This window comes from Schistocerca cancellata, chromosome 4 (genome assembly GCF_023864275.1).
Source record: "Schistocerca cancellata isolate TAMUIC-IGC-003103 chromosome 4, iqSchCanc2.1, whole genome shotgun sequence".
In the NCBI taxonomy this organism is placed as follows: Eukaryota; Metazoa; Arthropoda; class Insecta; order Orthoptera; family Acrididae; genus Schistocerca; species Schistocerca cancellata.
In genome coordinates this window covers 63,994,738-64,283,095 of record NC_064629.1, presented here as the reverse complement: position 1 = coordinate 64,283,095, position 288,358 = coordinate 63,994,738, and the positions used below count along the sequence as shown (strand labels likewise).

At 41.9% G+C, this 288,358-nt stretch overlaps 1 protein-coding gene and 1 non-coding gene across 3 annotated transcripts; both read left to right on the top strand.

Annotated features, from left to right (window-relative positions):
• Positions 1-73,468: 73,468 nt before the first annotated feature.
• Positions 73,469-264,343, top strand: LOC126183359 (rab-like protein 6). 2 transcript variants are annotated; one of them, XM_049925276.1, is made up of 11 exons: positions 73,469-73,672; positions 108,093-108,239; positions 124,516-124,622; positions 138,237-138,457; positions 138,578-138,718; positions 171,229-171,438; positions 173,603-173,859; positions 184,737-184,926; positions 217,807-218,191; positions 255,967-256,190; positions 262,405-264,343. In XM_049925276.1, exons 2-10 carry the CDS (start codon positions 108,116-108,118, stop codon positions 256,153-256,155), a joined length of 1,824 nt encoding a protein of 607 aa, XP_049781233.1. In that variant the 5' UTR covers positions 73,469-73,672; positions 108,093-108,115; the 3' UTR covers positions 256,156-256,190; positions 262,405-264,343. The 2 variants fall into 2 exon arrangements, with proteins under 2 accessions (XP_049781233.1, XP_049781234.1); XM_049925277.1 differs by lacking the exons at positions 255,967-256,190; positions 262,405-264,343 and adding an exon at positions 232,104-232,351.
• Positions 210,032-210,106, top strand: Trnas-cga (transfer RNA serine (anticodon CGA)). The gene has a single exon. It is a non-coding gene; the product is annotated as a tRNA-Ser (tRNA).
• Positions 264,344-288,358: the final 24,015 nt, after the last annotated feature.

Here is a 288,358-nt window from a genome sequence, read left to right as displayed (position 1 = left end):
TTGCTGTCAGGATACAGTTCTTCAAACAGTTCTGCTTCCCGCCCTTGTCTTTCTTGTTCTTGTTTAGTGCACAACAAGCAGCATTCATAACTCGCTTGAAATTCATCACTCCTAAACCCAACTTAATTTTTCCTCACATGGTTTTATCAATTGCAAATGCCACGATGCGTTGACCTATATCACTATCCTTTCTTCTCTGTATCGCCTTAGCCTTCCTTATCAGCTAAAATCCTATCTGCAATGTGACAACTTGATAGATCTTTATTTGCAGTGTATGCAATGTCGTGTTCCATACACTCTTCATCAAGCAGATTAACCCCCTCATCACCTCATGCCAAGCGTTTCTGAAGTTTTGTCCCAGGTCCACAGTAGTTATACCCAGGGATGTGTAGTTCCACTGGCAGTTTGTCTACAGTACCACCACCTCCTCTAATGTGTTTCCTAGCATGAAAGTTATCTCTTTGCTCCACAGTGGTATTCTTACAATACCACCATTTTATAAGATTCTGTGCCTTTTCAAAATAGTGTTATTGCCTGGCTACCACGTTCAGTAGCTGCCAGCAGGTGCCATCTAGTGGTCTTTCTTGGAACTACATCGTAAATTTCATGGCTGCTGTTCTCTTAGCAGTTGTTCTGAAGTGTGCGTTACTAGTGAGTGCCTGTGCCTGCAGCTGTTGATGTCACGTGGAATAAATATCTATATATCTGTTGTTAATAATGCTAAATGCAAGTGGTTTGCATTATTTATTGTTAATATACACAAGAATAATATCCAACACTGATATTTAGAATTTATAAACGCATTTTGTTTTCTGTTATGAATCATGGGTGCTATTGCTACAATACCAGTATCGGTATAACCTGTTACAACTATCAACAGTATTTTCCGAAAATAAGATTTACGATGTATCATGCTTTTGATCATTTACAAAGTATCATACAAACAATATGTATAACTTAGTTAATATATGTATGTGTGTATTACATAACTGTAATTATTTTGTAGATCATTGTTAGATATGACGAAGCTAAATAGAACGTCTTGGAAATGTTGTGAAATTGATGAAGCCTTTGTGGAGGAACTCTTCGCAAATATACCCAGGGAGGAATCAGATGATGATCTGTTATCTGGTGATGAAGAAACTGCTAAAACGAATGAAGCAGTTTCATCGCCTTTCATTTTTGATGAGAACCCTGAAGCAATAATTGGTGATACATCCATCTCTGTTGGTGATTTAGGCCTAGGTGATCCAGTTCCATCCATTCCAGTTATTGTAAATCACAATAACTTAGTGGGTAACACCACTGTTCAAGTGCCTCTAGACATGACAGATGATTCAGAGTCTGACTTAGATGATTCGCCACTAATATACAGGATAGATAGTGATAAAATATGGGCACAAGTAAACAATACAAAACAGGAATTCTTTTTCACAGAACCGACTGGGCCATCAGTCTCTGATGACATAGAATATTCTTACTTTTGAATGCATTACGGGAACAGCAGTGATCAATGTCTTGTAAATAATTACTATTAAAAACAGTCTTGATCACGATTTATTTAACAAGGTGACCAGTTTCGACCACTACTGTGGTCATCTTCAGACCTACAAGATGTATACAAAGCACTAATTAAGGGCTACATGCATTAATGAAAATACATAAAGTTATAAGGCTATAAAGCTATAAAACGTTGAATTACCATCGAGTAGGAACCTCTTTCTGTTGGAGAATCACTATATATAATGGAGGCTCCACCCACTTCTGACTGCATGATGTCATTATTAACCAATGAATTATAAGTCGAATTACAATTTAAAATTTCTTAGTTAAAAGAACATTGTCAAGAATTAGAAATAAATACACACTAAACTTAGCTTATTAAACAGCTATTGTCAATTAAGAAGCGTTAAAAATATTTAAATGTGTAGGAAAATGAACTTCGGTTTGGCAGTACATGGGTTGCCAAGGTCCTGATGTTCAGGAAGCCAGGGAAAGACCACTCCCTCCCACAAAATTACCGACCCATCAGTCTGCTGTGCTCGCTCAGCAAGATTGTTGAGAAGGTAATACTAAAACGTATCACTAGGCATTGCATCGCCAACGACACCCTAAGACCGGAGCAATTCGGCTTTAGGAATCACCACTCGACAACACAACAACTCCTCCGCGTAGTTGAACATATAACACACGGCTACAACATGAACAAAGCCACAGGGGCCGTTTTCCTAGACATCGAAAAGGCTTTCGATCGTCTCTGGCACAACGGACTCATACGCAAACTAAGCGAAGCTGGTTTCCCGGACGCACTCGTACGTCTCATACACTCATATCTCACGAACAGATGTTTCAACACTAACGTGCAGGATAAACAATCAACACAACACAGTATCCAAGCTGGAGTACCCCAAGGAAGCATCATAGGGCCCATCTTGTTTAACTTGTACATTAATGACTTCCCAGCGACACGAAACACGACATTAGCCGTCTACGCGGATGCCACAGCCATCCTCGCGCAAGACTGGAAACCGTCGAACATCAACTCACGAATACAGACAGCACTCAGAACAGCTGAGCCTTGGCTGGAGCGATGGCGTATTAAAGTAAACGTCGACAAGTGCGAAGCAGTTCTGTTCACACGCAGACCGAAACTACTGCGCAAACACCAACACTGTAAACCGATAACACTACATACACGCCCAATACGTTTCCGAGAGAAAGTCAGATACCTTGGTGTCTGGCTGGACCGGAAACTTACATGGGGGGACCACATCGAATACGTTGCCAACCGAGCGCACGCGAGGCTCAAACAGCTCTACCCAATGCTCAACAGGGAAAGCACACTGAATAGGAGGGTGTCGAGGTCCTTATACATGACACTGATTAGACCTCTGATGACGTACGCAGCTCCCGTCTGGGGATATGCAGCTCCCACACGACTGTGCCGCCTGCAGATCATACAGAACAAAGTGCTACGAATCATTAGCAATGCTCCACGCTACACACGCACCGTGGATCTTCACCATGAATACCGCCTTGACACCCTCAAGGAAGTATTCAAGAAACACGCCACACGACTATACAGGAACTCGAGACACTCGAACAATCCTTTCATCCTCACTCTGGGAAACTACGATCACAACCACAGGTTGAAACACAAGCGACCAAAGACACTGCTAGCTAGGGCATAACCACCTATGGTAAACTAACATACGCAAACAGCGACAAACGTCGGTAAGCCCCTGCATATCAGCAACACTGACTGGCAACTACCAGCTGCTATTAGAGCCGACCAACAGGCCACAGCAGGGACACCGACGAGCTCGCCCACAGACGCACGAACAATCTGCCAACACTCCCTCACACTGTGCCTCCGGTATATGACCTATCGGACGCAAGACCGATAACAAACCTAACTGTTGCAGGACGCTGAACGAGGACTCTGTACCAGCACCCAGCGCCAGCCGCCGAGCAGCACAAACGCACAACGTCAAGGTATCGACATGCATGATACCCACTACTAACAAAGGCTATCCTTGCACAACCTATCGCAGGCAGCAAGACAACCGCTACTGCTCTTGCCACCCGACCTAACTTTCGCAGAGGTTTTTTTCCCTTGGCTCTTGCTTTGGCACTTTTTTTCCTCTGCCCTTCAAACCGCTACCCTTCGTCAGATTTCGACGAATCTATCTCCAGATGAGCGCGTATTAATGGTTAATCCTAACCAGACGTACGCAAACATCGCAGTACTCACATCCTGCGACACCCCACTTTAGTGAATACTAACCCTTATGCAGAGATGGCAGTAGACCTTTTGTGTTGGCCATCACGCCGGTGTGGGCGTGGAGGGGCTCCACCTCTATTTATTTATTTTGGTTTCTTCAGTTGTGATTCTCCAACAGAAAGAGGTTCCTACTCAATGGTAATTCAACGTTTTATAGCTTTATAGCCTTATAACTTTATGTATTTTCATTAATGCATGTAGCCCTCTAATTAGTGCTTTGTATACATCTTGTAGGTCTGAAGATGACCACAGTAGTGGTCGAAACCGGTCACCTTGTTAAATAAATCGTGATCAAGACTGTTTTTAATAGTAATTATAGAATATTCTGCTGAAATTTTTTGTTTGCACTTTCCTGACATCCTAGAAGAAAGAATTGTGTACGAAACCAATCTGTATGCAATGCAGAAGAGTGGTGGCATAAATCGAGTTCCCACAAACTGTACTGAAATGACATCATTTTTGACAGTTAATATTCTTATGGAAATGTAAAGGTTACCTAGTTTCAGAGATTACTGGTCGACTAACATGAAACTCCGAGACTCGTAAATAAGCAGTTACATGTCTGTCAACAGATTTTCATGGCTCCTATCCCACATTCATTTTAATGATTTAAATACACAACCTCAGAAAGGCTTGCATGACTATGACAAACTGTATAAAGTGAGACCTGTTCTTGATGTCTTGTCAAAAACATTCAGGGATTACTACAAGCCCACCTAACAACAGTCCATTGACGGAGGATTGATTAAATTCAAGGGCACATCGTCCTTGAAGCAATACATGCCAGCTAAGCCTATCAAGAGAGCTTATAAAGTCTGGTTGCGTGCAGACCAAAGAGAGTATGTGTGTCAGTTCGAAATTTAACCTGGTAAATTAGGAGAGGCCACTGAGAAAGACATAGGAGGACAGGTTGTAAAAACACTCTGCAAAGACTTATAAATGATAGGTTATGAGGTGTACTTCGACAATTACTTCACCTCAGTTCCATTGATGGAATATTTAAAACAAAAACTGTTGGAAAGAAAAGGAAACACATGCCAAAGGATCTAAAAGGTGACAAGGAACTACAAAGAGGAGACTCAGATTGCCTGAGTAACCCAAGAGGAATTCTCTGTCTTAAGTGGAAGGATAGGAAAGGGATACATTTCTTGAGCAATTTTCATGCACCGGATGAAAAGTGTACTACAACCAGACGACAGAAGGATGGAACAGAGCTGTCAGTGAACTGCCCATTGCTTGTCAAAGACCATATGGAGTATGTAGACAAAATTGATATGCTGAAATCTTGCTATGGGATTAACAGGAAGAGTAAGCGATCGTATTTACGTATATTCTGGCACTTTGTGGATGTAGCAGTTCTCAACTCATATATAATATTTTCTGAAAGAAGTGACGGAAACTTGATGAGCCTGAAAGACTATAGATCAGATGTGGTCTATGGACTTCTGCCACCGAACACACCAAAACAGAGGCAAAAGTTGAAAGCAACAATCAACAAATTTAAGCCCACGATTCCGCAGGAAGTGCGATTTACAGAGAATAAGCACCTACCAGTCAGAGAAACCTGGAAAAGATGTGCCAACTGCAGTTCATCATCAAATCAGCAGCATTCTGGTGGTCTTGTGAAACACGTGGTGTTGCATTGTGTCTCCGAGACAAGAAAAACTGTTTTTTAGATTATCACAGGCAATAAACTATTTTTACATTTGTTCAGAAGCAGTGACATTGCACTTCATATTATAATGTGGTATGGCATATGTTTGTGTGTAAGTGTAGGATTTTAGGGCATTTATGCCATAGTGGTATTGTGAGGATACCACCTACACGTTTGTAATTATGTGAAATTAATATCTGAAAATGAACTTTCATATAAACATTTGTGGTCTTTTTTTATTACTTTGTGCTGAACAGTGGCTGATTTTGAGGAAAGTTTAATCTTATGTGCATCAAAGGGGTATGCTACTGCGGTGGTTGTGAACTATGTACCCCCTTTATATAGCAAATCGTCGGCAGCAATCCAGCTGTTTTGTGTAGCAGGAAAACCGAGCCATTTGACTAGTGCTTCATTTTCCCCGACGTCTTGTGATTCTCTCCACGAGAAAAACATCCGGTTCTGAGCTTTTCTGCAACTCCTCGGTGTAGAAGCAGCCTGCAATTTCTTCACCTTTACAATCCTTCAATAGGCCTATATAAGTTCTAGGATTCGTTCTTTGCACCTTTGAAACTGTAAATATCTCTGTTGACCAGTTCGGTAGGTGTGATTTCTCAAATGCCACCTTGTGTTTTGAGATATGCACCAAATCACCTACATGAAGTTTCTGTCTGCGTGGATCCAGCATTTTAATGCGATAGTACACCGTATCCATGAGTCCATTATCATTAACATCGATTGGTCTCATTTTTATTGTGGTATGTTTGTTTCGATAATACTGAGCAATTATTTCTGGGAGGATATCTGTCCGTTTGTATGAGCCGCGAAGGTTAAAACGCGTCCACATTCGACCTTTTATTGTTCTGTTCAGATGCTCCACGATACTTGCCTTCAGGTGAGTGAATGTTGAGTAGTGATGCATTCCATACCGCTGTATTCCATATTTATTGTAGAACTCTCTGCCGTGATCGGTTTGGAGGTTGTCTGAGCATCGATTCGTCCCTGTCTGTAGCAAATATTTAAAAACATCTGCGACATTTCTACCCGTTTTCGTTTTAACAGACAATGCCCAAGCAAATTTGGAGTATGTATCAATAACCATTAAAATATATTTGAATCCATTATTCTCATGTGAATATTCCCTCATATTTACAAGATCGGCTTGCCATAAGTCGTCCGAACCTTTAATTATAACATGCCTACGAGGGTGTGTTTTGCGTACTGCTTTGTGCAGTTCTCGAACTACTGTCTCCGTACTCATTCGATGATACCTCTCTCTCTAAGCTCAGAGATTACTGAAACAACCTCATTCGAATGAGCTGTATTACCTGCAGCAGCTGATGCCATGAGAAGCTGTAGTCGATCTATTAGCTCGTTGGGGTCGTCATAATATATATACTGCAGAATTCGATTGTTCACTGCTTTATATTCAATGTCAATAGCACCACCGCTGCTGCTGCTGCTGTTGTTGTTGTTACCGTTTTCGCCTTCAAGTATTGGTTTTATAATGGTTTTATATTTCTTGTTGCTCAGGCTTTTCGCGATCTTATGTACATCAATCATGTGCAGTATTTCACAATACGTTTCCCTATCATTAACTGAATAATTTATACGGTTTTTGGCAGGTCTTAGGAAAATAAGATTCATTAAGCCAGGTGTTCTCTCAAACCGCCTATCACCAATCTGTATTGTGTCATGAGTTACAGTTATAGGATGCATACCCAACATGTATAGTCTTCCCCTGCTAATGCCGAATGTTCTATCTATCTGACTAGGAGCGCGGTGGATAATGAATTCTTCAATGGCGACACCATCGTTATCGTGTGTTTTTGTTTTTGCTGAGAGCTGTCGGAGAGATTCAATAACCGACTTAAAGGTCTGTCTCAGGGTTTTCTGTCGATCCATATACCCTAACCTCAGCAACCGTAATTTCTCACGAACTGCTTTCCGCACTTAAATCACTTTCTGCTTTGTAGACATCTCGGTGTATACTAATCAGACATCTCTGCAGCGTTAGGCTTTATATATCCCCACATTTTCTTCTTCCTCTTACTATTTATCTGTTCCCCCTTCTCAACAACAAGGAACTCTACATCTATTTTCCCTTCAATAGCCTCGACTTCTTCAGGTAAGTCGGCTACTTTGTTACTGACATCATTAACTAACAAATTCAATGCATTCACCATTCTCAGAAGAGTCTGGTAATACGTCTATAGTTCCCTGTGCATACCTCTAACTTAATGCACAATAGCCTGAATTTTCGCATACGGTGTGCAGGCGAATGTTCTGTCTGTGTACACCTATTCTCTCAGGTTGAGAGCTAGACATATGCGCGAATTTGTCCATGGTGCAGCGTATACTGATGTAATAACCTCTCTTACTGTGCTATACAGGGTGTTACAAAGAGTTACGGCCAAACTTTCAGGAAACATTCCTCACACACAAAGAAAGAATATATGTTATGTGGAGATGTGTCCGGAAACACACATTAATCATGGAATGGAAACAAACAGCAACAGAACGTACCAGCGTGACTTCAAACACTTTGTTACAGGAAATGTTCAAAATGTCCTCCGTTAGCGAGGATACATGCATCCACCCTCCGTTGCATGGAATCCTTGATGCGCTGATGCAGCCCTGAAGAATGGCGTATTGTATCACAGCCGTCCACAATACGAGCACGAAGAGTCTCTACATTTGTTACCGGGGTTGCGTAGACAAGAGCTTTCAAATGCCCCCATAAATGAAAGTCAAGAGGGTTGAGGTCAGGAGAGCGTGGAGGCCATGGAATTGGTCCGCCTCTACCAATCCATCGGTCACCGAATCTGTTGTTGAGAAGCGTACGAACACTTTGACTGAAATGTGCAGGAGCTCCATCGTGCATGAACCACATGTTGTGTCGTACTTGTAAAGGCACACGTTCTAGCAGCACAGGTAGAGTGTCCCGTATGAAATCATGATAACGTGCTCCATTGAGCGTAGGTGGAAGAACATGGGGCTCAATCAAGACATCACCAACAATGCCTGCCCAAACGTTCACAGAAAATCTGTGTTGATGACGTGATTGCACAATTGTGTGCGGATTCTCGTCAGCCCACACATGTTGATTGTGAAAATTTACAATTTGATCACGTTGGAATGAAGCCTCATCCGTAAAGAGAACATTTGCACTGAAATGAGGATTGACACATTGTTGGATGACCCATACGCAGAAGTGTACCCGTGGAGGCCAATCAGCTGGTGATAGTGCCTGCACATGCTGTAAATGGTTCTCCCGTAGCACTCTGCATACAGTGACGTGGTCAAAGTTACCTTGTACAGCAGCAACTTCTCTGACGCTGACATTAGGGTTATCGTCAACTGCACGAAGAATTGCCTCGTCCACTGCAGGTGTCCTCGTCGTTCTAGGTCTTCCCCAGTCGCGAGTCATAGGCTGGAATTTTCCGTGCTCCCTAAGACGCCGATCAATTGCTTCGAACGTCTTCCTGTCGGGACACCTTCGTTCTGGAAATCTGTCTCGATACAAACGTACCGCGCCACGGCTATTGCCCTGTGCTAATCCATACATCAAATGGGCATCTGCCAACTCCGCATTTGTAAACATTGCATGGACTGCAAAACCACGTTCGTGATGAACACTAACCTGTTGATGCTACGTACTGATGTGCTTGATGCTAGTAATGTAGAGCAATGAGTCGCATGTCAACACAAGCACCGAAGTCAACATTACCTTCCTTCAATTGGGCCAACTGGCGGTGAATCGAGGAAGTACAGTACATACTGACGAAACTAAAATGAGCTCTAACATAGAAATTAAGCGTTTCCGGACACATGTCCACATAACATCTTTTCTTTATTTGTGTGTGAGGGATGTTTCCTGAAAGTTTGGCCGTACCTTTTTGTAACACCCTGTATAATGACGTAATGTCGGCATACGATTCAGGGTATTTTTCATATTCTGAATTTAAATATTAGATACGATATTGCAGTATCTGTGTTATTCCGAATTATGATGCAATGTACCTTTGGAAATGCATGTTCGTAGGAATAGGTAGTGCGGCGACTACAGCCGTTATGAAATACATTCGCAGTTGCGAATATGGACGACCATCAGCTATACAAGCAACGGTCGCCTTACCCTTTTTCTTTATTTTTTGTTTTCTTTTTTCTTTTACATTTTAGTTTTTTTCCATTTTTTGTTGGGTACCTAACTAAAAGAAATAAAACAAAATCATATCCATCCCTACGGGGCACCACCACTTGCGTCCCTGCCAAACAAAAATGAACTCTTAGCTCTTCAGGTGTTGCCTTTCTAACTATACGTAACCACCACCCTCCCCCCATCTAAAATGTGAGGAAACTATACTATACGGGACTAACGTGTGTGCGCCAACCCACAAAAACACAATGAAAGGAAGGAGGGAAGGGTATTTCTAGTAGGGTGCGGAAGGCTTTCTTCTTTTTTTTTTTCGTTATATAGATATCAATGTGCGAACAGTCATAGGCAGTCAAGCCTGGAAAACTAAAACAGAATGAAGACACCATCGAAGATAGTAAACATAAATAACATGAAAATAAAGCTACCACTTCTTAGTCAGGCTCACGAGCGACTGTGCCCACTGATAAAGATAGTTGAATGTATTATCGTTTGCACTTCGTTCTGACTTCATCTACCACCGCCTGGAACATTCCAACTACACGGCGGGCTGTGAAAGGCACTCCATAGGTAGTTTGTGAGGCATCGTCGATATCTGGTGTGCCCGGCAATAACATGATGTCTTTCTTGCAAATAGAGTCAGAAGTCAAGTAAATTCTTGTGTCCGTCACGATAGAGGTAATGGACCGCATGTCCACGAATCCAGGTGATGGAGTTGGTCCGAGTCTTGGGGTAAAATGTTTTATCCGGAAACAATAATGTGCGTGCAGATATATGCTCCGGGGTAACGCGCAAGAGATAAGCCAGCATCTTCCGCACTAGGTGCCAAACCGGCTCCACCTCTCAACAGCTGAGGCGGTGCTCGTCAGAATCTACTGTATTACAACCCACACAATAGGGAGATTCTGCCATGTGGATATTGTAGAGACGTTCTTGCGTCGCCAGCTTTCCATTAACGACTACGTACCATTGGGAAACAACATCGGAATCAAGCTTGACATCGTGTACAGTCTTCCACACCACGCGCCACCGTACATCAGGATACTTTAGTTCGACCACATTTAGGGGACGGCGTTGCAGCATGTCGTGATATAGGCGTCGAGTTGTGGCCATTCGTGGTGTCGTGAGCGCTACTCTGGAATAACTTTGTTCTAAATAGAAACGTCCTATATAGAAGAGGGTCGCTGGGATGTCCTGTAGTGGCACCGGCGCTCTTAGTGAAGCAGGTCGTAGCGCCGTCAGAAGCAAACTCGTGAGCCTTGTAGGACAACGGCGCAGTAGACATAAATGTGAGCTAACATAGAGGGCAAGGGCCCTATCATGGAGTTAACTAGGCTGAGACCACCTTTTTACTTGGGGAGGATAAGAGATACATATCTGATATTCAGTAACATACCAGTGCTGACGAAGTATCCCAGCGCTGCCATAATGCTACGCTACAAGGGGTTCGGAATGGGTAGCTTTTGGGCGACATACAGTATGCGGGACGCAAGGTATACATTGGCATAATGCGCCCGCTGAACGATGTTGAGGGATCGCAAGCGCTGATTTGCAATTCCGGCCCGAATTTGGTTAAGAAGGCGTCGGTAACTGAGCATCGTCGCGCGTCGCATGTTGTTAATGAAATCTAAGCCCAAGCAGCGGACAGTATCACTGAAGCATAAGGGGTCAATGTGTTCCTGCAGTAGCTCAATCCCGATGCTCAAGGCGACGGACTAGTCAACGTTGATTTGGCTACTGTAGGTTACAATCCAGTCCAAAGCCGCCGCCATATCGGCAGCTCCACGTATGACGATCATCAAATCATCCGCATATGCAGTGCAGCTATAGATGGAGCCGCCAAACTGTATCGCAGTGAGCCTGTCTCGGAGACCACACAACAAAGGTTCTAAGGCCAATGCAAATAACAATGTAGATAATAGACATCCCTGTCGTACTGATTGGCGGATCAGCATGGGTGCCGTCATTCTTCCATTAACCAGAACTCGAGAAGAAGCACCATGCAGAAGGCGTGTCAACACTGTGATAAAGGGGTTGCGGTATTCCATGCGCCCTAGAATGGCTGTGAGGAAAGTGTGGCCTACACGGTCAAAAGCCTGGCTAGTGTCGATAGACGCCAGGGCTGCCGGCAAACGTCTCATCCGTGCAAGGGAGATGAGATCTCTGTAACGACATAACGCAGTTCTGATGTTGTTGTGTCATCCCAAGGACGTCTGATCGCTGTACAGGACGTGCAATAGTGTGCCGCGAATACGTTCTGATAGTAGCCTCGAAAAGATCTTGAAGCCGCTGTTCAATAACGTTAAGGGGCGATAATCGCGGAAATAATTCGGTCCCATCGGCTTATGGATGGGTACAATCAGTCCATCCAAGAACAGTGCAGGCAACGGTGTTTAAAGGCTCGATGGAACTCTAATGGTAGTCCGTCGATTCCTGGTGATTTATGGGGAGCACCTTTACCAATGGTGTCGAGCACTTCCTCTTCTGTCACTTCTCCCAGTAAAGTCGGTACCTTGTCTGGTGGAACTGGAACGTGCACATGTGCAGAAACGGTGTCTACCATCGCCATATTAGGGAGCAGTGCTGAATAAAGGTGAGCGTAATGCCCAATAGAAGACTTCTGCTATGTCTGCTTGTTCTACCACGTGTCGACCGTCGTCCGTTATCATGTCGGTTACCTGCGCCCTACGGCGCCTCCTTCGCTCTAAGAGCACGTGGTGCATAGATGGCCTTTCTGATTGTAGCCTGTCTGGAGCACGCGACCGTATAACAGCGCCCTATAAATGATGGCGTGCTAAGGAGACGAGCTGCGCTTTCGCGCGATTGACTATGATCTGCCTGTCAGGTGAGGGCTGCACATATTCCCGTAGGACGGTGTAATAAAAGTTTTCCGTGCTCCTCCTCCATGCCGCCGCTTCCCAGCCATAAGCCATGAAGGTGGGCCTAAGAACGGGCTACGCACATTCAATCCACCAACTGAGGGTTGATCGGTAACGACCACGATGCTGTAAGGACGCGTTCCACGACTCTTCGATAGCACCTTCACATGCCGGCTCGTCCAGATGGGCGACGTTCAGTTTCCACGTGGGGGGGGGGGGGGGGGGGGGCTACTGCGTCACACACGTGCAGGTTGGAGGGCAATGGTGCAAATATAGGCTGTGTGGTCGGTGAATGCAGTGGGCCAGAGCTCTGCTCCTCTTGTCGCCGTCGAAAGGGTGCTTGTGACGTAAATCCTATCTAACCGACTTGACGAATGACTTGTATAGTGGGTGTAACCAGGATCAGGGCCATGTATGTGGCAGGTGGAGGTCACGCACTAGCATTTCCAATTCCGCACACGGGACGTGATGTAGCTGCTGATCAGACGAAGATAAATTACAGTTAAAATCTCCTCCGATCGCCATATCGTCTATGCGACCCATAGAGAGACGCTTAATATCTTCCGAAAAAAAGCAGACCCTATCTCTCCGTCTCCCTGATCCTGAAGGGGCATATACATTGATGAGTTGTACAACGTTGACAGTTACGGCCATGGCTCTTGCACTCGGTAGTTACAGTACGTCCGTAGCTGCCAAGCCTTCCCGTAGCAGGATAGCCACACCACAATCGGTAGAAGAGGCGTGGGAGATGTGGGCGGTATATCCGTAGAAGTCAGGGAAACTAGCGACACATACTTCCTGTAAGAGGGCCACGTCGATGTCCGCCGCATCGAGCATACATTGTAGCATTGTCAGTTTGTGTGGTGCCATTATCGCATTGATATTGACTGTGGCAAGGCGAAAGGAGTGCTGCCTAGCCTCTTCACCTAGGGTAGACGCCATGGCAATCGAGGATAACTGCAAGAGATGCCGGACACACCGAACCCGTTACAGATTATGAGTCTTTCACGCTAGGAGTGGCATCCCCAATGCCACCCCCTTCCCTGTCACCCGTGCCCTCTCCAGGAAGTTCCTCCACATCGTCCAACCACTGTGGGTGGCAACACGATGCTGTGTAGCTCATCGGCACCTAAATCTTTTTCACCCACTGTGTCTTTGGAAGAGGTGGACGGAGTGCCATCCATCGGCGCTACCTGCTGCATCTGTGGTGCAAGAAGTAACTGGGCACTCGGGGAATGGGCAAGAGCACCGTCTACACCACTTAGATCCTCAGCAGGCGCAGCATCCATGCCGTCCGACGAGGTGTCACCTTCTTGACCGGCCGTGTAAAGGGGACAATCGTCAGATGGAGTCCGCCGACGTCACTTGCGTCGTCGATGCGAACGTTGCTTTCCAACGTGGACATCCGTATCCGAATGTGGGGGGCAATCCAGTGTCGTATCACCTTCCACTAGGAAAGCCGCGGTTGGAACAATCTTCGCGTCCACGTTCATAGCGTCCTGAATGTTATGTTGCGTCTGGATTCCGTGGGACTGTTCAAAAATGGTTCAAATGGCTCTGAGCACTATGGGACGCAACTGCTGAGGTCATTAGTCCCCTAGAACTTAGAACTAGTTAAACCTAACTAACCGAAGGACAGCACAAATATCCATGCCCGAGGCAGGATTCGAACCTGCGACCGTAGCGGTCTTGCGGTTCCAGACTGCAGCGCCTTTAACCGCACGGCCACTTCGGCCGGCGTGGGACTGTTGCTGCTGTTGTTGCTGTGGAGGGGGTGACATTTGGGTTGGCATCGGGGGTCGTTCGTCTTCCCCCCTTGGTCCTCCTAACGTCGATGGATGTGCCCGACCGCCCGTTTCTTCCTCATCTATGGTGCGCATCGTCGACTGAGCGTTCGTGAGGGGCAGGATTGTCGTCCCCGTCGGCAAAACGGAGTCTCCTACTGGTGTCTGCGTAATTCTACGTTGTAAGCAGCCCGATTGAACATGGCCTTCCTGCCCACACCCGGAAAAAGTACGCGGTTGACCGCCGTACATTATGCTTGTACGACAGCCACCGATGTTCAAATAGGATGGGACATGTTTCTTGAGCTCAAGTTTAATTTGGCGCACACCATTGTAGAACTTATACGTCAAAGAAGTTTGCCACTTTTCTGCATCGTGGCTGATGACATTGCCATATGGTCGGAAGGCGTCCTTGACAACTTCCTCTGGGACCTCGAAGGGGAGTTCAAAAACTCTTACAGTCCTCAGGCCCATGCCTGCATGATCCACCGTCACTGCCCCGATATGCCTGTCAGAATGTTTAAATCTGAGTGAGTTCGGGTATTTAGACACCACTGTCGCGCAGACCTCTGCACTGATCATTTTAACATAAACCACGCTCTCCGTTATAGAAAAACGTAATCCGACGACAGTCGCCGGATCTAAACGTAGATCGTCGCGTATGAACTGTTCAATTTCATAGACTCGAGGACGGGCGTGATCTCGTTGGAAGGTAATTCTGATCGTATGGTGGCGCCATGTGTGTGCCATAGTCGCACTGAACTTGGAACAAATCTTCGACCATTGATACTAGAAGACTGGCCTTGCTGTGCAGAAGCTATAGGCCTGGTGTGGCTCCAACATAAACCACGTGACTGTTGGCAAAACGTGGCGGGATTTCAAATCAGCGGTCTGCCATCCTATGTTTGTATCGTATTTTACCTACAGTTTTCAATTGACTGCGAAACGCTTCCAACAAAAATTACTTTTTTATTTGCGAAAAAGTATGTCAGAACTACATTTGACCTGGAGTTGTTCACAGTACCATTTATAAAATCTAACAAATACATCGAACACCTATCTGGTGGACAGCGGGACGAAATTACTATAAACTATCAATTAAAGTAAAATGTCGTTAAAATTCTTTTAAACAGTAAGAGTGGCCTCGTGTCAAAACTTTAAACATTGGATTCGCCGCGTTTTGAGCTCTAGTCACTTATAAAAGAAAATGGGATATGGGAATTATGTCAACTATAGGTGCCAAAATTGTCGACTTTAGGAGCAGGTCCATTTTAGAGTATCAATTTTTGGTGCACTTCAAAGGTTCAGTTCCTACTATTTTTACAAAAGTTTAAACTATCAGTTTAAAAAAAATGACATTTTAGATGAAAGGTGAGACTTTGAAGTTTCAGAAAATAATTTTGGAGCCTACATTTATTGAATAGTATTAGAAGGTAGAAAAATATTCTCTTCATGTGTCGACAATAGGTGCTCTTACCTTATTATCTCACTTGTATATACAAAAAGGGGCGTATGTGCAGATGGCTTAAAGTTTTTCCGTTTCAGAGCCTGTATCCAAACCTGCCTTCGATTTTCATCCTTAGGGAACCTATGAGTAGGAACGAGAAACAGTTATACTTACTTCTGTAACCGAATTATCACAGATACTTTCCAAAATGTAATACGAGTCTGACTTTATAGGCATTACTTTCAACACTTTAATTTACGTGATACTCTATTTCAAGTGCAAAAAACATATAAAAGTCACTTCAGCAGATTTCAATAAACGCATCTGCACTATCTTATAAACACTTACACGTGAAATGTAATGCCATTTCCCCCGACAAAACGCTGAGTAAAGCCATAAGCGCAACACGGAACAACCATGTTTTGCCAACATTCACGTGACTTTAGCCCAGAGATGTCGGAGCCACGAAAATGACGTCAGGGCCACTCTATTTATTTATGGTCGAAGGAACAAATACAACCCGCGCCGCGAGAAGGTAAACACAAGCAAGCGCTCACGGTCGTGCACGGCGGGACGCAGCGGACATCCTCGCCCAGACCCAAGCTTCCATACGTCGTCAACCATTTGTCTACGACCTGTACTCGTACATCCGTTATGCACATTCCTCTACATGAGAGACGTTTTACTTGAAAGTCGCTTGCCTGGTGTCGGTGAATAAATACGCTATTGCACTGCCTGTGTTATTCCGAATTACGATGCATTGTACCTTCAGAAATGCATGTATGAAATCAAAGCCCTGCGAAAACTTTCTGTGATCATAATCGTGGAGATGGGACTTCCGTTTGATGACAGGGTATGTTTTTCAAGGGGTTATATGGAAGACGCATATGTAAAAGTTTCAGGGTCGTAGTTACATCTCAAAAAAGGACGTCGCTAAAGTATCGTTATCCATGATTTGATATGTTTTGCGCCAAGTAGGCCTACAATGACATCAGATGTTACGACTGGACTTCCAAGTTGGACGTTGAAATACCGCGAGCAAAGCGGTATCGTTTCTACAGAAGTTAGGAAACATATAAGATCTATTGTGAGTTCTTGAGAAGTGGGAATGGCTGTTGAATATCATATTGGTATACGTTACAGCGTCAATTCTGTGTTACACAAGAAGAGGTAGCCCCTTTTCGGGTGTAGTCTTGTGCTATTATACTGACATCGCAGAATTTCACACTGAAATGGTGAATACAGCCCCAACAACTAGGAAACTGACAGTTCCACACACATTTCTGACGAATACTGATGCTAGTACACACAACGGCTTGTTAATGTTTCCAAGAAATGTTAGTCATCTCCCACTTCTCTCGTACTTTACGACGACACACAACGACTCAAGTCTTTCGCGCAATTTCACGTGTTTAGCGTTAGTACATCTCTCGAGTAAATGTTTACGTATTTTAGCTATTGTTACACCTTTCAGTTCTTTGAAATCTCAAGTGAGCACGCTGCACCAACGTTGTGAACAGGACACTAGATCACCAGAGTTTCTCTCTCTCTCTCTCTCACACACACACACATACATTAACTGTTAAGCAAATAGCTAGAAAAACGTATCCATAGAGCTGACAAAGCCTCACCATAACTGTGCTACAGTAAAATCAATAGCGCAGTACTGCACTGGTACATCTACCACCATCATGGTCTCGTGGATGAGCAGAGTCAGCTGGGTTCCACACAATCATTGTTTATGGAATACATGTTGATATTCTCGCCACAGAATGGCATAAGACGTTTTCCAAAACTGAGCAGCCAGCTAGCGATATAGGCCTTTGGTTGTGTGCACCAGCTCAATGATACTTCGAATAACACATTTTACATTTATATGATAACTTTGAGCTCGCAAGACAGGTGCAGTTCTGTCTGGAACAGGACATGGAATTGTTTCCAGTCTTCGACTATCCACTATCTCCAACGTCTGCGCCACTCATGAAGTCTCAGGTAAGTCGCTATAGAGTGCTGTTCTTTAAAACTGCTTATCAACTGACCACAATAGGTCGAAGTGTGTTCATTTTTGCGTAGCGCCTGACATAGATTTCAAGGATATAGCAGAAATAGAGAGTGTCCAACGGGGTACACAGGTTCAATTCTATGATATGGAATGGGATTAACTGCGCAGAAAGCTGGAATTCATTGACGATTCCATGACAACCAAGCCATTCCCTAAGACATCAGCATCTTTCACAGCAACAGTGTATCCATCGTTGACAGGTTTGGGGGTTGTACATTGCACTTAACATCTCAAGACCCAACGTCATCTGTATGTCTGAAGCATCCAAGTATAACAAAGCTGTGTGGTCTGTACTATGTAATACAGATCACCACAGAGAGACACAGTCTACGGTGAAGGTTTGTTAACCCACTCTTCGGAGATATTGTCAAGTATCTATTGGAACTGGAAGTTCACAAAGTGGATGGAGAGATAAATGTGTGTATATGTGTGTTGATGTGTGCTCTACCTTAGTTTACTTGTGATACTCCTTCAAAAGGAAATTCCATACAAATGGAATTTCCTTCAAAAGCAAATTCCATCCAAATGGAATTTACAGAAGACATTCCTAAGTCTATTAGTGCTCCATCTGGACTGCATGAAATACATGCTGAATTTAAAGCGTATAAAAAAGCAGATATTTGGAAAGTATTGCAGGGTAATAAATGGGGTTGATTTGAAAAAAGAGAATGAATTTTTTTAAACAATGGTGATTTATTTCACACAGTTCACAATGTACCAAATTTATATTAACAATGTATAGAAGTTGTGTCAAAAATATATAGCAGTATATATACAAATAAACAATTTTTTTCTTTTACAAGCTGTAATACGCTTTAGTCTATCACATCTATATACCATGAGACTTAACAGTTCAGATGTCGGAGAGAGAGCTTTAGTAATTCACACATTTGCAATGTCAGGTTGCAGTATCAGAGAAACTTAGCACAGTTGTAGCATTCACTGTCATATATTGTTCAGATGACAATACACTAGATGCTTTAGAAATAGCAACCATTACAAATTCCTAAAGTTTAATATTGTCTACATCCCTTACTGTAATTAATATATCTTTCATAATGACAAAAGCTGAAGAAATGATTTAAAATTTGTGTGATGGCCAGGACTTCGATCGAAGTTTCCCTGTTTACTAGCAGGTATACTAGCCACTACACCACCACGCTAGTATAGCTAACATAGCTGCTGCACATACTATCCCAGTCCAATGCCCTCCCAAACACAAACTTCGCATCTTCAGCTTAGTTTTCCCTTCTCATATTGTAACTATTGCCGAGGCTCTCCGGTATTGGACTAAGATAGTCCACGCAGCTATGCTAGCTATAGTGCTGTGATAGTGTAAGGGCAATCATACCTGCCTACTAAGCAAGAAGACCTGGGTCAAAGTCCCTGCCATGGCACGAATTTTAAATTACTTCTTCAGCTTCCAACATTATCGTAGATAAACATGAGACTCAAATGACTCAAGGAAATTTAATTACATCATACAAAGGATGTGAATGAATCGAGCATTATGATTGGCTCTTATCGAATTTACCCACCAAATAACTGAGGCCGTTGTTATCGAAGCACCATCCACCTCTTCTTTCTGAGACTTTCCACGGAATTTTATTATTTTGCACAGATCGCTAAATTGCATTGACAGTTAAACCCGCAGAGTTGTTTACAGATGATCAGATACAGATGAGACTTACAAGAATATTGGAAGCCACAAGCATATTTACCAGTGTAACTACAATTAAATGTTACAATTGCTGTTATAGTCTGGCACAGATCGATGTACAGGTAATGTCTCCTCTTGATGGCTGTGATTCTGGAACGAATCTCAATATCTATAGTGCACATATTTTTCCATGTAAAAAATCTCTCGCAGTTATCGATGTGCTGAATCTATACGACCCTCACGATAGGACACACAGTCATCTTCTCTAGTCATGCCACAACATAAACCATAGTAACTTTACAATGCAATATATACATATTCTACACAAAATAAGCCACAGTAACTTTACAATGCAATATATACACATTTTACACAAACAGTGCAGTGATCTTTTATAACTCTACAGCACCAGAAAAAATTATCGTATGCCTACACTCACACCGACTTTATGTCATGATGCTCCTCAGCCCTAGGGAAGCACCGTCCACCTTTTCTTTCTTTCTACAGACGTGACATTCATCGCCTATAAACTATTTTACACTGATCACCATATTGCACCAACAACTAAACCTTGCAAAGTGGCATACATATCGTCAAATACGGAAAGACACCTACTCAATTATATTGGGGCCAGGAGCTTGAATATTAGTGAGTGAAACCGATCTCCAACTCAATAATATATCAATGCATACTGTGTCGATATAGTAAACATACAATTCGTGTCCTACACCATACAAAATCACCCCTTTTACATCAGAAAGGCCTCAGTGGATCGAAGTCACTCTCAAAACTGATGTGCAAAGACAGGCACCATTCCCCCGTAGTTCAAACATGCTACTGTTTCTGAGACAGACCACCCTGCTGCTTGCGTTTCTACACCGATCTCCAGACTCCGGGATTACATGAACACAAGTATTTCCACATCGTTTGTCATAATGTTATATCATTTTCGCGGTACTTCTCGATATCAAGCACACAGCAGTAGCCTCCCAATTGCTCACGCAACATAATTCCGAACATATAGACTGGAAATTATTTCTCTACAAACCTGAAACTTTAGCTAGTTGGAGCATACTTTAGACCACTGAGTAACTACAAACAAACACATGAAAAATGATATTTCCACCCGCGAATACCGATCTCGCTGATGTAACAGATTCCAAATCATCCCTATAATTTACAAGCCAACTAAGGTCTTTCCCATGTCTAGAGAACAGGCAATCGTATCTTCCACATCCCAGTTGCACACACCACAATCGATCTTCTCTCAACTAAATAAAGGCGCGAAATGGGCTGAAGCAGTCAACTGAACAATTTACATGGGAGGGAGTAACAGTCCAGCGCAAACGCACCTCCATACACAATCTTCTCAAATTTGCTCTTGACCACGAAATCCGCCCATCTTACGATCGCGGTCTCAACTGAACATCATTCGACAATGAGCAAAGTATCGGAAATACACCGTGCTGTCGACAGTGGCTCTGGAAATATAAATGCCACTACCTTTCTTATGGCTGGATATACTCTTCCCTTTGCTATCACAGTACTTCAAGTCAAATCTATACCCTCCTTACGACTGCACATAGTCATTTCCTTTACACAAACAAATACTTTATAAACGTTATGCTCAAACGCAAACCTATCACACATCCCCTGCTACTAATTATAATACTTCATCAATAGCTGATTGCCTACGATACGAAATAATACTGAGACAAAATTAGCCATGGTTGGACATATCTGATAAATTTTTTCTTGGGAGTCCTACCACTGTGTCCTCGAAAGAGAGACGTAATCGGCCAGATGTTCAGAGAAAAAATCGCTTCTCAGATCTCTAGTGTTACGCTATCCGCTAGAATTGATGTCTGGTATTTGGAAACAACTCTTTCCATTCTAGCACATACCTGCATTTCAACCTATTGACAATTTCTTTAATGATTACACCCACTAGCCAATCATATTTCTGGCATCTCATATGTCTCAATCAGTCACCTTCCTCGAACCTGTCTGCTACAGTAAAATTACAACCTGGTTTTAGCCAGTCGCTACACATCCTGCAGCTGCGCCCATTTCTACGGCTTCGCGCATGTGATCATTCCATTTTAAGTCGGACTGAGCAGAAGTAAGAGAAAACCATATCCAACACCTTCCGCAACCCGTGTAGAAACAGAGCGACTTGAGTCAGTGCGACAGGAGAATGTTTTTAGACCATTCAATGGAAATGCGCGCTTTATGGTGTACTCCCAAACTAAAAGCAGGTACTACAGATCAACGTCCATTCAAATCTATCAACATGCTATCATCGTTGTTCTCTACCACAAAACACAGAAAAATTAAGAACTGTAGAAGTTCCACTAACTTCATCAGATATAGAAGTCACCTAGGCCCCATTGCTCGCGAAATGACGCATAGCTGCGGTGCGGTCCAGTACGGAAAAAGAGATTTCGCAATGCTTCCCAAGAATAGCGAAGAGTGCAGCCCTCCAAGCATTCCTAACGACATACCCAGTCCCTCACCGAATTCACACCTCAAACAGCTGGTCGCAAGAGACGCCCACTGTGACCCTGTGCCGTTGTTTGAAACATTGTTTTTTTCTGCTGTAACACACTTTGTACACCGCCATACATTTTCTTTTTCCGTGACGATTCCGAGGTCTGTGTCATGTTCTATACTGCTAATAACAAGTTCTGATCCATTTCCTCTCGCAGAAAACTAGACGCCACATGGTGTAAATCATCTTGTTACTCAAGCTACCATAACACGCCACACACACATACACACACACACTGGATGATTTTAAATAAAAGACAGTTATGACATAAGAAAACTGGAAGAGATTGGCGGCGTTGTGGAGAGTTCCCAAACTGCTGTCCGAAAGTGATTGAAAAGCTCTACATTTAAAGTCCTCTGTCACAGTGACGAAATAGCTGATGTCTCTGTGTTCCGCTTCGACTGACTCCTCATACTGCAATCATGTACGCGATCGCTGTTTTGGTGATATCCATCCTCAGAAGTATTGTCCCTCCACCAAAACTCTTTCTCCAACTCAAACAAGCGATGTCAGTCACTCATTATGTGGTAACCAACAGCATACCAGTGGACGGATGGGGTGGAATAGACACCTATCAATGTACACTAATAATAAGCATCACAGTTGATAGTGCCCCCCATGAACCATGGACCTTGCCGCTGGTGGGGAGGCTTGCGTGCCTCAGCGATGCAGATGGCCGTACCGTAGGTGCAACCACAACGGAGGGGTATCTGTTGAGAGGCCAGACAAACATGTGGTTCCTGAAGAGGGGCAGCAGCCTTTTCAGTAGTTGCAGGGGCAACAGTCTGGATGATTGACTGATCTGGCCTTGTAACATTAACCAAAACGGCCTTGCTGTGCTGGTACTGCGAACGGCTGAAAGCAAGGGGAAACTACAGCCGTAATTTTTCCCGAGGACATGCAGCTCTACTGTATGATTAAATGATGATGGCGTCCTCTTGGGTAAAATATTCCGGAGGTAAAATAGTCCCCCATTCGGATCTCCGGGCGGGGACTACTCAGGAGGACGTCGTTATCAGGAGAAAGAAAACTGGCGTTCTACGGATCGGAGCGTGGAATGTCAGATCCCTTAATCGGGCAGGTAGGTTAGAAAATTTAAAAAGGGAAATGGATAGGTTAAAGTTAGATATAGTGGGAATTAGTGAAGTTCGGTGGCAGGAGGAACAAGACTTTTGGTCAGGTGATTACAGGGTTATAAATACAAAATCAAATAGGGGTAATGCAGGAGTAGCTTTAATAATGAATAAAAAAATAGGAGTGCGGGTTAGCTACTACAAACAGCATAGTGAACGCATTATTGTCGCCAAGATAGACACAAAGCCCATGCCTACTACAGTAGTACAAGTTTATATGCCAACTACCTCTGCAGATGATGAAGAAATAGATGAAATGTATGACGAGATAAAAGAAATTATTCAGGTAGTGAAAGGAGACGAAAATTTAATAGTCATGGGTGACTGGAATTCGTCAGTAGGAAAAGGGAGAGAAGGAAACATAGTAGGTGAATATGGATTGGGGGGAAGGAATGCAAGAGGAAGCCGTCTTGTAGAATTTTGCACAGAGCATAACTTAATCATAGCCAACACTTGGTTCAAGAATCATAAAAGAAGGTTGTATACCTGGAAGAATCCTGGAGATACTAGTAGGTATCAGATAGATTATATAATGGTAAGACAGAGATTTAGGAACCAGGTTTTAAATTGTAAGACATTTCCTGGGGCAGATGTGGATTCTGACCACAATCTATTGGTTATGAACTGCAGATTGAAACTGAAGAAACTGCAAAAAGGTGGGAATTTAAGGAGATGGGACCTGGATAAACTGAAAGAACCAGAGGTTGTACAGAGTTTCAGGGAGAGCATAAGGGAACAATTGACAGGAATGGGGGAAAGAAATACAGTAGAAGAAGAATGGGTAGCTCTGAGGGATGAAGTAGTGAAGGCAGCAGAGGATCAAGTAGGTAAAAAGACGAGGGCTAATAGAAATCCTTGGGTAACAGAAGAAATATTGAATTTAATTGATGAAAGGAGAAAATATAAAAATGCAGTAAATGAAGCAGGCAAAAAGGAATACAAACGTCTCAAAAATGATATCGACAGGAAGTGCAAAATGGCTAAGCAGGGATGGCTAGAAGACAAATGTAAGGATGTAGAGACTTGTCTCACTAGGGGTAAGATAGATACTGCCTACAGGAAAATTAAAGAGACCTTTGGAGAGAAGAGAACCACTTGTATGAATATCAAGAGCTCAGATGGCAACCCAGTTCTAAGCAAAGAAGGGAAGGCAGAAAGGTGGAAGGAGTATATAGAGGGCTTATACAAGGGCGATGTACTTGAGGACAATATTATGGAAATGGAAGAGGATGTAGATGAAGACGAAATGGGAGATAAGATACTGCGTGAAGAGTTTGACAGAGCACTGAAAGACCTGAGTCGAAACAAGGCCCCGGGAGTAGACAACATTCCATTTGAACTACTGATGGCCTCGGGAGAGCCAGTCATGACAAAACTCTACCATCTGGTGAGCACCATGTATGAGACAGGCGAAATACCCTCAGACTTCAAGAAGAATATAATAATTCCAATCCCAAAGAAAGCAGGTGTTGACAAATGTGAAAATTACCGAACTATCAGTTTAATAAGTCACAGCTGCAAAATACTAACGCGAATTCTTTACAGACGAATGGAAAAACTGGTAGAAGCCGACCTCGGGGAAGATCAGTTTGGATTCCGTAGAAATGTTGGAACACGTGAGGCAATACTGACCTTACGACTTATCTTGGAAGAAAGATTAAGAAAAGGCAAACCTACGTTTCTAGCATTTGTAGACTTAGAGAAAGCTTTTGACAACGTTGACTGGAATACTCTCTTTCAAATTCTGAAGGTGGCAGGGGTAAAATACAGGGAGCGAAAGGCTATTTACAGTTTGTACAGAAACCAGATGGCAGTTATAAGAGTCGAGGGGCATGAAAGGGAAGCAGTGGTTGGGAAAGGAGTAAGACAGGGTTGTAGCCTCTCCCCAATGTTATTCAATCTGTATATTGAGCAAGCAGTAAAGGAAACAAAAGAAAAATTCGGAGTAGGTATTAAAATTCATGGAGAAGAAGTAAAAACTTTGAGGTTCGCCGATGACATTGTAATTCTGTCAGAGACAGCAAAGGACTTGGAAGAGCAGTTGAACGGAATGGACAGTGTCTTGAAAGGAGGATATAAGATGAACATCAACAAAAGCAAAACGAGGATAATGGAATGTAGTCAAATTAAGTCGGGTGATGCTGAGGGAATTAGATTAGGAAATGAGACACTTAAAGTAGTAAAGGAGTTTTGCTATTTAGGGAGTAAAATAACCGATGATGGTCGAAGTAGAGAGGATATAAAATGTAGACTGGCAATGGCAAGGAAAGCGTTTCTCAAGAAGAGAAATTTGTTAACATCGAATATAGACTTAGGTGTCAGGAAGTCGTTTCTGAAAGTATTTGTATGGAGTGTAGCCATGTATGGAAGTGAAACATGGACGATAACTAGTTTGGACAAGAAGAGAATAGAAGCTTTCGAAATGTGGTGCTACAGAAGAATGCTGAAGATAAGGTGGGTAGATCACGTAACTAATGAGGAGGTATTGAATAGGATTGGGGAGAAGAGAAGTTTGTGGCACAACTTGACTAGAAGAAGGGATCGGTTGGTAGGACATGTTTTGAGGCATCAAGGGATCACAAATTTAGCATTGGAGGGCAGTGTGGAGGGTAAAAATCGTAGAGGGAGACCAAGAGATGAATACACTAAGCAGATTCAGAAGGATGTAGGTTGCAGTAGATACTGGGAGATGAAGAAGCTTGCACAGGATAGAGTAGCATGGAGAGCTGCATCAAACCAGTCTCAGGACTGAAGACCACAACAACAACAACAGTTGATAGTGCTAGCAATTTTAGCAATTTTACAGTAATTTCAACACCGAGTACTGCTGCAACAGCATGTTTCCCAATTTCAGTATCATAGCTAAACCGCCCCCATCTCTGCTTTGCGAGTATCATTGCGAATGTAGATAGATGACTGTGCAGTATGCCCATTCACTGTTAATTGTCAAACACATACATCATCGAAGTATACCAGTCAGCGCTCTGTATATTTCTAACACCTCGAGCATAGTGCTTAATTTACGATCTATCTATAAGCTGTTGGAGGTCACAGAGCATTCTCACAGTCTTAGGGTAAAATTAGAGACTGAAAGACCGCTCATACAATCACTGACCATCCCGTCCTGCAGCACTGTTACCTATTTAATCTGCAACTGACCAGAAGTAGACTGCTACATTCCACGTCTCGAGAATCAATGGAGCTAACCAAGTCCTCGCCCATCCAAGTACACCAGATTTCTCCAGATGCACCCATGTCAAGGAGGTTAGCACCTCTTATCGGTGTATAGGAACAGATCTGAAACCGAGCGGGGTGGCGCAGTGGTTAGACACTGGACTCGCATTCGGGAGGACGACGGTTCAATCCCGCGTCCGGCCATCCTGATTTAGGTTTTCCGTGATTTCCCTAAATCACTCCAGGCAAATGCCGGGATGGTTCCTCTGAAAGGGCACGGCCGACTTCCTTCCCAATCCTTCCCTAATCCGATGAGACCGATGACCACGCTGTCTGGTCTCCTTCCTCAAACCAACCAACCAACAGATCTGAAAATGTTGTGATGTTTTAGCAGACGGTTAAGGAGAACAAGAAACAGGTGATTTTTATGCATGATGGAGATCCAGACGGATGGAGTTCGAAGCATATCACGTAAATCAACTACGCTATCAACTCTTAAGTATTGTTTTAGAGTCTATGATCAGTAACTGGAAGGCACTGGTAAGAGAGAACATAAACACACGCTCCCCTAAGGCTACAACATTCCGCACGTAATACAAGTTGTAATTTTGGATCGCTTGTGTTTCCGACCTATCAGTCGTGTGGAATGTAGCGCTGTTAATATCCCAGTCTAAGAAATATATTTCCAGCGCATGACCACGACTTCCTAAATAGGTACATCATTCTTGCAGGTTTCTCTACGATAAACTATGGTATCGAACCGTGAAAGGAGAAAACTACTTCCTTAAAACAGTGGCTCTGTGTGATACATACACAATATAGCTTTCCAGAGATGTATAGCGTGCACTGTCCACATCCGATCACGGTTCAGAAGTTATACTATGCCCATGTCAGTCCTGTATAAAATGATTGTTAGTAACGGAGAATACCTCTTACAAGGAAACAGATAAACGCATAGTAGCGGTGTCCGACATGTGGAATTCCAAGTCATGTCCCCACTAGCTTTGTAAGCAGCACATCTGTCAAGCAAATCAATACACAGGGGTTGCAGTGTCTCACAAACTACTATCACTAACTTAGTTATGAAAATGAAGTATTGATTTTACACTTAAGATGCGATAGGGAATGGAGTACATCCCATAAATCTTCGTTCGTTTACAGGAATGTGTGACGCTTCATCACACGTGAGATGGAAGTCCTCTGATAACCGAGAGGTTTACTGTTAACGATCGCAAGTACACACTGCTCTAAGACCCACACAGAACAAGCGGTTGCATATGAGTCGAACGCTGGCTATGTCACACATATGATGCATGCTGACGGAACATCATGAAAAATGGTCGAATGACTTGTAGCAGCTTCCTCCCCCCCCCCCCACCCCACCCCTCTCTCTCTCTAGATTGCATCATCAGTCAACCATAAATCGAACCTTCTTACTACTTCATCTCAACCGACCAATTCATCCACTCTATGTCTTCCTTTAATGCAGATGGAAGCGAGTTTAGAGGCAGATGGTTCTCTGTCTTCCTGAAAATCGTCAAATACAGTAGTCATTCGCGTGTATCACTGTTACCTCAATAGACAGGCAGTAGAATGGTGCCTCGACGGAAAAAAGTGACTGTTTCCCTAGTTCCCTGGTTCCTTGGTTCCCTTAGTTTCATTGTCAATGTGTTCTCGGATACCTCTTGCTGTCGCATGCTTCTTCCAATCACATTTGGGATAGGGCTCGCAGATGGACCAATCACGCGTTACGTCCGAACACTAGCTCTATGTTCGACGTTTTTGTCCACCAGCGGGAGGACATGGTGGTGGGTGCCGCCCACGAGACATGCACGTACACAGATATACAGAATACAGAGCATACACTCTCCAAATGTGGAGGTGACTGGATACAATGAAGTATAGTGCTATACTATGCCTCCCAATCAGTGCACTTGTTCTAGGTGTTAGCAGATGTACTACATTTACAAGCAGTTTTAGAACACAGAACGAGAGGTTATGTCATGATCTCTTTCAAGGAACTGACTTAAAATCTACTGAATTGCGAAAAATGACGGGGGATAGGTTTAAATTGATCGAATATACACCGAAATGCGGGGAAATTGGGGAAGTACTTGCAGGTCTTCTGTTTCTCGCAGAACAATTTGTACATGGGAACAAGCATGCGACAGCATGAGGTATCCGAGAAAACATTGACGTGGAAGCGAAGGGAACCAGGGAACTAGGGAAACAGTCACTTTTTTCCGTCGAGGCACCATTCTACTGCCTGTCTATTGAGGTAACAGTGATACACGCGAATGACTACTGTATTTGACGATTTTCAGGAAGACAGAGAACCATCTGCCTCTAAACTCGCTTCCATCTGCATTAAAGGAAGACATAGAGTGGATGAATTGGTCGGTTGAGATGAAGTAGTAAGAAGGTTCGATTTATGGTTGACTGATGATGCAATCTAGAGAGAGAGAGGGGTGGGGTGGGGGGGGGGGAGGAAGCTGCTACAAGTCATTCGACCATTTTTCATGATGTTCCGTCAGCATGCATCAGATGTGTGACATAGCCAGCGTTCGACTCATATGCCACCGCTTGTTCTGTGTGGGTCTTAGAGCAGTGTGTACTTGCGATCGTTAACAGTAAACCTCTCGGTTATCAGAGGACTTCCATCTCACGTGTGATGAAGCGTCACACATTCCTGTAAACGAACGAAGATTTATGCGATGTACTGCATTCCCTATCGCATCGTAAGTGTAAAATCAATACTTCATTTTCATAACTAAGGTAGTGATAGGAGTTTGCGAGACACAGCAATCCCCTGTGTATTGATCTGCTTGACAGATGTGCTGTTTACAAAGTTAGTGGGGACATGACTTGGAATTCCACCTGTCGGACGTCGCTACTATGCGTTTATCTGTTCCCTTGTAAGAGGTATTCTCCGTTACTAACAATCATTTTATATAGGACTGACATGGGCATAGTATAACTTCTGAAACGTGATCGTTTGTGGAAAGCTATATTGTGTATGTATCACATAGAGCCACTGTTTTAAGGAAGTAGTTTTCTCCTTTCACGGTTCGATACCATAGTTAATCGTAGAGAAACCTGCAAGAATGATGTACCTATTTAGGAAGTCATGGTCATGCGCTGGAAATATATTTCTTACACTGGGATGTTAACAGCCCTACATTCCACACGACAGATAGTTGCCGGCCAGTGTGGCCGGGCGGTTCTAGGCGCTTCAGTCTGGAACCGCGCGTCCGCTATGACCGCAGGTCCGAATCCTGCCTCGGGCATGGATGTGTGTGATGTCCTTAGGTTAGTTAGGTTTAAGTAGTTCTAAGTTCTGGGGGACTGATGACTTCAGATGTTAAGTCCCATAGTGCACAGAACCATTTGAACTGATAGAGCGAAAACACAAGAGATCTAACATTACAACCTGTCTTAAGTGCTGAACGCTGTAGCCTTAGGAGTGCATGTGTTTATGTTCTCTCTTACCAGTGCCTTCCAGTTACTGATCATAGACCCTAAAACAATACTTAAGAGTTGATAGCGTAGTTGATTTACGTGATATGCTTCGAACTCCATCCGTCTGGATCTCCATCATGCATAAAAATCACCTGTTTCTTGTTATCCTTAACCGTCTGCTAATACATCACAACATTTTCAGATCTGTTCCTATACACCGATAAGAGGTGCTAACCTCCTTGACATGGGTGCATCTGGAGAAATCTGGTGTACTTGGATGGGCGAGGACTCGGTTAGCTCCATTGATTCTCGAGACGTGGAATGTAGCAGTCTACTTCTGGTCAGTTGCAGATTAAATAGGTAACAGTGCTGCAGGACGGGATGGTCAGTGATTGTATGAGCGGTCTTTCAGTCTCTAATTTTACCCTAAGACTGTGAGAATGCTCTGTGACCTCCAACAGCATAGAGATAGATCGTAAATTAAGCACTATGCTCGAGGTGTTAGAAATATATAGAGCGCTGACTGGTATACTTCGATGATGTATGTGTTTGACAATTAACAGTGAATGGGCATACTGCACAGTCATCTGTCTACATTCGCAATGATACTCGCAAAGCAGAGATGGGGGCGGTTTAGCTATGATACTGAAATTGGGAAACATGCTGTTGCAGCAGTACTCGGTGTTGAAATTACTGTAAAATTGCTAAAATTGCTAGCACTATCAACTGTGATGCTTATTATTAGTGTACATTGATAGGTGTCTATTCCACCCCATCCGTCCACTGGTATGCTGTTGGTTACCACATAATGAGTGACTGACATCACTTGTTTGAGTTGGAGAAAGAGTTTTGGTGGAGGGACAATACTTCTGAGGATGGATATCACCAAAACAGCGATCGCGTACATGATTGCAGTATGAGGAGTCAGTCGAAGCGGAACGCAGAGACGTCAGCTATTTCGTCACTGTGACAGAGGACTTTAAATGTAGAGCTTTTCAATCACTTTCGGACAGCAGTTTGGGAACTCTCCACAACGCCGCCAATCTCTTCCAGTTTTCTTATGTTATAACTGTCTTTTATTTAAAACCATCCAGTGTGTGTGTGTGTATGTGTGTGTGGCGTGTTATGGTAGCTTGAGTAACAAGATGATTTACACCATGTGGCGTCTAGTTTTCTGCGAGAGGAAATGGATCAGAACTTGTTATTGGCAGTTTAGAACATGACACAGACCTCGGAATCGTCACGGAAAAAGAAAATGTATGGCGGTGTACAAAGTGTGTTACAGCAGAAAAAAAAACAATGTTTCAAACAATGACACAGGGTCACAGGGAGCGTCTCTAGCGACTTACAGTATGGTCTGTGGATTACGGTCATTCTCCTACAATAAGTGATGAAACTTATTCTGGTCTGTGCAGTGGATCAACACCTGTATATTTAAGAGGATCGTCACATGTCCTTGATGCCAGCTCACATGCGGTATTCGTTTTCGATATATGGGAGGAAAGAGAGGCGGTAAAAATCTTATTGACTTCTCTATTTGATGAAGTTATTGTAGCTTTTATAGTTCGTAATTTTTCTCTGATTGATGGAATAGAATAATGATGATAGAATGTTGGGTTGATAGACTTGAATGGGCCCTGAGGGATGTGGATCTATAGCACCTGCTTGTAGTTTGGAGAAGCACCACAATGCAGTAGCAAAATTCACGTCCTTCCCCCCATTTCCCGTACTGTCTTTTATGCTACCTTGTGTTGCAGAAGCAGGAATCGTTTCTGTCAAATGGTCAGAATACAGTTCAGTCGCAGTAACGCACCTTCATCTGTTTCTACATGGGCTGCAGGATGTGGTAGATATACTTTCCTCTGACCCCTAGTCAGTTCCGACTTACATTGGAACGATCACGTGCACAAAGCTGCAGGGATGGTAGCGCAGAATCTGAGGGGGCAGTTACAGGATGCATAGGGGCTACCTAAAACGAGGCGGGAATTTTAGTGTAGCAGATAGGTTCGAGAAAGTTGACTTGTTTCGAGATATGAGAATACCAGAAATATAATTCAGTAGTAGCTGTAATCATTAAAAGACTTCTCCATATGGTCCAACGTGGGTATGTGCTTTAATGAGGGGGGGGGGGGGGGGACTTGATTCCAAATCCGAGACGGCATTTCTAGCTGATAGCATAGCACTAGAGATCTGAGAAGCTAGTGTATATTTCTTACGACCTCAATCATCATACCATCTACTGTTTGTGATCCTTTTCAATCAAAAATTGCCATAGCCCAGTGGATATATCATGATCCACTGCTATTCCATCGAGACAGAATGCGTTACAAATACTGGAGAAATACCTAGCGACGGTGGTGTGAAGGGGTTGCAAATATCGGTTTCATACCACGCTCCTTATCCGTATCACTTTCAAAATTCAGTAATTTTATTACGAGGGTGCACCATCAAGAGACGTCTAACCGCACTGCCAGTGTGATAATATACAGTCTGGCGGTCACCGTCTACATGCAGTGTCACGCTATTTGTCTGGAAAAACCACGTCATTCGTAGATAATACCATACTTGTGTGCTCTGTAGGACCAAGACCGCTTGTGATGGTAATATGGTTCTGTTTTTCTGACGGTTTGTAAGACGATTACGCCTCGCTTTCTAAGACACACTGGTACCACTCGCAAGTAAAACTTTTGAGATATGCACACCAATGGTTGGTTTTCGGTCAGTATTATTTCGTATCGCTGGCAATCAGTTATTGACGAGGTATTATACTTAGTAGCAGGGAAAATATGATAGGTTTCCCTTGGACATCAGGCTTATAAAGTATGTGTTTGTGTTCAGACATGTGCAAAGGAAGGCATGGATTTGACATGAAATTCTGTGACAGCAAAGGGAAGACTATGTCAGGTCATAAGAATGGTACAGATATTTCTATTTCCAGAGCCACAGCCGTCAGCAGGGTGTATTTCTGATACTTCACTCACTGTCGAATGTCGTTGAATTGAGACCACGATCGTAACATTTAATTGTAAGTACAGTGATAAAACATATATGCCACCAGTTTTCTAGGATGATTCTCCCTTTGCGTGCTTGGCATGCAGCACTGGTCATGGGAATGATTCACGTTTTCCATTAACGGTAGGAGCTGTCCGAATGGAAAGACCTGTTGGAGTGTAGGAATGTAGCTGACTTAACTGTGTAGTCCTCTAGATGGCTGAATAGCGAACTAATACTTAGTATGTGTTGGACAGCTTTTGTGATCGCATGAAAATTTGAGAAGATTCAACATGGACTTGTGTTTGCGATGGACAATTATTCCCGCCCATGTAAATTGTTCGGTTGACTGCTTTTTCACATTTCGCGTCTTTATTTAGTTAAGAGAACATCGATTGTGATGTATGCATCTAGCAGGTGGAAGGCACATTTGCTGGTTCTCTAGACATGAGACGACGTCGATATTAGCGAGTGGAAATATCAGTTTACTCTATTTTTCTTTTGTCGAGTTTTTCACAAAAAAGTCTTCGCAGATCAGTTTCCAGTTACTCTATGGTTTACAGCATGTTCCACCTAGCTAAAGTTTCCGGTTTCTAGAGAAATAATTTCCAGTCTGTATCTTCGGAATTATATTGCGTGAGCGATACCGCTATGCAAGCAATATTGATATATGTTTGATATCGAGAAGGACCGCGAAAATGGTATGATATTCTAACAAAGCACGCGAAATTAGATATGTTCTTGTAATCACAGAGTCTGGAGATGTGTGTAGAAAAGCGAGCAAGCAAGCAGGTCTGGACCAGAGACAGTAACATGTTTGTGTCGAGGGGGAAACGAGTCAGTCTTTGCACAACAGTTCTGAGAGTGACATCGATCCACCAAGGGCGGCTAGCCATTGTGGCCGAGTGGTTCTAGGCGCTACAGTCTGGAACCGCATAACCGCTACGGTCGCAGGTTCGAATCCTGCCTCAGGCATGGATGTGTGTGATGTCCTTAGGTTAGTTATGTGTAAGTAGTTCTAAGTTCTAGGGGACTGATGACCTCAGAAGTTAAGTTCCATAGTGCTCAGAGCCATTTGAACCATTTTTGAACCACTGAGGGCGCTCTGGTCACGCGTTGGGATTGGATGACCACCTGACCTCGAGGAAAATGTCTAGTGCCGCGAGTATATCTACGGTACATGTGCTTATACTAAATGTTTTTGCAGTTTATGTACGGATGATGTAAAAGGGGTGATTTTGTATGGCTCAGAATACGAATTGAATGTTTACTACATCAACATGGTACGTGGTCACATATTGCGGGGTTAAAGATCGGTTTCACGGTCTAATATTCAAGCTCCTGTTCTCAGTCAGATAGCAGTGTAATTGGGTAAGCGTCTTTCCATATTTGACGATATGCAGCACACTTTGCAAGGTTTAATTGTGGGTTCATTATGGCTGTCTGTATAAAATAGTTTTTTGCAACTGAAAGTCTCATCTGCAGAAAGAAAAAAGAAAGTTGGATGGTGCTTCCACACTGGCGGCATCAGTGATTCAGCGAGTAAATTCGATAAGAGCCAATCATAATGTCCCATTCATTCCCAAGACATCCTTTGTGCTGGGATATAGGAGTCTCTACATAGCGGTGAGAACATTTGTGTATGTTGAAAGCAGGAATGGTAAGACGTGATGGATGCAGTGCCACATTAGAACCATCAGGAGGAATTCATTCGGTGTTACTCTGCGCTATTTTCGTAAACAGGTTCTGTTAGGACAAGAATTTCCATGAGGACAAGCTGAGACATCATAAAAGCTCCTACAAAAGCGACCGTTAACTATTTCTGGGACACTATACAATTTCTGAGAGGTGAACTTGGCTATTATTTTACATAGCTATGTGATGTTAGTATAACACTGAGAACCTTTTCGATGGGGAGTCACCATGCGGATGTTTCGCGGTGAGGCGTCAGTCACGCTGGGGCAGGTAAGCATGGCTGGCCGCAGCTCGAATGTCCCCTTAGGATCGCTAGGGAGGAAGTAGCCTGTGCTACTCTGGAAGAGATTTGTATAGTGCGATCTGTGACGTCATTATCCACAGGTCTAGCATCAGCAATGGTAAACACACGTGCCACCCAGAGGCGTTTCGCATATGAGAGCTGACTGAGCATGCCTTGGAGTTCTGTGGCGAGGTGTACAGGGGTGTGTGCTGTACCTCATGAGATCGGCGAGGACGTGACAGCGAGGGAGTAGATGCTGCGGAATACGGACCACTGCGAGCAGCCTGGTTGCTGCAGCCCTAACCTGCTAGCTTGACAGAGGGTGGCCCATGGACGCCAGAACAATGCTGTGGTGGCCGTTGCCATTGTTGGATCAGGGCCAAGGGCAGCGTCGGCGGCAGTGGAGGGGCCGGAGGTGGTGGCGGCGGTGGCATCGGGTGTCCAGTGGCAGGATATGTTTTTCATTAGTGATCTGTTGTTTAAACTGCATTCCATCGATGTCACTGGGCAATAGGATGCTGCGAATTAAGAAAAGCTACCCCATATATGTGAAAAATATCGATTTAAATAGTTTGAATAAATTTTTTATATCAACATGGTGTTAGCAGTACAATAGTTAAGGGTGGGTGTGCGTGAGTGGGTGACATGGAGCAGAACAGCAGGTTAAGTGCAGAACACTAGGTTAATTTGCATAATTCTTATGTAAAATGCAGTAAAATAGTTTAAGAGTGGTGGATGACAAAGAAGAATGCGCCAGAAATGGCATTCAAAAGCGTGTGAAATTCGAAAAGTGTACCAGAAAATGGTGGAAGGACATAACTAATTACTTAATTTGGTATCTAAGGCGGTACAACAGTTTAAGGAAATGGGGATGACATGGAAAATCACTTAACAGAACAATTGGTTAAGTGCTGACAAAGGCCCAAACATTAGGTTAAGACACACAGAGTACAGTGCCGAACATTAGGTTATGCAACATGCTTGCCCCATGTAATTACTTCTTACAAGACCTACATCTTTCCAAACAGCAGAGAATGTTGAGAAAGAGAAATCCTACCCCACAAACTGAATTTTTTATAAATAAACAATATACCCTTGAATTTCCTGTTATGAGCTCCTTCCTCTCCACCAGTTTCTGTATATTCCATACACTGCCTTGAATTCCCTAAATTGTTTAAATAAACAATATTACACAAATGTGTAAATTGTTTAAACAATATTCCATACACTACAAACGAATTCCCTCCAAATGATCGATCAACTGAGTCTTTTTTCCACAAATTTCCATGAGGGAGCGTGGGAGGGTTTGTTTACCAGAGGGGGAGAGGTTAATTAATTGATCAACTTAATATAGTAGTCAATCAAATTGATAAGAGTGAGAGGGGCTGTTCCAATAACTCAGACCTGAAAGTGTAGCTGTAGCAGAGAGAGGCGAGGGAGGCGGGGCAGGGGAGGGATGGGGAAGGGGAACAATAGGTTAAGGACTTGTCAATCAAAAGGAAGGATCCTTTTATCAGAACAATAGGTAAAGGACCCGTCAATCAAAAGGAAGGATCCTTTTTCCAGAACAATAGGTTAAGTACTTGTCAATCAAAAGGAAGGATCCTTTTAGCAAGTGGCTAGTGGCTCTGAGCACTATGGGACTCAACATCTTAGGTCATAAGTCCCCTAGAACTTAGAACTATTAAACCTAACTAACCTAAGGACATCACACACACCCATGCCCGAGGCAGGATTCGAACCTGCGACCGTAGCAGTCCAGCGGTTCCGGACTGCAGCGCCAGAACCGCTAGACCACCGCGGCCGGCGATCCTTTTAGCAGACCAATAGGTTAAGAACCTGTCAATCAAAGGAGAGCAATAGGTTAAGTACCTGTCAATCAAAAGTGAACAATACGTTAACTACCTGTCAATCAAAGGAGAACAATAGGTTTGCCCCTGAGTGCATTTCTGCCCCTGATGTAGGCTACCAGCACTAACAAAACGGACTCATACGAAGTTAGTCCCACTACTACCAACGATGACGTAAGAGAATCGTTCAGCATGACAGAAGTCCTATCCTTAAGCATATTGATGGAGATTTCAATTCTGGCCATGAGCAAGTGTCAGCATGCGAACCATTCAACGAAATATCTTCGATATTGGCTTTTGGATCCTAAGGCCCACTCACGTACCCTTGATGACTGCACGAAACAAAGCTTTACATCTCGCCTGGGCCCGTCACTACCAACCTTGGACTATTGAAATGATTGGAAACATGTTGACTGGTCAGATGAGTCTCATTTCAAATTGTATTGAGCTGATGGACGTATACATGTATGGAGACAACCTCATGTATCCGTGGACACTGCATGTCAGTAGGGGACTGTTCAAGCTAGTGGAGGGTCTTTAATGGTGTAAGGCACGTGTAGTTGGAGTGATATGGAACCCCTGATTCATCTAGATATGACTCTGACAGGTGCCAAGTAAGTAAGCATCCTGCCTGATACCTGCAACCATTCATGTCCATTGTACATTTGGACGGACTTGAGCAATTCCAGCATGTCCAGAATTGCTACAGGAACACTCTTCTAAATTTAAACACTTCCTCTGGCCACCAGACTCCCCAAACTTGTTTGTTGAGCATATTTGGGATGCCTTGCAACGTGCTGTTCAGAAGAGATCTCCACCCCCTTTTACTCTTACAGATTCATGGACAGCCCTGCAGTATTCGTGGTGTCAATTCCCTCCAGCACTACTTCAGACATTAGTCAACTCCATTCCGCACTGTGTTGCCTGCAGGCACCCTACACTATATTAGGCAGGTGTACCAGTTCCTTTGGCTATTCAGTGTACATGGCTGAGAACTGCGGGCGGCCTGAGTAATTCATTCTGGCCGCAGTTTGGCGACCACTAGTCTAGCATGGTTATTTCATTGTTGTCGAGTTAGTGCTGCTACATTGTTGTTCAGGCGCCTGGGACGAACTCTGCTCTATTCAGGTTACGGAACGAGTTTTCTAAAGAATTCCAACGTAGAAAGTTACTATCAGCTGTGTGGATAGTTTTTATTATGTATGTTTTCATTACGAAATAACGCTGTGTAATTTTACGTAATGATATATTACGAAAGTCCATCTGTTCATATAAATGTGTATTTAAACCAGAAAAACACATCTCAGTCACAATTTCTTACTACATTATCTACATGTACATCTATACTCTGCAAACCACTTTGAAGTGCGTGGTAGAAGCTACATCCAAATGCACCAGTTATTAGGGCTTTTTCTTATTTCATTCACATATGGAGCACAGGAAGAATTATTGTTTATAACGTATCCTCATCCTGAGGAGTAAATGAAGATACTTTTAAAAGAATAACTTTATTAACAAAACGAAAGTAATAGAGCTACAAGAATGTGGCCCCACTCTCCATTGTTCCCAAATGTGTCCAAGATGGCGGTGATGATGTCATCCAAGATGGTGGCGTGTAGACTTGACAACACCATATGACGTCATCCAAGATGGCGGCCATGACATCATTCAAGATGGCGGATTTTGGCGGCAAGTTTGGATTTTGGCAGGAAGAAACTCAATTGGGCTACATCCACTGACCTAACCCCTCCCATCCCCTGCCCCAGAAAATGGAAGGAAGTTAAAATTCCAATACGACAATGAAATATACTTCTACTAACCTAACAAAATGGCGGGAAAAAAGGTCACCATTGTTGACGCAAGAGGGCGGGGGCGCAGACGCTCCAGTGGCACGTGAGCCGTCGCAGTTGAAGTTGTTTCTGTTTTACAGTATACAGTCAGTGTTATACTGACATCACAGAACTCCAAGGCATGCTCACGCCAATCTCATATGCAAGACGCCTCTGGGCAGCATGTGTCTGTACCGTTGATGACAGAGTAGCACAGAGTGCATTGTTCCTAGCATGACATGAGAGATGCGTGTAACCCTTCTTAACTGAACAGTGTGACTGACGCAACACCGCGAAGTGCGCGCACGAGGCTACAAATCTTACAAACGCATCTAACGAGGTTCTCAATCTTATACTGATGTTACATGACTATGTAAAAAATAAGAACTGAGTCGACCTCGCGGAAATTGGGTAATGTCCTGGAAATAGTTAATGCTTGCTTTCTTGATGTCTCAGCTTGTATGCATTAAAATTGTTGCCCTAACAGAACCTGTTTATGAAAATAACGCAGAATAACATCAAATGCAGTCTTTCTTGCGGAACCTAATGTGCTACACAGTGCGTCATGTGATACCCTTCCTGCTTTCAACACACACAAACGTTCCCTCCGCTATGTAGAGGCTCTTATATCCCAGCACAAAGGATGTGAATGAATCGAGCATTATGATTGGCTCTTATCGAATTTTCCACACGAATTACTTTTGCTGCCGGTATCGAAGCACCGTCTGCCTTTTTCCCTTCTGTAGACGAGACATTCAGCGGTTATTTTATACAGATCACCATATTGCACTGGCAGTTAAATCTTACAAACTACCATACATATCGTCAAATACAGAAAGACTCTTACTCATTTACACTGCTCTCCCACAGATGACAGGAGCTTGAATATTAGTCTGCGAAACTGATCTCCAACCCAGCAATATATCACCACGTACCACGTCGATGTAGTAAACATACAATTCGTATCCTGCACCTAACAAAATCATCCCTTTTACATCATTCATACATATACCGCGAAGACAGACAGTACTGTATGTACTCCTCACAGCACTAGATATTTCCTGCAGCCGACGATCAGAAGTCATCCACAACCAACTCACGACCAGAGCACCCTCAGCGGACTGAAGTCGCTCTCAGAACTGTTCTACAAATTCGGACTCGTTTCTCATAGGCATAAATACGTTACAGCTTCTGCTCTGAACCTGCTTCCTTGCTTGCTCGCTTATCTACACATATCTCCAGACTTGGGGATTACAAGAACACATTTATTTTCGCATGGTTCGCCATAATATTATATGATTTTCGCGGTACTTCTCGATATCAAGCACTAGGCAGCATCCTACCGATCGCTAGCACAACATAATTCCCAAGATATAGACTGGAAGTTTCTTCTCTACAAACTCTAAACTTTAGCTAGGTGGGGCATGCTGTAAACCACTGACTGACTAGAAACTTGTCACATCTATGAACATATTTACTCAGCAACTCGAAACAAATAGAGGAAACTGATATTTCCACTCTTGAATACCGATGTCAGTGATGTAGTAGGTTCCAAATCATCCCTGTAATTTACAAGGTCAACTAAAGTGTTTCCCATGTCTAGAGAACTGCCAAATGTGTCTTCCACACGCTAGATGCACATACCACAATCGATCTTGCCTCAACTAAATAAAGGCTCGAAATGTGCAGACAACCGAACAATTTACATGGGAGGGAATAACGATGTACCTCAATATTCAATATTATCAACTTTCCACTTAATCACGAAAGCTATCCAACACACAGTAAGTATTAGTTCGCTATTTGGTCGTCTAGAAGACAACACGATTAATTCGTATACATTCCTACACTCCAATCGGCATCTGCAGTCTGACAGCTCCTACCGTTAACAGGAAATGTGAATCACCCCCACAAAGGTCACCAGCGCTGCAGGCCGAGCACGTACAGGTAGAATGTTTATCCTAAGAAATCGGTCACATATATATTTCATCCCTGTACTTACAACTAAAAGTTACGATCGCAGTCTCAGTTGGACGACATTCAACAATGACCAAAGTATCGGAGAATCATTCTTATGACTTGATATACTCTTCCCATGCTATCACAGTACTCCATGTCGAATCCATACATTCCTTACAACTGGACATAGTCATTTCCTTTGCACATGTCAGAACACAAACACATACTTTATAAACCTGATGCTCAACGCAAACATATCACACAGCCTCTACTACTAAGGATAATACTTCGTCAATAACTGATCGCTTGCGATACAAAATAATACTGAGAGAAAATCAACCATGGGTGGACATGTCTCATAAGTTTTTCTTGCGTGTCCTAGAAAGAGAGACGTAATCGGCCAGATGTTAAAAAAACTCGTTCCCAACAACTACTGTGTGTTACTGTCCAAGGAGTCGTGGTTCTATAGGTGCATACAAGTATCCATGTTGAAAGCTATACTGGCCTTATACAGTACTGGTCATTAAAATTGCTGCACCACGAAGATGACTTGCTACAGACGCGAAATTTAACCGACAGGAAGAAGATGCTGTGATACGCTACAACGTGCTGCCATGAGGAAAGTTTCCAACCGATTTCTCATACACAAACAGCAGTTGACCGGCGTTGCCTAGTGAAACGTTGTTGTGGTGCCTCGTGTAAGGAGGAGAAATGCGTACCATCACGTTTCCGACTTTGATAAAGGTCGGATTGTAGCCTATCGCGATTGCGGTTTATTGTATTGTGACCATGCTGCGCGCGTTGGTCGAGATCCAATGACTGTTAGCAGAATATGGAATCGGTGGGTTCAGTAGTGTAATACGGAACGCCGTGCTGGATCCCAACGGCCCTGTATCACTAGCAGACGAGATGACAGGCATCTTATCCGCATGGCTGTAATGGATCATGCAGCCACGTCTCGAACCCTGAGTTAGCAGCTGGGGACGTTTGCAAGACAACAACCATCAGCACGAACAGTTCGATGACGTTTGCAGCAGCATGGACCATCAGCTCGGAGACCATGGCTGCAGTTACCCTTGACGCTGCATCACAGACAGGAGCGCCTGCGATGGTGTACTCAACGACAAACCTGGGTGCACGAATGGCAAAACGTCATTTTTTCGGATGAATCCAGGTTCTGTTTACAGCATCAAGATGGTCGCATCCATTTTTGGCGACATCGCGGTGAACGCACATTGGAAGCATGTATTCGTCATCGCCATAGTGGCGTATCACCCTGCGTGATGGTATGGGGTGCCACTGCTTACAGGTTCGCATTGACGGCACTTTGAACAGTGGACATTACATTTCAGATGTGTTACGACCTGTGACTCTACCTTTCATTCGATCCCTGTGAAACCCTACATTTCCGCAGGATAATGCACGACCGCATGTTGCAGGTCCTGTACGGGCCCTTCTGGATACAGAAAATGTTCGACTCCTATCCTGGCCAGTACATTCTCCACATCTCTCACCAACTGGAAACGTCTGGTCAATGGTGGCCGAGCACCTGGCTCGTCACAATACGCCATTCACTACTCTTGATGAACTGTGGTATCGTGTTGAAGCTGCATGGGCAGCTATACCTGTACGCGCCATCCAGGCTCTGTTTGACTCAATGCCCAGGCGTATCAAGGCCGTTATTACGGCCAGAGGTGGTTGTTCTGGGTACTGATTTCTCAGGATCTATGCACCCAAATTGCATGAAAACGTAATCACATGTCAGTTCTAGTATAATATATTTGTCCAATGAATACCCGTTTATCATCGGAATTTCTTCTTGGTGTAGCAATTTTAATGGCCAGTAGTGTAAATCGAGGTAAGAAATTACCTCTGAATGACATGGTTTTTCTATCCACACAAATACCAAGACGGAGATCGCTGGAGTGTATATTATCAGACCAGCACTACGTTTACACGTAGCCCACTAGTGATAAAATCGCTGAATTTTGAAAGTTATTAGGCTAAGGAATGTGGTATGAAATAGGTATTAGCGCCGCCCTGAAGCCGCTAGATATTTATCCAGTATGTGTAACGTATTCCGTCTCGAGACTGTGTCAAAGGTTATGCTATATATCCAGTGAGTTATAGGCGATGACTCATTCAAAAGGATCACAAACAGTAGTAAATCGTATGCCTATTGAGGTCGTAAGAAATGTACACTAGCTTCTCAGATCTCTAGTGTTATGCTGTCCGCTAGAAATGACCTCTGAGTTGGAATCAGGTCTTTCTATTCAAGCACATACCTGAGTTGGATCCTATTGACAATTTCTTTAATGATTACAACCACTACTCAATCATATTTCTGGCACTCCCACATCTCGAAACGAGTCAGGTTTCAAATGGCTCAAATGGCTCTGAGCACTATGGGATTTAACTTCTAAGGTCATCAGTCCCCTAGAACTTAGAACTACTTACACATAACTAACCTAAGGACATCACACACATCCATGCCCGAGGCAGGATTCGAACCTGCGACCGTAGCGGTCTCGCGGTTCCAGACTGAAGCGCCTAGAACCGCACGGCCACCCTGGTCGGCGCCGAGTCACCTTTCCCGAACCTAGCTGCTGCAGTAAAATTCCAACGTGATTTTAGCCACCCCCTATGCATCTTGCAACTGCTCCCATTTCTACAGCTTTCCACATGTGATCGTCCCATTTTGAACAGGAACTGAGCAGAAGTCGGAGAAACACATAATTATCCACCACCTTCTGCAACCAGTGTAGGAACAGAACGACCTGAGTTAGTGCAAAAGGACCATGTTTTGACCATTCGGTGGAAATGCTCACAATGTGGTACATCTCCAAACAAGACACAGTTAGTACAGTCCGAAGCAGATCCGCGTCCATTCAAACCAATCAGCCCAACATGCTATTTTCTACCCCTCAACAGAGAAAAATTGCAAACTACAAAAGCTCCACTAACTTCAATCGATACCGACGTCACCTAGGCACTGATGCTTGCACAATGACGTATAGCTGCGGTGCGGACCATCATGGAAATGACATTTCGCAGTGCTTCCCGGAATGCCAAAAGCGTGCAGCCCTCCAAAAAATGGTTCAAATGGCTCTGAGCACTATGGGACTTAACAGCTATGGTCATCAGTCCCCTAGAACTTAGAACTACTTAAACCTAACTAACCTAAGGACAGCACACAACACCCAGTCATCACGAGGCAGAGAAAATCCCTGACCCCCTGACCCCGCCGGGAATCGAACCCGGGAACCCGGGCGTGGGAAGCGAGAACGCTACCGCACGACCACGAGATGCTGACTGCAGCCCTCCAAGCATTCCTAACAGTATACCCCATCCCTCACCGAATTTACACCTCAAACTGCTGCTGCTACTGCTGCCTGTTTGGAATGATCCTATTAAATATACAGGCACTGCAGAGGTCACTTTCATTGCCTATACTCTAGGCGAATGATCGTATCCCAGAGACTGTACTAAGTCGAAAAGACGCTCCCTCTGGTCCTGTTTAGTTGTTTGAAACACTGTTTTCTAACATGCTTTTATGCAATGCCAAACATTTTCTTTTTCTGCCACGACTTCAAGACCTGTGTTGGGCTCTAAACTGACATTAAGGAGTTCTGATCCATGGCCTCTCGCAGAAAACTAGACATCACATGGTGTAAATCATGTTGTTACGATGGCAGCCATAGCACACTACACACTGGACGATTTTAAATAAAAGACAGTTACAACATAAGGAAACTAGAAGAGTTTGGCTGTGTTGTGGAGAGTTTAGAAACTGATGTCCGAACGTGATTGACGACCTCTACATTTAAACTCTTCTGTCACAGTGACGGTATAGATGATGGCTCTGTGTTCGCTTTAGACTGATTCCTCATATTGCACTCATGTACGCGATTACTGTTTCGGTGCTAGCAACCCCTAGAAGGTGTCACCCATCCACAAAACTCATTCCCCAACTCAAACAAGCGCTGTCAGTCAATCATTATGTGATGAATAACAGCGCGCCAATGTACTGATGGGATGGAAAGGACACCGCTGGTGTACTGTGATAATAAGCATCACAGTTGATAGCAGGAACGCTTTTAGGAATTTTACAGTAATTTCAACACCAGCCAATGATATGACAACATGTTTCACCAATTTCATTATTATAGCTAAACCACGCCTTCTATACTTTTCGAACATCATTGTGAACGCAGATAGATGATTGCACAGTACGTCCATTCCGTGTTAATTCCCTAACACATAAATCATCAAAGTATATCAGACAGTGCTCTACATATTTCTAACACCTCGAGCACAGTGCTTAATTTACGATCTATCTCTTTGGGTGTGAGAATCACAGAGCATTCTCCCTGTCTTAGGGTAAAATTAGAGAGTGGAAGACCCATCTCACATTGTCATTGACCAACCCGCCCTGCAGCACCGTTAGCGAATTAAACTGCAACCGATCAGAAGTATACCGCTACACTCCACGTGTCGTGAATGAATAGAGCTTTCCGAGTCCTCACCCATTCAAGTGCATGAGATTTCTCGAGATGCGTCCATGTCGAGGAGCTTAGCGCTCCTTATCGATGTATAGTAACAGATTTCAAAGTGTCATGATGTAATAGCAGACAGTTAAGAAGAACAAGAAACGAATGATTTTTATACGCGATGGATCTCCAGACGGATGGTATTCGGCGCATTTTTACGTAAATCAACCAAGCTACGAACTCTAAAGTATTGTTGTCGAGTCTAGGATCGGTACCTAAATGGTATTGGTAAGAGAGGACATAAACACACGCACTCCTAAGGCTACAATGCTCTGCACTTATAACGGGCTGTAATGTTAGATCACTTGCGTTTCCAACCTATCGGTCGTATGCAATGTAGCGCTGTTAATATTCCAATGTAAGAAATATATTTCAAGCGCAGGGCATACAACCTTCTTCTCGGTTTCTCCTATGTTATCGGACCGTAAAACGGAAAAAAAAACTACTTCCTTAAAACATTGGCTCTGTGTGATACGAGTACAATACAGCTTTCGGGAGATGTATAGTGCCCACTGTTCACATCCGATCACGGCTATAAAATAGTGCTATACCTGCATCAGCCCTATATGAAATGATTGTTAGTAACGGCGAATACCTTTTACAAGGAAACAGATAAACACATAACAGCAGCGTCCGACATGTGAAAATTACAAGTCATTATATCACTAACTCTGTAAACAGCTTACCTGACAGGCAAATGTGTACACGTGGATTGCACTGCCTCACAAACACCTACCACTAACTTAGTTATGAAGCTGAAGTCTCGAATTTACACCCAAGATGTGGCAGGGGGGATGGAGTACATTATATAAATCAAAGTTCGTTTAGAGGAATGTGCTCTGCTTCATCACAGATGAGATGTAAGTCCTCTGATGACTGAAAGGTTTACTTTTAACGGTCGCAAGTATACAGTGCCTTAAACCACATACAGAACACGTTGCTGTATACGAGTAGAACACAGACTAAGTCACGCGACTGATGCATCCTGACAAAAAGTGGAAAAATTGATCTCCAGCAACTTCACCTTCTCTAGAATGCATCATCAGCTAACCATTAAATCGTACCTCGATACAGCTACATCTAATCGATCACCCCCTTCACTCTCTGGTATCTTTTAACGCAGATGCAAGTAAGTTTAGAGGCGGATGGTTCTCTGTCTTCCTGAAAAGCATCAAATACAGTACTCAACTCACGTGGTACCTCAATGGACATACAGTATAATGCTGCCTCGATGGAGAAAAATTGACTGCCTCCCTGATTCCCTTCGTTTCGAGGTCGACATTTTCTCGGATTCCTCTTGATGCTCCATACTTGTTCCCATGTACAAATTGTTCAGAGCGAACCAGAAGATACGCAAGTTCTTCCTCAATTTCCCCGCATTTCGATGTATATTTAGTCAATTTATACCTATTCCCTCATCATTCTTCGCAGTTCAACAGACGCTCTCCAAATGTAGAGGTGACTGGATACAATCGGGTACTGTGCTATACTGCGCCTGCCGATTAGTGCATTTGGGCTAGTTGTTGGCAGCTGTGCTACATTTACAAGGAATTTTATAACGCAGAACGAGAGGTTATGTCATGATCGCATTGATAGATATGACATAAAATCGATAGAACTGCGAAAAATGACGAGGGAATAGGTATAAATTGACTGAATATACATCGAAATGCGGGGAAATTGAGGAAGTACTTGCGTATCTTCTGGTTCGCGCCGAACAATTTGTATATGGGAACAAGTACGCAGCAGCAAGAGGACTCCGAGAAAACGTCGACATCGAAATGAAGGGACTCAGAGAGGCATTCAATACTTCTCTTTCGAGGCAGCATTATCCTGTATGTCTATTGAGGTACCAGTGACACACACGAATTGACTACTGTATTTAATGCTTTTCAGGAAGACAGAGAACCATTCGCCACTAAACTTACTTGCATCTGCGTTAAAGGATAACAGAGAGTGGAGGGGGTGATCGATAAGATGGAGCTGTATCGAGGTACAATTTCATGGTTAGCTGATGATGCATGCTAGAGAGAGTGAGGGGAGGAAGTTGCTGCAGGTCTTTTGACCATTTTTTTGCTGGACGTCAATTTTTCCACTTTTCTGTCAGGATGCACCAGTCGAGTGACATAGTCTGTGTTCTACTCGTATACAGCCACATGTTCTGTATGTGGTTTAAAGCACTGTCTATTTGCGATCGTTAACGGTATAGCTGTCGGTCATCAGAGGACTTCCATCTCATTTGTGATGAAATGGGGCACATTAATCTAAATGAACTTTGATTTATGTAATGTTCTCCATCCACTCTGTCGCATCTTGGGTGTAAAATCGAGACTTCAGCGTCACAACAATTTTAGCGGTAGGTTCTTGTGAGGCAGTGCAATCCCCGTGTACACATTTGCCCGTCAGGTGTGTTGTTTACAGAGTTAGTGATGGAATGACTTGTAATTTTCACATGTCGGACGCTGCTGTTATGCGTTTATCTGTTTCCTTGTAAGAGGTATTCGACGTTGCTAACGATCATTTTATATAGGGCTGGTGCAGGTATAGTATAAATTCCGAACTATGATCGGATGTGAAGAGTGGGCACTATACATCTCCCGAAAGCTGTATTGTACTCGTATCACACAGAGCCAATGTTTTAAGGAAGTAGTTTTTTTTTTTTTTTTGTTTTACGGTCTGATAACATAGGAGAAACCGAGGAGAAGGTTGTATGTCCTGCGCTTGAAATATATTTCTTACATTGGAATATTAACAGCGCTACATTGCATACGACTGATAGGTTGGAAACGCAAGTGATCTAACATTACAGCCCGTTATAAGTGCAGAGCATTGTAGCCTTAGGAGTGCGTGTGTTTATGTTCTCTCTACCAATAACTTTTAGGTACCGATCCTAGACTCGAGAACAATACTTTAGAGTTCATAGCTTGGTTGATTTACGTAAAAATGCGTCGAACTCCATCCGTCTGGAGATCCATCGCATATAAAAATCATTCTTTTCTTGTTCTTATTAACCGTCTGCTATTACATCACGACACTTTGAAATCTGTTACTATACATCGATAAGGAGCGCTAAGCTCCTCGGCATGGGTGCATCTCGAAAAATCTCATGCACTTGGATGGGTGAGGACTCGGAAAGCTCTATTCATTCACGAGACGTGGATTGTAATGGTATACTTCTGATCGATGGTCGAAGTAGAGAGGATATATAATGTAGACTGGCAATGGCAAGGAAAGCGTTTCTGAAGAAAAATTTGTTAACATCGAGTATAGATTTAAGTGTCAGGAAGTCATTTCTGAAAGTATTTGTGTGGAGTGTAGCCATGTATGGAAGTGAAACATGGACGATAAATAGTTTGGACAAGAAGAGAATAGAAGCTTTCGAAATGTGGTGCTACAGAAGAATGCTGAAGATTAGATGGGTAGATCACATAACTAATGAGGAAGTATTGAATAGGATTGGGAAGAAGAGATGTTTGTGGCACAACTTGACCAGAAGAAGGGATCGGTTGGTAGGACATGTTCTGAGGCATCAAGGGATCACCAATTTAGTATTGGAGGGCAGTGTGGATGGTAAAAATCGTAGAGGGAGACCAAGAGATGAATACACTAAGCAGATTCAGAAGGATGTAGGTGCAGTAGGTACTGGGAGATGAAGAAGCTTGCACAGGATAGAGTAGCATGAAGAGCTGCATCAAACCAGTTTCAGGACTGAAGACCACAACAACAACAACAACTTCTGATCGCTTGCAGATTAATTCATTAACAGTGCTGCAGGGTGGGTTTGTCAATGACAGTGTGAGGAAGGTCTTCCACTCTCTAATTTTAACCTAAGAGAGCGAGAATGCTCTGTGACTCCCATACACAGAGAGATAGATCGTAAATTAAGCACTGTGCTCGAGGTGTTAGAAATATGTAGAGCGCTGTCTGGTATACTTTGATGATTTATGTGTTCGGGAATTAACACGGAATGGACATACTGCACAGTCATCTATCTGCATTCACAATGATGCTCGCGAAGTATAGAAAGGGTGGCTTAGCTATGATACTGAAATTGGTGAAACATGCTCTCATATCATTGGCCAATGTTGAAATTGCTGTAAAATTGCTAAAATTGTTCGCTCTATCAACTGTGATGCTTATTATTACAGTACATCAGCGGTGTCTTCTTTTCCACCCATCAGTGCACTCGTGCGCTGTTGGTTATCACATAATGATTGACTGACAGCGATTGTTTGAGTTGGGGAATGAGTTTTGTGGATGGGTGACACGTTCTGGGGGTTGCTAGCACCGAAACAGTGATCTCGTACATGAGTGCAATATGAGGAATCAGTCTAAAGGGAACACAGAGCCATCATATATATACCGTCACTGTGACAGATGAGTTTAAATTTAGAGGTCGTCAATCACTTTCGGACATCAGTTTGGAAACTCTCCACAACACAGCCAAACTCTTCTAGTTTCCTTATGTTGTAAGTGTCTTTTATAAAAAATCGTCCAGTGTGTAGTGTGCTATGGCTGCCATCGTAACAACATTTTTTACACCATGTGATGTCTAGCTTTCTGCGAGAGACCATGGATCAGAACGTCTTAACGTCGGCTTTGAACCTAACACAGGTCTTGAAGTCGTGGCAGAAAAAGAAAATGTTTGGCATTGCATAAAAGCGTGATAGAAAACAGTGCTTCAGACAACTAAACAGGATCAGAGGGAGCGTCTTTTGCGACTTAGTATAGTCTGTTTGATATGATCATTCGCATAGAGTATAGGCGATGAAACTTTAAAGTGGCCTCTGAAGTGCCTGTAAATTTAATAGGATCATGCCACACAGGCAGCTGTAGCAGCAGCAGTTTGAGGTATAAATTCAGTGAGGGATGGGGTATGAAATGTCGTGTGACGAGGGCCTCCCGTCGGGTAGACCGCTCGTCTGGTTCAAGGCTTTCGATTTGACGTCACTTGCGCGTCGATGAGGATGAAATGATGATGAGTAGGACAACACAACACCCAGTCCCTGAGCGGAGAAAATCTCCGACCCAGCCGGGAATCGAACCCGGGCCCTTAGGATTGACAAACTGTCGCGCTGACCACTCAGCTACCGGGGACGGACGAGGGATGGGGTATACCGTTAGGAATGCTTGGAGGGCTGCATGCTGCGCTATTCTGGGAAGCATTGCGATATCTCTTTCTCCATGCTGGTCCGCAACGCAGCTATGCGTCATTGTGCCAGCATCGGTGCCTAGGTGACTTCTATATCGGATGAAGTTAGTAGAGCTTTTATAGTTCGTAATTTTTCTCTGTTGGGTGGGTAAAGAATAACGATGATAGCATGTTGGGCTGATTGATTTGAATATACGTGGATCTGCTTCGGACTGTAGTATCTGTATCTAGTTTGGAGACTTACCACATTGCATGCATTTCCACCCAATGGTCAAAACATGGTCCTTTTGCACTAACTCTGGTCGTTTTGCTTCTACACGGGTTGCAGAAGATGGTGCAAATGTCTTGCTGCGACTTCTGCTCAGTTCCTGTCCAAAATGGAACGATCACATGCGGAAAGCTGTAGAAATGGAAGCAGTTGCAAGATGCATAGGGGTGACTAAAACCATATTGGAATTTTACTGTAGCAGCTAGGTTCGGGAAAGGTGAATCGTTTCGATATATGGGAGTGCCAGAAATGTGATTGAGTAGTGGTTGTAATCATTAAAGGAATTTTCAGTTTGATACAATGCAGGTATGTGCTTGAATGGAAAGACCTGATTCCAAATCATGGACGTCATTTCTAGCAGATAGCGAAACACTAGAGATCTTAGAGCTAGTGTACATTTCTTACGACTTCAATAAGCATACAATTTAATACTGCTTGTGTTCCTTCCTAATCAGTCATCGCCTATAACTCAATGGATATATAGCAGAACCTCTCACATGGTATCGAGACAGAATACGTTACACATACTGGTTAAATATCTATTGGCATGAAGGCGTCGCAAATACCTATTTCATACCGCGTTCCTTAGCCGAATAACTTCCAAAATTCAGCGATTTTTGTTGTGGACTGGCAAGACAGCCAACCCACTATGACAGGAAGCCGAAAGGCACGCGTTTAAGCTCACGCAGGCTGGCGTGAGGTCTGGAACAGGACACGGAATGAGACTAGTAAAAAACGTACGTAGCTTCTGGAATACTTAACTAAAATCCATAATTGGTGAACATCGCTCTTGATGGTACATGTTTTACAGCATCAATAGTAACGTAATGGCGCCTTGCTAGGTCGTAGCAAATGACGTAGCTGAAGGCTATGCTAACTATCGTCTCGGCAAATGAGAGCGTAATTTGTCAGTGAACCATCGCTAGCAAAGTCGGCTGTGCAACTTGGGCGAGTGCTAGGAAGTCTCTCTAGACCTGCCGTGTGGCGGCGCTCGGTCTGCAATCACTGATAGTGGCGACACGCGGGTCCGACGTATACTAACGGACCGCGGCCGATTTAAAGGCTACCACCTAGCAAGTGTGGTGTCTGGCGGTGACACCACAATTTTATTACGAGGTTGTGTCGTGGGATACGTGTAAGCGCGCTGCTGGTCTGATAATATACACTCCATCGATCTCAGTCTCAGTATTTGTCTGGATAGGAAAACCATGTCATTCAGACGTAATTTCGTACCTTGATTTATAAGGCCAGTATAGCTTTTAACATGGATACTTGTATGCACCTGTAGGACCATGACTGCTTTGACAGTAACATGCAGTAGTTGTTTGGATCTAGTTTTTTTAACATCTCGCCGATTACGTCTTTCTTTCTAGGACACAAGAGAAACTTACGAGACATGTCCACCCTTGGTTGATTTTCTCTCAGTATTATGTCGTATCGCTAGCGATCAGTAATTGAGGTTGTATATACTTAGTAGTAGGGGCTGTGTGATATGTTGACATTGAGCATCAGGCTTATGAAGTATTTGTTCGTGTCCCGACATGTGCGAAGGAAATGACTGTGTCCAGTTGTAAGGAATGTATGGATTTGACATGGAGTACTGTGACAGCATGGGAAGAGTATGGTACTGATATTTCTGTTTCCAGAGCCACAGCCATCAACAGAGTGTATTTCCGATCCTTCGCCCATTGTCGAATGTCGTTCACCTGAGACCGTGATGGTAACATTTAGTTGTTAGTACAGGGATGAAATATATATGTGACCAGTTTCTACCTGTGCGTGCTTGGCCTGCAGCGCCGGTGACCTTTGTGGGGGTGATTCACGTTTCCCGTTAACGGTAGGAGCTGTCAGACTGGAGATGCCTGTTGGAGTGTAGGAATGTAGATGAATTAACCATGTTGTCCTCTATGTGTTGGATAGCTTTCATGATTAAGTGGAAAGTTGATAAGATTGAATATGGAGGTGCATCGTTATTCCCTCCCATGTAAATTGTTCGGTTGTCTGCTTCTGCACATTTCGCGCCTTTATTTAGTTGAGGCAAGATCGATTGTGGTGTGTGCATCTAGCATGTGGAAGACATGTTTGCCGGTTCTCTAGACATGGGAAACACTTTAGTTGACCATGTAAATTATAGGGATGATTTGGAATCTACTACATCACCGACATCGGTATTAGAGAGTGGAAATATCAGTTTCCTCTATTTGTTTCGAGTTGCCAAGTAAATGTGTTCGCAGATGTGACAAGTTTCTAGTCAGTCAGTGGTTTACAGTACGCCGCATCTAGCTAAAGTTTTGGGTTTGTAGAGATATATTTCCAGTCTATATCTTGGGTATTATATTGCGTTAGCGATCGGTAGGATGCTGACTAGTGCATGATATCGAGAAGTACCGCGAAAATGGTAAAACATTATGGCGAACCATGCGAAAATACATGTGTTCTTGTAATCCCCGAGTCTGGAGATATATGTAGAAAAGCGAGCAAGCAAGGAAGCAGGTTCGGAGCAGAAACAGTAACGTGTTTGTGCCGAGGGGAAACGAGCCCGAATTTGTAGAACAGTTCTGAGAGCGACTTCGGTACGTTGAGGGTGCTCTGGATGGCTTGTGATCGTCGGATGCTGGTAAATATCTAGTGCTGTGAGGAGTATATATGGTACTGTCCGTCTTCACAGTGTATGTACGAATGATGTAAAAGGGATGATTTTGTTAGGTGCGGGATACGAATTGTATGTTTACTTCATCGACACTGTACGTGGTGATATATTGCTGAGTTAGAGATTGGTTTCCCACACTAATATTCAAGCTCCTGTCCTCTGTGGGAGAGCAGTGTAAATGAGTAAGAGTCTTTCTGTATTTGACGATATGTATGGTAGTTTGTAAGATTTAACTGCCAGTGCAATATGGCGATCTGTGTAAAATAACCGCTGAAAGTCTCGTCTGCAGAAGAACAAAAGGCAGATGGTGCTACGATACCAGCTGCAACAGCAATTCGACAGGTAAATTCGATAAGAGTCAATCATAATGCTCGATTCGTTCGCATCCTTTGTGCTGGGATATAGGAGCCTCTACATAGCGGAGGGAACGTTTGTGTGTGTTGAAAGCATGAAGGGTAACACATGATGGACTGTGTATCACGTTAGGTCTGCGAAGAAGTTTGCATTCTGCGTTATTTTTGTAAACAGGTTCTGTTATTGCAAGAATTTTCATGCATACAAGCTGAGACATCAAGAAAGCGATCGTTAACTATTTCCACAACACTATACAATTTCCCCGTGGTCTACTCATTTCTTATTTTTTACATAGTCATGTGACATCAATATAAGATTGAGAACCTTGTTAGATGCGCTTGCCAAAGTTTGTAGCTATGCGTGCGCACTTTGTAGTGTTGCGTCAGTAATGCTGGGCAGTTAAGCTAGGTTAGGTGTCTCTCATGTTGCGCTAGGAACACTGTGCCCTGTGCTACTCTGTCATCAGCGGTACAGACACATGCTGCCCAGAGGCGTCTCGCATATGAGACTGGCGTGAGTGTGCCTTGGAGTTCTGTGATGTCAGTATAACACTGGCTGTATACTCGAAACTGGAAACAACTTTCACCTGTGTTCGTCGACGGCTCGCGGCTGTGACGGCTCGAACGGCGCTGGAGCGTCTGTGGCCCTGCCCGTTCGCGTCAGCAACGGCGCCTAGGTGAACATGTGTTTCGAGAGGAGTTTCTTAGGTGTGAAGTACGAAAGGGATGCCGCCGCCTCATGCATGCGGGACCCTAACGGGCTTCTGTGTGTAGTTTGACAGCTGAGGGCCACTCCACTTCACGGAGTCTGCCGCTAACCTCCTGTGTGGTCCAGTGGACAGGGTGTGGGGGGCGGTGATTGCGCATGTCGATTGCATGCCAATTGCATTATCTTGCAAGAAGGTCTGTTGGCTGTGCTATGCGTTATTTGGACAGTTTATGATTTCCTGCCTGCACATCAGTGTACTGCATTATTTAGCAGCAGTTTGCAGGTCTATACTGAAATTATTTCGGAAAATTAGAAGTTGTCTGTGTGCCTAGAGAGCGTTATTTAGAAGTACTTTGCAGGTCTGCAAACTGTGTGTTGTGACTCCGAGCACATCAGGGCGAATGTTTTTGCGTCAGTGTGACAAATATACTCCATCCCTAAACAAAATATTCCAAAATAAATAGACTACACTCCTTCCTTACTCTCCCCAGCAGCCCAGCGCAGGCTGCGTCATTTTCGCGCCATTTTGCCCCTCCAGACCACCATCTCGGATTACATCACAGGAGGGATGAGAGCACCCCCTGGTGGCATTACTGCGTACTAGGTCAGTTGGACTCAAGATCTCGTGGTGGAAAGACTGCCTGCACAATAAAGACTCATTCCCAGAACAGGCAGAGTCCATTTCCCGCCATTTTCCGGCACCCCAGACCACCATCTCGGATTACATCGGCAGTGCGGTTCTAGGCACTACAGTCCGGAACTGAGCGACTGCTACAGTCGCAGGTTCGAATCCTACCTCGGGCACGGATGTGTGTGATGTCATTAGGTTAGTTAGGTTTAATTAGTTCTGAGTTCTAGGTGACTGATGACCTCAGAAGTTAAGTCGCGTAGTGCTCAGAGCCATTTTTTTTTTGGATTACATCACAGAAGGGATGACAGCACCCTCTGGTGACAGTATTGTGTACTAGGTCAGTTAGACCCTAGATCTCGTGGTGGAGACACTGCTTGTAAAATAAAAACTCACGTCCAGCATAGGCAGAATCATTTTCCCGCCATTTCCCCCCACTATCTTGGATTACGTCACGTAACAGACAACGGCGCCCTCTGATGGTGATATTGTGTACTAGGTCAGTTGGGCTCTGGACCTCATGGCGAACACACACACTGGATGGCGGCAGTGGCTCAAATTGTTTAAACAAAGACTGTTGCATAATTTTGACAGTTTACGATTAGCAAGCACGTTTGCAGAGTCCTTTAGTGGTTTGCATGTCTGTAGGCTGTGTGGCATGTCAGAATGTGTCTTCTGTATCACTGTGATAAATACACCCCATCCCTAAATAAATTGCTCCTAAATAAATAAAGTACACCCTTTCCTCTATCCACCAGCCCTGTGCAGGCTGACTCATTTTCCAACCAATCCCTAGGAAGAGTCGGCAGTCGGGTGACTTAGGCTAGTGGAGGTGAGCTTTGTTTCTTGCAATTTTCTTAGGTTGGTAGAGATAACTGTGGTGTAATGCATTATCCTGTTGGAATTTGAACTAGGTGCCATTTCCTAGGAAGAGGTGGCAGTCAGGTGTCTTAGGTTAGTGGCGGTAGCCCAAGTGACCTTTTTCCTGCCATTTTGTTAGCTTAGTAGATGTGCATTGCATTGTCCTGTTGGAATTTGAACTTCCTGCTATTTTCTGGAGGAGTGGAGGGGAGGAATTAGGTTAGTGGATGTTGCCCAACTGACCTTCTGGCTAGCAAAAACCGCCATCTTGAATGACATTGTGGCCGCTATCTTGGATGACGTCATGTGCTGTTGCCAGGTCTCCATACTGTCAGCTCGGATGACGCCGTCGCCGCCATCTGGAATACATCTGGCAACAATGGAAAGTGGGGCCACGTCCTCTTAGTTCTACTACTAATGAAACTCAAATAAATATTCTTGGATGAATATCCACACAACTAGATACAACATAAATTCTTTCCTGTGATGTTGTCTTTGATGTTTGTACATTAGGAACCCCAGAGTCGTGATAGGCGGTGGTGTGGAGACCTGGGATGTCATTGGGCCGGTGCTGCCCAAGTGTGATGGCTGACTGCTGGTCGTGAAGATCACTACGAACTGGACCACGTCTGCTGGCATGGAGCATTGAGACGAAACTGCTGGTAATGCCACTTGCAGCGTCAGAACTGAACTGCAGATGTGGCCAGACAGAACTGCTGGGGCACTAGGCTTGGCGCAACAAAATGGTGGCCTGCCGACAGCGCTCTCTGCTGCGACAGGCAGGCTGCCTGTTAGCGAGGTCAGAGGCCCCACGCGCTGTGGAGGTGATGTGTAACTCCATGGTAAACCTCCCAGGATATACAAGGATAATATCTCTGTTTTGATGAGAGATGCTTAACCATGTCCTCCCGGTCGGGCGGCTGCCCGCATTGCCTGCCTGGTGTCCGGAGGAATCGACTACCACTTAGATAAATCATCTCGAAGACACACGGCACACATGTAGTGAGGCAGCCCACCGCCAGTGATGACTGTCCATAGAACTGTGTAATGCAGAGACTTTTTGAGGTCATAAAATGCATGTGGTGTAGCCGCAATGGCTGTACCAGCCAGTCCACATCACAAAGAAAGATAGCAGAATAAAATTAATTTGATAATTTCAACCACAAATTCGAGCTGCCTACAAATTTTCGAATTCACTGGAAATTATCTGGGACCAGTCCGATTATTAATAATTTACTGCAGATGCACGCTGCAATTACAAACAGAACTGCCAGCCACGCCCCGGGTTCTTTCGGACACTGTTCTCAGACCCTTCACGTTGCAGACAGTAGTATTGTGAAGTTACAACCATTTTGTGATGCAAGTGATGTCTCTTATTACCTTGTGAGCAGCCTTGTGTTAGGGTCGTCCATGAGGGTTAACATGGTTCACATTCAGAAACTAGCAGCAGTAACATTGGTTGCTCAGGCGCAATTACACCGCTTGTACCGCGAGCACTCTGCATCGCGACCTTACAAAGGAAATGAGGAAAGTTATTTCGTTCGTCTCCTGCACGTGTTTTCGTAACTCAGATCTCATGGCTAGAGTCTTATCAGTCTCCCGTTCAACTATTCCTCGCTCTCTCTAGGGACTGGAGGTTTACCATTAGGTGTTTATCTTATGTGATTTCACGTATTATTCGTTGTCCTACAGCAAAGTGGCTTCGTGCCAAATCTCTCAGCTTAGAGCGTACATGTTAGAAACCGTGTAACTGGGCTATCTTCTATTCGTATGTATTACTGCAAAATAAATGCCTAATTTGTCTCATTACAGCCTATCATGTTCTGTAACTTTAACCTCACCCCACAGTTATTAAATGAACTTTTCAATTAGGTTACGAAACACCTGCCAAGTGAAGAAGTCTAGAGCCTTTACGGTCCAGAGACAGCAGATCAGCAGATGAGCATAGCTTCCTGTCTGACAGGGAAAGGTGATAGGCAACAGAACATCATACCTCCACAGCCACACTGGTCTACCTACAGACCAGACAAGCTACAACAGGAATGAGCGACAATACAGTCAGCAAAAAGAAACCATGTGCCCAGGAACTGACCAGATAAATACAATAAAATAATCTTGCATTCTGTGCTTATTGAACTGAAGAAAAAACACTATGCAGATAACATTGAAGAATAATGCAAGAGACAACTAACAAGATTGCTAAGCATGGTGTGTAGGATCTGTGACTTTCGATATACAATAACAGTATAGAAACTTTGGAAAAGCTGAGCGCCAGGGACATGAAAATACAGAAGTGAAACACTAGCTAACACAAGAAAACGATCCCAACAAAACATTTATGCAGTGTCTGTGGAGCGTTACGACGACTGGCCTCCACCGGAGGTAGTGACGGGTTAGGGCCGGGCGTCGGCACGACTTGGAGCGAAACTTCCGAGAAGGCGCAATCCAGAGCCCGGTATCAGCGGCGCCAGCGTCGACAGTGAAACTCGTGGCTGGACCGGCCCCAAGAGGAACAGCGGCAGCATGAGGACCAGCCGCGGTAGGGCCGCTGACGTCGGCGACGCCAGGAACTGGGTCATCGGAGAAAAGACTGACAGGTGGATGGACGACGTAGTCCTGGCGAAGACTTCAGGGCCGGCCGGAACACGGCTGACGGCGGACGATCGAACTATGGGACCGACGTAGTCGTAAGCTAAATTGTCGACGGCGACAGGATCGGCGAAGTCCGGACTGACAACATGGCTGACATCGGTGAAGACAGGCTTGGCGACGACGACAATTCAGTTCAATTTATTGCTACGCATTTTAGACCTGTTCTCTGGAAACTCTAAACAGGTCGTACCTATTCGTTAACCATGGCGACATACAATGATTTATATTATGTATGTGGTAGCAAGTCATGTTAATAGCAACAATTGTCAATATTAATGTGGAAATAAAACAGAACATTTGAAAAATAAGTATCAATTAAAAAAATAAAGAGAATTAACTCAAGCTCCAAGAGAATAATTTCCATCTTACATGACTAGATACGTTACTGGCAGCGTCGGAAGAACTCGAGGTCTGCCGACTAACTACAACTACACCTATTTCTAAACCAATAGTTGCTACACTATTGTAGATCACCCAAGATTGGTATGTGCGTGCCTTGGCAATCCTCGTGTCTAAGCACACTGGTGTGGGTGGCCGTACTATTTTTTCTTCTCTTTTTATTTTTATTTTTTCTTATTTGTATATACAACGAAAGGCCAAAGAAACTGGTACACCTGCCTAGTATCATATAGGGCCCCCGAGAGCATGCAGAGGTGCCGTAACACGACGTGGCGTGGACTCGACTAATGTCTGAAGTAGTGCTGGAAGGAATTGACTCCACGAATCCTGCAGGGTAGTCCATTAATCCGTAAGAGTACGAGGGGATGGAGATCTGTTCTGAACAGCACGTTGCTAAGCACCCCAGATATACTCAATAATGTTCATGTCTGGGGAGTCCGGTAGCCAGTGGAAGTGCTTAAACTCAGAAGAGTGTTCCTGGAGGCACTCTGCAGCGATTCTGGGCGTGTGCGGTGTCGCATTGTCTTGTTGGAATTGCCCAAGTCCGTCGGAATGCACAATGGACTTGAATGGATGCAGCTGATCAAAAAGGGAGCTTAAGTACGTGTCACCTGTCAGAGTCGTATCTAGACGTATCAGGGGTCCCAGACCCCTGCTGACAAGCATTGTCCATGGATTCATGAGGTTGTCTCCAGACCTAAACACATATATCCGCTGGATATAATTTGAAACGATACTCGTCCGACCAGGCAACATGTTTCCAGTCATCAACAGCCCAATGTCGGTATTGATGGGTCCAGGCGAGGCGTTAAGCTTTGTGTCGTGCAGTGATCAAGGGTATACGGGTGGGCCTTTGGCTCCAAAAGCCCATATCGATGATGTTTCTTTGAGTGGTTTGCATGCTGACACCTGTTGGTGGCCCAGAATTGAAATCTGCAACAGTTTGAGGGAGGGTTGCATTTCCGTCACGTTGAACGATTCCCTTCAGTCGTCGTTGGTCCCGCTCTTGCAGGATCTATTTCCGGCCGCAGAGATGTCGGAAATTTGATGTTTTACCGGATTCCTGATGTTCACGATACACTCGCCAAATAGTCGTACGGGAAAATCTCCACTTCATTGATACCTCGGAGATGCTGTGTCCCATCGCTCGTGCGCCGACTATAACACCACGTTCAAACTCACTTAAATCCTGATAAGCTGCCGTTGTAGCAGCAGTAACCGATCTAACAACCATGCCAGACACTTATTGTCTTATATAGGCGTTGTCGACCGCAGCACTGTATTCCGCCCGTTTAAATATGTCTGTATTTTAATACGAATGGCTATACCAGTTTCTTTGGCGCATCAATGCATGTGTATCTGAAATTTCTCTTAATTAAATTTATACGTGCCTATCACTTCTATAACTGAGGAAGCGATCTTGTGACCTATTGACACTATTTTGTTATTCAGAGCGGCCACTTCATCTTATAGACTGAGAGTTAAGCAGCTGCATTTTAGATATCCGATGTGCTCTCATATTGAGTTTTGTCCACAAGTTTTGCTCACTTGCCGTTCTTTGCAGATCGCAGTCTAATTGCCTGCGGTCTCTCTCTACCTATCTTAGATCGACAAGATCAGTGGAACCTTCCTCTCCCCATTCACAGATTGGTGTGTTACTACATCCCACTCCATGTAGGTGTTTGGATTATGGAACGTGACCTGTTAATAGGCGCACCATACCTCGAGTTGGGGCAATGTAGCGCAGTTTGAGCCTGACAGGAGTGACGCCGAAAGGTGGGCCGGCCGTAACGTTCACAGAGGCAGCGGCAACGGTCGTCCGTTACCAGAGGACGCCCGATGACATCGCCCGACAGCGTGCTCATAGTGCGTGCGAGCTCCTTCGCCAATTTTTGGCAGGGTCGAGGTTAGGTTAGGTTACGTTAGAATTTGTTCTATGCGTGAAGTAAGCTAGATTTTAACCTCTTAGGATGGCATGGATACCACGACGCCTCTGTGCTTGGATACGAATGCTGTACAGCGGCTTCTGCTATTAAAGAGACGCCGAAAGCAAGTGAATGAGCTTTCCTGTCTCGTAAAGAACGTGGCGACTACTATACACTGTGTCCTCAGTTATAGGAGTAACCAGACAAGTTTTACGAATATATGAGGAGACGGGAGAAACGTTCTGTTACATGCTCGAGATAATTCGTGGTAACCTTGAAAAGCAAGCTATAAACACTGTATTTCGCTGTATTTATTTAAGGTTGTGCAAACGTATGTCAATTAACCTTCAATGACTGTCATTTAGCACACGAGTAAAAGACAGGCGTAAAATGTAGCGTAAGAAACTCTGAAAACCTAAAGCACTTAAAAGTGGAAATACGTACCATACACGACATTTGTAAACCCCTTCGTATAAACAGAATCACTATCCTACTGGCATAAAACGCCACTAAACAGTAATAATAATTTTTAGACAACTAATGACAACCTGTCACAAAAAATATCCAGTACAATAGCTGTAAGCATTTAAGATTCGCGACCCTTTTCACTTTAACAAATTATTTTTTGAGGTTATAATCTATGCCCAAAATTTCCAGTAAAGATTTAGTTTATTTAAGGTTTCGAACAAACATGCGATTTCATTTCATAGATTCCGAACTATAACCCGATTATGATATTGTCATCCTCATGATGCCACAAACTCACTCTTTCTTGGATTAAACGTACGAGAACGTCGGTCGATTTGACTGAAAAAAAAACTGATTTGAATTTCACCGATACGGTCGACAGATAACATCGGCTGTAGTGGCATACTGATTTGAAAACATCGGCCGTCGCCGACTGATGTCGGCTGTCGGCGGAATCCACAGATATCGGAGCCACTGTGACCGCAGCCTTAGGCTATATTCACTCCTGGAAATGGAAAAAAGAACACATTGACACCGGTGTGTCAGACCCACCATACTTGCTCCGGACACTGCGAGAGGGCTGTACAAGCAATGATCACACGCACGGCACAGCGGACACACCAGGAACCGCGGTGTTGGCCGTCGAATGGCGCTAGCTGCGCAGCATTTGTGCACCGCCGCCGTCAGTGTCAGCCAGTTTGCCGTGGCATACGGAGCTCCATCGCAGTCTTTAACACTGGTAGCATGCCGCGACAGCGTGGACGTGAACCGTATGTGCAGTTGACGGACTTTGAGCGAGGGCGTATAGTGGGCATGCGGGAGGCCGGGTGGACGTACCGCCGAATTGCTCAACACGTGGGGCGTGAGGTCTCCACAGTACATCGATGTTGTCGCCAGTGGTCGGCGGAAGATGCACGTGCCCGTCGACCTGGGACCGGACCGCAGCGACGCACGGATGCACGCCAAGACCGTAGGATCCTACGCAGTGCCGTAGGGGACCGCACCGCCACTTCCCAGCAAATTAGGGACACTGTTGCTCCTGGGGTATCGGCGAGGACCATTCGAAACCGTCTCCATGAAGCTGGGCTACGGTCCCGCACACCGTTAGGCCGTCTTCCGCTCACGCCCCAACATCGTGCAGCCCGCCTCCAGTGGTGTCGCGACAGGCGTGAATGGAGGGACGAATGGAGACGTGTCGTCTTCAGCGATGAGAGTCGCTTCTGCCTTGGTGCCAATGGTGGTCGTATGCGTGTTTGGCGCCGTGCAGGTGAGCGCCACAATCAGGACTGCATACGACCGAGGCACACAGGGCCAACACCCGGCATCATGGTGTGGGGAGCGATCTCCTACACTGGCCGTACACCACTGGTGATCGTCGAGGGGACACTGAATAGTGCACGGGACATCCAAACCGTCATCGAACCCATCGTTCTACCATTCCTAGACCGGCAAGGGAACTTGCTGTTCCAACAGGACAATGCACGTCCGCATGTATCCCGTGCCACCCAACGTGCTCTAGAAGGTGTAAGTCAACTACCCTGACCAGCAAGATCTCCGGAACTGTCCCCCATTGAGCATGTTTGGGACTGGATGAAGTGTCGTCTCACGCGGTCTGCACGTCCAGCACGAACGCTGGTCCAACTGAGGCGCCAGGTGGAAATGGCATGGCAAGCCGTTCCACAGGACTACATCCAGCATCTCTACGATCGTCTCCATGGGAGAATAGCAGCCTGCATTGCTGCGAAAGGTGGATATACACTGTACTAGTGCCGACATTGTGCATGCTCTGTTGCCTGTGTCTATGTGCCTGTGGTTCTGTCAGTGTGATCATGTGATGTATCTGACCCCAGGAATGTGTCAATAAAGTTTCCCCTTCCTGGGACAATGAATTCACGGTGTTCTTATTTCAATTTCCAGGAGTGTACATATGGCGATAGTATCGCGCGCACAAGGTGTAAAAGAGCAGTGCATTGGCAGAGCTATCAATTTTACTCAGGTGATTCACGTGAAAAGTATTCCGACGTGATTATGGCCGCACGACGGGAATTAAGAGATGTTGAACGCGGAATGGTAGTTGGAGCTAGGTGCAAGGAACATTGCTTTTCGGAAATCGTTAGGGAATTTAGTATGCCGCGATCCACAATGTAAAGACTGTGCTGAGAATATCAAATTTCACACATCACCTCTCACCACGAACAACGCAGTGGCCGACGGCCTTCACTTGACTGACAGAAACGGCGTTTACGTAGAGTTGGCAGTGCTAATAAACAGGCAGCACTGCTTGAAATAACCGTGGAAACCAACATGGAACGTACGACGAACCTATCCGTTAACACAGTGCCGTGGAATTTGGCGTTAATGGACTATGGCGGCAGATGAATTACGCGAGTGCCTTTGCTAACAGCACGACATCGCCTGCAACGCCTCTCCTGGGCGAGTGAAAATGTCTGCTGGACCCTAGACGACTGGAAAACCGTGGTCCGGTTAGAGGAGGCCCGATTTCAGTTAGTAAGAATTGATAGTAGGGTTCGAGTGTGGCCCAAACACCACGAAACCAGAGACCCAAGTTGTCAACAAGTGGCTGTGCAAGCTGCTGATGGCTCCATGATGGTGCAGGCTATGTTTACATGTAATGGACTAGTTCCTCTGGTCCAACCGAACCGATCATCGGCTGGAAATGGTTATGTTCGGCAACTCGTAAACCATTTGCAGACATTAATAGACGGAACTTTTATGGATGACAATACGCCATGTCACCGGGCCACAATTGTCCGTGACTGGTTTGGAGAGCATTCAGGATAGTTCGTTCGAATAACTGGGCAACCAATAACGCCCAACATGAATCCCATCTAATTTTTATGAGAGATAATCACGTAATCGAGAGGTCTGTTTGTGCATGAATCCTGCACTGGCAACACTTTCGCAGTTAGGGACCGCTATAGAGCAGCATGGCTCAGTATTTCTGCAGGGGACTTCCAACGCCTGTTGAGTCCATGCCACGTCGAGCTCCTGCACTATACCAAGCAAAACGAGTTTTTTTTCTTTATTGTTATTTCATCTCCTTCGTCCCATATGGGCGGGGGGCAGGCTGCCAGTGGTACAAAACCAGCTCTTCAGCCGAGCGAATTAAAAAAAAATTATAGTGAGAATTAGAAAGAAAATTTAGGGCTATTTTTCTATTTTAAATTAAAAATCAAAGACAGTTAAAAAACGAAAACACACTTACGGAAAAAATCGTAACATCAAAACATATTTAATGTAGAGTAATGAAATTTGGGGAACAAAATCATCTAGGTAACATACACTCCTGGAAATGGAAAAAAGAACACATTGACACCGGTGTGTCAGACCCACCATACTTGCTCCGGACACTGCGAGAGGGCTGTACAAGCAATGATCACACGCACGGCACAGCGGACACACCAAGAACCGCGGTGTTGGCCGTCGAATGGCGCTAGCTGCGCAGCATTTGTGCACCGCCGCCGTCAGTGTCAGCCAGTTTGCCGTGGCATACGGAGCTCCATCGCAGTCTTTAACACTGGTAGCATGCCGCGACAGCGTGGACGTGAACCGTATGTGCAGGTGACGGACTTTGAGAGAGGGCGTATAGTGGGCATGCGGGAGGCCGGGTGGACGTACCGCCGAATTGCTCAACACGTGGGGCGTGAGGTCTCCACAGTACATCGATGTTGTCGCCAGTGGTCGGCGGAAGGTGCACGTGCCCGTCGACCTGGGACCGGACCGCAGCGACGCACGGATGCACGCCAAGACCGTAGGATCCTACGCAGTGCCGTAGGGGACCGCACCGCCACTTCCCAGCAAATTAGGGACACTGTTGCTCCTGGGGTATCGGCGAGGACCATTCGCAACCGTCTCCATGAAGCTGGGCTACGGTGCCGCACACCGTTAGGCCGTCTTCCGCTCACGCCCCAACATCGTGCAGCCCGCCTCCAGTGGTGTCGCGACAGGCGTGAATGGAGGGACGAATGGAGACGTGTCGTCTTCAGCGATGAGAGTCGCTTCTGCCTTGGTGCCAATGATGGTCGTATGCGTGTTTGGCGCCGTGCAGGTGAGCGCCACAATCAGGACTGCATACGACCGAGGCACACAGGGCCAACACCCGGCATCATGGTGTGGGGAGCGATCTCCTACACTGGCCGTACACCACTGGTGATCGTCGAGGGGACACTGAATAGTGCACGGTACATCCAAACCGTCATCGAACCCATCGTTCTACCATTCCTAGACCGGCAAGGGAACTTGCTGTTCCAACAGGACAATGCACGTCCACATGTATCCCGTGCCACCCAACGTGCTCTAGAAGGTGTAAATCAACTACCCTGGCCAGCAAGATCTCCGGATCTGTCCCCCATTGAGCATGTTTGGGACTGGATGAAGCGTCGTCTCACGCGGTCTGCACGTCCAGCACGAACGCTGGTCCAACTGAGGCGCCAGGTGGAAATGGCATGGCAAGCCGTTCCACAGGACTACATCCAGCATCTCTACGATCGTCTCCATGGGAGAATAGCAGCCTGCATTGCTGCGAAAGGTGGATATACACTGTACTAGTGCCGACATTGTGCATGCTCTGTTGCCTGTGTCTATGTGCCTGTGGTTCTGTCAGTGTGATCATGTGATGTATCTGACCCCAGGAATGTGTCAATAAAGTTTCCCCTTCCTGGGACAATGAATTCACGGTGTTCTTATTTCAATTTCCAGGAGTGTATTTAAGTGATTAACATTGCAAGATCACAAGTTAATGAACACACGAGATAAGCAATTCCAAACGTGAAATGCTGGTACATTGATAACTGGTGTGACTGCCAGAATGTTGAATGCAAGGATTCAAACGTGTATGCATTGTGTTGTACAGGTGCCAGATGTCAGTTTGTGTGATGGATTTCCATGCCTATTGCTCTTGGTCGGTTAATACAGGAATGGTTGATGCTGTTTGAGGATGACGCTGGAGTTGTCGTCCGATGATGTCCTAAATGTGCTTGATCGGAGATGGATATGGTGATCGAGGGGCCAATGAACGGTAGCACAACAGATCAAATCACAAGATTTATGTACAAATTTGCACTCAGGGTGTATAGGATAACTATGACAGTGCCCCTGCTGCCATACGAAATCGCACCCTGACTGTGACTCCAGGTGTAGGTCCAGTGTTTCTAGCACGCAGACAGGTTGGTTGCAGACGCTAATTTGGACTGCTTCTAACCGACACACAGCCATCACTGGCACCGAGGCAGAACCAACTTTCATCAGAAAACACAATAGACCTCCACCCTGCCCTCCACTGTGATCTCACTTGACACCAATGAGGTCGCAAATGGTGGTGGTTCTGGGTCAGTGGAATGCACACTACAGGGCGACTGGCTCGGATTTGTCCTTGAAGTACGATTTGTAAGACTTCTTTGTGTCTTTGTGATCCAACTGCTGCTCTTATTGTAGCTGCAGATGCAATACAATGCGCCATAGCCATCTGCCGAACACAGTGATCTCTCTCAACATGCAGCTTCTCATATCCCTATTACACGACCTTGTTCAAACTCAGTGTGGAGTTGATAACTGCGTCCTTGTCGATTTAAAGGCATTCTTGGCTAACATCAACTCACCACTTCCAATCTTAAAGGTAAATAACGCTCGCGACTGTTACAGCATGTATTTAAAGCAAACCTGATTTGCATCTTCATAGTGGCGCTACTTGCGCCACTTTTATGCGACTGGCACGAAATCTGAACAGACATCATCTTTCAGATTTAGAAACACACCTGTCAACTATCGTTTATGTCGTGCAGCTCTTTCATGATGTTCCGATTTTTTTCGTCAGTGTATATGTATGTTAAAAACACATAGCCAGAAGTTGAAAGTCTTCTGGTAAAAAAAAAAAGAAAGAAAGAAAAGAAAAACATGGAAGCGCTGCACTTTCACTTAAAAACTGAAGGACCTTCACTGGGTGACAAGTATTGTCAGAGGAGAGAATATGTCCCATACTGTTGAGGAGTGTCGGTAAAAAACAGGGATTTGACAGGTAGGAAAACTAGAGAGATGATAGGTATGAGTTGAGGTGGATAGTGGGAAATACATTCGATGGGAAAGACAGAGGATGAGGAGTAGTGTGTTGTGTGGGTAGGTTAGTGGTTAAGAAAGGAAAGTGATGAGAATGGATGAAGAGGGAAAAGGGAAGAGGTGCCCTGATATTGAGTGGGATAGGTGGAGAAGAGTTAAAGTTGGTAGGAGGAATAAATATTGGGGTGGATCTCGGATATCATTGTATCGGAGAAGCAGTTGGTTGAAGTTGCGTTGGGATAGGATGTGGAGTGTGTGTAGGTGTAGGGATGGAGGGATGTGTTCGTGAAGGCAGGCAGCATACTAGGGTTTGTGAGCAGAGGATAGAAAATGAGGTTATGTGAATCTAGTCTGCAGACAGTGCAGGAGATATGGAGGTATTCGATGTGGGTGAGGAGGAATGGGTATTTGATGAGATGGTAGAGACGACATGTAGGGGAAAGTAAATGGATATGGAAAGCGAGATGGAGTACATGGCGTTCGAGGACTTGGAGGGACCTATAGAACTTTGGTGGAGCGGAGATCCACGCAACATTTGCATAGCAAAGGATGGATCAGATCGTAGTTTTGTAGGTGTGGATAATAGTGGAGGGGTGTAATCCCCAAGGTCGGCCTGTTTGACAAAAGGAGGTGTTGTTTTTATTTATTGTTATTTTATCCCCCCCCCACCCCACCCCATATGGGCAGGGGTTGGGCCGTCAGTGGATGCAATTTGCTGCTTTTCAGCCACATGAGAGAAAATTTTAAAAAACGTAATATAAAAACTGAACATGGCGTTTGACAAAAATAAACATTCTGTACAATAAATCAAATGGTTCAAATGGCTCTGAGCACTATGGGACTTAACTTCTGAGGTCATCAGTCCCCTAGAACTTAGAACTACTTAAACCTAACTAACCTAAGGACATCACACACATCCATGTTTGAGGCAAGATTCAAACCTGCGACCTCAGCAGCAGAGCGGTTCCGGACTGAAGGGCCTAGAACCGCTCGGCCACAGCGGCCGGCTATTCTGTACAATAAAAAGACTGATCTTCAGTTTCATAAGTTAAAATATAAAAGGTTGATTTAGTGATTAATTAAAATATATACACAGATGAATAGAAGATGAGTGTTTCACATGAAAATATAAAAACAGATAGACAGTTGCACAAAGTAAAACATAAAACAGAGAGGTCGATGTGTGACTTATTAAAAGAGATACGTGGATGAGGGAAGAGATGAATGGAAATAGACTGCCAGCGAGCAGAGTCTCAAGGGAATGTAGCATTTAAAGGTAGATCATAGGAGTGGGTTTGTAGGTGAATGTTTGGACGGGGGAAGAGTGGAGAGGGATGTGGTTCCGAATCAAGACTTAGGAAGTGAGTGAAGAGCACTAGAGGGGAAGGGATCGCTGGCAAAGGGTGGGTGGTAGGGATCCCCTAGATCTGGTTGGATGGGTATACATCAAGGCAGATTTCATGGCTGGGTAATGGAAGGTGATTAAAGTTTCATTGGGAGAGGATGTGGAGGTTATTGCGGTGTAGTGTTGGGGCAGTGTGGTGGTAGAGGTGCGGCAGGGTACCAGTATCAGTGACCAATGGGTAAACGACACGGTGGTTAGTGTCAAGTTTACAGGTAACATAGGATATCTGGGTGTGTTCAAGATGAAAGAGTAGGCTGGAGAATTTGATAAGTTGTTAGAGGATTTGGGTGGGGGAGGGAAAGCAGATTCGAGAAGTTGGGTGGAGTGTATGGTGTTCAAGGATCTGTAGGGCGTGATACAAGGAGGGAGGAGCGGAAGTCCATGCCACACTGATGTAGCAGAGGATGGGTCAGATTAGGGCATTATAGGAGCGGCAGATTGTGGAAGGGTACAATCCCCATATTCAGTCGGTTAGGACTTTTAGTAATTTTAGTCTATTGTGGGTTTTTTATTGAATGGTTAGTAGATGAAGCTTCCATGTTAATCACCAATCAAGTGTTAGTCCGAGTTATGTTAGCATGTTAATTAACTGGATAGGATGGTTGTAAATGGTAAGGTAAAAATCGTGGGGATGGAAGCTGTGGGTGGTTCAGCCTATAAGTATTGCCTGCATTTTGGTAGGGTTGATTTTGAGGAGCCATTGGCTGCACCAGGGGGTGAACTCATTGAGACGGTTTGTTGGGATTTCTGTAGGGTAGGGGCGAGGAAGACAGTGTCATTGGTGTACTTGGGGAAATGAACAAAAGGAAGGGTCTTGGGGAATGACAGCAGCATAGAGGAAATACAGGAGAGGTGATAGGGGCACACGTGCTGTGGGATGGAAGATACAGGTGTTACCTTGTTGTTGGTGACATAAGACAAGTAGTTAGAGGGAGAGGAGGCGATGAGGTGCATATAATTTATGGGAAGTGCACAGGTCTGGAGCCTAAAGAGGAGCCTGGAATGCCATACACAGTCATAAGGTTTCTCAAGATCTAGGGAGACAAAAATGCAGGATTTGTGGTTGTTGATTTGGTGGGACAGGAGATGAGTAAGGTGCAGGAGTTGGTCATCAGAGGAAAAGGTGGAATGGAAGCCACATTGATGGACAGGAATAGGTATGTACTGTTATAGGTGTTTATGGATACATCAGGATGGAATGGATTGAAGGACCTTGCTAAACATCAGGGTCAGACTGATGGGACAGTAGGAGGAGGTGTCACTAGCAGGTTTATTACGTCTGAGGAAGACAAGGATTTGAGAGGTTTTCCATTGCTCAGGATAGAAACCTGTGGGAGCTGTGTTTGTGATAGAGTTTCTGTTGAATGTCTTGTGTTGTTATTAGAGTATTGAGTTCTGTCTGTGGGATGTTGTCGAGGTACTGGAAGCTAGGAGCGTGGCATGGGAGGGAGGTATTGGTACACTCATGGGCCTTCAGAAATAAGGAGTTATCAAAATGGGGATAATCTGGGATAGTGAAGGTGTCAGAGAAGTAGGACACAAAGTGATTGGCTTTGCTTAGATTGTCAGGGAGAGGGTGATTATCGTGCAGGAGGGGGTAGTATGTAGTATGGAGCAGGGTTGTTGGCAGTAGGGTGGTGAAATACCTTCCATTACCTGGAAGAGTTTATGGGCTTGTGGTGCTGAGGCGTAGTGGCATTTCTTTGCATTAAGCAGATTTCGGATTTGTAGTTGTTGAAGGTGTGTAAATGTATCGCAGTCATGGGTCTGTAGGAAGGATTGGTAAAGGCGACAGGATTCACAGAAGAGTAGGAGAGCATGTGGAGGGAGTGAGGGATGGTGTGGATAGAGGGGTTTAGTCAGAATGTGGCGAGTTATGGCGTTTGACAAGGTATGCTGTAGGAAGGTGGCAGCATGGTGGATGTCATGGGGGTCTTGGAAGCATAATGGGTGGCTTCCAAGTTTGGTAGCAATGAATACCCTGTAGGCATCTCAGTTTGTATGGGAGTAGTCCTGGATTGTTGGGGAGAGGCAGGGGGAGTGGGAGCATGGGTAAGGTGTGTAATGTAGGGGATGGTGAGTAGGACAGGAAGATAGTCGCTTCTAGTGGGTTCAAGGACTGCTGCAGTAAAGTGCCTAAGGAAGTTAGGAGAGGTGAGGATAAGATCAGGAGTGAAATAACTTTCAGGGCAGGTATGTAGTGAGAGAGGGACTATATCACCATGGAGAGAGTCATTAAACCGATGCCACTGCTGGAGCTTAGCATGGGACCAGCTATGGCTGTTTAGGTCAGTGGTAAGAATGTAGGTTGAAAAGGTATTGTCTATGTGGGGAAGGAAGTTGTATGATATGTGATGGTGTATTCAGATATAGATACTGACACAAGTAACTGTTATGGTTTTGAGGAAGAGAGTGAGAATAAGGTGGTCAAAAGGGAAGGTTCTTGTGGTGGCCAATAGAAACTCTGTCCTGGGCCATGGGGAGCAGGATGGATGGCTCGTATGGGTTAAACTAAGGTGTCGAGACAGGTGAAAAGAAAGTAGACCTGGTTGTGGGAATAGTGGCTTGTGTGTGGAGGTGGAAGATGGAGTGGGCATCAATGGTAATTTGGTGTAGTGTGTGTGGCCTGTGGAAAGGGTAAATGGTTTGAAGAACTATGGTTCTAAAGTGGATGATGTCTTCAGCTGTGATAGGTGGGTGGAGGGAAGTGTTGGGGTGGAGGGGGTTGTCAATAGGTTTGATGGGAACTGTCAGCTCAGGTTTGGAAGGTGGAGGTTGAGCCTTGCACTTGGAAGCATAGGTCACGTGGGGCAGGTTACAGGTATTACATGAGGGAGGGAAGTGAGGTTAGAGCATTGCTTGAGGAAATGGTGGGATTTACAATGGGGGCAGGTGGGAGGGTTTTTTGCAGTCAGTGGTTAAGTGGTCATTATACACTAGGTATCTTTGGCAGTGGTAGGATTGAGGGCAGGATTTGGATTGCTCAATGGTGTGTCATTGTTTGTAGTTCAGGGCCCCAGGTGGAGAACATAGTGGATTGTGGATGGGGATTCGGTGACCATGAGGACTTTGAAAGTTGGGCCAGAATTGTCAAAGACTTCTGAACTTCAAGGTCTGGATGGGAGTTGAGCTTGGACTCCGCCTCCTCCATTGTCGCCACAGGGTCGATCCCTTTGATCGCGATGATGAGGGTGGGGGGATGGTGAGGCGGTTGTGGTTGCTTGGTCTGGGTGGTTACAGGACAAGGTGAGAGGTTTGCATAGGGACTGAAAGTGATACAGGGGATCTACTGGAGGAGTTTGTTGTGAAATTCTGGATCAGGGTATTTGATGAGGATGGAGTCTCTTCTAGGGATGATCTGAGTGATGGGTAAGGACAGACATATTTTCTGATTTCGTGAAGGAGGGTTTTGTATTTGAGGAAGTTGGAGTCAGGATGAGAGAGGGGAAAGGTATGCAGTTCTGTGGATATAGTGGCAGATGGGATGGCCAGGCAGTCCATGAAGTCTGTGCTTTCCATTTGTTTAGGTGTTTTTTTTGGGATCAGGAGTCGGGACAGCATCAGTGCTGAGATGTTTAGTGGTCTTCCTGATGGGTATGAGTAAGGAGGGTTTGGTGGGCACAGCAGGGGGTAACAGGCGACGGAATTGTTTGGAAGGGGGTTTGGATGAAGAGGTTACCACAGTCCAGGGACCTATTGTGAAAACAATAGGTTGAATCGATGGTGATGGCGAAGGTGGATCGACGTATGGTGGTGGCAGTTCTGCTGTTGTTGTACTGGATGATGCTGGTCCTTGTGCTGGATCAGAAGAGGGCGCTGCTGGGGCGTGTCTGCAGAAGAGACGACTGGGAGAGGCGGTAGGCTTGACGGAAAGTGGAAGTGCTCCAAGTGATGATAGTAGGGGACTGGGAGAGACAGGTGTAAACAATGGTAGTGGTTCGAGAAAGCATGGTGGCGTTACTAGTTGATGGATGGGTGACGAAGTCGGCGTCGGTGGCAACGGCAGCAACGAAGGCGGTGGCGGCAGCGTCAGCGGCAGCGACAGTGGAACAGCGACGAGAAAGCGGCGAGATGGAGACGGCGACACTGACGATGAAAGGCACAAACACAGAAGAAGTCTCGAAGGCGGAATAAACTGACTATGAACATGCACACACACGGAACAAGAGTCGAAGGCACAATAAACTACACAGACAAACAGACGCAAAGCATAGGAGAGTTGTCTGTAACAGCCTGTGGCTTAAGAAGCCTAGCAGCAAGCGAACTAGTTGTAGTAGTCGATTGATACTATTCAAAGGATGCAAAAGGAAGTCTGACGCTATATTAGGAGGTATCCTACGACTTTCGTCACCCCAGTGTATGCGAAAACTGTCTTCGCTTAACCAACCACTGTCTAGTCCGTTTCGATCGGTCTTTTTGTTTTTTGCATCTGAACTTGTGTCGAGTGGACACACAATTTGCTGTGATTTACTGCATGCGCAAATATCTGCGCATACGGATAGTTGGCTGTAGATGAGCCTTTTTAAAATCCCACGAACGGAACGGAAAAGATCTCGATGTCTACTATAATATTAAGTACCCTTTGCCATGCATCATACCGTTATACGTGGTGTACAAATTTCGTAAGTAACAGTTTAGTTAGTTGTCCTTCCGCCCCCCGGCCCCCCTCCATCCTTCCTCTTTATAAGAGGGGTTTGGTCCGTTTGATGCTAGAAAGTATAAATGTATTTATCTAACTTACATAGGGGGATAACGGATGCCCTACAGGAAAAGAGAACAGTTTACATTAAAATTTGAATCGCCCTTCTGCGCCCACTAAGCTTAAAAGACACGTATTGGTGAAGAAGAAACTTTAAATTCCAGCAGAAACATCTTTGCACACAAACCAGCAGTAAAAATTTCACCTTTTAGATGTGCATACATTAAGCTTGTAACTGGAGATAAGTACGAGCACGGCCCCCAATAGAGGCGGCCGTGGTGTGAGATCCGCACAGTTTCAACCTCTGAGCTTTGTTGCCATCGGCGTATCATTGTTAATCTTTGGCACAGATGTTCGTTTGTTTGGCGTGTGTTTATAGTATTTTTGACATATGGCACAAGAAAAGGAGTTTGTTTGGTGATGAACCCGTAGATGGGTAACAAAGTTTATATCGTGGCAAATTTATATCCAGAGACAAAAACCATGATTTTAATCCGTCACTGCTGAAGGAAACGCATATATTTCAACCACAAGGTTAGTGTGCTAAATAATGTGATCTTGAACAGATAGCATGTGTTTATTAAAACGCGTAGGTTTAGCGAAAGGCGATAATTAGTGAGTTGTAAGGTATCAGAATGACCAACAACACGTGTGTAAGCAAATTAAGTAGAAAGAGACACTAAGAGGGAAAAACCCAAATTACATCGTAAAACAACGAAATTCGTACGTGCTCCAGTATCAAACGTTTGTTGTCAGTATTTTGTCAGATGGGCAATGTAGAGTAAAATGTGACATAAGTTGCGCCAGGTTATTACCTTCACTTTTGATAAACACCCTTGAGATTGAGTATTGGCGAAAAGCCTGGACTATTAATGACTGAAGTGGCGTAATTTAAATATATATGACCTTTCTCTCATTCTCAGATCTACATAAGGATGTAAGTGAAGAGCGATAACTGCCCTAGACCAACACTTAGAGGTAGTTTGATCATTGACAGTGCTGCAGAATACAATGAAAAAAATCATGTTTTGTTAACTCATTGTAAATGATAGGACCTGAGGCTTATAAATGACACAATAAACATATTAGGCCTAGTTTCTGTGTAAATGGGTGGCCAGAAATACCTAACTTTTTGTAGTCAGTGTAAGAAAATCTTCATGTGTTTCTCATTACAGTGATAGTATACTTTGTCCTGTCTGTTAAGGAACCTATGTAGGCCCTAATTCATCGGTAGTGACACTGTGTAGCACCACACATGATGTTTCGTTGTTGATCCTGTCCAAAAGGGTATTGCATGCATCTGGCAGGCAATTCGTATTTGTATGTCACTTGTTCAAGTGCCTTTATCAAATATCATAGGTAGTTTTTGTGTGTACTTTTCAATCCATTGTCATAAGTAAACAACAGTGAGCTTGGTAGAGAGGTGGTAAGCACACAAATCACCATTCGGCTACCTAGTCTTGTCTTAGTTTTTCTTTGGTTTCCTCAAATCAGTTCAAATGCATGCCAATATCCTTTGCCTTCCTTATCTTACCAAGCATGTAGATGCACAACATTTTTAATGATCTCATTAGCAACAGTTTATTAAACTGTAATTTCCCTTCCCTTCTTTAATAAACATAAATGTTAATGTTAAATTTTTCTACAAGAAGTGAAGCACGTACATTATCAAAGTTCTACTTTCAGTTCATATTCAAGTGAACATTAGTGCATTCAAATGGATAAACTGCATATAATGTGCTAGATTAGTGGGCAGTAGTGTACATATTTCTGTCACCATGTGGAAGATCGAGGAACAGCTGTTAGATGTGCCATACAAAACCAAATAGTGTGCTTTCATTGTAAGGATTTTAGTATTTATCATTTCTGTGTGGAGGAATTTGTAAGTGTATATGCAAAAACTAACACAGCACTTTCTTTGTAAGAATATTAGTATTTACCTTTTATTGGTGATGTAATTTCTCTGTCTCCCACATTTCATTGTTTTTGTTTGAGCTATGGTTTTCCATTATTGTATTTATCAACTTCTGCAATTACTAAATAGCATTTAATTTATGTTTTTGTAACTTGTGAATCTTATAGTCTAAAATATGTGAGTACAGTTGTAAGTTATATGTTGAACCTAAAAATTTTTGGTCTGTGAAACAGTGTGAGCCATCACCATGCTTTCTTGAGTGTCATGTCATATTTTATGTAGGTGGCATGTGGTATGTAGACATTGGTTGTATATATTTTAGATAGTGTGTTGCTTATTTTTTGTCGATTGTATACGAGACCTACATAGGTCTATTTAAGGTGGTGAACAAGTGTGGGGAACAGTGTTTTGAGTTGCATTGCATTTTATTTTATTAATTTATGTGTCCTTTGGTCTTTCAGCACAACAGTATAGGACGTGTCAGATATATTACAGAAATAATATATGGCCAACATATATAAACATATAGAAAGTACGATTGGTCTAGATGACACTAGGGCAGGTAGTTGGCCATGGCATTATCAAAGGAATCATCTCAACATCCACCTTAGCAACTTTGCAAAACCCAAATCAGTATGACTGGACAGAGTATGAACTACTCAAATGCGAGTCCAGTGCATTAACACTGCCTTAGCTACCTCACTTAGTATGTAATTTGGAATTTACAATCATATGCACCAACTGTATAAAGAACTTCACATCGTGCACGAGTAGTAAAATCGATTATACAACTAGTAAATGAAAATTTGAGCTTAAGAGTAATATTTGACAGAACACGTCAGGTTCGACCAGTGACGTAATTTTGATGGCTACTGTGACATTGCCTTTTGGTGCAAATATTCACAGTTTTGTTGATGGATGGCAAATCTAACAAATGTGAAAGCCAGAAATCTAGTTGTTTTGTGACAGACTGATCTGTAGCTTAGTCCAAGGTCTAGGTTTGGTTGGAAAGTGACAGTTTGGTTGTGAGTTGACAAAGCCTGTGAATGTGAAATTAATAAAACCCACTGTGGTGACAGACTAATCTGTAGCTTAGATTGTTTCAAAAGATCACCACGATATCACATTATAGTCATCAAGTTGTTTATGGCATTTGTCACATGTTTTCTATGTCATTCATCAAAGCCAATCACTCTTATAGAATATTCGTCTTTATCCAAACTTTGTTATACACTTCTGAGATGTGGATACCCATGCACACATTAAGTTGCATTTTTACAAAATATGAATGCACAAGCATTTGCCAACTTTATGTCCATCACAATTTTACTTGCAACTGATTCCCTTCTCTGAGTAGATGTATTGCACTGCATCTGAAACAGAGGAAACAGGAAACATTTAGATACACATTATAGGTGACACATCTGATAACAAACTAAAAAGTACTCAAAACAGTAAACAAGGGCCTAGTGTTTCTGCAAGTTAACATATTCACTTGCAATATAGAAACGATTATCAACAAAGAAAGTTCTTAATTCTGCTGTAAAAGCTACTTGCTTCTCCAACCTCTTTATATATATTGGCAGTGCATTATACAGATTGACAATGAAGTGATTCACATGTCTTGGAGTATGAGTTTTTGTTTCTTGGTCTACACGGAGGTGTACCCATGGTTGTGAGTGTTACAGCTATGGCAATCATTATTGGTGTGCAGGTCTCCTAGTTTAGCTGTTGTAATCAACACACATTATGTATGGGGAAGAGTACAGGAAGCTCTTCCAACTTTTTAGATAGGAGATTGCTGTGAGTCCTTGTAGAACTATATGACAAAACTTGGATTGCCTGTTCCTGTAATTTAAAAGTTTTGTTTAACTGACTGTTAGTTTAGCCCAAAACTGTCCAGTGAGCTACAATGGACAGAAAGTAACCAAAATAAGCCATTCCAGCTTCTTATGAGGAGCATACTTTTGAAATGTTTCTCAGAACGAGGCACGCCGATCTGGGTCTTTAGGAGAGTATTTTTACATTGTATTTCTAGTTTAAGTGTTGATCAATTTACATTCCTAGAAGTTTTGTGCACTGAACTCTTTCTGGTTCATTTGCACCCAGTACCAGCTGGAGATCTTAGTTTTGATTATTTTCCCGAGTTAACTGTAATTTGTTTTCTTCACATTAAAGGTCTGCCTTTTGGCATTGAACCATGAATGTATGGACTTGAGGACTTGATCAGTTGTTGCAGACAGAGATTCAATAATACTGCTCACTATTACACTAGTGCTATCTCCAGACAATGTGATCTTAGCTCCAATTTCTGAGGACTGTATGTCATCTATAGAAATGAGGAACAGAAGCAGGTCTAACATGCTATCCTGTGGTAAACATGTTCTTTGTACCAGATACTAATTTGATTAGAATGAGTTGTGGGTTCCACAACATGTGATCTATTTAGTAAATAGATTGAAACCAATTGTTTTCTATCCCCTTTGTCCCCATTGCTATAAACTTATCAGAAAGCTTATCAAAAGCTTTAGAAAGGTCAAAATAAACTTGTACAGCATTGTTGTTTTGTAGGTCCCTAGTTATTTCATCTGTGTAATTGATTATTGCTGTTACTATACCTCTACCTGCTCAAAAGCCATGCTGATTATGATGCAATAGCTTGTGATTGTTAGGTACTTGGTGATTTGTTGTTTCATTAATTTCTCAAGTACTGTAGAGAATGCAGAGTAGTGATGTGGGTCAATTATGTTGAACTTTGTCTATTACCACTCTTGAATAAACATATAGCTTTGGAAATTTTTAATCTGTATGTGAGCACTCCCACAGTGAATGATAAATTATCAATGTGAGCCAAGGACTTTGCAATCTTTTAAGCATGAAGTGGGGTTGGTACTTCATCTACACCTACTGACATTTTGCATTTGATCCCATTTACTACTTCATACTGTATGCCGGTGTACTGTACTTAAGTTCATCCTGATAGTGAAATTCAAGCTTAGTGTTTGGGAAGCCTTTATGAAATAATGATTCATGTAATTTGACAGGTCTTTGTTGCTAATGTTAATGTTATCAGCATTTGTAAGTGTGATTTTTTTTGTTCCTTATGTCATTTCCCTGTTTTGCTTTTTACAGTTTTTCATATAGATTTGGTTTTATTGGCTGACAACCATATTACGGTGTTATTTCTAAGCAGTTTCACTTTAGCAATTGCCTGTCAGTATATTTTCTCTTACGTCTTTACATATTCGTTAAACTGAATGTCTGTGGAGCTTTTCATTTGAGAACTGAACCTTTTTAGTCACACAGGAAATTGCAATGCCTGACATTATTGAAATACTGGATTTAGTGATCCCATATAACATATTTTGGTCAGTTTCTTTGGGAAGTGCATTTCAAAATTAGTCCTGAATACTGAAGAGAAAGCATTGTAAGTGTTGCTAGTTCCAGAGTGTGAAAGCTCTCAGGGGTTCCTTTGAAAGGGCACGGCTGAGTTCCTTCCCTAATCCGATGAGACCGACGACCTTGCAGTTTGGTCTCTTCCCACAAATCAACCCACACTTTCCCCCAAATCAACCAACCAACCACCCAACACACACACACACACACACACACACACACACACACACACACACACACAAACAAAAACAACAACAACAACATATTTATGCTCCTACATGGTGCCAGCTGGACGCACAATGCAAATGTTGCATTTTGGGAAGTGGACTAGGTTGAGGTGGGGGTTACATTGGGTGGGGTGTTAGAGGCAGAGAGATGTGGGAGTCAGGGAGAGGGGTTGGCATGGTGGCGTCTTGGGGAGAGGGAGAAGGCAGGTGATTTTCTGGCTATGAATGTGGAGGGGAGGGGTGGTAGGTGCATTGGCTAGGCATGTGATGCATGGTTGTCAGAGCCAGTGGGAGCAGGTGACATGAATTGAGAGGGGATGATGGGACAGAGGAAAGTAGTGTGTAGGGTATAGGGACAGTGGGTGACTGGAGATTGAGACCAGGACACCCAACATACACATCATCCTAGTCCATCCCCTATGGAAGACCACGGTCTAAAACCTGCCCAATCCACGTATCCAGCACTTCCTACTCCGTTTGTGTTGCATGCTTGCCCTACCCTATCAGAGGCTGGGCTAACTGTGAAAGCAGCCATGTAATTTCCCAACCCTGCTGCAAACATTGCACAGTGTTTTATGCTAGTATGACTACCAACTGTGTGTCCACCAGGATGAATGGCTACCACCAAACTGTTGCCAAGAACAGAATTAATGACCTGGTGGCACAACATGCAGCTGAGCATAGCGCACTCATTGTCAATGGCTGCTTCATAGCCCAGGCCACTTGGGTGCTTCTCTCCATCAGCAGCTTCGCTGAACTACGCGGATGGTAGTTACCCTTCCCACACAGTCTTTGCTCCAGAACTCATCCTGGCCTCAGTCTCTGGTATACCACCATCCCCACACCCTGCACCCAGCAGTTTCCCCTTTCTCTCTGATGTCAGCTCCTCTCTATTCATGTCCCCACATCACCCTCAGTGTGTGCCGCTCCCCACCATCTCTCTAACAACCCTGCATCACATACCTAGCCTGTGCACTTGCCACCTCTCCCTCTGCATTCCTAGCTGGCAAACTGGTTGCTTCCCACTGGGCTGCCAGTCTCACGCCCATGCATGTGCACGTGTGCCCCCCCCCCCCCCCACACACACACAGCTCTCTCTCTCTCTCTCTCTCTCTCTCTCTACCTCTCTACTCTCCCTGCCTAACACAACCCTGTCCCAAACTCTTCCACCTGCTGAAATGCAGCATTGGCATTGTGTGTCCATCCAGCACCCTGCAGGTGCGTGACTCACTGATTCTGTTTTTCAATGAGTGGTCTCCTTTACTTCCAAATTGTTTGTAGTCTACCAGAAGTTTTTCCTACAAAATTAAATCAGTATTAGTAATTTATATTCCTGTGGTGTCCATAATTGAAAATATATTATCAATAAGACTTAATGGATTCCACAGCTTCAACATGTTTCCTCTTATAAACAGGTCCACAAGACTAACACATAGGACAGAAAGTCCTCCATTGATGCACATTCATTCATGAAGTTTATACTGAAGTCCCCACAGACAGTTATAGTGCCTTTTTTGTCAAACCTCGTGTCTGTCAGAGACTAATTTATTCATTAATATGTCTATATCCACAATAGGTGATGTGTATACTGGTAATAATTATTACTTTACCCAGCTCCCCATGCAATTGAACAGCAGTGGCTTCAAAATGTTTGACTTTGTTGTTTTTCTCAGGAATTGTTTTCAGCTTAGATAATTCAGTTGTGCAAGGCCTACCCAGAAAACTGGGTGAACTATATAGCTTGCTAGTTATCTGTGGGAATTAAATGTATCTCAGTCTCCCCACTGAAAACATTTCCTGAAAAAAAAATTACTGTACTGTCATGGAGTACAGACACACAAAGAATTGATAGGCTGATTATGTAGGCCTCTTGATGAAGTTTCTGTAGTGCTGTGTAGTGTAATGTAGTGTACCCTTTCGAAGGAACCATCCCAGTGTTTGCAAGTCCAGTGTGCTAACTGCTGCACCACCACCTCACTTGGTACAGGCGTGTTAGAGATAACTGTCACATTTTTATATAAATTTTCAGTATGCTTGCGTTACCTAAGCATTTTAATATAGGTTTCATTTGACTGAATGTAAGGTCTTTTATCCCAAATCCTCTTGGGTGCTTTAAATGCAAAAAGTTTCATCATACCATCTTGAGATGTAAAGGCGATGCAACATCTGGAAGGTGATCTCAAGTTTTATCGGGTTTGATTCCATAGGGAAACAGTTGTGTACAGGGACTGTATTCATTTCAAGTGTAAAGGGTAAAGTGGTCAGTCACAAATGATGTATATTGCATACCTAGATTTCAGTCACTTTGTGTCCAACTTCAATGCAGTAAGTTTAAGTTAAAACATTAAAACCACTTTTATATGCATGTAGTCTCAACTGCACTAATCACATCAAAAGCTGAGGCAAGAATATTCCAGAAAGTCTCTTCAGGTTTGCTGCTAGTGATTCAATATTTTGACGATCCAACTGTTAGCCATCTTTAGGAGAACACTGCTTCTACTACTGAGTCCCACTGTGAACTGATGCAGCAGAAGTAGCATCCTTTTTGAAGATAGCGAAGAGCTGGATCGCTGAAATATTGAATCGAGTTGGTTTTAGGATCTGGCAGCAAACTCGAAGAGACTCTCAAGACTTATCATGCCGGGAAAGCCCACGAAGTCACATGAATATTTCAGTTGGGACAGAGTGCCGATACAAGCGGTTTTAATGTTTTAACTTATTTTTACTGTACTGAGGAAGGCCACACCGTTACCGAAATCTAGATATGCCATAAACGTCATTTGCAACTGATTGCTGTAACATTTGCTACTTGTGATGTAAAGTTGTCCATGAACCAGAGATGTCATTCTCATCTCCGCCATGATGCATTAACAACTTTGGTAAATCTCCAGAATGGAGCTGAGAATGTCCTAAATTCACTAAAGAGTAGACAATGCAAGAAATTAAAGTAACAAAATGTGTTCCGTATGTGGAAGGGGGGGAAAATCTTTAAGGCAATACAACCACTTATATTTAGTAAACCATTTGATTTGCGTGTGCAGTCATTAAACCAGCTATAAGGACTAGTGTGTTGACACAAACAAAGACATCTAATTCTGGCACCCTCACCTGTATATGCTGGTGCACATGTAAAGCTGCATCTGGCAGTTTTTTTTTTTGTGTGTGTGTGTGGGGGGGGGGGGGGGCAGAGTAGGGAGGGGAGAATATGATCAGTTCTAAATTGAGACATTAACTGAAGAGGTACAGTGTTGAGCACACTGACTTTGCTTTTGGGAGGACCCTCGTGAAGTCCCCATGTGACCATCCAGGTTTAAGTTTTCCATAGTTTCCGTATAGTACTTAAAAATGTGTGTGCTCTTCTCATGCAGTGAGTTACCTGGAGGGTACAACATTTCTGAAGCCTGAGTCACAAATCTAGGAAGCTGCAGCCAAGCTTGTCTCACAATCTTTAAAGTCTCTACTTCAAGTCTTTCACTTGACTTGGAACCATAGGATCATTATCAGTTCCTGGCAAAATGCTGCAGATTTTGAGCTTTTCTGAAATTCCGTGAGTAAGATTGGTCTTCTCAAACTTCTTTTTCAGTCACTGGAACATACCAAGAAGAGCCTCAGAATGGCTGCATCCCACAGTGGCTGCAGGAACAGCCTCTCCAGCATGTTGCATGAGGTGTACACACACACACACACACACACACACACACACACACACACAGAGAGAGAGAGAGAGAGAGAGAGAGAGAGAGAGAGAGAGAGAATGAGGCAGTCCTTCCCACCCCTTGCTACTATTTCCCTAAAGGAGTACCATTCTATGCCGTACATTTAAACTACCAATGATTAACAGACTCTTGCCCTTCTTCCTGCTTGCATAGCCCCTGACATGAGGACACAGCAGATTTTCCAACAGGTGAAGTGTGTCTCAGTAACTATTTCAGTTTCAATGGAAGATAGTACCTCAAACTTGTTGGTTAAGAGGATGTGTATAATACCCTAAGTTCTGCCTTGTCCCTGCCTCCCCTGTATGGAGCCCTTAGACATGCTGTTAACATACCACTTCCTGTCAGGCAGATGAGTAGTGATATATTCTGTACTTCCTGTAGAGGAGGCAGGATGTGCTGGAGAGGATAGTGCTTGAGGTACCTTTGGTATGTCTGATACAAGTATCTCGGTAGACCTCCCAGTGCATCTATTCATAACAGATTCCAATTGCATGACAGCAGATCTGACAAGTGGCAAAGGATATGACACAGCCCAAAGTAGCACTTTAGTAGCTTTTCTGATAGTCCCACTTTCTGCACAGGCATGAAAATCCATACCATGTTTCCCAGGCTGTATCTCGCTGTTTGTTATTATAGGGCTCTTGATCCTTCTCCTGGGTGCCCAGGGTCCATAAGCAAGTCAACTGTGTTGCTTCTTCAGTCCTAGTGATGAGATATTTCATGTAGGCATCCTGAATGTCATCTGGTTGTAAGGGGAACGGTGTATCCATTGTCATTTTGACCTCACGACTGTGGAACAGAAAGAACAGTATGAAGCATGTAGTGTCTGGCTTAACTGTGTTATATGTGAATCTCACAACAGGCAGTATTGTATCTCAATCGCACTGTTTGACATCAGTATAAATGGAAAGCAAGTCTACCATCCTGTTCCTGAGAGCAGTATTCACAGGAGACCTGTATTGTGACTGAAGGTTTTTTTTTTCCTTTTAATATCTCAGCCTGTTATGCTACAGAGAATATAAATTCCCTTTCAGAACTGAAGTAACACTGAGAAAAGTGATATCTGCTGTAACAAGAGAAAAATCTGGGATAAAATGAACCAAGTCCCTGAATTACTTCAAACTTTGAGTCTCAATCTTTTGCTATGTCACTATTATGTTCGCTAACAAACTCTGAAACAGTGCTAATGTGGCACAAAAGCAGAAAGGGTACACTGCTGTTGAAAGAGGAAATTAAATGAAACACAGTATGACAGTTATAATATGTGGAGCACTCACTGTTATGCTGCAGAAGTCAACTTTGTAAGAACTATATTTACATTACAATCACACTTGCAAACACTTCCTTTGAAGAAACTTGTCAACAGGTGGAAGGAAGGTGGGAATTTTGCATTAATTACAAAAATACCTGCAATTTGATAGAGGGAGAAATAACTTTTTGATCCAGACATTGTTGCTAAAATTCGTAGATTGCTCAACTGTAGCTTTTAAACATGGATTTACTATAAAGTAAGTTATGCATGACACATTTAAACTTCCAAAATCTTATAAAAATATGTCTTTATTCAGGTAGATGTAAACTGGTATTAGGGGGAATGATTGGATGACGGTACTGCCACCACAATTGTATAAAGCACAAATGTAGAATACAGCTGGCAATTTAAAATGGAATTAATTTTTTGTGGTACTTATCATTCAGAAATATGCGATGTGTCATGGCATACATTCAAGTTTTGATGCAATCAACATGAAGAGCTCATTTAAACTTTATGTAAAATGTTAGGATTTAGAGTTTTGAAGTGAAGTGAATTTATGTAATACATGTGTCCTCACTAGTAAACGTATGAAATACCATTAATCAGCTTATGTGTGTAAATAAACGTGCAAAATATATGGAATTTTTACTTAGAGGGTTTTCTGGCACCTCCTACACTAGAGTGCCAAAGATGAATGCTGTAGTGTCAGTATATTTCACTAAAACAGCAAGAATTGTGACACAGTACAAAGCACATCTTCCACTTGAAGTGACTAATGCAGCTGACCTATACTATAATGGAGTTTCACATTATTCTGCCATGAGTTCTAATAGTCGGATGATCCAGCTGGGTTGATATCCATGAGACAGTAATCACAGAAAGCAGTTAGAAGTTTATTTAGTATGTTTTCAGTGGCTGGACTGAAATCAGTATTGTCTCATTGTAACCACAATCAATTCCAAATTCAAAAACTGGGCCATCCATGAAGTGCAGCTCTTAACATTGGAAATACATTTATTACGAACACCAATATACAGTCAGAACAGAACTCAACTGGATAGAGAGTCCTGCAATTTATACAAACATTGAAAATTCCAGATTGTACAAACAAGAAGTTCCGAAAACCTTCCATTCATGGTAAATACTAAATAACAACTGGTGAGCCACAAAATGCCACCAGTAATGCTAACCATGCACCGTATTGCATACAGCATTGCTTGTGGCATTGCTGCCTCTGCTGGAGAAACAATGACCTGCTGTTTCAGAAGTTCTCACTGGAGCCGACTAAAGCACCCTGCATCTAGAGTTTGTCAACTGCCGTCTGTATTTTATCGCTGGAGGAGTCTGATGTTACAGTTGTGTTGTTGCATCTTCTTCACTGTTATGAGCATCAAAGGTAGCCCCTCATGTCAAAGCTTCATGATTGGTGAACAGGTCTTCAGTTTCTGTGAATGAGAAGCTTCATCATTAATCTTTGTATGTGGAATGTTGTAGGGCTTCCTATTGAGGCCATGGATGACATCTCTGTGCTTGTGTCCAATCCGTGACTTTGTGAGATCTGACAAGTGGCAAAGGATATGAGACAGCACTTTAGTAGCTTTTCTGATAGTCCCACTTTCTGCACAGGCATGAAAATCCGTACCATGTTTCCCAGGCTGTATCTCACTGTTCGGTATTATAGGGCTCTTGATCCTTCTCCTGGGTGTCCAGGGTCCATAAGCAAGTCAACTGCGTTGCTTCTTCAGTCCTAGTGATGAGATGTTTCATGTAAGCATCCTGAATGTCATCTGGTTGTAAGGGGAACGGTGTATCCATTGTCATTTTGACCTCACGACTGTGGAACAGAAAGAGCAGTATGAAGCATGTAGTGTCTGGCTTAACTGTGTTATATGTGAATCTCACATTGTATCTCAATCGCTCTATTTGACATCAGTGTAAATAGAAAGCAAGTCTACCATCATTTTGTTGAAGCATCCTCTGAGGCCATTTGTCTGTGTGTGGTGGGCATTTGTAGTATTGTGGGTGATATTGCAACATGAAATTACCTCTGATACTAGTCTCAACTGGAGAACTTTTCCGCAATTGGAGATAATCTCTCAGGGTGCTCTCTCCTTTTAAAAGAGGTCTTCTACAAGGAATCACACAATTTCTAGAACTTTTTCAATTGGCACAGCTTTGGTGACAGTGTGCGAATGAGGTAATTAGTTCAGATTATTTCCCATTTGGCAACATTAGGAACCTTCCCAAAAGTGGAATTGATTGGAATTGAGCTGCTGCAGGTGGATTTGGTACTAGAGGCCCCAGAGGTAACTGCAGTACACGCTTCTGTAATGGGCATTCCTTACAGTGGCTCACAGAGTGTCGAACAGTTCGATAGAGACCTGGCTGCTGATATCTGCATCTGATTATAACTACAGTATTTACAAATCCCAAATGAACAGATGTTTGAATGTCAGAGAGAAACTTCAGGGTAGCTGGCCTTAGATGCACTGGGATGATGAGCAACCGTTTCTGCCCCAACGGCTCATTATTCCTCTTATACAGTCTTCCATTTATTAATGGGAGTCCTCCATTGGTTGGTTTCTCCTCCTTCAAGACTTCTATGATTTTCAACAATACTGAATCTTCTCTCAATCATCAGCAATATTATTAAATGCAACAATAATGGAGATTTCATCCACACTGCTGTGTTCTGCCAAAGGATCCCTTGAAAGTCAGTTGGTATCCTATCTCCTAACTGTTACCATCAGTGTGAAGTTCTGGCTTGGCATTCCCATCATAGAATGATAGAACTGGAAATGATGTTAGTGGATCCTAACAACAAGGACAGATTGGGATGAGCCTTGGTACAAAAGTCCTGTACGAATCATTAATAGTGTGAGCACCTTCCGAGAAAAGTTCTCACATCTCAAATGTGCCGAGAAGCTGGAAAATCTGTGACCACTCTTATTTTCTATGGATCATGTTGCACTCCATTCCCATTAACTAGGTGCCCCGAGATATTTATTTGTAGGGCAACGAAAAGGCACTTTTTTGGATTCGGGCTGAAGCCTGCAGTTGGAAAACACTTCAACACGGCTGTCAGGTGGCTTGGATGTTTTTCAGATGTCTTTAGAAAACAACAGTGTCATCCAGGTAGCAAAATTACATCATCCATTTAAGGTATTGAAGCAGGTTGTCCATCATAAGTGTGAAGGTGGCTGGTGCATTGCACAATCCAAATGGCATAACTCTGAACTCAAAGAGGCCATCAAGAGTTATGCAGACAATTTTTTCTTGATCATCCTCAATTTACCAGTAGCATGTCTGAATGTTCATAGTTGAGAGAAAACTTAAAGCAGTCGTGGGTGTCATCGATGTGAGGCTATGGGTAGATATCATAGAGAGAGATTTTGGTCAGGTATCAATAACTGACACAGAAATGCTGTGTACTGTCCTCCTTAGTCACGAGGATCACAGGAGAGGATTGAGGACACTCTGTAGGCTAAGTGATGTCATCCTGCAGTGTCTTCTCCACTTCTCCTAAATTATGTGTTTTTCAGCTAATGACATCTTATATGAGCATTGGCTAATTGGTGGATGGTCCCAGTGTTGATACAGTGTATTACCGTGGGCCACTTGGTCTATAGTGGTTACAGAGCATGACAATTGACAAAAGCTTTACTATTATTACAAAAGCTTTGCAGTTTAACTGATCATCTAGTTCGATGACTGGAACTAGTCTTGTTGACGTTGGCGAGATAACCGCATCCCTAGCACAATACTACATCTACATCTACATCTACATTTATACTCTGCAAGCCACCCGACGGTGTGTGGCAGAGGGCACTTTACGTGCCACTGTCATTACCTCCCTTTCCTGTTCCAGTCGCGTATGGTTCGCGGGAAGAACGACTGTCTGAAAGCCTCCGTGCGCGCTCTAATCTCTCTCATTTTACATTCGTGATCTCCTCGGGAGGTATAAGTAGGTGGAAGCAATATATTCGATACCTCATCCAGAAACGCACCCTCTCGAAACCTGGCGAGCAAGCTACACCGCGATGCAGAGCGCCTCTCTTGCAGAGTCTGCCACTTGAGTTTGTTAAACATCTCCGTAACGCTATCACAGTTACCAAATAACTCTGTGACGAAATGCGCCGCTCTTCTTTGGATCTTCTCTATCTCCTCCGTCAACCCGATCTGGTGCGGATCCCACACTGATGAGCAATACTCAAGTATAGGTCGAACGAGTGTTTTGTAAGCCACCTCCTTTGTTGATGGACTACATTTTCTAAGGACTCTCCCAATGAATCTCAACCTGGTACCCGCCTTACTAACAATTAATTTTATATGATCATTCCACTTCAAATCGTTCCGCACGCATACTCCCAGATATTTTACAGAAGTAACTGCTACCAGTGTTTGTTCCGCTATCATATAATCATACAATAAAGGATCCTTCTTTCTATGTATTCTCAATACATTACATTTGTCTATGTTAAGGGTCAGTTGCCACTCCCTGCACCAAGTGCCTATCCGCTGCAGATCTTCCTGCATTTCGCTACAATTTTCTAATGCTGCAACTTCTCTGTATACTACAGCATCATCCGCGAAAAGCCGCATGGAACTTCCGACACTATCTACTAGGTCATTTATAAATATTGTGAAAAGCAATGGTCCCATAACACTCCCCTGTGGCACGCCAGAGGTTACTTTAACGTCTGTAGACGTCTCTCCGTTGATAACAACATGCTGTGTTCTGTTTGCTAAAAACTCTTCAATCCAGCCACACAGCTGGTCTGATATTCCGTAGGCTCTTACTTTGTTTATCAGGCGACAGTGCGGAACTGTATCGAACGCCTTCCGGAAGTCAAGAAAAATAGCATCTACCTGGGAGCCTGTATCTAATATTTTCTGGGTCTCATGAACAAATAGAGCGAGTTGGGTCCCACACGATCGCTGTTTCCGGAATCCATGTTGATTCCTACATAGTAGATTCTGAGTTTCCAAAAACGACATGATACTCGAGCAAAAAACATGTTCTAAAATTCTACAACAGATCGACGTCAGAGATATAGGTCTATAGTTTTGCGCATCTGCTCGACGACCCTTCTTGAAGACTGGGACTACCTGTGCTCTTTTCCAATCATTTGGAACCTTCCGTTCCTCTAGAGACTTGCGGTACACGGCTGTTAGAAGATCGGCAAGTTCTTCCGCGTACTCTGTGTAGAATCGAATTGGTATCCCGTCAGGTCCAGTGGACTTTCCTCTCCGTCCTCTACCGTCCAGAGCAATCTTTATTATATGTACATGTTGGGATAGCTTTGTAAATCTGCAGCTCTGATCTTCCATAGTCTGTGACTGTTTGTAATGCCTGTAAGAAGTGCCATCTGAGAATAACATTATGACTGCATTCTGCTAAAGCAACAAATTCAGAGGGCTGTGTTCAGTCATTGATAGTTATTCTTGCAATACATGTTCCTGTCGGCTGGACAGATCTCCAGTTTGCAACCTTCAGCACAATCGCTTTCATTTCATGGAATATGGTCTTGTTATGGAGTGACCTCATCCAGGTTACAGTGAGGGGCTTCATACCACATGTCAGCTATCATTGTCTACACTTGACTGACATGAATGGGACTGTTGTGATGGTTGATGTCTTGTCACTCATCTTCTCTCTCTACATTAGTGTACAGGTCCAGAGCATCCACAGTTTAAGCACTATGTTGTCCTCTGTCTTCCAAATGTCCATTCTTTTGCAGGGTGCTATACTTGATGGAGGAGATGGTTGTATCTGCATTGACTGGATGCTGGTTTGTCATTTTGCAGCTGTAACATAAGTCGCAGCTGGCCAGGTACAGTCTTCCTGGCTAGTGGTGGCGATTGGTGTCAAAAGATCAATAAACATCATATTCAAAAATTTCTATTCCCTCAATACATACAGTCTCTTAGTTAGTCTGACAATTCGAGCTGCTATAAACTGTTGTATTTCTTCTCACACTAGCTGGCACATGAGACGACAAAACTGGAGTCCAACTAACAGTTGACTACACAGAAAGTTTCAGTACTTTCTATGGAATTACACTGGTCAACAGTGGATTTTTTGCAGAAACCAAAGCAGATGGTCTTTATAGATCCCAATGCGCTGGGCATGAATATCATGATTAAAATTGTCTCTTACACTATGTGATCAAAAGTTCCGGACACCCCCAGAAACATATGTTTTTCATATTAGATGCATTGTGCTGCCACCTATTGCCAGGTACTCCATATCAGCAACCTCAGTAGTCATTAGACATTGTGAGAGAGCATAATGGACCGCTCCGCGGAGCTCACGGACTTCAAACGTGGTCAGGTGATTGGATGTCACTTCTGTCGTATGTCTGTACGTGAGATTTCCACACTCCTAAACATCCCTAGGTCCACTGTTTCCAATGTGATAGTGAAGTGGAAATGTGAAGGGACACGTACAGCACAGGCCAACCTTGTCTGTTGATTGTCAGAGACTGCCGACAGTTGAAGAGGGTCGTAATGTGTAATAGGCAGAAATCTATTCAGACCATCTCACAGGAATTCCAAACTGCATCAGGATTCACTGCAAGTACTATGACAGTTAGGCGGGATATGATAAAACTTGGATTTCATGGTCAAGCGGCTGCTCATAAGCCACACATCACGCTGGTAAATGCCAAATGACACCTTGCTTGGTGTAAGGAGCATAAACAGTGGACGATTGAACTGTGGAAAAATGTTGTGTGGAGTGACGTATCATGGTACACAATGTGGCGATCTGATGGCAGAGGGTGGGTATTGCGAATGCCCTGTGAACATCATCTGCCAGCATTTTTAGTGCCAACAGTAAAATTTGGAGGCAGTGGTGTTATGGTGTGGTTGTGTTTGTCATGGAGGTGGCTTGCACCCCTTTTTGTTTTGCATGGTACTATCACAGCACAGGCCTACATTGATGTTTAAAGCACCTTCTTGCTTCCCACTGTTGAAGATGGTGATTGCATCTTTCAATATGATTGAGCACCTGTTCATAATGCATGGCCTGTGGCAGAGTGGTTACATGACAATAACAACTGTGTTATGGACTGGCCTGCACACAGTCCTGATCTGAATCTTATAGGACACCTTTGGGATGTTTTGGAATGCCGACTTCATGCCAGGCCTTACTGACCAACATCAATACCTCTCCTCAGTGCAGCACTCCATGAAGAATGGGCTGCCATCCCCCAAGAAACCTTGCAGCACCTGATTGGACATATGCCTGCAAGAGTGGAAGTTGTCATCAAGGCTAAAGGTGGGGCAACACCGTATTGAATTCCGACATTACCAATGGAGGGCACCACAAACTTGTAAGTCATTTTCAGCCATGTGTTCGGATATTTTTGATCATATAGTGTAGCTTAGGATTACAAGGAAGTTGGGACTTTCCATTTCACATACATTACTGCCATAATCAATAGCATATACACATTAATTGAACTTGCCTATTATATCTGCACTGTTTCCTTAACTTCCTCTTGTGGGTGGTGTCTGGAGCCTCTCTCTGTAGCATCAGCCAACATAGCAGAAGTCCGCTGCCCTATGTACTGCTGTTCAGTGAGAAAAATCTCCTGGTGGAGCTGCTCGCTGTGCTCATCAATGAATGTACTGCAGTTTTCTGGAAACACTTCAAGGTGCAAGGAAAGAAAATGCATCTTCAGCGCCATGTTGCAGCCAATGACTGTATGAGCATGAATGAGTTCATTACAAGGCCCCTGTGATTTTCGGCTCTCCTATTTCCCAAGAACAATGTTGTCGTGTTACAAAAACAATGCCATGCATGCAGATGATAGGGGTTAGAGTGGACTCAAAGTGTCCCCCCCCCCCCCCCCCCCCAACAGTTGGTGTATCTGTGGACCAATGAATATCCCTTCTATGATCTTCTCTGTGCTGAGTCATGGAAACTTCTTGCACAAATATTAAAATGTTGCTTCATTCCTGTGCATAGCCGTAACAAGTATTGTCATGAGTCCGAACTTAATGTGTAATGGTGGGAGAACAATTGTTTTCAGAATCACTAGAGGTTCGTTAGCAATATTTTTTGCCGTGAACATCAGAGCTGTTCGTGGAGACCATTCCCTCTGTGTGTAGTGCTTTTCTCTTGTGTGACTGTCTCACACACACACACACACACACACACACACACACACACCTACACACACACACAATAGCAGTTATACTTGGTGTAACCCCCTTGCAAACCCAAAAGCATTGCAATGACTTTGAAATCTTTTCATAACAGCCATTCCTGCTTGTTGTAATTAACAACAGATTTCAGCATGGTATAACTTTCTTTAGCTATGCCGTGCATGCGATAGGGGTGGATGACTTTTCATTACTATTGTGTAACAGTACTGCCGCTAGGCTTGTTTTTGTTCCATCTACCTGTGTGGATTTTATGTGATGTTCAGGTCTTCCAGCAAACCATTAATGTCGTTGCAGAATGTAATGCCACTTAAGTTTTTTCTGATGCCCCTAAAACACAAACACGCATACTGTGTCAGTGAGGAGATTCCACTGCTGCAGGCATTCCCACAGAGGTCTCACTACTCTTTGGTGGGTGCGTGCTTGGCTACCACGGGCCCCAGCCTTTGCAGCATCTTTTCCCTTCCTCCTTTCCCTATCCTCTTGCTATTCTTTTTCCCATCCCTTGGGGAACATGTCTGGGGTGTTACTGGGAATGTTCCGCATTGTCTGTGGCTGACATAAGAACAGTCCACCACTGCTTTTCGTTTCCATTTCCTTTCTTTGTTTCCCTTCTCCTCTCATTCCTCCGCTTTGGCATTTGAGGTTCCTCTTTTTCTTCTTCCTCCCTGTGTGCTCCTGATGGCTGGCCCATGTGTCTGACGCATAACAGGTGACTGGGTAACGCGTAATTCCCAGCCTCGGATCGACAGGTAGGGTTTGCACCGACCCCCTGCTACAGGCCAGGCCCAGGGAGAGGTGATTTCCTGAGCTGCTATCTTCCGAAATTGCTGATTAATCCCTCTGTCAGGTGTTTGGGAGGTGTGACCTGAGGTGATGAACAACAACATTAGGTGGGTGTCCCCCTTGTAAAAGGGCCTCCAGTTGGAAGGAGTGTGCCATCGGAGATGCTGGCAATCGTCAGGGAATTTCTTGCAGTGAGCCAATCATCTTCACAATCAATGTCTACAAAACATAAACGGAATGTGGCTAATGATTCAAAGGCCCTTCCAGCAGTACCACGGTTCCTCGTGGTTTCACGTGCTGAAGGCGGTCACTCCTTCGCAATTGTAAATGCGTTTATTATTGAGAAAGGTATTGACGCCATTGCCGGCCCTGTGAAATCGTGCTCTCGTTTACGGAATGGCACTTTGCTTTTGGAGACTACTTCTGATTCTCAAGCACAACTGCTTGCCGTCTCGGGTCATTTCATTGAAACTCGTCAGAGTTGAGCCAAAGTGGGTTGCGTCATGGTTATAGAGTTCAATGAAATTTGGTACAGTTAATACCTGCAATAAATTAAGTTGATATCTCAGGTATTGAAATGTGAAACCCCAGAGGGCTGAGCTCGGCCCTCCCAAAGCTACAATTACGGTAATTTTTTTCAAAAAACATGCTACCATGTGTGACATCCTAGCTCCTGTACTAAATCAAATACAGCCAAAAGGTTGGTCTCATTTGGAAGGAAACACCTTTCCCTTGTAGAAGAGATCGATAATATATTGCAGTGGTCCACGGTTCTGAAGTAGTACGTAGACGAATAGCTACACAAGTTATCACATTTTTGCAAGTTTCCAATATTTTTTATCTCATGTGTGAGTGATAGTACTAAACAAGGTGCTAAGGCTGAATTCATTAAACAAATTTGGTTGCGTTACTTGCGTGCACACAATGGCTTTTTGGATTTTGAAAATTCTTACTTTGCCAAAAATCACTATTTGGAACCTCCCCAAATGCAGTGTGTGCAAGGTCACTGTGTGCTGCAAATTGCTTCATTATGTAGCTTGTATCGAAGTCTAATTACCCCCAAAATATCTTTGTCTTACTCCAATGCATAACTTTTTTATTGTACTCTTTACCAGTGTGTATGTGTCATGAAGGAAAATATTACAGAATTTGACACGAGAGACCCATTATTCTGTAACATATTCAACCTGAATTAGAAGAAATAATATGTTTCACACTCTGAATGCATCAATCATTATCTAAATGAAAAGTTACATAGGAAGCACATGCATTGAAGATCGGTGCCTTTCCTCACTTGGACTGCTGAAAGTCGTTAAACGACTGGATTATTTCAATTTCAGTTGCCCTGTCCAGTGCATAGTGTCTGCCTGTTATGGTGTTTGACACAATATTTGGTTTTAGAATGTCCCCGAGTTTCACCCAGCTGACTTTATTGGTTAAGAAGTAAGCTTTAGCTGTTCCAGGTGGATGCAGATACTTCACCGAAACGTCTCGGTTCTCTTCAGTACAGTCCGTAACAAAGGCAAGGTACCACTTAGAATTGCAGACACAAATTATGTCAGAAGACAGCCTGATATTCTGCAATGATACTGCTCGGTATTGTACTGGAGACTGTTGTGACCCTCCCTTGTGTGTGAGATAACCCATATCGTATCTCACGGAGCATGAAGTTCGATGCATCTTAACAACATCCTTTCCGGCAGCTATAAAGTGGTGGTACTGTCTTGTGTTTGGAGTTGTCCTGCACTGATCAAATCTTTAATTCACTAGCATTGCACTGTTATTTTCAATGTTTTCTGAGGACACATAGAAGAACTGAATAAACTTTATCTCTTGTAATGCAAATTCGAAAAGTACTTGTGCAGTGAGGATTGGGTGATGAAGTTCTTGAAGACTCCTCCTCGCAGCCAGTCTTTTGACTGTCCCCCCAACTCCATCACAGGCAGTCTTCCCACGGTTAGTGGCAAAGAAACGGCACTCGGCATCAATTCCGAAGTCCTCAGAATGCAGTGTCAGATTTTTTAAAATTTTTCCAGTTTTTATATTGAGATGATGCTTAATCTTAAAAGTAGTGAATTTTTCCTAAGTGTGGCAGTGCATCTTTTATATGGGGAATAATGGTTTCCTGATAATAATGTACTGTAGCTGTTGAGTGAATGAGATAGTCACTTATTATGCACATTGTGTTTACAGTTGATGATGCTGACCCTGAATTCGGTAGATAAACTACAAAAGGATGCACTGTGGCGTGGGATTGTTGCCAGTGAAATTCTTGTGCAGCATCTTGTACAATAAACGAGTAATTCTCAGAAAAATTTGCATTCACGATACACACTGTTGGGCCGAGTGTTTGTTTCAAGTGAAGATAGATAATGTGATTGCTGTTTTGTTATAAAATGATGACTTTTCAGCGATTCCAGTTTGTTGCAAAAATTGTGTATGAAATTATCGACTGTTTTCACCACTGATATCAATGTACACCAATCTGTTGTGATCCACTGCATATACTGGACATCTTCAACCAAACAAGTGCTTCTGATTCTGCAAGAAGAGCTGAAATACATTTCACTCCAGGGTATCTATCACACAAATATAACATACAGTCCTCGCATTCTGTAGAGCAGACAGTCTTCTCAAGTAAGTTTATAGTTGTCTAACTAAGCTTGGTGATGTCTAACATAAGTTTCATGTTCTGGTGATGAATAGAAACACACACAGCATGGGTTCCATGAGCACCCATGAGTACACGCCATTTGGGATGCAACTGGGCAAATTTCAAGAAACCAATTTTGTAAGTGGGAAACTTCTCTTTGAAGGCCGCATACAGCTCCTTCAAATTCAGTAAAACAAGGCATTTCTGCTTGTGTTCTTTAACATCCCATTCCGATCGTACAGATACAAAGTCTTTCATCCCTGGACACCAACAAGTGTACTCATCATCTTTAGAAAATGTTCAGACAGCATGTGACTTACATCCTCAATGCGTCATGTCAGGCAAGATTCCTTGTTTTTCCTTCAGTACCCTGGCCTTCCGAAACACATATTCTGACACCCCAAATTCCCTAGCACAATACGCAATTGCCCAGTTCGAAGCAAGGAGACTGATAATCTTGATTTTTATTTCATACGTAGCCTTGCTACATATTTCTTTTAGCTGTTCAATAAGATCAGTGAAGTCTGTCTGAGTGGAAGTTGAAGGGATGTGATCCTCATCATTAGGTATTGTAACTTCGAGACACTTTTCCAAGTGCTTATGAACAGCAGAGTAGATTTTCTTGTGCTTTGTTTTGCAGTGTGAGACTTTTTCACTACTACTACTACTACTACTACTACTACTACTCAGATGTCGTTTCTTAAGTGGTGACACACTGAGAGCAGTGCAGGCCTTATTCACTGCAACTACAAATTCTTCAGCAGGCCGAAAACTGTCACTTGTATCTATTGAACATTCATACTGCACAATGACAGCACAGCTGTGATTGGATGGTGGTGGTGGACCAATTAGGATTCCTGGGCTGGCAGAACTGTATTACAGGTGGTGTGTTAGGTTGCTGTCTGTACATAAAAACAATAAATTGTTACATGTATCAGGCTTTTCACAAATGATTGATGGGACATTTGGAGTTAGGGAAATCAAAATAAAATGTTTAATTTAAATCCTTGATTTCTTTAGCTGGAATTCAAACAAATATTATTTGATAGCCAAGATTAATGGGGAATTTCAGTAATTCGCCATTATTTTTGTCTGCAGTTTTGACTAATAGTTCTGGGTTAAACTATTTAAAAAAAGAGTGAAAAATTAAAAATGTAATGTTAAATTTAACGTAATGCACTTTGGGTACTTCAGAAAACATCCCTGAAAGGTAGCAGTGCCATGGTTTGATGCTTTGGGGGATAGGTTTTAACTTAATTATCCCCTATAAATTGCCCATCCATCACAAGTAGTATGTACCATTCACCACAGTGTTTATCCATCACAGTATTTGTGACAGATGGGAGAGCTTTCATTGTAAAAAAGAAATTAATGCAAAGAATTTGGCAATGCCTACTAGTTTCCAGCTTTTCTAGTTATGCTACTGAAGACAAACTTAATAATGAACTGTTTGTCAATAATGATGGGCGATCATTGGAACAATGAACTGTTTGTTAATAATGGTGTGAAATCATTGCCAGCTTGACAACCTACTGTTTACCACTACCACCCACAAGTGTAACTTCTCTAAGATGATGATGATAAACGAAAGGGAAAAGTTGCATAATGTTTCTATTCTCTACATGGAATTTCAGTGCCTTAGCATTTCATTGAAACTATTCACAGTCGTGGCTTCCACATTTTTAACTTTGACTCATAGGCTCTTTCATTCATGGAATCCCTGGTATAATATGTGGGGTATTAGCACATTGTTAAATGACTTACAATAAATGGGAGTAACACAAAGATATTTTGGGGGTAGTTAGACTTAGATATAAGCCACATAATGAAGCAATTTGCAGCACGCTGTGACCTTGCACACATTGCATGTGGGGAGGTCCCAAATAGTGATTTTCGACAATTTCGGAATTTTCAAAATCCAAAAAGTCATTGTGTGCATGCAAGTAATGCAACCAAATTTGTTTAATGAATTCAGTCTTATCACCAAACATTGTTTAGTACTATCACTCACACATGAGATAAAAAATATTGGAAACTTGCAAAAATGTGATAACTTGTGTAGCTGTTTGTCTACGTATTACTTCGGAACCATGAACCATTGCAACACATTATTGCTTTCTCTTACAAGGGAGAGGTGTTACCTTTCAAGTGAGACAATCTTTTGACTGTATCTGATTTAGTACAGGAGCTAGGACATCACACATAGTAGCATGTTTCTTTGAAAAAAGAAAAAAAAGACTAAAACTGTTGCTTTGTGAAGGCCTAGCTCAGCCCCCTGGGGGTTTCACATTTCAATACCTGAGTCAACTTAATTTAGTGCAGGTATTAACTGTACCAAATTTCATTAAAATCTGTAACGATGGTGCAACCCCCATCTGATGTTTTCCAATGGAATGACCCCCTCGCTTCTTCACGGCTATCCTGTTCGTGTCGAGATCCGTAGGACTCTGAATTCTTCCCATGGTGTTATTTACACTAAGCTGCTTGACGGTCTGACGGAACCCGAAATGCAATCTTACATCTCTGATCAGGGTGTCATTGCCGTCCATCGGGTGATGAAATAGGTAGATTCCTCCTGGGTGCCCACCCGCACTCTTTTTCTCACCTTTGACAGGCTGGTGCTACCGTTCAAGATCGAAGCAGGCTATGAAGTTATCACAGTTCGGCCATACATTTCGAACCTGATGCACTGCTACCAGTGTCATTGTTTCAACCACACTAGAATGGCGTGTCGATACTCGGCCAAATGTGTAACCTGTGGTAGGGATGCACATGAGGGTGATTGTCCACCTCCTTCTCACCACTGTGTCAACTGCAATGGCCTCCTCTCGGGATTGTCCCACGTATCTTGATGAGAGGGCTGTCCAGGAGATCTGAGTAAAGGAAAAAGTGCCTCACCCAGTCATTCGCAAGTTATTGGGTAATCGCAAACCCTGCATTCTCCCATCTGGCACTTATAGTTCATGTTATCTCTCACCCCATGAAGGACATGGCCACGCAGACATGCAACCTCAGATTTGGCTCTGAGGTTGTGAAATCAACCAGTGTCGAGGTAGCATTGCCATACCCCCATTCAGCTGTACAACAAGCCATCAAACTCTCGCCTTGAGGAGCAAAGCCACCGGCTACATGACTGGTAGGCCAGAAAGGATAGAAGGGGTACTCCCATGAAGACTTTCTAGTCCCTCCAGCCTAACAATACCTGAGTCATCCTGTACTAAACAGAAAGGCTGAAAGATGTCCAAGAAAGGCAAATGGTCTTCTCCTCCTCTGACTCGAAGATCCTCTTGGACGGTGTTGCCACATTGTACCTTAGCCCGACCAACCCGAGTGTTGCCAGTACACACCACCAACTGTTATTCTGCGTTGATCTCCACAGATTGACAGCACAAGCAAGCCAATGCTTCTAATGACCTCACGGACCAGGATCCTCCTGCTTCTGTGCCCTGTAGCAGCGAGTCGTCACAGGCTGCCACTCGGCAGCTGCCGAGGTGACACCCCCTTCATTTTTTCCTCATTGTGACTCTCCTCCAATGGAAAGTTTGTCGCCTTCTGTCCCACAAAGAGGATATATGGCTGCTCTTAGCATGGCAGCGTCCCCTTATACTTTGCATTCAGGAAACGAAATTGCACCCTTACAACCACTTTGAGCTTCCACATTTCTTCCTGGTTCATTTTGACCTTCTCCCTGAGGTCAGCATTCCATCTGTGGGGTCATTGTGTTGCTCATATGGGATGGCATTCGTAGTCAACGTATCTTCCTGACTACCCATCTTCAAGCTGTTGCAGTTCGCCTTTTCCTTCCTCATGTGATTTCTTCCCTCTGTATCATTTATGTCCCTCCGTCATTCAGTGTCACTAGGGCAGAATTCCTTCAGCTTATTGGGCAGCTACCTCCCCAATTTCTGCTACTCGGTGACTTTAATGCACATCATCCTCTTTGGGGTTCTCCCAGAACCTATCAGAGAGGTGCCCTCTTGGCTGATCTTCTTAATCAACTCGGCCTCTTCTGCCTTAACACTGGAGCACCCACATTCGCTTTTGACTTCTCACACACCCATTCTCATTTGGACCTATCCTTCTGTACTGCCCTGCTTGCCCATTGTCTTGAGAGGTCTGTTCTTTCTGACACCTACTCGAGCAATCATTTCCCATGTGCTATCCATTTGCTAACTCCTACCCCAACTGTGTGCACACCCATGTGGTAGCTTACTAAGGATGTTAGGTGGCTTTACTCCACCCTGGCGACCTTCAAAGAACAAGATTTCCCCAGTTGTGATGACCAGGAGGAATATCTCACAAACGTTATCCTTACTGCTGCAGAACGTTCCATTCCTCGCACTTCCTCTTTACGACACCGTGCCCCAGTGTCTTGGTGGACTGAGGCATTCCAAGACGTAATTTGCATGCAGAGACATGCCCTCCGCGTTTTTGACTGTCATCCTACTAACTGGCTAACTGTATTCATTATAAACAGATGTATGCAAAGAGTCATCACATTCTTCGGGATAGCAAAAAAGCTAGCTGGCTTTCATTCACTAATTCTTTTAACAGTTCCACTCCTTCCTCCATCGTGTGGGCCAACCTCCGATGGCTCTCTGGGACCAAGATCCATTCACCTATTTCCAGCCTGACAGTAGCAGGTGATGTTATCGTGGACCCTATTTGCTATCTCCAACACCTTGGGCCGCCATTTTATGGAAATTTCAAGCTTTTCCCACTGTCACACTGCCTTCCTCCATCAGAAACAAGAAGAGGCGGCTCAGGTAATACCTTTCTCTTCTCAGAATCATGGGTGCTACAATGCTGTCTTTACTGTGAGGGAGCTAGGTCATGCTCTCAGTTCATCTCGATACTCCGCTTTAGGGCCAGACACTGTTCATATTCAGATGTTGCAGCACCTGTCTCTTGCGGGCAAGCACTTCCTACTTAATACCTATAACTGCACCTAGGTAGAGGACACATTTCCCAGACATTGGCGTGAAGCCACCATCGTACCCATACCTAAGCCTGGTAAGGACAAACACCTTCCTTCTAGCTACCATCCTACCTCTCTCACCAGCTGTGTTCGCAAAGTGATGGAATGTGTGATTCATGCCCTGCTGGTACGGTGGCTCAAGCCTCGCCATTTACTAACTGTACATTGTGGATTTCGAGCGCTGTTCAGCAGCTGACCATCTCGTCACTTTGTCCACCCATTTCATGAACGGTTTTCTGTGGAAATCCCAGACTGTGGCCACGTTTTTTTTTTTTTTATTTTGAGAAAGCCTATGACACCTGCTGGATGACTGGTATCCTCCATACTCTCTACACATGTGCCTTATGTGGCCACCTGCCCCGTGTCCTTGAGGAATTTTTAACAGACCGAGTTTTCAAGGTATGTGTGGGTTCTGCCTTGCCGGACACATTTATCCAGGAAAATGGTGTGCCTAAGGGTTCCTTCCAGAGCGTTGTCCTCTGTTCTATCGCCATTAACCCTATAATTGCCTGTCTTCTGCCAGGCATCTCCAGCTCCGTTTTTGTTGATGATTTTACCATCTATTACAGTTCTCCATGGACCTGTCTCATTGAGCGCCATCTTCTGCGATGTCTCAATCGTCTTTACTCATGGAGTATCGACAATAGCTTTCATTTTTCCACTAACAAAACTGTTTGTATGAATTTCTGGTGCCACAATTGGTTTCTCCCACCATCTTCACATCTTGGACCTATTGCTCTTCCATTGGTTGAAACTTTGAAATTTCTGGGGCTCATGCTCGATAGGAAACTCTCTTGATACTCCCATGTTTCTTACCTGGCAAACCACTGTACACAGTCCCTCAATGTCCTGTGTGTCCTGAGTGGTACTTCCTGGGGTACAAATCGAACCACCCTCCTCTGTTTGTACTGGTCCCTTGTCTGTTCAAAACTAGACTATGGGTGCTCTGTTTATGCATGTGCATGTCCGTCCCTCTTATGCTGTCTCAATACTATCCACCATCACGACCTCTGTTTGGCCATGGTGCCTTTTACACTAGCCCATTTGAGAGTCTGCATGCTGAAGCTGCTGAAATACCATTGTCCTACCGCCGTGACTTTCTCCTCAGCAGGTATGTATGCCGTTCGTCTGCCATGCGTCGCCACCCATCCTATGCCTCCTTCTTTGGTGATTCCTTTGATTGCCAGTGTGGGGCGTGTCCCTCTTCTCTGTTACCTTCTGGAGTCTGCTTTCGGCTCTTGCTCCGGGGGCTTAACTTCACACTACCTGCAACTTTCCTGATGAGTGTGAACCCTTCACAACCTTGGCTTCATAAAGTGACCTGTGTTAACTTTAGCCCTCATTCGCTTCCTAAGGACACTACTCCAGCCTCGCTGTGTCACCTTCAGTTTCACAACCTTCACATGGAACTTGGCGATTGTACCTTTGTGTGCACTGATGGCTCCCAGACTGACCGTGGTGTCACGTGTGCCTTCGTCATTGGTGCCCACGTCCTTCAGTATCGGCTTCCTACACATTGCTCCGTATTTACAGCTTCATCCTGTATCAGACCATGGAGTACATTCGGTGACACGGACTTTTCAATTGTGTCCCCTGCTCAGACTCTGTCAGCGCCCTTCAAAGTCTATGTGTGCTGTACACTGCCCATCCCTTAGTGCAACAGGTCCAGGAGAACTGTCACTTGCTCTTTCTTGGTGGAGCCACTATGATGTTTATGTGGGTTCCTGGGGTCATGTCGTTCTGCCAGGAAACGAGGCTGCTGTCGCTAATTCCAAGGCTGCAATCCTCGTATCTCAGCTCACTAGTTCCTATATTCCCTCCAGTGATCTCTGTGTTGCCATCTGTCAGGAGGTGGTGTCCCTTTGACATCGCCATTGGTCCTCTCTCCATGGGAATAAGCTCTGGATCATTAAGCCTCTCCCAGCAGCTTGGACGTCCTCCTCTCGGCACTCCTGCCAGCAGGTCATTTTAACTAAGTTGTGCATTGGGCACTGCCTTTTTAGCCATCGTCATTTGATAAGTGGTGCTCCCCCACCACTTTGTACACGCTGCGCCCAAATTTTAACTGTCTGCCACTTCCTGATGGAATGCCCATTTCTTAACTGTTTACGTTCCCACTTGGGTTTGCCATCTGAGTTATCGGCCTTTTTAGCAAATGTCGCATGGGCTATTGACAAACAAACAAACAAAGAAACTGCTGCAGGCATGAGGCCAAGAGTTCAGCTTTATGCTTTGGAAGATCTGAATCCTAGACAGATCAAGAGTTCAGCTTTATGCTTTGGAAGATCTGAATCCTAGACAGATCACTGAGTTCACATAGTGTTGTTTTGTGTGGTTCTCCAGATGGTGATATTGGTGTAAATGTAAGGTCATTGTCACTGGGAGATGATTGCACTTTTCCAGCTGTATGTGTTGGTTCAGCGTCATCGCTATCACTGCTTCATGGTGGTACATGTGAGGGTACAGGAAATGATATTCCTTTGCCATGAGCTACAGGGCAAATGACAGAAGGGGTGTCAAAGTATTGAATATTCCTTTTCCTCTTTGTACTGACTCTTTTCCTCAGAGGAGATACCATACAAAAATAACAACTCAAACACGATTTGTGGGTTCACTCCAATAGCGGACACACCAAACTTCAAGGAGACATTTCAGTGCTTTAGTTAATGGTCACCTTCTTGAACCACAAATAAAATCTGCACACATGTAACAAAACTTATCAGGTTTGTTACTGCAAGTGCACAGAATGTAGTGCTTATAACACCCCATAAGTGTGATTGTGAAACATAAACACCTTATTTAATTATATCCCTGAACCAGAAGAAAATTTTAACTTTGATATTTGTGTTTAGTGTAACTTAATCTATAATGTGTGTCTACTTTCATTTCTGTAAAAAATAAAAAGTGAAAATTTGTGGACCAGTCTTACAGAGGCTAACACCAAATATTTTCATATTCAGTTAATATGGATTGAATTATTCAATAATGTTTGCATATTCTGTTTGCAGGAAAATTTTCTGTCTCATTTATATAAAACTGGAGTTCTGACAGGGCCACTCTTGCATAACATTTGAAGTAATATTACACCTTCAGGGTGTTCCCAACAGAGACAAAAAATTAAATTGCACTTTATTTGTGTTGTTACTGTACAGGACATTTACTATGGTAGTGATTTTGTTGATCAGTTTTTATGCTATTACATGTGTATTCTTCAGCACTATTATAGTGTCACACCAATTAGTTGAATTGGGAAATGGATGGGTAGCTGTTGCTTCGTCTAAAATTTAAAATCCAAATAACTCTTATCTACTTTCATAGTAGATCCATGAGACATCTTTCTACTACTGATAGCCCCATACCTGCTGGAAGCACACACAGAATAGTTTTCTTTGTATGCAGAAGTAATACTGTAGACATCTTCAACTGTGAGATGATTATGACACTACTAGTAGCCATATCATCTGGAAGCACCTGCATAAACGGGGATTTTATGACCATTGTCCCACCTTCATATGGGCCTTTCTTTTCACCAAATGTTTTTGTTAGTGTGTACAAATAGGCAAAACATTACTTTCATCAAAAGTTTTTGTTAGGTTATACAAATAGGCAAAACATTACAATGAAAGTCTGCAACCTACTGTGAGTAACACCATTACGGAATTAAAAAAAAAAAATGCTTCCCAAAATTCATAGCCCTAACGATCCCATTATAGCCAATTATTTTGCTCCTATGGAAAGAATCTTAGCCCATGTTGACCAACACCTCCAATCTATTTCCCTCATCCTATGAAAGACACAAACTACTTCCTTCAGTGTCTCTCATCTGTCGCCATCCTCACTCATCACTGTTGATGTCTGCTACCTATACACCAACATCCACCAAGCCCATTGCCTTGCTGTTGTTGAACAGTGCCTCTCCTAACATCCCACTGACTTTACACCACTCCATTAATTATACACTTGAAAAACTGCATTATGAAAAGCGTAGTTGCTGCTCACCATAGAGTGGAGATGCTGAGTCACAGGCAGGCACAATGAAAAAACTGTCAGAAAATGAGCTTTTGACCAACAAGGCCTTCATTGGAGATAGAAAACACACACACACACACACACACACACAAATGCAACTCTCACACACATGGCCGCAGTCTCTGGCTGCTGAGGCCACTTGTCGATGGACAATATTTGTTTTTGTATTTCAGAGTCAGCATTGTTCTTAAAGTTTACTTCTGATCCAAGGTAAGTGAAACTGCACACAACATCAAACCTATTGAACCAGTTTCTATTAACAGACACTCATTAGAATATTTTTTTTTTTTTTCGTTACAGGCATATACTTAGTTTTCCCTTCATTCACCTGTTGCAACTATCCTTTTCATAATATTGTTACATTCAATCCTGGATTTTCCATTGCTGAAAAACTACATTCTTACACACAGCTTCTTCTTCTGTGAAACAATCAAACCCTTGACACAGCCTAGGTCATCTCCTTGGCAACCTCCAATGCAAGAGCCATCCATAGGAAAATTTCTAGCCATCCAAAATCTCAAACCCCTGGTCTGGTTCACATTCATTGATGATATCTTCATGATCTGGACCTGGGTTAGAGACACACTCCCTGCATTCCTCTATAGTCTCAACATCTCTACCATCTGTTTTACCTGATTCTCCTCACCCCAGCATGTCATTTCCCTGGACATTGACTTCCACCTCTCTGATATCTCCATATACATGTCAGTCCTTTTCAAGCCCACTGGCCATCAACAGCACCTACATTTTGATAGCTGCCATCCCTTACACACAAAAATGTCTATTCTATACAGTGTAACCTCCCATGGACTGTGCATATGCAATGACAAGCAATCTATTGCCCTGAATTCTGATGCACTTTGGTGGATGCTTCACAATCCCTGCCATTTTGATCTGTCCAGTCCACCTGGTTTCATCATATTGAATATCTCTGTAATCATTCTGTCATTAACTCTCAGTACATGTCTTTAGTGTCCATGTTTCTGCACTGTAGGTTAGCACCCGTCTTACTAAAATGATTTAAGTTTTTATGAACAGCAACTAAGATTTTAGATATTTTCTGAGGTGGTGTTAGTACTTGTTGGTGGACAATATTTGTTTTTGGATTTCTGAGCTGGTGTTAGCACTTGTTGGTGGACAATATTTGTGTTTGGATTTCAGAGTCGGCATTGTTCTTACAGTTTACTTCTGATCCACGGTAAGTGAAACTGTGCACAACATCAAACTTATTGAACTTGTTTTTTTGAACTTATGTTCATTAGGATAATTTTTCTTAGTTACAGGCACATACTTAGTTTTCCCTTCATTCATCTGTAGGCCCATCTTTCTGGCAGCTCTTTCAAGACTTGTGGAGGCTACTTTCATTGCTACTGGTGTTCTTGCAATTATATCAATACCATCTGCATACTAGCACCTGAAATGATTTGTGCAAGTTAGCCCCCCTTGTATTGATGCCCACATTTCATATAACCATTTCTAAGGTTATATAAACAGAATTGTGCTGCCATACTCCGTTTTTTGTGGTCGCAGCATTTTATATCATATTCTGTGTCTTAATTTGATTCTGGTTGTTTCATATAGAAGCTCTCATTAAGATATTAAATTTATTATTAAGAATCCTTAACTCTTCCATCATTATATACAGTTCCCTTCTGTCAGTACTGTTAAAGGGTAATCTACAATCTCCTCTTGGACACTAACATGACTCATCATAAAAAGCATCCTTCTCTTCATCACTCTTCTCTTCAGTTAGAACATAAAATAAATGTTGAGTGGCACCACAGCCTGGTATAAGTCTTTCAGTTGGATGCCACTTCAGTGACTTGCTTGTCCTAGAAACCAACAGCACTCAGTGGTCCCCATATGGTCACCGATATAAGTACTAGCCAGACCCAATGTTGCAACATGAGAACATATGAGACTATAGTTGAAGAATTTTTCTCTGATTCTGAGTCTGCACGAGCTGTGAGATTTCCTCTGGAGGTCCATAATAATATCTCTTTTCTCTTATGTACAATAAAACTGGTACCAAATGCGTGAACTCCATTTTTTTCTCTTTTTTGGGCAGCCATTAAATATCATGTGATTCTTCTTCTCTATCACTCCTTCACCTAACCATCTCTCCTGTTGAATAGCTGTAATATCTAGTCTGTACTCATACCCTGATCAAGTAATTTCCTTTAGAGCTCCAGCTTCATAGAGAGTTAGAACATTCAGTGATCCCAATCTCAGTTCCTTCAGGTGTGGGCTAGTTCAAAGTAAATAGGCCAGATTTCATAAAATTTGATTTTTACAGATTAGGTTGTCAGCCCAGCATCATCCCCCAGTGGTCCTGTAGCGCTGATATTCAGGGTTGACTTCCTCAGCTGGTGGATCCCCATTTTAAAGCATTAGGAACTTGGGTTTTCTCCCTTGGATGACTGAGACATATATGTAAAGTTTACTGTTGCCCCCCTCAGCTGGTGGATCTCCATTTTAAAGCATTAGGAACTTGGGTTTTCTCCCTTGGATGACTGAGACATATATGTAAAGTTTACTGTTGCCCAGGGGCTGTGGCAAGTGACTCTCCTAAGAGTCATCAGGTGCATTTTCTCTGATGTTTCAGCAGATATTTGCAAGTTTGTTTTTGCAGTGTGTAGCTGGAGTCAACCCCGACAAAAACTTCTTGTGATGCCCAGTATCAAGAGAAAGCATTTGTTTATTTCCCATTCCAAACAAAATTATTTTTAAAGCACAATTGTATGTATCCAATTGGTAGAGCAATTTCAAATTAGCCTAATGCAATATGTGTTTTATCAATATGTATTAACAGAGACAGTAGAAGACGAAGAATAACTGGTACTCCAGCAACAATAGTAGAATGTTGTTGTATGGTGTTAGCAGACAGCATGGGCCAGTGCAGTTCTGTCACTCCCAGAGTACTGATTATTCTTCTTGTTTTACCGTCTCTGTTAATATGGATGGATAAAATGAATATCGCACTACACTAATTTGGGACCACTCTGTTGAATGGGCTTATAAAATTGCACTTTAAAAATAATTTTGTTTGTAATGGGAAACAAATTAATGCTTCCTGTTGACACTAGGTATCATGGGGAAAGACATGATGATTAGTATTTGTTTTGGATGATGGCAGCTACACATTGCAAAAATGAAATTGCAAATATCTGCTGAAACTCCAGAGAAAATGGGCATGACGACAACTTGTGGGGGAGGGTGGTTGCAAAAATAGGAACATCAAAAGGCACAGTTTTTTTTTATTTTGTTTTTCTTCATTGTGTCGTAAGTAGTCTTTAGTAGTCTTGTTTGTCATTGACATCATCAGCAACAGCATCATCATAGCAAAAGTACTGTTTCTTTAATAATGAATAGCAACTATTTGATGAGTACAGTAATGATTATTCCCACTCCAGATTATGACAGAATTATGTTTTTCACTTTAACCAACTTCCCTAGGTCATTGATGAAACATTGTAAATTATTAAACGAGAAAACAAACACTGGAAACTCCAGGTAGGAATATGTAAGTGTGTTTTAATTGAACCTGTTCGCAACTTGACACATCTTTACAATAAACAAGAAAACACATTTTTTTTTATTTGACATGACCTGGATTGTGTACAAAAATTTTTAGAACATAAGCAATACGTGAGCAATAATTATTTCTTACATGCAGTCATAGTATTTACTAATCATGGACATTTGAAAACTACCACCCACAGTTAAACTGATGTAGTTGATTCATTTCAAGCAAATTATTAATTGTTAACAATATGTGAAGATATGTTATACTGTTGTTCACTCTCTCTTTCTTCCTTTTTTAACAGTCGGTGCTGGAAGAATTACCACAATGCTCTCAGTTTTTAAGAGATTGGCTGGTAAGTCGGAGAATGGGCCACCAAATTGCCGACCCGGACACCAAGCTATGTCACATAGCTTACAAAGGAAGTTTGCTAAAGGCGTGCAGTATAATAGTAAGAACTGACTTTTTTCTTTGTTGTTTAAATATACAGAATATTTCCTCATCAGCCATGTAATTTATTTATATCCATTTTAAAAAAGCATGGAAATACAATCTGGATATAAGATCAGAAGCTGTAAGCTACTAACTGTGTAAAAGTATGTAATACTTATCTTTTTACCAGTTGCAAAAACTGAACTGGCTAAATCAGAATGAGAAGCCATATAGAGTAGTAAGACAACTGATATTACGATTTTGTCAACACATTTGTGAGTTTAGCCTCGTCCTCACTACAGATGGGTCTCTCTCATCCTGGGGTCCGAGTTACCTGCACATTCTATTTACTCTTACCTAACATAACCCCTTTCCTCCTCCATGAAGGAACTATTAAAGCACTTGTATAAGGATTCAGGGACATAATGGCTCAGTGCAAATAAACATAAAGATCCCTAGTGTTATAGGGCAATGTGTGGTCTGCAACTGAATATTACGTCTCTACAAATTTCTTTATTTGATGTGCTATTTGGATCACATTATCACTTCAGATCCTGTAGAAGAGGTACACAGTGACAGGGCAGCAATTTCCTTTTTCTTTTTATTTTTGTTATGGGGAGAGGGGAGGGGGGGAGAAGGCGTACAAATCCCTGTCCAGCCATTCAGACATAGGTTGTCCACAGTTTTCCTAGATCACTTGTAGCATGTGCCAGGACTGTTCATTTGAGTGGGTCGTAACCAGAGTGTACCCTTGTCCTTCCTCACTTCAAGCTGGTACTTTGTATGTAATGGCCTTCTTGCCTATGGGACTTTAAATCTTAATCTTCCTTCCTTCCATTACTAGAAATGTTGAAAGTGGTTTACTGTGAAATCTGTGTTACACTTACCAAAGTACCAATACTTAGGTCTGTCATCTCCAAGAAATAACAAACAACACTTGTTAGTTATTTGGGAGGACAAAGAACATAAGATTTTTCAGTTGACAGTGGCAGTACTAATGTAACACACTGTTCGTATGTATCACATCATTAAAAATCTTATACTGCAAACAACAAAAAATATTTTCATGTACTATCCCCTATGTACCAGCTGATAAATTATCTGTGAAGCATTCTCATTTAATATATGGAGAAATTCAGATACCAAATCTACAGTGTTGTTGCCTTTGTACACTTTCACTTTGTTCATCGCCTGAGTGAACTTCAGATTCAAGTTTTGAATATTATGGTCCAGTATGAGATGATTCCCCATGAATATGACCCCAATTTTTAAGTTCTTGGAACTGTTTGGGGAGAAGTTAAATTACTGTTTAATTGCTTTCTTTTGGAATCATCTCCTTCAGCGAATATCCTATTTGCTGGAAAATATTATAAACAAGCTTATGGAAGCTGTGATGCAAGGGTGTTTTCAAAAAGAAATGAGCCAGAAGTTTTAAAATGAAAACCACTGAAAGTGTTTGCATTGCCAGTGCCTAAAGGAGGAGGTCCGCACAACAGCATTGAGGCTGCAAATTCTAGAGGGGCATGGGTGGACACCATGTGAAGACAGAGTGAGCATGTGCATGCATCAACTGTCCACTGCACTCAGTAGTACTGAAAACAGAAAAATGGAGACATCAAAAGAAGAGCAAAGGGATGTTGTGCATTTCCTTACAGTGGGAGCACAGGGAATGGAAATTCATTAATGAATGGCACAAGTGTATTGAGAGCACTGCATGTTCGTTGCAGTTCTGTTGATTAATCCGATGCCTGGGGCAACAGCTGTCACTGTAAGCAGCTGGCCTTCAATAATAAGGGCATCCACCTGCTGGACAATGGTATCAGTAATGTGGGGTGGCATTCCACATCACTTGTCATCAGCTGATGACATCTGTCCTTCCTGGAATCTCTGATGCCACGTCTTGACTGTTGCGGTGGCCATACGCTTGTGCCATTCTTCAATGAATTTCCGTTTCCCTCACACCTTCCTCTGTAAAGAAATGTACTACCTCCATTTGCTCTTCTTTTGAAGCACCCATTTCTCTTTTTTCAGCACGACTCATTGCAGTGCACAGTTGATGCGTGCATGTGCTCACTGTGTCATCCCGTGGGAGTGTGCCCATGTCCTTCTAGCAATGAGTTTAGGGCTTCAGCGCTCTTACATGAAACACGCCTTCTTCTGTAGACAGTGGCATTCTGAGTTTGTTGGTGGTTTTCAATTTACAGCCTCCGGCTCTTTTTGAATGCATCATATAGATAGCTCCATCTCACAAGCTGGTGTGAAACTGTTAATGACAGAATACCTTCAGGTGCACCTGCATGTATGTGTGCATGCACATAATACTTTTTAAGACAACTGCTCATTCTGACACAGGTTTAAGTAATTTTATAGTAATTTTATTCCTCTGTTGTTCACTTTTACAGCCATGGTATTACAATGTAAGAACAAAAAATATAATTAATATGTTCAGGCATTTACATACTAACAAGATTAGTGTGCCAAGTGTGGGGAGGGTAGTTGCCTGTGTCTTGTAGAAGGACTCGTCCCAGAATTTGTCTGAAGTAATTTATGGAAATCATTAAAAACTTAAATCATTTTGGCTGGATGGGAATTAGAGCTCCATCCTCCCAAACAAAAGGCTAGTCTGTTAAAAGCAGTGCAATCTCATTTGTTTTATCCCTGGTGTACAGTAGTGTTTTGTTTATACGTTCTGGCAAATAAGTTATTTTATGATATAAAAAACTAGATCTACACTGTTCATTACTTTCTCAACACTAATCACTGCTCACACTGTATACACACTATCAGCTGATGTTTTACCCATTTTAAGTACTCTTGTTTCAACACAATTTGAGATGTGTGTTAAAGGTCTTTAAGTCATGTGGCAAAACAATCCTGTCATCATCATTGATGTAAAGGTATTATAATACAATAATGTCCTTTGAAAATGTTACTGTGAATAAGAGGCAGACACACTTGTGTTGCAGCCATAAAGAATATAATCGCCAACAATATTATGAATGGGATGACAGTGTGTCATCTTTATAGTGAGTAGCAATCTATCCTTTTCATAGTATTGCTGATATTCCAACCTAGGCTTTCCATTGTTTGAATATAATCATCAAGACTTTTTGGAACTCCTGACCTCTGTTCATCCCAATATAAAATTTTGCATGGTGTTTAAAAATGTGAGTAGCTACCTTTTCTCACTGTGATTATCAAAAGATGTGTGTGGGTGTAGCACCCAGTGACATTTTCATTGATGCCAAGAACCTACAGTGTCTCACAAAGAAATTCCATGCTAAACACTGTGACCCATAGGGCTGACATACTGGTAACACTAGCTGACAAGGAGAACCTGATAATAGAATAAATGCGTATACACTGAAGAGCCAAAGAAACTGGTACACCTGCCTAGTATCATGTAGGGCCCCAGCAAACACACAGAAGTGTCGCAACATGATGTGGCATGGACTCTACTAATGCCTGAAGTAGTGCTGGAGAGAACTGACACTACAAATCCTGCAGGGCTCTCCATAAATCCGTAAGAGTATGAGGGGGTGGAGATCTCTTCTGAATGCTGAATAATGTTCATGCCTGGGGAGTTTGGTGGCCAGAGGAAGTGTTTAAGCTCAGAAGAGTGGTCCTGTAGCCACTCTGTAGCAATTCTGGATGTGTGGGGTGTTGCATTGTCATGTTGGAATTGTCAGAATGTACAATGGACATGAATGGAAGCAGGTGATCAGACAGGATGCTTACATATGTGTCACCTATCAGAGTTGTACCTAGGTATCAGGGGTTGCATATTCCTCCAACTGCACATGCCCCACAGCATTACAGAGCCACCACTAGCTTGAACAATCCCCTGCTCACATGCAGGGTCCATGGATTCATAAGGTTGTCTCCATACCTGTGCACATCCATCCTCTCGATACAATTTGAAACAAGACTTGTCTGACCAGGCAACATGTTTACAGTCATCAACAGTCCAATGTCAGTGTTGATGGGCACAGGTGAGGCATAAAGCTTTGTGTCATGCAGTCATCAAGGGTACGCGAGTGGGCCTTCTGCTCCAAAAGACCATATCAATGATGTTTTGTTGAATGGTTCACACGCTGACACTTGTTGATGGTCAACCATTGAAATCTGCAGCAATTTTTGGAAGGGTTGCACTTCTGTCATGTTGAATGATTATCTTCAGTTGTCATTGGTCCTGTTCTTGCAGGATCTTTTTCTGACCACAGCGATGTCGGAGATTTGATGTTTTACTGGATTCCTGATATTCATGGTGCACTCATTAAATGGTCATAAGGGAAAATTCCCACTTCTTCGCTACCTTGGAGATGCTGTGTCTTGGAGATGCTGTGTCTCCTAGCTTGTGCGCCAACTCACTTAAATCTTGATAACCTGCCATTGTAGCAGGAGTAAATGATCTATCAACTGCGCCAGACACTAGGGGTGTTACATAGGTGTATTTGAATACACATGCCTATACCAGTTTATTTGGCACTTCAGTGTATAAGTGTTGTAGAAGATTTTATTGACAGTGAATTACAAATTGTGATAGAGCAGCACAATAAGATAATAGAAAAGTTCAAGAAGGAGCAACATTTACCACAGGAGAATAATACCACATCGTGTGTCTAATTTTTTTATAAAATGGTAAATCTCACTGACGTAGTTTTTGAACCACATGAAATCAATAGTCTCAGCAAAGGTCTGAACTTTAATGTTAAGTATAGACCACATGACAAATTGATTAAGTGTTTAGTTGCTCATACAAAAATAGCTGTAAATCAGTTAGTAGGTTCAGCAACATACAAAAACTCAATGACAAATAAAGTAGTACAGGTTTTTGATAAATATTTGTGCAACAGTAGAAGAGGGGAGGAACAAGTGAATAATAGAGATGTAGTACAAATACATGCCATTAAAAATATATATCCTAAAAAATACTTCTGGTCTCCCAGAGTCAGATAAGGAATTACAGATACTTAATGACACACACCTTTTTTCATTAGATGTCACTAACTTATACACCAACGTCCTAATCAATGATACCATTGAACTGATCAGAAAAAATTGAATTGCAATAGAAGTCTACATATTCCAGTAATTGTGGAGGTAATAGATGGGTTAAAACTTGTGTTGCCACACAATTACTTTACTTTAATGATGGTTTCTATAAACAACCTCCAGAGTTAACAATGGGATGTTATTTAGCTGAAGTGTTAGCCAATATCTTCATCAATCACATTGAAAATAAGATCCTAAACAATGAATAAGATGTCACAGACAGGATTATTATCTATAAAGGATATGTAGATGACACCATCATACTAGCCAATGGTAATGATGTAGAAGTCAGTGAAATTACAATGTGTTTAATAATGTCCATCCAAATTTAAAATTCGCTACAGAAAGAGAAAAAGATAATAAAATTAACTTCCTGGATCTACAGATATCAAAAGCAGATAACAAACTAGCCTTTAAGATATACGGAAGCATATTACCACAGATATTACTAATCATGAAACATCCTGCCATGCCATGAGATATAAGCATACGTACTTCCGTAGCATGATTGACAGGTTGCTAAGAACCCCCATGTCTGCTGTAAACGTTAACAATGAAATAAATACACTGAAATTGGTAGCTGCAAGTAATGGATACCAAGAACTACTAGTTGACAATATCTTACAGAAAAAGGAAAAAGCTAAAAGACATAGAGAAAATCAGAATATTACCCTAACTGAAGACGAAAGTATTTAAAAAAACCAGGTACATAAGTTTTCCGTATGTAGGTAGTATCTCAGACAAAATAAACAGTGTATTTTGCAGAAGGAATGTGATGTTGGCTTTCCAAACTTATAACATCATTTCAGCAATACTGCAAAAGAACTTAGGTGCAAAAAGTCAGTATATGACAGACCAGGTGTCTACAAAATTAACTGTCAACAATGCGAAAAGTCTTACTTAGACCGAACTGGGAGGAAACTAAAGACAAGGTTTCCTGAACACACACAACAGTCTAACACTTTGGCTCTAGGCTTCCATCTTAAGCTTGTAACCACATAATAGGTACCATTGATGAGAATATGAAAATACTACATCAGGCAAAAAATGGAGTTAAGTATGAACCTTCTGAAGGAAATTGAAATCTTTTGTAACTCTAAGAAACGTCCAAATGATGTTCTAAATGAACAAAAATATTTGGAAAATAAGGCTTTCTTAGAGAATTTTTTTTGGTGTCTTTCACTTACCTGATTCTAATCCAGAACTTGTCTGTTTGAATTCTACCACTACTCGTCCCTCTCACCCCCACCCCCCCCCCACCCCCCCCAATCCCCTTAGGCTTGTCTTCATTATAAACCTTATAGCTTAGTTTTATAATATGAAAATATTGCCTGATGGACATGTAACCCATTTTATGTAGCATTTTAATGTCAACATGTGATGCTAATGAAATTTTTTCTAATACCTCCTCTGCTGTTTCTTCATTACACAACTGCAGTACAGCTAGATTGTATTATGGTTTCTCATACATGTAACTTCTCTCCTGTTGTTTTACATTGAGTATGTTAAACACTCATTAATTCTATGTTTAACTTTTATTGTATTTGACAAGAACTTCTGGTCAATAAGTTGCCTTTGCCTGAAGTATGTTCTTACTCCCAGTGCTGTTATGTATGTAACCATCATTTATTTATTTATTTACACGTCAAGTTTCGTAGGACCAAATTGAGGAGCAAATCTCCAAGGTCATGGAACGTATCAGTACATGAAATTACAATATAAAAGTAATAATTGATAAAAATTAAATGTTTATGAACCTGAAAAAAGTCAAGCCATAGGTTTAGTAAACGCAGTCAACAATACAACAAGAATCAGCTTAATTTTTCAAGGAACTCCTCAACAGAATAGGAGGAGGAAACTCTTCAGTTTCGATTTGAAAGCATGTGGATTACTGCTAAGATTTTTGAATTCTTGTGGTAGCTTGTTGAAAATTGATGCAGCAGTATACTGCACACCTTTCTGCACAAGAGTTAAGAAAGTCTGATCCAAATGGAGGTTTGATTTGTGCCGAGTATTAGATGAGTGAAAGCTGCTTATTCTTGCGAATAAGCTAGTAGTGTTAACAAGAAATGATAGTAAGTGGTGTTTTTTTTAGAGGCCAATGTCAAAATACCAGACTCGTTGTGAACAGAGGTCGACAGGAGGTTCCTGAACTTACACCACTTATTGCCCGAGCCGCCCGTTTCTGAGCCAAAAATATCCTTTTAGAATGGGAAGAGTTACCCCAAAATATAACACCATATGACATAAGCAAATGAAAATAACAAAGTAGACCAATTTTTGTGTTGAACGATCACTTGCTTCAGATACCGCTCGAATAGTAAAAATGGCGGCATTAAGTCTTTGAACAAGATCCTGAATGTGGGCTTTACCCGACAGTTTACTATCTATCTGAACACCTAGAAATGCAGACTGTTCAGTTTCACTACTCATATGCCCATTCTGTGAAATTAAAACATTAGGCTTTGTTGAATTGTGTGTTAGAAACTGTAAAAACTGAGTCTTACTGTGATTTAACATTAGTTTATTTTCTACAAGCCATGAACTTATGTCATGAACTGCACTGTTTGAAACTGAGCCAATGTTGCACACAACATCCTTTACTACCAAGCTAGTGTCATCAGCAAACAGAAATATTTTAGAGTTACCCATAATACTAGAGGCCATATCATTTATATAAATAAGGAACAGGAGTGGCCCCAATACTGATACCTGGTGCACCCCCCCCCCCCCCCCCCCCCAATTTGACCATACCCCACTCAGACCCCACATCACAGCCAGTCTCAACACTGTGAATAATGACCTTTTGCTGTCTGTCTTTGCTACAGTAAGAGGTGAACCAATTGTGAGCTACTCCCCGTATTCCATATTCCATATATATTGTGTATTGATATATTAGATAATTCGCCTGTAGCCTGATGTCTACGTTCCATTTAATTTTTTCAAGTCTTTACATACGCAAGTATGTGGAATTGTGTTTTATCCATCTCATGACGTACATTTGTAATCGGTCATCACTATCACTATTATATAACGTGTGTTGTCAATATTCCCTAAAGCCAAATTTGGGCACATGGTTTGTTATGTTGTGGCTATGTATGCCCCTCCTCTTCTGTATGATACTACCATTACTGACATACTAGGCTCCTAATTAAGCACTGTATTGAAACAGGCTGAGTGACATTTCAACCCATCTCTAAACACTAATGTAGCTTGTTTCAATTTTACAGGAACGATTTCCAATATGTTTATGATATAACTCATGTTTTTTTATGTACATTTCATTAAGTGTATGCAGTGAATATGATACTTTGTAACATTAGGGTTCTTAGTGTTTTCTACCTTCTATTGTAACATCGATGTTTGTAGATAGTAACTTCGTTTTCTGTCTACATACGAAACTGTACCAAAGATGTTCACTGAAGAGAGTCCCGTCCTCTATATTAACAACTTACTTGTCATCGAGATATTTTTACAGCATACAACAAAAATACTTTTTAAAGATCTTTGACCAACTCCTCAATATTTTGTACAATGTAATACTTATAGTACTGGTCTTCTCTTTAGTTCTGCTCTGTGTTCCCTTAGTATTAGTATGTCTGCTTCTAAAACTCTCGTGTTGTATATTGATGTTCATGACATGCTCTACAAATTATTTAAGTAAGGACAATGTAATGTGGTGACTTAAACCGTTTTAACCCTGTAAATATTCATGTATATTTTGCACTTCTTTCAAAGAGAACTGTTTCCATTTCCTGTATACCACATATAATTATTTGTATCTTTGGACAGTATCTGTGAAGATGGTCCATGACTAAAACCGATTGATATTTGGGTTTAAAATTAAAAAAGCTGATGCTCAGACATGCAATTTATACACACTAGAAATAGATTTTGCTAAAGCAGAACTAACAGCATTTTGGTGAAAGATTGCTGATGAGTGTCCATTGTTATCAGAAAAATGCATTAAGAATACTGATTACATCCATTACAATTTTGTAGATGTGAAAGTGGATTTGCAACTGTGGTAACACTGAAAACAAAAGCAAAGAATCAGTTGAACTATAAACACAATTTATGATGCAAATTACCTTTGAGTTAACCATATGTAAAATGATTGTTATAAATTAGCAGTACTAACTGTCTCATTGATTTTCATTCTTTTTTTCTTTAACAAAACACCTACAGAAACATGACAGATTTATTTGTTGGACTGTTAGGGAAATATTATGTATTTTCCTGTAATTTTAAAAATAGGAGTTTTCATTTTCTTTTGTCAACTGTAATGTTTAGTTTGACATTCATATTAAGACCATTGGCTCATGCATGATGTGGTGTTTCCTACGTTCTGTGTGTGTAAACTCTGTTACATTGTGGTAATTCTTGACATTCATTTCTCAGATACGTGTAAAACTTTGTGTAATTTTGCACAGGAGATGACACAGTAAATAACTAATATTCTAGCCGAATCAGTGTTTGAGAGTCAGTGCCATGATTAAATCACTGATATGTGATAAATATAGTCACTTCTAGCTATTGATCAGATTCCTTTTTTAAGTTTCAGTATCGTTCGAAACAATGCTGGCCACAGATATTACAAGACCGCAAGAATCAACAATTTAATGAGACAAGTGAACTGTGTCTTCACTATGCAGTGTAAATGTGCTAGTTAATATTATTGGAAACTTTCATTTAATAATGTTGCTGCCTATAACTGTCCACGTAACTGTTTCATATTAATTATTTCTTCTTTTCAACTAAATCACTTCCATTAAGACTTGAAAAATTAATTATCTGTCCATTTATTTTCACAGGTTGCCACAGGTCATAGCTTTGTCAAATAAAATCCTACATTTTCTTCTTTTTAAATATATTTTCATAGATCAGAACTTTTCCAGTACAATAACAGAGTGACCCACAAGCACACAATGAACAAGAACAGGGAGAGAGAGAAACAAAGGGTTACATCACTATTTATAAGAAAAGGAAAGCAAAAAAGTCACTTCTTTAGCTTCCATAGCCTCTAGGTCTTTGAAATTAAATTGTTCCAATAATAATAATATATATTAAATATTTGTTAAAATATATGAACTAATTATTTTTATTGTTAACACTTTGCCGTCCGGCGACACCACAGTGGTGTTGTGTGCATAGTATCGCTCAGTGGCCAGCGACACTACAGTGGTGTCGTGAACATAGTATTGCACTGTGGCCGGCGACAGCACTTTAGTATCTTTTTCATTGTGTTGGTGTTTTGTTCATGTAACAATAAGTTACACATGTCAATAAGTTTTTAGGTTTTGTAAGTACTTGTGCTCTTTCATCATTGCAGACAAAAGAGATGATACAATTATTTAAGATGAATGCGTGAACGTCTTGTCTTATGTTCTGGATGACTTGGTTGATTGGGAAGAAGACATTGGATATCAAAATAATGAAAGTGAAGCAGAATCGTCAGAAGATAGTGAAATATGTGCAAGAAGAATTCGGCGAATGCTATGGTTTCCAACTGATTCAAATGAATCAGACGAAGAAGACAGACAATAATTTACTGAGGACCAATAATAAATTTGGAGGATCTCCGAGTCCACACATATTTCCCAAAGTTACACAGAGCCTTGTGGATATTGTAGAATTATATATTGGGTTTGATCTGTTTGAATATATTAGCAATGAAACCAACAAGTCAGAAACCAAAAACCAACAGTCAAAATTGCAATAGAAGGAAACTGAATTAAAAAAATGCCAAATTTGTCAACGTTATGGGACCTGAATTTAGAAAATGGTTTGGGCTTGCTATCCTTATGGGAACTGTAAAAAAAAGCAAGGCTCGATGATTATTGGTCAACAAATCCGTTGATAGACACACCAATATTTCGCAAAACGATGTCCCGCAACCGATTCAGACAAATATGATCAATTTTACATTTTTCAGACAACAACAATAAACCGGATAATGCCGACCGGCTTTTGAAAGTGCAATGCGTAATGGATTATTTGTACGGGATACATTTCCTCATTCAAGATATATTCCGGCCCTTGACAACCTTTAGCAAAAACAGTGATGGAACTATTAAGACCTTCTTATAGAAAGTGGCATCACCTCTACATGGATAATTATTATAACAGTGTAGGAATTGCAGAGAAGTTACTTGAAAAGAAAATTCGAGTTTGTGGAACGATACAACAAAATAGAGGATTTCTGGAAAAATTAAAGCGTACAAAAGTCAATGTGTTTGAAGCTTTTCATCAATGTAAAGGTGACAAGCAGCTGGCGACAAACCAAGTAATCCGAATTAGCGCTGCCGGCGCCAAGCGAATAAATTTGTATGAGATGTGTGGACAGCAAAGTGTTAAAATGTTATGACTTTGGACCGTGTAAGAGTAGTTACAAAGATCTGAATTTAACATCCCATTGACTTTGACGCATATGTCAGTCATTCGTGGTAATGTTCTCAGAAAGGTTGGGAACCATTGTGCTACATCATTGGAGGTGGGGTGCGTGATAATGAGGTATGAGAGGAAGCTGGGTGACGAACATCCTCAACTGAAGTCCAACTTCCAGCACATGATTTTTTATGGTACTAGTAACACTTGGGATGTGATCTTGTCCTTGTCCAAATATATGTTACGATTGCTGTAAAATGAGCAGTGGCTGATTATTTGGTGTAGTAGTCTGGGTATGGATCTGTACGATACTGCTGTCTGAAACCAGGATGATATGTCTGCACGGTTTTCTTGGACCATGGTCCCAACATTCATACATCGCTAACACTTCCTGTCCAGTGTGCTGGGCAATTCTTTTGGAGGATCAATCGGCTGTATAGACCCCAAATAGGAACGTGGTGAAACTCAGTTAGTTGCGCAAATAGCGTTTGGTGACACTACTCTACCATGTTCGTAATGTTTATTATACCCGTACAGACCAAGTTCAGCAATAAAAACACAAATGTTGTGGGTTCAGGTTTTTCATGCTCGGTACTTGCTTCCTGTTCTTTCCACACAGTACTTTGATTCATTACCTGTACATCTACATCTACATGATTACTCTGCAAGTCACTCTTAAGTACTTTTCTGGCAGTATGTTCATAGGACCACTTACAGACTCTTTCTTAACTGTTCCATTCTTGAATAGCATGTAGGAAGAATGAACATGTAAATCTTTCCATGCAAGCTCTGATTTCTCTTATTGTATCATGATAGTCATTTCTCCCTATGTAGGTGGGAGTCAACAAAATATTTTCACTTTTGGAGAAGAAAACTGGAGATTGAAATTTTATGAAAAGATCTCACCACAGTGAAAAATGCTTTAATATTGCCACCCACGACTTGCTTACTATATCTGCCTGTTATTGCTCCGTACAAATATGGTATTTCAACATCATGTTTTAATATTTTCATGAGAGATTTTTGTATTAATCACCACCACCACCACCAAGACTGTTATCAGCTTGAATAGTAGTGATAAAATGGGATTCAGATATTTCTGATGAGTTTCATTTATGCCCATGCTTCTTCACTCTTTCTATGATGATTTACAGTTTCAGTGTACATCAGGTTTGATGCTTTAGTGAACGATATGAAGTAACAAAAGATTATTCATCTTTAAGAAACCCCTTTGTGAATGAAAGTGATACAGCTCATAAAAAAGGGTTTTTGACATGTGGCTTATGACATATTTGAATAATTTAAGTATGTGCTTCTATAATGTCCAAGAGTGACTGTTGATTAATAACAGCTTTTCAGTGTTTAACCAACATGAGTTGTGAATAAAAACTTCGTATTTAATCAGCACAGCTGCCTTTATTCATAGGTGATAGAAACTGGTTGCCATAGACAATAATCATCTTCATTGTATAGGTAAAGGTTAAAGTCATCATGTTTCCTCGACATTTTTATGTAAACATAAATAAGTTATTGAGAAACCACTGTGAAAGAAAGATAAAAATATAGTTTTTTCATAGATGTTCCTTGTAAATTATATTTATCTTGATTAATTTGCTGCTGGGATAACAAAGTTTTTGTTTGTATGCTGCAAACAAATTAAGCAGAATTTGTAATCTGTTAAGTTCAAGCATTTCTATGTTGTGCAGTGGTATAATTAGACAGAGTTTTGGTACAATTACATACAATAAACTGTGGATAAAGTAATGAAATCTGTGAAAGTAAGTTAGGCCTGTTCAGAAAGTAAGTGTACTAGATTTTTACATTTCTCTAGGAAAGGTGTAGTAGAAAAAAATTGTAGTATATTGTTGATACACTTGTTGACTATTTTTCCACATAATTGCCATCCTGTGCAGTGCATGTGGTGAGCCATTGCAAAGCTTCTTTATACCCTCCCTGAAGAACTCTCCCGCTGTCTTCTTCCTCCATTTCAGAACCTCTTTGAGGACTTACTTGTCACTTGAAAATTTAATTCCATTCATGCGTGCCTTTAGAGAGGTGAAAAGATGGTGATCTAAAGGTGCCAAGTCAGTAGAATACTGGGGATGGTTCAAAATATCCCAACCATGTGAGTCCAAGAGTGCCTTGGTGGCTAAGGTTGTGTGAGGACAGGCATTGTTGTGCAACAAGCACACTTCTTTTATCAGCATTCTCCTCCTTTTGTGTACTCCTTTTGAGTTTTTGTTAGGGTCTCACAATATAGTTGTGCATTGATGATCTTGCCCTGAGTCACAAATTTGACCAAAATGATGTCTTTTTGGTCCCAAAACACTGAGGCCATGACTTTTTTGCCCATAATTGTGGTTTTGAATTTTTTAACATATGGGGAATTTGTGCGACACCACTGTTACGGCTGTCTTTTTCTCTCAGGCATGTAATGAGCCACCCACATTACATCCCCAGTCACAATAGAGCTCAGGAAATCCTCACCTTCTATTTCCAGTCACTCAAGAAACTTGCTGGCACTATTATGACACGATTTTTCTTGTGCTGCTCTGTCAGCTGTTTTGGGACCCATCTTGCACACGGTTTCTGGTATTCCAGTATTTTTGTTGAGTGTCTCATATAAGAGAGTTACAGTGAGTTGTGGAAACATCACAGAAATTTCTTCCAAAGTAAACTGGCGGTCTTCCGAAAAGTTACCTCAATTTTTTCCACCAACTCATCAGTCAGAGTGGAAGGTCTTCCACTCCTCTGTCCTCCATGAACTTGGCTTGCACTTCGCAGTATTTCTTACCAATGTCTTTCACACAAGTGGTCACTACAATGTGAGTTTATGTACTACTGTTTGTGTCCTTGCAATGCTCGCTCCAGTCCCCCCTCCCCCTCCACCACTAAGTGTTGTGAGCCCTCAGAAAAACGTAAAACCACAGCCTGTTACAGTCACAGTACACTTACTTTCTCAACATGCCTCGCACCTTGAGTCTGCAAGACTTTGGTATAAGGGGCGGTCAAAAAGTTTTTATAGGAGGGCATTGTTGCAGTGTATTTGCAACACAGTGTAACTCCTATGTACCGACATGTAGGGAAGGGATTAGTGTGGCACTCGTGTCTTTCCAACATGGTCCATACAGGACCAACATGCTGTTGTTATTTTCTTGGATACCAAAGGACAAATGCTCATAGATGTCCATCAGAGAATAAACCGTATGTAGTGGGCAGCATGTCTGTTGAAAACCAGCATTGTGGAATGGTGTGCCAAGTTCCATACTGGTTGCAATTCGACACAAGACGATCTGGAAGGCCAGCCTCATCCATTACAGACTTGAGCATCTGCCCTAAAGTCCTGATCTCTCCCCATGTGATTAATACACCTTCTGTCCTTTAAAAAAGGCCTTGAAGGGTCAATGATTCCTGTCGGAATGGGGATGTGCAGCAGGCAGTTACAGACTTCCTCACTCAGCAAGACATGGTGTTTTACCAAACAAGTATCTTCAATCTGGTATGTAAATGGGATGATTGCCTCAGTGCTCATGGCAGTTTTGCCATATTGGCTGACAGATTCTGGACTGTATGGCCTTCGAACTGAAACTTTTTCATTGCCCCCTTATAGGTTGCATTCACTAATACTTGTTATCTGAAAACCCTCATTGTGCTTATAGTTTTTCTACTTAATTAATGCAAATCAAGTAACACTGTCCTGCATATATTGAAGGTCTCAGCTAACTCAGCTACTGCAAGACAGAGTTTCCAATGAGGCCTTTAAACTGCTGCCTTTACTTGGTCGGATAGAGAGCTAGCTCAAACTCTGTGGATTGTTGAAGTCTTTAACTCCACATCCTGTGGCATAGTTAGTAGGCTGTGTTTCTTGAAGTTGTTGTGTCATTATTCACTCAGTGATTATGCTTTCACTGTCTCATACTACTTCTGCTTGGTCACCTCCTTTTTTAATTTTTTAAAATTCACCAATATGTCAAATATGGGGTGGTTATAATTAAAGTGCAGCTACTCATGGAGATCCTTTGTGGGCTATAATTATGGTATGGCATTGAAACTTAGTAGATACGCTAATGCATTAATGCAGCACTGATATACACTGGGGGAAAAAAAAACACTGGAAGAAAAAATTATTTCCAGTTTTGGCCATCAGGTGCAAATCTAGTGCTGTATACTGTTTGTTTGATGGTATGATGTCCACATTGTCATTTGACAAGCCATAACATGAGCGAACAGTATGGCTGTCGAGAAGAGAGTCCTTGCGCTTTTAGTTCAACATTGTGTTCAACATTGCACCTTTCTCACTTTTTTGACATTTTCTGCCTATGTCCCATTCCTAATCTATAACATATGAAAACATTTCTGTACGTCGTTTTTGCATTCACAGTGCTAGATTTGCACCTGGTGACGAAAATTGGAACTGATTTTTCCCAGCTAAATGTGATTAGCTGCTCTTTTGTTGTAATCACCCAGTATGAATGTGGCTTAAGAGGGTGTTCTCACTTGGAAAACAAATTACAGAGATAGCATTATGGATGGCTTGTCATTATGCCAAATTTGGTACAGGGTCTGTTGTGTTGTTGATATGGTTAAAATATATTAACTTTTTTTGTTAGTGAATGTGAAAGAACTGTGAGGTGTCTTCCCCTGGATGGGCACCACAACCTCAAAAAATTTAAAGAACATCATTTCTGCCAGGCTGTTCACCTAAATGAATACTTCATTAAGCACAAAAACTAATAGGCAGGTGAAAATGTCACTCTGCATTGGGAGGTATTTTATGCTAAATGAGGAACTAACACTTTCAGCAGTTTAATTCATGCCGTATATTTCATGTCACTTTCTTGCTAATGTTGCAGTGAAAATCATAATCAAGGGTGACAGAAATGTTGGCAAAACGTGCCTTTTCAAACGACTTCAAGGCCTTAAATTTGTAGAGGAATATATCCCTACAGAAGAAATTCAGGTAAGGTTGCTTTTAATATGTTCATCTATCTGTTAATGCTGGTGTCGGAAAGTAATGACAACTATTTAGCATCTGTTATTTCATGACGAGCTGTATGCTGAATCTTGAAAGTATCTGAGAAATATGAATAATGCTGGTCCTTCTGTTTCTCGTGGCAAATTTCATGATAAAATAATGCATGGGTGTACAGCTGGTTGTTGATGTTCAAAAGGAAGAATACTTCAGTGCCTGATCTTATCACCTTCATCAGGTGTTGATAGGTTTACCATCTCAAAGCTCAGGGGGCACTTATATCCTCACCCCACCTGTCCTCCCTGGTAATATCTCAGCAGTCCACGCTCAAAGTTATGGCAGCATGTTGACTGCCATAGCACTCAGAGCTCTGTCTGTGGTTTACTCCCTGCAGCATGTGTTGGTTTAGTGGCAACAACATTTAAATTAATCCCAAGAGTCAGTCTTGTATTCTTGTTCAAAGTCTTATTCTTTAACTTAATTAAAATAAATACGAAGTCCAACAGTTTGCTGATCTTGTAGCAAGCATCATGGTTGATTATTTGGTTCCTGGTTCGTATCTCGATAAACTGATTGATGACGCAGTCAGAGAAATGTGATGTTGGAGCCAGGAGTCTGGTGTATTTATACTCCATGTCACATCTATCTAATAGACAGTTGTCTGTGACTGCTGACTTGTTGGGGTGCATTAAACGAATACATCATTGAAGTACTGTACTTGGCACTGTTCTTTGACAGTGTGTATTGTTTGTCTGATGTACAATTTGCCACAATAGCAGATAATTTGATACACCCTGGCCTGGGAAGTGGAAGACTGTCTTTGATATTCCCCAGTAATGCATGTGTCTTAGTAGATGAAATCCATTGTTATTGTGGTGTTTCCAAAGGAATTGTCCTATTTTTCCTGGTGGAGCCCTAGTTTATGGCACATACAGATATAAAACATCATATTAAGACTCTGTTGAACCCTTTATTAAGGTCCAAGCATTACTGGGTTGTCAAGGATGATCTTACACTTTGCAAGGACTGGGAGTATCAAATTCCCTGCTAATGTGGCAAATCATACATCCAACACATACTACACAACGACGAAGACTGCTGCTGAGAACGTCACTTGCAAACTCATTTAATGCAGCCCAAGTCAATAGTTGCGCAATATTGCTTGTCAGAAATACATGGCATGAAGTTCAGTTGCATCATCAAGCTATATATTGAAATATGACCCAGGAAGCAATTAATCAACTGTGGTGCTGGCTATAACCTTAGTAAAGCTTTGGATTTCATACTTGGTTTAATTTGTAAAAAGAACAAGCCTTGTAGCAAACTTAGGGAACCACCTCCTGGGATTGATGGAGCATTGCATCATCAAGCTATATATTGAAATATGACCCAGGAAGCAATTAATCAACTGTGGTGCTGGCTATAACCTTAGTAAAGCTTTGGATTTCATACTTGGTTTAATTTGTAAAAAGAACAAGCCTTGTAGCAAACCTAGGGAACCACCTCCTGGGATTGATGGAGCAGAGGTCAGCATGCTGGAGCATTTATGAGAGGAGACCAGGGATGGGACATCAGGCAGAAGGTGTGGGGTACGAGTTTAAAGGCATCTCCAGAGCTTTTGATGGACAGTTTATCAGGATACTGAATAATGGTAACAGGATTGATCACTGAAATAATGTGTACTGGCAGTACACCCCTGAATTATTTTATCGTAAATAATGTTGTTTCGTGTACCCACACATATGAGATCTGTATGTTTGAGTGTGGCACTAATGAACTGACATTACTCAACAAATCTACATGTAAGAACATTGACTATAGCATGTGGAAGTGTGCCAGAAAATGTATAATGTTTAATTCTTTTTAAACAGCTCAATAATAAAAAGAAAGGGATAGACAGTTTAATAATTCTACAATGGAAGCTCCAGGTTGGAATATCAACAATATTAGGAAAAGGATAGACTGCTACTCACCATAAATATTGACACATAGTCACAGACACACACAATGAAAAGACTGTTACACATTTGGCTTTTGGCCAAAGCTTTCTTCAGATAGAAAAATATACACACATTCACACAAGCAGCACACCTCAAGCACACATGATTGCTATCGCCAGCAGCTCAGACCAGAATGCTACTGTAATGGAGAAAAAAAGCAGCAGTCTGTTGTGGGGCAGGGAATGGGGAGGGATAGCAGAAGAGCACAGCCTGACAGAGTGTGGAGGGGCTAGATGGAGGCATGACAAGACTGCCTGGTGCAGCATCGGAAGGCTGTGGGGCAGGAAGATGGAAGGAAAGGGGGGGGGGGGACAGAGGAACAGTGAGAGGGAAAGACAAGTGGATGCATTTGCAGAGGGTGGCACACAATGAGGCAAGGGGTTGGGTTTGGGAGTGGCATAGGAATGAACTAGGATGTTGTGGTAGTTGGGTGGGTGATGGAACATCACTTTAGAATGGGTAGGAAGTATCTTGGGTAGGCTGTCCCTCATTTCAGGGTATTATGATAGGTAACCAAAGCCCTCATGAGGGATGTGGTTCAGCTGTTCCAGCTGAAGGAGGTATTAGGTGATGAAAGGGGGCAACCTGTTGTAGACAGTTCATGGGAGTGGTGGGTGGATTGGGGGTGAGTGAGGAAATGGCACAGGAGATCTGTTTCCGGGTGTCTACGGCCCGGGACAACCGGGAAATCCGGGAAAAACCCGGGAATTTTTTCATCCGGGAGAAAACTGGGAAAAACCCGGGAATTTTTCGGAATTCCGGAAATTTTTCATTGTTTTAGCTTTCAGTTAAATTTTTGTGATTTTGACTGCAGAATTGATTCTCTAGCAAAGAATGTTATTGTATCCTGCTACTGGAGAATGATACTGCAGCAAGAAAATATAAAGGAGAGGGGAAAAAAATAAAACTTTAGTGGCAAAGGAAATGTGCAATTTACAACAACAAAACACCGTGCACACACAAGCGTCTGCAAATAGCAAAAATATGTCAAAGGCCGTAGGGCGCAGACTGTAATTCTTCGTAACAATAAACTGCTTACTATGAGCATGACATCACAACTGTTCACATTAGTTTCGTTTGACCAATTGCCAGCGGTCTGTTGCGCATGCGCATTTGACTCGCGTATAAGCAGTACCTTCTCCCGCTTTCCGCTACTTGAAGTTTGGCTGTTAGCTGTATCGATAGTTGCAGCAAGCAGCCAGATGCAAACGAGAAAAAATTTTCTCCCGCACCCTAGCTGCCAGATTCACTCTTGCACAGAGTTGTAGTGGGGAGGGGGTTAACCTCCACGTGACCCGTGTTTACGTTAAGTGATTTCGCTGCTTCTCTTCGTGTACAGCTCCCACATCAAATGAAAACAAAACGGATATCAGGTGAATTAAAATACATTCACATAATTACGGAGGGCAAAAATATTAATTTCAGTTTTCTGATTTTATTTTATTTCCAAGTTTGTAGCAGTCAAACATTAATCGCCTTGCAGAACAGTGAAGTTAATTTTGCAAGTTTGCTAAAGAAATTTGGCTTTATTAATCTTTCCGCTGAGGCAGTCATTTTATTTGAAACGAAGTGTTTCATTCTACAGTATTGCCTAGTTCCAACTGTTCGCTGAATTTCAAGTGCACGTTATCATCTTCTGCCATACATGGCATTATGCCATAATAAAGAACCAAAAATGAGATCGTAGAGTACTGGTACTCTAAGAAAATTTACATCCCAAAAACCACACTGAAAAGCTTAATATCAGATGGGACCTACTTCATTGTGAATCTGGAAAAAGCCAATTTGCACTCAAGCCAAATTATGCATTTTAGTATAGTTTACGAAATTCCGATGCTCTTTGGAGTACCCTCTGATGACCTGTTTCTTTTATGCTGTAATGTAAGCTCTGTTAGTACTTTATACACACGAACATGCGGGCTTCCTACACCAATACAGTTGCACACGCACAATAATGCCTGTTTTTGGTTCAAATGGCTCTGAGCACTATGGGACTCAACATCTTAGGTCATAAGTCCCCTAGAACTTAAACCTAACTAACCTAAGGACATCACATACACCCATGCCCAAGGCAGGATTCGAACCTGCGACCGTAGCAGTCCCGCGGTTCCGGACTGCAGCGCCAGAACCGCTAGACCACTGCGGCCGGCGCAATGCCTGTTTTTCTGGTGCTCTCTGGCAACTGGTAAATCGAACCTATTTCTAACGGTCTCTAGATAGTATTGCGAACGGTGGTTAGAAAAACGTTACTTTCAAAGTAAATTTCTGAATTATGTTACGTGTGAGAAAGTGGGATGGATATCTAAATTACAGAGCGTTCGTAACTGAACAGTTTGAGGACCAGCCACTTACAAGAATTTCGAGCCGAGACATTTATGTCAGAATTTTAAATTGACTGGCACATTTGTGTGATGTATCTCAAAATGTAACACACGCTCGTGGCTTGAGATATGACTCGCTTACTAAAGGACATCGCAATCTCGGTTTCAACGCTCCGGAAACTAACGCGTTGTGTTTGGTGCAATTCGAATTTATACTTTCGTAATACGAAAATATGCAGCGTATATGTTGCTGCAAATCAAAGGTCTTTCCAAAACTTCTCTGCCCCGCCTTTTCTTTTTTTTTCCGGGAAGTTCTGCGCGATTATATAAAACGTTAACCATTTAAAGGATTGATAAGTTTTACAGTTCTGAGGGAAAATCTACGGAAAACCTACTGTCACTTAGCACAGAAAAAGTGTATTTTCGCCCGGGAAAAAGCATATTTTTTAAACGGAATATCCGGGAGAAATCCGGGAATAATCCGGGAATTTTTTTTCCTTGTCCCCGTATACACCCTGTGTTTGCAGACTACTTCTGGGGGATAGTGTCCTGTGAAAGCCTTGGTGAGACCTTTAGCATATTGGGCAAAGGAGTCACTACAGGTATAATGTCCCCAGGTAGCCAAGCTGTATGGAAGGAATTTTTTTGGTGTGGAAGGGATGGCAACTGTCAAGATGCAGGTATTGCTACATATCATCAGTAAACCTGAACCAGACCAGGGGTTTGACATTGTTGGAGGCTAGAAAGGTTTCCTCTACATGACCCATAAACAGGTTGGCATAGGGGGGTGCCATGCAGGTGCCAATGGCTGTGCCAAGGGTTTATTTGTTTACCTCCCCTTCAAAAGAGATGTAGCTGTGTATTAAGATACAGTTACTAGGGTGTATGAGAAATGAGATAGTGGGTTTGGCATCTGAAGTATGTTGGGAAAGGTAGTGTTCAGCCGGCAAGGCCATTGACATGAGTTATGTTGGTGTACAGGGAAGTGGCATCAACACTGAAGAGTAGGGCTGCAGGAGGTTAAGTGGTGGGGATGGTGGAGAGTTAGTGAAGAAAGTGGTTGGTATCTTTGATGTGGGAGGCCAGATTCCAGGCAGTTGGTTGGAGGTGTTGGTCAAGGAGGGCCGAAAGTATTTCATTGAAGGCACAATAACCAGCTACAATGGGGTGTTGAGGATTGTTGGGTTTGTAGGAACACGTAGAAGGTGAGTGTGTGGGGTGCCACAGGAGTGACAAGGGAAATGGATTGAAGGGAGAGGTTCTGGGAAGAGCCTAAGGATTTAAGCAGGTATTGGATGTGATGGGATGGCAGGGCATGGGATGGGATGGGATGGCATGGGATGGGATGACTGTGGAAGAGTTTATAGGTGTCAGATCAGGTAATTGGCAGAGGCCTTCTTCGAGGTAGTCACTGCAATTCGTAATGACAGGGGTGGAATCTTTGTTTGCAGCTTGGATGATTACGCCCGGATTTGTTTTGGGGTTGTTTACAGATGTCTTTTCTTCTGTTGGGAAATGATAGTGAGCCCAAGTTAGAGGCAAGGTATTCTTGAATTCTTTGATGGTGATCAGGGGTGAGTGGATGGTTAGTGGGGTGGGGGTTGGGGGATGGGGAGGATCAAGGTTAGATGGTGGTATGAACTGGGAGAGGTAGTGTTCAGTATTGGGATTAGGTTGTCTTCAGTTGGAGGGATGGATGGCAAAGAAGTGTTCCCATTGCAGATATTGGCTGGTGCAGCATCTCATGCCCCAAATTCTCACTGATAATTATAGTTATTCCTATTGATGATATTTCCTCCCTCATCCTCATGTATTTTTGCAGTTTATTTTCGACACTTACATGTGCCACACAAACTTGTCAACCTCGATGTAACCAGCCCCCTTCCCCCTCTCTTCTCTCAACCCTACATGCGCATACTCCCATACATCATTCCACTCCTTTTCTTCCATATTTTTGTACATTTCTTACATATTTGTGTTTATTTTTACATAGCTACACATATTTTTTTAATATTTTTTGTATATTTGTTCATGTTTTTATGTATTTGTGCATATTTGTTTGTGTTTTTATGTATTTGTGCATATTTTTACATATTTGTGCATGTTTTTATGTGCCTATACATATTTTTACTCTTGTCCAGCTCCCCTCACAACCACCTAATGCTTTCATTTGCCCATTTACATATCATTACTATTTCCCCAATGCCATCCTTGCCACAGTGGCCCTTGCTCCAGCTTTCTACACCAGTTCAGAAAATATCCCTTTCCCTGGCTAAATTTCAGTCCCACACCCAGTTCCTTAAATGCTGCCTAAGTCACCCCAGTGACCTAACTATAAAAATTCATTTCTCTGGATTCTACCCCTCCTTTCACAATGACCTTCACATTTTCAGATTCTGCCAGTCTGTGGCCCTCACAAACCTCGTATTGCAAAAAAATACATCTCCACGGCACTGACATCCCAGAACCACCTCTGCTCCCTCCACAAGATACAGCTACTGTGAAATCCCTGCTATGTACATCACATCTCTGAAACCAAATCCATTCCTCTCCAGCACCTGGATGAGCATTCCAGACTCCATCTCCATAAGTTATCCAGCCTACTGACATCCTACTGCCACCTTGGGGTGCCAGTATCCAACCCCTGTCTTACCCACAGTCTTCCTCCTTGTGAACCTCTCATTGCACCAAGACCCTGCCTAGCCAGCCTTTTCAACTTACAACATCCCCCAAAACTCACTACCAACACTTCCTGTAAAACCAGAGCAGAAACATTTCCGGAACACTGTTGTCAACTTTTCCACCAAAATCCTTAGTCTCACAGAAGTTTTAGTCCTGTCCAAAGGCCTCACCTTCAGCCTTACACCCAGATTTAACCATGTTTGACTTGTAAGAAACATACTCTCCTCCTCCTGATCCCAGCAATGGAAACACTTTTTTGCTGCCAATCCCTCAAACCAAAGCCATCCAAATACCAACATAAAACTCATCTTCTCCCAGTTCATACCACCATCCAACCAAGATACTCTCTCCCTCACACCCAAAAGCCCTCTGGTCACCTTCCAGGAATACCTTACTTCCAACTTGGCTTCACCATCCTTACGCAAGTCCCTTAAGAAGAACACCAAACTTTCAGCGGAAGAATGGACAAACATACACAACCTCAAAACAAATCCTGACCTAATCACCCTACCTGCAGACAAAGGTTCCACTGCTGTCCTTCCGAATTGCAGTGACTACCTGGCGGAAGGACTCTGCCATTTATCTGACACCTCCATCTATAAACTGTGCAGGAGTGATCCCATCCCCGAAGTCCAGCATAACATACAGTCCGTGCTTAAAGCCTCAGGTCATTCCCAGAACCTCTCCCCTCAACCCATTTCCATCCTCACCCCTATAATGCCTCACACACATGCCTTCTACGTGCTCCTCAAAATCCACAAACCTGACAATTCTGGACGCACCATTGTACCTGGTTATTGTGCCATCACTGAAAGAATTTTGGCCATCATTGACCAACACCTTCAACCAATTGCCTGGAATCTACCCTCTCACATCAAAGATACCAACCTTCACCAACTCCCCACCATCCCCACCCCTTTACCTCATGTGTCCCTACTTGTTATTGTTTACATCAGTTCCCTACACACCAACATCCCTCATGCCGATGATCTTGTCACTACTGAACGCTATCTTTCCCAATGTCCTTCACACTCCAATCCACTATCTCATTGCTCATACACCTTACTGACTTGATCCTAACCCACAACTACTTCTCCTTTGAATGGAAAGCATACAAACAAATCCATGGCACAGCCATGGGTGTTCGCATGGCACACTCCTATGCCAACCTGTTTATGGGCCATGTAGGGGAAATCTTCCTAGCCTTCAACAATGCCAAACCCCTGATCTGATTCAGGTTTATTGATGATATCTTCATGATCTGGGCTCCTGGTCAAGACACCCTAGGCTCATTCCTTCACAACTTCAACACCTTCTATCCCATCCACTTCACCTGGTCCTCCTCAACCTCAATTTTCCTACTCCCTGATAGCTCCATCCACATCTCTGTCCATATTAAAACCACCAACAGTACCTTCACTTTGACAGCTGCCATCCCATCCACACCAAAAGATTCCTCCCATACAGCCTGGCCACCTGGGAACATAATATCTGCAGTGATAAGAACTCCCTTGCCCAATACGCTGAAGGTCTCATCAAGGCCCTCACAGGCACTATCCCCAGACATAGTCTGCAAACAGATCTCCTGTGCCATTCCTCCTTACACCCAAATCCTTTCACCACCCCTAAGAACCAGCCACAAATGAGTGTCCCATTTGTCACCTAGTACCACCCCAGACTGGAACAACTGAACCACATCCTTTGCTAGGGCTTTAATTATGTCAGCATGAAATTATGGACCATCTTACCCAAGATACTTCATATCCCTCCTAAAGTGGTGTTCCATTGCTCACCCAACCTCCACAACATCCTAGTCCATCCCTATGCCACTCCCAACCCCAACCCCTTGCCACAAGGATTGTATCCCTGTGGAAGACCCAGTTGCAAGACCTTCCCAGTCCACCCACCTAGCACTTCTTATTCCAGTCTTGTCACAGGCTTATCCTACTCCATCAGAGGCCAGGCCACCAGTGAAAGCAGCCATGTTGTCATATACCAGCTCTGCTGCACTCATTGCACAGCTTTTTGTATTGGTATGACTGACAACAAGCTGTCCACCAGGAGGAATGGCCATCCCATACTGTGGACCAGAGCATGGTTCACCTCCCTTCACCAGAGCCTCCAAATACCGCACCTGGCAGTCTTGTCATGCCTCCATCTTGTCCCTTGATGATGCCCTGCCAGACAGCGCTCTTCTCCCCCTCACCACCCCATTCCAGATTGCAGCTTTCATTCAACTTTACAGCAGCACTCTGGTCCAACCTGCCGGAGATAGTGGTCATGTGTGCTTGAGCTGTGCTTGCTTGTGTGAATGTTTTCCTGTCTGCAGAAAGCTTTGACCAAAAGCCAACTGTGTAACAGTGTTTTCAATGTGTGTTTCTGCAACTCAACATGTCACATTTATGGTGAATAGCAATATATCCTTTTTCTGATCTTGTTAATTTAATAATTCTGAAATTTGAATAAGAGACTTGTAAGAAAGAAGTAATGAAAAGGCTAGTCTATACCACATTTAGTGTTCTTGCTTTATAATGCTCAGTTATTAAATAACTAACTTTGTCAGTTATATATTTAAAGAAGTAGAGCTTCATGACTTGTGGAAATTTCATTTTCATGGTATGATGTATGAGCATTATGGACGCAGACAGAAACTTGTGTAGTATGTCCTACTGGCAGATATACAGTACGTGAGAATTCACACTTAAAAATCTGACAAGATATCTTCACAGAAATATCTAAGAATTTCTGTTCCACCCTCTATGTGTACCCCATTGAGAACACAGAAATCAAATTTGATAGATTTAGGGGCAGCAGCCTTTTCAGTAGTTGAAAGGGCAACAGTCTGGTTGATTGACTGATCTGGCCTTGTAACAATAACCAAAACGGCCTTGCTGTGCTGGTACTGCGAACGGCTGAAAGCAAGGGGAAACTACGGCCGTAATTTTTCCCGAGGGCATGCAGCTTTACTGTATGATTAAATGATGATGGCGTCCTCTTGGGTAAAATATTCCGGAGGTAAAATAGTCCCCCATTCGGATCTCCGGGCGGGGACTACTCAAGAGGACGTCGTTATCAGGAGAAAGAAAACTGGCATTCTACGGATCGGAGCGTGGAATGTCAGATCCCTTAATCGGGCAGGTAGGTTAGAAAATTTAAAAAGGGACATGGATAGGTTAAAGTTAGATATAGTGGGAATTAGTGAAGTTCGGTGGCAGGAGGAACAAGACTTCTGGTCAGGTGACTACAGGGTTATAAACACAAAGTCAAATAGGGGTAATGCAGGAGTAGGTTTAATAATGAATAGGAAAATAGGAATGCGGGTAAGCTACTACAAACAGCATAGTGAACGCATTATTGTGGCCAAGATAGGTACGAAGCCCACACCTACTACAGTAGTACAAGTTTATATGCCAACTAGCTCTGCATATGACGAAGAAATTGAAGAAATGTATGATGAAATAAAAGAAATTATTCAGGTAGTGAAGGGAGACGAAAATTTAATAGTCATGGGTGACTGGAATTCGAGTGTAGGAAAAGGGAGAGAAGGAAACATAGTAGGTGAATATGGATTGGGGCTAAGAAATGAAAGAGGAAGCCGCCTGGTAGAATTTTGCACAGAGCACAACTTAATCATAGCTAACACTTGGTTTAAGAATCATGATAGAAGGTTGTATACATGGAAGAACCCTGGAGATACTAAAAGGTATCAGATACATTATATAATGGTAAGACAGAGATTTAGGAACCAGGTTCTAAATTGTAAGACATTTCCAGGGGCAGTTGTGGACTCTGACCACAATCTATTGGTTATGACCTGTAGATTAAAACTGAAGAAACTGCAAAAAGGTGGGAATTTAAGGAGATGGGACCTGGATAAACTGAAAGAACCAGAGGTTGTACAGAGTTTCAGGGAGAGCATAAGGGAACAATTGACAGGAATGGGGGAAAGAAATACAGTAGAAGAAGAATGGGTAGCTTTGAGGGATGAAGTAGTGAAGGCAGCAGAGGACCAAGTAGGTAAAAAGACGAGGGCTGGTAGAAATTCTTGGGTAACAGAAGAAATATTGAATTTAATTGATGAAAGGAGAAAATATAAAAATGCAGTAAATGAAGCAGGCAAAAAGGAATACAAACGTCTCAAAAATGAGATCGACAGGAAGTGCAAAATGGCTAAGCAGGGATGGCTAGAGGACAAATGTAAGGATGTAGAGGCTAGGGGGGAAGGTAGATACTGCCTACAGGAAAATTAAAGAGACTTTTGGAGATAAGAGAACCACTTGTATGAACATCAAGAGCTCAGATGGAAACCCAGTTCTAAGCAAAGAAGGGAAAGCAGAAAGGTGGAAGGAGTATATAGAGGGTCTATACAAGGGCGATGTACTTGAGGACAATATTATGGAAATGGAAGAGGATGTAGATGAAGATGAAATGGGAGATACGATACTGCGTGAAGAGTTTGACAGAGCACTGAAAGACCTAAGTCGAAACAAGGCCCCCGGAGTAGACTACATTCCATTGGAACTACTGACGGCCTTGGGAGAGCCAGTCCTGACAAAACTCTACCATCTGGTGAGCAAGATGTATGAAACAGGCGAAATACCCTCAGACTTCAAGAAGAATATAATAATTCCAATCCCAAAGAAAGCAGGTGTTGACAGATGTGAAAATTACCGAACAATCAGTTTAATAAGCCACAGTTGCAAAATACTAACACGAATTCTTTACAGACGAATGGAAAAACTAGTAGAAGTCGATCTTGGGGAAGATCAGTTTGGATTCCGTAGAAATACTGGAACACGTGAGGCAATACTGACCTTACGACTTATCTTAGAAGAAAGATTAAGGAAAGACAAACCTACGTTTCTAGCATTTGTAGACTTACAGAAAGCTTTTGACAATGTTGACTGGAATACTCTCTTTCAAATTCTAAAGGTGGCAGGGGTAAAATACAGGGAGCGAAAGGCTATTTACAATTTGTACAGAAACCAGATGGCAGTTATAAGAGTCGAGGGACATGAAAGGGAAGCAGTGGTTGGGAAGGGAGTAAGACAGGGTTGTAGCCTCTCCCTGATGTTATTCAATCTGTATATTGAGCAAGCAGTAAAGGAAACAAAAGAAAATTTCGGAGTAGGTATTAAAATCCATGGAGAAGAAATAAAAACTTTGAGGTTCGCCGATGACATTGTAATTCTGTCAGAGACAGCAAAGGTCTTGGAAGAACAGTTGAATGGAATGGACAGTGTCTTGAAAGGAGGATATAAGATGAACATCAACAAAAGCAAAACAAGGATAATGGAATGTAGTCGAATTAAGTCGGGTGATGCTGAGGGAATTAGATTAGGAAATGAGACACTTAAAGTAGTAAAGGAGTTTTGCTATTTGGGGAGCAAAATAACTGATGATGGTCGAAGTAGAGAGGATATAAAATGTAGACTGGCAATGGCAAGGAAAGCGTTTCTGAAGAAGAGAAATTTGTTAACATCGAGTATAGATTTAAGTGTCAGGAAGTCATTTCTGAAAGTATTTGTATGGAGTGTAGCCATGTATGGAAGTGAAACATGGACGGTAAATAGTTTGGACGAGAAGAGAATAGAAGCTTTCGAAATGTGGTGCTACAGAAGAATGCTGAAGATTAGATGGGTAGATCACATAACTAATGAGGAAGTATTGAATAGGATTGGGGAGAAGAGAAGTTTGTGGCACAACTTGACCAGAAGAAGGGATCGGTTGGTAGGACATGTTCTGAGGCATCAAGGGATCACCAATTTAGTATTGGAGGGCAGAGTGGAGGGTAAAAATCGTAGGGGGAGACCAAGAGATGAATACACTAAGCAGATTCAGAAGGATGTAGGTTGCAGTAGGTACTGGGAGATGAAGAAGCTTGCACAGGATAGAGTAGCATGGAGAGCTGCATCAAACCAGTCTCAGGACTGAAGACCACAACAACAACAACAGATTTAGGTGTGTACAGAAACAATTTTGTCAGTCATTTTTTTCATACGGCATCTACAACTGCAGTGAGAAATGGGAAAGTAATACTGTTGTGAATACAGGTGCAGATGCTGATGTTATTTGTGCTGTAGTGGAAATGCCTCTCAGAGGGTTGTCTTTCTTGAAGACATGTTAACTTGGAGATAGGACAAAAGATCTAGTATCCACAAACAGTGATCCGGTAAAGTGAAGGAAATGTCTGAGTCTTTCAATTATGGCATTCAAGTGCTTGGTTTGTGTCTCATATTATACAATTGCAGAAAGTGTAAATTTCATGCTACACTCATTAACTACTGTGTGACAGTATGTTCAGAATATATTGCCCAAGACAGCTGTCCTGTAGTCAGTTCTGTTGAGTTGCATGAATTATTTCTGCTGTATACAAGAATATTAACAAATACTGATGCTAACACTGGAAAACATTTTAAGAAATAAATTGTGTAGTTTGATTTCAAATATGTTTCTGTTATGAATTATAGCATAAGTTTGCAGCTGAATTCTTTTTAAATAATGTTGCATTTTCACGTGAATTATTTAGTTTGCTTCATATACTAATGAACATAAATATTTTAAAACAATTTATACTGGGTACTTTTATTTTTATTAAGGTTGCTTGCATTCAGTGGAGTTACAAAGCAACAGATGATGTTGTGAAAGTAGAAGTTTGGGATGTTGTAGACAAAGGGAAAAAGAAAACTAGATTTGATGGTTTGAAATTGGATAATGCTCAGTTAGAGGTTCCAGAAGAGCCTGCATTAGATGCAGAGTTTCTTGATGTTTACAAAGGAACTAATGGAGTGATCATGTTGATGGATATAACAAAAAGTTGGTGAGTGAGGTATTGTACATATATGGAGAGTCTTGATATTGTTCTTTCTCAAAACTTATAAGTATTGTACCAAAACTTACTGTTAGAATGACTAAATAAATCACTCTCTGTTCACTGTAGGACTTTTGATTATGTTCAGAGGGAGCTGCCTAAAGTACCAAACCATATTCCTGTTCTGGTTTTAGCCAACCATTGCGATATGGCTCATCATCGCACAGTCACACCAGATCATATAGCATACTATATTGAAGAATTTAAAAGGTGAGCCATCCGTGTAATTGTGAAATTCTTGCAACTTGGATACTGCTTGAATAATTTCCATATTTCATGATTTCTGCAACCTATTTGTGTAGAGTTAAGGGGAGTTAGAACGGAATTTTTTTTTCTCATTTTCGGATTTTTATCTCATTATAAAATTTGTAATTTTCCAAATAAAATGATGTACATATATCACTTATAAACTCACATGGGAAGTTTTTTATTTTATTTTTTAAATATAATCTACACTGGTTGAAAATGTTCGAATTTTTATGTGGTTTACTTCAAAATCTAATAAAATCTGTAATTTTTTATTTATAAGGCTGTGAATTGCTGTGTTATAAAGGTTAAATTACATGTCGATAGCACTGTCAAAAACAGTACGGTATTGCTCCATAGTATAAACATGCATCGTATGTCGAAGTGCTAACATTTTTCTAAGGAAAAGTGATGAACAGATTGGTAAATCTCTCAAAAAGTATGACACCGAAACAAAGTGTTTTTAAGAAACGTGGGTTTCTCGGTAATAGGTTTTCGAATAAAGGGAAACATTGTGTTCAATGTGTGGCATGTGAAGTTACAGACAATGATTTGAACAGGGAGATAAAAACAACAGAAGTCCTAGCCCACTGTTGCCCACACTGAAACAGGATTTATTGAGTGGTTTCACTCCCTGTGACACTAGTAAAGCCAGCCAGTACCCTTAAAGAGCAATAGGAAGCCTTTTAGTAGTTGTTTATTAGCCACAATTTCTTCAGGACTTGATAACCTGATAACTCTTCACACTGGAAGATTAGGTATGGTGCAGTTTTATCACCTTCACCACATAGCCTACACCTAAGGGCTTCTGTCTCTACACCCATCATTTGTAGATGTTTCTTAAAGTTCCCATGGCCCGTTGTTAGTCCTACCACGAGTTTACTCTAGCTTGCCGTGTTTTGGGTCGTAGTCCAATATTCTACGTGCTGCCTTTTGATCTAGTTTTGATTTAAGCATCACTTTAGTGAGAGACGATGGTTACGACAGGTTCCGGTCCAGTAAATGGAGTCATCATACTTCTCCTGGCCAGCCTATCGTCTGGTTTCTTACCACTGATTACTGAGTTTCCAGGAACCCACAGAAGGGCTTTGTGACATTCTGCAAAGACCTTTGATCTCATTGCAGGGCCTGACACAGATTGCAGAGCTGCTTGGCTGTTTGAATAAATGTAGTTGCTACAATCTGTGTAGCACCTATGCAAATTCTCTTCCACGCACACCCTGATAGTGGATGTTTCTGCCTGGAGTACCGTGGCCAGCTTTTGTAGGGAGATTGCATTCTTTGGCATAGACTGTACACTGGATTCCCTTTCCCCAGTTCCTTTGTCTGTTTTTGACCCATTAGTAAAACAAACTGTCTCTCCTGCATGGTGTCGTGGTTCATTTTTCTAGTGCTCTGTACTTTCAGTTGTTTCACTGAAAGGTTTTCTGAAACAGCTGGAAGCTATTTTATAGTCATCTGGCATTTCCTCAACAATTCCTATATTTACCATGTTCCCTATATTGGTTAGGATTCCAGAAATCATTTGGTAATGAATTATTTCCAGGTTTTAGACTGGAACCAACTGCTGCTGCCTCCATTTTAACTGCAGTTGTAATGGGGGCATGTCCAGCATCTTCTCCACTCCAGTAGTAGGTGTGCTGCTAATTCTGTGTTATGGTTAAGCCAGTGTCTGCACCTTGCCAAGCTCCTTAGTAGCCATCTTCTGTTCTAATTTGTCTCACCGTACTATAGCCCATAAATTATCATAGGTCTTATTACACTGGTGTATATCCAGTACATACTCTTGGTGTTTACACCCCAGTTTTTTCACAGATCTTCTAGTGCTCATAAGAGTATGTTTCGTCTTGGAACACATATTCCTTATGTGAGGGTCCGTGATAGTTTCACTCCCAGCTTTACCCCTAGATACTTCACTACCTTCTCTACTGGTAGAGTTATGTCGAAGAACTTGAATTTCCAGTAAATGTCCTGGATATGCTTCCTTATGAACGGTGCTACAAAAGTTTTCTTGGGACAGATGCTTAGATCCTGTTTCCTGCACCGGTTTGGCACACTGTTCAAAGTGAATTGTGTGCCTTTCTGTAACTCTAAGCATGTGTTCAAAGATCTTAATTCTAAAAGTCCTTTTGATGTCCAGGACAATGCAGAGAGCAATTTCCTGAAAGTGTAGTGCTTTTTCCACCTTCCCAGCAAGTTGGTGATATGCTGTTTTACATGATTTACCCGGCTGATATTCACAATGGTTTACATTCATTACCTAAAATGCATATTAACCAGTTATTCTAATGCCTTTAAGAGAAAGGAGGACAGACTGATCAGTTTCATATCCTTAGCCATGGTGAGATCAGTTCTTCTTGACTTCAGAATGAAAACAACCTTCACCATCTACCAAGCATTAAGAATGACAGTTTTAAACATGGCTGTTTCTCAGGAACCATATATTAGTTTCAATATAGGCCTCATACTGCCAAGTGGTTGCAAATAACTTTGTGATACCACTAAGGATGTCCTCATCAGAATGACTCCTGCTGCTTGGCAGACTCTAAACAATCTATTTAGGAATCTAATTATTCCCTCTCCTGCTTCTGGCAGTAGAGCCAGAAAGATCCCAGCAGGGCCTGGTGTCTTGGATGATTGAAATGTTCTCACCACCCTCTGAATATTTTTTTTGTTTTGTTTTTAAATCAATGTATGCTGTGGCAGATCCCCAGACCTCCCTTCGGCTCCCTGTAAACCAGTACCTTCCCAGGACTGAATCTTGGTTTGTGTTATGTTCCTGAGTGCATTGAGAAAAGTGGGTGTTGATAACATCCAGTATCTCGTGTGTTGTCCTTGTATACTCACCATCCTCCTCCTTTAGAGTCTTATCTTGGATTAGTTGGTATTTTAGTGACAATTTTATGAAGTGTTGCATAGTTGTATCTTCCATCTATCACAGAGTACCTTCCAGGATGATAGGTTCATTCCCTTAATCATAAGGTTGTATTTGTTAAGGATCTCCCGATTTTTTGGTCATTGTCCTTTCCTTTTTTCAGCATTAAACTGTCTTTTTAACTGCTTCCTTTACATTTTCAGGTTATTGTTCCACCAATGTGCATTTCTGTTCGTGCACTTGTTGGTGATAAGACAGTTTTCTAAGCTCAAGTTCATAATGACATATGTCACTGTCTGCCATTTCCTCAAGATCTAGTAGATTCCTTATTAAAGTTCTGACTTCAGGTAGGTGTGAGTTTAAGTCTCTCCTATACAAGTCCAACTCTGTTTTCCCAGTATTCCTATAGGCCATGGTCTGTTTAGCATCCATGCCAACCTCAGCTTTATGTACTTGTGGTCAGATAAGTTTGGCTCCAACGCCACATTCTGTTGTTTGACCTAACTACCCATTAAGATGGATCCAAAAGTTATGTCAATTACTTCTTCCATTTTGATGTTCCTGAAGGTATGTTCTCTGCCCTTATTTAGGATCTCCATGTTACTCTTGAGTAAATATTTGAGAAGGTACTCACCCCTGCTGTTGGTGTAGCTGCTTCGCCGCACCAGGTTGTTGGCATTGGCATGACAACCAATACACAGTTGTTAATTCAGCTGTGAACAGTTGTCTATCAGTCTCCTCACTTCCTGGGAAGGATAAGCAGTACCCTCTTAAGGGCAGTAAGCTGACACCAGTGCAATTTTCCCCACGCTGCCTTCCTTTTGCTGCTTCATCTTGATGGTCAGTAAGTACACAGAACAAAATTCCATCGTTGTAATGACTGTAATTCCATTCTTGACATCAGGGAATGTTCTGTAGTTCCTTAGATTTCGAGCATAAATCAATTCCTTTATAAAAATTGAGTCAGGTCAGGTCCATATCCACCTCCTCTCCTCTCAGAAGACAACTCAGGTGGCAGTTGCCCCTTACTGTGTTACAGGTTTATCTACAACACTTACAGCTGTCTTCTTGCCGCCATAGCCACTTCCAATGTCCTCGATTATCCTGTGAGGACCCTAACAAAAGTTTCGGGTTTTGTTCTTGCATTGCCCTCAGGGATTCTTCACCAACTTCCACCACAAGGATTAGACCATCCAATACAACCTTATGGTTGATTACCCTCCAGTTCTTTGTCAAGACCAAATGTTTCTGTGCCCATAGTTTCTCCAGAAGATTCTTTGGACGAGTGTCCTTAGGAAGTTTTGGTACCCCAATCATGTCTCTATGGACTTGAAGAACTCAACCACTGTCTGGACCAGCAGCTTCACCTCCTTCTCTCGAGATATTTTCAGCACCAATTCTGTAAGCCAATCCACTGTTCTCATCCTCCCGCAGACAAAGATTACAGCACCTTTCTTCAGATAGGCCCTCCTGAACTTGGAGACTGTACCTGTATCGTCATCGTCCCTCTCATGTGTTTTCAAAGAGAACCATCCGAATTGGCAACTCCTGGTGTGAGGTGATGTAGGGCAAAAATATTCTGTCAAACAGAACAGCTCCTGAAACAATGTAAGCAAAATAGGAGTTAGAATGGCAAATTGAAAGTTTTAGCAAGGTGTTTATTAGGTGAAATGCACCATCAATATGATTGATCTAGAGTTGTTACATTTGTTCATCAGTTGTCTTTTAAGCAGTCTTTTTTTCTGTAATGACGGGTTACACAGCACAGCGCTTGGCTAGTCTCAGAATGCTTCAGCGGAAGACAATCTCTAGAGAATTGCTTTGATTTGAAAGTATTAAATATGATATGCTTTTACAGAGACTAAGAAGAAATTTTGTCAGGTTTTTCGCTTCTGTGCAATCCAAACAAGTGTTGATATCCGTTAGAAATATTTGTTTGAAAATTACAGTATTACCAATATGCTAAAAGACAAAAATTGTAGTTTAGTTTTAATTTTTAGCAGGTTCTATGAATCATATTTGTTAAAACTCGCTACAGTGTGGAATGTGTCTGTAGGTTTAAAAATAATAATAATAAAAAAAAACATCTTATCTTTGCAGATATAATTACATTCTGGTTATTTACGTAAATGGACTTTTTAAAATCCCAATCTACAGCAAAGTTTGATAAATGTAATCCATCCACATACATACTTTCTACTCAGAAATTTGTCTGTGTGGGCAGAAGGCTTTGTCAGGCAGAAATGGATTCAATTTGTTTGTTTTTTAAATAGTATTCACGTCTGTGTCCTGTTCATGCAACCATTTGCTGCTCTCTCTGATTTCTCTTATTTTATTATGATGATCATTTCTCCCTGATTAGGTTGGTGACAATAAAATATTTGCTCATTAAAAGTTGGTGATTGAAATTTCATGAAAGGATCTCGCCACAAAGCAAATCACCATTGTTTTAATGATTGCTACCCCAACTTGCTTATCATATCTGTAACACTTTCTCCCCTATTTCACAATAATACAAAATGAGCTGCTGTTCTGTGGACTTTTTTGATGTCCTCCATCAATTCTATCTGATAAGGTACCCATACCACACAGCAATACTCTAGCATAAAGAGCTAAAGAGGATAAAGAGCTAATTGTGTTTCACAAGAATGATATTTTCTGAATCCATGCAGACTGTGTCAACAAACAAGCATAGTGTAGGCTGTCTCTTTAACAGATCTGTTGCATCTTTTAAGTGTCCTGTCAATAAAACACTATCTTTGGTTTGTCTTCCCCGCAACATTATCTACATGATCATTCCAGTTTAAGTTGTTTGTAATTGTAATTCGTAGGTATTTAGTTGAACTGACAGCCTTTAAATTTGTATGATTCATTGTGTAACTGAAATTTAACAGCTTTATTTTCATACTCAGGTGGATGACCTCACACTTTTCCTTATTCAGAGACAATTGCCACTTTTCACACCATACAGATATCATGTCTAAATCATTTGACAATTCTTTTTGATTTCTGGTGAGTTTACTGCTGGTGATTTACATAGATTAGGAGCAGCATAGGGCCCACAACACTTCCTTGGAAAACACCAAATATCACTTCTGTTTTACTTGATGATTACTGTGTACTATGACCTTTCTGATAGGAACTCTTGAATCAGGTTGCACAACTGAAGTGATACTCCGTAGGCACGCAATTTGATTAGAAGTCTGTTGTGAGGAACAGTGTCAAAATCTTTCTGGAAATGTAAAAATGTGGACTCAATTTGAGATCCCCTGTTGATAGCACTTATCACGTCGAGAGGATAAAGAGCTAATTGTGTTTCAAAAGAATTATATTTTCTGAATCCATGCAGACTGTGTGTCAATAGATACCTTATAGGTAATTTATAATACTTAAACACAGTATATGTTCCAAAATCTTACCACAAATTGGTGTCAGTGATATAGGTCTGTGATTCAGCAGATTACCCCTACTTCCTTTCTTGAGTAATTGTGTGATCTGTGCAACTTTCCAGTCATTTGGTATGGATCTTTCAATGAATGAGCAGTTATATATGGTTGCTGAGTATGGGGCTATTGTATTGACATACCCTGAAAGGAACGTTATTGGTATGTTATACGGACCACAAGACTTGCTTTTATTAAGTGATTTAAGCTGCTTTGCTACACTGAGGATATCTACTTCTAAGTTACTCATGTTGGCAATTGTTCTTGATTGGAACTCTGGGATGTTTACTTCATTTCGTTGGTGAAGGAATTTCAGTAAACAGTATTTCATCTCTCTACTTCAGTGATGCTGTCATTGGCAATATTACCATTAGTATGCACAGTGAAGGTATTCATTGTGTGTTGCTGGTAGTGTACTTTACATACGAGCAGAATTGCTGTTGATTTTGTGTCATATTTCAAGAGGAGTTTCATTGTGGAAGCTGTGAGAAAGTGAACAAAAGTTATAGTTGTGTGGTGAAAAACGGAACATACGTAAATTATAACAGTGAAATAGTGAAGCTAAATGAACGTGTATCAAGCCTGCAATTAATTGTAGATGTACTAAGGCGGGACATTGCGCATTTAGAAAATGAAAATGCCGAACTGAAAAAGGCGCGTAACATCCCGATCGCCAAAGCAAGTAAAACACGGAACTGGGAGCACAGGACTAGCATGATCACGGAAGAAAGAAGCGAAAAGGTGATAAATACAACGAATGGAACGAACCGCGGCAATAAAAGCAGTTTCAGTGTCCTACCTACAATAAACGAGTGCTCTGAAGTGGATATAGGCCTAAAGGCAGAAACAACAAGGCAACATATGTTTACTAGGCCAAAAAGGGTAGGTCGTGTGAAACCCAGTGACTGTAGAATTACTGTGGTAACAAAAAACCGTTTTCATGCACTAGATTCAGATATAAATGTGGAATCCACGGAAAACTGTGACGACAACAACACCCCAAATCTATATAGTGACAAGCACATGAGCAGAAACTTCCGCAATAAACGTGAAGACAAACTCAAAGTGAAAATATTCTCTGATAGCCATGGACGTGAGATCGCAAAAATACTACGTTACAGTCATTGTATACAAGCAACTAGTATTGTCAAACCAGGTGCACCCATCCAAGAACTCGTTAGAAACATAGAAACTGAAAATGCTCGTCATATTGTCGTCATAGCTGGAGCCAATAATGTATATAAAAACGACCTCCACAGTGCAACACGAAACCTTAAGGCAATACTAAATTCAACAAGAGAGAAATCAGTTTTTGTAGTCGGAATTCCACATAGGCATGACCTTTCGGAATGGTCATGTGTGAACGTGGAAATCATAAAAGCAAACAGGCAATACTCAAAGATTTGCAGGGCCTACCAAAACGCATATTTTATAAGTATGGACTCCTTGCAAAGAGACTGTTACACGAAACATGGCATGCACCTTAATAACAGAGGCAAGAAGATTCTGTGCCAAAACATCAGCATGATACTGAAAGCATCTGACAACCAAGAAGTAATTGCTGCTCTTCCAGTTCCTTGCTTGACGCAAGCAGAGCCTGAAGAAATGCTTACTTCTATTGCAGCAGTAGAAGTAGAGGTGGAAGCAGCAGTTGTACCTACACACATAAGAAATGCTGCAGCAGCAGTACCTACCACACTTCATCTACAGGATTCAACAGCAGCAGAAGATGAAGCAACATCCAAATCTCCACTGTCATCAGTTGCCACAACAATGCCTACAGCAGCAGCAGCAGTACCTACCACACTTCACCAGCAAGATTCAACAGCAGCAGAAGAAGAAGCAACCACCAGTAGGCATACAACAGTAGATGTGCTACCACTCCAAGTGAACAATTTTTTAGTAAAAGGCAACAAGAGGCAGAAATCCAAAAGATAAGCCCTGAAAAACGTTTGAAAACCAATCACCATAGTGTTCAGTGTGTAAGCAATAAGAGCATGGATCTTAAAATATGTTACCTTAATGTTCAAGGACTGAAAGATAAAGAACTTATCATAAATGAGTTTGGTCTTGATAACCAGTTTGATATTTTTTGTCTGAGTGAACACTGGGCTAATGAGAATGAACTTGCAGTTGCCAAATTTGACAATTTTAGTATAGTAAATAGCTACTGTAGGAAAGAGCACATTAGAGGTGGTGTGGCAATTTATTCCAACCAGTCACTCAATTGTACAATAACCAAACTAGACCTAAATTCCTTGTGTGATGAACAGCACTTTGAAGTTACGGGTATAATCATTAATAGTCATAAGCTAATAGTAGTATCCATGTACAGATCACCAAAGGGAAGCATTAACATATTTTTAGAAAAAATGGACATGCTATTGAGTGAATTAAGTAATATTAAATGGCTACATTATGATATTGCAATAGGAGGTGATTTGAATGCTGATTTTGATGTTACTAAATGTAAGGGTAGTGTTGCAGATCTGGAAAACTTACTAAGACAATACAATTTATATCATGTTAATAACAGGCCCACAAGAAACAAAGCATGTTTAGATAACATCTTTGTAAACTTCAAGACCACTGAAAACGCATGCGAAGTTGTAGTGTTCCCATTCTCTGACCATGACTCCGTATCTCTAAATTATGCAAGTAAAATTCCCCTAAATAGGAGCAATGCAAACAGACCTGTCCCAACAGTTGTGATTACCAGACCCATAACTGAGGATAAAATTAACACATTTTGTAATTCCCTTGCTGACAGAGACTGGTTTGGCCATTGTAGTGTCGATGGACATTACACATCAAGTAATGACCTGCCAGCCAAAATAATATTTGATAGATTTTTTAATGCATTTGTGACCCTATTTAACCATAGTATTCCCATAAAGAAAATCAAAATAATGGACAGCAGCCACAAATCCAGATCTCAAAACAGACAAAATATATGGTACAATAAACAGCTGACAGATCTAAAGAAACAAGTTTTGTTACTGTACAACATATACAATAGTATGAAGTCTGACTGTGCCAAATCAGCCTATGTGGAATGCAGGAATGAATACAAAAAAGCCATCCTGCAAGCCAAAAAAACCTACAATGCCAACCGCATACATAATTCCACCAATAAATGCAAAACCGCTTGGAAAGTAATTAACAGTGCTGCCAGAGATACTAAAAAAGACAAAATTAATATCCCACCACAAACACTCAATGAGTTTTTTATTAATTCAGTGAAAGAAATAGGAGACGCAATTATCAAACCAGACATTAGTCCATCAGAGTTACTCTCCCAAAATTGGGGTAGACAGTCACTAAATACAAGCATGGTAACCTTCTCCGAAGTATCGCCTAGATATGTGCAAGGGATCATAAAACAACTGAAATCATCTGATAGCTTAGATATATATGGCATATCATGCAACCTGCTAAAAAAAGTGTGAGACCGCATTCTCTACCCCTTAACCCATTGCATAAACAAGTGCTTACTTGAGGGATATTTTCCTGATGAGTTAAAACTGTCTAGGATCATCCCAGTATACAAAAAGGGAGATAAAGACTCTCCATCTAGCTACAGGCCTATTTCAATAGTACCCGCGTTCTCCAAGGTAATAGAATGCATCATGTACCAACAATTATCATCTCACTTTGAGAACCTAGGAATAATTAATGCTACACAATACGGGTTTAGGAAGAATCTGTCGACCATTGATGCAATCAACACGGTAGTCAGTTACATCCTCAAAGTTTTTGAGAACAAAGGCTTTGCTCAGGTCTCATTCTGTGACCTAAGCAAGGCTTTCGACTGTGTTGAGCACATGCCACTACTAGAGAAACTAGAATTCTACGGCATCAAAGAAAACAGTCTCAGACTATTAAAAGCTTATCTCAACAACCGTAAACAGGTAGTTTGTGTTGGTAAGGAAATGTCAAACATAGAAAATGTTAAAGTAGGTGTGCCTCAGGGATCTGTACTGGGGCCCTTCCTGTTTCTGATAATGATCAATGACCTCCCTTCGTTTATTAGATCCACCACTGTATTGTATGCAGATGATACGACTTTTCTCCATAGCAGTAACAATCTTAATGATCTTAAAACCTGTGCTGAAAATACACTCACTCATGCAGCATATTGGTTCAGAGCAAATGGTTTCCTGCTAAATGAAAATAAAACTCAGCAGATAATCTTCACTCTAAGAGAAAAGCCAGTATCTGATGACCCTAGTTCTGTTAAATTCCTGGGAGTTTATTTAGACGAAAAGTTATCCTGGGGCCAACATGTAAACTATATTAGTAGTAAACTATCCATAGTAATTTATTTATTAAGACAACTCAGAAATTGTGTACCTGAAACATACATCAGATCATCGTATTTTGCATTTTTCCAGAGTATAATATCCTATGGCATTATCTTGTGGGGTAACTGTAGTCATATACATGACATCCTATTATTGCAGAAGAAAGCCATTAGGATAATTACAAATTCCTCACATAAGGCTCACTGCAAACCCTTATTTACTAAACAAAAAATTATGACTGTAATAAACCTCTATATATACAATGTCTTAATCTTTACGAAGAAGAACCTACAAGATGTGAAACGTAGAGAAAAGGTACATTGTTACAACACAAGAAGCATCAAACACATATACACGCCTTACCACAGACTATCAAAATCAATAAATAGCTATGAAGTCACAGGACACAAGCTATTTAATAAGCTGCCACATGCCATACAGGATCTTCCTGAACATACATTCAAAGAAAGACTGCATGAATGGTTTATTGCCCACCCGTTCTATGATATCAATGAATTCTTCAACTGTAAAATGCAGTAATCCAACAGATGACCCACTGTACATTTATTGTAATATAAGCTAAAATATTTCAGTAGTCAATACCTTATCACACTGTATTATAAATTGTAACTTCATTTGACGTTGTCAATTGCTGTAATGGCCTAAAGACAATAAAATCTTTATTATTATTATTATTATTATTATTATTATTAAAAGCTTCTTGCATTGAAGTCTGCAATGCATTGAAGTTTCAAGCCTCAGTCATATTGAGATTTTGTGTTTTTTTAAATTTGGCATACATTTTTCTTTCCTTCTGCTACATCGTTCTGACCTGTTTTGTGTACCATGGGGGATAATTACCACCTTTTATAAATTTATTTGGCATAAATCACTCAATTGTCTCAGATACTAATTCTTTGAGTGTAACCCATATTTTGTCTACAATTAAATAGTTAGTTGGGAAAGAATGTAGTGGACCGATCAGGGGACACAAGGAACATGCTGGATGTATCCAGCATCCCCAGCCCACTGTCCAGACATCCACAGCTATCCCCACTGGCAGCAGCGTCAGTATGTGTGACCGAAGGCGGCACCACCTAGAGCCGTGAGTGAAGGGTCAGCAACTCGGTGCACATCTTTATATGAGGATTCCTTTTGTCGTATTCCCACCACATTTAACTGTAGATGCGTTAAGTTTTATTGCACACTAGGGCAACCTCTGACATTTATATCGTTGTGTGATTTGAAGAGTTGTTGGACTCTAACCCAGGTGTGTCCAGTTGATGGGATGTATTTATGTAATTCATCTTTTTGTAAATTTTTAGACTGTAGAACCAATGGTTGTTTCATATTTTAACTATGTTAAATAATTGGTACAAGAGGTAGTCATAAAGTTTTAATTATCACATTAAAAATAGTTACGTAATTAATTTGTTGTATGTTTACAGATATTGTCTGCAGTCCTGGTGCACATTTAAATTCCATGCCACACTACTGTAGCACAGTAGAGGTCTGCAAATAGGACATTTTGTTTGCTAATAATCATTCGAGCCCACTACACTCGAGCATGATGTGCTCGAGTACAATTGCTGGAAGCAGGCTGGCTGTGGTCAAATGAGGTGCCGTGGGTGAGGATAGAGGCCACCCAGTCTGTTCCACTTGCCGTTGCAACCATTTTAGTGGCAGCTCCGTGTGTCTGCAGAGTGGTATTGCTACTGACATACTCCCATCAGCCAATTTAGTTATGCTGTAGATGTATATTCCTGGGTGACAGTGTCTAATTGCAACATCATAGTTATCCATAAGAGAAAGTAAGTTGTTTTATTCAATAACAAAAATTTGGAAACACTGTGAAGTTTCACAGAACAACTTTGTAACGATAGTTGGCCTTGTAATGAAAAATCATATTGCCTCTCTGCGGAACCATTGGCATGATTTTATTGTGCTGCCTAACGACATACTGTAAGATTCAAAACACGCTTTTTCACGTACTCTCCATTTCTTGCTTCAAGCATGTCTGTATCGAATACATGTCACCAGTTTTCTTCATGAAACAGACTGTATCTGTGGCAGCATAAGTAATGGAATAAACCAATGCAACCTCATTTATCAAATAATCATCGTCAAACATGTGTTTCAGGACTGGGTTCAAAAACACTTCAAATGCATGCATAATGCTGAAAGGATTGCAATGCTTTGCATACATTAGCACCTTGCTGAGTGGCAATGAAATCTTATTAAAATGCTGGTAATTTACTCGAATCAATCTGACTAATGTTTCCTCATTCTAATTCTTGTCTCCAATACTATATTTTGTAGTGCCTAATCTTGACAAAAAGTGCACAGTAATAGACACAGTAATAGATGGGTAACACATTTTCCAATGTTTATCGCTCCATAAATTCCCTGTACATCCACATGCTTTCACACCTATGACCTGGATAATGCTGGGTGTCATACTCCCCCATATTTCAACAGCTTGTCCTTGATGTTTCGTGCCACTGTCATAGGATGTTGGAGATGTCTGTGTGTCCCAATTCTGAACTGATGTTTACAAACTCCTGACATTAAGCACAAAATCCTACACCTAATATTAATGTAAATGGCTGAAGATCTGTGGCACAAGTTTCCATGCACCTTTTTAATTGCCATAACTGTCACTGAAACTGGTAATGCTTCAGAACTTACACTCTGTCATGTTCTGCAGATGTGTGCCTTCAGATGTGTGGTGGCATATCTGTAGAGACAGGAGAGCAAAGCATTTGCAACAATACATGTAACTGACATCTTTATCAGCCACTAATGAAAATCTCTTCCGAACATTTTGACAACTACCACCTTTCACGCTCAGGATATATTCTTTTGAATCAAGTTTTACTTTTGCACTGTCCTTCATCTCATATTCATGCATCTCAATCCTACAATGGATGTTCAGGTAACTATAGTAGAGGGCCTGGCAATTTGAGCACAAAATGCTCAAACGAACATCGAGAAAGTTGAATGGAGTTACTCCCAATGGCAAAATAGGCTGTATTGACATCTGCCAGGCTTATGCGGAACTACATGCACTTAGAAATTCGAGTGAAAATAAACTTCAGATGGACATTTCTATAGCACACTGCTAGAGGAGTGAAAACACAATGCTGCAGCCCATTGATGAAGTGGAGTATTGTGTGGTAATTCATTTTGAAGGAGAACAGCGCTGCAAAAATCCAGCTAAAGAAGTCATCTGGATTCATCTGAGACAGATGCAACATTTCCACTGTTCTGGAAACAAATTACCACACAATGCTCCGCTTTATCAGTAAGTAATGTCATTTTGTTTTGGATCCTTCAGTGGCACGCTACCGTACTGCAGTACTGTGTGACAAAAATTTTTATGTGTACCAGGAATGTGATATGTACCTTTAAACAAACAAACATTCAGTTATATAACTTTATTTTTTTGAAGTGATAATTAAAACCTTATGACAACATACTGTATGTATTCCAGGCAAACATTTGAAACTGACTTTACAGGCAAAACTGTGCAATAATGGAAACAATATAAAGCAATGTTTTAAAACTTCCTATGCTAACCGATGCGGTCCACTGGCTATTAAAACTGCAACAAACATCAAACTGGCATGAAGTACACTACATGCTTGGATATACAAATGACTAACATTTCAGTGAAACTGGAAAAGTAGGTAGAGTAATGCCATTTATACTCTGTGTATAAGGGAAAATTACACAGTGGGTTTTGTTTGTTAGTTTCATGTTCCGTGAATCATTTTGCATGACTCATTTTACATTCACATCGCAAATTAATTTCTAAATATGGCTACATGCTGTACAATTACAGGTGTCTTTTTAAATAGACAGATGTTACTTAGTAATGCCTGCTAACCACGTTTTAAACATTACAATAAAAGAACTTCTTCTGTGGAATAGAAGGAGCTGTCAAGGAGAAACTTTTTTAGTTTGTTTTCAAATTTTGGTTTGCTGTGTGTCAGACATTTTATATCACTTGGTAAGTGATAACAAATTTTTGTTGCGGCATTGTGAACCCCTTTTTGTGCTACAGAAACTTTAATGTGGAGTAATGAGTGTCATTTTACCTTCTGGTGTTGTAATTATATACACCATTGCTCCTTTTGAACTGTAGTGGGTTATTTACAGTAAACTCCATGAGGAAATAAAGTACTGTGAAGCAGTAGTCAGAATGCCGAACTTCTTAAACAGATGTCTACAAGATGATCATGGAGGAGCACTGAATATTATTCTCATAGCATGTTTTTGAGCAACAAATACTTTCTTTCTTAAAGAGGATTTACCCCACAACACTATTCCATATGACATTACTGACTAAAAATATGCAAAATATGTCAACTTACTGATTAGTCTCTCCCTATGATTTTCAAGTGATTCTAAGTGAAAATGTCGCAAAACTAAGTTGTTTTAGGAGTTGCAAAATTTGCTTTTTCCAGTTTAAAATCTCATCAATATGGGTGCCTAAGAATGTTGAAGTTTCCACCCTATTTATTATTTCCTCACCATGTGTTACACTTACTTATCTTTGGCATAGTACCCCTGTATGTGCAGAATTGAATGTGTTGTATCTTTTGAAAATTGCAGGATCGATCATTCACAGAAAACAAGTCTACCATACTTCTAAGAACATTGTTATCCATTTCTTGTGTTTCCGTTTGTATGATACATCACCTTCTCAAAAATTCTAGAAAATGATGTCAGAAGTGAAGCAGCTCGGTAGTTATTGACAGGTCCCATCACCTTACTTAACACACTATGTACAGAATTATGAAGAAATAAAGACAAAAAGTTAAATTCTATATTGGTGTCATTTAAGGGTCAAAATAAACATATACTGTTAAAAATCCATTAAGTCATGTTTATATAATATATTTTGTAATGATACATATTTGTTACACTAGGCATTTAAGGATACAGATAAATTAAATTTTATCTTGTGAATAATAATGTTTATACTTTTTTGATGTATGAAAATATTTAAGAATTTGAAACTTCTCTTCCTCATAGTTTTTATTCTTTATGAAGATCCAGAAGACAGTTCCATTTCTTCTCGATGCACAAATTAATGTTACACATCTGGCAGATAACTGATGGACGTCCTTTGCAATTTGTCAATCTGCCTCTCTTCATAGACACAGCTGGCCAATGTCCCAACTTTGTCCTGACAAATAACTGTTAGAACTTCAAGTTTAACACATATATTTAGGAACAACACAACAACACATATAAGTCACAGAGTAAGTTGACATGTGTACACGTTAGCGTTCAAATAAGCACTGAGTCCCAGTCTAGCTGTCGCTGCTCGGCTGGCCGCTTAGGTGGCGCAGCTGCTGCATGGCTGGCAGACAGCGCTGCACATAGAGGACGTGCGTAATTGCGCGGCAGCACTTTGAATGATCGGCGAGTCACAACACTTTTCCCCCCTTTGAAATTGTTGCACTGGTCTTGATGGAGGTGTCCTGGAGATGGCTAACGTCCATAGGCGTTGTTTGACTCGCCGTAAAGTCTTGAGGAGGAGGCTTCCCGTACGGACGGAAGTGTCCCTGATGATAACGGGTCGAGATAACAGGAGACGTAGGGGTCGAATCTGCTGGGGCCCCATGCACCAATCTGCCTGTTGCGTCTAGTCCAGTTGATATGACAGGAGACATGGGCGATGTGTCGGCGTCCGTTGGAGGAGGAGGCGAGTAGATGTACTCTGACAGAGGATGGTCCTCTGGTTCCTGCATGGGCACGTCTCCTGGTGGCGTCCGTTCTGGTGCTGGCATCGCAATGACGGTGAGAGGGTTGTGTTGTGAGTATTGAGAGATGCCAAGATCCCGAGCATCAGGTAGAGCCAAAGGTGGTGTGGCGGCATTCGGAACAGGCGTTGCTGGCACCCGAGGCCGAAGCTGGTCCGAATGACGCACTGCAACACCCGTGTCCGTCTGGATTTCATACAGGCATCTGTCACGGTGTCTTAAGATGCGGCCTGGGCTCCATTTTGTCCGCCTGCCATATCCCCGTACTCAGACGAGGTCGTCGGCGGTGAACCGGCCAAGTGAAGGCACCCGCGGCCGTGAGGTGGGAGGCCGCAGAAGATGAAGTAGCATGCGGGGCTGTCGACCATGTTAAGTGCTCAGCCGGGCTGTGATCACCCATGGGGGTGAAACGGTAAGACGCCAGGAACTGGAGAAGCGCATCATCAGCAGCAGAAGAAGTCAGAAGTTTCCGCATCTGAGCCTTAAACGTGCGGACCAGTCGTTCAGCCTCACCGTTGGATTGTGGATGGAACGGCGGGGCCGTGACGTGCATAACACCGTGATGAGCACAAAAATCCGCAAAGTCGGAAGAGGCAAATTGCGGACCATTATCAGTAACAAGAGTAGAGGGGAGGCCTTCCAAAGAAAAAATGCGGGCGAGAGCACTGGTGGTAGGTGACATGCAATGGACAATGAAAGGAAAGTTAGAGTAGGCGTCAGTTACGAGGAGCCAATAAGTACCTAAAAAGGGTCCCGCAAAGTCAGCATGAATGCGCTCCCAGGGCTTCTCAGGCGAAGGCCACGGTGACAAAGATGACTTCGGGGCAGCGGCCTGTGACGCACAAGGGCCGCAGGCAGCGACCATGTGTGCTATTTCAGAGTCGATGCCAGGCCAGTACACATGACGGCGCGCCAGAGATTTTGTGCGAGACACACCCTAGTGTCCCTGGTGAAGGAGGCGCAAGACCGAAGCACGCAAAGACGCAGGTACCACAACACGCGGCGAAGCATTGTCAGTGGAGAGGAGGATAACACCATCCCTAGCCGTGAGGCGGTAGCGCAAAGTGTAGTAGTTCCGCAACAGATCAGAAGTCTTAGTGGATGGGCGATCTGGCCAACCCTTCTGAATACAGCGTAAAACCCGGGAGAGGGTAGGGTCAGAACCCGTAGCAGCCGCCAGCCTGTCCCCAGTGATGGGGAACCCGTCCACAACCCGCTGCTCGGCAACATCCAGGTGGAAACACAAAAGTTCGTCCCCATCGAATGCCTGATCAGGACCCATGGGAAGGCGAGACAGAGCATCAGCATTTGCATGTTGAGCCGTTGGCCGGAAATGAATCTCATAATTGAAACGGGACAAGTAAAGAGCCCAACGCTGGAGGTGGTGTGCAGCCTTGTCGGGAAGTGACGTTGATGGATGAAACAAGGAAGCAAGTGGTTTGTGATCCGTAACAAGATGAAATTTTGAGCCATAGAGAAAAACATCAAACTTATGAAGAGCATAAATGATGGCCAAAGCTTCTTTCTCAATTTGAGAATACTTTTGTTTGGGCATCCGTGAGCGTTTTGGAGGCATAAGCAATGGGTTGTTCCGAACCGTAAGAAAAACGGTGCGCAAGGACTGCCCCAACCCCGTATTGAGAGGCGTCTGTGCAAGAACAAGATGTTGGCCAGGTCGATAAGTAGCCAGGCACGGGGCCTGTTTCAGCATAGTCTTTAATTTCTGGAAAGCCGCGTCACATGACGCGGACCAGTGAAAAGGCACGTTTTTATGCAACAGGCGATGCAACGGCTGAGCCACCGAAGCCGCAGACGGTAAAAACTTGTGATAGTATGCTATTTTCCCCAAGAAGGCCTGCAGTTCCTTAACAGATGTAGGGCGAGGAAGGGCATCGATCACAGCGACAGTTTGTTGAAGCGGACGAATACCCTCCCAAGAGAGTTGAAACCCCAAGTACGTGATAGAGGCCTGAAAAAATTGTGATTTCTGAAGATTACACTTAAGACCGGCAGTCTGTAAGACATGAAAAAGTGTGCGGAGATTTTGAAGATGTTCTTCAGTGGTGGAGCCAGTGACAACAATGTCATCCATGTAATTGATACACCCAGGGACAGGGAGCAATAATTGTTCCAAGAATCGCTGAAAGAGAGCAGGGGCACTAGCAACCCCGAATGGCAAGCGTTGGTATTCATAGAGGCCGAAAGGTGTGTTAAGGACCAGAAACTGTCGGGAAGCAGCGTCGAGAGGAAGTTGTTGATAAGCTTATGACAGGTCAAGTTTTGGAAAAATACTGGCCTCCAGCAAGTTTAGTGAACAGTTCTTCAGGTTGAGACATAGGGTAAGTGTCAATAAGGCATTGAGCATTTACAGTGGCTTTGAAATCGCCACAGAGACGAATATCACCATTTGGCTTAGCAACGACAACGACAGGAGAGGACCACTCACTGGAAGTGACAGGAAGCAAGACCCCTGATGCAGTGAGACGATCCAACTCCTGTTTTACCCGATCACGAAGGGCCACAGGAATGGGCCGAGCCCGAAAAAACTTAGGCAGAGCAGTGGGTTTGAGTGTGATATGAGCTTCAAAGTCGTTTGCACGGCCTAACCCAGGAGAAAAAAGGGACGAAAATGTCGTCGGCAAGGAATCCAGTTGAGCATAAGGAATAGCGTCAGAGACAATATTGACAGAGTCATCTATGGAGAACCCAAAAACGCGAAAGGCATCGAAACCAAAAAGATTTTCTGCGTTGCTCTGGTCGACCACAAATATGGGAACAGTGCGAACGACGGATTTGTAAGATACCTCAGCATTAAACTGTCCCAAGAGAGAGATCTTCTGTTTATTGTACGTCCGTAATTGCCGAGTGACAGGGGACAGGAGTGGAGGACCCAGCTGAAGATACGTCTGAGAATTAATTATAGTGGCAGCAGGACCGGTATCCACTTGCATGCGAACATCTCGACCAAGGATTTGGACAGTGAGGAGTAACTTACCTGAAAGGGAAGAATTGCAATTGACAGACAACACAGAATCAGAATCAGCGTCATGTTAATGAACATCATGTATGCGGTCGGATTTACAAACGGAAGACACATGACCTTTCTTTTTGCAATTGTGACACACAGCCCAAAGTTGGGGACACTCCTCACGTGAATGTTTCGTAAAACACTGCGGACATGAAGGAAGTTGCCGGGGATTTTGCTGCAGTTTCTTAGTGGGTTGTTTACGGCTAGGCCAAGGCTGCGCGTGGGAGCGCACTGCGGCCACGTCGGCCGGCGGGGACGCGCAGCACACGTCGTCAACAGCGCACAGAGGTTGTATTTCCCCGACATCACCCCACGCTTCTATTTGCGCCCCAGCGGCACAAGAAATTTCAAAATTCTGCGCAATGGAGAGAACTTCATCTAGAGTCGGATTCGCCAACTGAAGGGCACGTTGCCGAACTTCTTTGTCGGGCGCCGACCGGATAATAGCATCTCGTACAATGGAATCGGCATAGGATTCTTTGTGAACATCAGTAACAAATTGACACTTTTGACTGAGGCCGTGAAGTTCGGCCGCCCAAGCGCGATAGGATTGATTTTGTTGTTTTTGACAACGATAAAAGGCAACACGAGAGGCTACCACATGCGTTTGCTTTTGAAAATAGACAGACAGAAGTGAGCACATTTCAGCAAAGGACAAAGACGCAGGATCCTTCAAAGGACCCAATTGCGACAACAACCGATACATTTGAGATGAAATCCAGGAAAGGAACAGAGACTTACATGGTTGTTCGTTCGTGACATGAAATGCCAAGAAGTGCTGTCGAAGACGTTTTTCATAATCAGACCAGTCTTCCGCCGTCTCGTCGTAAGGAGGAAAAGGAGGTATAGCCAACGACGAGAAACGCCCCGCATTTGACGCCACGACGAAATCACGAATCGCTGCTGTTAGAAGGGTTTGTTGTTCAAGGAGATTTTGCAAGAGTTGCTCGACAGTAGCTACGGAACCCTGTGAGTCAACGATGAAAAGGAAAAATCCCATCCTCGTCGCCAATTGTTAGAACTTCAAGTTTAACACATATATTTAGGAACAACACAACAACACATATAAGTCACAGAGTAAGTTGACATGTGTACACATAGTGTTCGAATAAGCGTCCCAGTCTAGCGGCCGCTGCTCGGCTGGCCGCTTAGGTGGCACAGCTGCTGCATGGCTGGCAGACAGCGTCGCACGTAGAGGACATGCGTAATTGCACGGCAGCACTTTGAATGATCGGCGAGTCACAACAATAACCTTTTGGGGAGTTGGCATTGATGCATGCCCTGTTTTCTACTTCTTTGCTTATTCAGTATCTACACTTGAAGGAGGTTTTTATTTTATTTTTATTTACACATCAAGTTCCATAGGACCAATTTGAGGAGCAAATCCCCAAAGTCATGGAATGTGTCAGTACATGAAATTAAAACATAAAAGTAATAACAGATAAAAGTAAATTTTTGTGAACCTGAAAAATGTCAATCCATAAGTTTAAGTAAACACAATCAACAATACAACAGGAATCAGCTTAATTTTTCAACAAACTCCTTAACGGAATAGAAGGAGTGACCCATGAGGAAACTCTTCAGTTTCAATTTGAAAGCGGTGGGATTACTGCTAAGGTTTTTGAATTCGAGTGGTAGCTTATTGAAAATGGATGCAGCAATATACTGCACACCTTTCTGCACAAGAGTTTAGGAAGTCTGATCCAAATGCAGTTTTGATTTATGCCGCGTATTAACCAAGTGAAAGCTGCTTATCCTTGGGAATAAGCGAATATTGTTAACAAGAAATGACACTAAGGAATACATATATTGAGAGGCCAATGTCAAAATACCTAGACTCGTGAACAGGGGTCAACAAGAGGTTCGTGAACTTACAGCACTTATTGCCTGAACTGCCCGTTTCTGAGCCAAAAATATCCTTTTAGTATGGGAAGAATTATCACAAAATATAACAACATATGACGTAAGCAAATGGAAATAAGCAAAGTATACTAATTTTCATATCGAACAATCACTCCCTTCAGATACTGTTCAAATAGTAAAAATGGCAGTATTACGTCTTTGAACAAGATCCTGAATGCGGGCTTTCCACGACAGCTTACTATCTATCTGAACACCTAGAAATTTGAACTGTCCAGTTTCACTAATCATATGCCCATTCTGTGAAATCAGAATGCCAGGTTTTGTTGAATACTGTGTTAAAAATTGTAAAAACTTAGTCTTACTGTGATTTAGCATTAGTTTATTTTCTACAAGTCATGAACTTAGGTCATGTACTGCACTATTTGAAAACGAGCCAATGTTGCACACAACATCCTTTACTACCAAGCTAGTGTCATGAGCAAACAGAAATATTTTAGAGTTACACGTAATACTAGAGGGCATATCATTTATATAAATAAGGAACAGGAGTGGCCCCATCACTGATCCCTGGGGCATCCCCCATTTGACCATACCCCACTCAGACCCCACATCACAGCCAGTCTCAACACTGTGAATAATGACATTTTGCTGTCTGTTGCTAAAGTAAGAGGTGAACCAGTTGTGAGCTACTCCCTGTATTCCGTAATGGTCCAACTTCTGGAGCAATATTTTGTGATCAGCACAATCAAACGCCTTAGTTAAATCAAAAAATATGCCTAGCATTCGAAACCTGTTGTTTAACCCATCCAGTACCTCACAGAGAGAAGAGAATATAGCATTTTCGGTTGTTAAATGACTTCCAAAGCTGAACTGTACATTTGATAGCAAATCATGTGATATAAAATGATCAATTATCCTTACATACATAGCCTTTTTAATAACTTTAGCAAATACTAATGGCATAGAAATAGGTCAAAATTGTCTACATTACCCCTTTCTGTAAAGCAGCTGTACTACTGAGTACTTCAGTCATTCGGGAAACTGACCATTCCTAAATGAAAAATTACAAACATGGCTAAATACACAGCTGACATGTGCAGCACAGTACTTTATTATTCTGCTAGCAACCCATCATATCCATGAGAGTCATTAGTCTTCAGTGATTTAATTATTGACTCAATCTCCCCCTTGTCTGTATCACAGAGAAATATTTCAGACTTCAATCTAAGAAAGGCATTTGCCAAGAAAGTTATATAATTTCCTGTAGAAACTAAATTTTTATTTAATTCACTAACAATGCTCAGAAAATTATTGTTAAATACTGTACATACATCTGATTTATCAGTAACAGAAATATTTTTACTGCAAACTGAATTTATATTGTCGACCGTGTGCTGCTGATCAGATACTTCCTTCACAACTGATCATATAGTTTTAATTTTATCCTGTGAATTAGCTTTTCTATTTGCATACCACATACTCATTGCCTTCCTAATAACATTTTTAAGCACCTAACAATACTGTTTGTAATGAGCTACTGCAGCTTGGTTGTGGCTATTTCTAACATTTGGATATAATTCGTACTTTGTTTTACATGATATCCTCATCCCACTAGTCAGCCACCCAGGCTGCCTATTACTGCTAGTACCCTGTTTAGGATATCATAATGGAAAGCAACTCTCAAAGAGCATGAAAAATGTGTTAAGGAAAGCATCATATTTATCATCTTTGTTATCGGCACTATAAACATCCTGCCACTCTTGTTCCTTGACAAGGTTTAAAAAACTCTCTATTGCTGTTGGATTAACTTTCCTACATAGTTTGTAATTATATATGGCATTTGTGTGAGTACAACAGCCCTTTAGTGATAAAATTTGTGCATCATGGTCTGAAAGGCCATTCACCCTTTCACTAACAGAATGCCCATATAGTAATGAAGAATGAATAAAAATATTGTCTATGGCTGTGCTACTGTTCCCCTGCACCCTAGTTGGAGAAAACACAATCTGCATCAGATCATATGAATTTAGGAGATCTACCAACATCCTTTTTCTTGCACCATCATATACAACATTTATATTCAGGTCACCACATATAACTAATTTCTGGTACTTCCTACAAAGTGAATCAAGAACCCTCTCTAGCTTGAGCATAAATGCTCTGAAGTCAGAGTTAGGGGACCTATAAACAACCACAACTAGAAGTATAGTTTCACTAGATTCAACGGCCCGTGCACAACATTCTAATATCTGTTCAGTGCAGTGCCGGGATATGTCTATGGACTCAAATAGACTACTGTTTTTAGGTACATAGCCACTCCTCCACCCTGCTAGGAACTCCTTGAAAAACAGCCAGCTAATCTGTATCCTGGTAAAGGAAGCCTCTAAATTGTCAAATTATTTAAGTGGTGCTCCAATACCAATAATATAAGAGTCAACATCTATAAGCAGTTCACTAACTTTATCTCTAATACTTCATATATTTTGATGAAACATGCTAATTCCTTCTCTATTTGGAAACATGACATCCTCTGAAGGTGAGCCCTTAGTCAGAGGGACTTCCTTTAAGCAGTTATACCTATCATTTGACTTCATTCTAAAAAAAAGGTGCAACTCTAACACCAACTACTATAGGAATTTTTCCGTGAGTGATCCCACCACCACCCACTACACTGTCACCTATAAGCTTTGCCAGCTGCCCCTTCCCATACCTATTGAGGTGCAGGCCATGCCTAGTGAAACCCGATCTATTGATAGACCCAACTAGCGCCACTGAAATGTGACCATGTCCTCTGCCATCAGCACCCTCTCCAACCCTATGTTAACACACTTAACAGCAGCATTAAGATGAGGCCAATCATGACACTGAAACAGTTGCACGAAATGCACATTAGTGCCACCAGTTTGAGTAGCCATCTTTACCAGGTCACCACCTACTTCATATTCCCTGTCCCTCTCAAGACTGTTCCCTGCTCCACCCACTATCATTACCTGATCCTCCTTTGTAAAATTCCTACATAACTCCCCTACGTTGTCAGTCACCTGAGCCAACCCTGCACTAGGCTTCACAATGCTGGTGACCTGGTACTCACTCCCCAACACTTCCTGCAACTCCCCTCTTTCTCCAACTTACATCCTTGTTCATTTTGCACAGGGCATCAGCTACTTCAGATATACCTCAAAATTACTTCTATCAAGTAACATTTATTTAAAGTTGATAACTTATATGTTGACGAAATAAATCTCGGGTGAACAGCCTGGTTGTCCTTCAGCCTTCTTGGTAGTGTCAAGGACAACCTTGGTCTATGTAAATCGGGTTTATCAGATACCTTGCCAATGCGGTAGTGTATACATAGAGCAGACTATTCATACCATTGAGGACCAATGCCAAGAACATCAACGGCACACTAGACTGCAACAGCCCAGTAAGTCGGCAATTGCTGAGCATTGCCTGTCAGAATTCCACAGCGTGGATTATGACCAAACCAAAGTCCTGACACAGACTTCCAAATACTGGGACTGTGTCATCAAAGAAGCCATAGAGATCAGAGTAAGGGAGCCACAACTAAATCGTGACAGTGGTTACATCCTTAGCAAGGCGTGGGAACCCGCAATCACCCAGATTAAGAAGAAAAAGGATATTTTCCAGATTGTACCGACTTCGGGGGAGGAGGGAAGAACAACGAGAGCGGTGCCGGCAGACCCTCCTGAACGAGAAGACCAAGGGTGCAGCGCCCAGACGGCGGGAGAACGGATGCTGTACCTGGACTGCAACCGGGGCACGGATCGCACCGACTCATAGGAAGCACCTGAGGGAGGAGCAGGAGTGGGATTGTCCTATATATACATGGTGCTAGCCCACTGTCGGTCAGTACATCAGCACACTTGATGATCGCAACATGGTCGATTGCCGAAATATTGTGTCCTATGCACACTCATACCAGGCTGTTCACCCAAGATTTATTTTGTCATAAAATACGCCTGGAGAAATTGAAGAATCACAACTGATATGGTCTTCAAGATCAGTAATAATAAATAGCAACAACTGAAATACACACATCCATGCTACGCAGAACTCCCAAGATGCAGTCGTTCAAGTAATTGAAGAAATTCTGATGGTGAATCATAAAATCCCATACTTATAGGCTGAAGCGTTATGAATCTGCTAGCGACTGCGAGAAGATACTTCTCACTATGCAGATACAGCAACGTACTGTAAGCATTACAGATTTGTCAAACTAATCCATAGAGGGTTAAAGAGGGGTTTAACAGTGACAATATTTCAGTCTCTCTGGAAAAATGCCTTAATGCATTACACATTTCAGATAAGAATGGCCTTATTATATGAGAACAAATCTTTGGTATCCTATTGGACACACCATCAAAACCAGATGAGCTTTTATTTGTGAGAGAATCTATAATTTTCTTAATTTCAGAAGCAGAAGTTGGTGATATATTCATATGATTGAATTTTATGACAGTTAGTTTTTCAACATACTGCTGTGATCTTTCTATTGAACTGTTTCTCCCTATACTGTCTACCATATTTAAGTAATGATTGGTCGTGTTATCCTGTTCTGTGGCTGGTTGTCCTGTCTTGTTTCACTACATTCCATATAGCCTTAAATCTTTGGATTTACTGATTTATGACATTGTGTGCATGTTCCTTGGTTTTTTAACAACATTTCTCAGTAATTTTGAGTAGTTTTTGTAGTCTGCATCTACTGCAGGATCTCTACTTGTTCTTGCTAACAGATAGATTTCCCTTTTCCTTTCACAGGACACTTTAATACCTCTAGTGACCCATGTTTTTTTACATGGCTGGTTAATGTGCTTTCTGATTAGTGTATGCAGAAAGCTGTTTTCAAGTAATGATATGAATGTATCATGGAATAGGTTAACTTTTATGTTAGCATTTTCTTCATTATAAATTTCATCCCAGGTCATCTATTGTAAACTATTCTTAAGAATATTTGTCCTGGAGTCATTAATTATTCTAACTGATTTCCACTGAGGGGTATCCATACTGTAAGGCACTATGTTATTTATCCTAACTGTGCGTCATGATCAGAGATAGCATTTGTTACTGGGTAAATAGTTATTTTCTTGCTTTGAGGTTCTCCAAAGAAAACATTATCAATTAGGGTCCTACAGTTAATTACTGAGATCAAATTTTAGGATCCAGATAAGATTTCCAGATAATTTTTCCTATCAGAATCATTTAGAAATCTACATTGAAGTCAACGCAGGCAATTAACTGCTTGCTTCTGTGTGACAGATAGCACAATTAGGAATCCAGATTCCTCATAAACAGTTCAAAATTTCCCAGTGGGGAAATCACATTTGAATATAGGTTGTTTGTGACAAGACTGGGTTGTGCCTTGTGTGAGAAGGAGAAACATCTACCAGTGTGTGTCTAAATTTGACAGCAGCAGGATCATGGATTATCGAGACTGTGGTTTATTATTCTGTGATACTGCTGCTTGCAGCTCTAAGGATCCCATAACTGTCATGCAGATATGGAAACGATGGGTTCGAGAGGGGCCATATCCGACACCATTCAGAATCTCAACAGCCCATACCATTAGTGCCAGAGAGGACAGTCATTGAACATTCAGCCATGCAGTATCGTACAGCCATGTCACATATATATATGGCCTCGTTTGCAGCAGGAAAAGTACCCATATGGACCATGTGACTATGTCTGGAGCACCACAGACTGTCAGCAGGGCGACTATTGTGACTACTCTCAGTGTGGCATCAGAGAGAGGCATGCTGACAGTGATGAGTCCAATGAGAAGACTTGACACAGGACTGTGTTACATCATCTTTTCAGATGAGTTACACATGTGCAGGAGGCTCCAAGGAGAACAAACTTTGTTAGACTGCATTGATCATCATCATCATCATCATCATCATACGGTCATAGCAGTTAGTTTTGTGAACGTAGCCAATAATTTGGACAGCAGCCTTACATTTCAAACATGTTTGGGCTTGTGCCTGTGATCACTTTTCAAGGTTTGCATGATGTTATCTACCAACAAGATAACACAAGACCACATTTTGCCCATATTCTCCAGATCTTTCACCCATTGAAAACATCTGGTTGTGAGTTGCTGAGCGATGCGCTCACCAACACTTGCCAGTCACTACAGTTCATGAACTGTGGTATGGAGTTGACACAGCATGCAATTAAATGCACACATCTGTCATTCAAGCTCAGTTTGAATTGATGCCCTGCCATGTTAGAGCCATTATTGCTTCCAGAGATGACACTCTGTGTACTGAATTTTGCACCCTGTAATACCCTAAAATCACCTGCAAATTTAATTATGTGTTCTTCCTACTACACTACCATCTGTGAAAATTGCAACACCAAGAAGACACATGATTACAGTGAAATTTAAATTAGTGACATAACAATACACAAACATTTAGAATTAGGGGGCTGTACATGCGCTTTGAATGATAGAATTCAGTATGGCGTAAAAACTGCCGTGTGCTGCAATCAGAACCTCTGGATGCTGTGCCAAGGAGTCAAAAAGAATCTGGATATACTGCTGGAGAAAACACTGGCACATGGTTCGTAGGTGTGTCCATAAAGCATCAACAGTGGTCACAGGAGCAAAAGAATGAACAGGTTGCTGAACGACCATAACCCAGACAAGTTTGATGGATGGCTTGTTGGGCTAATGTGCAGTCCTGGGAAGCAGTTGTACATGTCATTCTTCGAAGTACACTTGCATGTCATATGTGTCTTCTTTTAAGGAAACTAGCACATTCCTCACCACATCCGGCCGTGCTTTGTCCCGTTGAAGTATTGTGTGCAGAGCTGTCTGCAGGAGGGACAATGCCTCAGGCTCTGAAACTTCCCTGATGTAGTGGTTGCTGTTCAGGTTACCCTCAATACATAGGAGGCAAGATTGCATGTTATAGCTAATGGTGCCCCAGAATTGTCAAACTTGGCATTTTCTGACTCTGCTGCTCAACAATGCAGTCTGCCCAGGTGCATCCACCGTGGTAGCATGTAACACTTACATAACCATCACAGCAGGACAAGCTGATGTGGGACTCTTCCAAAAGCACTACTTTCTGTCTTTCAGCATTCCAGTGAGGGCATTTGTGTGCACATTGCAGTTTGAGACAATGGTAGTTTCTTGTCAGTTGAAGCTAGCACAATGGTTTGCAATCACCAGTCCAGCCCTCAGCAGATGGTATAGAACTGTCAACACAGACGTGTCCACACCTGTTACAGTACGTCAACACCCAGCCAACACTATTGACGAAGCTGTTCTGTCAGTTAAGGCCATGGGGTCAAGGTGGCAGTCATCCCTGACCGTGGTCACATTCTGTGTATGACTCTCTTCTATTCACTAGATCCACACACACATCACTGTTGTAACAGTGCATCCTGCATGTGCCATGATGTCCCTTAATTGCTCAAGGCAAATGCAGGGATGGTTCCTTTGAAAGGGCACGGCCGACTTCCTTCCCAGACCTTCTCTAATCCGATAAGACCAATGACCTTGCTGTCTAGTCTCCTCCCCCAAAAAGCAACATCATATATGCATGTATAAGCTACATTATTGAATGTGGCAGAGGATACATTGTGCACCAATACCACATTCTATAAACACGTATTGTGTACTAGATGACAGCATGAAAATTAAGGTATGAAGTTGGGCATATCTAAGAGACTGACAGTGTTAAATTCCTAGGATTACAACCAGAAAATTAATTCAGTTTGGAGGAGCATACCACAGAACTGCTGTAATGCCTAAACAAATCCTTATTTTCAATGAAAAAGTTATCAGACATAGGTGACATAAAAATAAAAGAATCTGATATACTTTGATTACTTTCTTTCTGTAATGTCGTATAGTGTCATATTTTTGAGTGACTTCAAATCAAATACAAGTTTTCAGAATTCAAAAGTGTGTAATATGCATTATTTGTTGTACAAATTCACAAGCATGCAGTAAAAGCCTGTTCAAGGAACTTAGTACACTAACTGCTGCTCCTCAATGTATTTATTCCATAATGAAATATGTTGTAAACAATAATCCACCTTTCCAACAAACAGGAACAATTATAGGAACAAAATTAATACTAGGATCAAGAACAACCTGCATAAAGATATAAAGGCACTTACTTTAGTCAAAAAAGGGGTTCGCTATTCAGGAACACGTATTTTTAAAACTTGCCAGGAACCATAAAAAGTTTAGTTACAAATAAAGTTCAGTTTAAGAGTAGCCTGAAAAAACTTACATCAGCCTACTCCTCCTACTCCACTGACAAATTTCTAAACAGAACTGGTTGATGTAGTGTATGTGTGTATGGTTATCATTATTATTATTATTATTATTCCTGTATTTTATGAATATCATATAATGTAAAAATATGACATTGTCTACATTCATGGAGGATCTCCTTAGTATGGATCCACAAAAAGAAGGGACTGATGACCATAGCTGTTAAGTCCCATAGTGCTCAGAGCCAGCCACAAAAAGAAGAGTTCATGTAATTTGATGTTAATTGAAGGCGTCTCAGAACTCAAGAAACATGTACTTGCCAGACCCACTGTCTGAGTTTCACAGTGATCTTGGATTCAATAGGAATGGGATTCTAATTCATAGGTCATGTGAAGTGAATGTCAAGATAGTTCCTTTGAAAAGGCCAGTCATTATCCAATCTGAGCTTGTGCACTATCTGTGATGATTAACAAAGTATTGTATTGTGTGTTGACCTCCTTTCAGTTTCTATTCCAAATGCTTAACAAAACTGCCTGATACTCAGAATGTATAATAAAGCTGATGACCAAATATTGAGAGGGATATTTTAGTATGTCACATATAGTTTTGAGAAAAATCCATTAGACAGCCACAGATATCAAATATACTGTTGCAGTGTTCATTTTTGAAATTATTTCCTTTTTTTTATGTACTAGCAGTATAAATGAAATTTTATGTTCATTTGTGATATTTAAGTGATTTTCAAGGGGTATCAAAAATTTTGAAGACTAGCTGTGTAACATGCCAACAGATGACAGTACAAACCTGCACACACCGGCACAGGGAACACCGACCTTCACAAGTAAGTGCGCTGAGAGACAGAATCCTGTTTACTTTGGAAGCTGTGAAGCTGGGGCTACTGTGGCCACATTTGTTACCATATCTGCAATATAGGCATGACCAGCAAGATAGAACAGTGAGCAAACTTGAAATTCTGTGTGAATCTGGGGAAATCCGCCATGCAGATGGTTGACATGATTCGTCAAGTGTGCAATGATGCTACAGTGAGCCATGCAAGATGTTTTGAGGGGCATTTGCGCTTCAGGAGTGGAACAACATCAGTGGAAGAAATCAGGCTGACCTTCTATGAGCAAAACACCCGAAAATGTCGAAACTGTTCAGCAACTTGTGATTTCGGAGAACAATCCACAACATTGCTGACAATTTTGGTCTGTCATATGGAAAAGTGCAAGTTATCATGTGTGATTTTAACATGTGGCCTGTTGCTGCTGATTTTGCCCCAGGCTGCTGATCCAGGAGCAGAAAAACACCATTTTGAAATCTGCCAAAAGTTCTGCCAATGTGCCCTGGATGATCTGTCCTTCATGTCGAGGGTCATTATGAGTGACAGAGTGTAGGTGTATGGGTATGACACTGAGACAAAGCAACAGGCTTCACAGTGGCAGAGCTAATTATCTCAAGACCAAAAAAGACAAGGCATGTCTGCAGTGTGACCAAGTGCATGCTCATTCTCTTTTTCACCATCTGCAGCATTGTGCATCTTGAATTTGTCCCAAGAGGTTGTACCATCATCAGTGATTCCCAGTGCCTCGTTTTAAGATGCCCGAAGGAGGACACTTGGCACATGGCAAACTGGCTGCACCACAGTGACAGTGCACCCTGTCACCATGTTCTCCTAACATGTGAGCTTCTCACCAGAAACATGGTTATCGCACATACACACCCACCCTACTCGCCAGATTTGGCTCCTGTGAACTTCACCATCTCAGGCTCAAAGCTGTTTTGCCACCATTGTGGAGATCCGGCATGAATTGCAGAAGGTACTTGACACATATCAAAATGAACACTTCCAGGACTCGTTTCAGCAGTGACAGTAACACTGGGAGTGCTATAATGCTGAATAAGGTGACTGTTTTGTAGGTGATTCTATGTAAATGTAGATATGTAAATAAAGTACTTTCTTGCAAATAGAGCTAGTCTTAAAACTTTCTGATAGCCCCTAACTATAACCACATTGTTGGGCATCTGAGTAACATAAAATCCCTCAGTATTTATCTTTTCTTTCAGTTGTGTAAGTTGCCTTCAGTGTGGCTTGGTGAGAACCTGTCAGACAACAATTCCTAGGTTCAAGGTTCTTAGCATTTTATGTCTCACATTGTTTATTTCACTACTTACAATGTTTGACTGTGTAAAAAATGGCAGCCAACGTTGTGGTTGAGAGACCATGTTAAACTGCAGGCACCCCAGCAACTGGACAGGTTAAGTCATTTCATATGGCAGAGAAAAGCAATGGCATATTGTCTTCTGTAGGACTATAGCTACTACAGCGCTATCATGTTTAAACTAGCCTTTGGGGACAGATTTAACTTTATTTTGTTTAATGTCTTCAAAATATTCAGTTCAGCGTGCTAATTTGTTCAGTAATTTGCTAATTGATTTTTGGAATTTACATTTCTTTTTTACTCCCCACCCCCTCCTCCCCCTCTTTTTTACTTTTTCTCCATTTTTTATGGCCTTCAAACAGTGAAATTATTAGCCATCTGCACAAAGTAATACACAGATGTGTGTGAATGAAATATAGTTTGTGTACTGTCTAGTATTGAAGTTAGAGAGATTCTTGGTTTTCTAATTCATTGGGTTTTGGTTGGGTTAGCAAACTTACTGCTAATTATCAGGGGTTTGGATACTATTCTTTTCTTCTTCATTCCTGTAATAAAGTTAGCTAAATGGCGCTGAAGCTTTCCATGGTGGTTTTTAATGTCACGGTAATGTTTTTAAAATGAGATGTAATGTAAACTGGACTAAGATTCATGTAGGACATGTGGACAATATACAATGCTTCTGTTTTCGTTGAGGTGCTTAGCCAAGTGACAGTGACACTCAAAATCCTGCACAAATGTTATTTCATTAATGTTTTCTTCAATTTAATTTTTCAGGCCTGCTGGTTCAGCTCAAATACGGTATGCGGAGTCCTCTATGAGAAATGGATTTGGTCTCAAACTACTACATAAGTTCCTAAATCTACCCTTTCTCCAGTTACAACATGAAACATTACTGGCCCAGCTTGCCACAAATGAAGAAGAAACAAAACTAACCAGTCAGGAATTAGATTTATTTCTTGAAAGTGATGAAGCAGACTACAACAAGCAAGTATTTTGGTTTGCATTAGTTAAAGTGCATAGTAATGATAGTTACAATTGGAGGACTGAATAGCCTGTAAGATGATGATTTCTCCGCAATAGTTTTCAGTATTGGTGAAAACTCAGAACAACAACTCATTTACTGTAGATCCAGAACACATTGTGTTCATAGCTCATCATCACTATCATCGTAGGTAATGCTAGTATAAAGTTGATGAGATGTCAGTATGCTTTAAAGTGTTTACATATGTTATGTTTATGATATGCCAGTAAATAGAGACATGTACTTGATATTTTAATAAGTAGGAAGATTACTTCATTCATTGTTTTCATAAGAAGTCCTGTTATATATGTAAATGAAATAATCAGTTTGAAAATTGTGACTAACCTGAATTAGCAGGTGATAGGTGTAAAGGTATCAAATATGAATCTCACTGTATTCGTGTCATCTCTGTATACTATTTTTGAAAAGATGTTTTCTTCTGTTACTTTCCTTATTTGGTTTACCTATTCTTTTATTAATATTTCAGCACCATTCTTGTCGTTTCTTAATGAATACTACCGTATTTACTCGAATCTAAGCCGCACTCGAATCTAAGCCGCACCTGAAATTTGAGACTAGAAATTCAGGGGGAGAGAAAAGTTTTAGGCTGCATCTCCAAATCAAAACAAAGTTGGTCCATTGTAATATGAGACACAATTTAGGTCGAATGAATGACAATATAGCAACAGTAGTTTGGTTCGAGTCGTAAGCTTAGCAGTTAAGCTTTACCAGGTAGCCATTGCTATGCGTCAGGCACTCCGTCCGTATTTATACGGGTACCCTTCCTTTTTCACGTGCTTCGTCTGGTTTGAATTGATTGCTTATTTTTCTTTGATCTGATAAGCGCAGTTCTTTTTGTTATAGGTGTTTACGCCACTCTAAGCTGAAAATGCCTTACTGTACTGTGTCATGCATTGTTTGTCGCATTCTGATAGTACGTGTTTACGGCCTGTCGCCGCTCGCGGCATGGCTTGCTTTGGGCGCGCACCGCCGCTTACAATTAAAAAAAAAAGAAGAAGAAGAAGAAGAAGAAGAAGAAGAAGAGAAGAATCTTCTCATTAGCGAAACAATGGCAAGAGACTGATATTTGTTGTTACTTACACTGCAGCTTTCTTTGATAATGATCAACAAGAAGCAAATAATAGACTGCGTATTATACAAGATGTTCTGAACGAGAGTTTAGCGAAAATTTTTTCTCCCTTTGAAAATCTTTGCAGGTGCCTCTTTAGTACATTACATTCTGCACAGAAATTAGAGTCATCTTAGATTTAAAAATCTAGTCAATTGCCGTGCTTCATTTCTGACTGTATCACTATTAGGCATAAGAATAATACCAATATAAACATGTCATGATATGTATATTCTTCCGTGTTTGCTGTTGTCTCACTCTAGTTTCGTAGTTTGAGGCAGACAGGATTTAAATGAGATAGCAGCAAACACGAAACAATACATGGCAAAATGTTTATGTTCGTATTATTCTTATGGTGAAGAGAATACTGCATGTGATTCACAATTCATAAAAGATCCTGTTAGCAACCATCTCTTCTCACAGATAGGAAAAAATTCAGAATGTAGAGTTGGCCATATTGACAAACATCCCAAATAGTCTTGCCAGTCGGATTTTCGTAGTACATTGAAATGCTGCTACATTCGAAGATGAACAATACGGAATTTGCATTTACTTCGTTGGATAATGTATGAAAATGCAGTGGTCGAAACTCGGGGCGGAGAAAGAAGCTCGTCTTTTACCTTTTTTTTAATTTATTTACTGACGCAGAGGTTTTGGTGCCAGTATTTATCTTTGTGCCTACAAAGCACGCCTGTGTAGTGCTACATATATTCAACAGCAGAAGTTAGTTGTGACGGCACCCACCAATATTTTTCACAACTTCCGCTTGCTTTGCACTCGATTCTAAGCCGCAGGGGGTTTTTTGGATCACAAGAACCGGAAAAAAAGTGCGGCTTAGATTCGAGTAAATATGGTATTTAACAGTATCAGATGGATATTGTTGTTTATTTGTTAGTCAATTAATACATTTGTTCCCTTTTATATCTGACCACATGTTAAATGTATTTGTACACATTCCTGTTCTGTAACTATGTTAATCATATTTATCTTATGTTTAGGTTTTTAGATAACCTTGTAAACAAGAGACGACAAGTAGCAGATTCTGCATCATCTGTTCCCACTCCTCAGACAACTCAACAGGTATCACAACAGCCAACAGCCTCTACTGCTGATACTCCATCTGTGAAACGCAGTAATTCTGTTCCTGTTGCTGTTCCTGTTCCTGTTGGAGGTGGCATTCCTATACCAGATCAAACAGCTGGCTATGTTTATAAAATGTTTGGGAAACCTAAAGAAACAACTGAAGAATCTACTGGTAATTGGTTTCTGAAAGTAATTAATAAGTTCGATATAACTTTTATCGGAGTTGCAAAAAGCTTTCCAATCTGTAAGTGCAATTTTCTGTTGCTACCATGTTCCTTTCTAGCTTCCAGATGGCATGCTTGCATTGCAGTGCATTATGTTTTGAAAATTGGAACACTCATTTAATTAAAGAAGTCACATCAATGAACACAGAGATTAGGAATAATAGAGGGATGCAGAAATTAAATTTTCTGTCTATGCACATATAATGCAATGGATTGAAACTTGGGATGAAGATAATGCGCAAAATTTGGGAAAGACTAAAAACAGTATTATAGTGTCCAGGATCAGACAAAGCAAGGAAATGATTTGAGAACCAGTGGAGACTGACTGACTGTCCAGGAGTGTCGACAGCAAGCTGCCAAAGAGTAACAGGTGGACAGCACAAGAAAAAGAAAGACAGTGGAGATGGAATGACAGAGTAACAACTCCAGTGAGAAAACTGAGATCGAAAACTAAGATGTAGCAAGTTCAGAACCAAGACAGCAATCTGTAGGGAGAGCAACATTATAGCACAGAGAAGACATAAGTAGCTGCTGCGTTGCGCTGCGCTGCCAGCTTTAAAAGGAAGCTGTGGGCACCATTAGGCCAGCACAGTGGATGTGCCTAGGCAGTGACACTCCTGGCGGTGGCAGCTGTGTGCATATTACCAGACCAGTTCTTAATTTAGGCTCTCTTTAGCTCAAAAAGGGGTGCACAGTGCTGCAACAAAAATTTTTGGTCACTTACCCAGTGATATAAAAGTCTGACAGGCAGCAAAGTAAAATTTGAAAACAAACTGAGAAACTTTCTCCTTAACTTTCTCTGTTCTGTAGCAGAATTTCTATTACTGTAATGTGTAAAATGTGGTGGATAGGAGTTACTAACTGACATCTGTATATCTTTTTTATTTTTATTTTTTTTATTTTTTGAAGAAAGAAAAATAAGAGACATGAAGAAATATTCAGAATGTAACCATATGTACAAATAAATTTGCTATATGAATGTAAAATGACTCATTCCACATCACTATGATCTATCATTCAAAATGATCCGTGGAATATGTAACTATAATCTGATCCACGAACGATGGTGGTTCATGCATGTCGAGGCACGGATGGGGATGGCACTGTTGACGATTCCAAGAGAAAGTTGTGGTAAGCGCATGCACGTGCTTTCTGCTTGGAGGATGCGGGTATCCTGCAAATTACGTCTCTTGTTTGATTATGAAGAATTCATCACTAACCACCACTATCGACGATAACAACTCACAACAAATAAAATAGAAATTCACTAAACAACTCTCTGTGATCACATTTAATGCTTGCATTAGCTATGTCATTCAGAGCAGAGCGCTCAGAACAATACCAATGACACAAGTGCGCGTAATAATCCTAAACTCAACCACCATAATTTGTGACTCCAACTATTCCGTGGTTTTGTCGTACAAAACTTTACACTTTTACTGTACAACTTTACACTCAACTGCATCTTAGCACTGCACACAAGTGACTCTCTGTGCTACCCTCAAGTGGTGCGTATAAAGGTCACATGAAAATGTACCAAAGGAAAAGATTTAGTGCTTCCCTGGCTTACTTGTGTTACTATTACAAGTTTGATTTTAAAGCAAAATAAAGTGCTCAAGAGGGGAACAGTCATTTACAGCTGAAATTAAATGAGCATATATCCATTCGATATTACATTACAATAAATAAGCTGCTGCTTTACAAAATGTATACAAAGCATTCATTTGACTGAGTTCACAGATAGCACAGTAATGTTACACTAGTTCTTAACAGGTTATTATTGATCGTAACAATCAAATTTTATAAAAGCAGTTATGTAAAAAAGACTGTGTTGTTACTTTTCAGACTGATTTGATAAATTCATTTAATTTCATTTTAAACATTTATTATTTTAACAACTTTTAGAAGAAAAACCACACACACACACACACACACACACACACACACACACACACACACACACACACACACACATATTCACACAACGAAGCACATCTCACACACACAACCACCATCTTCAGCAGCTCAAACCGGTGAAACAGCCTATCATGTTACCTCCACAGTCTCTTCAGTCTGCAAATTCCATTGTCAGTGTGCATGTGGACCCATTGGTGGAGATCTTGATGACCCTCTACCATCTGCCCAGTTAGACGTGGCATCACCCACTCATTTTCAGCCACATGCGTGCCACTCCAACTAAATACTGGTATGGTGCTCGCAAGACAAACTATAGTGTACGGCATGAAACCATTTTTATTGTTTACTGATCCTGTGATTTTGCTTGATGTTACCTGCAATATCTAATTTGATTTTCTACTAATAACATGAATTCAGTCTATCACTTGTGTCAGCAATAAGTTGGTTAGCAGCCCACTGCTCTGAACAATGACTACAAACGTAGGTTATTATTACTGAATTGGGTATTAACTTTCTCTTTAGACTAATCAATGTTTTAGTATAGTGTAGTAAACAGCAATATTTAAATTCAGCAAAAGAAAATATTTATTGATTGCAGTTTACAGATGTCCCCAAATCTAACTTAGGTAACTTTCTGAAAAATAATTGAGTGTGTGATGTCCCACATATTATGGAAGATATTTGTGTAGCGGAGATTTCCATATTGACTTTCTTATGCATTCTACAGGGGGAAAAAAGTAAAACAACTTGATGTCTGTTCATTGTGTAGGCTGAATGTAAAATGAATCACCAATGGGGTATCAGGTCATGGGTTGTGCTGTTAGCAGACAAACAATGTTAAGAGTATGCAGATATGCAAAATATGTATACTGCAAAATAATTTACAGCATTATAGACTTCAGGGAAAGTCATAATGTTCCATTACTGTTATTTGTGTGTTAGAAGCTCAAAATTGCTTTACGATGTCATATAAGAAACAAATATCCTAGATATTAATAATGTAGCATAACTTGGGTTTTTCCTCAAGTTCGCATACTTTTTTTTTGTGGTATATGTTTTCTGGCAGCACAATTATAACTGTTTCAGATTCAGGTAAAAAACTGAATAAGAAAGCAAATAATATATTGGACGAAATTGATTGATTTTCAGATCAAAGCGAATGGTCTGATTGTCAGGTGAAGTATCACAACACGTTTAGTTCTTCATACAGAGTTAAGTGATAAATTTCATATTTTCCAGGTGGAATGCTTTCATCCTGGCAAGCTCTAAATGCGAACATTTTTGGTTAGGCTTTACCATTACCATTTCTGTTACTGATATCAAATGAAAGTACTAGTTACTCTTATGAGTCACTATTTATTTATTTCCACAATGGATGTTGGGAGATTTATGTGGATTAATATGGCACGTATGTGTTGTTACAACTTTAGAGTAACCTGTGGCACTGTCTCGTAGATAAAAAATTGAAATAGTGTTTTATTTGTTCTCTACTAAACAGTGCCACAGGTTACTCTAAAATCATAACACGATACATACATGCCATATTAATGTACATAAATCTATCTGATCAAGATGGTCTAAACCTCAAAAACACATTGTGGAAATAAATAAATGATGACTGGTGACAGTAACTTTTTATATATGTTTGATGTTGTCGCAAACTCTTGGGGAAATCTGAATTGTTACATTATTTTGATACATAAGGTATACCAAGAGCACTTGTAAATCTTTACTGATAGATCTGCGCTCTCGTCATTGAGTCTTGTAACACGTTAACAGAAGTTCATGACCTTTGCAAACTTCCAAGTCACATAGTGATGTTGCGTTGTTTTACAATGAAAGATAGCATGGAGCATGAGCATGTTAAACAGACAAAAAATACCACAAATATAAAACATACATCATCTTGTGCTCATGTCCTAATGCACTAGGAACAAACTATCTCTGTTAATGTGTTAAAAGATTGAATGATGACAACACAGACCTGTCAAACACAGTAATCAATAAAAAGATTTACAAGCAATCTTGATTTATCTGATATTTCAAAACAATTTAGTAAATTTGCTGTTTAATTTTATGGTAAACTCTTTCTCTAACTGCCAGGAAAATGTAAGGTCCATTACAGTTTACGAAAATTAATATAATTTAGGATTCAGGATGGTTACCTGGTCCACACATGCTGATGTAAGTGTTTGTTGATTTCCTGCAGTAAAAATCATTTTAAGTAAATGTTAAAAAGCTTCCTAAAAACCAAACTACCTGGAATAATCATTAAAAGTGTTGGACTCTCATTTAGGAGGAGCAGAGTTCAGTCCTCATAGATCCATTCAAATTTACTTTTTCCATGTTAGTTGAGTAACAGAAAAAGAACACGACCAATCTCCTTCACCCCTCAGTCTTATGTGTCTGGCTACAATGACCTCATCTGTAACAGGCAATTAAACAGTAAGCTTATTTTTATTCCTTTTTGCTTCATAAAATAGGTTACCATCATAATCAATTTTATATCTTAGATCCAAGTAAAAAAGCAAACTGAATATGCTATTATGGGCAGCAGGTGTTCTCTTCAATAAGTCTGTTGATATTAAATGTGTTTACTTCTGTGGCAGGCATTATTGAACTCTTAGGCCTAGTTTCACATACTGTCATTCAAAGCACGATTATTTATGAAAGTTGCACATAGTTAAAATTCACAACAGTAATGTGGACTGGATTCTGCTATTATGCGTTTTTGGTGGAAGTATGTCAGTGAGTGCCAATCCAGTTACTATCAGACTTTTAGAGTGACCCTCGTTTGTGTGAAGAGTTAAATGCTGTTGAGAATACTCCCATCAATGCTCATGAAAGGACAATATGATTTAAGACTTATCAGTTGGAGAATAAAAATCTATATTTCCAGATGTCTTCAAACAGACAAGTTGTGTATCAACACTGAATTTCCATCTGGTTTTCAAAATTTAAATAGTGAAGGAAACTGAAAACCACATGTTATATTTAATGTAAATGTAGTGGAGTAACTGTTCATCCATGTTTATTCTAGATTACTTAAATTTTTTATTTGATGACAATAGTTCAGCAACCACCTAAGAAAGATACTGATGACATTTAGAAAGGCATATTTTTAATCTCATTTAACTTTTTTAGAGTATAAATATTTTTACTCACACAAGGGCTGTTGAAATTTTATTTTTTTGTATATATATATTTTTTACATTGGGGGCCACATGCTCTCTACGTTTATAAGTATACATCGTGTGCATGCCTGATTTTTTTCATGGCTGCAGAAGAAAAGGCTGGCTAGCCATTGACAAGTGAACATGTGTAAGTGATAGTCATGGGATTTTGTGTAGTGGGAAAAAGATAGGAAAAGTGGAACAATGGTATTGCATCAAATTTTGTTTTAAGCTTGGCAATTCTCAAGTTGAAACAATCTGCAAGATTCAACAAATGTTTGGGTGCAATGCAATGGGAATCTCACAGCTAAAGGAGTGGTATAACTGCTTCAAACATGGCCACCTGCAAATGAGATAGTTATTGATCATACAAGGACCTGGTTGATGCAGGCTACGCGGAATGAGATCAGATAACTTGCAGATGAGTTTAAAATAAGTATTAGATCTGAGGTTAAAATAAGTATTGGATTTGTTCATTCCATTTTAGCAGAACATTTGGACCTCAGGAGGATCTTGGCAAAATTTGTACCAAAGTTGCTAACAACTGAGCAGAAGCAACTTCATTTGCAGATCACGGTAGACATGCTGGGTACTGTGAACAGTAATCCCAACTTTCTTAACACAGTGATCACTTGTGATGAGTCCTGGGTTAATGGGTATGACCCAGGGACAAAGTTCCATTCATTACAATGGAATCATCCCCAAGACCCAATACAGCGGACCGGTCTGCAGTAATGTGAAAGTTATTCCAACTGTCTTTTTTGACTCCAGTGGTGTGGTCCATCATGATTATGCCCCAGAAGGTACTAATGTTAATAAGGAGTACTACAAAGAGGTTCTACATCACATTCATGAAGCAGTGAGCCACAAAATGGCCAGACTTGGGGGCAGTGGGCAGTCAGCACCTTCACCACAATAATGCATTCACTCATTGTTCTCCATTAATTCAGTTTTTTGGCCAGACAAAACATGGCTGTGGTTTGTCAGCCTCCCTATTCCCCATAACCCAGCACTGAGTGACTTGTGACTTTTCCCTAAACTGAAAAAGACAGTGAAAGAAACCAGGTTTCAGAACAGGGACAATATGCAGAATTTGACTGAGCAGCTGCACAACATACCAAAATAGGCTTTCCAGTGATGCTTCCCGTAGTGGCAGCAGTGTTGGGAGAGGTGTGTAGAAACTGAAAGGGATCACTTTGAAGATGAATGGTGTCAAACAATTGTATCTGAATAAAGATTGATTTTATAAATAAAAGTCGGATACTTTTTGAACACCCCGCATATATCAGGAAAATTAATAGAAGCATTATCAAGTAGTGACAAGATCTTGTGAGAAGACAAACCATATTTTTATTTAACGCTAGTGTGGTGTACTGCCCATGAAGTCAGACAAGTGGAAAATATGGCATCCCTAGAACAGATGGGAGGAGTCATTTGACCCATAATGAAATTTGCCTTAATATAAGGTTAAAGTAAGACCATTATATTTCCATTCATTTCTATATAATGTACACATTTCAATCACAGCCTTAACTCAAATTTCTAACACCTTTATAGTGCAGTTTTTGATGCAAAACATTTCATTTCTACCAAAAAATATTTCTAAAGTTCATATTTTTTCCATTTATTTCACTTGTTTGTTTTTAAATGTTGGAATCATAATTTGAGCAGATTATTGGTATTTTTCACTCCCTTTTTCCTCAGAATGTTTTTTTGTGTTTCTCACAGGTGTCTTTGGTCTTGGTTCCATTCCACATTCCAACTTGCTTTTTTGATTTGTCCTTTGATTTGTCCAATACTACAGCTGCTTCTTCATTCAATTGGCTTTCTTTTTCCTGTTCCATTCTTTTTTGTTTTCCTTTTCAGTTTATTTTTGATTATTTTGTTGTAGATGATCCATGAATTTATTGCTTGCATATATGATATTGTAGGATGCATGCATCAGCCATCTCCTTCAAGCATCTTAGTTGAATACTTATGAATTATTCGATCAGTGACTACCACTTCATGGTGTTGTAGAAGGTAGCAGTTTCTGTCTTCTTCTTTCTTTCTTCACTCAGTGCTACTTTAGGATGTAGTGTGCTGAGAATAGTGACATAAAAACTTTGAGGTTCGCCGATGACATTGTAATTCTGTCAGACACAGCAAAGGACTTGGAAGAGCAGTTGAACAGAATGGACAGTGTCTTGAAAGGAGAATATAAGATGAATATCAACAAAAGCAGAACGAGGGTAATGGAATGTAGTCGAATTAAGTCAGGTAATGCTGAGGGAATTAGATTAGGAAATGAGACACTTAAAGTAGTAAAGGAGTTTTTCTCTTTGGGGAGCAAAATAACTGATGATGGTCGAAGTAGAGAGAATATAAAATGTAGACTGGCAATGGCAAGGAAAGCTGTTGTGACTCGCCGATCATTCAAAGCGCCGCCGTGCAATTACGCGCATCCTCTACGTGCGGCGCTGTCTGCCAGCCATGCAGCAGCGGCCGCTAGACTGGGACTCAGTGCTCATTCGAATGCTAACGTGTACACATGTCTTGCTTGTCAACTTACTCTGTGACGTATATGTGTTGTGTCATTCTGAAATATATGTATTAAACTTGACGTTATAACAAAAGCGTTTCTGAAGAAGAGAAATTTGCTAACATCGAGTATAGATTTAAGTGTCAGGAAGTCATTTATGAAAGTATTTGTATGGAATGTAGCCATGTATGGAAGTGAAACATGGACGATAAATAGTTTGGAAAAGAAGAGAATAGAAGCTTTCAAAATGTGGTGCTACAGAAGAATGCTGAAGATTGGATGGGTAGATCACATAACTAATGAGAAGGTACTGAATAGAATTGGGGAGAAGAGGAGTTTGTGGTACAACTTGACAAGAAAAAGGGATTGGTTGGTAAGACATGTTCTGAGGCATCAAGGGATCACCAATTTAGTATTGGAGGGTAGTGTGGAGGGTAAAAATCATAGAGGGAGACCAAGAAATGAATACACTAAGCAGATTCAGAAGGCTGTAGGTTGCAGTAGGTACTGGGAGATGAAAAAGCTTGCACAGGATACAGTAGCATGGAGATCTGCATCAAACCAGTCTCAGGACTGAAGACCACAACAACAACAAAATAACATTCTTCTCCCCTTGGTACACTGTCAGGGTGCACTTTGGCTTATCAGTCTTTTTCAAAATAAAGGTGGAATGTAACTCTGACTGGTTCATTTGGTTGGGGATTTTGTCATGAATCTTGTTCAGTGTTCCCACTAATAATATTTTCTCCTCTTGGTGTTTCATGGCAAGCTGAACAGATGTGAAGAAGCTGTCTGTAATCATGTTACTTCGTGGTTTAGACCGAGCGAGGTGGCGCAGTGGTTAGCACACTGAACTCGCATTCAGGGGGACGACGGTTCAATCCCGCGTCCGGCTATCCTGATTTAGGTTTTCCGTGATTTCCCTAAATCGCTCCAGGCAAATGCCAGGATGGTTCCTTCGAAAGGGCATGGCCGACTTCCTTCCCCATCCTTCCTTAATCCAATGAGACCGATGACCTTGCTGTTTGGTCTCTGCCCTCACACAATCCAATCTTGGTTTAGAAATGGCTCCATGAAATTACGAACGACATAGTCTTCAAGTGGCTGGTTGTGTGGTCAGCCTTACTCCTTACTAAGGAATGGGAAGGCATTGCAAATATACTGGGATGTCACATCTGCAGCTATCCAAAACATGCATCCTTATTTATCAAGTTTGTTTGACATAAACTGGGTATATGTTCATCTTAGTTTACTTGGAAGTAACTGGTTATCAGTTGTAATATTTTCACGAGGGTGATAACAGTGGATGCAGTTTTGCATGAACTTGCTCCATATTTCAGAATTAAGAATTAACTTGTCAGCAGGGATGTATTAAGCTCAGATGACTTCTCATTGTAGTGGAGGAATGAGATATGTTTGCAGAATTTGTATCATTTCATTTTATCCCTGGTACAAGTAGGCCCCAACAGAGTGACCTCTTGTATCGATGCCCACATTTCCTATAATGTTTTCCAGTGTGTGTGTGTGTGTGTGTGTGTGTGTGTGTGTGTTCACAGCACTTGATAGCATATTCTGTATATTAAGTTTTTCCAAGGCTATATTAAACAGGAAACAGGATAATGTATCTTCTGCCTTACTCCATGTTTTGTGTGTGTGTGTGTGTGTGTGTGTGTGTGTGTGTGTGTGTGTGTACTAAGTTGACTATGAATGTTTTCCTTAATAGCTTTCACTATGGCAATCAATTTCTTAGGAATCACTAACTCCTCCATTGCTATATACAGCTCTCTTCTGTCAGTACTTTCGTAGGTGTATCAGTCCCAAATTCTGTACATTTTTCTAATATTTTCTGTATTGTGAAGATATGGTCAACAGTAGATCTTCCTTGATGAAATCCACATTGATAATCATTGTAGACTGTCCTGTACAATTCAGTTCTGGTGCTGGCATATGCAGATGATATTAAAATAATTCCAAGAATATAAAGAGCAGTGAAAGAAGCCTTTAAAAGTCTTGAAAGAGGTGCTGGAAAGATGTGAATCTACAGATAAATGAAGAGGAAAGTAAGTACATGCCCATAACTGTGGAAGATTATCCAAATGAGCACCCATTCATAGAAATTGGTTCATATAGGATTGATGTCACATGTAATTTCACTTACTTTGGATCCAAAATGAACTGTAAAAATAATGTCAGCTCTGAAGTAATACACAAGTAGCAATATTGAGAGATAATAAACCGTAGCCTTGATAGGCCACAATCATGCCAGTGTCAAATTCTGACATGTGCTGGTAAAAATGTCTTCTTACATGATTCTGTGTAACACATTCATCTCCAAACACGTAAGATTGAATTGCAGTTTTTGAATGAGAAACCCTTTGCATAATAGTTCCATACAAACAGAATGTAGATGGTGTTACTACTCTACCTACTTCGTGTGGTTGTGTTTAAATGATAATCCATCACCTATCCAAACATGATATACTCCATGCCAGTTTGACGTTTGTTGTATGCCATCTTCATAATGTTGCAATGTTAATGGCCAGCAGTGTACTGATATACCAATATCAATACATCTCCAAACCTGAAGAAGTCCAAAATATTAAGGAACAATGAACAACATGATATAGATTCCATTAGTTTATTTAAATTACTCTAACCCTGTAATGAGCTTTTGATGAAATAGTAAAACTCCTAGATGAACAAGTTATTTGTCAGTGTCCAAAGAAGTGCGTCAGTTTGCATTCTGAGAATACTCATTGTCATTTTTAACTCAACCCCTCCTCCTTTGCGTCTTCCCTCCATCTAATCTCTCTCTCTCTCTCTCTCTCTCTCTCTCTCTCTCTCTCTCAGCCAAAGATATGAGAATTGATTCAAATCTCTTTATTTGACATCACTCAACAAGTTACAAAACATTTACCATTGAGGCATGATAGAGTAAGCTATCATTCATTGTAAACCTTAATTTATAGAGTGAAAGTTCATTTGAATTTTGGTAAAAGATATTCTGCTTATTGGGATAGGTGGGAATGTGCACTATGTACCACGAGTGTAGTTAGCAATCTGATTAGTTTCTGCCAAGAGACACATGTCCCTGTCACTGTACAATCTAAAATGTTGTACCCACTATTTTTTTCTTTGTTACTATTGTTATTTTTTAAAAGGCTGAATTAAGTAGCAACTTAATTTGTAATTTGTATACGTGTGTTTGTTAAAGGTGTGGAGAACATCCAGCAACCTAGTTCAGAAGAAAAGATTGAAACTCCCTCCAAAAATCCTAGCACACCAGAAGTGATAACAAGTGTTGATGAGTTTGTGCCTGATGGAGGACAGATAGACAATTCATTTCTTGAAGACAGTCCTGTCACATGTGCATCTCCTGTACACAAGGAGGAAGATACAGACAGGTAAATGTAGGAAAATAAGATGTTATTTATATATTTATTGATCCTAACTTATTTTTATGCTTTTTCCACTTATTTCTTATACAGTTAGTAGCATTGATTCATTGACAGTTGTCAAAAGACTTTAATATGAATCACATTATAAGTTTAAAAAGTTTGTAGTATTAAATCAAGAAAAGAGTTACCAGTCTTATGGAATCTGTTCCTAACCTCCTACAAATCAAACAACTTGTAACTCTATGCAATTAGCCCAGACAAAGAAATTAATAAACTAGACTGAACTGAATGAAGATATGAATTTAAACAATCCCATGATTTCCCCATAAGCTCTCCAACTAAATGCTGGAATTCTTTTCAAAACAAACTTTTGAGCTATTACTTCTGCTGTAAACAAGGCCTAGTGGTCATTGTCAGCTTTGTTTCACTTTATTCATTTTTTTCCACCTTTTGTAACATTGTGTTATCATTTGCATAAGGATGCTTTTATGATACGTAGTACACTCTCACCATTTTTATTTCTGTGCTGCTCTTTCAGAACTTAGGTGTGTTGTCGATTACTCCTAAGTGGTCAACAAAGCGAAAAGTTTGTGATGGCAGCAAAGACTATTTTGTTTACAACAAAAATACACTTTATTTTTCATTGTAGCCCGATTTTATGTCAACACAGTTTGTTCAACATTTTTGGGTGAGTAGATTTTATCCATGGAATATGGTTCAGGAAAATCTGCAAGATACACATCTATGGCTGCCATAACCTACCGATTGGTCTCAAAATGTTTTCCAGTCACAACTTCCTTTATGTGTGAGAATAGGTGGAAGTTAGTGGATGTCAGACCTAGTGAAGAAGATAGATGTTCAGCTATTTGTGCATCAGGTTCCACATTTTCCATATTGCTAAACACCCTTGTAGACGAGCCATTATCTGGACAAAATATGATTTTTTTTAAATGTTCAATCCAGGCTTTTCTGGTGTATTTTTTCATCCAATTGGTCCCAAAAACTTGCTTAGTATCCACAATAATTGTTAATGTTGTATTCTTTGCAAGATAATCAATAAGAATAATCCGTTTTGCATCCCCGAAAAGTTAGGCTTGCATTGCTTTCTTTCAATGAAATATCTTGTTAATGACTGCTCATCTACAGGGTGATTATAATTATATAATCAAAGTTAAACTTTCAAAACGCTGTAGAAATAACACCACTGGTCAGAATAACGTCAAATTGCAACAGAATATTATCGGAGCAGGGGAAAACATATGGTCGAAGAAAAAAAAGTATGAAAATTGATCAATAGATGGCACTGTATGTGTCAGAATACGTAAATGAAAACACCTGTCATGTGCACAACCCACTGAAGTTGGTATAAACACGCCGGGTACAAGGCTTTTCCTCCTTTCGCGTCTGTGGCATTCACCATGACTGTCTTGATGCAGGATCGTGCTCTCCTTGTAAAGTTGTATTACAGGAATGATGACTGTGCACGTGTCGCTCTGCAGAAGTTCTGGACATTGAAGGCTTAGAAAAAAGGCGTTGGTCCAATGACTGCTGTGGGTCTGGAGAAAATGATTCGGAAATTCGATAAGACAGGTTCTTTTGGTGTGCAACCTAGTAGAGGGAGGAAACAAATTGATTCGACGGCAGCGGAAGCAGTGGCCACAGCAATGCAGGAGGAGACGAGTGGTGCTGTGCAAACGCGTAGTGCACGTGGAATTGCTCGAACATTGGACATACCCGTGAGCTATCCATTCAAAATTACCCATGTGCATGAATTGCTTCCTGGTGACCAGCCAGCAAGAGAGGCCTTTGCCTTAGAATTTCTTGCTCGCATGGAAGTGGACACTGATTGGCCGTGGAAGATTTTGTGCACAGGCGAAACCTGCTTCCATCTGACAGGGTATTTCAATACACAGAATTGTCGAATATGGGCAATGGAAAATCCACATGCAAATCAACCAATACCACTTCATCCTGAAAAGGTCACTGTGTCGTGCGGGTTTATGGCATCATTTATCATAGGGCCATATTTTTTCAGAGAGACAGCTGCTTCTGATCCTGTTAACTGTACCATCACCGATAAGTGCTATGAGTGTCTTTTGCACAACCATGTTATTCCAGCCCTCCAACAGTGTAGATGTGTGGATGAGATCATTTTTATGCAAGATAGCGCACTTTCACATATTGCTTATCCAGATAAGCAGTTGCTGAAGCGCCATTTCAGAAATGCTAGAATTATCCGATGCCATTTTGCTACAGCCTGGCCATCCCGATCACCTGATCTTAATCCGTGTGACTTCTGTCTGTGGTGCTGTCTGAAAGATGTTATGTTCAGCGTTCCAATTGCAAACTTAGCTGCATTGAAGGCACACATTGCGCAACAAATTCTGGAGGGCACCCCGGAAATACTTCGATCAGTTGTGGAACATACTGTTTCTTGATTTCAACTTGTTTGCAGAAAACAGTGGACAGCATATTGAACATGTTTTGCGCCAGTCACATGGAAATTAATAATCCGATTTGATTTTGATTGATGCTTTTTATGTGTTTTTTGGCCTCAGAACAATTAAAAACCAATGTGATTGATGCTTTTATGTGGTTATTGACCTTAGAACAATTAGAAACCGATGCGAGTGATGCTTTTTATGTGAGTTTTGGCCTTTGGACAAATAAGAAGTGATTTTTCCCATGCAATGTGATATGACCTTGCCGTGGTGGATGGGCTTACGTAACTAACAGTATCACACCTGTACACCCATGCACACTGAGTAGTACGGTTTGCTTAACGTCAAATGTACACCTTAGGCATTGTTATATGATTCATTTGTCATTTTAGTCAACCGCTTTTAAATTATGATGTTTACAGTGCCATCTATTGCTACATTTTGTAACTATTTATTTTTCTTCTGCCGTACGTTTTCCTCCTCCTCCAATAATGTTCCATTGCAGTTTGACATCGTTCTGACCAGTGATGTTATTTCTACACTGGTTTGAAAGTTTATCTTTGAGTACAATCACCCTGTATATCTCATCATTTTTGTTCCTGGTAGATTTGTTTACACAACACCCCTATTTTATTTATTAATTGGTTGACTGTATGATAAAGATTATATTTGATTGTGGAGTCCTCTGTAGGTAACTTATTAGTTAGAAAAACAAATTTTTGGTAGTAATTAGTTATTTTTTGTTATGAAAAGAGAAAAGTGGTATACAGGGTAGGACAGAAAGGGGAAATGGGTAAGACTTGTAACATAATGGCCAGCATTTATCATATTGCCCCAAAAATATGCTACCCTTTTTATCTAAATTTCGTCCTTGTAAAGTTAGGATGTGGCTTATATCAGGTACCTTGTCTTTTTGCATACCCTTGCTGTGCAAAAATTATGCTCATTTGCAGCAATACAACTAGTGCCTGTAACTGAAACTGGTGGCAGTGCATTATATTACACAACAATACAAACTTTTACCAGTATTTTATTGGCATTCACATTGTGTAGGTCTACCAATATTGTTCTTTAGCTTATAATTCCATTTCAGTTGGATACTGGTAGGAAAGCCTGATTTATGCCAATATGAACAACCATTTAGAGTGAAAATTGTCGTCAAGCTAAGGAATTCAATGCAGTTAAGTGAAAGTTTCAACTTATAGTTCTGCATTATGCCAAAACCACAACCAACAGAGGGGCTGGAAGAAAGTGTGGACTGATTGAATCTAAGTCTTTGTTTGTCCATCTTTTCAGAGATGGTTGCAGGACTCGTTTGTTCAGTACAGAATATCAAATCAGACACATTTCAGCCATCTAATTTCCAAACTGTTATTTTATTGGGCTACCAGTTTCTGTGATATGTTATGCCATCTTCAGACCCCCTGACTGACATGCAGGAAGATTCCAACCCTGGTTCTGGTCAAAATAGCAACCAGCATTCAAAGACTGGTATCTGTAGATTTCTGCTTGATAGAGTGATCAGTTCAAAAAGTCAACAGGTGATGTTTGAAGTGATCACTGTATCAAGCAGAAATCTGCAGATACCAGCCTTTGAATGCTGGCCCCTATTTTGACTGGAACTGAGTTAGAATCTTCTTTCATGTCAGTCAGGGGGCCTGAGGATGGCATAATATATTGCCAAAACTGGTAGCCCAGTAAAATAACAGTTTGGAAATTAGATGGCTGAATGGCATTTGATTTGACATTCAAGATGCTGGGTTGCTTCAGTAGAAAAATGGAAGATGGCTGTTACAACAAGAAAATCGTCACTTGAAGCTGAGGTTCTTTCCTATATGCAAGATAAGAGGAAAAATAGGATGCCTATCTCATGAGAAATAATCCAACTGAAGGTCTTGGAAATCGCAAGAGTCTTAAACATGCCACGAGGAGACTTCAGTGGGAATGTTGATTTGATTTGATTTACGCAGGGAGACAAAACCAACAGTGGTCTTAGCCCAATGTTGTCCACACTGCAACTAAACTGAGTTTATTGTGGGATTTGCTCCCTGTGATTCAAGTGAAACCAAGTGGTACCCTTAAGAAGTAGTAGGAGACTCTTTACTAGTAACTTATTAGTCACATTTTCTTCAGGCTCTACTGACCTGAATATTCTGTGTAATTTGCCTTCCAGAGCTTTGCACTGGAATGTTATATGTGGTGCAGTGTCATCCTCCTCATCTCACAGTCTGCAGTTAGAGGTTTCTTCTTCTGTACCCATCATATGTAGGCCTTTCTTAAAGTCTCCATGGCCAGTCATGAGTCCTACCGTGAGCTTAATCTATTTCTTGTTCAAGTTCAGTATTACAGAACTTTTCTTAAAACATGATTTCAGTATCACCAGCTTGCGCTCTGCTTTTGTTTTTGGACTGTAGCCCAATATTCTACATCCTGCCTCTTGATTCAGGCCACATAGTTTTGATTTTACCATCCCATTAGTGGTGGTTAGGATGGGTTCTGGTCCAATAAATGGAGTCATCATGCTTGTCCTTGCCAGTGTATCAGCTTGTTCATTGCTACTAACTCCTGAGTGACCAGGGACCACAGCAGGCATACTCCAGCCCCAGTGCCTTCATCTGTTTTTGACTTGTCAGTAAAACAGACCATGTCTCCTGAACAATGTAGTAACTCGTTCTACCACTGCTCCCTTCTTTCAGTTGTTACATTGAAAGGTTTATTAAAGCAGCTAGAGTTACTTTATGGTCAGCTACCATTTCCTCAATCTTTCCTATATTTACCACACTCACTATATCGGTCTAGAATTGTGGATATCCTACAGGAATCCAGTTGTTTCCAGCTTTTAACATGTATGCCCTGCTGCTGCCTCCATTGTAACCCAAAGGTGTTATGGACGCATGTACAGCATGGTCTCCATCCCAGCAGTTCCGCCTGTTATGGCTAAACAGGCCAGTCTCTGCATGTTGCCAAGCTCCTTAGCAGTCACCTTTTCTGCTTTATTCTACCATACTGTAGCCCCATAAATTTTTCTATCTGGTTTGATGCGGCCCGCCATGAATTCCTCATCTGTACCAACCTTTTCATCTCATAGTAAGACTTTCAAGCTATGTCCTCAGTTATTTGCTGGATGTATTCCAATCTCTGTCTTCCTCTACAGATTTTACCCTCTACAGCTCCCTCTACTACCATGGAAGTCATGCCTTGATGGCTTAACAGATGTCCTATCATCCTGTCCCTTCTCCTTGTCAGTGTTTTCCACATATTCCATTCCTCTCCAATTCTGCATAGAACCTCCACATTCCTTACCTTATCAGTCCACCTAATTTTTAGTTCATCTGTAGCACCACATCTCAAATGCTTTGATTCTCTAGAGCTCCAGTTATCCCACAATCCATGTTTCACTACCATACAATGCTGCTCCAAATATAAATTCTTAGAAATTTTTCCTCAAATTAAGCTCTATATTTGATACTAGTTGACTTCTCTAGGCAATGAATGTCCTTTTTGCCAGTGCTTGTCTGCTTTTGATGTCCTCCTTGCACCGTCCATCAGTGGTTATTTTGCTGCCTAGGTAGCAGAATTCCTTAAGTTCATCTACCTAGTGACCATTAATCCTGATGTCAAGTTTATTGCTTTTCTCATTTCTGCTAGTAGAGTGCCCCACAAACCAAACATCATCATCTCATTTCTGCTACTTCTCATTACTTTCATCTTTTTTAAATTTACTCTAAATCCATATTCTGTATTCATTAGATGGTTCATTCCATTTAGCAGATCATGTAATTCTTTTTCACCTTCACTCAGGATAAAAATGTCATCAGCGAATCATATCATTGATATCCTTTCACCTTGAACTTTAATTACACTGTTGAACATTTCTTTTATTTCCATCATTGCTTCTTCAATGTACAGATTGAACAGTAGGGACGAAAGATTACATTAATGTCTTATACTCTTTTTAATCCGAGCTCTTAGTTCTTGGTTGTCCACTATTATTATTCCCTCTTGGCTCTTGTACATATTGTATATTACCTGTCTCTCCCTGTAGCTTACCCCTATTTTTCTCAGGATTTTGAACATCTTGCATCATTTTACATTGTCCAATGCTTTTTCCAGGTTGACAAATCCTATGAATATACCTTGATTTTTCTTTTGTCTTGCTTCCATTATCAACCGCAACATCAGAATTGCCTCTCTAGTGCCTTTACTTATCCTAAAGCCAAACTGATCGTCATCTAACCCATCCTCAATTTTCTTTTCCATTTTTGTATATATTATTCTTGTAAGTAACTTTCATGCATGAGCTGTTAAGCTGATTGTGTACAGTGTTGTATATCCAGCACATATTTCTGGGATATAGACTCATTTTTTATCACAGGTCCTTCTAGTGCTAACATGAGTACTTTTTTTGCCGTGCAACATATATACTTTATGCAAGGGGTCCATGACAATTTCACATCCAGGGTTATCCCTAGATACTTCACTATCCCTTCTACTGGTAGAATTTTTTCAAGGCACTTGGGGTTCAAGTAGGTGTGCTGGATTTCCTTTCTCATAAATGGTACTACAACAGTTTTCTTGAGACTAATCCCTAGATCCTGTGTTCTGCACCAGTGTTACACAATGTCTAGTGCACATTGTGCCATTGTTTTAAGAGCACCAGCAAATTTGACAAGTATTACTATGACTGAATCATCTGCATAAGTAGCCTCTGGTATTTAACTCTTCAGTGTGTCCATTCACCATTTGGTTCCACAGTAGTGAGAACAATACCCCTCCTTGTGGACACTGCCCAGTAGTGTTGATTGCCATTTTCTCATTCATCATGGTGGCTTCTATCTTTCTTCTGCTTAGGATGGTCTGAATCCACCTGCATGTCGTGGTCTCGGTGCCATGCTCGTCTGCAGCTCTAAACATGGATTTGAATATTATATTGTCAAAAGCCCCCTCGATGTCCAGCATAGAAATATTTCCTGAAAGTGTAGAGCTTTTTCCACCTTCCAATCAATTTGGGCAAAGTTTCACATGATTGTTTCATGTGTTGATTTACATGTAGAGGAACCTCACTTAATCTCTTCTCCCTTATGTGCACAATAACTGGTTTTTCTAGTGTCTTTAGAGGAAACTGGACAGTATGGCATCAGGGGATGTGCAGACAAATGGATTCATTGTTCCTAAGCAATCATATACAGAAAGTTAACATGAAGTACACTAATAAACAACTCAGTTCAATAACCAAAATCCTATCTACTGGGTAAACTGTTAAACAAGATGTACCACAGGGCTCAGTATTTGGGACCTCTACTATTCATCCTGTATATTAATGATTTTAGCCTGAATGGAGATGCACACAGAACCATAGTATTTGCTGGTGACACAACTGTACTCCTTAAAAGAGAGAACACACAGGCTGTCCAGAAGGCTGTGGACTTTGCTACTGAGCAACTGGGCAACTGGAATACAATCAACAGATTAACCATCAACCGTAAAAAGAACAGTTTCCATGAGCTTTCACACCCCACAAAATGCAAATCCCTCTCAACCACTTGTAATGTCAAATAACCAACCAATAAATCCAAATGCTGTGTTCAAATTCCTGGATCTGTGGTCTGTGGGTAAAAGATAACCTGAAATTGAATAAACATACTGAAAAGGTAACTGCCAGAATAAGTACTGGCTGCTATGCCGTGAGTATGCTGAAATCATGTGCTAGCCAGAAAACAGTAACTAGTGCACACTATGCATATGTACGGGCCTGCCTAAAATATGGTGCGCTATTCTGGGGAATTTTTCAACTGCCCTGAGCATTTTCAAAATCCAGAAGAGAGCCACATGGACGTCCAACTATTCAGCAAGCTTCACACATGTACTAAGTCTGTTGGAGACAACATACAATTTAGTAAAGCCATGAAGTTCTGTCTGCTGTGTCACTGTTTTTACCCTGTAAAAGAATACCTAGAAAAGTTATTTTGCTGTTTATTTTTAAGTGCAGAACATGAACAACTCAGTGAAGCTATTTTAGTCAAGTTGTTGCAGTGTGTTATAATACCATAGTCTCCCCATAATATGGGTTAAAAATGTTAAATTTTATCCAATATCTGTAACTCACTGTGTATTATCAGAACACATGGATTTAAATGAATAAAGGAGGACAGGCTGATGGGTTTTATATCCTTGGCCTTGGTGAGATGAATTTCCCTGGCTTCGGAATGAAAACATCCCTCATTGTTCTCCAAGAATTAGGAATGATTGTTGCTACTATGCTGACCCGACTCTAAACAGTCTACATAGGAATCTAATTACATGCTCTCCTGTTTGTTATAGTAGAACTGGAAAGATACCATCAGGGCTTGATGAGTGCTTGAAACATTCACACCGCCCACTGGATTTCATAAAATCAACTCATTCTCTGGTAGAATCCTAGTTTTCCCTTTGATTACATGTAAACCACTGTCCTTCAGGGATTGACTCCTGGCCTGTGTTACCTGCCAGAGTGCACTGCGGGAAGTGAGTCTCAAAGAGCACATCCAGCATGTCACTCGCTGTCCTTGTATACTTACCATCCTCCTTCCTTAAAATACCTTCTGGATTAGTTGGTATTCTAGTGAGGGTTTTATGAAGTCTAGAACAAGTAGCTGTACCTTCCAATTCCTCACAAAATACCTTCCAGGTAGATAAGCTTTGCTGGTTTAATCATAAGGTTGTATTTGACAAGGGCCTCCTGATATTTTGCCTGTTGTCCTTTCTTCTGTGCAAGGTTGAACAGTCTTTCTATCTGTTTCCTTTTCACTTCCAGATTGTTGTTCCACCAAGGTATGTTCCTGTTTGTGCACTTCTTGGTGATTGGGCAGTTCTCTAAATATGAAGCTGTGACGGCAGATGTTACTGCCTCTGCTATTCCCTCAAAATCTAATGGGTTCCTCATCAAAGTTTTGACTTGAGATATGCATGAGTTTAGATCTTTCCTATATGAGTCCCAATCTGTTTTCCTAGGATTCCTATAGGCCAGGGTCTGTTTAACACCCATTTCAACCTCAAACTTAATATACATGTGTAACAACGAAGATAATCAGTTTTTGACACTGTAATTCAATGGATAAAAAATCTACTACCAACCAGGCAGCAGGAGAACACATGTTTAAAAAAAGGTTTTGCATATGCAAGCTTTTGGAGCCAGTCGCTCCTTCTGTCAGAAGGGTTGAAGGAGAAAGAAGAGGGATGTAGGAAAAGGACTTGAGATGTTTAGAAAAAAGGGGTAGAGTTCGGGAAAGTCATCCAGAACCCTGGTTCAGGAGACACTTACTGGATGGGATGAGAAGGAAAGAGTCTTTCCTGCCTTAGTTTCCTGCCTTAGCTTTTTCTGGATCCATTTATGCTGAGAAGTGGGAGTATTAGACTCCTCTCTTGTTCTCTGTCTTAGAGGTGGAAGGAATCTGATTACCCCTTTCACTCTGGGACTGTCTTTTTTAGGAGGTCTTAGGTTCAAGACCTTTTAGTTCCCTCCATTTTTGTTTAGGAAGCCTTTCTTTACATTCCTTTTGTTTCTTTTCTTTGAGAAGTTTCCTCCTCTATAGTCTCAAACAAGGATTTAATCTTGACCTGATCCAACATCACAGTAACAGTTTCCACTTCTTGGACTAGTTTGATCACCCAATTCAATTGCAGAAACAATTTCCATCAGTTCCAGCCCTGATGCTTGGGTGTTTGCAGTCTCTTTAGGTCCTTTAGTTTTTGTTTTCTTTTCAGTGTTCTCCATTTTGATCCAACGAGTATTGGGGATCTGTTTGGTCAACATCATGGTACCCCACATGGTGCAAGGCTAATTACTCAGCATGTGTCACGTCACACCTTGGATGGGATCTGGGGAAGTGGGGAAAGACTGTGGGAGTGGATATGGTGAGATGGGCATTGTAAGACGCTTTGTCTGGGTCATCCATTGAGGCCTGTGTGGTGTAGAAGACACTGCCAGCAGCTGTGCTATCGCTGGCATAGACCTCAGCTTCTTGCTAACTCACGAGCATCTCCATCCATACAGACAGTGCTTTTACAACGTGCCATTTCCTGGAGAGTGTGGAAGTATTGGTTGGTGTCGTTGGTTTATGTGGAGAAATGCCTTGATCTCTTATGAAGTACTACAGTAGCACAAAGAAGCCAGCAGATTTTGAGCAGGAAACAGTTTGACTCCCAGCAGTACATTATCCAGTTGCAAAAGAGTCACTCGTGCCCTTTTCATCAGCTGACAAAACACTAGTAATTTTCAACATGCCAAGGAACATGACAGTAGGCATTTGGAATTGCAGACCTGGAGCACTGCATGCTAAGAGAGACATGGTAGTTTTGGATACTCTTAAGGGACATGTAACTGCTGAAGTAAAAGATTAACTTTTTGCACAAAAGACAGACCTTGTTGTAATACCCGGAGGAATGACTTCACAACTACAGGTGCTATACGGGACCATAAACAAGCTGTTCAAGAATATTTCTGAAAAATTTATTCAGATTGGCTCCTGGGAGAAGGCCATGCGCTTGCACCATCCTGTAAGATGAAGAAGCCATTGTGACACCCTTCTGTGTGAGTGGATTCGTGATTCATGGCTCTCCATAGCATCAGAGACCACCGTCAAGGGGGTTTAAGAAATGATGCATATTGAATGCACTGGACTGCAGCAAGGATGACATACTTTGGGAGGAGAATGCAGAAGGTGATGAGAGTGAGACTCAGAATCATGAACTCAATACCAGTATTGATAGTGATGAGTGTGAATAAGACAAAATATGGTACCATTAAGTGCCACTGTGTCGTATTGAACAAGTAAATTTCTGGTAATTTTTCTCTTCTCAGTCAACGTGCAGCTTATTTTTGTGCAAAATATTTATTTTTATTTCTTCTTCAAAATTTAAATGTGCAGCTTATATGCAGTGTCAGATTATTATAGGGCTAATATTCCAAAGGGCAGTGAGAAGACTTTCCCAATAGAGAAACAGGCCTTTGGCATATACACACATCAAAAAAAAGTTTTGCATCACACCTATTCCCGGAACTCCTGAAGATAGATGTTGACTGTGGGTATTGTATCACAGACACAGTCCCTTTGACTGTTCAGAAATGTCACTAAAACCTCCCAAAGATGTAAACAACCATGCATGAGCAGCGCCTATTAGATGGAGGGGGTCAGACAGCTGATCAGTTCCAGTCATTCCACCAGGAAGGAAGTACATGGCTCATGTTGTCTGTAGTTCAACCATGCCTAGACGGTCAGTACCGCAGTTCGTTTGTGTCTGCATTGGTACATTATGCCAGGAAGGCCTCTCAACAAGGGAAGTGTCCAGGCATCTTGAAGTGAACCGAAGCGATGTTGTTCGGACATGGGGGAGATACAGAGAGTCAGCAACTGTTGATGACATGCCTCGCTCAGGCTGCCCAAGGGCTACTGCTGCAGTGGATGACCGCTACCTACGGATTATGGCTTGGAGGAACCGTGACAGCAATGCCACCATGTTGAATAATGCTTTTCATGCAGCCTCACAACATCATGTTATGACACAAACTGTGCTCAATAGGCTGCATGATGTGCAACTTCACTCCTTACTTCCATGGCGAGGTCCATCTTTGCAACCACGACACCATGCAGTGCAGTACATATGGGCCCAACAACATGCCGAATGGACCACTCAGGATTGGCATCGCATTCTCTTCACCAATGAGTGTCACATATGCCTTCAGCCAGACAATCATCGGAGATATGTTTGGAGGCAACCCGGTCAGGCTGAACACCTTAGACGCACTGTCCAGTGAGTGCAGCAAGGTGGAGGTTCCCTGCTGTTTTCGGATAGCATTATGTGGGACCGACGTACACCGCTGGTGGTCATGGAAGGTGCCGTAATGGCTGTATGGTACATGAATGCCATCCTCTGACCGATAGTGCAACCATATCGGCAGCATATTGGCGAGGCATTCATCTTCATGGATGACAATTCCCACCCCCAATGTGCACATCTTGTGAGTGACTTCCTTCAAGGTAATGACATCGCTCGATTAGAGTGGCCAGCATGTTCTCCAGACATGAACCCTATCGAACAAGCATGGGATAGATTGAAAAGGACTGATTATGGACGACGTGACCCACCAACCACTCTGAGGGCTCTACGCTAAATCGCCGTTGAGGAGTGGGACAATCTGGACCAACAGTGCCTTGATGGACTTGATAGTATGCCACGACGAATGCATGCATCAATGCAAGAGGATGTGCTACTAGGTATTAGAGGTACCGGTGTGTACAGCAATCTAGACCACCACCTCTGAAGGTCTTGCTGTGAAGGTCTTGCTGTATGGTGGTATGACATGCAATGTGTGGTTTTCATGAGCAATAAAAAGGGCAGAAATGATGTTTATGTTGATCTTTATTCCAGTTTTCTGTACAGGTTCCGGAACTCTCGGAACCGAGGTGATGCAAAACTTTTTTTGGTGTGTGTATTCTACTGGTTCGAGATTTATTTCCTGATTACATTTTTTTATCTCATTGTCTCCTGTCACTCTTGTGAAAGTTGAATACTGTTTAATTGTATTCCTCACTATACTTACCATCAGTGTTTAAATTAACCAGCTCGTAAACTTCATTGTCCAAACCAGTGGATGAAATAGTAATATGTTCATGAAAAATCCTGTTTAGAAGGTAAATAAGCATTGAATACCCAGCAAAAGGGGAGGAGGGGGAGAGAGAGAGAGAGAGAGAGAGAGAGAGTACAATGTGATGCTGCCAATTTGCTCCCGTCAGTTTGCACAGTCTGACAGCTGACTGCATGCCTTCATTCTCAGTGTTCCACAATGAACTGAATTTTTAGATATACACACACACACACACACACACACACACACACACACACAATATTGTCAGTAATCACCATATTGATGCCTTTGTCTTTATATACTGTCAGTGTTTCATCTTTTGAACAATAATGATCCATTTTGTTAGTCAAATGAATTTTTCCATTACTTACATTATTCATCCACAGTGACTGAATATACTCAAAGCATTTTCAAATTGGAAAAATGTGTCACATTACTAATATCAAAAACAGATTGTTTGATTTTGTTTTATTGTGTGACATGCTTACAGTATTTACTTTGTTAAAACTTTTGTTCTTGCATTCTGTATTTACATAGGATTTAATGTGTTGCATGAACATAACTGCATTATTATAGGTCCACAGATGGGTCTTTGGCTATTAATAAGTGTATGCAAGAAAAATTAATAATTTATAATACCTGGGTAGTTCACAGTAAGAAATCCATGCTGACATTTGTTCAATGCAGATTACTTGCATTACATTATTAGTGACTGGTATTTATGACTTTGTTTAGAAGACAATGTGCCATTGTTGAGGTGTGTGTTTTATTTGTTGTGCCATGTTTCAAGTGTACTGGGGTCAAGTAACTGAAGTAGTGCCCAAAAAGAAAGAATTGAACCAGGCAGCCCCAAACAACTGCAGATGGGGTCTCCTGGCCAATAATGTCATACAATCATTTCATTTCTCTCTCATAGAGAAGTGTACTATTATTGAGTATTTGTCCAATTTTAAAGCAATTGAATTTCAGCTAATAATGGATTCGAGTGAACTGTAGTTTCAGTATGGTACATGTTCACAAAAACTACACTAAAGCTGCCACTGTTCTGCAGCATTGTTGATTTTGAAGGTTAGCTACAAAGTTAAGTGCTGCAAGAACTGTAAATTGTAGCAATCAATAATAGATGCAAATTAGAGCTGCACCTGTTGAGAAACATTATTCTGTGTTTTCATGGTTCACAGCTGATTCATGCGGGCATACAACTCTAATTTTAAGTTAACGGTGATTCATAAAGCAGAGATCGCGAACCGATGTGCGGCAGAAAGGAACTTTAGTGTCACAGAAGAAAATGTTTGTAGGTGGCATCACATGAAGAATAAATTAAAGATTGCTAGTTCTGTGTGCCAAATTTTCAGGTGACCGAATCAGGGAAGGTTTTATCTGTTGGCGCAGCAGACTGTTCAATGTATGCAAGAAAAATTCAATGAAGACTTACCGACTGCCAGAGAAATTAGCCAAATGAAGGTACTGGAGATAAAGAGGAATTTTCCAACTGTATGTCTCGCAGCAAGTGAGGACGATGAAGGGGCTGAGGCTTACATTACAACAAAGAACAATGCTAGCTCAGCTACTGCCTGTGGCATTTGATGAAAAGCTACTTGCACATCATCATCATCTAATCAATCTAAGGAAACAGTATGTCCATTTGCTAGACCATATGGGCAATGCCAATCAGGTACCTTTTTACTTTGATGTGTCAAATATTACAGTCAGCATGAAAGGCAATAAAAGAATTCCTATAAAAAGTTCTAGCAGTGAAAAGGCAAGGCTAATAGTAATGCGGGATGCATTATCAGATGGAAGCAAGCTCCCCCATGCTGATTTTTCATAGAAAAATGATACCAAGATAAAAATTGCCTGCAGAACTTATCTTTAAATGCCAAGAAAAGATATGGATGACAAATAACCTGATGCTAGATTGGTTGAAGGTTGTTTGCAACAGAATAGCAGGCTCTTTGTTTAAGAGAAGGAAAATGTTACTCTGGGATTCTTTTAGGGTACACGTCACCCAGGAAGTTAAGGAGCTGATAGCAAAGAACAACTCAGACCTTGTAATAATTACTGGCAGCTTGACCACACAACTTCAGGTAATGGATGTTGTTGTGAATAGAACTTTCAAGGCTCATTTGTGACAGTTTTACAAACAGTGGCCTTTTCAAGGAGACCATACTTTCACTTCAGGAGAAAAGTTTAAAAAGCTCTCAAAATCCATGCTGGGCCAGTGGCTCATTACTACTTGGGGTAGAATGTCAGGTGAATCAGTTATGAAAGTATTAAAGTGCTGCATATCCAGTGCTGTGGCTAGCTCAAAGATGACACACTATTGGAGGAGTGTCAGGAAGGTAGAAATGCCAGTAGGCCTACAAATGAACATGTTGATACCAGTGGTGATGATTATGATTATGATTAAAATAGTGATAACACAGGTGACTGGCTTAGAGAGTAATGAAAAAAAGGAATTGAAGAATAAATTAATGTAAACTCTTTCTTTTTATTTTTTATTTCTCCAATTATTATCAAAATGTGGAGAATCAATAAATGCATAAGTTCAGAATGAGATTTTCACTCTGCAGCGGAGTGTGCGCTGATATGAAACTTCCTGGCAGATTAAAACTGTGTGCCCGACCGAGACTCGAACTCGGGACCTTTGCCTTTCGCGGGCAAGTGCTCTACCAACTGAGCTACCGAAGCACGACTCACGCCCGGTACTCACAGCTTTACTTCTGCCAGTACCTCGTCTCCTACCTTCCAAACTTTACAGAAGCTCTCCTGCAAACCTTGCAGAACTAGCACTCCTGAAAGAAAGGATATTGCGGAGACATGGCTTAGCCACAGCCTGGGGGATGTTTCCAGAATGAGATTTTCACTCTGCAGCGGAGTGTGCGCTGATATGAAACTTCCTGGCAGATTAAAACTGTGTGCCCGACCGAGACTCGAACTCGGGACCTTTGCCTTTCGCGGGCAAGTGCTCTACCAACTGAGCTACCGAAGCACGACTCACGCCCGGTACTCACAGCTTTACTTCTGCCAGTACCTCGTCTCCTACCTTCCAAACTTTACAGAAGCTCTCCTGCAAACCTTGCAGAACTAGCACTCCTGAAAGAAAGGATATTGCGGAGACATGGCTTAGCCACAGCCTGGGGGATGTTTCCAGAATGAGATTTTCACTCTGCAGCGGAGTGTGTGCTGATATGAAACTTCCTGGCAGATTAAAACTGTGTGCCCGACCGAGACTCGAACTCGGGACCTTTGCCTTTCGCGGGCAAGTGCTCTACCAACTGAGCTACCGAAGCACGACTCACGCCCGGTACTCACAGCTTTACTTCTGCCAGTACCTCGTCTCCTACCTTCCAAACTTTACAGAAGCTCTCCTGCAAACCTTGCAGAACTAGCACTCCTGAAAGAAAGGATATTGCAGAGACATGGCTTAGCCACAGCTTGGGGGATGTTTCCAGAATGAGATTTTCACTCTGCAGCGGAGTGTGCGCTGATATGAAACTTCCTGGCAGATTAAAACTGTGTGCCCGACCGAGACTCGAACTCGGGACCTTTGCCTTTCGCGTGCAAGTGCTCTACCAACTGAGCTACCGAAGCACGACTCACGCCCGGTACTCACAGCTTTACTTCTGCCAGTACCTCGTCTCCTACCTTCCAAACTTTACAGAAGCTCTCCTGCAAACCTTGCAGAACTAGCACTCCTGAAAGAAAGGATATTGCGGAGACATGGCTTAGCCACAGCCTGGGGGATGTTTCCAGAATGAGATTTTCACTCTGCAGCGGAGTGTGCGCTGATATGAAACTTCCTGGCAGATTAAAACTGTGTGCCCGACCGAGACTCGAACTCGGGACCTTTGCCTTTCGCGGGCAAGTGCTCTACCAACTGAGCTACCGAAGCACGACTCACGCCCGGTACTCACAGCTTTACTTCTGCCAGTACCTCGTCTCCTACCTTCCAAACTTTACAGAAGCTCTCCTGCAAACCTTGCAGAACTAGCACTCCTGAAAGAAAGGATATTGCGGAGACATGGCTTAGCCACAGCCTGGGGGATGTTTCCAGAATGAGATTTTCACTCTGCAGCGGAGTGTGCGCTGATATGAAACTTCCTGGCAGATTAAAACTGTGTGCCCGACCGAGACTCGAACTCAGGACCTTTGCCTTTCGCGGGCAAGTGCTCTACCAACTGAGCTACCGAAGCACGACTCACGCCCGGTACTCACAGCTTTACTTCTGCCAGTACCTCATCTCCTACCTTCCAAACTTTACAGAAGCTCTCCTGCAAACCTTGCAGAACTAGCACTCCTGAAAGAAAGGATATTGCGGAGACATGGCTTAGCCACAGCCTGGGGGATGTTTCCAGAATGAGATTTTCACTCTGCAGCGGAGTGTGCGCTGATATGAAACTTCCTGGCAGATTAAAACTGTGTGCCCGACCGAGACTCGAACTCGGGACCTTTGCCTTTCGCGGGCAAGTGCTCTACCAACTGAGCTACCGAAGCACGACTCACGCCCGGTACTCACAGCTTTACTTCTGCCAGTACCTCGTCTCCTACCTTCCAAACTTTACAGAAGCTCTCCTGCAAACCTTGCAGAACTAGCACTCCTGAAAGAAAGGATATTGCGGAGACATGGCTTAGCCACAGCCTGGGGGATGTTTCCAGAATGAGATTTTCACTCTGCAGCGGAGTGTGCACTGATATGAAACTTCCTGGCAGATTAAAACTGTGTGCTCGACCGAGACTCGAACTCGGGACCTTTGCCTTTCGCGGGCAAGTGCTCTACCAACTGAGCTACCGAAGCACGACTCACGCCCGGTACTCACAGCTTTACTTCTGCCAGTACCTCGTCTCCTACCTTCCAAACTTTACAGAAGCTCTCCTGCAAACCTTGCAGAACTAGCACTCCTGAAAGAAAGGATATTGCGGAGACATGGCTTAGCCACAGCCTGGGGGATGTTTCCAGAATGAGATTTTCACTCTGCAGCGGAGTGTGCGCTGATATGAAATTTCTTGGCAGATTTAAACTGTGTGCCCGACCGAGACTCGAACTCGGGACCTTTGCCTTTCGCGGGCAAGTGCTCTACCAACTGAGCTACCGAAGCACGACTCACGCCCGATACTCACAGCTTTACTTCTGCCAGTACCTCGTCTCCTACTTTCCAAACTTTACAGAAGCTCTCCTGCAAACCTTGCAGAACTAGCACTCCTGAAAGAAAGGATATTGCGGAGACATGGCTTAGCCACAGCCTGGGGGATGTTTCCAGAATGAGATTTTCACTCTGCAGCGGAGTGTGCGCTGATATGAAACTTCCTGGCAGATTAAAACTGTGTGCCCGACCGAGACTCGAACTCGGGACCTTTGCCTTTCGCGGGCAAGTGCTCTACCAACTGAGCTACCGAAGCACGACTCACGCCCGGTACTCACAGCTTTACTTCTGCCAGTACCTAGTCTCTTACCTTCCAAACTTTACAGAAGCTCTCCTGCAAACCTTGCAGAACTAGCACTCCTGAAAGAAAGGATATTGCGGAGACATGGCTTAGCCACAGCCTGGGGGATGTTTCCAGAATGAGATTTTCACTCTGCAGCGGAGTGTGCGCTGATATGAAACTTCCTGGCAGATTAAAACTGTGTGCCCGACCGAGACTCGAACTCGGGACCTTTGCCTTTCGCGGGCAAGTGCTCTACCAACTGAGCTACCGAAGCACGACCCACGCCCGGTACTCACAGCTTTACTTCTGCCAGTACCTCGTCTCCTACCTTCCAAACTTTACAGAAGCTCTCCTGCAAACCTTGCAGAACTAGCACTCCTGAAAGAAAGGATATTGCGGAGACATGGCTTAGCCACAGCCTGGGGGATGTTTCCAGAATGAGATTTTCACTCTGCAGCGGAGTGTGCGCTGATATGAAACTTCCTGGCAGATTAAAACTGTGTGCCCGACCGAGACTCGAACTCGGGACCTTTGCCTTTCGCGGGCAAGTGCTCTACCAACTGAGCTACCGAAGCACGACTCACGCCCGGTACTCACAGCTTTACTTCTGCCAGTACCTCGTCTCCTACCTTCCAAACTTTAGAGAAGCTCTCCTGCAAACCTTGCAGAACTAGAACTCCTGAAAGAAAGGAAATTGCGAAGACATGGCTTAGCCACAGCCTGGGGGATGTTTCCAGAATGAGATTTTCACTCTGCAGCGGAGTGTGCACTGATATGTAACTTCCTGGCAGATTAAAACTGTGTGCCCGACCGAGACTCGAACTCGGGACCTTTGCCTTTCGCGTGCAAGTGCTCTACCAACTGAGCTACCGAAGCACGACTCACGCCCGGTACTCACAGCTTTACTTCTGCCAGTACCTCGTCTCCTACCTTCCAAACTTTACAGAAGCTCTCCTGCAAACCTTGCAGAACTAGCACTCCTGAAAGAAAGGATATTGCGGAGACATGGCTTAGCCACAGCCTGGGGGATGTTTCCAGAATGAGATTTTCACTCTGCAGCGGAGTGTGCGCTGATATGAAACTTCCTGGCAGATTAAAACTGTGTGCCCGACCGAGACTCGAACTCGGGACCTTTGCCTTTCGCGGGCAAGTGCTCTACCAACTGAGCTACCGAAGCACGACTCACGCCCGATACTCACAGCTTTACTTCTGCCAGTGCCTCGTCTCCTACCTTCCAAACTTTACAGAAGCTCTCCTGCAAACCTTGCAGAACTAGCACTCCTGAAAGAAAGGATATTGCGGAGACATGGCTTAGCCACAGCCTGGGGGATGTTTCCAGAATGGGATTTTCACTCTGCAGCGGGCACACAGTTTTAATCTGCCAGGAAGTTTCATATCAGCGCACACTCCACTGCAGAGTGAAAATCTCATTCTGGAAACATCCCCCAGGCTGTGGCTAAGCCATGTCTCCGCAATATCCTTTCTTTCAGGAGTGCTAGTTCTGCAATGTTTGCAGGAGAGCTTCTGTAAAGTTTGGAAGGTAAGAGACTAGGTACTGGCAGAAGTAAAGCTGTGAGTACCGGGCGTGAGTCGTGCTTCGGTAGCTCAGTTGGTAGAGCACTTGCCCGCGAAAGGCAAAGGTCCCGAGTTCGAGTCTCGGTCGAGCACACAGTTTTAATCTGCCAGGAAATTTCATATCAGCGCACACTCTGCTGCAGAGTGAAAATCTCATTCTGGAAACATCCCCAAGGCTGTGGCTAAGCCATGTCTCCGCAATATCCTTTCTTTCAGGAGTGCTAGTTCTGCAAGGTTTGCAGGAGAGCTTCTGTAAAGTTTGGAAGGTAGGAGACGAGGTACTGGCAGAAGTAAAGCTGTGAGTACTGGGCGTGAGTCGTGCTTCGGTAGCTCAGTTGGTAGAGCACTTGCCCGCGAAAGGCAAAGGTCCCGAGTTCGAGTCTCGGTCGGGCACACAGTTTTAATCTGCCAGGAAGTTTCATATCAGCGCACACTCCGCTGCAGAGTGAAAATCTCATTCTGGAAACATCCCCCAGGCTGTGGCTAAGCCATGTCTCCGCAATATCCTTTCTTTCAGGAGTGCTAGTTCTGCAAGGTTTGCAGGAGAGCTTCTGTAAAGTTTGGAAGGTAGGAGACGAGGTACTGGCAGAAGTAAAGCTGTGAGTACCGGGCGTGAGTCGTGCTTCGGTAGCTCAGTTGGTAGAGCACTTGCCCGCGAAAGGCAAAGGTCCCGAGTTCGAGTCTCGGTCGGGCACACAGTTTTAATCTGCCAGGAAGTTTCATATCAGCGCACACTCCGCTGCAGAGTGAAAATCTCATACTGGAAACATCCCCCAGCAGGGTGTCTACGACCCGGGACAACCGGGAGATCCGGGAAAAACCCGGGATTTTTTTCATCCAGGAGAAAACCGGGAAAAACCCGGGATATTTTTAGAATTCCGGGAATTTTTCATTGTTTTAGTTTTCAGTTAAATTTTTGTAATTTTGACTAGTAAGAACCGACACACTAACAAAAGATATTACTGTATCCCGCTACTGCAGAATAATACTTCAACAATAAAACATAAACAAGAGAAAAAACGAAAATAACTTAAATTGCAAAGAAAATGCGCCATATACAACGACGACACAAGTGCTCATTCACGCGTCTGCAGACTGAAAATGTGTCAAAGGCTTTAGGAAGACTATGCAGTGCTTCATAACAACAAATTGCCTCCAATGAGCGTAAAGTCGCAACTGTTTACATTCGATTTGTTTTAGTAGTTAACGCGCGGGCTCATGCGCATGCGCAGTAGAGTCACGTTTGAGTAGTAGATTCTCCCGCTTCTGTCAACAGGAATGTGGCTGTTGGCTGTGCAAGCAGTCGCAGCAAGCAGCTAGATACTTCCGGGAAAAGGGGGCACCTAATTCATATTCTTGAGGGGAAAAAAACTTGTTTCACAAAGCACCTAGCATCCAGCGCACATTTGCCTATCAATTAGTCATATGATTTTGAAACGCTTCTCTGTTGGTATTTGAACACATTTTAAGTTGATTTCTGAATGTATCATAAGCTGACTTTTGAATGCATGCATAGTGTACGTGATGTCTCTGTCAGGAGAATCCTCGTCGCATCTAGAAATAAACTTTCCACAGACAAAAGGGGACGGGGCTATACGAGCTGAGTGGAGTAAAGCCGAATGGATGAATGGCAATCGCTGTCTGATTATGTGGCTGATTGTGTGTGGGAATGATCAGCGTTCTTATAATTACTAGTGAAATCAATAAATTCATACTATCAGAATGGAAATAAACGACTGACAGGAATAACAGGTGAGAAAGATTATGTATTATCTTCTCGGTGTGACCAAGAAATTGAAGTTATGACAGAAAATGTTTGGACAGATTGCTACACTAGTAAGGACCAGTAGTACAGTCCCCGGTTACCAGCCGCTTAAGTTCTATTATGGAAGTAACGCGGAAAACGTGTTGTACGAACACGTAAGAACGCCTAACCGGAGAATAATTGCGGGAGAACTAAACCAGTGATTCTGGCAGGGTTAGTGAAGTTAATCGGCGAACAAATTTTGACAGTGGCAGCAATAGCTACAGAATTGGTGATGACAGGATTGTTTGTTAGAACGAGGACGGAGAAGAAACGAGGACATCACACAAATTATGGAAGAATAAGACGATTCCAAATTTATATAAAAATTTCGTAATACTAGTTTTCGATGTCATGCTAGAGAAGCTGGTGCATATGAATGAAACGTGAAACTATTTCCTAACGTAAAGCTTTTTGGTTGTAGTAGGCCTAATAGGCATTTGATATTGATACTTATTGGATTATATTCTGTCGTGTTATAAAAATGACCATTTGTGCCAAAACAGTCTCGTTTATTTGGTGTGTTATAAAATTGCTGCCGTATTAGAAAGGCCTATTTTGTTTTATCTAGCAGACAGTGACAAAATAGACGTAATCAGATCGAGAAACCACATCAGTCTTGGGTATTATTTGTATTAACAGCTTTTTCAGTATTAGATAACTACATTTCGATTTTCCATGTAGCAAAACGTTTGACAAACTTTGATGAGGTAAAAGACTCTTTCACACAAAGGAAAACACGCCATGTAAAGCTGTAGCAAGATTAGAGAGAAAAAAATGCTAGGAGCTAAGGTTTGAAGAAATGTGTAATTTCTTGCTTATCTCTTGTCAGTACTGGTTTTATATATCCTATATTTAATTTTATGACACACAAAACAGCAAGTTATTAACTAATGGGCAATGAAGAGTTCAGATTTTGCGAAGAGTTCTTGTTCTCTCGATTACAAATAATCCCATCCGCTATTGATTGCGAGATTTTTTTTTAAGAGAGGCAGGCTGCCAAACCGGCCGACTGGGAGCAGGAGAGGCACCACAGGATATTTCAATTTCCACTCTCCTAAATATAGTTTGGACGTGCAGTAGAAAAATGCTTTATGAAGAGGCATGGAACTGCACTTGGGCATACTTAAGACCAAATAATATGTCTTACATTTCCTCAAATACATATGTTTTATGTTTCATACTTTTCAGAAAGATGTGCGCTACAAGATGAACATATTTTGAAAATTCGATTTTTTTTAGTATTGACCCGGTTCGCAAATGTCGTAGATCCGGGGCTGATGCGCAGAGCAATCTGAGCTATAGTGGGTAGTCCCCACGTGACCCATGTTTACGTTCAGTGATTTTGCTGTTTCCCCTTCATTTACTCTTCACGTCAAATGAAAACAAAACAGATATACGTGGCCGGGAGCTATCAAGTGAATTAAAACACATTCACATAATTACTAAAGGCTGAAATATGTCATTAGTTTCAGATTTTATTTTATTTCCACCTTTCTGACAGTCAAGCATTAATCGCCTTGCGGAACAATGAAGTTATTTTTGTCTGTTTGCTAAAGAAATTTGACTTTTGCTAATCTTTTCCGCAGAGGCAGTCAATGTATCTGAAACGAAATGTTTAATTCCACAGTACTGGGTAGTTTCAACTGTTCGCTGCATTTCAAGTGCACGTTTTCATTTTCTAGCACGTATGGCATTATGCCATAATAAAGAACCAAACGTGATATAATACAGTACTGGTGCTCCAAGAAAATTTACATCCTGAAAATCACACTTAAAAGCTTAATATCAGGTCGGGGTCTACGGTACTTCATTGGGAATCTGGACATACGAGTGTGCCTTTAAGTATGCACTTTAAATGTGCACATTTTAATATGGTTCACGAAATTCCACCGAGCGAGGTGGCGCAGTGGTAAGACACTGGACTCGCATTCGGAAGGACGACGGTTCAATCCCGCGTCCGGCCATCCTGATTTAGGTTTTCCGTGATTTCCCTAAATCACTCCAGGCAAATGCCGGGATGGTTCCTATGACAGGGCACGGCCGACTTCCTTCCCTAATCCGATGAGACCGATGACCACGCTGTCTGGTCTCCTTCCCCAAAACCAACCAACCACGAAATTCCGATGCTCTTGCAGTATCATCTTTCATTGATGATCTTTTACACGTACGTACATACGGGCTTCCTACGTCATGATACCTACCCAAGCGCGGTGTCGCCTGTTACCTGCGCTCTCTGGCAACTGCTGAAACTAACCTATTTGTAACAGGTCGCGGGAAAATATTACGATTGGTGGTTTGAAAAGCGTTACTTTCAAAGTAAATATCCTTTTACGTAAGTTGAACTACGCACAAGAATGGACCGTGAATTTATTAAATCACAAAGCGTTTGACTCTCATTTAAAAATCAGCTGTCTGATGACGAGCCATTTAGAAGCATTTCGAACCCTGAAGATCAGACATTTATGTCATTATTAAAAATTTTACAGGCACATTTGTATGATATCTCTTAAAGTGTAACACGCGCAAAAAAGATCAACAGTATATGCGAAAGCTTAGCTTCTCTTGCAGCTTGAGACCAATATTTTATTTGAAAGCTTTGCGTTTCTTGTAACAACACTGTATATTAATTTAAACTATTAACTTTCCCTGTTTGGCGCGCTACGTAACACTGATGTTGCTATTGGCTGACTACATCAGGTGTCCTATGCTCTGAATATCCTCTGTCATCGCCTGGCGAGATCACGTGACATGAGTTATGAACGGCTTACAAAAGCGCATCGAAATCTCGGTTTCAATGGTTCGGGAAGTAACATGCGGTGTTTGGTGGATTTTCTAATGTATGTTTTCGTAATTCGAAAATACGCAGCGTACATGTTGCTGCACATCAAAGATATTTCCAAAACGTGTCTTTTTTCTCTGAGTTTCGTTTTCTAAAGTGCCGGGAAATTGTATGCCCGTGTACAAAACCATAACCATTCAAAGGAGTGATAGGGGAAAATATACTGTCATCCGGGAGAAAGTGTGTTTTTAACCGGGAAATCCGGGAAAAATCTGGGAATATTTTTTCCTTGTCCACATAGACACCCTGCCCAGGCTGTGGCTAAGCCATGTCTCCGCAATATCCTTTCTTTCAGGAGTGCTAGTTCTGCAAGGTTTGCAGGAGAGCTTCTGTAAAGTTTGGAAGGTAGGAGACGAGGTACTGGCAGAAGTAAAGCTGTGAGTACCGGGCGTGAGTCGTGCTTCGGTAGCTCAGTTGGTAGAGCACTTGCCCGCGAAAGGCAAAGGTCCCGAGTTCGAGTCTCGGTCGGGCAAACAGTTTTAATCTGCCAGGAAGTTTCATATCAGCGCACACTCCACTGCAGAGTGAAAATCTCATTCTGGAAACATCCCCCAGGCTGTGGCTAAGCCATGTCTCCGCAATATCCTTTCTTTCAGGAGTGCTAGTTCTGCAAGGTTTGCAGGAGAGCTTCTGTAAAGTTTGGAAGGTAGGAGACGAGGTACTGGCAGCAGTAAAGCTGTGAGTACCGGGCGTGAGTCGTGCTTCGGTAGCTCAGTTGGTAGAGCACTTGCCCGCGAAAGGCAAAGGTCCCGAGTTCGAGTCTCGGTCGGGCACACAGTTTTAATCTGCCAGGAAGTTTCAAATGCATAAGTTTATGATAAGTGTAATATTAACTTTTTTTACATAGCCACTTTATATTTCTAAAACAATGTGTAATTTTTATTAGGCAGGATATGATAAAGGTAAAAATTTCTCAAGGAGTTCCTTAAAAAATGGGATCAAGTTATATTCAGGGTCGTCTTATAGTTGGGGAAATAAAGTATATACTAGTGAAAGGACTGTAACAGGAGGTAGTGGATGGATGTGTGGCAGAAATATTACGTCCAGATCTTTCAAATTGATGTGATTGTATGACCTACGGAACTTGATAGTTTGAGTGGAATATAAATTGACAGGGAAGTTATAGATCTTGGGTGAGTGGCATAATGCCACCTTGAGAGAGGCGTAGGAAAGATGTTTGGATAGAATATTCCTTGTGTTCTGTGGCAGTAAGAACAGGACTTCTAGTTAGGTGAATGCATGGTTATAAATATAAAGTCAAGTAAGGGTAAGGCAGGAGTGTGTTTAATAATGAATAAGAAAATAGGAATTTGGATAAGGTACTATGAACAGCATAGTGAATGCATTATCATAGCCAAGATAGACACAAATAGACAGCGAAGCAGCCATGATTAACAGCATGTCAGTGATAACAAAACTAACCTAGCAGCTTGAAAATTGCAAAGATATAACAACAAATAAACAATGCATGTGCCGTCAACCTAAAATGACAGTACTACCAAAATAAACAAAAATATAGGTAAACTGGGGGTAATAATTGACTTACTCTTGTATATTCATGGGCAATTGAATTAGCCATCCTTACCTAGAAGCATGTAGCAGTCTTGTACCTCTGCTGTCATTTCTTACCACTCCCCACCTCTTTCATTCCTCTCTCAGTAGCTCCCCGCCTTTCCAGACTCTCTCTCTCTCTCTCTCTCTCTCTCCCTCCCTCTCCCTCTCCCTCCCCCCTCCCTCCCTCTCCCTCTCTCCCCCCCTCCCTCCCTCTCCCTCTCTCCCTCCCTCTGGGGAAGGACGCCTTACATGGTGTTTTTCTATTGGTCCATCATGCACCACCATCTTGCATGCTACCTATTGTGGTGGGATTTACACCCAACGTCTTCTGGGTTGCCTCCTTCTCATCTTGTGCGCAATCCCTTTCTTAGCGCCCCCGACAACTGTGGACCCTTTCAGCACCTAAAATCCAGCACGGTAGCCAGTCCGTTGTGGTGGGGTCGTCATGTACCCTCTTGGTGGTAGCCCCCTAACCACGCAGGGATCGCACTACAGATGCCAGAGCTGTTTCCTCCCCACGCATGCCAAGGAGTATGTGCCCATCTTGTCTGGGGCACGGGGACTCAGGGCAACGGGATATCGGCCAGGTACCCGTTGCTTTGGCTGGGTGGCGCCCTTGGGGAGAGCCCTCGTTTGGAGAAGGTGGCATCTGGGCGGATGTGGCGCAATGAAGTGCAATAAATCACACGAAGCTGGTGGTCGCATGGCCACCAGCGTCTCTAAGCGAGGCAGAGTTGAGTTTGATGCTGTGCAATATGACCCTCAGTCGTTCCCCTCGTTGGCTGCGCCGTGGGAGGAACGCAGATCTAGTGCCAAGCGGGAGCCTTACGTACCACAATACCTTGTCTGCAGCAGGACTGATGGTGACTCCTTTCTTACGACGAAGCCTCTGTTTTTTGTGGAACACCTGGAGGATAAGTTTGGGGAAGTGGCAGGGTTGTCTAAAATGAGGAGTGGGTCCATCCTCCTCAAGACGTCCTCCCCAGCCCAGTCACGAGCGTTGCTCTTGTGTGATAAGCTGGGTGATGTCCCTGTTACCGTCACTCCCAACAGTAGCTTAAATATGGCGCAGGGGATTATTTACCACCGTGACCTATTGTTACAATCCGACGATGAGCTGAGAGCCGACTTGGAACGACGTGGTGTACATTTTGTCCGTCGTGTACATAGAGGACCCAAGACTAACAGGGTGGCCACCGGTGCCTTTATCTTGGCCTTCGAGGGTGATGTCTTGCCCGAGAAGGTCAAGGTAATGGTTTACCGTTGTGACGTCAAGCCATACGTCCCTCCCCCGATGCGGTGCTTCCAGTGCTGGAAGTTTGGGCACATGTCCTCCCGTTGCCCATCCAGCGCCACATGTCGAGATTGCGGACGCCCCTCTCATCCCAATTCTCCATGTGCGCTTCCGCCTGTATGTGTCAACTGTGGGGAGCACCACTCTCCATGCTCGCCAGATTGTCCCGTTCTTCATAAGGAGCGGAAGAGAATGGCATTTAAGACCCTGGACCGGCTTACTTATCGAGAGGCAAAACTGAAATTTGAAAGGTTGTATCCTGCTTCCCTTCGAACATCTTATGCTGCAGCCACGTTATCATCGCACTCGCGAGCGGTGGTTGTCACCTCATCTGTGCCGCCTTCAGTGGGCCCTCGAGCCCGTGCATCTCTGTCTGCCCCCCTCGTGTCTGGGGGCAAGCCTTCCTCTGTTGCCCCCTTAGCAGTTGGGGGCAAACCCTCTTCTGTCGCTCCCCCCACGCTTAATTCGGGAGTGACATCTGCTCCACAACCGGGGGGCTTGATCCCTCCCCCTCCTTCTCTGCCGGCGTTGCCTCTGCCAGTTCCTCTCTCGCAGAAGGGGTCCCTTGGGGCTCTCCCTTCCTCCGTTTCTTCTCCTACCTAGCCGGGTGTCAGCCAGTGGCTGAAGGTTCCGCCACCTGCTGGTCGTAGGGCTTCTGCGTCATCGTCAGCCTCCGACGCTCCTTCAGAGAAGCTCTCCCAGCCCTCTCACCCTAAGGGCAGACGCGAGAAGAAGGAACGGAACGTGTCCAAGAAGAAGGACGTTCCGGCGGTTTCAGCACCGCCTGCTGTACATAGTCCTGGCTCCGGGGATGAGGTGGAGATCCTCGCCTCTGCCGTGGATCTCGCCCTCACGGAACCCTCGGGGGCCTTTCCTATGGACACAGCTGACTCTCCCCCGGTGGCGGCAGTTGGCTCTGAGGCGCCGTCTGCCTCTTAGTTGCCTTCACGCCCTCCCAGTCCCTTACTGCTTCCATTCTCCAGTGGAATTGCGGCGGTTATTTCCGCCACCTGCCTGAGCTGTGGATGCTTCTGAGTGTTTCCCCTGTTCTCTGCATTGCTCTGCAGGAAACTTGGTTTCCAGCAATGCGGACCCTCGCCCTTCGCGGTTATCGGGGATACTATAAGAACCGTGCTGCCTGTCAACGAGCGTCAGGTGGAGTTTGCCTCTTTGTTCACCACTCTGTCTGTAGCTCGCTAGTACCCCTTCTGACACCTTTAGAGGCAGTCGCTGTCAGGGTTGAGCTCTTGCCGGCTATTACTGTTTGCTCTGTTTACATTCCTCCGGATGGGGAGCTCCCCCGACATGTCTTGGCTGCGCTGCTGGCTTAACTCCCACCACCGTTGCTGCTTCTGGGCGATTTCAATGCCCACAACCCTATATGGGGTGGGACTGTCTCCGATGACCGCGGTCGTGCCGTGGAGCATGTGTTGGCTCAGCTCGACCTTAGCCTCTTGAACACCGGTGCTCCCACGCATTTCAGTGTGGCCCATGGCTCGTTCTTGGCCATCGATCTCTCTCTTTGCAGCCCCAGACTTGTCCCATCCCTCCACTGGAGAGTGCATCCTGACCTGTGTGGTAGCGACCATTTTCCCATCTATTTGTCACTGCCCCAGTGTCATTCTTCTGGGCGCCTGCCCCGCTGGGCTCTCAACAGGGCAGACTGGCTGGCTTTTACTTCCGCTGCAACCATTGAGTCTCCCCCACAGGGTGACATCGATGAGGTGGTCCGTGTCTTGACCGCGTCAATCATTTCTGCGGCCGAGACTGCCATCCCCCGCTCTTCTGGACTCCCTCGGAGGAGGGCTGTACCCTGGTGGTTGCCGGAGATTGCTGAGGCTATTCGCGACCGTAGGCGGGCTCTCCAGCATCATAGGCGGCACCTGTCTCTGGAGACCCTCATCGCCTTTAAGAGGCTCCATGCCTTGGCCCATCATCTTATTGCATGCCGTAAGCAGGAGTGCTGGGAGAGGTATGTCTCATCCTTGGGCTCCCATGTCTCCCCCTCGCTCGTGTGGTCCCGGATCCGGCGGATTTATGGATACCAGTCCCCTATGGGTGTCCCTGGGATCTCCTTGGTTGGCGCTGTCTGCACGGACGCTGCCGCCATTGCTGAACACCTTGCCGCGCACTTTGCTAAGAGCTCTGCGACTGCAACTTACCCCCCCCCGCCTTTCGCTCTCGCAAGGAGCGAGCTGAGCAGACGCCGTTATCATTCCACACGCGTCGTTCTGAAAAATACAATGCTCCTTTCAGCGAGAGGGAATTCCTCGCTGCCCTCGCCGATTGCCCTGATACAGCACCAGGACCGGACTGCATCCACGCACAGATGCTGAAGCATCTCTCCAGGGACTGCCAGAGAGACATCCTCACCATCTTTAACCGCATTTGGAGCGAGGGCGTGTTCCCGTCGCAATGGCGAGAGGGTGTTATTGTCCCCATCTTGAAGCCCGGTGCGGACCCACTGGCGGTGGACAGCTATCGTCCCATTACCCTCACCAATGTTTTGTGCAAATTGCTCGAACGTATGGTGGGGCGGCGTTTGTGTTGGGTCCTTAAGCCGCGCGGTCTCCTCGCTCCATCCCAGGGTGGCTTCCATCGGGGCCGGTCTGCTGCAGACAATTTGGTGTGGCTGGAATCTGCTATCCGTACGACCTTTGCCCGACGTCAGCATCTCGTTGCTGTATTTTTTGATCTGCGGAAGGCGTATGACACCACATGGAGGCATCACATCCTTGCTACGTTGCATGAGTGGTGTCTTCGTTGTCGGCTCCCGGCTTTTCTTCAAACCTTTCTATTGCGCCGCTCTTTCCGGGTGCAAGTCAGTGCCGCCTCTAGTTCATCTTATACACAGGAAAATGGGGTCCCGCAGGGCTCGGTGTTGAGCGTCTCCTTATTTCTAGTGGCCATTAATGGTCTGGCTGCAGCCGTGGGGTCGTCGGTGTCTCCTTCTTTGTATGCCGACGACTTCTGCATCTCCTTTAGCTCCACGACTACGGGAGTCGCCGAACGCAGGCTGCAAGTAGCCGTTCGCAAGGCAGCATCGTGGGCTCTGACTCATGGTTTTCAGTTCTCTGCAGCCAAGACTCGAGTTAAGCACTCTTGCAGGCGTCGGACGGTCCACCCTCATCCTGAACTTTACCTCGACGGCCACCTGCTTGAAGTGGTGGACACGTGCCGCTTCTTGGGACTTGTCTTTGATGCCCGGCTCACATGGGTTCCTCATATTACTCAGCTGAAGCAAAAGTGCTGGCGGCACCTCAACGCCCTCCGCTGCCTGAGCCACACGTCTTGGGGTGCAGATCGCTGCACGCTGTTGTGATTGTACAGAGCCCTTGTGCAGTCCAGGCTTGATTATGGGAGCCTGGCCTATGGGTCTGCATCACCCTCAGTGTTGACGTTGTTAGACCCCATACACCACTGTGGGGTTCGGCTTGCAACTGGCGCTTTTCGTACGAGCCCCGTGGATAGTCTACTGGTGGAGGCCGGGGATCCCCCGCTGCGGATTCGCCGCCATCGACTGCTCGCCGACTATGCTGTCCACGTGCATTGCTCGCCGGGCCATCCCAATTGTCACCTGCTTTTCCCTGCCATGGTCCTCCATCTGCCCGAACGGCGACCTCGGTCTGGGCTTTCCATAGCTGTCCGCGTCCAGTCCCTGCTGTCGGAACTGGGGTCATCCCCTCTTCTGCCTCCCTTCCGGGTCCATGCACCTACGCCTCCCTGGTGTTTGCCCCGGCCGTCTGTCCATCTGGACTTAGCACAGGGACCCAAGGACCCGGTTCCGCCTGTGGCCCTCCGTCGCCGTTTTCTTGCGCTCCTCGCCTCATTTTCAGGCTGTGAGACTGTCTACACTGATGGTTCCCTGGTTGATGGTCGCACTGCCTACGCTTTTGCTCACGCTGCCCATGTTGAACAGCGATCCTTGCTGGCTGGCTGCAGTATTTTTACTGCAGAGCTGGTGGCCGTATTGCGCACTCTTGAGCATATGCATTCCTGCTCAGGTACGTCCATTGTCATCTGCAGTGACTCCCTGAGCAGCCTCCAGGCCATCGACCGCTGCTATACCTCTTCTCCTCTGGTGTCCTCTATTCAGGAGTCTGTTTCTGCCATTACCCACTCTGGTCATTTGGTGGTCTTTGTTTGGACGCCAGGTCACGTTGGCGTCCCAGGGAACGAATGTGTTGACAGGCTGGCCAAAGGGGCGATCGACGCCCCAGCTTTGGAGATCGGCCTCCCGGCTCGTGATCAGCAGTTGGTGTTGCGCCGTAAGGTGCTTGGAATGTGGACTGATGAGTGGCGTGGCATGACATCTCCGAATAAACTGCGGGCTGTTAAGGCGACGACCGATGTGTGGTGGTCCTCCTTGCGGGTCTCTCGCAAGGAGTCTGTTGTCCTCTGCCGGCTGCGCATTGGGCACACATGGATGATGCACGGCCACTTATTGCGCCGTGCGGACGCACCTGTATGTCGCTGCGGCTCCGTTTTATCTGTGGTCCATATTTTATTGGAGTGTCCGCTTTTAGCTGTGCTCAGGCAGACGTTCGCACTGCCTGACACGCTCCCTGCCCTTTTAACAGATGACCCTGCTATGGCTGGCTTAGTTTTGCGTTTTATTCGGGCAGGGGTTTTTTATCATTTAATCTGAGTGTTTCTGTTTTATTTTATTGTTTTGTGTTGATTCTGGCGTTTGGCCTACAGTTTTCAACTCAGTTTTTAATGTGTTTTCGGTGGTTGGCTTTTCCTTTTTTTGTTCCTCTGGTCGGCCAACCACCGTCACACACTGTGTGATTTTATTTCGTTTTGTCTGGTCCTTGTCTACGTTTCTTTTGTTCTGTGTCGTCTGTCTCCTATTCTGTTGAACGTTTTTTGTTTATTCTCTGTGGGTATTTTTTGGAAAAAGGGACCGATGACCTCTGCAGTTTGGTCCCTTTAATCCTTAAACCAACCAACCAACCTCTCCCCCCCCCTCTCTCTCCCCCCCCCCTCTCCCCCCCCTCCACCCTTCCTAATCCTAATTCTCCTCCTCCTCATCTTCTCTCAGGAACTGTGTCTTCATATTCTTATCACTACCTCCCCTGCTCCATGCCTATGGCCTCTTTCATCTTCTGATGCCACCTTAGCTGCCTCATCTTGGACACTATAGATTGACAGAGGAGAGAATATCTGTGAGCTCTGGTGAAAGATGAAAGCACAATAGCTGAGGAGCAATTACCACTACCATTTTATTTAAAAAAAAAATTATTACAGTTATTAAAAATGTGCACAACTTTTATATGTACAAATTAAATTTAATTTTCATGTGTCTTTTTGCTTGATTTACAGTGATGTGGACAATACAAATCCTCTTGTCACAAGGTTTCAAGATGAACTTGACCCAGAAGATGAGGTGACCAACAGCTTTAATGCAAAAGATGATCATTATATAATTTCCTCCAATAAATTATACAGTGACAAGCAGGACACAATGGATAACACAGAATTTAACATTATGTCAGAGAAGTTTGATTCGCTTTTAAACATTGAGAAGAAGTCACAAAGTATGCAAGAAAGCAAAGATGAATTTGGCCTGGGTGCTCAGAACTGGAAGATCAATTCTAATACTTATTCAAATATAAATTTACATTTGCTAGGACCTTTACAGACACCTGACAGCTCCACAGCGTCCAGTCCTGTCACTATGAAGGACCACAGAAGAGAGAAAGTTAAGGTTGGTGTTGTGTATTCAACTCTTTTTAGCCTCTAGATCAAGGGTTACTTGTTCCAGTAGGAATAGTAAATAGAAAATTTAGAAAGAAATGGCCGGTAATCAACATTTATTGCTATAGATTTTACATGTTTGTGGTTACTTGATTGCATGATGGTGTGCAGTGCAGATATGTCTGTATCAGTCTTTACTACAGTTTAAAACTGACACAGTATGACTCCAATACTGATGAGTTTCTTTGTTGATTTTAAATTTTTTTTCTATACCACATGCTTCGTATCATATATAGAGCCCAACCATGATTGGAGAACCCTTAGCTTAGATGTAAACAATTGATAAGAGATAAATGATTGATGGAGTTAGTTTATTATTCATATTTAAAATTGCTCTTTTTTTTTTTTTAGGAGGGGATGAGGGGGAGATTCTTGTGACTTACAAGGACAATATTTTCATAATACAGAAGCATATCATAAGAATAATGTCTGTTTTTTGTTCTAGAACATCTTACTGAGACACTTTCAGAAAAAACTTTGTATTTTGACAACTGTTTTATCATGCATATATTCTTTAATTTCCTTTGTGATTATGAATGCTTATGTTTCTCAAAAAATATTGGAAAGTGTGATAAAAATATTAGGGGCAAAAACAACCTCTGCAAAATGGCTACAAGGTTTTTTGCAATAGAGCTCTTGGGTAAAAAGTTTGCATGTCATCTTGCTGCATCAAATTCAGATAAAACTCTGAGCTTTAGATGATTGCCTCCATTAGCATCATCAGGGAGCTAAGTCTGACTGTTATGAAACTGGTGGGGCTCCCATATCTGTGTTCATAAAATGACATCTGATTGGCTGAATTACATCACGTACATGGTGCATGCTAAGGTGACACCCTCTTATCCCCTGACAACATTGATGAAGGCCATCAGATTCTCTAATGGCATCTTACAATGTCACTTAGCTGGAAGATGGATGAACTCTGGCTCCTGTGACAAATTTGTGAAGAATACGAGTCGTAGAGTCTGCCTTAAATAACTTAGTCTGCAAAACTTAAGGATGAGATAGATAAATTAATATAATATATTAATAATGCAATAGAAATGAGTAAAAGTGCAGGAACTTGTTGGCAGAAGTCTCCGAGTCATGCAGAGAAAGCGGGATATCACATTGCATTAGGTCAGCATGACTACCAGATAGGGGTAGCCCTGCAGGATGAGGTGGTTGAAGAAATGGGAAAAGGCAATGTGTGTGTCAGTCAGCAAGCAGTTATGATTTACTGTGGTGACCTGGAGACAACATCTGGATGACTCCACATAGGGTAGAATCATGGAAATTGGAAGGAGAGCAAAGTGTGATGAGTGTTGCCCAGAAGTTTGATATTGCTCACAGCATTGTTTCACATGCATGGGAACCATTCCAAACCACAGTCACTGCTGACCGAAGAAGAGTAGGTGGTTGATAATGGTCAACTACGTCGGCAGATGAAGATAACTGCTACATTGTGCAACAGGCAAGAAGGGACCCCTGCCAAACTCTGCATGAAATTGCAACACATTTAACAGAACTAGAAGCCATGCAATCTCACACTTCACAGTGATATGGCAACTGCATGGGGTGGTCTTTTTGCCCAAGGACCAGTACATTGTTTTCTGTTGATACCCGCACTACTGCAGCTCCATTTGCAATGATGCCTAGAGCATACAGACTGGACCTACAAGAAGTGGGGTCACATGCTCTTCTCGGATGAGAACATATGTGGCTTGACTAGTGATTTTGGATGCACCCTCATATGGCGAGAGGTGGGAACACACAATGCACCCAGAAACGTTGTCGAACATGATTGTTTTCATGGTGAGCAATAATGTTGGATTCGCTTACTGACCTTCAAGTCTTTTAACATGGTGCACTCACTGGTCAATGCATGGAGGAACACACGTCACTGTACTCCTCCCCCTTCTGCATCTTCCCAGGGGTGTATTCAACCCTGACTTTATTTTTATGGATAATAATGCGACACTGCATCAAACAGCACAGCTGGAGGAGGTCTTGAAACGAGAGGATATTCGGTGAATGGCCTCACCTGTCCATTCCTTCAACTTGAAGCCCTTTGAGCATGTGTTGGATGCAATGGGGAGATGTTTTGCAGCACACCCATATGCACCAGCGCCCATCCAGCAGTTGTCAAATGTACAGGTGGACGAGTGGAACACTGTTAAGAACCATATTCTGCCTTTTGTAATGTCCAGGGAACCATCATAAACCCGCTGGCTTCAGTGTAAGAATTGTCTTTGGATAAAACTGTCATTTCTGTTCATCTCACGGTGTATTTCTTTCATCTTTCAGTTGTCTTCTGTATTACACTGTAGCAGTTTTTTTTGTCCAAGTTTCATCAAGCTTTATTACTTCCCAGTGACATGTCATGTGAAAGCTACTTTTGTCCTTATGTTTTGCATGCCAATGTACAGAAAGATGGCATCTACACTAAAGTGACAAAAGTCACAGGATAATGATATTTGCACATACAGATGGTAGTAGTACCCCATACACAAAGTATAAAAGGGTAGTATATTGGCAGAGCTGTCATTTCTACTCAGGTAATTCATATGAAAAGGTTTCTTATGCGATTATAGCCACACAACAGGAATTAAAACAGGCTTTGAATGCGGAATGGTAGTTGTAGCTAGACACACAGAACATTCCATTTCATAAATCGTTAGGGAATTCAATATTGCAAGATCCACAGTGTCAAGAGTGTGCCAAGAATACCAATTTCAGGCATTACCTCTCACCACAAACAATGCAGTGGCTGATGGCCTTCACTTAATGACCAAGATCAGCAGCATTTACATAGAATTTTCAATACCGACAGATAAGCAACACTGATTCAAATAACTGCAAAAATCAGTCAAACAGCTGACGCAAGTGCCTTTGCTAACAGCGTGACATCACCTGCTGCATCTTTCTGGGGCTCGTGACCAATCAGTTGGGTCCTTGACAAGTGGAAAACTGTGGTCTGGTCAGATGAGTCCCTATTTCAGTTGGTAAGAGCTGATTAAATGGTAGGAGTGTGGTGCAGACCCCATGAAGTGATGGACCCAAGTTGTCAACAAGGCACTATGCAAGCTGGTGGTGGCTTCGTAATGGTGTGGCCTGTGTTTACTTGCAGCCATTCATGGACTTCTTGTTCTTAAACAATGATGGATTTTTTATGGATGACAGTGTGCCATTTCACAGGGCCACTGTTGTTTACGACTGGTTTGAAGAACATTCTGGACAATTCTAACGAATGATTTGGCCACCCAGATTGCCCAACATGACTCCCATGAACATGTATGGGACATACACTCCTGGAAATGGAAAAAAGAACACATTGACACCGGTGTGTCAGACCCACCATACTTGCTCCGGACACTGCGAGAGGGCTGTACAAGCAATGATCACACGCACAGCACAGCGGACACACCAGGAACCGCGGTGTTGGCCGTCGAATGGCGCTAGCTGCGCAGCATTTGTGCACCGCCGCCGTCAGTGTCAGCCAGTTTGCCGTGGCATACGGAGCTCCATCGCAGTCTTTAACACTGGTAGCATGCCGCGACAGTGTGGACGTGAACCGTATGTGCAGCTGACGGACTTTGAGCGGGGGCTTATAGTGGGCATGCGGGAGCCCGGGTGGACGTACCGCCGAATTGCTCAACACGTGGGGCGTGAGGTCTCCACAGTACATCGATGTTGTCGCCAGTGGTCGGCGGAAGGTGCACATGCCCGTCGACCTGGGACCGGACCGCAGCGACGCACGGATGCACGCCAAGACCGTAGGATCCTACGCAGTGCCGTAGGGGACCGCACCGCCACTTCCCAGCAAATTAGGGACACTGTTGCTCTTGGGGTATCGGCGAGGACCATTCGCAACCATCTCCATGAAGCTGGGCTACGGTCCCACACACCGTTAGGCCGTCTTCCGCTCACGCCCCAACATCGTGCAGCCAGCCTCCAGTGGTGTCGCGACAGGCGTGAATGGAGGGACGAATGGAGACGTGTCGTCTTCAGCGATGAGAGTCGCTTCTGCCTTGGTGCCAATGATGGTCGTATGCGTGTTTGGCGCCGTGCAGGTGAGCGCCACAATCAGGACTGCATACGACCGAGGCACACAGGGCCAACACCCGGCATCATGGTGTGGGGAGCGATCTCCTACACTGGCCGTACACCACTGGTGATCGTCAAGGGGACACTGAATAGTGCACGGTACATCCAAACCGTCATCGAACCCATCGTTCTACCATTCCTAGACTGGCAAGGGAACTTGCTGTTCCAACAGGACAATGCACGTCCGCATGTATCCCGTGCCACCCAACGTGCTCTAGAAGGTGTAAGTCAACTACCCTGGCCAGCAAGATCTCCGGATCTGTCCCCCATTGAGCATGTTTGGGACTGGATGAAGCGTCGTCTCACGCGGTCTGCACGTCCAGCACGAACGCTGGTCCAACTGAGGCGCCAGGTGGAAATGGCATGGCAAGCCGTTCCACAGGACTACATCCAGCATCTCTACGATCGTCTCCATGGGAGAATAGCAGCCTGCATTGCTGCAAAAGGTGGATATACCCTGTACTAGTGCTGACATTGTGCATGCTCTGTTGCCTGTGTCTATGTGCCTGTGGTTCTGTCAGTGTGATCATGTGATGTATCTGACCCCAGGAATGTGTCAATAAAGTTTCCCCTTCCTGGGACAATGAATTCACGGTGTTCTTATTTCAATTTCCAGGAGTGTAATTGAATGGTCAGTTCATGCACAAAATCCTGCATTGGCAACACTTTCACAGTTATGGATGACTATAGAAGCAGCATAGCTCATTAGTTCTGTGGGGGTCTTTCAATGGCTTGTTGAGTCCATGACAAGTCGAGTTGCATTGCACAAGGCAAAAGGATGTCCAACATGATATTAGGAGGTATCCTATGACTTTTGTCACCTCAGTGTATAGTAGACCACTGTAGACCCATATTTAGACTTAAAGAACTGCATGTTTAACCATAAACTGTATAAATAAATCTTTACTGTATACCAGTTTCTGTCAATGATATCATCATCACTGGAAGAAGAGGCAAATGCATTAGATGGAAAAGCAGTTTATCTTTCACTTAGAAGTTTGAAAGTCCTCTGTGTTACAGTGACTGGTTGGGTGGTTGATTTGGGGGAGGGTACCACACAGCAAGGTCATCAGTCCTATTGGATTAGGGAAGGAAATCGACCATGTCCTTTCAAAGGAACCGTCCCGGCATTTGCCTGAAGAGATTCAGGGAAATCACAGAAAACATAAATCAGGATGGCCGGACGGGGTTTGAACCGTTGTCCTCCCGAATGCAAGTCCAGTGTGTTACAGTGACTGTACGTGTCCATCTATTGTGTATCATGACCTTAAATAGCAAGAAATTAGTCTTACAGTAACACATGTAAAGGAACTATCATGAAGATTTCCCTGCAGTTTGGCAGACTGTGCAAATTATTACAAAATGACTGATGAAACAACCATGCGTTCACCCCTTTCGCCTATCATAGATAATTTTTTTCATATAGGATTTTGAAGAATGAGCATTGAATAGTGCTCTCATCCATCCAGCCTGTTTCTTCAGGTATGTTGATGAAGCAGTTCATTGACCATATGAACATTATATGTCTTAACATATTTACAGCAGAAATGGAGGAGGAGAGGAAGTTGCCTTTCTTAGATGTATTGGTCGAACAAAAAGCAGAGTGACAATACAGCCATTCTGTCTGTTGAAAACCAATGCACACAGACATACCCCCGTGGATGTAGCTTTTGTGATCCATCTCAGAAGAGTGCTATGCTAAGCACTCAAATAGCTAGAGCCAAGACTATTTTAGACAAGGAGCACCTTGTATCCGAGGTTAACTATTTCAAAAGGAACAAGCATTCTGTCTGTGATATTACTTCAGCACTGTCGAGGAAACTGAGACACACACAGAGTCATTCAGTGAAGCCATTAGGACCCACACATAGTGCAGCTTCCATTCTACAGTACAACAATAACTGAAATAGGTAGAGTCTTAACCAGGCAAGGAATCGGACTGGCCATCTGGCCACCTAAAAAAATTAAAGAAATGTTGCATCCTGTTAAAGATAATCTTATCCTGAGAGTACCAGGGGATTTGTAATATTCCTTGCAAGTGTCATAACAGTTACCTGGGTCACTCTATGCGAACTATTGCTGATTGCCGTGTTGAGCATCATAATAGTAAATAATTTGAGAGAGTAAGCAAGAGTTCCTGAATATCATCAGTAGGTCTACACCCACAAGCAGAGCATGAGAAGCCATTGGGAGAATTTCCAGGTGGAACTCATAATTGCCAATAGCATCTGCTTGACAGCAGGGGTGCCTCTTAACATCACTGAGAGACATTGCTCAGGTTATACCTGAACTGTACAAGACCATTACAGCTGATTCTAGCCAGAATCCAGCTTCCTGTCATTATTGGGAGATGCAGGAAAGGGTTGGTTTTGATTTTCATTCCACCAAAGTAGAAGAATACAACTAACCTTTCTCTGTTTGGGAGTTGGATTCTGCTCATCATATTGTGCCCAGTCATGACCTGATAATGTACAGCATGTTGAAACAGTTGAACCCAACTCTTTAATGAAATCTGGATGACAGGAGACTTTCCCAACTTGTGGAAAGAATTTGGTTTAATCACAATTTTAAAACCAGTGAAGGATTGGACTAACCCCAGTAGTTATCATACTGTCAGCCTCACAAGCTGCATAGAAAAGACAGTGGAGTATATGGTCAACCAATGACTAGTGTGTATTCTCAAAACCAGGTCACTTCTCATTCGCTACCAGTGCGGGTTCAAGAGGTATAATTCCAGTCTCAATAACCTGATCCTGCTCGAAGTTACAATTCATACAATTCAACAGGCTTTCATACACTACCAACACCTTTTCGGTGTACTCTTTGATTTGGGAAAAGTCTATGGTATTAACTGTAGGCATAATATTTTGTTGTAGCTTTGCAAGTGGTGTTTCCTTGGACATCTCTCCACATTCATACAGCCCTTCCTATCAGATATGTATTTTTGGTACAAGATCGGCAATGTCCTGTCTGAATACCCTATCTGGCCATTTTAAGCAGGGCAATGGCATCCCTCGAGGAAGTGTTTTAGGTGTAGTAGCGTTCACCATTTCAATCAACAGTATTATGTGCACAAGGCATCCTGCACAGTTTTTTTTTTTTTTTTGTTTGTGGATGACTTCTCCATCTGCTGTGCCACCACCAAACTTGCAATGGCTAATCGTCAGTTACACTTGATGATCAGATAGATGGAAGAATGGTCAAACATATTAGGTTTTAAATTCTCTTTGGAGAAAGCTGTAAGTGTTTTGATTTTAAATGCTCCCGCTCTTTTTAATTCACCTGTTTTAAAACTGGGTGATACCATTCTCACTTTTAAGGAAAAGATGAAATATCTGGGTCTCACTTTCGATGAGAGTCTGACATGTCTGCCCCATCTTAAAGAACTGATGATAAGATCCCTCAGGCCTTTGACCATCATTAAATACAATAATGATGGAAGCTGAATACATGAATTAAAATTTGTGCCGTGGCCAGATTATGGCAATAAATTCCTCATCTTCTCAGATTCCCAAAGTGCCCTACTTGCTATTGGTCATATGTACTCAGCAAATCAGATGGGACTTGAACCCAGCCGTGGCACAAATTTTAATTCATTTATTCAGGTTCCATCATTCATCATCATCATCATCTTGGACAGTTTCCAGCCACTGACTGGGTCTGTTGGGAACACAAGCCTCTCCATCGTGTTTCAGGTTCCATCATTATTGTAGATAAAGATGAGACTTAAATGTCTTGAGGAAAATTTAATTATAAAATCTTTAGATGCGTTAGTGACAGGTAGTCAACAGAGCATGTCTATTCTGACTTTGTAAAGCATTTGTGCGACCCCTGCTTGAATATGGATGCTAGATTTGTGGATCAGCAATGCCTTCATACCTGAAAATGCTGGACACAATTCACCATGAGGGTATTAGGCAGTCAACAGCGACTTGTTGCACAAGTCCAGGTTGTGTGCCAAGGCTGGTAAGCCTCCACTGTTAATTCAAAATTTTCTCCTTGTGGTACCCAAGCATATAGGGCTCTTTCCATTCCCTAATCATCAGCATTCATCTCCGTTGCACAGCCGCCACTAGAACATCTGTTCTGTAACTGTCCACAGGCAAATTAAACCATTTGGTATCAGTGCGAAGTAGAGCCTTCGGTTACCACAGGTGAAGTGTACTGGGGTCCAAAGCTGGGAGTGGAATATGGGATACCCCTGGATGCTGATGAGGCTTAGGTTACTTTTTAAATTGACTGAATACAGGAATAATTGTACCCCAGAGTATATTATTAAAATTAAATTTAACGACATTTTAAACCACCAACTGGATTAGTAGTGCTTACACAGGCGGGTCTAAGCATGGGGATTTGTATCGGTTGCTCCATTGTGTTCCCTCACAGTGTCCCCAGGACAGGGCTCCCAAAACAGTTTTCAGTTTATTATGCAGAATTGTTTGCTGTCCTGTCCTGAGGGCACTAGAGCAGATGAGATGGTATTGCAGCAATAAATTCCTTATCCGCTTAGATTCCCAAAGTGCCCTACTTGCTATTGGTCATATGTACCCAGCAAATCAGATGGTGCAAGAAATGCAGGATCCTCTCTGCCTTCTGCAGCAACAAGGTACAAAAATAATTTTCTGCTGGGTTCCAGGGCACATAGGGGTCAGGGGAAATGAACTTGCTGCTGCTGTTGCCAAGGAGGCTTGCTACCTTCCATCTTCTGCTTGTTGTTCAGTCCCCCTGCAGGCTATTGCCATATTTGTAACCCAGAAGACCATGTGTTGGTGGGGAGGCTCAGTGGCTGGAAGTGAGGAGTAATAAGCTGCTTTCAGTGAAACCATCAGTGCAATCATGGCTTATGACCCTCAGACAACAATGAGCTGACGAAGTAGTTCTTAAAAGGGTTAAAGCAGGACTTTGTCAATTGAAACCTGGCTTTATCTTGTCCCAAGTAGCCCCAGTGTGTCACAGATGTGGAACACAGCTGTCGATATGACATATTTTAATTGAGTGTGTTTTATATGACAACTCGAGGGAAAGCTTGGAGTGGGACACTGCCCGTTGATGCAGGGCTTTCTCTTACACCCCCAGTGTGTCGATACAAAATATTTCAGTTGAGTGTATTTTATATGATGACCTGAACACAGATGTGTGCGTTATCTTAACTGATAGTAAGGTGAGTGTAGTATCTGTTTTAAGATTTTGTGTGATGTCAGGACTTTTCCCACAATGTTGGGTGTGAGTTTTAATGTGTTGCAGAGTGGCTCAGTTACCAATTATTTCTAAGTAGTCACTTAGCCACAGTCATCTGTCCTCTTTTTAACTATGTCTGTACTGATATTTTATCCTTGCTTAATAGCAAAAGATAAATCTAGTTATTCTGTTGTGTTTTGTCCAAATGTATGATTGTTCTTTTACAATTCTCACAATGTCAGGACCGTGTTTTCAATACTCGTGTGAGGATACAACTTGGTTTTAAAATTTGTTATTTTTTAATAGATGTTCACCATCCTCCTTTGCAATTATTTCAAGCAAGGGTGCTGATGATCTCACCATTTAGTACCCTAAACTATTAATTATCACCACCTTCAATAGCTGCAGGCGAGGCCTCCTTCACATCTTGGATGAGGCTCCCCAGCAGACATACCGAACACACATTGGACTCCTTTTCAGACCTGAATGCTATTTCCCTAAGGGGCTCCATAGTGCATGTAACATTGGACTTCCCAATAACTAGCAAACCTGTCCCCCCTGTGTGCCTGCTTGGATCCTGCTGGAAGAGTGGCCACCTGTTGACTCGTAGGGTGAATGGATGACACCAGCCAGCCAGTCCCCACATTCACTGTCTGCCTCAAGTGATGTGAACATGACTCGTATTGCCACTCATTTTGTGGTGAGCACAGTTCCCCATATCAAGTACAATGGAAGGTGCCTCGGCAGCATAGCCCATGGGCAAAACAAGCGACACCTGAGGTGTACCATGCGACACACCAGTTTCCCGCCAGTGCTACACCGTGAGGCAGCAGCCTGTGATGGCTGACTATGGCCAACAGCATTTTCAGCTATTCACTGTCTGTGACCAGCTCCTCTTGTGTCCACTCACTGCATGTGCATTCTGTATTCATCCTAGCATGTAAGAGTACTACTCAACTAAATGTAATATATAGAATATGTGTTTAGACTGAGAGCTGCTGCTGCTGCTGCTGCTGCTTTCTACCCTGCTCTGCTGGAGCTCTACAGAATATTTACTGTTTGAAAAGCTCACAGAATCAAGTAAATGAAGCAAGACTTAACAATTGCAGCAGTGAAAAAACTATGGTAAAACAGTAGCTGAGTGTACACAAGTGACAGCAAAATACACAACCTCTTATACAAAATAAATAATCCTGCTAAACACAGTTAAAGAAACAGGTAGTGTGTTTTTCTGTTCAGAAGCACGTAAGAATACTACTAAACCTAATGATTTATGCAATATGTGGACAAACTGATAGCTGCTGCTGCTGCTACTGAAATCCACCCTGCTCTACAACTGGAGGCCTACTGGGTCTGTTGAAAGGCATCCCTCCTTAATAAAAATAACTTTGACAGTAGAAATACTTTTAGGGAATTACTCAAGTTGAATAAGTGACCTAGTTTGATTCTCTAATCATAATATCAACTAAATCACAGAAAAAATGTTGAGATATAGACTATGTATGGCAACGGCTTTTCCGCAGTGGATACACTGGTTCCCATGAGATCACCGAAGTTAAGCGCTGTCGGGCATGGCCAGCACTTGGATAGGTGACCATCCAGCCGCCATGCGCTGTTGCCATTTTTCGGGGTGCACTCAGCTTCGTGATGCCAATTGAGGATCCACTCGACCGAATAGTAGTGGCTCCGGTCAAAGAAAACCATCATAACGACCAGGAGAGCGGTGTGCTGACCACACGCCCCTCCTATCCACATCCTCAACTGAGGATAACACGGCGGTCGGATGGTCCCGATGGGCCACTTGTGGCCTGAAGATGGAGTGCTTTAGACTATGTATCTTGCCTGTTTATTAGATGCTATATGTGTACAACAGTTCAGATTAGTTTTTTCCCCCTCCAAGAAACCCATACCAATATATAGGGCTATACTTTTACATGAATGATAATGTCTCATTTAAATAAAAGTCTTCTTGAAATGTTGTGCTTAAAGATTGTCTGACTGTTGTGCCCAAATTTTTATGTTTGTAGTGTCTCAATTGTGGTGCATAATTTTTTTCCAGTTTTGTATGTAGGAGGGTTTGTAACTGAAATAGTATTAGGCTTGGTTTATAAGAATCTCAAATAATAATAGCTATGTGGAGACTTCATCATTAAGGTAGCATGCTCTTCTGAAGATAAAAAGTGTCAGATTATCTCTTAGATTTGTAAGATCTGACTAAGATGGCTCATTTTCCAACTGAGGTACTAGAAGTAGCTTCAAAGCTATATATACAATAAGTAATGCAACACATTTTTTTTTTTTCTTTTCAGTTGATAAAATGCTGAATTTGTAATGGGATATCGTGGAATATTCCTGCTTCAGCCCCTATAATTTCATGAAGTTAGTCCCAATAGGTGGTGGCACTATATGTGGCCTTCAAATTGGTGTCTGTAACAGAGGTGTAGTCCAAGCAGAGAGCTGTCATTGAGTTTCTTTTATTGGAAAACCAGGGCATCACATATTTTCATAGGCAGTTGCAGAATGTCTGCAGAGACCTGGCAGTGAACAAAACACAGTGAGTCATTCGGCCAGACGTTTTTCATAATCACAACAAGTTTGCACAGTCCTGTCCGCTGTAACTCCTGCAGTCTTGGAACATGTGGACACTCTCATTCAAAGTGATCAACAAATAACAATCAAACACCTGGACATTTCTGTCAGTAGTGCTGACACACTTGTCCACCACATGGGCTGCTCAGAGGTGTGCCTGCTGGGTTCCTTGCTGCCTAACAGAAGAGCATGAAGAGCAAAAAGGACCATGCTCGCAGAATTGCTTGCATGTTATGAGGCCGATCACAACAATTTTTTGTCAAACATCGTCACAGGCTGTGAAATAAGGGTTCCTAACTTCAAAACGGAGAGAAAACAGCAATCCTTGGTGTGGCACCACATGACCTCTCCTCTGAAGAAAATGTTAAAAGCTGCACCCTCAGCCAGTAAAGTCATGGCGGTGGTCTTCTGGTATTCTGAAGGGCTTGTTTTGTTTGCAATAATTAACTCTTGAGGTGTGTTGTGCTAACCTCAGGAAATTGAAGAAATGACTTCAGCATGTGTGTTGGCTTTAAAATGCAAACAAACTTCTCCTCCTCCATGACATCACAAGGCCTCAAACAAGTCTGTGCACAGAGGAACTCACAAAATGTCATTGGACTGTTACTCATCCAAGCCCAGATCTTGCACCTTCTGATTTCCATCTATTTGACCCAATGAACGATGCGTTCCCCGGGAAGCATTACATGTACGATGGGAAGGTTATTGATACAGCAAGATGTTGGCTCGTATGCTGACAGGTAGAGACAGCCATACAGTCCCTCCCAGTGAGGTGGCATAAGGCTATTGTACGGAACAGAGATGATGTTGAAAAATAGGGTTTTGTGGTGAAAACAGTGGAGAATAATTTGGTGTATTGGAATCCAGAATAAAACCAACCTGCTTCCACAAAGATGTCCAAACATTTTTAGGCAACAGTCTACAGCACAAACATATTTTAGAAATGCCTGTTAACCTGACTGTATTGAATTTTACACGTTTATTCTGACTAGCTTCAGTTTTCAATCATCATCGGGAACTATTCCAAACAGAAATAAACAGTACATGTTACTGATGAAAAATACACATCCCGTAGTCATTAAGTCTGAACATTATACATAAAGATACTCAAAAGATATACTTACGAAGCAAAAAACAATACGAATTTTTCTATTTGAAATATCATGCCATACAACAGGGCATATGATGATACACATTAATAGTTATCAGTGAAATATTGTGACTCATTCCACTTAGATACAGAGACTGGGCATCAAGGATGCTTGTAGAACCACAGTAACATTTATTACTCATTTGTCTGTTTGGTATAGTCCCTCGATGATGGTTGAAAATTGAAACCAGTCAAATAAATGTGTAAAATTCAATACAACAAATTTAATGTTTATTTTCTAAAAGAAAAAAAAGTGTTTCATTACTTATTGAACGTCCCTTGTAGTATTTCTGGGGGCTTGTCATTAAATGTGGATAGTTTCATGGTAAAAATCATTAACAATTTCTCACATCCTGCATCCCAAATTCTAGATATGCAAGGTATCACAATGAAAAAAGTCTGATGTATGCACTCAGTAAATTTGTAAAATAAAGGAATCTACAGCATGTTCACTGAAAAATGTTCTTACAAAACATATGTGGTAGGAAATCTGCATATTCAGTTATTAAAAACCATCTTACATTTTATTAATATCTGAAAAATGTGCTGCTAAGCATCGTTTATAGATAATTAAAGGAATAAAGAAATTGTATAATATAAAGACAACTATTGTGTCAAGAGAATAAAGACATGTTCAGACCAGATTAAAATGATCCAGTTCATATTGGATACATATTGAAGACACAATAGAGTACCACAGTTATGATACCATTGCTGCAGAAAAATAATTCTAAGGCATGTGTCAAAAATGTGTCATATATTCAATAACCATTCTCTGCCATTAGTTGGTATGATAAACTGAAATGTCGCTAGCACAGACAAGTACTTAAAAACTATTTCTTTGAGACCTTTATTTCAGATCCACCTAAGGGAAATTAACAGCCAGGAGATTGAATCAGTTATTGTATCATTGGAAATGAAGATTCACGTGGATGTGAGCCAATTTCAAGAAAGCTACAACACACTATCTTGTAATGAACCATCTGTGTAACATGCCTTTCAGGATTGCTCACTTTTCTCACAACTTAAAATGTGTGGTTCTGACACAGCTATATATGGATGAGAAGTGGGAGTGCATATTGCAAGGGTGGGTAAATGGACACATGCTGTTCAGTATGTGTGCACTATTGCATGTGAATCTGCATGTGTGTGGATGTAGAGTAGGGAACTCCTTTCGGATGCATAACAGCAGCTGTAACCATGTACCAGAAATAATCAAAGTGACAATAGACTACATATGAGCAAGAGCTCAGTATGTGAGTGAGTGGGGATCTTGTCAGCTTCAGTTCTGGACAGTTATAAGCTAGTACGAGTAATAAAATATTGCCAAAGGGAAGTGAAAATATTGTGTAGAAAACAGAAGTCGTGCATTTCAGTGAACATAATTTAGATCATCCACAGTATAGTTGTATATAATTAGTTGGTTAGCCGTGCAGTGTGCTGTGTATGGTGAAGTGGAAGAGCTTGGCGCTTTTCGTGAATGGACAAATTTTTCATTTTATGTTGTATGTAATTGATGAAATGTTAATGCAGAAGTCAGAAAAATATAGAAACAGCAGAAAATCTCAAAGTTGTCAAGTATGAAATAGTTTTTTGTTCTCTGTTTTCATGATATCCACAGTATGCTGTGCTTAACCCCCCCCCCCCCCCCCATTTTATTTTTTATTTGATTAAGTTATGACATAACTTTCAAGGGCAGTTACGTGATTAGACACTCAAGCGTAGCTGATCCTCAACTCCCAGTTTCGGGTCACATGTACTAGAAAGCTGCCAAAAACTACAATATACACACATCAAAATACTTTTTCCATCACCAGGACATGTCATGTAGGTGTGTTGCTATTTTGACTGTTCCTGTACTGATTGGAAGGTCACCCCTGATTGTTTGTAAACATACACAAAGTTACTTTAAACGCTAACTGAAGGTAGAACACTACACTCTAATGAATTGCAGCATTCCATTTGAAAGTAAAGAACAAGTAGGGATGCATTGAGGAACAGTAGAGTGAACATCCATCATGCCACGAAGGACAGCCGTGACCAATGATTGGGTCGGCATGACCATGTCAACTGCAGAACCAGGGAAGTTGCTTGACAAGTGTACTGTAGTCAAAGTGATGTGGTGCAAACATGGAATTGGTTCCAATTGACAGGCAGTGTTCAGGACAGGTCATCCACATCCACAGGGGCACAGGATGACCAATACCTATGACTTTTGAATCAAAGGAAGTATGGGCTTAGTGTTCTAGGACTGAATTTGGTGTCAGGTATTGCATGAAACTGTTGCCAGGCAATTGCATAATACGAATCTCCATTCTCAACTACCATAGTAAGCAACACATCATACACCACATCACCATGGACTCCCTTACAGATAGGCAAGAAATCATGCAGAATCAACCCCAGGATTGGCATCGGGTGGTGTTTATGGATAATTGGTGGAGTGATGTTGGGTTATCATTACATGGGGCCACCTTACGATTCTCGTGTTTGTTGAGAGTGATATCACTACTCTGCAGTACTGGGACAATAGTCTGTAACCAATAGTGGGATCATATTGCTGACAATTCAATGACAGTTTCATCTTTTCATCTTTATGGATGCTAACTTGCATTCTCATCATGCTGTTCTCATGAAATTGTTCTTTTTGCATGCTAGGGTCACCAGGATGGAGTGAACTGCCAGTTTCCCGAATGTGAACCTATTTGAATATGTGTGGGGTCAGTTTAAATGAGCTGTGTTTGGGCATTGATAAAGACCATGTACTTTGCACAGTTTACAAAGAATCGCCACTGTAAAGTGGGACAGTTTGGTCCAGGGGTCTCATCAGTGGTATGGCGCGATGTATTCAAGCCTGTATCTGAGCAAGGGGACATCCCACCACATATTGACATTGCTCAGGTGTATTGTGAAAAACATCCTATGGGAAATAGATGATTTTATCATTACACAAATGTTTCTTTTTTTTTCTTTTTTTTTTTTTGGACACATTTCAGTTGAATACGTATGCATGCTTCAGAGCCAATTTTTGTTTTCTGTGCCATGAATTTCGAAATAAAGGAGTGATGCAAAACTTTTGCTTATATGTGCATTTAATGGAAGCTATTGAAGGAAATTCTGCACTGATTAAATCAGATTCTGTATAGGTGTGTCCATTGTGGAGCACAGTATCAAGAGCATGGTCTGTTATGACACTGGAGCATCCAGTCTAAAGTTCTTGGCTTATTTTTGATTGAGACAACAGGTTTCATGTGGGATGGAATATTCCTTTCTATCTTAATGGAAAACTGGGCAGCACAGCGAAAATGCAAATTTAGATCATGTACTGTACAGATAATCTTGCAGCCTTTCGGGTCTATGCATAAATAAGGAAAGCACACTGTGACCATGTCAAGGGTTGCAGCATTCCATTAGCATTCTATTAGCAAAGCAGTGTTGAAATTGATCCGTAGAGTTCCACAGCAAGATAGTCTAACTCTATAACTGTCATGTTGAACTCTGATGTCTTTTAGTATACAGTGAAAGGCATGTCATAGGGAATAGTGGAATTCTTCTGTCACATATCATAAATCGGGGCCCTAAATATTGGTATCTGTGGGATGGTATGGACCACATACATTTAGTTGTTGTTTCAGCTGCTATCCTAATTACGGTTCTCTCTTCTCCATATGGCAGTTCTGGTCACTGTTTTTTGCAACTATAACAGAGCAATATAACATATTTGTTGTTTTGAAAGAATGAGAAGGAAGGATTAAGAAGTCACAAGCTCTATAAAAAATAGTGGTTTAGAGTTTTTGTTCACACTTCAGACTCTGCCAAATAGTTTCAGAATAATATCTCTCTTATTTCCTTGAGGTGGAAACTTTCCAAAAATCAGTAACTATTAGAAAAAATGAAAATGTAGGTCAAAATTTCATATGTTTCGTGACTCGTGTATCATTATAGTATAGTACTTTTTTTCTATTATTTCTCTCACAGTATTATCATCTAGATAAGGAGGCCTGTCCAAGCTTTGTTAATGAATCTGTGAGGCTATACTTGTGTGATATATAATCATAAAACTGTGAAACTCTTTAACTATAGCCGCAGGGGCAAATGTTATTGTTGGTACCTTCTTAACCCTGCTGTAGTCATGGGAATTTCTGTTACATTATTGGTCACATGGGTGACAGCTGTCAGCCACCATTGTTTTCAGTGTTATTTTAACGATGATGAAACAAAATGGGTTTTACACTTGCCTAATGGTATGGGATTCAGTTAATTACTGAACTTCATACTTGAATGCACTACACTTATTAAAATAGTCACACACAACCTATTTTAATGAAAACAAACAAAAGTGAATTTATATTGCAGCAAAAATGGATAATAAGTTTAGCTTCTGAACAGTACACTGCAATACCTGTATATGAGCCTCACTAATATAGCAATTAAACCAATACTTCCAAAATTACATTTTGGTACATGTATTATTTTGCTCCACACTATCCAAACAATTGACACAAACTTCCTTCAAATGATCAGGGCAGGTCCACTTACTGCACCTAACACACCACTTCCTGGTTGATTTGTCCCGTGATCTGTCAGACTCAAAACATCTTCCCATTTTTCCCTATCCTTCCTCCTGTGGCCTGTTTACAGTCTCTTCCATTCCGAGCAGTAAAAGTCCATGCCTCCTGATCTTAGGAACATGTGGTGCTTGACATCTGCTTTCTGTTTGGGACTTTATAATCTCCCATGCAAGATTGGTTAGGAAAAAAGTTCTCTTCAGTGCTTTGTCGGTTTTTATTGAATTTGTAAATGCAAAATGCATTTATTGCAGCTAAGTTTAGTAGATTGTATAACACTGCCATAGGCCAGTGCCTTGAATTTCAAGCCATATTATTTTTTTGACACAGATGATCAGCCAAGTTCACGCCAACATTTGTCAAGTTCACGCCAACATTTGTCATGTTGTAAAACGTTATGATCTCAGGTGTTTTTGCATCCCCTGTATTGTCCGCCGCTCGTGGTCTCGCGGTAGCGTTCTCACTTCCCGAGCACAGGGTCCCGGGTTCGATTCCCGGCGGGGTCAGGGATTTTCACCTGCCTCGAGATGACTGGGTGGTTGTGTTGTCCTCATCATTTCATCATCATCCAGGAAAGTGGCAAAAATGGACTGAGCAAAGATTGGGTAATTGTACGGGCGCTGATAACCACGCAGTTGAGCGCCCCACAAACCAAACATCTCATCCCCTGTATTGCTGTTGATAACATTGTCGTGGTGAATTGTATAAATTGCAAGGGCGACTTTATTCATCTTGAGACAGTATGACACAAGGGTTTTGTGGTTTTGAAAGCCAAAAATTGGAGATTTTTCAGATCTTTGTTTATTTAGAAGAAACTCCAAAGATACTTCGCATTTCTTTCAGTGAAGTGTGCCCCCATCAGTAAGACCCTTATCTTTGAGACTTTCAGCAGAGAATACGTCGAAAACCGATTATTGGTGGTTACATTTCTGTTAATGCTCGCAATTAGCTCTACCATTGTTATTACATCATGTTGGTTCAATTGTTGTGTTAGTGAGGCTGATATACAGGTATTGCAGTGTATTGTTCATAAGGTAAACTTATTATTCATTTTTGCTTTGTTTGTAAGGTCCATTGAACTGTGAACCTACATAGGTTTCTAAATTTACTGTATATGCTGTCTTAGCATCAACTAAAGCAAATGTTTTCAGCCCATACTTAGTGTGTTTGCTAAGTATGAACTACTGAGAAGGACTGTTACCCAAAACACTAACAGTTTTTCACCTACAGTAAGGATCTCACTTGGCAAGAAGTATTTCTGTAAATTATGTTCTATTATTTCAGACACTTCTTTCTCTTATGGGAGCTAACTTATCACTTTCATTTTTCAAGTTTCTTTCTCTCATATCATCAAAACATAAGCATCATAAGAGAAAGCAAAATCTTTGTTCATTCATTGATAAGTAACATGAATCTAGGCCATTGCCTGTGAAATTGTCCCACATTTGATGAATGTTTTTCCTAGGTAATCTCGTTGTACCCATAAGATACAGTAAACCCCAAAATGTCCTGATTTCTGTTTCATATGTTCTACAGGCACCTCAATCCCTCCCAAACGGTGACCTGAGTGTTTCTATGTAAATATTTGTACAACTGTTTATTTTCCTAGTGTCATTATTATTAGAGAAAAGCCAAAAGCTTCAGAATTTATTTCTCATGCTCCACTTTGCGGTCCAGAGAGATTACATTGGGTGCCGAAGTACGTATGTTAGTTGAGGGCTTCTGTTTCACCCATTTTGTGGCCTTATCTTTACACAAAAAATATCTTTCATTTGCATTGTCACTTAAAACATGCTCTTCCATTATCTTCTGACATTTCTTGCTCAGAAGCTGAACGGTGATCACTAAGTTCATCAAACCAAGCCAACCATGTTGCTGGATCTGAAGTTGTCTCAACATTCCACTATTTATTTGGTACAGACATTAAAATATTACCAGTAATTACGACTGTAAAAATTCAAAGAAAATGTGAGAATGAATGGAAATATAAATGCAGTGTGAAGCATATTATACAATATTTAATATAGACAGTAACTGAAAAATATAGACAGTAAACTGAAAAATATAGACATTAAACTGAAAAATAAAGACCTTGCCTATCGCAAAAGAATCGGAAATGGTAACACCATTAGTCACATGGGTGACAATTGTAACCAGAGCACACAATGTGGGTAAACAATAGCCACGTTCAAACAACAATGGTGATATACTGACCTTTGAAGTGGAACTCAGAGCTAGAGAAATTCATATCTGTGGACACCCCTTATGGGGGACAACATAACAAAAAGAAAATCCCAGGGTGACATACATCACGTGCATGACTACTCAAGGGTTACCAAAAATGTATGTATCAGACATAAGGCAAATGGCATGTTTTACCATTACACTTGGTGGAATGTTTAATGATTAAGAGCAAACACAGAATTTCAGTGCATATTTAGTCAGTAGGAACATGAGCTGTGTTACTGAAGAATGCTTTCTTATAGTTATTTAGCCTGCATGCCACACTCACTGTAACTGTTATACTGTAACTGTTGTTAACTGCTTCTCCTCGGAAGAAAAAGAACTTGGCATTGATTAAAGAAAGAAAAATATATATACATATAATCACAAGCATGACAAAAAATTCATACAATACAGATTTGCCAAGCCATTATTGAACACGTTAAAATACCAGCCATATTGCAAAACCATATGAAATCCACACTGCAGTGCAGTCTTGGTGGGGGTAGGTACCACTGAAGAGCGGCTGGAGATTGAGGAACCTATCATTGTGCATCATTGGTGGTGGGTGGTGGTTGGGGGGGGGAGAGAAGGTTGCTGATGAAACTTGTCCAGATCAGATCAGGTGGGTCCAGGTACTCCAGGGCCCACTCAATAAGATTCTGGGTCACAGTGCAGCCTTGTCTGCGACAGTGCTGTAACCTGCCATTTTCGTGGCTGCATGGAGCGTGCATGGTAGATGGTCCCCGTTTGCCTGTCGGAACTGCCTGGCTGGAAATGTGGAAGGTGTCTGTGTCAGAGGCCAGCTGCTGTGTTCATATGCTTATGGCTGTGCCTGTTGAGGCAGATGCAACTGATTTTGAAAATGTGAACTACCTGCTAGGATGCAGACCGGTGTCCAGAGCTGGATTGTCACAGGGGTGGACAGTTGTGACCACTTGCTGATTTTGAAGCTTTTGTGAACTCAGTGACAGCTGAAGCCTTTCAGGATACTCAAGTACCCACGGTTGCCATTGGAGGTGGAGGATACACTCTGGCTTGTCCACCACTTGCAGCTACGCATATAGCTGATTCTGCTAACTGTGCCATTGGCCATCTGGAGACATCATAAGATACTTACATTGGTTAATCACAATGTGTCTTGACCCAAGTGCATGTCAAAACCTGTTGCCCAAACCACTGTTCTGACTGCGAATTGTGGACGGTGTAGAGGTAGGCAGCAGTGTTTTCTTTCTTTTTTTCATTTTCTTTCTTTCTTTTTTTTAAAAAAGCTGAGATTTTCAAGTCCTTCAGAATTTTTTTGCCTCACTATTTGACTGTTAGAGGAAGGGGTGGCAAAGAGGTGTTGAATAGTGTGTGAAGAGCAAAAACTCTACTAACAGGTTTTGTAGAGTGCCTGTAACTAGATTCCATTGAGTTCTGATCGTATCTATAGTCTGATTCATCTGTCTCTTTCACTTCTTTGCTCAGTTAACACTTGCCACCGTCTCTGCTGATCCCAATCATCCAAGTCCTGAATAGATGCAATGCTGGAATACACAGTACAGAATCTTTTTGTGCATTCAGCATAGCTTGTAGTGTTGTGTGTTTTTTTTTTTTTTTTTTGCCATAGTCCTTTGATTTTCACTGACTCTGAATGATCCAACTAAGGTGTTGGTTCAGAGCTTGCATCCAGATGCTTCAATAGAAACAAAATTCTAAGCAATAGGGGAGAAGGCTTCATAATGCATTTTTATATGTGAACTAATTCATAGTGAACCACATTCAGTTTGTTAGTGGTAATGTCACATTCCGATTAACTCTTTTTATTACTCATTCACAGTAGTTCTGTGATACAGCAGTCGCCAAGAGAGAGAAAAACTGTTGTTATAGGAAGAGAGAGATTATTACTAGGTGTCAGATTTTGTGTAAATGCATTCATTTTTATTGTAGCCAATAAGAAGCTCTTTTGGACATGCAGTAAACTCTCAATTATCCGCAGTAATTGAGAACTTGAAAATATCAAATTCCCTGGATAATCCACAATTACAGTTCAGAGTAATGTATTACAGTTGTTCAGAAATAAAAATTAATTACAGTGTCATAATTCAAATCACTTAACTAATGTTTATAATAAATTCTACTTTAATCATCAAAGATTATGCGAAAATACATACTTATGAAGAATACAGTACAATCCCGTTTCATATTACATTACACTACTTTGAAGCAAATAGCCTTGATTTAATTTCTGTCTCAGTGAGGTAGCTTGTGTTTCACATATCACACTACAAATTTTATGTATCACCAACTTGTCAGAAAGGGGATTGTTGTGGTTTACACTTACTAACAGTCTTTATTCCATATTCGCTGGATAGACAAACAGTGAACAAGAAGTACATAATCACACAGTCAAAGGTTAGTCCAGGTCAGAGGTGATCCTTGTCATCACATGGTAGCCGGTATGTTATGCAGATCATATGGAGCAACGACGAGGATTGCCATTCCTGGCGGAGCACCCACTTCCATACTTCCATCAGGCAGGTTGGCCACGGGATCTCGCCAGGTGATGCAGTGATCACCTCAAGGATGTAGCTTATTTCCAAAAATTTTGTTGTTGTGATCACTTGCAGCTCCATTGGCGGTTCAAGTGGCAAGTATGGTTTGATTTCAGACATTTGCAATAACTCCATCTCGCTGTGTGAGTATTTTAACCCTACAGCCCATTGAAGTGCTGATACATGACTGATTAGTGATTACTGTTTCTGAATTTAAAGAAGTGTTGTCATCTTCATCACTGTCATTCACCACCACATATTTCCCTTGTATTCGCTGAACAATAGCACTGTCACCCAACATCTCATGACCCGACTCATTGCGCTCGACATAAAACCATTCAGAAATATTTATTTTGTTAACAGTTTCAGAACCTGGAGTGCTTTTCAAAACAGTACCTAATGTTGCTTATGAGCAGTCGTCTTTGTCATTAGAATTACTGGTTTCATCAGTTTTAGGATTAATGTTTTCCCATGACTTGGGTATGACTGATTGTTTTACTTTACTTCGTGATTTTATAAATTACGTCTAGCAATTAATTGTTTCCAGACTGTTCAAAGATTGCTACCCCTCATCAATAAGTTTTTGTAGCAGACTTCCTCTATAAATTTTCTTCAAGGCAGCAGTGACACCGTAAACCATTGCTGGATTAAGGCTATCACATTGTGAGGTAATTATTTTGCAAATATCATCCCATGATTCAATTTCAGAGCATTTTTGTTCAAATGGTGTATTGTCCAGTAACAAAACAGCCCTTGCAGGTAGACCTTTCAACAGTAAATTTTCAACCTTTCAGTAGTAAATGCTTACAGAACCATGGTTACAGAACCATGTTTGAAATGTTGTGTGGTCCATCCGAGCCCCTTTCTGCTGAAAATAAAGGACAGGTAAATTGTGCATTTCTTTTTTCTTGAAACATTGCAATTTTTTAGGTGTACCGTCTATGCCAAGCCTAACTTTATGAGATCCTGTACCATTAGTGCAACAAAATTCTCAGTTATCCTTTCTGTGCTTGATGTATAACCAGGTGCACAAAACTTTGTCTTGCAAGCTAAAGTCTTTGTTGGTAGACACTTCCAAAACAACCCAGTTTCATCCACATCATATATCTGCTCTAGCTCTAAATTTTATCATGCAATAAACTCCTAGGAATCATTACAAAATTCAGAAGCACCCTTATTAATTCTATGTAACATTTTTCCTTGGATGGTAATCATCTGGATACCATGATGTTGTTTGTATCTTGTTAACTAGAGGACACGTTAAAATCTCTTCCATTCCCCAAGATAAAAAAAAAAAAAAAACTGAGTGTGTTTGGCCTTATTGTGTCAGATACTTGTGTGCCCTCTGCTTTTTTCTGTTGAAACCATTCCAGCATAGCTTTATCCAGTTTTGTATAAGTACACATTTTCACAGGCTTCCACTCTACAAACCTGCAGGATGAGTCAGAACTGCTAGCAAATTGAATTATTTTGTCTTTGTTTTTCCGAATATCGTGGATCATAGTTTCATCCACATTGTAAATCAATGTCATAGTTCCGGTAACAGTACTGTCTTCTTTGAGTTGTTTATTATTTCCTGTTCCTGCGTTATTGTTAACACAACATGTTTTCACTTTTCAGACATTTTTTTACCAGAAACCAATGACTGTATTCCGTAACAGTTACAGTCTAGTGCGTGTGGTCTTCAAGCAGCACTCTGCTTACTACATTATGTTACATTGCGGGATTATTGCTCACCCGAGTTTAGTGTTTATTCCACTTCTATTAGCCTATCTCCTCCTTCCCTCTCTCTCTGTTTATCTCCTCTGCTCCCTCTCTGTCCATCTCCTTCTCCTCCCTCTCTCTGTCAACCTCCTTCTCCTCCCTCTCTCTGTCAACTTCCTCTGCCCCCCCCCCCCCCCCAATTCTCTGTCCATCTTCTTCTGCCCCTCTATGCATATCCTTCTGCCCCTCTGTGCATCTCCTTCTGCCCCTCTGTGCATCTCCTTCTGCCCCTCTATGCATCTCCTTCTGCCCCTCTATGCATCTCCTTCTGCCCCTCTATGCATCTCCTTCTGCCCCTTTGTACATCTGCTACTCCCCCCCTCTCTGTCCATCTGCTACTCCCCCCCCCCCCCTTTGTCCATCAGCTACTCCCACCTCTCTGTTCATCTGCTCTTCCCTTTTCCGTCCATCTGCTCATACTCCCTCTGTCCATCTGAGCAGATACTTGCTCTGTCTATTTCCTCCTCGCTCCCCTCTATTTCCTCCTCGCTCCCCTCTATTTCCTCCTCGCCCCCCTCTATTTCCTCCTCGCCCTCTCTATTTCCTCCTCGCCCCCTCCATTTCCTCCTCCCCCCTCTGTTTCCTCCTCGCCCCCCTCTGTTTCCTCCTCGCCCCCCTATTTCCTCCTCGCCCCTCTATTTCCTCCTCGCCCCTCTATTTCCTCCTCACCCCTCTATTTCCTCCTCACCCCTCTATTTCCTCCTCGCCCCCTCTATTTCCTCCTCACCCCATCTATCTCCCCTTTCCCCTCTCTCCCCCCTTTCCCCTCTCTCCCCCCTTTCCCCTCTCTCCCCCCTTTCCCCTCTCTCCCCCCTTTCCCCTCTCTCTCCCCTTTCCCCTCTCTCTCCCCTTTCCCCTCTCTCTCCCCTTTCCCCTCTCTCCCCTCTCTCTCCCCTTTCCCCTCTCTCAGTCCACCTCCTCCCGCCTCTCTTTCTGTCCATTTCCTCCTCCTCATCTCTATGTCCATTTCCTCCTCCTCATCTCTATGTCCATTTCCTCCTCCTCATCTCTATGTCCATTTCCTCCTCCTCATCTCTATGTCCATTTCCTCCTCCTCATCTCTATGTCCATTTCCTCCTCCTCATCTCTCTGTACATCTTCCCCTTCCCATCTCACTGTCCCTCTCCTCCTCCCCAATATCTGTGTCCATCTCCTCCTTTCCCTGTCTGTCTATCCATCTCTTCCTCCTCACCCCAATAGGATTTTGCTGGTCCTTATCCACACAGTATTTCATTGCAGATAGTAAGTAATGTGTGTACTAAATTTGTTTGAAATTGATCCAGTATTTTTAGAGGGGTTTTTATCCATGGCTTTGCTCGCATGCAGACAGGTCACACGTATTTGTACACATATTTCACCTGTATCTCAGGCGAATTTCACCCTATAGTTCTGTTTTCATGCAACTCAGTGTTTATGATGTCACATATGTCGAACTATATGCCGTACATTGATGTAATTATGTAGGTACATTTGGCAGCATATGTGTATATTGTCTGCAGAATGTGTTGTAAAGAGACTTAGTAGCAAAGAAGCAATAAATTTAAACATCATGCATGATGCTGCAGTTTTTCACTCATACAATGAGATATACACTCCCGGAAATTGAAATAAGAACACCATGAATTCATTGTCCCAGGAAGGGGAAACTTTATTGACACATTCCTGGGGTCAGATACATCACATGATCACACTGACAGAACCACAGGCACATAGACACAGGCAACAGAGCATGCACAATGTCGGCACTAGTACAGTGTATATCCACCTTTCGCAGCAATGCAGGCTGCTATTCTCCCATGGAGACGATCGTAGAGATGCTGGATGTAGTCCTGTGGAATGGCTTGCCATGCCATTTCCACCTGGCGCCTCAGTTGGACCAGCGTTCGTGCTGGACGTGCAGACCGCGTGAGACGACGCTTCATCCAGTCCCAAACATGCTCAATGGGGGACAGATCCGGAGATCTTGCTGGCCATGGTAGTTGACTTACACCTTCTAGAGCACGTTGGGTGGCACGGGATACTTGCGGACGTGCATTGTCCTGTTGGAACAGCAAGTTCCCTTGCCGGTCTAGGAATGGTAGAACGATGGGTTCGATGATGGTTTGGATGTACCGTGCACTATTCAGTGTCCCCTCGACGATCACCAGTGGTGTACGGCCAGTGTAGGAGATCGCTCCCCACACCATGATGCTGGGTGTTGGCCCTGTGTGCCTCGGTCGTGTGCAGTCCTGATTGTGGCGCTCACCTGCACGGCGCCAAACACGCATACGACCATCATTGGCACCAAGGCAGAAGCGACTCACATCGCTGAAGACGACACGTCTCCATTCGTCCTTCCATTCACGCCTGTCGCGACACCACTGGAGGCGGGCTGCACGATGTTGGGGCGTGAGCGGAAGACGGCCTAACGGTGTGCGGGACCGTAGCCCAGCTTCATGGAGACGGTTGCGAATGGTCCTCGCCGATACCCCAGGAGCAACAGTGTCCCTAATTTGCTGGGAAGTGGCGGTGCGGTCCCCTACGGCACTGCGTAGGATCCTACGGTCTTGGCGTGCATCCGTGCATCGCTGCGGCCCGGTCCCAGGTCGACGGGCACGTGCACCTTCCGCAGACCACTGGCGACAACATCGATGTACTGTGGAGACCTCACGCCCCACGTGTTGAGCAATTCGGCGGTACGTCCACCCGGCCTCCCGCATGCCCACTATACGCCCCCGCTCAAAGTCCGTCAACTGCACATACGGTTCACGTCCACGCTGTCGCGGCATGCTACCAGTGTTAAAGACTGCGATGGAGCTCCGTATGCCACGGCAAACTGGCTGACACTGACGGCGGCGGTGCACAAATGCTGCGCAGCTAGCGCCATTCGACGGCCAACACCGCGGTTCCTGGTGTGTCCGCTGTGCCGTGCGTGTGATCATTGCTTGTACAGCCCTCTCGCAGTGTCCGGAGCAAGTATGGTGGGTCTGACACACCGGTGTCAATGTGTTCTTTTTTCCATTTCCAGGAGTGTATAATTTTGATGTATATTCATTGGTAGATGTGAATACTATCTGGAAAATGTGTCACAAATACAGTTAGAAGTTAAGCAGTTATAATTTAAAATATCCTATCTGATGTGACAATTTTAATGCATGAACAGTGAAAATGTAGTAAGTGGTAAACTTTTTTCTGTTCATCATTGTGTGGGGGTTTTCAACAAGAAAAAGGTTTTGTTAAGATTTCAAATTATGTGTTAAGTTTGTTGCAAGTCACTAAATGCTCTCATTCTCAAAATACTGGATGAAAAGAACCTGGGTATTCACTCGTCGTGGGTAGCACTTGCTTTTCATCTGCACTCCCAACCCTTTGGTAGGCAGGTGATTCTCACCATCACAGCGACTTTTTTCAGGCAGTAAATGTTGTGTGTGCCGAGTGTAGTTGAAGTTGGTCCAGTAGCTTAGGAGGAGATTTGGAACATACAAAGGTCGTTCAGGAAGTAAAGAACATTGTGGCATAACTAAATAGAAATGAAAGATATTGACACAAAACATTATTTACAAAGTTATAGTACCTTATTCTATTTTTTAGTGTTGTCACCATAGCTGTCAAGATACACTCCTGGAAATGGAAAAAAGAACACATTGACACCGGTGTGTCAGACCCACCATACTTGCTCCGGACACTGCGAGAGGGCTGTACAAGCAATGATCACACGCACGGCACAGCGGACACACCAGGAACCGCGGTGTTGGCCGTCGAATGGCGCTAGCTGCGCAGCATTTGTGCACCGCCGCCGTCAGTGTCAGCCAGTTTGCCGTGGCATACGGAGCTCCATCGCAGTCTTTAACACTGGTAGCATGCCGCGACAGTGTGGACGTGAACCGTATGTGCAGTTGACGGACTTTGAGCGAGGGCGTATAGTGGGCATGCGGGAGGCCGGGTGGACGTACCGCCGAATTGCTCAACACGTGGGGCGTGAGGTCTCCACAGTACATCGATGTTGTCGCCAGTGGTCGGCGGAAGGTGCACGTGCCCGTCGACCTGGGACCGGACCGCAGCGACGCACGGATGCACGCCAAGACCGTAGGATCCTACGCAGTGCCGTAGGGGACCGCACCGCCACTTCCCAGCAAATTAGGGACACTGTTGCTCCTGGGGTATCGGCGAGGACCATTCGCAACCGTCTCCATGAAGCTGGGCTACGGTCCCGCACACCGTTAGGCCGTCTTCCGCTCACGCCCCAACATCGTGCAGCCCGCCTCCAGTGGTGTCGCGACAGGCGTGAATGGAGGGACGAATGGAGACGTGTCGTCTTCAGCGATGAGAGTCGCTTCTGCCTTGGTGCCAATGATGGTCGTATGCGTGTTTGGCGCCGTGCAGGTGAGCGCCACAATCAGGACTGCATACGACCGAGGCACACAGGGCCAACACCCGGCATCATGGTGTGGGGAGCGATCTCCTACACTGGCCGTACACCACTGGTGATCGTCAAGGGGACACTGAATAGTGCACGGTACATCCAAACCATCATCGAACCCATCGTTCTACCATTCCTAGACCGGCAAGGGAACTTGCTGTTCCAACAGGACAATGCACGTCCGCATGTATCCCGTGCCACCCAACGTGCTCTAGAAGGTGTAAGTCAACTACCCTGGCCAGCAAGATCTCCGGATCTGTCCCCCATTGAGCATGTTTGGGACTGGTTGAAGCGTCGTCTCACGCGGTCTGCACGTCCAGCACGAACGCTGGTCCAACTGAGGCGTCAGGTGGAAATGGCATGGCAAGCCGTTCCACAGGACTACATCCAGCATCTCTACGATCGTCTCCATGGGAGAATAGCAGCCTGCATTGCTGCGAAAGGTGGATATACACTGTACTAGTGCCGACATTGTGCATGCTCTGTTGCCTGTGTCTATGTGCCTGTGGTTCTCTCAGTGTGATCATGTGATGTATCTGACTCCAGGAATGTGTCAATAAAGTTTCCCCTTCCTGGGACAATGAATTCACGGTGTTCTTATTTCAATTTCCAGGAGTGTACTTACAGTAATGTGGAGCTGATTTTTCAATTCCTATATTGTACCACCAAACGAGATTTGAATCAGGATATCATTGCTTGTTTGAGCTCTGTTTTTCACGCAAAAATTCCTTTAGTTTTGGGAATAAGTGAAAATCACTTGGTGCCAAGTCAGGGCTGTAAGGACGTCCAAAAATTTCTCACTTGAGATGCTGAAGTTCTTACTGTGTTCATGCTGATGCATGAGGTCACACAATGTTATGAATCAAAAAACACCTTTGCCAACAACATTCCCTGTTTCTTGTCTTGAATGGCACACCAAAGTCATTGAAGAGTTCAGCAATAGGCCTGTGAATTGATTGTTTGGCCTCTTGGCATGATATGCACATGAATCAAATCATTGACACTACACAATTCGCATTTGGTGGGATTTTCAGAGGGTGCCGCCATTTCAAAAGGTTACATAACAGCAACAAAATTCAGCTCATAGTGAGAAAGTGGAAGGAGCTACCTGGCACACTGGCAGTCGTGGTGGTGGAGGATTGGCGCCTGGCATGGTGTGCAATCATTTTTTACTTCCTGAACAACCCTTGTGCATACATACACAATACATACCTACATTTTTATAATATATATGGATGTACGTGAATATTTTGATTGCACTGTAAGTATGGATTTTAAAAGCTTGATTATTATGCACAATATTATGAAAAGGATACATTGTTGTTTGCCATGTAGAGCAGACATTGAGTCACAGACATGCACAATGAAAAAGACTGCTATACATTTAAGCTTTCAGCCAAAAGGCCTTTTCCAAAGAAGAAAACACACACATACATACACACACACACACACACACACACACACACACACACACACACACACACACACACACACACACACACTCTGTAGAGCCAAAGAAACTGATGGACCTGCGTAATATCTTGTAGGGCCCCTGCGAGCATACTCATAAGAGTACGAGGGGGTGGAGATCTCTTCTTAAGAGCACATTGCAAGGCCCCAGATATACTCAATAATGTTCATGTCTGGGGAATTTGGTGGCCAGCAGAGGTTTTTAAACTCAAAATAGTGTTCCTGGAACCACTATGTAGCAATTCTGGACCTGTGGGATGTCACATTGTCCTGCTGGAATTCCGTCAGAATGCACAATGAACACAAATGGATGCAGGTGATCAGACAGGATGCTTACGTATGTGTCACCTGTCACAGTCATATCTAGACATATCAGGCGCCCCACATCACTCCAGCCGCACACACCCCACACCATTAGAGAGCCTCCACCAGCTTGAGCAGTCCCCTACTGACATGCAGGGTCCATGGATTCATGAGGTTGTCTCCATACTCCGGTCGATACAATTTGAAACAAGACTCATCCAACCAGGCATCATGTTTCCAGTCATCAACAGTGCAATGATGGTGTTGACGGCACAGGCGAGGCGTAAAGCTTTGTGTCATGCAGTCATCAGGGATACACTAATGGGCCTTCGGCTCCAAAAGCCTATATCGATGATGTTTTGTTGAATGGTTCGCATGATGAGACTTGTTGATGGCCCAGCATTGATATCTGCTGCAATTTGCAGAAGAGTTGCACTTCTCTCATGTTGAACAATTCTCTTCAGTGGTAGTTGGTCCCGTTCTTGCAGGATCTGTTACCAGCCACAGTGATGTCAGAGATTTGATGTTTTACTGGATTCCTGATATTCATGGTAGACTCGTGAAATGGTCGTATGGGAAAATCCCCACTTCATCGCTACCTTGGAGATGCTGTGTCCCATCGCTCGTGCGCCGACTATTACACCACATTCAAACTCATTTAAATCTTGATAACCTGCCATTGTAGCAGCAGTAACCAATCTAACAACTGCACCAGATACTTGTTGTCTTATATAGGCATTGTCGACCACAGTACTGTCTCCTGCCTGTTTACATATCTCTGTATTTGAATACGCATGCCTATACCATTTTCTTTGGCACTTGAGTGTTCAGACAAGTACGTCTTGCACACATGGGACCACTGTCTCTGGCCACTGTGGCCAGACTGCAGACAGCGACTGTGCCTAATGGGAACAGCAACCTGTCATGGGTGGTAGGGATAAGGAGGCAGCATGGGACGGAGATTGGTAATAGCAGGGTAGGGGAGGGTGCAGTGCTGCTTGTGAGAGTGTGCAGTGTTGTGCTTGGGACAAGGTAGGGCTGCTAGAGGTGCAATTGTGTTGTGAGGTTGTGGGAAGTGGGGGGAGGGGGGGATGGAAAAGGAGAGAAGTAGGGGAGATGAAAAAGACTAGTGAGTGCATTGGCAGAATAGAGGACAGTCTAGCACTGTAGTGAGAATGGAGTAGAGGATAGGTAGGTGAAGGACAGGGAGTAGCGAAGGTTGGTACCAGAGGTTACAGGAACATATCGGCAGGCTTTATCGCACAGTGAGTTCCCACCAGCACAGTTCAGAAAGTTGGTATTGGTAGGAAGGATCCAAGTGGCACGGGCTGTGAAGCAGTCATTGAAGTGAAGCACATTACGTTGGACCGCATGTTCAACTAGTGGGTCGTCCAGCTGTCTCTTGGCCACAGTTTGTTAGTGGCCATTCATGTGGTCAAAGAACTTTTTAGTTGTCATTCCCACATAAAGAAAGCAACTCAGTGGTAGCAACATAGTTTGTAGACCACATGAGTGCTTTCACAGGTAGTACTTCCTTTGATGTGATAGGTGATGGTGGGAGGATGTATGGGACAGATTTTGCATCTGCTTCTATTGCAGGGATATGAGCCATGAGGCAAGGGGTTGGGCGGATGGGTGGAGTAGGTATGGACAAGGATATTGCACAGGTTCGGTGGGTGGCAGAGTACCACTGTGGGAGGGCTGGGGAAAGATAGTGGATAGGATATTCCTCATTTCATTACACGATGAGAGATAGTCTAAATCCTGTTGTGGAATATGGTTCAGATGCACCAGCCCTGTGTGGTAGTGAGACACAAGGGGATTTCTCCCTTTGTGACCAGACAAGGGGGTATGTGGGAGGTGGGAGGTGTACAGAAACGGATGCCCCATGCCGTGTCTCTCTAGTCAGCTCCCACATTCCCACCATCTGGCCACAGAGGAGCACTTCCTATGTGACTCAGCGCCGTCCAGGACTGGAGCAACTGAATCACATTCTCTGACAGGGTTTTAACTATCTCTCGTCATGCCCTGAAATTAAGAATATCCTACCCACTACCTTTCCCATCCCTCCCACAGTGGCTAACCTACACAATATCCTTGTACATTCCAACTCCACCCCTGCTCCCAACACCCTTTTCTTATGGCTTATATCTCTGCAATAGAATTAGGTGCAAGACTTGTCCGTACATCTTCCTACCATCACCTCCTCCAGTCTCTTTCAGAGGCAAGGCTACTTGTGAAAGCAGTTGTGTGATCTACAAACTAAGCTACAACAGCCGTGCTGCTTTCTACACAGGCAAGACAACTGACAAACTGTCTGACCACGTGAATGGTCACTGACAAACTGTGGGCAAGAACAGCTGGACCAGCCACTTGTTGAACATGCTGCCCAACACAATGTGCTTCAGTTCAATGACTGCTTCACAGCCTGTGCACCCTCTGGATCCTTCCTACCAACACCAGCTTTTCGGAATTTTGCAGGTGGGAACTCTTCCTGCAATATATTCTATGTTCCTGTAACCCCCTGACCTCAACCTTTGCTAGTCCCTGTCCTTTACCTACCTACTCATTTCACTGCTCCCACTCTAATGCTACACAGCCTTCTATTCCGCCAATGCACCCACTAGTGCTTTTCCTCTCTCTTCTACTTTCCTTTTTTGCTACCATCCTCCTGATTGCACGTAGCAGTCCTACCCTGTCCCCACCATGTCCCCTGCATGCTCCCACAAGCGAAGTGGCACTGCTCCTTCTCCTCTCCTTCTATTCCCCCCTCCACAGCCCATGCCTCCTCCTTACCCCCAAAACCCACCTCAGATTGCTGTTCCCATCATCCACAGTTGCTGTCCACAGTTCAGCCGCAAAGACCAGAGACATTGGTCATGTGCATGCGGTGTGGAAGAAGGCCTTTCATGTGAAAACTTAAATGTATAGCAGTCTTTTTGTTGTGCCTGTCTGCAGCTTAACATCTCTATATGGTGAGTAGCAATCTATCCTTCTCATAATATTGTTGTTATTCCATCATGGACTTCCCATTATTTGATTATTATGTACGTATTATATATAGTGTTAAAATTTTAAGTGGTCATTGTATACTTATTTGCAAAGAATATTTTTAAAGTACTTTTTATTTAGTTTATTGCCTTCATTTCTTTCCAATTTGGAGCAGGGTTTTGCATTTTTGGTGTGGTATGCATTCAGTAAACTGAGAAGTCCGAGTCAGTATTATTTAGTGAGACTTATCCAATTTTGTTGGCATGTCCCCACAATGTGCTTATGAAGGTATACATTGTGAGGATGCTTATGGAGTTACATCATTCTGTATTTTTAACATGTAGTACCTGGTGTTCAGAAGTGATTTGAAGTCCTTCAACATTTCAACATTATTAAACACTAAGAGAACATTGGAATAAAATCCATGACAAGTGCTCCTGTTGAGAAAAAGAACAATGAGGCAAATTATCTCTTGGTAATTTTTTTCAGTTTCATTTGTAATTTTGTGATTCCATTTTGTCTACAGATATTCCATTAAAGATATTAAACAGTCCTGTTGTTACAAATTCTGTAGATAAGATACACATTACAGAATTACCAAATGAATTGCCTTTGCACAAAAACTATATGAATCAGTGCTACATTTATACTGTTAAAACATCTTACTTAAAATTCAAAGTAATTTTTGTGAATGCCAGTTGATTACATACCAAGATTGTGATAAAATTATAATTATATTCCTAAAAAAAGAATAAACAGTTATGCCGTATCTAATTGCAACAGAGCAGTCTCAGGTAACAAATAAATCAAAATTTTATGCATATATTTCTCTTTGTGAATAATGTATCAAGTTAAATGAAAGCCAGTATGCTTCAGAGTTAAATTTTTAAATGTCATACCTTTTATCTTCTTTGCCCATGTTGCAACAACTGTCCATGCCACTTTTATTCATTTTGTGAGCTGGTGTCTTAACAACAGAAGATGTTTGCTACCAGCAAACTAGCAGCACCTGATTTTTCCCTGCCACCAGAACCAATTGTAACAAACCAGTGCCCATGGTTGAATGCAGTGATTTACTGTACCAAACATTTATTAGGTGTTAGGTGTGTTCTGGAGATATTTAGTCCTCAACATGGAGCCTCTATTAAAATTTCTCATGTGATGCTGAAAAATATAGAAATAAATGCTAATATTTCTTACATATATATCTGCTCACTTTTTTTATCTTTTTACTGTTACTGCCTTAATAGAAACGAAATGTGAGTACAGAACTTTATCGTAAAATTTACAGGTCAAATTTTTTAACATAATGCTACTACATATGACAAAACACTTACCCCACTCTCCACAGAAAAAGTTCCTGTGAACAGCATAGTTTATTTTTCTGATATTTCTTCTTGTATTTTCACAGTTTATAAAAGCTCTTCAGGTTGCCTGTCTGGAGGGTGATATTTGCTCCCTTATCAAATCATTAAAATGGCTTGTAAATATTCATTCAGCCAAGCAAAATCTACACTTAAAATTATTTTCTTTCTGGGCTACATTGATACCTCAAAAATATGTATTCCCTGTCCAGTACCTTCTAAAAGAAATTGTTTCCTCCTCAGAACTGTAAGATAACACAGTTATCATGAAAATCACCCAAAGTTGACTGTTGGTTACTTAATTTTTATGAGCCTTCCCTTTTTCATACATATTAATGTTTTCTTACTTTGTTCTTCATAATAATGTAATAATTTCCTTTTCCATGTAAATGTGTTCCCTTTTACAAAGAACATGTATAACTTTGACAAGTTTCAAAATTAATTCCAGTTTCAAATTACTTTTTAGATAGATTTGTCAGCTCGTTTATGGCAACATTCAGCCCTTGTTTACTGTTTACACAAATTATAACAAATTTTCTCAGTACTATGACACATTGAGTAAAAATTTCCTCTCTTAATTTTAGTTATTCCTCTGTCATACTTGTGTTGCTAGAGATTGTTCTCACCTATTTTCAAAATACTGAATCACATTCATGTTGCTCTTTTGCAAATAGTCACAGTACTAAATGTAAGACAGTCAGTCAGTTAGACATACTCATTAGAACATGAACTATGTTCCAGAGACACTCAATCAGTTATCTTGTTAGCAAGGACTACGAAATCAATGTGCCACTCCTCAGTTTAAAACATAAACTATACAATATGCTTATTTTATAGCTGACCAGCATGTGTGTAGCGTATCCAGATTTACCACTCATAATCTCCAGCCCTCTCCCTCATCTTGTGATCCTTCATGTTGTTTATAATGTATATGAGAATTTGATCTGACATATATGTATGAAAGTATACAGCTAATCATTTGCTTCACCCATTGCACTTTAAAATGGCATTCTCTAACTTCTTTAAACAAATGGCTAATACAAAACTTCATGTCACTGTGAAAAAATGTGCTAAAAGGAAGGCGCATCTTAAGTGTAAGGACGAAATTTTGAAGCTGACATTTATCTTGTTTACAATTTTTATTCAGCACACTAGCAAAACCTGTAAATGAAGTATTAACACATGAGTTGATGTTGGAGCAAAGGACACTGTTGTTGCAAAAAAATATTGGCCTCCTCAGTCAAGAGGACAAACATGACATGAAAACAGTACCCAAAAAATATAAAACCAAGACAAATTTTAAGTACTTTTTTACTTTGGTTGTGTAGGTGCAGATAACTGTATTTGTGAAACAAGTGAAAAGAAAAAGTGTAGTGTGAACAAAACAAGATAGAAAAGTCTTTCCATCCAGAAAATTAAGATAAGGAATCAAATGTGACTGTGCACATAGTATGTTTTCTGGCTCTAAAAATGTTGTTGCAACATTATCACTTATTGTCAGCAAAACAACCCAAAAACTACAAGAAACATGATGGCATGCACTACAAATATGAGCTGAGAAATCCATAATTTTCGAGCAATAAGTGAACTTATAACTGATTTACATGCATATAGCTAAAGGCAAAACATAGTCACAAGAATTCACAAAAGAAACCATCATAAAATAACAACCAAAATTAAACCTGTTATGAAATTCAGTTCTGTGACAGCTGTGGACCGTAGAAAAAGCTCTGCATTTAGCAGATATGGCTTTTCCATATGCCCGCATGGTGAACAGTATATTGCATAGAATAAGACAAAATATGTTGTGGTCTCAGTCTAAAAAACTATACAAATGGAAAATACATATGTGATTACATTTTTTATTCCAAATTGTCACAATTTACCTGAATGATAATGTGTAAGCAGAGTTGGAAAGTCTGAATAAGGAGGTACAAAACATATAAATGTTATTTAAAAACACAACATTTGTTGACATAAGCAGTTACTTCCTGTCAACAGATTATGGAAGTATGGGAACAAAGTTCACCATGATCATAGTGTAGTAAAAAATGTTCTCATCTCACTGTTCCATCAATTTAGAATAGAACTGAGGACTGCAACAGAAATGATGTTGTGACTAGTGTTTCTATGTTACAGGCATTGGCAAGATATCTAACAGTGAGATATAATGTAGGACAACCAATCATAGGTCAGTTATTGGTTACAAAAGGCCATCTCAGCAGCAGTCAACAACCAGCTGCTTCAAATGAAAATGATGGAGATAGTCATCAAAGAAATAACTTTTTACTCTAATTTGATGCAACATTAAGACAGAACAATTATATATATGCACAATGGAAGGATTTTTTAATTACAAAGGTTTTGGAAATAGTTAATAAGAAGTTAAACAGGCAGTGGGGGTGGTGTGGACAGCATTCTTCTCAAGATCACAAATTGTCTCAAATGTATGATGTTCTGTTATTCAAGTGATGTATTGTGGACAAGAACAATGTTTTTAGTGGAATTAAGATGACCAATAATTTATGTAGTACACAGTTACAACATGTGTGCATCATAAGACTAACACTCAAAAGAGACAAATTATCATTTTTGCATTATAATTTAGAAGGCTTAGTAAATAGAATAAATACATTTTAATTCTTATTGCAGAATTTTCTCCTTCTGTGAATGTTGTTCTCGGGGCACCATAAATCTGTATATAACATTCATTATTTCAAGTTAATGAAATATGTATGACCTACTTGCATTTGTGCTTACTGAATATGTTGGTGTACATTAAACCATATGTTGCTGTATAATTCTGTAGGCATTTCATTTATACTAAGAGTTAGCCACTGTTAATGATTTCTCTGCTCATTTGTAATGTTTCAGAATGAATTGTGATGCACATAGCAAATGAAAATATTGTTGTTCACAACCTCTGTCAATTCATCTTGTTCTTTTTTCAGTTTTTGTAACTGGATTAGTATATATGAACCACCAAATTTATCAGTGACACTCCTATGTTTGAAATATATTTCATTTTAATATTGTCTTAACAATATTTTTTTATTGCTCAGATAATAACATATTTGATGGTGTACTCTTTCTTTTCAATTAGGGTGATGAAAAAAATGTCAAAAAACACAAGAAAAAACTAAACAAGGATAAAGAACAGAATGAGGATAAAAAGAAGAAAAAGAAATCTAGTAGGAAGCCCCATCTTCTTGAAAATAACAGGGATGAGCTTGAAGAGTTCTTGAATGGTACTGGTGTAATACCAGTTGATGCAGCGTATGAGGCCATCTAGCACTTGTCGTCTGTTATCAGTGAACTACAGAGGAGGTAAATATCTCAGGAAACATGAAATAAGTAATTACCTATGCACCCTCCATTACATCATCATGTAAGTCACTTTTTATCTCTTTGAATCCAGCATCAAACTTCTTCATTCCATCTTACATCTATGAGTGTACGAACGGGAGTATAGCTCTAATGTTTGTAATCCCCTCCGTTCACAAATTGAATGTTTAGTGGATGATGAGCTCTTGTTAAAAAAATAACTTCAAACAGTTCCTTTTGCAATGGTCATTTTATACTATAAAAAAGTTCCGGAACCGAGGTGTAGTATCCCTATACCTATAACACTCAGATACACTGTCTGATCAAAGTATCCAGGCACATGTTAGTGGCAGTTAATATGGGTCATGCATACCCTTTGCTTTTATGGCATCTTGAACTCTACTGGGGACACGTTCAATGAGGTGTCTGAATGTCTCCGGAGGAATGGCTGCCCATTCTTCCTCAAGAGCTGAAACCAGAGAAATTAATGATTACAGGTGGGTTATTCATGAACAAATGGGTCCATAGGAACAGTTTACTAAAGTGAACAAAATGACAGAGGAATTACTTCCAAGGAATGGTCATTCACCACTCACTTTGGTCGCGGTTGGTCTTGCTCCCAGGAACTGTTGTTCACTGTTCACGTTTGCCAGTCTCATTCCCTCCTCGGCCTCATTCCTCAGTCTAGTTTTGCCATTCCTTGTTACTGAATTGGTCTCAATTGATCAGTTTCATTATTTTTTGTGTAGTCACTCACTCCTTGCTCCAGTTCAACTTTTTAATGATGATATAACTTATACAAAAATTAAGTTATTTGTGATATGTACATATTTTTCAGACAGCAAAAAGAGAAATCTGCTTACTCTTCATTATTTTGATCAACTTTAGAACACACATTTATCCCAAAGCAAGTTGTTTTCTGTTTGAAGAAACAAAATGAGGCAGCCATTAGTTTCCCCCCTAATTTATAGATCTGCTTTATTTAGGCTATTATTTCTCAGATGTGGTTTTGTTTCTTTTTGTTACCCCCTAATTTGGTTTCTTTGCACAAAAAAATAGTTGTGCATTATTCTGGCTCTATAGGCAAAGAGGAAGGGGGTGCCTCTACATTTGATCATAGAATGGCATAAAATCATGTTTACGTTTCATCTAAAATAATAATGTTCAAAAGGAACTTATTAATGAAATATTTTTTTTTACTTTTGTGTCAATTATTATTACTATATTGTTGCATTAACTTTAATAATACAATCTATAAACCTACTATTTCCTGTGTGAGGCAAATGTGATGAGAAAATCACATTTTATTTTAAGAATATGTATTCTTTGATAATGTCTCTGTTTGACACCTGTTTCCATTGGATAATTTACAACTTTGAGCTTAGTAACTAGGTGTTGAGTGTTGATGACAACTTCATTTTCATGTCACTGTGAAGAATCTGTCAGAAGGAACATGTCACTCAAATCAGATCTGTTCAAAAATAATTGTATTTTATTAGAAACAAGCTGTTCAATCCCATTTGTCATAATTTTTGATCATTTCCTACTAGAATACTTATATATTTTTGTCTGTTGATTCTGCTTTATGATTCAGTGTAGCGACTCTTTTCATTTTTGTTTCAGAAGATTAAGGTGACAGAATGGGGGACAGAAACCATAAATGATTTTTTTTTTACTCATGTGCAGGGTACAGGTGACCTGATATACATGTATAAAGTTTTTAAAGACTTCTGAAATCCAAACATGGTGCTTTGGCTTCTGAAGAAGCACAGAATGATGCTTTGACTTACATACTGGCAAGGAAAATACAAATAGAACAAATTGCAGTCTCTACTTGTTGTAATTCAACTTAATCATGGAACATAAATTTTTTCTGTACGTAAATGGCCTTCACCGTCCAACTTGCATGATGGATCCCCTTGGAGCACAGAAAGATGCTCCACGAGATGGTTCTTCGAGAAGGAAATATGCATTTAATTCAAAAACTGTCAATGTAATCCTCTCATATATCTTATTCCTGCAAGATAAATACAAGAGATCTTCCTCCAAAATCTTTTCAATCAAAACACATCCACTTCTAAAACTGATCATACTTTATGTTGTTCTGACAGAAACTAATGATTTAACTTAAAAGCCATTCAGCATGAATTTCATGGACAGTTTTTTTGTGCCCATTCCCATAGTACATTAAATGAATGAAATGTGTGTAAAATTATCAGAATTGAACTAGAAGTGAATTTTCCCCCCCCTCCAAGTACACGTGTGAATAAAATTTATATTTTAAGTACATTATACAAATTTACTGAATTGTTGAATTTCATATTTGTTTTACTCTCATCGGTTAATGGCTGCCTGTGCTCACTCAGAAGTTCTCTTTCTCAAATAACTCATTCCATGCATAAACCTTGGGGCCCCCTTTCTGCTGATGACTGATCAAAAACAGGTTATCTTTTTCAATTGTAAAGATTGCCAAAGCAATGATTTGTGCTATATCATCAAAGATTTTTTAAAAAAGTCTTGTTTCTTTTCACTTATGAAGTTCTGATGATCTCCTAGCATATTTATGTTGTAGCTCCCATTGCTGGTACAAAGCTTCTATTTTTACATTTTAGAATGCAGTTTCTCAGCTTCTGTGTCGAAACTCCATGTAGTATGCACAGTTAGATAAAAAAGGAATGACGAATGAGTAAAAAAGAATGGTTCCTAAAAAGGAATGATCACCAGTGTACTAGTTCCCAAAGATGAATGAGTGTGCCCATCCCTAGCAGTGGTGTTGGATGCAGGAGTCTAATGGAGAGTTGACATTCTAACTCATCTAAGATGTATTTCATTTGGTTCAGGGTACTCTGGGCAGGCAAAAGCAAAGTTCCTAAGTTTGAGTCTCAGTCCAGCACACAGTTTTAATCTGCCAATAAGTTTCATATCAGTGCACACTCCACTGCAGAGTAAAAAATTCACTCTGCAAACATCAACTAGGCTGTTTCTAAGCCATGTCTCTGCAATATCCTTTCTTCCAGGAGTGCTAGTCCTGCATCTTTCACAGGAGAACTTCTGTGAAGTCTGGGAGGTAGTAAATGGGGTGCTACTGAAAGTAAAGCTATGAGGACTGGCCATGAGTTGGTTGAGCACATGCCCACAAAAGGCAAAATTCCTGAGTTTGAGTCTCAATCCAGCACACAGTTTTAATCTGCCAGGAAGTTTCAGATCACTAACAGTCATCGGTCAACCTGGACAGCATTAGAAGGGTTGAAATATCACTGATTTGTTACACAGGTGACATCCAATGACTGGTCCATGTTCGAAGACACTGAACTATCCAGGCGGACCCATTCTGCTATTACTATTTCACTACTCAAAATACAGTACTTCCCACCTCCTTTTATATTGGAGTGTCTGCCTCTCATAACATCTAGTGGTCAATTCTGCATAACATATGGGTGTCCGAACACTTTTGATCAGATAACATACATTCCATAATCCTTATTTGTCTGCATGTTTATTTATTATTGCTAAACATATTTAAATATTTTTATTTTCTGTTACGAAATGCAGCAGCACAGGTTTTTGTTCTGTTTACCCACTAAGACAGAAGGCAATCATCTCAAAGGTTTCTGCAGAAACACACCTGCCCTGAAACAACATATTGATGTTCCTCAACTAAGAAAAGCTGTAAAAGATTTTGTTGCTCTACACATGTAAAAATTTTTTAAGTTTACTGGGTCTGGCTATAACTTCTTAATGAAGAAAGGACCTTGTAGAAAGATTTCTTTATATATTGCCTTTTCTTTATACATTCATTTCCTACCAAGTCCATCATAGCAAACGGTTCCAAAAATGCAAAAACAGAGTTTTTAAATAGCCTTTCACATGTACAGCACACTTTCACTCTAGTAGCTAGTTTGAGGTTTCACACAGACCTGACAGCAGCACAGGTTTCTCTTCTGACTTTCTACTAAGACCAGAAGCACTCATCTCAATGGTTTCTGCAGAAAGATGCCTACCCTGAAGTGATGTGTAATGTTCCTCAACTATGAAAAGCTGTAAAAAATTTCAACAGAGTGCATATTTTGTAAGTTTACCAGACTGGCTATAACATCTGAATGAAGAAAAGTCATTACATTAAAATTCCTTTATATATTGTTATTTTTCTATACATTCATTTGCTGCTAAGTCCATCCTAGCTTACAGTTCGCTACTTGTATAGCACACTTTCATTCTAATAGTTGAAGGTTTTCACACAGACCTGATACAGAAAAAACACACATTGTTTTACAGTTTGGAATGCTTACTCTAATACTATGCACATCATCACTTTTGACATAGAAACTCCTCTGTTACTATTGCACAGCACATAACACAGAATTTCTCCAAAAGAAATTTGCAGTTCATACAAAAGTAATCTGAAACTTCCATAAACATTATCCACATTTAATCTTACTCATTTCCTAATACATCACAGATTCCAAAAGTTGACTGTTACTCATATGTAACAAAATTTAATAGAGGTCCTGGCAACATGACCTCACGTCTTGAGAGAAGGCCACCAACTCCTACCAACTCACGTGCGAACATCGTCTCCCAGTCCTAATGCACATGAAAGTTCTCTTTACTGATTGGCCAGTTACCACAGTAGCCAATCAACTTCTTATTACAATTCATGTACCCAATAGTTTCCTGCTATGGGTCAGTCCCTGTTCCAAAATCAATCCCCAAAAATCAAATAAAAACAAATTAGCCCCACCTTTAACTATCTGAAGGACTAAAGTAAGTTTAATGTTCCCTGAGTAGCAAAAATAGGCTGCTTTACAGTTATCATTTACTCCCATGGATGTGACTCACATAAGAACTGCACAATCTGATTCCCATGCTCATTCACACCTCGTTACAGTTACAGTGATTTGTAGGTGCCGCATTTATTCCCCACAGCAAGACAGATCAAAATAACATTATGTAGGAAGAATAATCATAGTAATGAAAAAGTAAGTTATTATGTAATTTTTAGTGCTTTCCTAAATGTGTTGTTTACACCATTATTTAAGGATCCAGTATTCAGTCAACCATCTTCACTGATGTCTACAGAAAACGCATTAACATGTCACATTCAGTATTTTAGGTAATGTTTTGTATACCAAAATTTATTTTAGACAGAAGGCTGAAATTCATACTGTCATTAACAATTATCATCATAAAAAATTACACAAAGTTTCATCTTGTTCTGGGTATGGCAAAGGGCTGTATTGATTCATAATAATGAAAGAAGTAGTCAACTGTTGTTCAGGTACCTATATGCAAATTGGCTTGAGGAGCAGGCTGATTTGTATGAACATGTGTTACTCTGAGGTCATGACTCATTGCATGTGCAACTTAGCTCCCATCAGTTTCCTTATAGGTGGTCTATATTGCTATGCCACTCATAGAATATAACCACAACAAACTTGTAAAACTGACACATTCTATGTCCTGTGGTATATTCACAACATGGGTCATTAGAACAAGAAGTAAATAGATTCAGCTGGCTACAGGTCCTGCCCTCTTGTATTTCATTCTAATTACATCTCTCGCTGTACTCTCTTTTCTGGATCCTTTCTGTATTTTACTGTGTCTAATGCTCACTGGGAAACCCGTAGTTTTAAACAGCTTTCATATTAAATGTCGAAGTCTCATTTTTCACAGGGCAGAACTGGTAACAGAAACTGATTGCATGCTTTCATTATCAGACACATTGGAATCTTAATGTTGAAAACTCTTGTTTAATTTGCCAAAGTTTTCCAAGTCATTTCTTTACTCTTCAGTTTCTTCTGCCTTCACCCAGCCATCCTCATTTCTCCAAAATAGAAAAGATTATCAACTGATTCTATGAATTTGTTGTCATTTCCCAAAATTTTGTAACATTTTTTGTTGTTGTGCCAGTGTGAGTGACTGCACTGCATCTTCACACAGATTATTGGTAGTGATGTACAGATAATGTTCATGATATCTGTAAGTTGTTTAACTCGGAACTTCTAACTGAAACAAGAATCACTATAGGCATTTATTCTGTCAGTGTTAACACTACGACGTGCACAATTTCTTTGAGGCAACTGTATCAACGTGATTTAAAAACTTAAGTCTGTGTAATTGTTTGTGTCAATTTTTTTAACAAGTTTACATTTTATCACTAATAGCATTAATATTATGTGTTTCTGTTTTCTTCTTGTGTTTCATTGTACAAATGAAGAATCTGATGAGGATCACCTTGCTACAGTGTCCCTGTCGTGGATTGTTCTCTCTGTGGTATGGGCCAACACAGCCCCAGAAACTGACTTACAAAGTGCTGAAAACAGTGACAGCATGTTACTCAGGACATTATCATTTTTCTTTTTTCACCTTTTCATTTTTCCCATCCTTCCTGCACCCGTCTCTCCCAACTCATTGTTTTGTTTACCTCTCCCCTCCCCCATCATACATATCTTGCTATTCTTTTTGTGCCCTTCTACATTCTTGTGCCCCATCCTCCTCCTCCTCCTCCTCCTCCTCCTCCTCCTCACTACCCTGACACCCAGTACCCTCCATAGTGCCAAGCTGACTAGTGCCTGAGTTGTGGAAGTTGTTTGTTGCTTTCCTGCAGTGTTTGCTGGATCTTCCCTACCGTGTTTGCTGGATACTCCCCTTAACTATGCCATTGTAGGCATCCAACTACACATTTGTGATTAGTATTATGTGAACACAGCAAAAACAGTGCGTTCCTACACACATGCAGTTACTGGACTGGCCATCTGTTGCCTTTGGTGATTTGTGTCATTGCTTATGATATTGCTACCGCTTGCCTTCAAAATGGTTGCATTTGCACTTATCTGCCCGCCCCAATGGCAGATAGTGCTCAGCAGTGTTGTGTCTCCTATTTGACATGGTCTAGCTATACTAGCACTAATTAAAGTTGTGCTGTGTTTGAGTGCTGAAGTGGGAACTGTGCCAAGGCTAGCACTGTGCAGGCCCCTGCCCCACACTCCCTGGATCTCCAGTCACTTCTGCATCTACCAGAAGTTGCCGTACTAATAATTAGCAGATGAATTGTATATAATTTTGTGTCAAATATATAAATGTTGAGTATGAAGTGTGATACCATGTACAATGTGTATTTGAGTGAAAGAGTCAATTACATACAAATTGTTGTTGTATGTTCATCAGTTTCATTTGTTTATAATTTTTTATACTGCTTACATTTAGTCAATATCATATGTAAATTTCATAATGTAGATTGAATGAAACAGAAGTGTGCTTCCCAATATTCAATGTATAACATATTTTTGAAAATAATGTTACAATAAAATTGTGATTTTTATGAATATTTAGTTATTTGTAATAACTACATGAAGCTAACTGTATTTAATTGATGTAATATATGTTACAAATTTCTACTGCAAAATATGAATCAAAATGTTTGTTGTTTTTAGAGACATTTAACAACTAACTCTTTATAACAAACACTTTATCTTTCTCATTTATTAGCTATATTAGTTTCAATAGTTTCTATATCATAACATTCAGAATTTTACATCGTACTGTTCTGAAAATGTCATTTACTAGTTGAAATGTCTGAAAATCTCTATAGGTTTTTATCCCCAGTTTGAAGTTCATATGTCTAAGAAATGTTTTATGGTTACAAGTAACTGAAAATAACATCAGAAAAAGACAGAATGAGTTCAGGCTAAACATGCTGCAATTGTGGTTGTAGAAACTGCTTTACAAGAAGACATCATTTTGTGTTTTAACTAGATATGATGGGTGGCAAGAGTGTTGCAACTTGTCTGTAATGTTACTTCACGTGTTTTAGTTCATATGGGCTTATGTAAGCCTTTCAGCATACATGCATTGTTTTAATAAGCTTTAATCACCCAAAGGTCATGGCCATGATGCAGGCAGTAAAAATATTGTTGTTTTGTGATTTATGAACATGATTTTTGTCAGTGAGGACAATCTGAAACTTCATTGACTCCTTTTAGTTTGCTATTGTTATCATATAGACATAATTTCTGAATTGGACCTAACAAAGATTGAATATCACAATATTAATGTACAGAAATATTAATAACTAACCGCAGTTGTTTTTTATGCTAGTGTTACGTCCTAGATGGAATATAAATGTTACCATTACACATTTCATCAGCTATATTTTTGCATGATAAACTTATTTTAAAATTGGACACACTAATTATTCTATAAAGATTTTTAAATAAAAACAGTCAACGTTTGCAAGTAGGTTGCTAAAATTTAAAATTTATTAATCAGGAGCCAGTTTTGATCATGGTATAGCCATCATCAGACCATTAAAACTATGTGAAAAGAGTAATACAAACTTTTGGAGGACAAGACTTAAGTATAAATGTAAATAATTTAAAATACAATTCCATATGTATCCATGATGATGGCTGTAGGGAGTGGTGAGGAGCAGCCTTCTAACTAGCAACAATAAACACTGCTGACCCGCACTTGGCTGTTTATGGTAAAGTAGCCGAAGCTATGCCCACTGTCTACCGCATAATGTCATTTGCAGCCAATGGTTACTGAGTAGTAAGTAATTTCATAATAAGATTGCAATAAAGTGTAATTATTATAGATGTAATACCAAAAATATAAATATGAGATGATACATCAATTACACAATGAAAAAAAATTGTATTAGTGATAGAGAATTCAAAGGATGTGATATCTCGTAACATAGTGTATTGAAATGTGACCTGTCTTCTGTAGGAGATTTCAATAGCTACACGTAGTCCAAAGACGGTTGACATGATGCCAAATGGTTACCTAGAAGATGAAACCTGAATTTAGACATACTGTTATCGATCAGTGATGTTATAAAGTCAGTGATGGCCCGACACAAGCTAAAATAAACAGGAAAATTCACTACCATCATTTATGACAGTATGCTGTTAGTAATAACAAACATTAAGCTTAAATTGCACATCAAAATACGTGGTATACCATAAAATGAAACTACAGTTGCATAAGCTAAATGTAATCTGTAATGTTATAAGCAGAATTGCAGCTTACGCATTCCTATGTTAATTAAGTAAAATATGTATAATGAAGTATACGTGAATATTTGACATTTTATAAAAACTGGCAATAACTGGAATCACTGAGACATCAACAGTTACTTAGGCAGCAAGAGCTGAATCGGTGTATTGCTTCTTGCCAATTGACAAAGCATATACAGTGAAATATCCATATCTATTTGTACGACTATATAAAATGTGGCATCATATGAATGCCAAATGGTTATCTAAGTAACAAGGCATAATCAGACTGTTTCATTTTCAATCAACAAAATCACAGGAGTTACCCTTTTGAGAAACATTGGCCCTCCGTTTAGGTTACAGGACAATAAAAAAGATCAACAACATTCACAGACTGACAGAGCATCATAAGTATTTGTACAAATATAAAATTTCTGGCATAATAGAAATTCCAACTGGTTGTCAAGGCATTGAGGCATGATCAAACGGTTTCAATCTCAATCAGTGAAACCATGGAAGTCAGCGTTGGTTGGACATTGGTCATAAAAAAAAGTTACAGGGTCATGAAATGTGTCGCCAACATACATAACTATGTATTATTGCTAATGGTTATAGCTGAATTGTCTACTATGTCATAAACACAAATATAAAAGCAACATAAGACCATGCAACCTTATAAAGAAAAATGGCTGTACACTGTCATTATGTCTTCAGAGTTGACAGAGTTTTAATGGTCTCATGAGGATCGTACTATGATCAAAACTGGTCACCTCATTAGCAAATTTTTAATTTTAATGACCTGCAATCCTACGCTGTTCCCCTGGAACAGTGTTCAAAAAGATGCTTGCTAATTATCCTATCAGTTGATTTTTTTCCCTACTAGTGTGATTTAACATTTTTCCTGCTTCAAAGGCTAAAACTGACAAAATGAATTACAGTTTTTGATTTCAGCTGAAATGGTCACACTTAAGCATGACACTGAATATTAAGTCAAAAACTACATTTTCATAGTCAATAAATAAAAAGCAAATATGTTTGGACTCATAAAAACACAATGAATTGATCAAGAATGACTAGAGGAATAATTTAGAATTTTACTTTTGTCATGAACTCAAGCAAAGAATGACCTCTGCATATAGGTGATCAATACTAGAAGGCTGAATGTGAAAATCACCATACTATCTCCATGAGCTATGATAATGCACTCATGTATGATGGTGTAGCTGGTCAGACTCAATAAACTGAAAGGAATAATACTGGTCAAAGACAAACTAAAGAACATGAGCCAAGGCTGAAGAATTCAAAGATAAATCACACAAAATGTATGCCATACTGATTTAAAGACTGTAGGAGACCAGCGAAAATATAAATATTGTAAAAATAACCTAAATACAATAAAAAGTAATGTATGCTTCTAAGTTAGAGGTTTTAAGAAATTGGATGACTGGCTTGGTGCAATGAACAAAAAGTTTTGCTCAGCAAAATAGTGCACTTTCAAAATACGTAAACTGTGAAGCAGATCACAGCAAGGAATACTTTGAGTACTGAAAATATTTTATTGAAGGAGAGAACAAAAATATTTAAATCAAAATGATGACTGCAGTGAGGTCACCAGTGGAATAGGTAGATGTGTGCCTGATGCCATGTGTCCGCTGGCAGCCACGTGTTCCACTCTGCTTAGTACACTATATGTTTGGACGAAGTGAAGATTTAACAAAAAAAAGTTCAAGATTTTGATCAAGGTCTTGTACAAGACTTCTTATACACTGGCATCAATTCAGTTAAGAAATAAAATGGAATCTGTACTACTGCACTATATACTACAGTACAGTAAACAGAATGGAGAGAGTGGCAGCTGGCAGGCACATGGTGTCAGATGTGAACCCCTGCTGCATCCGCCAGTGGTCCCGTGGCAGTCAACGTGTTAAAGATGTGATTATGTGAAGGTATGTTTATTCCAATGAGGGAATACTAAACATTAACAGTCCAAAAACCAAAGTACTGTGGAGGAATTATTTTGATAAACTGCTGACTGTGTTTGTGAGACACAGAACATTGATGTGATGTACCTAGGAATAAAAAGAAACTAGGTGAATACATGTACTTAATATTAACCAATGGACAATGGGATTGAGAGAACATTAAAGGAGAAAACCTGTATGGAACTAGCAACTCAATAAGTACACAAAAATAATGAAACCATGAGAATAATTCCATATAATTAATTTACATGGTCTTACATGAAATATGGCAGGAATATGCTCAGTTTACAGGATGAAAGAGTAAAAAAGACCCCTTTTTTCCATAAAATATGAAGGGAACAAAGGTTCAACTCATAGGGGCATCTTTCACTGAAATTGTCCTCTTTGGGGAACAAGTTCGAATTGAGGGAACTGATAGTGTAATGTTTAGACTGCAACAGTTACTGCAGGAATATTGTGAACTTCAAAAAATCTTAGGATAGATTTACTGAACTTCAAGATGGCATCAGTACTCATGAACAGGAAGAATTACAGTAGTTAGTGCTGTTATAAATTAGACTGAAAATCAATTTGAAAATAACTGCAGCCACAGTAAAATCTCCTGCAAGAATCACTGAGAGCATGGGAATACAGCCAGGTTTATAGCAAGAAGCTGTTCTCTTCACCACTATAATGAATGAGCTCCTGAAGAAGGCATACAAGAGGTTGTTCCAGCTCAAGTGCTCGCTCACGGACACCCGTTGGGCACCCACAGGCATAGGTGGATGTGCAAGCAGCAGACATATGGGCAATCGGCCTGTTGGGTTGTAGTTTACATGATAATACTGCCATGACCAAGAGCCAAAAGGCAGGGGTGCCCTAGCAGTTCAGGCATGTGCAGATCATGTGCAATATGGTCACCTTACAGGTAGTCTTCATCAGCAAGCTGAGGGATGCCCTATCCCTATGGCACAGTGTGGGAACAGCTTGGCATACATCATCAATGGAAATGAAATAAATAAATAATTTGATTGACTGCTGTCATCTATCGATCTCGGCCAAAACTGGAAATTAGACCGTGCTTCGTCGTGCTTTGGTTTAGTAAGTGGAAAAGTGTCGTGAAGACACTCTTCCAACTTCAGTGCCTGACATAACAAGAGAGATGTCCATCAAGGTGTGGTTTCTTGTTAAAACAGTAAGACTGTACATTCCTAGAAGAGTTAATCAACATATTACTTCCTCCTACATCCACCTTGCGGAAAGACCGTGATGGTAAAATCAGAGAGATTCGAGCTAGTACAAAGGCTTATTGACAGTCACTCTTCCAGTACTTCATTTGAGACTGAGACAAGAAAGGAGGGGAGTGACAGTGGTGAATGAAGTACCTTCATCTACACAAGCTTTTGGAGTATAGATTTAGAAGTTAAAGTTTTATTAACTTCATAATAACTGCTGGATATTTCCATAGAATAGTTGACAATTTCATATGGAACCAGAAGAATTCCTTGAAATGTAGGAGAGCCATCTCTGAAATCAGTCATGCACCCAGCAACATATTTGATTGTTGAAATTCAACAGTGAAGGAAATACACGAGATAACAGGGATGTGGATTATTAGGAGAATGGTTAAAAAGGTGACATGCATAATGCACATATTTGTTAGTTAGCAGTTGTTAACAGAATGCACTAGTATATAACACTTGGAAACTTTATGTAATATGAATAATGGACTTCATCTCTCTGACATACATCACACAGTAAGTGAATGTGGATTGCCATAATTCAGAGAAATAGAATCATAGCAAAGCAGTAATCAAAACTGCTAAGTCATCGTATTTGTTGTGTGCAATAATTACGTAAGCACAAAAATGTGGATGATCCTTAATTGTAGGAAAGCAGTAATCGAAACTGCTATGTCATCCTATGTGTTGTTTGCAATAAGTACCTAGGCACAAAAATGTGGACGATTCACATTTATTTCATTATCAAAACACATGTTTTGGTATCTGGAACTATAATTGTGTCTACTACAGAAATACTTGATTCCCCTGCTAGTTTCTAACAGCTGCCCAGTGATACGACAGCTTCGATACATTGTTATACTTTCCTGTACGTATTTAATCCATTACACTGTATCAAACTAAATTTTACTAATTAACAGGAAATTAAAAAAAATGTATACATATTTCTGGATTACACTTAGCTTTGCACATTTTTATAATACTGTAAAATGAAGGTGACATTTTTCAGGCAATAAAAGGAGAGCCCCTTACATCACACACACACTCACACACACACACACACACACACACACACACACACACACACACACACACACACCAGTATGTGGATGGCTTTAGTGATGTTCTCCTTTTAAAAATAGCTTTATGTTTATAGTTAACAAATTATCACTTCCTCCATTTTACCTTTTGTTGGCTCATCTACCCAGTATCTCATTTGCTCATCTTTTGAGAAACAAATTATTTTTGTGGCTGCATTACTACTCTTTGACTCTAAAGTAAATCTAATATTTAAAAATATCCAGGGCCTTGCAGGTATGACATTTTGTGTTTCCAAAATTGCTGGAAGACCTGGTGTTAAAACAGTACATTTCAGTATCCTTCTGTAGAAACTCAAATGAACTTCGTGGATCATGACAGTGTGCTGCTTTTGAAATTTTGTGTTCTGCAAAACTTTCTCCAGAAGTACAATTTTTGAGAACAGTACAACTTAATACTGTGTTAAATCTAAATTGTGAAATAATCATTGAAACAGTAGAAATGTGTTTAATATTGACAAGAACTATGTACTTTGCCAATGTAGTGAAACCCCATGACTGTTTAGCTATGAAGGCTCAATTAAATATGGTGACCAGTCAAATTTAAATAAATATGTTTTATTGGTAAAGTTCTGTTCCTTTATATAACTACTACAAACAGAGGTTGTCAACTTGATTTAATCTATTTATTTTTGTATCATATAAAGTTTCCCTGTGGTGAATGTTACTTAACAACAGGTAGGTACACATAACAGATTGTATCAGTGAGTGTCAATTTCTCCCACTGTTAAAACCATTTTCAAATGTTGTATTCACACACCATTAACACTATATGAAGAGTCTATCGCACTGCCATGGAAACTGATCAGCAGAATAAAATGAAATTTTCTGTGTGGATTTGAAGGTAGAATCTAATTATAAGTGGCACATGTTCAAAACTGGTTTTGACAAGAGTTTACATCTGTGTTCATCTTAACACCTATGTTCTGCAAGTCTTTTTGATCAGGGTGGCAGTATTCACTTTTTATGCTACCACACTGTTAAACTTTCTTCTCATTCCTCCCATGGATGAAGAATGTGAAGAAAGTTTCATATATGCCTAATTATGTACTGTAATGAACCTGTTTGATCTTTATCTTTCTAATTTGTTTCTAATTCATGAACAAATTTTATATAGTGCATTCTAAGTTACAGATTTTTTGCACTTAATGATGTGCACAACTTCCATATTTCAACTCCAAAGCATTTTTCAGTAGTGTTTTCTGCAAACATTGCTATCATACCACTTGTAAAGCACATGTCTGATGATGAGAATAATTATGGTGTGCTTTTATGTGAAAGAAACAAATGATGTATGCAAAATGAATCAGCATATACCATTTAATGGCCAAACAATTCATCATATTTAAAATCATGCCATACAACACATATTTTTGTATCAAAAGCTGGAATACACTGCAGTAGTAGATGCCAGATGCTCACAACATGCAGTGCTTGATGCATAAATGTAACCACCTGAAGATGGGTATATATGACTGAAACAAATTGTGGTTTAAATAAAGAAGTTAATGTACATAAGGTAGTGACTGTTGACTTTGCTAGCGACACATTCAATGAGATGTCTGAATGTCTGTGGAGGAATGGCAGCCCATTCCTCCTTAAGAGCCAAAACCAGAAAAGATAATGGTATTGAGTGCTGGGTTGTGGAGAAAGGTTGTTTTAACTCATCCCAAAGGTGTTCCATTGGATTCCGATTGGGACTCTGGGCAGGCAAGTACTATTCAAGAATGTTACTGTCTACAAACCATTGCCTCAGAGATGCTGCTTTACAATTGGGTGCATTACTGTGCTGATATAAACAGTCATTGTCTCCGAACTGTTCCTCTGATGTATGCAGTACACAATGCTGTAAAATGTGTTCATATACTTCTGTAGTTATACCATAACATTACCTCCTCCGTACTCCTCTTTCGGCACTACACATTTTGGCAGGTAACTTTTTCCACGTATTCCCCATCCCCAAGGCCTTCCATTGGACTGCCACAGTGTATAGCATGATTCTTCACTCCAAGTCACTTGTTTCCAGTCATCCCCTGTCCAGTGGCATCACTCTTTACACCAACTGAAGCAAGCATTGCTTAAATTGACTACAGAAGTGTTTGGCTTATGAAGAGCTGCTCAAACTAATGTACTCTATTTTTTCTAACTTGCTATGCATAGTCATTGTGCTAGCTAGATTGATGATAGCACTTTGGAACTCACAAGTGATTCCTTCCACTGATTTCATGTGATTTTTTACAGCCACCCTCCGTGGTGCCTGATGCTCCCTGCCTTAGCTGTTTCAACTTCACACTCACATCATCAACAGTCAATTTGGGAAACTTTAAAAGGGATGAAATATCTTTGTTGGATTTGTTACTCAGGTGACATCCAATGACTGGTCCATGTTCAAAATCACTCAGTTGTCTGAACTCATTCATTCTGCTGTTACTTCTCTACTCACAGTATAGTATTCCACACCTACCCGCCTGGCTAGCCGCGCAGTCTGATAACGCCCTGCTTCCCAAGTGAGCAAGTGGGAAGGCGTGCCAGTTCCCGGCACGAATCCACCTGACAGATTAGTGTCAAGGTTCAGTGTGTTGGCCAGGCTGTGGATGGTTTTTAAGGCGGTTTTCCATCTGCCTCGGCAAATGCAGGCTGGTTCCCCTTATTTCGCCTCAGTTACACTATGTTGGCGATTGCTGTGCAAAAACTGTCTCCACGTACACATACACCATAATTACTGTACCATGCAAACATTTGGGATACACTCGTCTGGTATGAGATGTTACCGGGGAGGGGGGGGGGGGGGGGGGGGGGAAGAGGAGTTGTCCAGAGGGGGCTGAACCGCACAACCACCCTGGATTTGGTGTGAGGGCGGTGGTGAGGTGGGTGGACTGCTGTGGCCTGTTGTGGTGGTGTGAACCACTGAGGGCTACAGCAGGAAGAAGCCTCTCCGTCGTTTCTAGGTCTCTGGTTCAATACACTCACACACTCCACATCTCCTTTTATACCGGTAGGTCTGCCTCTCGTAACATCTAGTGGTCAGTTCTGCATTATATACAGGTGAGACTAGCAGTGTAGAATGGAAGTTCTGTGACTGTTTCCTTGCCCAACTTTTGTGTGTGACTTGTGCTAACTTTCGATCCCTGGTTCAATGAATCTGTGACTGATTTTGTTTAACACTGGCACAGTTTCAGTTGGGAATTCTCTTGGAAGTCAAACAGTATTCCATGGCAATTCTGGGCCTTATGTACTTTTAATGATTTCAGAAGCATCACTGTTACTGATCTCTATTGAATTCATCTCAAAACTAATAATTTTATTATCAATATAATGTTAAACACCACAGTGCAGATGTGGCATGTTGGGAGTTGTATGATCGTGTCTTCCTCCATTCTGAGACATTACAGAGGCACTTATAGTTAGTAGTGTACTGTCTGTGTTAAACTGTGCCCCAGTTCTTGTCCAGAAACTGTTAGATATAATGAACTTTTTTGGGTGCTCAGTGAACATTATGACATTCAAGTGTGTTTGGCTGCAGCATGGTTTAAGTTTTCCTAGCTCAAGAAGCAGCTTGCATAAACTTTAAAACAGTGGATTCCCAAACTTACAGGGCTTGCAAGACATTGCAGGTTTAAATGTTCATGTAGGCTCTGTTATAGTGATGTCATGTTACGTGACGCAGTCGTGCAAAAGGTGTCAGACACATGTATTCTCAAATTGCCAAATCCTGATCTGTAGATAGTTCTGTGAGTTGTGGAATCTAAAACTCTTGTGGACACAACTGAATTCAATATTGAGGCTCCATGTATTTCTGTTGATAAAAGTACACAAGACAGTCTAAAGCTCACACTAAGTTAAAGTGAATAAAAACAGGGCTCAGATGAACGGTAAATGTAAAAACTTTCAGACTTGTGGTACGCGAGGTGTACTACAGAATACATTGAGGTAGCCTTGTCCTCAGTGCTTTTCACATCATGATGAGAAACTTGTCTGTGATGTGACTCAAAATGTTTCCAGTGTCTTAGCCAAGGTCATACTCAAACAGTATGTTTACAAGGCAGCCAGGGCAGGTGCACAGCTTCAGCGAAGCAATCAACAAGTGCATGTCATGTCAGCATTGCCATTAGAGCCAGCACAGGTAAAGGATTGCATATCTGCCTTGCGGAAATCTTCTCTCCCAGTACACACACAGGAGAACAAACTTTTTTCCCAATTAAGAGCAGCTCAAAAGACAAATTTCAGTGAGATATAGGTGCATCTGTTTCCCTAATCAGTAAGGGCACACATGAAAGGATCAGTAGACCACAGCTACAGAAGCGTACCTCTGTTTTGTCTGCATGTAATGGACATGAAATACTTGCCATGTGCCGTTTGCCAGCAACAAACGTGTTTTGTTTCATTTACTCGGTTCTAGGAACAGTGTAAACATTTTTGGCTTGGACTTGTTTGATTTGTTCAGCCTGTGCATATGAGACATAGTGTTACAAATTGTTTTAGTGCCTTGCAGTGCTGTTTCTGACTTGTGTAATAAGTACAGTGAACTGTTTGATCCAGGTTTTGGAAGGGATAATGATTTTGAAGTTCACGTTACTGTTAAAGACAATGTGCAGCCATGATTTTTTCGGACAAGGCCTGTTCCACACGCAGTGAGTGAGCAAGTTTCTCAGGAATTGCAATGATGGACAGACATTCGGCTTATCCCCCCTGTTTCTGCAAGTCAGTGGGCATCACCTTTGGTCAATCTCATAAAGTCATCAGAAGCTTTACATCTGTGTGCTGATTTTAAAGCAACAGTACACCACACAAACTGTTGTTTATTCCTTTCCTCTCCCACGACCGTAGAAATTATTGCACAGATTGGGACAGGGCAAATTCTTTTCCAAGACTGACTTACATGAGGCAGAGTTATAGTTGCCGCTGGATGAGCAGTCCAAGCAATATTTTGTGATCAGTACTCACCTAGATCTATTTCAGTTTCAGAGACTACCATTTGGAAGTGCTTTAGCTCCTGCTATTTTTCAATGGTTCTTGGACCAACTGCCAGCAAAATTCCCTTTTTGTACAAACTATTTGGATGATATAGTGGTCATGGGTCATATGCCTTCTGAAAATTTGGCAAATTTAGACTGCTTGTTTCAAGTTCTTTCTGTAGTTGGCTTAAACCACATCAAGGGAAAGTGCCCCTTCTACCATGAAGAACTTGAATATTTAGAACATGCTACAAATGCACAGGATATTAATCCAGCTAATTTGCACTCATCTGTGATTAAAGATCTGCCAGTGTCCCTTAAACATAAGGAGCTCCAAGCTACCATGAGCAAGGTTACGTATTACATTAAATATTAATTGTAAACGCTGTGAAAATTGCTGCTCCACTGAAACCGCTGTGCCAGAAAGGTGTTCCCTTTGTGTGGTCCCAAGAATGCTAGGATGCATTTCACCAATTAAAGGACACATTATTTAGTTGCCATCATTTGATTCATTTTGATCCAACTAAACCTGTTGTGTTAGCTGTGGATGCATCATCTTATGGGACGGGAACTGTGCTCTCCCACAGAATTAGTTTATCTGATAGGTCTGCTTCATTTGCTTCAAAAACCTTTAACAAAGTGCAGTGTAATTACAGTCAGCTTGAAAAAGAGGCTCTCACCATTGTTTGTAGTGTTACCAAAGTCCACAAATATATGTACAGTCAGGAGTTCTATTTGATTACAGATCATCAATGTTTAATGAAGTTGTTCAATCCTTCCAAGCCTGTTCCGTAAAAGACAGGGCAAAGATTGCAAAGTTGGCCTCTGATATTGTCTCATTATCAGTACAAGTTGTTGTATTGGCCCACTGCCCAACATTTGAACGCTGACATGTTGTCTCAGTTACCAGTCGGTATCGACACAGTGTTTGATTCATCTGAGGCATCATGTTATCAAATAGACTCACAGGATTTTGAAGTTCTTCCTAATTTTCCTCTCGATTTTTTTGGTATTGCTGGAGCAACTGCTTCTGACGCAGCTGTTCACATGCTTTTGAAATGTGGGTGCGTATAAATTACCAACTGTGGTGTCACAGCCAGACACCACACTTGCTAGGTGGTAGCCTTTAAATCGGCCGCGGTCCGTTAGTATACGTCGGACCCGCGTGTCGCCACTATCAGTGATTGCAGACCGAGCGCCGCCACATGGCAGGTCTAGTCCAGAGAGACTCACTAGCACTCGCCCCAGTTGTACAGCCCACTCGCCCCAGTTGTACAGCCAGCTTTGCTAGCAATGGTTCACTGACTACATACGCTCTCATTTGCAGAGACGACAGTTTAGCATAGCCTTCAGCTACATCATTTGCTACGGCGTAGCAAGGCGCCATATTCAGTTACTACAAATGTATTCTGAACAGATAATATTGTGAATCATGTACCGTCAAGAGCGACGTTTATCATTAATGGATTAAAGTTAAGTATCAAACTAATTCTGTCTGCTTTCTGAATTCTAATTCCTTGTCATGTTCGAGACCTCATGTCAGTATAGTTCTTCCCTCCTCGCGCCAGCTTGCGTGAGCTAAAACGCGTGCATTTCGGCCTCCTCTAGTAACATGGTGTTGGCTCTTCTGCCAACTACAACGCCAACTCAGTGAGGCATTGCTGCGTTTTGCTTCATCACATGCTATCTGTGTGATCAGGTGTTCCACTGTTGCATCCGGAGAATAACAATGCACGGATTATCATTCCTCACTCCTGCCAAAAGAAAGTTGTGTCTTTGTTGCATCAAGGTCACTGGGGCCTAGTCAGCCCAAAGAAACTGGCCAAAAGTCATTGTATTTGGTAGGGCACGGACACCCAGATAGAGCAAATGATCTCAAGTTGCAATGTTTTTGCGGAACGTGGCCATGTCCATCCAGACCATGGTAGTGTATCTGTATTGATTTCACAGATCCGTTCTGGCATGTGTGATGACTGTTGGTGGTAGATGCATACAGTAAATTTCCATTTGTTGTCCCCATGACGTGCACCACTACTGCATGTATTGATATCAGTTCTGCCTTCTAATTTTTACCTTGAAAGTTTTCCTGAGGTCCTTGTATCAAACAATGGATCACAGTTCACATCACCTGACTTTCAACAGTTTTGTGCTCTAACTGGCACACACCAATGTGACTACTGCCCCTTTTCACTCTCAATCTAACAGTAAAGCTGAATGTTTTGTTCAAACATTCAACAGTTTCATGGAGAAATTATGTTTTTCTCGCACATGAGAGCAAACCTCAAATTTTTTTTCTTTCCTCCTACCACACTATGCCACACGGCAAGAAGTCGTTGACAGAATTGTTACACAGTCGTCGCCACTTTACTCTGTTGCATCTTCTGCAAACAGTGTGGAAACAATTCATTACACTGGGTCAGACAAAATTTCAGCCTTAGGATGAAGTCTTTCTCAAAGTTTTCGGCAAGAAACAGTGTTGGGAACAAAGTGTCATAACAGCTGCCATAGGATGTTCTTCTTATGTCGTACAAGGTTCTGCTGTGCTGCACTGACGTCACCAGAACCAGCCGTGGTGCTCTTATGTCAGTGATTCTGCCACAGAACTTTTGCCCACAGACCCAGTACACTGCTGGGATCCACAACAGTGGTCATTTATGTGGCTGGCACCATCCAGAGTAGTGCCCACTGAGGTTCGCAACACACCACCACTGCTGCGGTCATCTCTCACTCTCTGCCAGTCATGGCTGGCACTGTCCGGCCTGGTGCCAATGGAGACCGACATTGCAGTGCCACCACCATTAGTATTGTAGCTAATGTCTGTGTCAGTCTGTTCTGTAGCCTCTGTTGATGTCCATGAAGGTGCTGCCCCCAGACTGCTGCCATGCCATCCCAGAAGATCCTCTTGCTGTCAGCTCGGCCACAGTGTCTCACTGGATGTGGGCGTGCACCCTGTGGCCAGATTGTCAATTGGTGTTTGAGATCAGTCACAGTGTGGATACAGGGATGCAAACAGGGAGATTCCATCGGCTGTCATTCCACTCCCTGGCTTCTCATCTACATTTGCATTCAGGCCTCTCCCTGCCATCATTACATGACACAGCACTACACGAGGATGGTGCGGAGATTTGGTGATTGAAGTTTCGTGAGAAGATTCCACAGCAACGAGAATGCCTTTGTTTTAATAATGTCCACCCCAAATCCTTTATCATGGCAATGACACACTCTGCCTCGTTTCTCAATAATACAAAACATTCTGCTCTTCTTTTAAATTTCTCCATGCACACCGTGTAGATGTGTTGCATCTTCTAAATGTTCTGCCAATAAAACACAGTATTTGGTTCACCTTCCTCACAACATTTTCTGTGTGTTCCTTCCAATTTAAGCTGTTCGTAATTGTAATTCCTAGGTATTTAGTTGACTTTGCAGCCTTTAGATCTGACTGATTTATTGTGTAACCGAAGTTTAACGGATTCCTTTTAGCACTCATGTGGATGACCTCACAAGTAGATCCATTTAGGAGGTTCACTAGAAAATGAAAACTTATCCAAAACCTACTAAATGGATCTACTATAATCCACTCTTCAGGTTGAACTCACTTAATTTGATTCAAATTACTTAGAAAAATAAATAACAATTAATATTTTCAAAAATAATTATTGTTTTCATACAAAAGGTGAATGTAAGAAAATGAATTTTAATACTGTTTTATAAAATGTGTACATAAGAAAATAAATAAAATGAATTATGGCGAATGTAAGAAATTTTTATAATTTGAATGTATCTACTTCATTTTTCAAAACATATCTTTTGTCATCATGAGGACTCAATGCTTTCTTGTTTATTTCAACTGTGTATATTTCAGGTTTTTCACTTTGAATCATATTAATTCTTCTGTACTGTTCTCTATTGTTAAACAAACAATCTTTATAATCTTCTAAGCTTATTCTATTTTTGACAATACATTTCTTAACTCCTTTAAATTTTTTCTCTATTTTATCACCAACTTTATAAGCATACATTTTTGCTCTCAGATCACAAAATTTTTCCATTAATTTTCTACTGCATTCATCTTTCATTTTTCCTATAACTTTGTTGTTTACTTGTGGAATACCATAAATATTATTTTGAGGACAATCACTAGTATCAAATTTATCAATCATTGTTTTCATGTCTTCATGAAAATCTTCAGTTTTTATACTGTACATGTAACTGTCCATATCTTGATAACAAACTCAATATTTTCTCCATACTTTGGTTTCATTATTCTATAGTGAAAATCATACATCAGTTCTTCAGATAAATCAAGTATACTCATACCAACATAGATGTTTTTATTGAACACAATTTTTGTTTTATTCATATGAATAGCAACGAGATTTTCATTAAATATAGGTCTTTCTTTAAAGTTTGTTTAGCTATAAGTTCATCAGATTTATTTCCATATGACACTAATTTTATATCCACTTTGTTTCTTATTTTTTCGATTGTTTTTCCAAACACTGAATTATTCAATAATTTGTAGAAATCTTTTTCAAACTCATTTTTGGCTTGAATTCTCATATCTGTATCTAAATCTATATAGATTTCTTCAACCAATCTGATTGATTGAATTTTAAGACTCTATGTATTTTTTATATTTTCCTTCCAAGAGAAAGATACTGTTTGATTTCTATACTGAACTGGGGTATGGACAACAAACTGAACTGGGGTATGGACAACATCGCTGCCTAAGATTGGGTAAAGTGTGTTCTTTAAACTGGGGGTCTGTGTCTTGGTGAAATTGGTTAGAACTACTGTATCCATCCGAGCTGCTGCAGCTTGTTTCGCAGTGCACTATGGCTGGCTGTAGCAGTGGTCCCGAGGAATGAGCAATCAAAAGTAATGGATTAGCTCAGCCTTTGACAGACAGTTAGGTACAAAGAATGTGTCAACCTGTCTTATCTCGCCCCTGGTGCCCAGGGCTGGTGAAGTTCCCAGTGTGCTGGATGAGCAGCAGCAGAAGCGGACATGTATGTTTGCTGAGAGAAGATTCTAAATTATGGGTGTCTGTGCTGGACGGCTTGATAACTTCCGAATTCCTACCACTCCGATCATCCATGGACGTCCTCCGTGGCAGGGGGTGGTGTGCTGTGGCATACATGCTCATCCAAGACTGCAGCTGTGGCCGTGCCAATAGTTTTCATCAACCTGTGAGCATTGCCGCCGGTGGCATATGAGAGGATTGGCAGGCTGCATGTGTGTGTGGGATGGGCGAGATTTTCAGTGATCTCTGACATCTAGCCGTGACAACTACTGCTACGGATTGGATCGTGGTTTAATTGTGTCGTGTTTAGTGCTTCTCAATACATCACAGTTGACTCTGTCTTGTAAAGGTACTTGTTGTTGTCGTGTTTATCCTACCAAGCGGTAGACCTTTCCTCCTCCTCCTCCTCCTCCTTTTGAAAGTAGTGGAGGGAACTAGCTTAGGGGTTATATAGTGCTTTAGAAACCAAATTGCATCATCAAATTCCTGACTGATTAATTCATCATTACTGATAATGGTATTGCAAGCATATACACCAGTCCAACACTCCGCAGATTCTTTACAGGCATAGCATGAAGCTGATCAGAAATTTGAAATTTTCAACTATCTCCAATGCAATGAACTTCCTACCAAATGACCTAACTGTGTCAGTATCCACTGATAAGAGGCAAGGGAAAACAAATCCAGTAGGGTTTGGAACCTGGGTGGTTGCAGGATCAAATCCCATCAAATATTCCAGTCCTAGTATCCACCAATAGGAACCAAGCAGAAACTGTCCCACACTAAAGGATATCAATTTAATTAATTAGCCAGTCAGTCTGACAGACTGACAAAATATTTCCGGGAAATTCACAGCTCAGGGTTTACCAGGTAAAAACTGATTTGTTTGCAGTTCGGTCTGAGCACGACCAATGGTGCGTGCAGGCCAGGCAGTGGCTTGCAACATGGCATGGGTATTTGAGAGAGAGCATGTGTTTTGACAGGAATTTCTCAGGTATCAATATCAAATGTTTGCCGCCATCTGACACTTTCGTTCAGTGATTAGCATAGTGCTTCATACAACTGTGGAGCCGCTAACAGCTGACACCGAGCAAGGTGGCGCAGTGGTTAGCACACTGGACTTGCATTTGGGAGGACAACGGTTAAATCCCGCGTCCGGCCATCCTGATTTAGGTTTTCCGTGATTTCCCTAAATCGCTCGAGGCAAATGTCGGGGTGGTTCCTTTGAAAGGACACGGCCGACTTCCTTCCCTAATCCAATGAGACCGATGGCCTTGCTGTTTGGTCTCTTCCCCCAAACAACCCAACCCAACAGCTGACAGCGGTATGGTGAGCCCACCGGCATTTTAAAAGTCCTTCTGGCATGCCCTGATTCCAGGCAGTCTGCATGCGTGGCCAGACACAAGAAACCTTCTGAGATATGTTTAAGCAATCTGTGACAGTGTACTAACCTGTTTCCTTACGTGAATGGAATGAAAAGCATCCCAATTGTTTAAATATTCTACACACTTCAATCAATTTCCTGACAAATTCTTTAAATAAACTATATTCTATACCCCACCTTGTATCCTGTAAATTGTTTAAGCAAACAGTATTCCATACAGTGCAATCAATTTCTCAACAAGTTGTTTAAATAAATGAATAGACTATATTTCAAACACCACCTTGTATCCCAAAAAAATTTAAATAAACAAATTCCAAACATTGCCTTGTCCACCAGAAATTGTTAGGTTAAGGACCTGTCTATCAAAGGACAAGAATAGGTTTGCCCCTGAATGTACACTTGCCCCTGATGTAGGCTCCCCACAATGTGTGCTGATTCCCTCTTTGTCCTGATCCAAAAAAATTTATTTTGCTTGCTCCTTTTTTCAGTCTTCACAGTTCAGTTTAATATTAGTAGGGCCATCAGTCTGACATCGTGCATTCAACATATAATGCTTTTAAGAGTGTTCATACTTATAAACAAATAAATAAGAGCATCACTCTGAAACACTTGAGGTAACCACTGAAACAAAACAATGGTATCAGGTCTTTAGGAGACAAATACTAATCAATATTGCATTCCAATTACAACACTTCTCTGCAAGTTTTTTTTATAAATATCAAGGAGCAGCTTACACACATTTTTGGATTTAAGCCACTTGAACATCTAATTATCATTAACACTCTCTTCTTCCATCTCATCAAATCCATTGTCATCTGTTGGAGCATCACAAGGTATTTGGGGATAACATGTTTCAGAATATTTAGGGTATTCCAGCTTACTAGATTTCTTGAAAGCACCAGCTTCGTGCAGTCATCATTATCTTTCACCAACAAGCTAATGGATGGTTTCAAAGTCCCTAATGAAGCTGCAGTGTTCAGATCTTGCAGTGTACAATTGCCACGATAACTTAAATTAACAACTAATACCTTTGCTTTGCATTTAGAATCAAGTACCACAACCTTATTCAACCTTATTGATTTTTTCGAGAGAGAGAGAGAGAGAGAGAGAGAGAGAGAAGGTAGGTAGTAGCGATGGACTTGCTGTGCATGCTTCTTTTATACCTGAAAGCAAAGATGATATATATTTTTTCCATGCTTAATTTCCATAAGCTGCTGAAAATGTTTTACTTTAAATGCCGTTGAAAAAGCATTTTATGATCACATTGGAGCTCTGAAAGGATGAACGTGTCAAAAGGTGCAGCAGTAGTGCAAGTCGTCTTCACCACAATGCAGCCATCATGTAAATATTAGTGATGGTGGTAACAAAATGTACACTGAAGCACCAACGAACGTAGTATAGGCATGCGTATTCAAATACAGAGATATGTAAACATCCAGAATATAATGCTTCAGTTAGCAACTCCTATATAAGACAACAAGTGTCTGGGTAGTTGTTAGATCGGTTACTGGTGCTACAATGACAGGTTATCAAGATTTAAGTAAGTTTTTTATGTGGTCGTATAGTCAGCGCATAAGTGATGGGACACAGCATCTCTGAGGTATTGATGAAGTGGGGATTTTCCCGCACGAACATTTGGAAGTTTTTTGGAAGATTGTGGTAAGATCTTATGGGACTAAACTGCTGCAATCATTGTTCCCTAAGATTACGCACTACTTAATCTAACTTTAACTTACGCTACGGACAACACACATACCTCTGCCCGCAGGATGACTCGAACCTCCAACGGGGGAGCCGCATGAACCGTGACAAGATGCCTCAGACAGTGCGGCTACCCCTCGCAGCATGCGACCATTTCACAAGTGTACCGTGAGTACCAGGAAGCCAGTTAAACATCAAATCTCTGACATTGCTGCAGGTGGAAAAAGATCCTGCAAGAACGGGACCAACGATGACCGAACAGAATTGTGCAACATGACAGAAGTGCAACCCTTCCGCAAATTTCTGCAGATTTCAATGCTGGGCCATGAACAAGGGTCAGCGTGCAAACCATCCAATGAAATATCATCAGTATGGGCTTTCAGAGCTGAAGGCCCTGCTTGTATACCATTGATGGCTGCACGACACAAATCTTTTTCCTTGCCTATGCCCGTCAACACCGACATTGGACTGTTGATGACTGGAAACGTGGAACTAATTATTGGTAATTTTTCTCGCACATGAGGCAATGCCATCAAAACTATGTGACATGAAAATAATGCTGCATAATGCAACATGTAGCTTAATTTGCCGTGATAGTAAACTTGTTAGTGTAGAAATGATGTTGGCTCATGAGATGTATCCAGCAGTGTTTTTCAAAAATCCTCGATGTAGTGATATAAATGGAAATGTCGTGTGGCTAGGGCCTCCCGTCAGGTAGACCGTCCGCCTGGTGCAGGTCTTTCAATTTGACGCCACTTCGGCGACCTGCGCGTCGACGGGGATGAAATGATGATGATTAGGACAACACAACACCCAGTCCCTGAGCGGAGAAAATTTCCGACCCATTCGGTAATCGAACCCGGGCCCTTAGGATTGACAGTCTGTCACGCTGACCACTCAGCTACCGGGGCGGACGATGTAGTGATACAAAAGACATATTATCTGTGGATGCTCCAAAGCAAATTGCTGCCAAGTTCAATGGAATTTCTTTGGAAGAACTCATCACTCAACCCTATAACATTCGCTGTGCATCAATACATGGTGATTCGCATGAATCAGTCATGCCAGATGTAGACACTAAACTACGTTCTTACTTAAGCGTGTAAATATATCCAGCTATTGTGATATTATAGCCACATATCGCTATCGATCTTTAATCATTTTATTTGCTCATTTTAGGCTAGGTTTGAGGTTAGCACAAGCCTAGCTGGCTCTGGAGAAAGGTTTCAGTTTGTCCTGATGGGAAGCGAGCGTTTGAAGTGGTCGACTAGTAGTTCTGGCTTGACCACAGGAGGTCTGCCACAAAGACTTTGATGAAAGGAGACAGACCTTGTGGGCACTACTTTTCACAGAAGCCTCTGGCCACCCGTTTCAGTTACTATTGCCTTTTCCTGTTTGAAAGCAGGCGCCGAAAAGCCCCCAGACGTTAGCTGTGTGTGACGAATTCACCTTCCTGTACGCAGATTGTAGAAGAGGATGGCATGACACCGCTTTCCCACCGTGTGATAACACGTTGTCTTTCCTTCAAAATCTGGTTATTCAATAATGTGAATCTTGAATCATGTGAATCTTTTCCTACAACGTTATTTGGCGCAGAGGGTTCGACCAATGAGTGCAACTTGGCTAGGAGTCAAACTAACCTGATGCATACCAAAAGGCATTCGGTGAGCCAAGAATGAGAAATTTGTGCAGGGTTTCTTTGTATACTGGAAAAGAAAGTGTAGTTTTAGCTCATCCCAGAGGCAATGGCTGAAGGTCCTCATCTCCAGGTTGAATTTTTAAAGAAGAGGGAGAGATTGAGAGAAGATTCCTTTTCGGCACTTGCTGCGGTGATCTTGTCTGGTCCTCTCCAGGTGTCAGTGACAGTTTTTCTCTGTCGCTATTTCTGCTACTTACATTCAGCGTTGCCTTGTGCGTAGTGCCGCACAATCGCTGAGTTTGAAGTATGTTTCAAATTTTGTAATATAGCACTGTCCATTATTGGAGCAGCTCATTATCTGCAGTATTTACTGCTCAGCTTGGGTTGCTTATTTTGCGAGTCTTGCACTTCATTACTTTGCATTTGTGAACTGTGCAGATTACGAAAGATTGTAGATCTTCCCAAGCAGTCTTCCAATTAGATTTAAGGTATCCGCTAATGTATTAGAGCTGCATTCACGTGTAGTTAAGCTGCTAATGTTCAGAGAACTGACGTTTGCACGATAGTAACTGCATACAGTCATTTTAATTGATTCATTTAGAATTTTGATCGAAATAAATCAATAGCGTACAGCGCACACTTGCTCTCCTATTAGAGCCCTGACTGACTGACAACTCATCCTGACTAGGCGACCCTTAACTACCAAATATAGTCAGTTATTTGTATATCTAATTTGTTGTCTCACTGTGACGATATTTCCATTGCTGTACAGGTTCCCACGTTTCTGAGACCATTGTTAACATTTAATCGATGTATAGTGAGCAGTGATCCCCCTCGTATAGCATTTTGATGTTGAAGTCGTAAGTTTGGTAGGCAGACAGCACATGCAATTGCCGAGCCACAGCATGTCTTCACGTTACGTTTCATTGGTACCGTAATCAGCTACAAGCAGCGAATTTCATGTCGACCCTGATTCTTACTACTGGAACTGTCTTAACATTTCGCAATTAGAACGCCATGGTAAGACACACCATAAAGTCCAAAGATTTGTTGTAGCCACCATTTCCAGTCCGTCTTCCTCGCTTGTTCATTGCTCAGCAGCTGCAGACTACCTTGCGCAAAGTGTTTTATATCTATTGTACTTTTGGGGGCGTCTTTTGTTTATTATACACTCCTGGAAATTGAAATAAGAACACCGTGAATTCATTGTCCCAGGAAGGGGAAACTTTATTGACACATTCCTGGGGTCAGATACATCACATGATCACACTGACAGAACCACAGGCACATAGACACAGGCAACAGAGCATGCACAATGTCGGCACTAGTACAGTGTATATCCACCTTTCGCAGCAATGCAGGCTGCTATTCTCACATGGAGACGATCGTAGAGATGTTGGATGTAGTCCTGTGGAATGGCTTGCCATGCCATTTCCACCTGGCGCCTCAGTTGGACCAGCGTTCGTACTGGACGTGCAGACCGCGTGAGACGACGCTTCATCCAGTCCCAAACATGCTCAATGGGGGACAGACCCGGAGATCTTGCTGGCCAGGGTAGTTGACTTACACCTTCTAGAGCACGTTGGGTGGCACGGGATACATGCGGACGTGCGTTGTCCTGTTGGAACAGCAAGTTCCCTTGCCGGTCTAGGAATGGTATAACGATGGGTTCGATGACGGTTTGGATGTCCCGTGCACTATTCAGTGTCCCCTCGACGATCACCAGTGGTGTACGGCCAGTGTAGGAGATCGCTCCCCACACCATGATGCCGGATGTTGGCCCTGTGTGCCTCGGTCCTATGCAGTCCTGATTGTGGCGCTCACCTGCACGGCGCCAAACACGCATACGACCATCATTGGCACCAAGGCAGAAGCGACTCTCATCGCTGAAGACGACACGTCTCCATTCGTCCCTCCATTCACGCCTGTCGCGACACCACTGGAGGCGGGCTGCACGATGTTGGGGCATGAGCGGAAGACGGCCTAACGGTGTGCGGGACCGTAGCCCAGCTTCATGGAGACGGTTGCGAATGGTCCTCGCCGATACCCCAGGAGCAACAGTGTCCCTAATTTGCTGGTAAGTGGCGGTGCGGTCCCCTACGGCACTGCGTAGGATCCTACGGTCTTGGCGTGCATCCGTGCGTCGCTGCGGTCCGGTCCCAGGTCGACGGGCACGTGCACCTTCCGCCGACCACTGGCGACAACATCGATGTACTGTGGAGACCTCACGCCCCACGTGTTGAGCAATTCGGCGGTACGTCCACCCGGCCTCCCGCATGCCCACTATACGCCCCCGCTCAAAGTCCGTCAACTGCACATACGGTTCACGTCCACGCTGTCGCGGCATGCTACCAGTGTTAAAGACTGCGATGGAGCTCCGTATGCCACGGCAAACTGGCTGACACTGATGGCGGCGGTGCACAAATGCTGCGCAGCTAGCGCCATTCGACGGCCAACACCGCGGTTCCTGGTGTGTCCGCTGTGCCGTGCGTGTGATCATTGCTTGTACAGCCCTCTCGCAGTGTCCGGAGCAAGTATGGTGGGTCTGACACACCGGTGTCAATGTGTTCTTTTTTCCATTTCCAGGAGTGTATGTTGCGTGTGAATTGAATTTATTTTGCGTGTGATATTTCTCGTGAGTTTAGGGCATTTATTTGCACAAATTCGATTCGTATTTTTGATCTCCCAACAGCAAGGTTTCGCATTTGTGTTAATTACAATGGCCAGAGCAGACTGAGCACGTTCTAGGGGAGCTAGAAAGATCAACAAAGATAATATTGTATTGTATTGATCCAGGCAATCATAGTATTGTACAGCTGTACATATGATATTGGACAAGTCAAGAGGGCTATTTACAAGTAATTTTTACAAATTGATTTTTACATTATTTTGTAGCAAGGAAATTATATATCTTAAACAAAACAGTTAATACAAATCATAGAATTGTAAGGTTGTACATACGATATTGGACAGGTCAGGAGAACATATTTGCAAGTAATTTTTAATAAATTGATTTTACATTATTTTGCAATGAGGAAGTTAGCTATCTTTAACTAAACAGTAAATACAAATGTTGTATGGTAAAATATAAACAGCCAATACAAATTTAATAGTAAAGTAGTCCAGTGTATTTCATAGACATGCACAGTATATAATAATCCAGTATATTTCATAGACATGCACAGTATATAATTTTCAGACCTAATTGAACATTTATCATATTGTTTACATTTTTAACCCCTTTCAAAATAATGATCAACTGCATAAAACCAATGGTCCAAGAGATATTTTTTTAACTTATGTGTGAAGGCTCTTGAGTTCTTTGTTGCTTTGATTTCATTGGGTAAATTGTTATACATTTGTATCCCAACATTTAAAACACTTTTTTGGTAGCAGGTACTTCTGGACTGAATCATATGTAGGTCAGGTTGCTACCTTGTTGCATAGTTGTGAATATCTCCATTGAATTTTAGAGTACAGTCATTGTTTAACAGGTATGACTTGACAAATGAGACGATATTATAAATGTAAGCAGAGGGCAGTGTCATAATGCCATTTGTTTTGAAATGTTGTCTGCATGATTCGTTATGTCTTAGATTACATATTATGTGTATTGCCTTTTTTTCATTTTGAAAATATATCTACCTCCAGGTGAGTTCCCCCAAAATATGATTCCATACTGTAATGTAGAATGGAAGTAAGCATAATATACATGTATGAGAACAGAATTTGTGATTGATTTTTTGAGTATCCTTAAAATGTAACACAGAGTTGAGAGCTTTTTTGAGATATAATTTGTGTGAGTCTCCCACTTAAGATTTTCTTCAAGCCATATGCCAGGAAACTTGACAGAGTCCACACACATAAGCTCTTGGTTATTTAGAATTACATCAGGCATTTCTTGTTTTTGGGATGAGAGTCTGAAGTTGATGTAAGTTGTTTTCTGTATGTTTATAATCAGTTTGTTCTCGTTGAACCATTTGCTGAGTGACAACATAAGCGGTTTAATTTTTTGGTTGTGGTCCTCTGTATCAGTACCTGTTATTAGTATACTTGTGACATCGGCAAATAGTGTGGTATGTCCTGTAGCAAGCTTCGTGCTTATATCATCAATGTATAGCAGAAACAGTATGGGTCCCAGGATTGAGCCTTGTGGCACACCATATCTAAT

Excerpts from the sequence above, each read along its gene's own strand:
- LOC126183359 (XM_049925276.1), top strand. The coding sequence starts at position 108,116 with ATGCTCTCAGTTTTTAAGAGATTGGCTGGTAAGTCGGAGAATGGGCCA. Across the intron at positions 124,623-138,236 it reads TCCCTACAGAAGAAATTCAG|GTTGCTTGCATTCAGTGGAG; the intron begins GTAAGGTTGCTT and ends ATTTTTATTAAG. Across the intron at positions 173,860-184,736 it reads AACAACTGAAGAATCTACTG|GTGTGGAGAACATCCAGCAA; the intron begins GTAATTGGTTTC and ends TGTTTGTTAAAG.